The sequence below is a fragment of the Oculina patagonica genome, chromosome 1 (genome assembly GCF_052425735.1).
Source record: "Oculina patagonica isolate OP01 chromosome 1, crgOcupat, whole genome shotgun sequence".
In the NCBI taxonomy this organism is placed as follows: domain Eukaryota; kingdom Metazoa; phylum Cnidaria; class Anthozoa; order Scleractinia; family Oculinidae; genus Oculina; species Oculina patagonica.
Genome location: NC_135758.1, coordinates 15,053,014 through 15,324,923, shown reverse-complemented (window position 1 = coordinate 15,324,923; position 271,910 = coordinate 15,053,014). Strand labels below are relative to the sequence as shown.

General features: G+C 39.3%; 10 protein-coding genes, 1 non-coding gene and 1 pseudogene across 15 annotated transcripts; 3 read left to right on the top strand and 9 right to left on the bottom strand.

Annotated features, from left to right (window-relative positions):
- Positions 1–21,851: 21,851 nt before the first annotated feature.
- Positions 21,852–23,621, bottom strand: LOC144645273 (uncharacterized). The gene has a single exon (XM_078504789.1). The coding sequence runs from the start codon at positions 23,319–23,321 to the stop codon at positions 21,852–21,854; it is 1,470 nt and encodes a 489-aa protein (XP_078360915.1). The 5' UTR covers positions 23,322–23,621.
- A 4,825-nt stretch (positions 23,622–28,446) lies between these two features.
- LOC144645267 (uncharacterized) lies at positions 28,447–30,216 on the top strand. Its single transcript, XM_078504777.1, has one exon. The coding sequence runs from the start codon at positions 28,747–28,749 to the stop codon at positions 30,214–30,216; it is 1,470 nt and encodes a 489-aa protein (XP_078360903.1). The 5' UTR covers positions 28,447–28,746.
- Positions 30,217–51,927: 21,711 nt separating this feature from the next.
- On the bottom strand, positions 51,928–53,070 carry LOC144645264 (uncharacterized). Its single transcript, XM_078504764.1, has one exon. The coding sequence runs from the start codon at positions 53,068–53,070 to the stop codon at positions 51,928–51,930; it is 1,143 nt and encodes a 380-aa protein (XP_078360890.1).
- Positions 53,071–53,269: 199 nt separating this feature from the next.
- On the top strand, positions 53,270–56,215 carry LOC144658665 (uncharacterized). The gene is made up of 2 exons (XM_078519132.1): positions 53,270–53,513; positions 54,679–56,215. Exons 1-2 carry the CDS (start codon positions 53,401–53,403, stop codon positions 55,901–55,903), a joined length of 1,338 nt encoding a protein of 445 aa, XP_078375258.1. The 5' UTR covers positions 53,270–53,400; the 3' UTR covers positions 55,904–56,215.
- A 9-nt stretch (positions 56,216–56,224) lies between these two features.
- LOC144658779 (uncharacterized) lies at positions 56,225–57,619 on the bottom strand (annotated as a pseudogene).
- Positions 57,620–65,604: 7,985 nt separating this feature from the next.
- LOC144658572 (uncharacterized) lies at positions 65,605–219,712 on the bottom strand. Of its 5 annotated transcripts, XM_078519019.1 has the most exons (26): positions 218,302–219,706; positions 218,117–218,206; positions 215,757–215,854; positions 214,155–214,214; positions 208,859–208,947; positions 206,082–206,204; positions 194,781–194,851; positions 191,737–191,843; positions 155,804–155,907; positions 154,056–154,139; positions 149,571–149,623; positions 144,439–144,534; positions 140,962–141,000; positions 136,576–136,656; positions 135,855–135,932; positions 134,399–134,458; positions 133,858–133,920; positions 97,509–97,565; positions 92,316–92,357; positions 91,282–91,339; positions 89,163–89,248; positions 88,920–89,000; positions 75,567–75,686; positions 69,374–69,499; positions 68,253–68,318; positions 66,006–66,935 (listed from the first exon to the last, which is right to left on the bottom strand). In XM_078519019.1, exons 2-26 carry the CDS (start codon positions 218,156–218,158, stop codon positions 66,861–66,863), a joined length of 1,959 nt encoding a protein of 652 aa, XP_078375145.1. In that variant the 5' UTR covers positions 218,159–218,206; positions 218,302–219,706; the 3' UTR covers positions 66,006–66,860. The 5 variants fall into 5 exon arrangements, with proteins under 5 accessions (XP_078375167.1, XP_078375145.1, XP_078375159.1 ...); XM_078519041.1 differs by lacking the exon at positions 68,253–68,318 and adding an exon at positions 68,372–68,415 and having other exon boundaries at positions 65,605–66,935; positions 218,117–219,712; XM_078519025.1 differs by having other exon boundaries at positions 66,010–66,935; positions 75,567–75,644; positions 218,117–219,701.
- Positions 105,925–105,997, bottom strand: Trnag-gcc (transfer RNA glycine (anticodon GCC)). The gene has a single exon. It is a non-coding gene; the product is annotated as a tRNA-Gly (tRNA).
- LOC144658768 (uncharacterized) lies at positions 113,784–114,955 on the bottom strand. Its single transcript, XM_078519238.1, has one exon. The coding sequence runs from the start codon at positions 114,953–114,955 to the stop codon at positions 114,212–114,214; it is 744 nt and encodes a 247-aa protein (XP_078375364.1). The 3' UTR covers positions 113,784–114,211.
- Positions 115,335–116,049, bottom strand: LOC144658807 (uncharacterized). The gene has a single exon (XM_078519295.1). The coding sequence runs from the start codon at positions 116,003–116,005 to the stop codon at positions 115,370–115,372; it is 636 nt and encodes a 211-aa protein (XP_078375421.1). The 5' UTR covers positions 116,006–116,049; the 3' UTR covers positions 115,335–115,369.
- On the top strand, positions 123,309–129,018 carry LOC144636722 (uncharacterized). The gene is made up of 3 exons (XM_078495924.1): positions 123,309–123,344; positions 128,115–128,406; positions 128,815–129,018. The coding sequence occupies exons 1-3, from the start codon at positions 123,309–123,311 to the stop codon at positions 128,961–128,963; spliced, it is 477 nt and encodes a 158-aa protein (XP_078352050.1). The 3' UTR covers positions 128,964–129,018.
- A 5,144-nt stretch (positions 219,713–224,856) lies between the features above and the next one.
- Positions 224,857–232,605, bottom strand: LOC144658751 (methyl-CpG-binding domain protein 2-like). The gene is made up of 2 exons (XM_078519220.1): positions 232,356–232,605; positions 224,857–227,193 (listed from the first exon to the last, which is right to left on the bottom strand). The coding sequence occupies exons 1-2, from the start codon at positions 232,469–232,471 to the stop codon at positions 226,518–226,520; spliced, it is 792 nt and encodes a 263-aa protein (XP_078375346.1). The 5' UTR covers positions 232,472–232,605; the 3' UTR covers positions 224,857–226,517.
- A 12,963-nt stretch (positions 232,606–245,568) lies between these two features.
- Positions 245,569–251,465, bottom strand: LOC144658859 (small ribosomal subunit protein uS19-like). Its single transcript, XM_078519343.1, has 3 exons — positions 251,366–251,465; positions 250,880–251,203; positions 245,569–245,718 (listed from the first exon to the last, which is right to left on the bottom strand). Exons 1-3 carry the CDS (start codon positions 251,366–251,368, stop codon positions 245,605–245,607), a joined length of 441 nt encoding a protein of 146 aa, XP_078375469.1. The 5' UTR covers positions 251,369–251,465; the 3' UTR covers positions 245,569–245,604.
- Between the last annotated feature and the right edge of the window lie 20,445 nt (positions 251,466–271,910).

Here is a 271,910-nt window from a genome sequence, read left to right as displayed (position 1 = left end):
GCTAGTTGACGAATTTTCGGAGGACCTCTCGGAGCTTGTTACCATGAAATCGCTACTCTCTCGACAATAATAAAAAAATCTACGGTCAGATTCACGGCAGTAACAGTTCGGCAGAAAGCTCAGAAACCCAAAATTTTACACTTTTTAGCTTGTAGCTACCAGACATTTACATCGTTATGAATCTCTTCTCAAGGTTTACGTATTCATTGGCTCTTCCTTAGTCGAGAAACAGTGGAACCTCTTCTAACTGCCACCTCTCTACCACTCGTTTTGACCACTCTTTTCTCCAGAAGGACAAGGAGGACGGTCTCTACATCCACTTACAAGTTTTGACACCTAGAGCGGCCACCTCTCCACAACGTCAACGGCCAATAAGGCGCATCTAAACTGGCAGTTTAACCTCTACACGACACAATTAAAGACCACTACTGAGAACGGTGTATACAAAATCGCTGTTTTGAAATTTAAGAGTCACCCCTCCAAAAAAGGCTGTTGTTGAAAATTTCTTGAACAAGGTTGTGTAGCCCCAGCTTCACGGGAGCGACTTCTAGTTCGAAGCCAGCCCCAGCGAAGCCACCCCAGTGTAGCCCCAGCTTCACGGGAGCGACTTCTAGTTCGAAGCCATCATGTTGTTTTAGAGTTGCTTTGTAGTGGATTTTTAGTTGTACGGAATCGGAAACTTCGGAAACGTACAGTCGACTCCTGATAACTCGAACCCTTGCTAACTCGAATCTCCCGCTAACTCGCCGAACCAATTTTCGTTTTACCCTCGATAACTCGAACCATGTCTGCCAATACGTGACAAGTCAAAACAAACAGTGTACTGTAGTCCGAAACATTGAATTTATTTTGAAATAAAAACGTACACGAGTCAGAGCCGACCCCGAAACAACCCCGAAACACAAACTGTGCCACGCCATTGACGTGCTACAGACGTTCAGTTTGTTTGTGGAGGCTGATACCGATTCTTTTAAATCCAACCTTAGAAAACGTTTAAGGATTATCGCCAGGACGAATTAACTGACCATATTTCTAAAAAGTAAATCGCATAAACTCAACAGCAGTAGCTGTTAGGGCTTTCCACAAGTTGCACGAGATTTCCCAAAAAGTTGCCCGTAATTTCTCACAAAAGTGCTGCAAAAATCCAAAAATATTGCTTCTGATTATAAACGTTGCTCCAAAAAATCCAAACGCTGCTTCTAATCAAGGGATTGTCTCTAAATATAGGCTAATTTCCCTTTGAGGGTAAGCTTTCTAAGCAGTTTTCTGCAATTATACAGCAAAAGAAGTATCTAAATAACATATTAAAGGGAAAATTTGTTAAATTACAAGGTTTTCTTTAACAGAGAAAAATCGTGAAGATAACGATGACGTCATGTTTCCTGACGAGTTTGTAATGTTTTAATGCAGAATGAGCAGAAAGTTGAAACGTCTTCAGATGTTCCTTAAAAAAATCTTCGGCAAACTTCGTAAATCTCCGGAAACGTTCGTATGGCCTTTGAATCTTCGGAGATCTTCGGTCTGGAAATTGCTCAAAGTTGCTCGAGAGAAAAAAGTTGCTCGAAGGGGAAAACGTTGCTCGAATACGAAAAGTTGCCAAAAAATTGCCGAGCAACTTGTGGAAAGCCCTAGACGCTGATCTCTTTGAAACCTGGTTTATACAGTGATTTAAAAAAAAAAGTGAAATATATTGTTCCTTTATCTTTTTGCTTCTCTATACCCTAATTAAATTTGTTTTTAAAAAATGTACACTGGTCTATACTGTATGAATAGAAAATCAGTCAACACCGTTTTTTTTTCATATTTCCGGTCATTTGTTTTTAACTCGAACTCCCGATAACTCCACAGGGAACCCAGGCTTACGCTTTGACAACTCGGTCAAAATGGCGGCTTCAAAATTATAAGGATTTGTATGAAACATTAGTATAATTTGCAGAGGTGAATTCAATTCTGATTGGTCGAGAAGCTCGGACTATTTAACAATTATCCTGCGAAATCGCGCGGAATATCGCCTGATACTTAGCCGACGAGGCCGTAGGCCGAGTAGGCTAAAATCAGACGATATTCCGAAAGATTGAGCAGGATAATTGTTTTATTATTCAACAAATTGTCAACGAAACACATTTTGCACATAGAAAAACTGTAATTATGCAGCGCTTTACAAGATTTCGGACGAATCTTCGCAACCTACGAATATCGCAGGATATCTGTTATGTACGGATGACAGATATCGTTAACATTTTGACCATATATGGGGAGCGCGCGCATCTGTTGAATAATAAGTCGCAATATTCACTGCGCTAGGCGGTGAATATAGTACCTCAAGGTTTGGCTACTAAGCCATGCCACGTTTGCCATCTAGGCCAGTAAACATGGTGGCATTTGCTGAATGAAAATTTCTCTCATTTAAAAGAAATCACTCCAAGTCCTAGATATTTAAAACATTGGGAATTTTGCAAATTAACTACCAGGGCTTTTTGACCGAAAATATTATCAAGAGATGGTTTTCAAGGCATTAGAATTGATCGTAAACACGGTGGTTTTGGAGATCGCTAGCGGCCATTTTTATTTATTTATTTATTTATTTATTTTTTATTACAACACACAGAAAAAAAAAATAATATATAGCCTAATCGCTAGCGGCCATGTACTCAGTCCGACTGGCAAAACATTATTTAGTTCTCTTCTCACCAGAGCTAGCAATTTCGAGAGGATTCACACAATTGCTCAGAAGTCACAACGATTAAACAAAGGTACCAGATATCTATCTTTTTCGTAATGTTTGTTTTGTTCCGTTTTATTGCTAAAACTTGAGTGTAAATTACGATTTCAATCGATGATTTAAACTTGTTTACACGTATGCAAGCGAGCACTTGTGTTTGTTGTTTTCGTGTTTTCTATTGTTATTTTGCAGTTCTTGATATTCACCTCTGAAAATTATACTAAAACAATTATTCGCCTCAGGCTCAGTGATTGTTGTTGAATAATCACTGAGCCTGAGGCGAATTATTGTTAATTATAGGAAAAAACAAATTGAAAGAAAATATAATAAACCGCTAGTAAAGTTCACATTTCACATCATATGTTGTCTATGTGATGTAACTTGACCCTATTTAACCGATATTTTTAATTATAGTTTACTCTTACCTGAATTAATGCAAGGGTGCATGAACACTTCCGACGCACGATAAACACGACTGTTCTGAACGAACGTTCAGAGCTATTGCCCTTTGCTTCGTTACATTGTTGATGATGTTGCTGTCGTGGCTTGTTTTGTCACAGGCTTACCATCCTAAGTTTTGGTCAAAATAATTTCCCATGCTCTCCCCAGAAAGCAAAACGTGTTCCACCACGAAATGTCCTCTGGGGTACCCCAAAGGAGTACTGTTCGGAAATCACGACGGCGAAGCCGAAGACAACGTGAACTGGAAATATAATTTGCACCTCGACTTCTTATGTTTTACTGAATTATATGAACATTTCTTCAAACTTATATTCACTAGTTCACTCAACAAATCCACAAAATAGCGTGTACAAATTAAACATATGTCACAAACATAGGATGGCAAGCCTGTGGTTTTGTTTTTAATTGCGACGAATTTAATTCGCAAGGCATTTGCAAAATTTCCTCTCGGCACACATGTGAGTCTAGAATTGCATGTGAGGCAAAATTACCCTGTGGGAGCTCGGGCCAGTGTACATGTGTAAGGCAGAGCAGCCTCGACAGTCTCGTTTGCCTCCCTCCCCTTCGGGAATAAAGTGTCGTCGCCCTGACAACTATCACCCAATCATAGCGTGAGGCTGCACGTGAAAGGCAAGGCTAATTAAAAATCCGTCCACTCTCTCTGGTTCAAGGTGTTGGAGAAAGCCAAAAGTTGGCAAACCACGGTTATTTTTTCCGTATTCTTAAATCGCAGAGAAAGGCAGGCGTATCAAAAATTTGCTGTAGTAAAAGAATGGTCTTCGAACTATGCCCGTGCGGAGTTTTGGAATAAGCGGATGAAATTAAAAGCAATTTTTGGCTTCTTGTTATCGAACAGTGGTGTTTATCGAGCGTCGGAAGTGTCCCTTGCATTAATTAAGGTAAGAGTAAACTAGAATTAAAAATATCGGTTAAATAGGGTTTAAATGCTTTAGAACAGTCAAGAACATCAGATAGGCAACATATGATGTGAAATGTGAACTTTACTAGCGGTTTATTTTCCTATAATGTTTCACACAAATCCTTATAATTTTGAAGCCGCCATTTTGACCGAGTTGTCAAAGCGTGAGCCTGGGGACCCTGTGACCTCTTTTGATGAAAGCGTCTCGCGACTCTCAGTACTCAATACCTCTTGCAAAATCTCTTTTACAATTGATCTCAGTTAATATTAAATTAAATATAATCTCTGGAGTGTGTTTCGCCAAGAATTGGCAAATCTCGGTTGTAGCTGGGTAGTCTGTTTTAATTGTGACTAAGTCTTTCGGTCTGTTGTGATTTGTGTTTGACAAATCCGGGTTAAGAAATGAGTATTTCAATTCAGCGAACTTAGCCTTGAACTGTAAATTTTAAGACGTTTGAGTCGCAAATCTTCAGCTTGTGGCTCGCAGTATGGCGGCGAAACACCCAAAATCCCTTTTGCCTTGCCTGAAGAGGAGCTTAATTTCAAATTTTTTTAGAGACCTAATTGTTTTACCTTTGTTTTAATTACATTTTAATAGTTGATTAATTTTTAAGTTACTTGTGTATCTCTTTATTCTGAAAAGCCCATTTGGGACGAATAAAGTATGTATGTATGTATGCTTGTCGCACAATTAACCGAGACCACCGTACGCGCCTAGTTTCTTCAAATCGGGATTTCTTGTATATTTCTTCATATATTTTCATTTTTTAAAAATCCCTTATCCCGGGGACTTCTATGATGACTCCTCGGCCATTTCTTAAATGGCCCAGAGGCCAAAACCCTGCGGGGGCAATTACGCACTCTCTTCCCAGTACCTTCTCAGCTTATTTCCCACATCTTAAACCTAAGGTGAATCTAGGCCCGCACTTTCTAACCTGTGGTTACCACTAATTCTATAAATAAGAGATACACCTAATTGCAATAAAGGTGACATAGAAAATAACTGGCACGCGATGCATGCAGAAGCGATGGCGTTTCACGAGGGGTCTTACATAATTTTAAGGAAAACTTAAAGTAAATAATAGTAGCTGACACCTTGTGTGTCGAAAAGACTGTTATCTAACTGCATCTTACATTTTTTTTAACATAAGAAGCAATGTTAGTGATTGTATAAATAGTATAGTCCGAGGATCTGATGGAATTCAAATAAATGCAGTTGTTATGAATTCACAGACCAAGGATGCAAATAATACATTTTCTTCGTAGATTTGCTCAATTGAACAACAGTAATATTTATTTAATATTTTTATTATTTATTTAGATTTCCCTATGTTGTCTCAACAAAGATTGCGTTATACTGCAGTGTGATATCACGGATAAACGACATACGATACGCGCGAGCAAGCTTTTAAGGTCAAACGGTCTCTTGCTCACAGCGGCCCTTTGTATTTTAAGAATTAGAAATTTCTGTCTACTCAGTCTAATAATTCCATCATATATAATAAGTCTCTTTCGTTCATACATTGTAGTTTTCCATTCTAACTGCACAGAAGTATTTTGCTTTTGTGTTTTACGCGGCGCTTCTTGTTAAGTTAAACTTGATTTCTGTTCGATCGGGCCAAAAACAAAACAACCGATCGTGCGATGGCATAAAAGCGATGTCACGCCATCGCTTAAAAAGAAAAAAGTCAAATACGAATTAATTAAGCGCATGCCTGAAATTTATTCGTACAAATCAGGGGGAGGGGGGGGGGGGGGTGGAGAAAGTCGACACTTTTCTTTGGAGACATAGCAGTGCCTGGAAATGCTGCGAGTCTAAATCAATCAAGCCGTTGCTAAGAAAGACATTACCCAAAGTTTTGTTTTCTCAGAAAGATTTAAATATCAAAGACTGCATGCGTGTGAAATGCGAATAGTGGCGGTGTTTGCGTTTGATGTTTCACGTCACTGATTTCTCACCTGATGTTTCACGTCACTGAGAATGTTTTGGCGGCGTGGAATACCAAGCGAAAAATTGGTCACGGTTGACATTTAACAACCAAAAAATGGTAAATCATTTCAGAATCATTGGAGTTATTTTTAATTGGTATAATTCGCAAGCCAGACTGGACACCGTTATCACTGTTTGTTGTTGTGATGTCCGGCAAACTATAAAAGAACAAACAAAATGCAAATAGCTATTGTGTTTTGTGCACGGTCAAGACCAAGACATGCGAACTAGACAATGACTTTGTCAAGCTATTCACTGTGCCCTTAGCAACCATTCGATAGCCACTGCGCACATTCGGTTGCCCGGCACCGCTAGTCCGCTATGACCCCTTTTTCAGTCGTGTAACAAAGGGAGTTTCTTCCCCCGCCCCCCCCCTGGTACAAATGGCCTCAAAATGCCTCAAAATACGAATTAATTGGGTTCGACGAAGGAAGAACGCTTCCTAATCTGGAAGCCTTCTCTCAAATTTCGGCGATGTTTGTATGCATTTATAGACACGCATTTGCCCCCCCCCCCCCCCCCCACGATGCATTGTACACGTGGCCTCGATCTCATGCAGAACAATATGGCGTCGATTTTGGAATCGCACAAACGTGTTTTGTTTGAAGAAATGGCCGAAACGTGTACCCGAAGTTAGAATAATAACGAAAATGACATGGAAAGTATAACAGGGTTTTATCCAGGGCAGTAGAGTTTTAGTCCGCCACCAAACGTCGTTAATATAGTGGCCGTTCGTGTTTCGGCCACGCGACGGGAACTGCTATTTTTGTTTCTCGTTATTATAAACACAACAACAGCGGTGAAATGATAACAGGCTCAGAGCTGGAAATCCATCAATACTTTCGACTGTGCTTTGGTGTGTGCTTTTTTCGTTCCTTTGCCTTCGTTTATTAATCGGGCGTGGCCGATTTATAGTTTACCCTTTGGTCGTCCTAGAGCGTAGTCTCCTGGCGCGGCCAAAAAGACGGGGATAGCTTGGGGTTGCTACAAAACCGCTACGGGTGACGCATACCGCAATGGTTTTCATTTTAGTTTTGACATGAAATCGTTGCAGGCACACTTGGTCGACTTTTGGGTTAATGTGTAATCAGGTTGTGTTTTTTTGCTTCGGCGGAAGGACAGAGAAAAAAGCTTACGGGGCAAAGTACAGCATGGGGCCCAGTTCTCGGCCACTTTTGACGTAAACTTGTATTTCTTACCTCAGAAGAACCGCAGGAACTTGAAATTTCTCCCAGAGCTAGCTACATTATTCAGCTTTTTGGTGTAAAGCTATCGACCGGTCAAAAATTAATTTGCCCGAGCAATAATAAAAATAAAAGCTCCATTTGTGGGCCCAGTTCTCGGCCACCTTGGCCCAGTTCTCGGCCACTAAAAAGCTTGTGCGTAATTGTCTGTAAAAAAATGCTCAATTAATTTTCACAGTCATAAAATCACTCTGTAAACCTATTTATACTATATCGATCCCAAATTATTTTTATGATGCTTTGTTTTACTTTAGAAAAGAAGGATTTTAACGCGCCTAGTTGCCTATGTGCAGGTTCTGGCAAAACCGCATTGTGTGACCCGTGCATTTAGATGGTTTATTTTGCAGTGAAAAGGTCTTGAAAGATTTAGGTGTTGTAGAAATAATAGACAAGACAAGAGTCAGCTCAAAACTTAGAGATAAGATTGAACTTTATTTTTAAAACATTTATTTCTTTCATTCTGGCAGCAGCAGATGAAATTATATTAAAAACCAAGCGCTAAGCTGTGATAGCGAGCAGGGTGGCCGAGAACTGGCAAATACGCAAACGTCGCAAGAAAAAATTTCGAAGTAAATTAAGACCAAAAAATACAACGGTTCAACGAAAAGTTAACTAAAGCAGAAAGCTGAATTATTCTACGTTTCACATGCCAAAAATTAGCTCGTATGGTGGGGGCTTTTGGATAAAATACGAATTTAACTACATCCATGAATTTGGAGCCGTAAACAAACAACTTTTTCGGGAATGCAAATTCACCTACCTCCGCGTAAACTCGACGTGTGAGCTTTCTATATCGAATTGAACGATCAAACTCAAGATACTTAAAGCACATGAATCAGTCTATCGTTTGAAGGAAATACCTTTTTCTTTTGATTCAACTGGAGTGTGAAAAAACGCGTTAAACACAAAGTGGCCGAGAACTGGACCCGGCCGAGAACTGGGCCCCATACTGTACTGATATTCACCATTGTGAAATTGCACTTACTTTGACAAGTTAAAGTTATTTTTGTAAATGAAAAAGGTAACGTCATTGATGTCACGCAGTGTTTTTTTTTTTTAGCAAACTAGATGGTTTGCTGGTTTCTGACTATGAATGGGGGTGTGATCTTGCGGTATATTTTTTGAGCCTGACTCCGCCGTAAAACTTTTTTTTTATTTAGCAAGAACTGTGTCGATTTTCATTTCTGAACAATTGGTCGTCAAGTCGTTTGTCACAAAGAGTAGAATGTTTGTACAGCATGTTTTGGAATTATTTTAGATTTGGTTAGTAAGACGCTTCTGAAGACCTGAGCAAAACATTGGGAATGTACAGTATTAATGGGAACTTAAATGGAATTTTTCACAAGTTGGATAAAGGTATCAACTGAAAAAAATGGAATTCAAAATGAGAACTTGGATTTTGTTGTAATTAAATTTTATCGCGGATTGGATGCATAATATCACGGCTTTGAAAGTCTTCAAATAATTAGAAAGGTTCCTTTCTTCCTTTTGATCTTATTGTTATTTTCATGTATTGATTATTCGAAAGTGGTTTTCGTTGATACGAAAAAAAAACGGGTTTTCACTGAATTGCTTGAAGTATTTTTAGACGTGATAATATTGGCTTAATCAAATTACATTGTGCACGAAATATTTGTTATTCTTTTGTCTTGAAACTTTGAGGAAATTGAAATTTTTGTTTGACGGTAGTGTATGAAAGGCATTTTATAGAACTGAATAAAAAATAAGAAACATTGATAAAGGTTATTTCAAAGATTTATTTTGCCTGATTTTGAAGGGTTTCAGGAGTTTTAAAGAGTGCTGGTAAACGGCTGTATGTTGTTTGTGATTACGGATCTTATTTAGTTTCGAACGCTCTAATTTTTGAAAGGTTAAAACAGGTTAAAACCGGGCGGTTTCATGAGTTTTTTGGGTAGAAAGGTACGGTGGTGGTAAAAAAAAAATGTTTAGAAAGGAATGACTGTAGTAGCACGTAAGTCGGAGGTTTGCGTGAGTCACGGGGTATAGTATGCGTGAGCTGGATTTCCGGCGTCATAACGGCATGTTTTGTTTACTGAAAGATACACTCGACGTTTAGTTAGCTTAGTCGGCTTGGGAAACTATTTTAAAAATGAATGTTGTAATAGTTAATTAATAGTAATCTAGAATTAACCCACTCTCGATTGGAGTCTGTTCTGGATTCGCGCTACCTTTTCGCCGCGAAGGAATTTTGTAAAATTTCGCTAGTGGAAAGAGGTACTGTAAGAACAGTATCAATAACTCAAAAGGAGGAACTTCTTTGTAGCTCTGAATTAAGACGTATGATAAAATTTTAGAATAAGAAACTTTCGATATATGGTTTTCATATTGTTTTTGTCAATTTCCTTTTGTGGCAGATTTTTTGAGAATCAGCTTTTCTTTCGTGTGATGACAGACACAGGACAGAACGAGAGGTGGATGAGAAAGATGCCGAAGATGAATAGGCACCGAAAAACGACAAGAACCGTCAAGGACTTATCTTTAGAGGGCGGGGAGTTTTGGCATACTGTATTTCGAGGACTGGACTGGACTAGTAAAACGCGGACTAGTAAAACGCGGACTTGTAAAACGCGGACTAGTATAACACGGACTAGTAAAACGCGGACTTGTAAAACGCGGACTAGTAAAACGCGGACTCAGGTAAAACGCGGACTTGTAAAAGGCGGACTAGTAAAACGCGGACTAGTAAAACGCGGACTTGTAAAACGAGGACTAGTAAAACGCGGACTTGTAAAACGCGGACTTGTAAAACGAGGGCTTGTTAAGCACGGACTTGTAGAACGCGGACTTGTAAAACAAGCGCTTGTAAATCGGATAAAACTAAACGGTTTAGCGAGCGAAACAATCTGTGTTTGAAGCTCTTGTGTGTTTCTTCGACGGCATATTTCTAGCTTTTTTGAGCACTCTATGGTCTGTTTTAGCGTGGAGATGTTTTTGCAGTATAGCACATGTTCGTTGTGCAAACCCCTACTAAAACATCGGGATTGATGCTATGAGTCGTGTGCATATGTTTCTTTCTTTCCACTACTTGACGTCTGTTGAGTGCAGTCGTTTGTATTGCTCGCACGAGGTAGAACGGGGCCCGTCCAGAAATCAACAGTCAATCGTAAATAAAGGTGACGGGCCTACACGACTCCTACGTTCGTGACATTAGAATATTTGCCGTTAAATGTTTAAATTCGGTCTTTCGACCTTATTTGCTTCTGACTTCTTTCTGAGGGTACTGTTTTAATTTGGGGGCAGTATGTGGTAAAGAAAGGTGACGGGCCTACACGACTCCTACGTTCGTGACATTAGAGCATTTGCCGTTATATGTACACACATAGACGGTGGTGGTTTTGGCACAAATCGCGACAACTCGCTCGGCTCGCCCGGGCTCGCCCGAGCTCGCCTCGCTCCTTGTCGAGATTAGTGACCAAAACCACCACCGTCTATGTGTGCAAAAATCGCGAGCGGCACCCAAAATCTCTGCGGCTTGAGCGCTCACAAATCTCAAGCTGCCTTGCTGTGCCAGAATCATTTTTCAATTGAACAAATATTTTTCTTTGGTATATACAACAGATGGCTGCCGCAAGATATTCGTCAGAAGTTTTGCAAGCTATGATGGAGGAAAACCTCCGTGAATTTCAAAGAAATCCACAAAGAAACGAAACTTTTTTACTGGCCCAATCCGATTTTAATGAATGGCTACGCGTGTGGAAAATTGCCATACCAGAGGGTGGCCGTGCCAGCAAAGACCTTTTTGTCTTTCAAAAGAAAAAAAAAGGAAAGTTTGTTAATTTGGTAAAGAATGAAATAAGAGATTTGAAAAGCGTAAAAGTAAGCTTTGGGTTGCAAATAAAGTTCACAAAAGAAAACTTTGAGACTGGTGTAACACAAGAGATGAAGCATTATTTTAAAGAAAGAGAACCGCACGTTTTTAACGAAAATAATAAACAACAGATAATACAAGAGTTCGATAGATTTATTGAAAGAGCAAAGGGCCAAATTGAGGCTTGGTCAGAGCGCGGCTCAGGCTGGGTTATTGAAAGAATAACCGAAGCGTACGTAAATGTTGCACGCTATCAGCCATTGCGCGGAGGAACTTACTTACCTCTCCCAGCCAATCTGGCAAAAAAGAAAGCAATAATCAACATGCAAAACAGGGATAACGAATGTTTGAAGTGGGCTTTGAGAGCTGCACTTTTTCCTCCAAGGTACGGAAAAAACCTTCAAAGGCCAAGCAAATATCCGGTCAACGACGGAATTAACTACAGAGGCATCGATTTCCCCACACCTGTAAAACAGATTGACAAACTCGAGAGGCAAAACAGCAACCTCGCAATAAATGTGTTCGGCTGGGAAGACAATCGTGTGATTGTGCACAGAATAAGCAAAAAAGAAAAAACAATTCCTCGTATAAACCTTATATTAATAGAGTCAGGATTAATTCAGCATTACTGTTTTGTAAAATACACTTATGATGGGCAATGGCACAAAAAATGTTTTTACGATGTAAAGAAAGAAAATGACAGTTCGCTTTACAGTTCGTTTCTCATGCTAAAAAGATTGACAGAAGAAGAGCACAAAGAAGCTGCAGAAGAACAAGATGACTGCTTATGCTGTGGGCAACCTTTGCTCAGGCAAAACTTCAGAGATGCAGTAAAAGACCATTGCCACATAACAGGCAAGTTTCGAGGAGCAGCGCACAACGCATGCAACCTGAAAATGCGAATAAAACCAAAGACGGACCAAATACCAGTTGTATTTCACAACCTGAGGGGCTATGATGCGCACCATTTAATGCAAGCGATGTCAAAGCTGTCGCAAGCGACACATAAAGAGGTGAAATGCGTCGCCAACAACATGGAGAAATACATCACATTTTCAGTAGGAGGTCTGCGTTTCATTGACAGCTTGAACTTTCTACAAGGAAGCCTCGATTTACTTGTAAGCGCAACACCGAAGGAGTCATTGAAAATAACAAAATCTCTTTCTTCACAAAATTTTGAACTTCTTTACAAAAGGGGATCTATCCGTACGAGTACATGGACTCATGGGAAAGATTTAGCGAAACAAGTTTGCCTGAAAAAGAAAAGTTTTACAGCAAGCTAAACGACGAGCACATAACAGACGAAGAGTACGATCACGCAAAGAGGGTATGGGAAGCTTTTGGATGCAAAACGCTGGGCGACTACCACAATTTGTACGTTAAAACTGACGTAACTCTTTTGGCTGATGTTTTTGAGAACTTTCGAAATATATGCCAAGAAAACTATGGCCTCGATCCAGCTCACTATTTTACATCGCCTGGCCTTTCTTGGGACGCACTCTTGAAAAAGACAGGCGTGCAGCTTGAGCTCCTTACAGACTCAGAAATGCATCTCTTTGTCGAAAGGGGAATAAGAGGAGGTATTTCCATGGTTAGCAAGAGATACGCAAAGGCAAACAATCCTTATGTTGAAGGCTACGATCCAAGCAAGCCAAAAAAATACATAATGTACCTTGATGCGAACAACCTTTATGGGTGGGCAATGAGCAAGCCACTGCCAAAAAGTGGTTTTAGATGGAAAAGAGTTATGCCGACTGAAAAAGAAATCATGAGGAAAAAGGAGTCTGCAAAAACTGGCTGGATATTGGAGGTAGACCTTGAATACCCTGCTGAACTGCACGACGCTCACAACAGCTATCCGTTGGCACCAGAAAAAAGAAAATAAGCGAGGAACTTTATTCTGATTACCAAAAAAAATAAGCTGGAACTGAAACCGCCAGACAGCGAAAAGCTTGTTTTGACTCTTGAGGACAAAAGTAACTATGTTGTGCATTACCGAAACTTGCAGTTTTATATTAAGCAGGGCATGAAACTAAAAAAAGTTCACAAAGTAATGGAGTTCGAACAAGAATGCTGGATGGAGCCGTACATCCGGATGAACACAGAATTCCGGAAAAAAGCAAAAAACGACTTTGAAAAGAACTTTTACAAGCTAATGAACAACTCAGTTTTCGGAAAAACAATGGAAAACCTGCGTAACCGCGTTGACATAAAAATTGCGCGAAGCAATGAAACAAACAAAATACGAAAATTGATTGCAAGCCCATTGTACTCAAGGCATGTAATGTTTTCTTACGATCTGGTTGGAATAGACATGCGCAAAAGCAAGCTTATTCTTAATAAGCCTGTCTACACTGGGATGACTATCCTTGACAACAGCAAGATACTAATGTATGATTTCTTTTACAACCATCTGAAAAAGGTATACGGTCCACGTTGCGAGCTCTTGTATACGGACACAGACAGCCTTTTGCTCGAGATCGAAACAGAGGACATCTACGAAGACATGGAATGGAACAAAACTCTGTATGATACAAGCGACTACCCAAAAGAGCATCCACTCCATTCATACGAAAACAAAAAGGTCTTGGGAAAAATGAAAGACGAATGCGCAGGAACCCCCATATCAGAGTGTGTTTGTTTGAGGCCCAAAATGTACTCGATAATGACGGAAGGTGAAAGCAAAAATGAAATTGAAAAAATAAAGAAAGACTTCCCTGAGGCGAAAATAAAAGAGTGCACCTGCGAAGGAAAAAAAAATGCAGGCAATAATGGCAAACGACGAAGAATTGGTCAAAAAAATAAAAAAGAAACATCCGAAAGCAAGCGTGTCAAAATGCTGTAACACGATAAAAGTGGACGAAAAAAAAATCAAAAAAGCAAAGGGTGTAAAAAAGAGCGTTGTAAAGAAGAAAATTGAACATGAAGATTATAACGAAGCGCTTAGCGGTAAGCAGTTATGGCATGGAATGAACATACTTAGGAGCGAGGGTCATGAGATTTACGGAATGCATCTCAACAAGGTCTCGCTGTCGCCTTTTGACTCAAAGCGATGGATAGCGGATGATGGGATACATACAAATGCTTACGGGTATAAGTTTTGCGAAACAAAGCCGACATAAACAGAACGTTTATAGCTTTTCTGGTGGTAACTGTGTATTTGGAGGAATAATAAGCAATTCTTCACGCACAAAGCCGCGCTTTGGACCATCGTGCAAGTAATAAAGCACTGGCTGATAAGGTTTAGTAACAGACCTTTCGATGCTGTAGACTTTTAATGACCAAATCGGATCTGTTGCCCTTTTTACGCCGCCTTCTAGCTCGCCAGGTTGGTAGAGATAGCGCACATTAACGAGAGAGGGTATTTTTTTTTCTTTCTTGCCAACAGGCCTTGTATATTTTGAGGACGGTTTGGACGAAACAGCCTTTTCTTTGATTGCAGTAGCAGGTTTTTTCCCAGTAAGACTGGTAACTTCGTTGTTCAGAGCGGCAACGACTTCAGGAAGCCTTTTTACCCACGCTGTCGACCGCTGGCCAGATGGCAGGTTCATCTCGACACCGTACTGATAACCAAACAGGCGCCCTGCCAGTGTTTGATTAAAACGTTCAACAATAGCTTGATCTCTGTGGATATTAACACGCCCGCGTCTAATATAGGTTTTGTGATTTTCCATTTCTTTAGTAACAGCTCCCATGAATTCGCGACCAGGGTCAACTTGCAGCATCTGTGGCCATTTTAGTGCACTTCGCCTGTAAATTGTCTGAAAACCTTTTGCAACCTCAGTTGAATCTTTGGAGGTCAAAGGCTCGGCCTCTTTGAAACGGCTGGCAACGTCAACAACAGTCAGCGCGTATTTGTAAACTTTTCGCCCTCGCGGCAGTTTGTCGTGTGGCAGAAAAAGAAGGTCCGCCTGGTGGACCGCGTTTGGAGAAGAAACATCGAATTTTGGGCGAGGAACGTATCGTGGTGCCGGAAGGTAGATCTGCCAAAGGGCCTGCTTAACTAGCCACTTTTTTGCGGCATCTTCAGAAACCTTGGCAGCCTCGGCTAATTTTTTTATCGCAGCAATTCCCTTCCAGTAGCCCTGGGGGCTATAGTAGACTTTCGAGATCTTTGCATCCATGCGTATACAAGAAAAAAAAGAAACGTTTAAAGAAACCGAAAGGCAGCGTACCCAAGAGCAAGAGCGCCTGCGCCAACAAACATCAGTTCACCTTGTTTCTGCTGCTCGCTTGGCTGATAAAAATCAGAGAACTTGGGTTCTTTCGGAGGAATCATTTGTTTGTCAGGATGTGCCTGGTTGTAGAGTTTGAAAGCGTAGTCAGTGTTTGTGAAGTTCTGTTTGGCCTGCTCTTTTATTTCCGCGTTGGTTTCTATCCAGTCGAGGAGCTTGGTGCGGTCTCGAGAGTATTTAGCGTAAGCTGCCTGGTAAGCCTCTAGAGCTTTGTCGTGCCTTTCTTTTTCTTTCAAAGCGGCGTCATCTCCACCACCCAAAGCTCGAGCAAGGTAATTGCCGCCAATGAAAGCAGCAGCGTTCAAGATAGCTCCGCCAGCCATAATCGCGATGCTTGCCATTGTGTGTCTTTGTTCTTATATTATGCGAATTTTTTTTTAATTGGTGGGGAGGATTTTCTGGTCCTCGAGATACTGTTTAAGTGCAACGCTGCCAGCCATGACGGCTGTGAACTTTACATAGTTCATAAAACTGCCGCTTGGGTCGGATGTGAAGTTTTCTTTCACAACTTTTTTGGCAGCCCAGCCGATTCCGGCGGCTAGGCCAGTAAGAGTGGCGGCATCCATGAGTGTTTTCACGAGCTTGTTGTCCGACATGGCGTTTTGATATAAAATAAAAATAAATCTTTAAATTAAAAATAATTTTAATTGGTAAAGGCATACATTAGAAAATCGCTTGCTTTTAATTTGAAAATTACTGAATTAAAGCAGCCATTTTTTTTGTCATTTCAAAAAGCATCACTGAACTTCTATCTTGAAGCCTTAAATTTTCATCTTGCAAACTTCTAACTTCTTCAAGCTTCTCTTTTCTTTCTTCTTCATTTTCTATTTTTTCACACGCGGTTGCAATTTCTTTTAAAACCTCATAAGCCCTTTTAAAACGTAAAACATCATTTTCAAGTTCATAGCGCATTTCGCAATATTTTTTCAATGCTTTTTCAATCTCAATTTTGTCGGGCATTGTGTCTGGCATTGTGTCGGTCATTGTTTTGGACATTGTCGGTATAATAAATGAAAAATAAATGTTCAAAAGAAATTTTTTAATCCATCGGACGGATTCCTCTTTGTTTGCGAGGTCTAATGGCATTTTGGATTGTCGAAGGGTGCCCAAGGCATTAATCTCATCAAAGAGCTCTAATAAAGAAAAAAAAAGTTAATTGCTAAAGTCAGAAAGTAACACAGAAATCACTTGCTTAAAAACTTTCGCTGGTTAAACCAACATCATCAACCGCAGAATAAAAGGTTTTTTCCGTTTCATCAAGCACCAAACTGTTTGCTTCTTCAATTATATCTTTTCTTTTTTCATACTTTTTTTTAAGATCTTTTAAAGCCTCATACCAAAAGTTTAAACTTTCTACAGATTTTTCAGAAATTGCATAAAAAATTTTTAATTTTTCTGGTTCTAACCGGTTTAAAAAGGCTTTTCCCTCTTTCAAAGCATCTGTTGCTTGTGCCTTATGGAGCGAAGCTCCGGTGCCCCCAGGGCACCCTTTTTCAAAGCATTTTAGCTTATAAAGCACAAAAAAGTTTCCAAAATCCAATCGGTCAGACAAAGTGTATGAACTTGTTGTGGTCATAGTATTTCGTTTACTTAAAAATAGAAAATGTTTAAATGGAATTTATTTAATAATTTTTTTAATCCATACTACGGATTCCTCTTTTTGAGCCCGTTTGGCGCGTGTCTGAAGAACGCGTTGCAACCCTTCCAATACTTTCTGCTGTACCTGGTGTGTCATCAGTTATAAGAGTTGGCGGAGCTTTAAATGTTGGACTTCTTTTTTCGTTTATAAAGGCTTTTATGTCTTCGCGTTTCACATAAGTTGTAACGATTGCAACGCCGATACCAAGCAAAGATATCCATTGATTTGTGGTGAGACCGCTTGATTGCGGCTGAGGCTCGGTCGGAGCTGGTTCCACGGGCGTGCCCGAAGGGCTCGAAGTTACACTTCGCTTAGCAGATGCAGATTTCTTTTCCTTTTCTTTTGCAATTATTGCAGCAGCCTCGACAGCAGCTTTTTTCTGTGCTTCACGAGCCTGTTTTGTTTTTTCAGCTGCAAGCTTGCCAGCAACCACTCGCTTTGGATTTTTGGCAGGCTTTGTTGCAGGAGTTGTTGAAGTGACAGGAGAAGAGGTAGAAACAGGAGTTTCCAATTCACGTTGTTCGAGCTCGGCCATTATATAATGACAAAAAAATTAATATTTAAATGAAAAATGCTTAGCAAACGTTTTTGGTCAGCATTTAATGAGCATTGTTCAGTAATTACTTAGCATTTTCTTAGCATTGCTCAGAAAAATCCTCAGAAAAATCCTCAGAAAAATCCTCAGTAGTTGGTGTTTCTTTTTTTGATGAACTTGCTGAGTCGTAATCAATATATTTGGCTGTTATCAAAGCGGCAGAAGCAGGAGCAAGAAGCTTGCCGTAATTGAAAGACAAACTGCCGACAAGATTGGAAAGCTCGTTGTTTATAATGTAGTCATTTTTAAGCTCTTTTTGTAAAGCTTCAATATTTTTCATGGGCACAAACAGACTTGCTAATTTTGTTAAAAGAGTTAGCGGGCTGTCAATAAGATTTTCCGTTGTCTTGGTGCCAACGTATTCCTCATATCTCTTGAAGTACTTTTCAACTTCTTTATCTGTCAAGCGCTTCACCTGCTCGTGTGTCAGCTGCACACCGATTGCTTCTTTGGACTTGCCTGTTGAAACAAGGATTGCAAGCTTCTCGCGTAAAGCAGGAATGTTTGGTCCTTGCATAGCCGCTTGAATTAAGCTGGTGTCCATTGCGCTTTCTGTACTTTCTGGTTCAGATCCAAGCAGTTCCATTACGGAAGCTAATGCTAATTCTTGTTCACATGCAGCATCGGGTGAGGTTGTTGCGAACGGGTCAGCCATTTATTACTCTAAAAAATATGTTCAATAAAAAAATTTTGTGCCGTAAGGGTGGCGATGAGAAATGACAAGATGCGAAAACTTATTTTTTTTTAGCTTTAAAATGATTTCTTTGTAATCCTCATTGGCAAGTTCGCCAGCGTAATCCTCAAAGATTGCCTTCGTGGTCTTGGCAGAGGGGGTGTAAAAGAAAACGATTGCCGCAACATTTTCGCGGAATGAGGATGTTATGCTTGTCAATTTTTGAGTTAACACCCATACGCTCAAACCTGCGTGGCGAGCAGAGAAAGCAAGATTCACCAACTCCCCTGTTCTTCCTTTTACATCTTTCGAAGCAGCACAGTCGTCGAGGATGATAAGCGTGTTCGTTCCCTCAAAAAGAAATCTTGAAAGCCTTAACAAAGATTCAACCTCGTGCTGCTCGCAAATGAAAACAAAAAATCGAATATCTTCCTCAGCAAAGCGATAATAAGTCTTGTTGTGCTCGAAAGTCGGGCAGATGAGCACGATGTAGTCAAACTTGCCTCGGAAAGGGCCACAAAGCTGATTGACCACGTATCTTGTTTTTCCTGAGTTCGTTGGTCCCACAATGAGGGCGTTGAAGGGTATATTGGCAGGATCCATCTTCGTTCGTTTATATTATAAAAGCACAGAATCTAACTGCCTGCCAATTATATTCATTTGGGCGTCGCTGATTACGTAAATGTGGCAGTTCAAATTACCTGAGCCGCTTGCTTTCCTCTCTAGCTCAAGCTGGACACCGTCCTTTGTGTTCACAAGGCGCGTGCCGCTTCCGTGCATCGAGTGGTCAGCCATGGAACGCAGATCAATAAGAAGGCCAAACTTGTCTTCTGTGTAAAACTTTTGCAGAGTCATGTGCTGCGTTTTATTTTTTTCTTTCATGTAGAATCTTTTAACTTCTCCCCAAATGTCCATTCCTTCGATGCCGTTGTTGTACAGCATGTTTGGCGAGCCGTTGACAGTGATGCTTACTTTTGTAAGGTCCGGGTTAATGTACTTTTCCGAGCTCCTTGCACCTTTGTTATATTGCTCAATAAATAGGAGCAAGATACCTTTCATGGACCTCCTCTGCGGGTTGACCCTTAGATTCAGACGTGTGTCGGAGCCTTTTGCAAAAGTCGTCACTTTATCACGCTGGATGTGGTCGTAAGCGAACTCTTTGCCGCCCGAATAAGCGCTGAACGCTTCATCTGCAATTTCCTTGCTTCTTATCATCTCGTACTCCAGCTGGATGTTTGTCAACTTGTATTTTAGTTTTGTTGTATCTGAGCCTCTGACCACATGTTCGGCTGCCGCGAGCTTCAGTTCGAACACAAGATCGTTGTATAGTGCCTGAGGATAAAATGCCCCATGGTCAGTTAAAATCTGGTGATCCAGTCGGATTCGGTATTTATTACCATAGAGCTCATTTAGCTTTTTTTCTGCTTCGACTCCTGAAGTTTTCTTATCGCCAGCATTTGAGCGAATTTTGTTGAGGTCCTCGCTCTGAATGCCCTCTGGCACCCTGTCGTCGCGCTCCTCCTGCGAAAGGAAAAAGTCCTCAAATATTTTGTAGATGTCATAGCCCACCGTGTCCTGCACGACGGTGCCTTCGTACTTTACAACAAACTTGTCGACCAGAGCTCGGCTGACGTTGTCAACCAGAAAGTTGTTGGCATGGCCTCCGCTCAAGTCGATGTTGAAGCGCAGCGCCAGCGAGCCAGGCACAATGACCTCGTTTTCGTTCAGCTTGGGCACTGAAACATACAACGTTTCCTCTGGATTGGCTTCTGTGCGGTCAAAAGTGATTCGTTTTACCGCGCGCTCGGCTTTCAGTGCGCCGAGTATTTTCTCTGTGCGTCCCGGTCGAAGGTTTTCTTGAACAGCAGCCATCTCTCGATTGGTTTTATTGTTAAATTGAAAAGTTTAATTTGAAAATATATATAAATTACGTGATGGCGGAAGGTGGTGGTGAGTTTGGATACGAGGACCCTGATTTGGACCAAGATCTTGACCACAACAGTGATAACGATGATGAAGAGGAACAAGAGGTCGACACAACCAGACCATTTCAGCCCGGGAGTGCATCCACACCCTACCATGGGGGTGAAGAAATTCAAATGCAAACGATGCAGCACGAACAGAGCGGGCTGCCAGACACATCCTACGAAGAAACACCTTTGCTTGGCAGTGCGCAATCAATGAGCGAAAAGGCATGGAATGCTCTAAAAGGGGTGTTTCCAGAAAGCTCATCAACAAATCTTGAAGCTTCTTACAGTCTAAAGGGCAGATTACAAGTAAAAATGGCCGGAGCTGGTAAAAAATTATATAACCTTTTCACCACCAAAAGGGGTACAGGTGGTAACCAACAGCTAAATCCAAGTCTTACAAAAGAAATCAGGAAAGAACTTGGACCAATGGCACAAGAACTTATTGAGAGAGACAATGAAGAAATAAAAGCTGAGCGCCAAAGATTAAGAGAAGCTGAAAGTCAACTACAACAGGCAGAAACAATTGCCATGCAGAAAGAAAAAGTCACCCAAGAAGTAAAAGATCTCAGAATAAGAATCGAGCGAACTCAAGCCAAGATTGATCAACTTGGGTCAAATGTTGAAAATGAATCAGAATTGCGCAGACTTAAGCAACTGAAAAAAAATCTTGAAAAGGATTTTGAAAACTCAAAAAAAAAACTTGCTGCTCTTGAAAAACAAGCAAAGCAGAAGGCAAAAGAACAAACACGAGTCGGCCAACTAAGGGCAAGCCTCGCTGCCAAAGAGAGCGAAAGAAACACTTTGCAAGAAAGGCTCAACGACACAAGAGCTTTGGAGGATCTAAAAGAGAAAGAAGCCGAGCTGAAGCGCCAAAACGAGAAAGATCAGGCTGTTATAGAGGATGAGAATGCCTCCCCCACTGACAAACAAGCCGCGGAAGAAAGAGTTGCGGAAAGAACCGAGGAACTTGGACGCTTGCAAACGCAGATTGCCGAAAGAGAAAGAGCGCTTCCACTTCGTGAGAGGATCAAAGAGATCTTCAAAAAACATGGCGTGACATTAACAGCAATACTTCTAGCTGCTGGTGTCACGATTGGTTCTGTTATTGAAACCATTACAAACGCGTTGAAGGCAACCGGCAAAGCGTTGGGAAAAGGCCTAAGTGATATTGGCTCAAAGGTAGCATCAGCTCTGCCTGGTCTCATTGGCTCGATTGCGAAATTTCTTTTCAAAACCGCTGGTCAAGTAATTGGATTTCTTGCAGAGCACACCTGGCTGCTTATCCTTGGTGTGGTTGCTTTTCTTGTTGAAAAATACATCAAAAAGAGACGTTAACGCATAAGGGTGTAGAGCAAAGCTGCTGCTCCAACCGCGCCAACAGCGACAGTTGCTTTGTTTATTTCGTGTGAATCATTGGCTACGGCCTTCGTAGCTTTAGCGCTTTGCGCGTTGCTAGCTGGTGTTTCAGCAGCGCTTGCGGCGGGTGCCTGATTTTTTTTTGCTGTGGCGCTCTTGTGTATAGGATTTGAAGGGTGGCTGTTTGGTGGGTTGATTTTTGATTTTCCTCCGGCCATCAGTTTAAGAGCTGCTTTTTTGTAGCTTTATTAACCTCATCATTCACTCCTAATTTCATCCCAACAACAGCCTGCTTAAGCTGGTTATTGTAACCAACAACGCTTTCTGTGTTTATCACCATACGAGCGGGCATCAGCCAGGCACCTGGGCAGACTGCAAGGTTAAGCCGAACCTTAGCCTGGTCGATGGCGAGTTGGTATCTTTGGACCGACTTTGCCAGATCAGGTTGCCTTATAGCGTCTTCAACCAACACGAGGAACTCACTTTGCGCTTCCTTTGCACGGCCGCCTGTTCCAAGTATGCTACTTCGAACGTTGACCTGCGAACCCAGAATACAGTAGACAAAAGCCTCAATTGACTGGTTTATTCTTGACAAACCCGCCTGAGTAAGCCCTTGCGTTGCATTTTCACAAAACCAGTCAGCCTGTGATGCTGCAGAATCATCTGGCTGAATGTAATAAATAAGGTTACCGTCGCTTGCAGTTCCACCTTCATCCGAAAATTTATCGTAATCGGGGTATTTTGCTCCAGTTTTTTGTATACCATTGCTTGAAATCCAGATATAAATAGCACCAAGTCCGTGGTTTGCACCTGTTGTAAAACGAAAATCGCTTGACGGGTCGACACCGAACTCAGCACATATTCTTTTGTACGAAGCCACGTCGTACTTGTTGTCGAACTGGCTAAAAGTTGGGTCGCCTGGCAAGGCGCTTACGCTCTGAAGTCCCCCCATCTGAAACAATATTCGCCTTATCGTGAAATAAACGTGAAAAAGATAAAAATTACGCACAATCGGTGGCAAGCTAAGAGCTGAGTGCTCTTCATCGAAAATATCTCGACTTATACCGCTGCCTGTTGTCGCGCACCATACCGCAAAGTTAAGTTGCTGGGGCCAATAGGCCATGTTAGGTCCCGCAAGCCACTTTTTTGACTCTTTTCCTGATGTATGCTTCAGTTTTGTTTTTTGAAAAATCTCTCTTAATTTCGTTGTGAAATATTGATCTGGTGTTACGTAGATGTTGATTTTGCTGTTAAATATTTTTTTCAAACTCGGTGCGGCTTCGTGAAATCCAACCGCGGGAATTGACAAAGATGAGCCTTTTGCGCCGCTTGGTGACAGCTGTTGTGGAAAACCGCCTGAAATTTGATTCACCCCCAGTGCTTTTTTCATCTCTGGGCTCCAATATTTGCTGTCAGAGCCAAAAACATTTATCAAATGGCCTTGCCCTGCCTTGAAATAAATGTCTGCCGTTGCTGTGTGGTTGTACGCGAACTCAACCTGTGCAACAAATTTTGTTCGGTCAGCGTTTGGATATTTTGCAAGAAAAGGTTTCCACGCATTGTCTTTTGCCGCTTCAGAAATTGTAGTTGCTTCTGTGGTTTTCATCCACTTCATAAAATCTCTTTCTTTGGAATCAAGAAAAGTTGATTGAGAAATGTCATCAGCTCTCGGAATAGGCGGAGCCATTTTATATTAAAGATTTATTTTTCAAAAGATAATTATAAAGATGGTTGTGCTCACAATCGACGCGAGTTCCAACGGGGAAGCTGTTTACTTTGACCAGCCAATTGAAAAACCAAGGTTTATCAGCCTGCTGTCATGCTCGTTACAAAACAGCTGGCATAATCTGGAAGGAATTGGCTCCATAAGCATTAAACAAAACAATGTGAGCAACAATGTTGCTGATTTTTTTCCAGGCAACTACAATTTTGATGAAATTACAACTTACCTGACTAATAAGTTCAAAGATCAACAAAAGCTAACAGTAAAAAGGGATGATTTGAAAAGAGGCTTTTCAATAACAAAAACAAAAAATATTGAAAGCTTTTCTTTTGATAAAAATCTTTCTAACTTTTTAAGAACACAATTGTTGATGCTGCTAACGCAAGAATTGAAGATTTTACTAAGCCAGACTTTTATTACATTCACTGCGATTTACTTTCCAAAGAAAATAACTTGTATAAGGGAAAGCCAAGTGACATTCTCGCTTGTGTACCAATAACCGGGAAACCTTATGATTTGGTTCATTACCCTCAAAATTTTATCAATAATTCACGTCGAACCAACGCTGTTCAGAGTGTGAACAGTGTCACATTGACCGTCAAAGACAAAACTGGCAGTAAGTTTGACTTTGTTGGAGCTCCGCTGCATTTTGAATTAGAATTAAATTAATATTTTTTTATTGTATACGACCATGTCATCTTCTAATGTTCTCCCGAGTGCCCCTGCTTATGGTGATCGCGAAGAAACACAACTTTATCCAAGCCTCCCAACAAATGCCGAGAATTTTCGGCTGACTGAAATAAGTAAAATTGAAAAAGAAATATCCGCTGAAGCTGAGCATTACAGGCTTGTGTTAAAAAAATATAAAAAAGTCCGGAAAGTTATTCACTATTCCGTGGTCTGTCTTGGCGCCGTGACGGCAGCTCTGTCTTCTGGAGCTGTTGCGACTTCACTTACTGGTGTTGGAATTGTTATCGGCGTGCCTGTTGCAGCAGTAGCAGGTATATCTGGCGCAGCTTCCACTGGCCTGTCAGTTATCAACAAAAAGCTTGAACGTAAAGTTAATAAGCACTCAAGAATCCTCGCTCTGGCTGTTGCAAAACATGACTCGATAAACAGCTCTGTCTCACAAGCTCTGAATGATAATCTTGTTTCTGACAAAGAGTTTCAACTGATCACACGAGAAATGCAGAAATATCGCCAACTTAAAGATACTTTACGCTCAAACTTTGCACAAAAACAAAGAAATTCACTCCAGCCAGACATCGGAAAAATTCGGGAAGAAATCAAGAGAGAAGAACGCAAAAGATTGGAAAAAAAACTTCTCGAAAGCGCCACCGACATTTCGAAATAAAATTTCAGTCCAATAAAACATTTTTTCATTTTATAAAAGAATGATTGTCTGCGCTCATCTTGTCGTTTACTTTGTGTTTGAATATTTCACGCCCGAGTGTCAAAAAAATATTCGATACATAACCCGCGATGTTGTTAATTGCCTGAACGAGGCAAAATAAAAGGTTACAGCGCACTTAAAGTGACTTTCAGCCGAGTCGAAAGGATTAAATCTGAGTGTGCAAAAAATACAATTAAGTTGAAGCGAACAGCGAGAAATTGCGTGACCCACAGCGGCATGCAAATTTTTTTTGTGTTTGCGTGCGTGGGTGTACAAAGTCGGGGTATTACCCGAATGATATTTTTAGACTTTTGTAAGTTGTTTTCATTCCTGTGTGCTTAAAATCTGAGTTCTAAGCACTCAGGAATGTAAAATCTATTGTTTTACACGTGCACAACTATTGTTCTTTTGATTTAATGCACGTGACGGCCAATTGTGAGTCATTGTCACTAAAAATAGCTTAATGATGTCATTTTCTTTACTCTGTATATAAATCAAGCTAACACCTGGATATCATAAAGAATGACGAGCCAAACGCCAACAGAACGTGTTTTACTTCACAATCCTCGAGTTTATCAATTTTTGGAAGAAGTGGCAACACAAACAGTTACTCCACAAGACACACATAGACGGTGGTGGTTTTGGCACAAATCGCGACAACTCGCTCGGCTCGCCCGGGCTTGCCCGAGCTCGCCTCGCTCCTTGTCGAGATTAGTGACCAAAACCACCACCGTCTATGTGTGCAAAAATCGCGAGCGGCACCCAAAATCTCTGCGGCTTGAGCGCTCACAAATCTCAAGCTGCCTTGCTGTGCCAGAATCATTTTTCAATTGAACAAATGCTCTTATTGAGTAAACGAAGATGGGAAGAGGGAGAACTGGAGAAATTAACTTGAATGTAAAGAAAAACTTGAAAAGATCTCATGGAAAAGCGTTTACAACATACAAAAAAACTAAAGAAAATGAAAAACAAATAACAATCTTTTTAACAGACGAGCTGATTGAAAAATTAAAAAAATTAGACAGCAGTGTTGTCGCAAACGTTTTAACAAGCTAAACAAAACTTGCACGCTCCGGTGAGTGCATAAATTAAGAATATTTTAAGCAGGAACAACTCAATCGGCGGGTGATTTATTATGTTTTGCTTCTTCTATGGCCTCAACGACTTGATATGTTATTCTTCTGACATTCTTCTGCCAAGCAGGCTCAAAAAGTTCGGTGAAAATAAAGAAAATTGCATGGAACACAGCGATCATTTTGAAACTCTTCGTATGTGTTTTTTGCGAGCTATGATAAATTAACAACAATATTCAATTTAACAAACGCTCAAATATAAACCATGACATATTGTGCTAAGAACTTTCTAGCACATTAAAGAACAATATAAGATCACGGTGAGTTTATTCTCATCGTGTCATACACTATTTTTAGTTAATAGGTGATTCCCCGAGTGTTAACACACACAACAGATCTAATTTTTAACTTTTAGCCATTAAACGTTGTATAATCATCTCTTTTATTGTTGTTTTTGATTAAATCAGGAGTCGTTTCGATCAATTTCAGATCTCATCAGAACGCCTAGCTATCGCCAGCGATAGCGGACGTTGACGACTCCCGAAGGAGAAGTCAGTTCAGGTGGTGTTTCTTGTTTCGCGGATAGTCAAGTTTTTCCACGTTGTTGAATAAATACTGCCTGACACTTTCAGGTTAGATTTCTTGTTTAGCATTAGCCAAGTTCTCATTGTTGTTGACTAAATACTGCCCAACACACTTCTCAAGTTAGATGTCTTGCTCCATCTGTGTTATCTGTTGGTCGAATTGCTTGACAAGAGAGCGTTCATGCTCAAGCTCTTGTACTTTTCCGCGTATTGCTGCCTCGATGTTGTTGATCTTTTTCAGGCTTTTTTTTCTTGCAATACAGATTCTTTGGTATTCTATCTGTCGTTTCTCTTGTGGAGTAACTGTTTGTGTTGCCACTTCTTCCAAAAATTGATAAACTCGAGGATTGTGAAGTAAAACACGTTCTGTTGGCGTTTGGCTCGTCATTCTTTATGATATCCAGGTGTTAGCTTGATTTATATACAGAGTAAAGAAAATGACATCATTAAGCTATTTTTAGTGACAATGACTCACAATTGGCCGTCACGTGCATTAAATCAAAAGAACAATAGTTGTGCACGTGTAAAACAATAGATTTTACATTCCTGAGTGCTTAGAACTCAGATTTTAAGCACACAGGAATGAAAACAACTTACAAAAGTCTAAAAATATCATTCGGGTAATACCCCGACTTTGTACACCCACGCACGCAAACACAAAAAAAATTTGCATGCCGCTGTGGGTCACGCAATTTCTCGCTGTTCGCTTCAACTTAATTGTATTTTTTGCACACTCAGATTTAATCCTTTCGACTCGGCTGAAAGTCACTTTAAGTGCGCTGTAACCTTTTATTTTGCCTCGTTCAGGCAATTAACAACATCGCGGGTTATGTATCGAATATTTTTTTGACACTCGGGCGTGAAATATTCAAACACAAAGTAAACGACAAGATGAGCGCAGACAATCATTCTTTTATAAAATGAAAAAATGTTTTATTGGACTGAAATTTTATTTCGAAATGTCGGTGGCGCTTTCGAGAAGTTTTTTTTCCAATCTTTTGCGTTCTTCTCTCTTGATTTCTTCCCGAATTTTTCCGATGTCTGGCTGGAGTGAATTTCTTTGTTTTTGTGCAAAGTTTGAGCGTAAAGTATCTTTAAGTTGGCGATATTTCTGCATTTCTCGTGTGATCAGTTGAAACTCTTTGTCAGAAACAAGATTATCATTCAGAGCTTGTGAGACAGAGCTGTTTATCGAGTCATGTTTTGCAACAGCCAGAGCGAGGATTCTTGAGTGCTTATTAACTTTACGTTCAAGCTTTTTGTTGATAACTGACAGGCCAGTGGAAGCTGCGCCAGATATACCTGCTACTGCTGCAACAGGCACGCCGATAACAATTCCAACACCAGTAAGTGAAGTCGCAACAGCTCCAGAAGACAGAGCTGCCGTCACGGCGCCAAGACAGACCACGGAATAGTGAATAACTTTCCGGACTTTTTTATATTTTTTTAACACAAGCCTGTAATGCTCAGCTTCAGCGGATATTTCTTTTTCAATTTTACTTATTTCAGTCAGCCGAAAATTCTCGGCATTTGTTGGGAGGCTTGGATAAAGTTGTGTTTCTTCGCGATCACCATAAGCAGGGGCACTCGGGAGAACATTAGAAGATGACATGGTCGTATACAATAAAAAAATATTAATTTAATTCTAATTCAAAATGCAGCGGAGCTCCAACAAAGTCAAACTTACTGCCAGTTTTGTCTTTGACGGTCAATGTGACACTGTTCACACTCTGAACAGCGTTGGTTCGACGTGAATTATTGATAAAATTTTGAGGGTAATGAACCAAATCATAAGGTTTCCCGGTTATTGGTACACAAGCGAGAATGTCACTTGGCTTTCCCTTATACAAGTTATTTTCTTTGGAAAGTAAATCGCAGTGAATGTAATAAAAGTCTGGCTTAGTAAAATCTTCAATTCTTGCGTTAGCAGCATCAACAATTGTGTTCTTAAAAAGTTAGAAAGATTTTTATCAAAAGAAAAGCTTTCAATATTTTTTGTTTTTGTTATTGAAAAGCCTCTTTTCAAATCATCCCTTTTTACTGTTAGCTTTTGTTGATCTTTGAACTTATTAGTCAGGTAAGTTGTAATTTCATCAAAATTGTAGTTGCCTGGAAAAAAATCAGCAACATTGTTGCTCACATTGTTTTGTTTAATGCTTATGGAGCCAATTCCTTCCAGATTATGCCAGCTGTTTTGTAACGAGCATGACAGCAGGCTGATAAACCTTGGTTTTTCAATTGGCTGGTCAAAGTAAACAGCTTCCCCGTTGGAACTCGCGTCGATTGTGAGCACAACCATCTTTATAATTATCTTTTGAAAAATAAATCTTTAATATAAAATGGCTCCGCCTATTCCGAGAGCTGATGACATTTCTCAATCAACTTTTCTTGATTCCAAAGAAAGAGATTTTATGAAGTGGATGAAAACCACAGAAGCAACTACAATTTCTGAAGCGGCAAAAGACAATGCGTGGAAACCTTTTCTTGCAAAATATCCAAACGCTGACCGAACAAAATTTGTTGCACAGGTTGAGTTCGCGTACAACCACACAGCAACGGCAGACATTTATTTCAAGGCAGGGCAAGGCCATTTGATAAATGTTTTTGGCTCTGACAGCAAATATTGGAGCCCAGAGATGAAAAAAGCACTGGGGGTGAATCAAATTTCAGGCGGTTTTCCACAACAGCTGTCACCAAGCGGCGCAAAAGGCTCATCTTTGTCAATTCCCGCGGTTGGATTTCACGAAGCCGCACCGAGTTTGAAAAAAATATTTAACAGCAAAATCAACATCTACGTAACACCAGATCAATATTTCACAACGAAATTAAGAGAGATTTTTCAAAAAACAAAACTGAAGCATACATCAGGAAAAGAGTCAAAAAAGTGGCTTGCGGGACCTAACATGGCCTATTGGCCCCAGCAACTTAACTTTGCGGTATGGTGCGCGACAACAGGCAGCGGTATAAGTCGAGATATTTTCGATGAAGAGCACTCAGCTCTTAGCTTGCCACCGATTGTGCGTAATTTTTATCTTTTTCACGTTTATTTCACGATAAGGCGAATATTGTTTCAGATGGGGGGACTTCAGAGCGTAAGCGCCTTGCCAGGCGACCCAACTTTTAGCCAGTTCGACAACAAGTACGACGTGGCTTCGTACAAAAGAATATGTGCTGAGTTCGGTGTCGACCCGTCAAGCGATTTTCGTTTTACAACAGGTGCAAACCACGGACTTGGTGCTATTTATATCTGGATTTCAAGCAATGGTATACAAAAAACTGGAGCAAAATACCCCGATTACGATAAATTTTCGGATGAAGGTGGAACTGCAAGCGACGGTAACCTTATTTATTACATTCAGCCAGATGATTCTGCAGCATCACAGGCTGACTGGTTTTGTGAAAATGCAACGCAAGGGCTTACTCAGGCGGGTTTGTCAAGAATAAACCAGTCAATTGAGGCTTTTGTCTACTGTATTCTGGGTTCGCAGGTCAACGTTCGAAGTAGCATACTTGGAACAGGCGGCCGTGCAAAGGAAGCGCAAAGTGAGTTCCTCGTGTTGGTTGAAGACGCTATAAGGCAACCTGATCTGGCAAAGTCGGTCCAAAGATACCAACTCGCCATCGACCAGGCTAAGGTTCGGCTTAACCTTGCAGTCTGCCCAGGTGCCTGGCTGATGCCCGCTCGTATGGTGATAAACACAGAAAGCGTTGTTGGTTACAATAACCAGCTTAAGCAGGCTGTTGTTGGGATGAAATTAGGAGTGAATGATGAGGTTAATAAAGCTACAAAAAAGCAGCTCTTAAACTGATGGCCGGAGGAAAATCAAAAATCAACCCACCAAACAGCCACCCTTCAAATCCTATACACAAGAGCGCCACAGCAAAAAAAAATCAGGCACCCGCCGCAAGCGCTGCTGAAACACCAGCTAGCAACGCGCAAAGCGCTAAAGCTACGAAGGCCGTAGCCAATGATTCACACGAAATAAACAAAGCAACTGTCGCTGTTGGCGCGGTTGGAGCAGCAGCTTTGCTCTACACCCTTATGCGTTAACGTCTCTTTTTGATGTATTTTTCAACAAGAAAAGCAACCACACCAAGGATAAGCAGCCAGGTGTGCTCTGCAAGAAATCCAATTACTTGACCAGCGGTTTTGAAAAGAAATTTCGCAATCGAGCCAATGAGACCAGGCAGAGCTGATGCTACCTTTGAGCCAATATCACTTAGGCCTTTTCCCAACGCTTTGCCGGTTGCCTTCAACGCGTTTGTAATGGTTTCAATAACAGAACCAATCGTGACACCAGCAGCTAGAAGTATTGCTGTTAATGTCACGCCATGTTTTTTGAAGATCTCTTTGATCCTCTCACGAAGTGGAAGCGCTCTTTCTCTTTCGGCAATCTGCGTTTGCAAGCGTCCAAGTTCCTCGGTTCTTTCCGCAACTCTTTCTTCCGCGGCTTGTTTGTCAGTGGGGGAGGCATTCTCATCCTCTATAACAGCCTGATCTTTCTCGTTTTGGCGCTTCAGCTCGGCTTCTTTCTCTTTTAGATCCTCCAAAGCTCTTGTGTCGTTGAGCCTTTCTTGCAAAGTGTTTCTTTCGCTCTCTTTGGCAGCGAGGCTTGCCCTTAGTTGGCCGACTCGTGTTTGTTCTTTTGCCTTCTGCTTTGCTTGTTTTTCAAGAGCAGCAAGTTTTTTTTTTGAGTTTTCAAAATCCTTTTCAAGATTTTTTTTCAGTTGCTTAAGTCTGCGCAATTCTGATTCATTTTCAACATTTGACCCAAGTTGATCCATCTTGGCATTTGTTCGCTCGATTCTTATTCTGAGATCTTCTACTTCTTGGGTGGCTTTTTCTTTCTGCATGACAATTGTTTCTGCCTGTTGTAGTTGACTTTCAGCTTCTCTTAATCTTTGTCTGCTTTCTCTTATTTCTTCATTGTCTCTCTCAATAAGTTCTTGTGCCATTGGTCCAAGTTCTTTCCTGATTTCTTTTGTAAGACTTGGATTTAGCTGTTGGTTACCACCTGTACCCCTTTTGGTGGTGAAAAGGTCATATAATTTTTTACCAGCTCCGGCCATTTTTACTTGTAATCTGCCCTTTAGACTGTAAGAGGCTTCAAGATTTGTTGATGAGCTTTCTGGAAACACCCCTTTTAGAGCATTCCATGCCTTTTCGCTCATTGATTGCGCACTGCCAAGCAAAGGTGTTTCATCATATGATGTGTCTGGCAGCCCGCTCTGTTCGTGCTGCATCGTTTGCATTTCATGTTGTTCACCCCCATGGTAGGGTGTGGATGCCTCCCCGGGCTGAAATGGTCGGGTTGTGTCGACCTCTTGTTCCTCTTTATCATCGTTATCACTGTTGTGGTCAAGATCTTGGTCCAAATCAGGGTTCTCGTATCCAAACTCACCACCACCTTCCGCCATCACGTAATTTATATATATTTTCAAATTAAACTTTTCAATTTAACAATAAAACCAATCGAGAGATGGCTGCTGTTCAAGAAAACCTTCGACCGGGACGCACAGAGAAAATACTCGGCGCACTGAAAGCCGAGCGCGCGGTAAAACGAATCACTTTTGACCGCACAGAAGCCAATCCAGAGGAAACGTTGTATGTTTCAGTGCCCAAGCTGAACGAAAACGAGGTCATTGTGCCTGGCTCGCTGGCGCTGCGCTTCAACATCGACTTGAGCGAAGGCCATGCCAACAACTTTCTGGTTGACAACGTCAGCCGAGCTCTGGTCGACAAGTTTGTTGTAAAGTACGAAGGCACCGTCGTGCAGGACACGGTTGGCTATGACATCTACAAAATATTTGAGGACTTTTTCCTTTCGCAGGAGGAGCGCGACGACAGGGTGCCAGAGGGCATTCAGAGCGAGGACCTCAACAAAATTCGCTCAAAAGCTGGCGATAAGAAAACTTCAGGTGTGGACGCAGAAAAAAAGCTGAATGAGATATATGGAAATAAATACCGCATCCGACTGGATCACCAGATTTTAACTGACCATGGGGCATTTTATCCTCAGGCACTATACAACGATCTTGTGTTCGAACTGAAGCTCGCGGCAGCCGAACATGTGGTCAGAGGCTCAGATACAACAAAACTAAAATACAAGTTGACAAACATCCAGCTGGAGTACGAGATGATAAGAAGCAAGGAAATTGCAGATGAAGCGTTCAGCGCTTATTCGGGCGGCAAAGAGTTCGCTTACGACCACATCCAGCGTGATAAAGTGACGACTTTTGCAAAAGGCTCCGACACACGTCTGAATCTAAGGGTCAACCCGCAGAGGAGGTCCATGAAAGGTATCTTGCTCCTATTTATTGAGCAATATAACAAAGGTGCAAGGAGCTCGGAAAAGTACATTAACCCGGACCTTACAAAAGTAAGCATCACTGTCAACGGCTCGCCAAACATGCTGTACAACAACGGCATCGAAGGAATGGACATTTGGGGAGAAGTTAAAAGATTCTACATGAAAGAAAAAAATAAAACGCAGCACATGACTCTGCAAAAGTTTTACACAGAAGACAAGTTTGGCCTTCTTATTGATCTGCGTTCCATGGCTGACCACTCGATGCACGGAAGCGGCACGCGCCTTGTGAACACAAAGGACGGTGTCCAGCTTGAGCTAGAGAGGAAAGCAAGCGGCTCAGGTAATTTGAACTGCCACATTTACGTAATCAGCGACGCCCAAATGAATATAATTGGCAGGCAGTTAGATTCTGTGCTTTTATAATATAAACGAACGAAGATGGATCCTGCCAATATACCCTTCAACGCCCTCATTGTGGGACCAACGAACTCAGGAAAAACAAGATACGTGGTCAATCAGCTTTGTGGCCCTTTCCGAGGCAAGTTTGACTACATCGTGCTCATCTGCCCGACTTTCGAGCACAACAAGACTTATTATCGCTTTGCTGAGGAAGATATTCGATTTTTTGTTTTCATTTGCGAGCAGCACGAGGTGGAATCTTGGTTAAGGCTTTCAAGATTTCTTTTTGAGGGAACGAACACGCTTATCATCCTCGACGACTGTGCTGCATCGAAAGATGTAAAGGGAAGAACGGGTGAATTGGTGAATCTTGCTTTCTCTGCTCGCCACGCAGGCTTGAGCATATGGGTGTTAACTCAAAAAATGACAAGCATAACAGCCTCATTCCGCGAAAATGTGGCGGCAATCGTTTTCTTTTACACCCCCTCTGCCAAGACCACGAAGGCAATCTTTGAGGATTACGCTGGCGAACTTGCCAATGAGGATTACAAAGAAATCATTTTAAAGCTAAAAAAAAATAAGTTTTCGCATCTTGTCATTTCTCATCGCCACCCTTACGGAACAATTTTTTTTTATTGAACATATTTTTTAGAGTAATAAATGGCTGACCCGTTCGCAACAACTTCACCCGATGCCGCATGTGAACAAGAATTAGCATTAGCTTCCGTAATGGAACTGCTTGGATCTGAACCAGAAAGTACAGAAAGCGCAATGGCATCCATTCAAGGCCCTGACATTCCTGCTTTGCGTGAACAGCTTGCAATCCTTGTTTCAACAGGAAAAGCCAAAGAAGCAATCGGTGTGCAACTGACACACGAGCAGGTGAAGCGCTTGACAGATAAAGAAGTCGAAAAGTACTTAAAGAGATATGAGGCATACGTTGGATCCAAAACAACCGACAGCTTGATTAACAGCTTTATTTTTCTTGCAACCAAAGTCGTTGGTATGGCCGTAAATATCAAGGACGTCAATGATTATCAAAAGGAACTCAAAAACGACTACATTATCAGTAAAGAGCTGTCCACTTTGGCAGGCGGTCTGGCTTTGAAATGCGGCGGCTTTCTTGCCGTTGCAAATGCTGCGCTCATCACAACAAAGCACGTTGATTTAAACGAAGCTACAAAGTCGCACACTTCGCTGTGCGAAACCAAAGGTGCTTCCAAAGATGCGGACACAAACACTACTGAAGATTTTTCTGAGCAATGCTATGAAAATGCTAAGTAATTACTGAACAATGCTTAGCAATTGCTTAGCAAAAAATCTTGCTGAGCAATTTTCTATTTAAATATTATTATTTTTTTATTATAAATGGCCGAGCTCGAACAAACTCCGATCGCTCAAGAAGAACAGAAACAAGTTACTTCAACAACTCCAGCAACAAAGCCTGCCAAAAATCCAAAGCGAGTGGTTGCTGGCAAGCTTGCAGCTGAAAAAACAAAACAGGCTCGTGAAGCACAGAAAAAAGCTGCTGTCGAGGCTGCTGCAATAATTGCAAAAGAAAAGGAAAAGAAATCTGCATCTGCTAAGCGAAGTGTAACTTCGAGCCCTTTGGGCACGCCCGTGGAACCAGCTCCGACCGAGCCTCAGCCGCAATCAAGCGGTCTCACCACAAATCAATGGATATCTTTGCTTGGTATCGGCGTTGCAATCGTTACAACTTATGTGAAACGCGAAGACATAAAAGCCTTTATAAACGAAAAAAGAAGTCCAACATTTAAAGCTCCGCCAACTCTTATAACTGATGACACACCAGTTACAGCAGAAAGTATTGGAAGGGTTGCAACGCGTTCTTCAGACACGCGCCAAACGGGCTCTAGAATTCCGCAACCAACAAGCCAAAATGGCTCAAAAAGAGGAATCCGTAGTAGGGATTAAAAAAATTATTAAATAAATTCCATTTAAACATTTTCTATTTTTAAGTAAACGAAATACTATGACCACAACAAGTTCATACACTTTGTCTGACCGATTGGATTTTGGAAACTTTTTTGTGCTTTATAAGCTAAAATGCTTTGAAAAAGGGTGCCCTGGGGGCACCGGAGCTTCGCTCCATAAGGCACAAGCAACAGCTGCTTTGAAAGAGGGAAAAGCCTTTTTAAACCGGTTAGAACCAGAAAAATTAAAAAATTTTTATGCAATTTCTGAAAAATCTGTAGAAAGTTTAAACTTTTGGTATGAGGCTTTAAAAGATCTTAAAAAAAAGTATGAAAAAAGAAAAGATATAATTGAAGAAGCAAACAGTTTGGTGCTTGATGAAATGGAAAAAACCTTTTATTCTGCGGTTGATGATGTTGGTTTAACCAGCGAAAGTTTTTAAGCAAGTGATTTCTGTGTTACTTTCTGACTTTAGCAATTAACTTTTTTTTTCTTTATTAGAGCTCTTTGATGAGATTAATGCCTTGGGCACCCTTCGACAATCCAAAATGCCATTAGACCTCGCAAACAAAGAGGAATCCGTCCGATGGATTAAAAAATTTCTTTTGAACATTTATTTTTCATTTATTACACCGACAATGTCCAAAACAATGACCGACACAATGCCAGACACAATGCCCGACAAAATTGAGATTGAAAAAGCATTGAAAAAATATTGCGAAATGCGCTATGAACTTGAACATGATATTTTACGTTTTAAAAGGGCTTATGAGGTTTTTAAAGAAATTGCAACCGCGTGTGAAAAAATAGAAAATGAAGAAGAAAGAAAAGAGAAGCTTGAAGAAGTTAGAAGTTTGCAAGATGAAAATTTAAGGCTTCAAGATAGAAGTTCAGTGATGCTTTTTGAAATGACAAAAAAAATGGCTGCTTTAATTCAGGAATCCAAATTAAAAGCAAGCGATTTTCTAATGTATGACTTAACCAATTAAAATTATTTTTAATTTAAAGATTTATTTTTATTTTATATCAAAACGCCATGTCGGACAACAAGGTCGTGAAAACACTCATGGATGCCGCCACTCTTACTGGCCTAGCCGCCGGAATCGGCTGGGCTGCCAAAAAAGTTGTGAAAGAAAACTTCACATCCGACCCAAGCGGCAGTTTTATGAACTATGTAAAGTTCACAGCCGTCATGGCTGGCAGCGTTGCACTTAAACAGTATCTCGAGGACCAGAAAATCCTCCCCACCAATTAAAAAAAAATTCGCATAATATAAGAACAAAGACACACAATGGCAAGCATCGCGATTATGGCTGGCGGAGCTATCTTGAACGCTGCTGCTTTCATTGGCGGCAATTACCTTGCTCGAGCTTTGGGTGGTGGAGATGACGCCGCTTTGAAAGAAAAAGAAAGGCACGACAAAGCTCTAGAGGCTTACCAGGCAGCTTACGCTAAATACTCTCGAGACCGCACCAAGCTCCTCGACTGGATAGAAACCAACGCGGAAATAAAAGAGCAGGCCAAACAGAACTTCACAAACACTGACTACGCTTTCAAACTCTACAACCAGGCACATCCTGACAAACAAATGATTCCTCCGAAAGAACCCAAGTTCTCTGATTTCTATCAGCCAAGTGAGCAGCAGAAACAAGGTGAACTTATGTTCGTTGGCGCTGGCGCGCTTGCACTTGGGTACGCTGCCTTTCGGTTTCTTTAAACGTTTCTTTTTTTTCTTGTATACGCATGGATGCAAAGATCTCGAAAGTCTACTATAGCCCCCAGGGCTACTGGAAGGGAATTGCAGCGATAAAAAAATTAGCCGAGGCGGCCAAGGTTTCCGAAGATGCTGCTAACAAGTGGTTCGTTAAGCAGGCCCTTTGGCAGATCTACCTTCCGGCACCACGATACGTTCCTCGCCCAAAATTCGATGTTTCTTCTCCTAACGCGGTCCACCAGGCGGACCTTCTTTTTCTGCCACACGACAAACTGCCGCGAGGGCGAAAAGTTTACAAATACGCGCTGACTGTTGTTGACGTTGCCAGCCGTTTCAAAGAGGCCGAGCCTTTGACCTCCAAAGATTCAACTGAGGTTGCAAAAGGTTTTCAGACAATTTACAGGCGAAGTGCACTAAAATGGCCACAGATGCTGCAAGTTGACCCTGGTCGCGAATTCATGGGAGCTGTTACTAAAGAAATGGAAAATCACAAAACCTATATTAGACGCGGGCGTGTTAATATCCACAGAGATCAAGCTATTGTTGAACGTTTTAATCAAACACTGGCAGGGCGCCTGTTTGGTTATCAGTACGGTGTCGAGATGAACCTGCCATCTGGCCAGCGGTCGACAGCGTGGGTAAAAAGGCTTCCCGAAGTTGTTACCGCTCTGAACAACGAAGTAACCAGTCTTACTGGCAAGAAACCTGCTGCTGCAATCAAAGAAAAGGCTGTTTCGTCCAAGCCGTCCTCAAAATATACAAGACCTGTTGGCTTGAAAGAAAAAAAACTCCCCTCTCTCGTTAATGTGCGCTATCTCTTTCAACCTGGCGAGCTAGAAGGCGGCGTAAAAAGGGCAACAGATCCGATTTGGTCATTAAAAGTCTACAGCATCGAAAGGTCTGTTACTAAACCTGATCAGCCAGTGCTTTATTACTTGCACGATGGTCCAAAGCGCGGCTTTGTGCGTGAAGAATTGCTTATTATTCCTCCAAATACACAGTTACCACCAGAAAAGCTCTAAACGTTATGTTTATGTAGGCTTTGTTTCGCAAAACTTATACCCGTAAGCATTTGTATGTATCCCATCATCCGCTATCCATCGCTTTGAGTCAAAAGGCGACAGCGAGACTTTGTTGAGATGCATTCCGTAAATCTCATGACCCTCGCTTCTAAGTATGTTCATTCCATGCCATAACTGCTTTGTTCCAAAAAGCGTTTCTAAATAATTTTCGTGCAAGATTTTCTTTTTTACCACACACTTTTTTACTCCTTTAGCTTTCTTTATTTTTTTTTGGTCTTCTGTCAGTATTGAATACATTTTTGGCCTCAAACAGACACACTCTGAAATTGGTGTTCCTGCGCATTCGTCTTTCATTTTTCCCAAGACCTTTTTGTTTTCGTATGAATGAAGTGAGTGCTCTTTTGGGTAGTCGCTTGTGTCGTATAGAGTTTTGTTTTGATAAATATCTTCGTAAATATCCTCTGTTTCAATCTCCAGAAGAAGGCTGTCAGTGTCTGTATACAAAAGCTCGCAGCGCTGCCCGTACTCCATTTTCATTTCGTTGTAAAAAAAGTCATACATCAAAATCTTGCTTACGTCAAGGATAGTCATACCTGTGTAGACAGGTTTATTGAGAAAAAGTCTGCTTTTCCGCATGTCTATTCCGACCAGATCGTTTGAAAACAGAACGTGTCTTGAGTACAATGGACTGGCAACCAGTTTTCTTATTTTGTTCGTTTCGTCGCTTCGCGCTATTTTTATGTCAACACGGTTACGCAGGTTTTCCATTGTTTTTCCGAAAACTGAGTTATTCATTAGCTTGTAAAAGTTTTTTTCAAAGTCGTTTTTCGCTTTTTTCCTGAATTCTGTGTTCATCTTTATGTACGGCTCCATCCAACATTCCTGTTCGAACTCCAAAACCCTGTGCACTTTTTTGAGTTTCATTCCCTGTTTCAAATAAAACTGCAAGTTTCGATAATGCACAACATAATTAGTTTTGTCTTCAAGAGTTAAAACAAGCTTTTCGCTGTCTGGTAGGTCAAGATCGAGGTTTTTTATCAATTTCTTTTGGTAAGGTGAAAACAAGTCCTTATTTATTTTCTTTTTCTCAGGAGCTAATGGGTAGCTATTGTGCTCTTCGTGAAGTTCTGCAGGGTATTCGAGGTCTACCTCCAATATCCAGCCAGTTTTTGCAAACTCCTTTTTCCTCATGATTTCTTTTTCAGTCGGCATAACTCTTTTCCATCTAAAACCACTTTTTGGCAGTGGCTTGCTCATTGCCCACCCATAAAGGTTGTTCGCATCAAGGTACATTATGTATTTTTTTGGCTTGCTTGGATCGTAGCCTTCAACATAAGGATTGTTTGCCTTTGCGTATCTCTTGCTAACCATGGAAATACCTCCTCTTATTCCCCTTTCGACAAAGAGATGCATTTCTGAGTCTGTAAGGAGCTCAAGCTGCACGCCTGTCTTTTTCAAGAGTGCGTCCCAAGAAAGGCCAGGCGATGTAAAATAGTGAGCTGGATCGAGGCCATAGTTTTCTTGGCATATATTTCGAAAGTTCTCAAAAACATCAGCCAAAAGAGTTACGTCAGTTTTAACGTACAAATTGTGGTAGTCGCCCAGCGTTTTGCATCCAAAAGCTTCCCATACCCTCTTTGCGTGATCGTACTCTTCGTCTGTTATGTGCTCGTCGTTTAGCTTGCTGTAAAACTTTTCTTTTTCAGGCAAACTTGTTTCGCTAAATCTTTCCCATGAGTCCATGTACTCGTACGGATAGATCCCGTTTTTGTAAAGAAGTTCAAAATTTTGTGAAGAAAGAGATTTTGTTATTTTCAATGTCTCCTTCGGTGTTGCGCTTACAAGTGAATCGAGGCTTCCTTGTAGAAAGTTCAAGCTGTCAATGAAACGCAGACCTCCTACTGAAAATGTGATGTATTTCTCCATGTTGTTGGCGACGCATTTCACCTCTTTATGTGTCGCTTGCGACAGCTTTGACATCGCTTGCATTAAATGGTGCGCATCATAGCCCCTCAGGTTGTGAAATACAACTGGTATTTGGTCCGTCTTTGGTTTTATTCGCATTTTCAGGTTGCATGCGTTGTGCGCTGCTCCTCGAAACTTGCCTGTTATGTGGCAATGGTCTTTTACTGCATCTCTGAAGTTTTGCCTGAGCAAAGGTTGCCCACAGCATAAGCAGTCATCTTGTTCTTCTGCAGCTTCTTTGTGCTCTTCTTCTGTCAATCTTTTTAGCATGAGAAACGAACTGTAAAGCGAACTGTCATTTTCTTTCTTTACATCGTAAAAACATTTTTTGTGCCATTGCCCATCATAAGTGTATACGCTACCTTCTTCACTTTCCCACACAGGTAAAGAGTCTAAAAAGTAATCTTTTATCAAACTTTTTTCACAAATATGGCAATCAGTTGCATTTTTAAATTTTACCCAATCTTCTGAAGTCATCACAAGAGGTTTTGGCAATGACAAACTATTTCTTATTATTTTCTCTTCCTCTTGAAGACAGTTCAAAAACACTTCAACAGCATTTTCACCTCTGTAGACTACTGGCCGTTTGTTTCTGCCGTCACTCCTTACAACTGTGTAAGCAAAACCACATGCCTCATGCTGTTCTGTCTTCTCGGTGTAGCTTTTTTGCTTGCTCTCTGGCCCAATCTCGCAGCCTGAAATCTTTCTGACCAAAGCCTCAAAGTCAGCATATATCACGTAAGGCGCTCTCATCTGTTTGTGATGATTTTGGAAAGAAAGGGTGTTTTTCCCCTCTTCCGGCATCTCGATCCTTGTCGGCCTGCCGTTCATGCCATTGCAATATTTTTCGTGGTTCTCGAGCAAGTCCGCTCTTGTAAAACCGGTCAAGCACAACATGCAAAAGTGTTTTTTGGTTGCATTTTTTGTCTGATCAAAAAGCAGAGCGCTTACTCTTTTTACAAAACAGTAATGCTGAATTAATCCTGACTCTATTAATATAAGGTTTATACGAGGAATTGTTTTTTCTTTTTTGCTTATTCTGTGCACAATCACACGATTGTCTTCCCAGCCGAACACATTTATTGCGAGGTTGCTGTTTTGCCTCTCGAGTTTGTCAATCTGTTTTACAGGTGTGGGGAAATCGATGCCTCTGTAGTTAATTCCGTCGTTGACCGGATATTTGCTTGGCCTTTGAAGGTTTTTTCCGTACCTTGGAGGAAAAAGTGCAGCTCTCAAAGCCCACTTCAAACATTCGTTATCCCTGTTTTGCACGTTGATTATTGCTTTCTTTTTTGCCAGATTGGCTGGGAGAGGTAAGTAAGTTCCTCCGCGCAATGGCTGATAGCGTGCAACATTTACGTACGCTTCAGTTATTCTTTCAATAACCCAGCCTGAGCCGCGCTCTGACCAAGCCTCAATTTGGCCCTTTGCTCTTTCAATAAATCTATCGAACTCTTGTATTATCTGTTGTTTATTATTTTTGTTAAAAACGTGCGGTTCTCTTTCTTTAAAATAATGCTTCATCTCTTGTGTTACACCAGTCTCAAAATTTTCTTTTGTGAACTTTATTTGCAACCCAAAGCTTACTTTTACGCTTTTCAAATCTCTTATTTCATTCTTTACCAAATTAACAAACTTTCCTTTTTTTTTCTTTTGAAAGACAAAAAGGTCTTTGCTGGCACGGCCACCCTCTGGTATGGCAATTTTCCACACGCGTAGCCATTCATTAAAATCGGATTGGGCCAGTAAAAAAATTTCGTTTCTTTGTGGATTTCTTTGAAATTCACGGAGGTTTTCCTCCATCATAGCTTGCAAAACTTCTGACGAATATCTTGCGGCAGCCATCTGTTGTATATACCAAAGAAAAATATTTGTTCAATTGAAAAATAATTCTGGCACAGCAAGGCAGCTTGAGATTTGTGAGCGCTCAAGCCGCAGAGATTTTGGGTGCCGCTCGCGATTTTTGCACACATAGACGGTGGTGGTTTTGGTCACTAATCTCGACAAGGAGCGAGGCGAGCTCGGGCAAGCCCGGGCGAGCCGAGCGAGTTGTCGCGATTTGTGCCAAAACCACCACCGTCTATGTGTGTACAAGAGAAACGACAGATAGAATACCAAAGAATCTGTATTGCAAGAAAAAAAGCCTGAAAAAAATCAACAACATCGAGGCAGCAATACGCGGAAAAGTACAAGAGCTTGAGCATGAACGCTCTCTTGTCAAGCAATTCGACCAACAGATAACACAGATGGAGCAAGACATCTAACTTGAGAAGTGTGTTGGGCAGTATTTAGTCAACAACAATGAGAACTTGGCTAATGCTAAACAAGAAATCTAACCTGAAAGTGTCAGGCAGTATTTATTCAACAACGTGGAAAAACTTGACTATCCGCGAAACAAGAAACACCACCTGAACTGACTTCTCCTTCGGGAGTCGTCAACGTCCGCTATCGCTGGCGATAGCTAGGCGTTCTGATGAGATCTGAAATTGATCGAAACGACTCCTGATTTAAACAAAAACAACAATAAAAGAGATGATTATACAACGTTTAATGGCTAAAAGTTAAAAATTAGATCTGTTGTGTGTGTTAACACTCGGGGAATCACCTATTAACTAAAAATAGTGTATGACACGATGAGAATAAACTCACCGTGATCTTATATTGTTCTTTAATGTGCTAGAAAGTTCTTAGCACAATATGTCATGGTATATATTTGAGCGTTTGTTAAATTGAATATTGTTGTTAATTTATCATAGCTCGCAAAAAAACACATACGAAGAGTTTCAAAATGATCGCTGTGTTCCATGCAATTTTCTTTATTTTCACCGAACTTTTTGAGCCTGCTTGGCAGAAGAATGTCAAAAGAATAACATATCAAGTCGTTGAGGCCATAAAAAAAGCAAAACATAATAAATCACCCGCCGATTGAGTTGTTCCTGCTTAAAATATTCTTAATTTATGCACTCACCGGAGCGTGCAAGTTTTGTTTAGCTTGTTAAAACGTTTGCGACAACACTGCTGTCTAATTTTTTTAATTTTTCAATCAGCTCGTCTGTTAAAAAGATTGTTATTTGTTTTTCATTTTCTTTAGTTTTTTTGTATGTTGTAAACGCTTTTCCACGAGATCTTTTCAAGTTTTTCTTTACATTCAAGTTAATTTCTCCAGTTCTCCCTCTTCCCATCTTCGTTTACTCAATAAGAGCAATTGTTCAATAGGAATTGTTTCTGGCACAGCAATTAAGCTTGATATTTGTTAGCGCTCAAGCCGCAGAGATTTTGGGTGCCGCTCGCGATTTTTGCACACATAGACGGTGGTGGTTTTGGTCACTAATCTCGACAAGGAGCGAGGCGAGCTCGGGCGAGCCCGGGCGAGCCGAGCGAGTTGTCGCGATTTGTGCCAAAACCACCACCGTCTATGTGTGTTATGTTCAAATTCGGTCTTTCGACCTTATTTGCTTCTGACTTCTTTCTGAGGTTACTGTTTTTTTGAGACATTATGTATTGAAGAGAGCCGTAAGATGATTGTGGCCAAGGAATTCGAAGTGTCTAGAGGCGTTTTACAAGTCCGCGTTTTACTAGTCCGCGTTTTACTAGTCCAGTCCAGTCTACAAGTTAAAGACACATCAAGACCACCCCACTGTGAATTGCCATAGCACAGACAAAATTATAGTCAATATCTTATGTGTTTTTAAGAGAATTACATAAGAACCAAGGCATGTCTTGTCTTGCCTTACATTGACATGCAATAATTTGGAAATACTAAGCTCGTAACAGTTTAAGACAGAATCCATCAGGAATTTGAGTAACATTAATTTTAGTTACGCAAAAATTGAGCACCAGAATAATTTAAATCCTTGTGTTCTTTCATACCTTGTTAAAGGCTTGACATGTGATAACAGCAACATAACACCAACAACAGTTCTTTATCAGTGGGGATTGAAGAAAAAAATGGAAACATCATCACACAGTTGACCCCCATGCAAAAACACTCCAGGATGTCACGGGACTGTTTGGTGTCCGTCTGCCAATTTCTAACTTCAAATTCCAATGTTAAATTCACATTAAATTTTCAATATTTCTTAGTTGTCTAAATTTTACTAATTCTTTTAAAAAAACTATCACCTGCCAAACATCCCCAAAAATCACTCAAAAAATTACAAAATACCGCAATACATAGATACATGGGATGAGTGAAGTTTCCTTGGATTCCTTGAAACACCAACAAGATATTTCCGTTTAAGGTGGCTGATAATGGGTTTCAGTATTTCCCAGTCCTCATACTTTGGTTCAGGACTAAAAGCCTTCATCAATTGCTATTACAGTAATGGTATGAAACAAATGTTCAATCATTCATCAACAAGTTGTGATCATTTTCTTGACAATAGTAGTTCCCCGGTAAACAGTTGTAGTACTGTCCCATCAAAGTGCAATGCCTGGAAAATACCGAAAAGCACACGACCTTCAGGTGAAACCGCACCTTACAGTATTACCAATACACTGCACTTTGCTAAGTCTTAAAACTTTACATTGTCTAGTCGTCTACTTCAATCGTTTATTTGTATTGTGTGAGATACATTTATAAATTGAAACCATCATGTCATTAAGTAATAATGCAATCTCGACAACGTTCTAGATATTATATTATGCACACTAATACAGCTCATGCAAGCCCTGTGACTTACACAAACACAGTCGGACTGAGTGCTACTTAAGTAACTGCTTCGTGGTTTCTGCTGTACTGAACCCTGCCTTTCAAGGCAAAGCGCCCGATTTTAAGCTTCTCAAGCTTCTCAATGTTCTTGTTTCATATATTTTTCGCAGTTTTCTCCAAGGTAAGTGAAGCTGTATCTATTTATTCGAAGTATGGAGCTAGTTATCAGAAAATTAGAAAGCTGTCTAGTGTTTTTTTCTAGGAAACATACGCTGCAATTCGCCCCAGTGACTATTGTATTCTCAACGAATAAACAACAACCTTTTGAGCAACACAACTGGCATGTTTAATACATCGATTCGCGAAAAAACCGGAAGTTGCGCGGAAACGAGGCTAAGTGGCCCTCAAAACAACATGGCGTCCGTGTCGGCGAGCGAAGGTTCAGAAAATTCGGAAAAGAAAAGGAAAAAATACGGACATAGATGCTGTGCTGCAAAAGGAGGATAATCGCCTGATTTATCTTTTCATGCCTTTCCGAAAGACCTGAAAACTAAAAAAGAGTGGGAACTTCGCATGCGAAGAGGAGACGCTTCCTTCAAGAATGTTGATCAGAAATTTTGTTGCTCCGAACATTTCCTTCCTACCGACTTTAAAGTTGGCCTTACAGGCCAAAGAAGAAACCTAAAACAAGGATCCATCCCCTCTATATTTGACTGGGCACCAGTAAAGGTAAGCCTGAGAGAAGAACGTTTAAGAAAACGGACTGAAACTACCCATCGTGCACAGACCGAAGAAGCAAAACATTCAATGCCAAAAAGTGTACAAAAGCGTGATTCGCCGATGCTTTTAGAGGAGTCACTTGTAGATTGCAAACCAGCGAAGTGCTTTGGTCCTCCAAACATTGACGAGTTTGTGGAGAGCTTGAAAACTGAGATTGAGCATTTAAAAGAAGAACTTTCCAAGGCAAAAGAGAAGGAATTTATTTTTAAGTTTGGGCTAGAGAGGTTCAGAAGATATCAATTTCTACACTGGGTTCCCTGACTACAACACACTTATGGCATTTTGGCAGTACATTGAACCTAACGCAGCAAACTTAACATATTACAAAAGTACAAGGGATGCTTCTGGGAGTGTCCCAAATGTCTCATTTCCATTTTTCAATACACCTGGAAAAAAATTCCCAGGTAAAGGAGTTGGTGGGCATCGATCATTACAGCCTGTAGATGAATTCTGGCTTTTTCTAACTAGAGTAAGGCTAGGTCTTTTTGAACAAGACCTGGCATTTAGGTTCAACATTGCTACATCCACAGTATCTGATATTCTAAATACATGGAGCAATTACTTGTTTGTGATGCTTGGCAGTTTACCAATTTGGCCCTCTAAAGAAGTTATAAAGCAAAACCTTCCCAAGGTCTTCGAAGGAAGGTTTGAAAATGTTAGGTGTATAATTGATTGTACTGAGATTAAATGTGAGAAGCCTGAGGATCTTCAGAAGCAAAGTGAATTATATTCAGAATATAAGTCTCACAATACTTTCAAAGAACTGGTTGGAATATCACCAAACGTGTGGATGACATTTGTTAGTGGCCTCTACGGGGGCAGCATTTCAGATAGAGAAATTGTAGAGAAAAGTCATTTTATAGACTTACTGGACCATAACTCTCTACCTTATTATTTGACCTTATTATGGCTGATCGTGGGTTCGAAATACAGGACATGCTTGCTGCAAAACAAGCACAGTTGTTCATACCACCCAAGAGGCAATCAGTTGAAGACCAGTTTTCTAAAGAAGAATGCTTTGAAACAATGAGAATAGCAAACCTCCGCATACATGTTGAGCGTGTCGTTAAACGAGTCAAAGGATGGCATATATTTGACCAAGTCCTACCCCTAAGCATGGCTGGTGTGGTCAATCAAGTTTGGACTGTTTGCTGCCTATTGACAAACTGGCAGAAACCTGCTCTCACTTGTTAGACAAGGCTGTCAGTGATTGGTTACTTAACTTAAATGGGGCTAATTGCTTTTGGAAAAAGAAATGTATTTACAAGTTGTGTGTATAAATTTAGCGATTACACTGAAATAGCCATTTAAGGTGTTCGTGTGAGTTAAAAATACATTTGAAAGTATTAAATTCATAGATATTTGTCTTTATTTTTTTTTTATAGAGGCATATTTTTATTATGCCAAGAACTGTATGAACAATAAAAACATTGTTCTCTAAATATTTAACCAATAAGTATAAACCAAATTGGGTCATTTCTTTTGTAATGATAGATAACCCTGTTTACTGCTCTAGAAAATTGAAGTCATATCTGTCAAGACCATATTTTAATCTTGGGTAGGCTAATTCTGGTAAAATGTATCTGTCATAAAATTTCTCAAGGTGAAGCAACTTTTCATGCCACCATGGTGGATCAAATGGAACCCGTTTGCAGAACATTTCTTCATTGCTGCCCCTTACAACAAAATCACACCATTGTCTGTTAACAACAAATTCTTGTTGCTGCATTTGATAGTAATACTGATGACTCTTTTTAATGTTTCCATCCTTTGTACATATTCCCTTTCGTACTAAAGCAGCCATGAGACTCTCATTTTCCTTAACTTGAATGTTCTTAGCCTCTACTAGTCCTAAGGGATTCTCACTGCTTGGGTCAGTGACAAGGCCATCTGGTGAAGCTCCTAAGAATCCATGAGTCTTGGATACAAAAAACCCACACGAGTTTACCTCAAGCCCTGCATGACCTTCATTGCACATTTTATCTGAATAGTTGTTAATTATGAGATCTTCATTTTCAATTCCCTCTCTCATCGCTTTTGTTTGAACAAATTAACCTCCTTTATGATCTTTGAAGGAGATGTCCCTGCTTTATGTGGACAAGCTACTCTGTGACACTTGGATGCAGTAACTCTTCCAAATCGGTAATCAAACCATTTGTCATTGGTTGATTGACCTTTAGTTTCTCTTTCGATTTTGGATATGTCTTCTTCGTTTACAAAAAGGTTGTGTTTAATTTCTTGGCACCTTTTCTTTATTTCATCTAAGCTCAAGGGTTGATTAATTAAAAGAACTGAAGGGGCTTCATCCTCACCCTCACTTATGCTGACATCAGCTGTTGAATCGAAACTGGGTGTTTTGTCATTTGTTATTACTGGCAGTGGTTGGAGACACGATCTTCGCTCACTTGCAATAGTGGGATTAGGTGTGTTAAAATAACTTGTAGTCTGGGGACTGGGCGTGGTAAAATCCTTCATCTGCAAATGAAGAACAGAACCTTTTGCAACCTTTCCAACCAAAGAATCAACAAGAACAATATCTGAAGAATTTGGAGTCATTTTCCCAAATGGAACGGACGGATTTGCTTCGAAAATAGCATCTCTGAAATTTTCAACTGCCTCAGGATCCAGCTTTTTATTCTTAGCTGGACGTGGGTCATAAAAGGTAGATAACACTCCCCTTCTTTTTCGACCAGGTAAGTCGGTTTGATGTCGTGGCTTGAACATCTGTGATGCCATGATAGGTTCGTGCATCACGGTTCTTTTTCCAGGAATACCCCATTTTCTTGCTTTTGATGTGCAGGGACGATCATCTTCACACTGATTTGTAAGCAATTTGTTCCTAGAAATTTCGTCCAACTTCCATATTACTGCCATAACATGGCAACAGCAGCCACTTTTCCCAGCTGGACATGTCGAATCACACAAGGCTGCTATGATTTTTGGTTTTCCAGTCGGGTTTACCACAAGTCTTACTTTATATTTTATATTTTTTCGATAAGATGCCCAACACAGAGCTCGTACATAAATAACACTATTGTCAACTGGTTTCGAAACTTGCATGTCATGTACAAATGACAATAATCTTAACCCCTTTGTGCTTGACATCTCGGCAACAGCCTCACCAGGTGTGGATTTTTTTGTTGCTTTGCCACATTCTTTCAAGTATTCTAGCGTATCGGTAGGCACAAACACTGGAAGGACCGAAAAATCCTTGTTAAATGCAGAGTCGTCAGTAGGGAAATTTATGAAACCAGAAGAACGATCTGCGTCAAAAAATCCCGTGTTTTCCGCATTTTTTCTGCATTTAGCAGCTTTGGCCTTCGTATATGACTTGTTCTTGTCTGGGTCGTAGACTTTTTGCCTAATTTCAGGCATGGAATTGAGATTTTTGACCCTGTATAAAAAGAAACCGAACGATTATCAACACAAGAAAGACGAAAGCGATTAACGTATTAAATTAAGACAAAAACAAGACGATAACCTTTCGTATAAAGCCTGTTTGTTTCCACTTTGGTTAATCCTACGACATCTTAGCCAAAACTTTAACTGATTTACAGTAAGTTTTCCAATTTCCTCGTTTTCAACGGCTGTCCCGGGTATATCTTCAGGAGTTAAGTAAACTTCCTCAATGTTTTCGTCCGCCATATTTTTATCTTTCCCGCGGCTGGGGCCACTTAGCCTCGCTTCCGCGCGACTTCCGGTTTTTTCGCGAATCGATGTATTCCGCCATGATGTCGAGCACATGCTCTCCCACTCATGCGCACTAACCTTATAGGTACGCAAAGCGTAGATACAATATCCCCCTTTTCCTAACAATGTGATAACAGGGGTTGTGAAATAGAACAACAACAATGAACAAGAAATGTTTAACAACCTGAGTCCAGCCTAGCACAGAGTAATAAGTACCTAGTTTACAACATAATCATTTAGATAACTGGGAATACGCCGTTCTCGGGAAGGCCTCCCAGAGTGTCCAGGGTCCTGTGCTCTAACGTTCAAATAACTAGGGGTGTGGTCTTCACTGGAAGGATTTCTGGGCTGTCCAGTGTTCATAGTTGCCTTGTTTACTTTCTTGACCATGGACACATTTCGGAATAATCGTGCCTGTCCCCTGGCAAGTTCAACACTAACTCCCTTTTTACTGACGACTGTAAAAGGTCGTGGATCATATCTCGTTGTTAGCTTGTTCGCGCGTTTTTGAAGTAGCAGTACTTGGTCCCCCTGGCAGATGTTGGAAGGAGTGGCCTTGTGACGTTTGTCCATGTATTCCTTTGCCTTTGACTTTCGCAGATTGTCATTGGCGCATGCCGTTTGGGGCACTTTTGGGGGCCGAGAGAGATCCAGTTGTGGAATCTTGGTTCTGATGTGACGGTTCATCATGAGAGAGGCAGGTGACACACCGGTAGAAGAATGTGGAGTATTTCTGTAATTCATTAAAAAGACAAACAGTTCAGAGCGCCAGTTCTTCCCTTCCACATTTGAGATTCTAATGATCTTTTCTAGTGTTTCATTAAATCGCTCAACCTGAGCATCGGCAGCGGGCCAAAGAGGGGTGATCTTGCGGTGCTTGATCCCCATCTGTTGACACCATGCTGCAAACTCACTTGATCCAAACGGGACGTTGTCTGAGGTAATGACTTCAGGTATCCCATGTGTTGCGAACATTTGAGTGAGGTGTTTAATTGCTGTAGCTGCTGAACTTGAGTGTGTGATGTGGACTTCAGGATACTTTGAGGTTTCATCAGTTACCGCAACAAAGAGATACTCCCCGGACGGAAATGGACCACAGTAGTCAACATGTATTGTGTGCCACACTTGTCGAGGTGGATCTGTCATTCTAAGAGGTTCAGGGGGAGGCTTTGGTCCTACAATTTGGCATCCAAGGCATTCACGTACATAGCGCTCAGCTTCTAAATCCATACCAGGCCACCAAACTCTTTGCCGGAGGTGCTGTTTTACTTTGGTGATGCCTTGGTGCCCCTCATGTGCTAGCTGAAGAATGCGAGGGCGCATAATTTCAGGAATTACAATGCGATTGTTTCTCAGAACAAGGCCTCGCTTCTGAGAAAGTTCTTCTTTTAAAAGCTGAAAGGGCTTTGGTGCCTTTTCCCAGTTGTCAGTGTCAAGACACTCTTTGATGACTTTGAGAGTGGGGTCAGATTCTGAAGCAAGAAGCAACTCTTGAAGAGAGATTGCAGGCGGAAGAGAATCTACAATAAGGGAGTTTATGTAATCCTCTGCAGGGTCCCGGGTTGTGTCAGCTGGAACAGGTTTACGTGAAAGGATGTCAACAGCATTTTGGATGCCTGGCTGGAAAACAATTCGGGGACTGTAATTTTGGAGCCTTAGTCGCCAGCGTTCAATTCGTGGAGAGGCATTACCACGCCCATTGAGGAGAACTTCCAGAGGTTTGTGATCACCCACTAAATCAAATTGACTGCCATGGATGTAAAAATGAAATCTCTCACATGCCCATACTGCAGACAAGGCCTCTCGCTCTGTTTGGCTGTAACGTTGCTCTACTGGTGACAAACTACGACTTGCGTAGGTAACCGGTCTGATGGATCCATCAGGGTGCTTCTGAGTCAGCGCACCACTGATTCCAATTTTGCAGGCATCATGACGTACTTGGGTGGGTAGGGAGGGGTCAAAATGAGCTAGGACAGTGTCACTTGAAATTAGGTTGCACAACTTCTCAAAGGCTTCAGATTGCTCCGGGCCCCAGGACCACGGAGAGTTCTTATGTGTGAGCTGACGTATCGGTTCTGTCATAGCGGCTAGGTTTGGAACAAAACGGGCCACTGTGTTGACTAATACTAGAAAGCTTCTTGCTTCAGTAGCTGAGTTGGGTGGCTGCATTTGCTTGATTGCTTGGATGCGATTCTTGTTAGGAGACACACCGAGTGCTGAAATGTGGAAACCATAGTAGTCCAGTTCTGTGACACCAAATAAACACTTTTTAGTGGGTTAACTGTGAGGTTTTTCTCTTGGAGGCGAAGCAAGGTGCTCTCAAGACATTTGTCATGTTCTTCTTTTGTGGGGCCATGAACCAGAATGTCATCTGCAATGTTTCTGGTATTAGGGCATCCCTCAAGGACCTGACCAATCACATGTTGACATATTTCAGATCCCACAGATGCTCCATATGGCAAGCGTTTGTAACGTTGGAGGCCAACATGGGTCTTGAATGTTGTCAGGTGACGAGACGATTCTGCAAGTTCAATTTGATGGTAACACTCTTTTAAATCAATCTTGGAAAAGAATCGACTTCGAGCCATTCAAGTCGTGCCGAATTTCTTCAGATGTTGGGTATGGATGGTGTGTGCGAAGGAGAGCTTCATTGGGTTTTGACATATTCACACACAGTCTGATGTCCCCATTTGGCTTATCGACAATGACCACTGGTGACACCCAAGGCGTTGGACCAGTAACCGGCTCAATGATGTCTTGATCTTCCAGTTGTTTAAGCTTAGCTTCTACCCTACTGCGGTAGTGTGTGGGTATTGGACGAGAGTTCTGCACTACAGGCTGTACAGTTGGATCAATGCTGAGCTCGAGTTGATAGTCCTTCAGTTTCCCAATTTCACCGCTAAACACTGCAGGGAACTTGTCAAGAAGGTAATGGTAATCACCAGATATTGGTGAAAAGTCCATGGTAGCAGAGGCTCAACATTCCCAGACGAGCAACATTCCCAGACGAGTTGAAGTTTCACGACTAAGGAGACAGCCAGCATTTCGAGCTTTCAATACCAAAAACCTTGTACAGTAATATCCATCTGCCCTGAAGGAGCTGTCACTAATCCAAAGAATGACCCAGCGAGGGGAATTGGTGTAGGGTTATCTTCTCCATAGGGGCGAAGTCTCACATCTGTTGGCTTTAACGGCAATGTTTTAGTAGCACTGATTGTTTCATAAGTTGCATAGTCAATAGTATTTGCTGTTGCACCTGAATCGATACAGACTTGGACTGGGGCACCTTCGATGATGACACTAATGTCAGTTTTTACTTGTTTAGGACTAACTTGAAACACATCATAACTTTCATCATCAGAGGAATCATGCACATATTGTACCTTGAAATTGTCTGACCTCTTTCCTTGGAGACGACCTGGGGTCGGTGCTCGTTTCAGGCAAACGCGCCCAAAATGGTGTTGAATTCCACACTGAGAACACGTCTTGTTGAAAGCGGGACACTTCGGGGTTCGTGGCTTGTGGTCAGCCACATTTCCACAGTGTGTACATGGTCGCTTACGGTCGCCAAAAGTGAAATTCACTTGTTCTTCGTCCTCAGTTTGCATTGTCAACTGATGGGCGTTCTCTGAGGGATCCTGGGGCGAGGTGTTTTCCATGTTGGTCGCTTGGAAATTTGCTGATTCTGTTGAACGCGCTATTTCGATCAATGAATTTAATGTTGCAGATGACTTTTCACGAAGAAGGCGTCTGCGTAGTGCAGAAGAATAGCAATGTTCAATCAACTGATCTTTGATGGCCTCGTCGAGTGAATATTTGTCAAATTCACAGTTTTCGCCCAAACGGCGTAGACGTGTGATGAACTGATCGACAGGTTCAGTTGGTTCAGTTGCTGCTTGATGTGCTTGGCGAAAAGAGTGCCGTTCGAAATGCAAATTCTTTTGAGGGATGAAATACGCATCCAGGCTATTTAGAGCTTCTGCATAGGAAGTACCAGTGTCCGTTAGTGTAGCAAAGATGTCTTGAACAGCTGGACCCGCGGTGTATAGAAGCAAAGCTCGTTTACGATGGTCGGCTGTAAATCCTTTTGCATCGATGTAATATTGTAGTCGGGTTTTCCACCGAGTCCAGCGTGGGCCGACGTTGGCCGCCTGTTCATAAGGATCAAAGGGTGGTACGGAGGTGATGTCTGCCATCCTCGTCGCCAAATATTGTATTCTCAACGAATAAACAACAACCTTTTGAGCAACACAACTGGCATAGAGTGGTAAAGTGTGACGTCACGGTTCCATGGTAACTAATTCTGTGGTTCTAAACAATGTAAGAACGAATCATAACAAAGAGAGCTCGAACCGCATCGCAGCACATTTGCTGTGGTCTTAGTCGCGCTCAGTGCTACTATTTAGCTCAAAACATTCGTCTATAATTTGAAAACGTTAACTTCTTTGATTTAACAACTTGACGAAGAACTGGATTGTATTTAAACGTTGTTTTTCGGTGACGTTCGTCGCCCGACATCATCAACTATGGTGCAGTGTTTTGTCCCCGACTGCAATCATCAGTCGGAAAGCCATACCTGTCAGTTTTTTCGTTTTCCCAAGGATGAGAAACAATATAAACGCTGGAAGGACCGCATCAGGTACGTTTAACACGGCATCTTGTAGGCGATTTTGTTTAAATTAGATGCATCAACAGGAACAAGAACTTCAAGCAGTTTGTAACCGTGCGGTTAATGTTTGATCACCTCTTTCAGTTCTTTGGCTAAAAAGGCACGGCGCTGAACAGTGAAAAATCTTTAGAAAAGCAGTCATTTGAGAAACACACAAGTCATGTTTGCGTGAGTCACGGAGTGTGCGTGAATAAATTTTATGCGTGAACATGAATTTCCTTCACCGCGTCATCTCTTGCTTTAAACGACATGCCTGGCCGGATAAATTCCTGCTTACGCATGCAAATATTTATTTTGTTCCGAATGTTCAATAAAATAAACCCAAACCAGTTCATGAATGGCATTAAAAAGAAGTCCATTTCACGCCAAAATAAAGAGTAGACTAAGTCCATTCCGTCGTATTTCTCCGTTTAGCGTCGTCCGACGATCTTTTGCAAGTATAAAATAGAGCAAACCTGACTGCGTGATTCAGAAGGTAATTCCCCTGGCGCGATGACGTGTATTCCGTGCCTTGACACATTCTTGCTAAGCTTGCAATTTTCGTTTCGATTCCCACTGAAAATAAACTCAAAGCAAAAATTGGAATATTTTCCAATATTCAACATGTTCCGGGTAAATTGTACGACTTGTACTCGCTCCGAGCCAAACGTCTGAATAACACAAAAATAAATATTTGACACAAACAGAGCGCAGAGTATTCGTAAATATTTTTAAAATAGGTGAATGTTTATTTTAATATAGCTACAGGCGAGCGATCGCGTGGCATAGGTCTGACGTAGTGCTAGTTTTAAATAGCTTGGACATGTCCAAGCGGTCTTTGGTTTCGCCATGTGATTATTCAGTCCTCTCTTCTGGTAGAACACTCGAATGACACAAAAACATACATTTCCGTCTAAATAGAGAGCAGAGTGTTCATGTTAAACGAGTGATCGCTAGTAAACATCAAACCTTGCGTGACCGTTATCAAGGTGCCGGCTGGGCCGCGGGGCTCTGGAACGATTTACCGACAAAAAAATAAAAACGACAAAAAACGAAAAAAAAACGCCGGCCAGATTATGAACCGGCTTTGCACGGTTAATTACGCGTGTGATTGTTACCGAATAGCATTCCATTAATCACCGAACTTGCCTTTCAGGAGAGGTGATCGCGATCCCAATTCCTACTCAAGAGTATGTAGCTGTCATTTCCGTGATGGAGACAAAAATCGTGGACCAGAATTGTTTGCCTGGAACGTAAACAAAATATTTGCACCGACTTCTCCAAGAAAGAAAAGAAAGCGCACAGTGACGAGTACTAGTAACACAGAATCAGAACTCCAACTTGAAGAGTCAACGGACTCGAGAACTGACGAAGAAAAAGTTGCTTCTGCCAGCCAGACAATTCTAGAAGCCGAATTAGACTGTTTAAAGAAGGAACTAAGAGAACTTAAGGAGCAACAAGTCTACCAAAGAACAAGATATTCTGTTGCCGCCATGGATTGTGAAGTCTTAAGAATGGAAACTGGACTCCCAACTAAGGACGTCTTCCAAATTGTTGTCAATTACATTTCTAAATTTAAAGACAATATTAACTATTATTATGGGTGGAGAGTCGATTCTATAAAGTTGGAAGATCAGGTATTTATCACACTTATGAAATTAAGACAAAACTATACCAACCTTCACTTGGCACAATTATTTGGCTGTTGTGTTACAACTGTAACAAACATTGTTTTGACTTTTGTTCATGTTTTGCACAGTTTGTTTTTTGAGGATTTAATGAGCAGTATGCCTTCCAGGGACAAGAATAAGTCTTGTGCTCCGTCTTCATTTTCTTTATTTGGTAACTGTAGGGTTATCATTGATTGCACAGATGTTGAAATTGCCACACCAGGGTTAATGAGCCTTCAGAATGCCACCTATTCCACATACAGGGGCATGAATTCTTTTAAGGCCATAGTGGGCGTAGCTCCTAATGGAGTGATTACTTATGTAAGTAAATTGTTCCCAGGGTCAGTGTCAGTCAAATTCATTGTAGAACATTCTGGAATTTTAAAGCAGTTTGTAACTGGGGATTTAGTTATAGCAGACAAGGGTTTTCTTATTCAAGATATTGTACCAGATGGTGTAGCAGTGAACATTCCACCATTCCTGAATAATGGGAAATTTACCTCAAGTGAAGTAAAAGCTACCAAGTCTATTGCCAAATGCAGAATCCATGTAGAAAGAGCAAATGCCAGGATCAAAGACTTTAAAATTCTTACTTTTATTCCATCCTGGCTAAGGAGTCATGCAGACAAACTGTTTCAGGTTATTACTTCATTGGTGAACTTACAATTTCCACTGATAAAAGAGGGTTGTGAGGGTACAGAATTCGAATAGATATCTACCTGTAAGTGTATGGGGCCTGTTTAAATTTTATTAAGTTGTGGGGGGAATTGCCATGGTTTCATTGAATGAAATGAGTGATTTACTATTTGTTGAAAAAAATTATCTGGGAATTTAGTGTCACATAAATATTTATACAACTTTTCTCTCTCAGTGGAGATACAATTAAAACTGCCACATATGTGCATGTTTACTAACAAGTAAGGAAAGATTTGTTTTGTTCTTTTTTTGTTTCCAGGGAGTCTTACCTCATTTTTCTAGTGTGGGAGTATCTCTTCCTTAAGGCCTTTGATATTATTTTAGCATGTATGAAAACTTTGATTTCAAGTTGTATATGGAGAATAATAAATGTCATTTTAAACCTCAGAGCAAAAGCCTCAGTCTTTAACTCTTACAGATTATTTACTTATTATGCCATTACTTGTATCTCTGTCGTTCTTTAGAAATTTTGAACATATAAGCTATGAAGAATATCTATAACTAAGACATTAAAATAAATAAATTATTGTAGAAAATATTTTTTATTTTACAAATTGAAATGGAACATACGGAGAAAACTTGAACAGGTAATTCAATCAAACTTCTAATAATTTAAGATCCACCGGATAATTTTGATGATCTTATCCAGACAAATTAAAATCATTACAGCTCACCCTCAATTATCTTGGGAAAAATATGAGCAAAGTAAAATCGTTTTAAAATGTTTAGATTCTCTCCCCATGAATTGTCTTTAGTAATCTTAATTACTACAGTATCTTTAGTGGTCCATACTACAAAGTAACACAGATCTCTCTTAGAGAAATACATCTCTCCCTGTGCTTGATGCCAGTAGGCATGGTCTTTTTTGAGGACAATATTTCCATCTTTATCTTTCTTTAGGTAGAAATTTGTTCATAAAATAAGTTAGCTGATCGTCACCAAGTTGTAAAACAAATTGTTCAGATAAAATTATGTCTTCTACTGTTCTTACTGGTAAGGTAACAGGAGGTTTCTCCGGACTCATTAACCAACACAATCCGGTAAACTTCCCATAGTCACAAAGCTCTTTGTATAAAGAAGCTCGATCTTCCGCAATTGGATTTCGTGATAAGGCAGCGTATTTCTTCGGAGGAGGAAACATTTCGTTTACAGCCTCTGTCCTCTGTACAGTTTTTCTTTTCCTCCAGCTACACTAGACGTCTGTTCGACTAGGATTGTGTATTCCGTAGATAAACAACGCTGCTGCGTGACTGCACTTGTATTCGCCCCGAGGGCATTCGCACTCGGTCGAGCGGATCTTCAATTCTTCGTCTAAAAATACCTAAAAGAACGTAAGGATTGCAATGACTGTGTTGCATGGGAATTTAGTATCAACGTGATCAGAAAACTGCATCATTAAGATACTTGAACGAACAAATGCAAAGAATATGGTCAACTCAAACTTATAAAAATATGGCGTCGTAGTTCGGCTTGACATACCGTGACCTTGTAGATTGTTTTCTTCATGCTTGCATGAACTTCTCCTTTCAAAACACCAGGAAGTTACGCAAAGCTCTCTACATGACTGGATCTGCAATGGTTTTCACCTCTATCTATAGATTTCTGCTCTCCCGCGAAAAAAGAAACAAGGGAAGCTATCGAAAGTAACGCCATCTTACACTGTAATCGAACCGAGGAAGGTTTGTTTAGAACCAAGAAATTGGTTACCATGGAACCGTGACGTCAGCACTTTACCACTCTATGTTTAATTCCGCCATGATGTCGAGCACATGCTCTCCCACTCATGCGCACTAACCTTATAGGTACGCAAAGCGTAGATACAATAGTGACGACACCGATATGTGATGTGTCAACTCAGCTGCTTTGCTTGACTGGTGAGACTCTGTAATATACTATAAATTAATATATTCCCTTCGGCCACTTAGCATTGACAAGATGAATGCAAACTATTTCAAGTTGTTGAGCCATTTTAAATTACTGTTAAGCTACTTTACAACCCCCAAAATTTCTTTCAACACATCTTTTGTATTTTTTATTGTAAGGGAACAAAAAGCTGTTACTAATGAACTGGTATAAAAAATGTTTGGAATGGCTACATTTCAGTTTAATAGTCTTAAACTGTTAGTAGTATCGACTAGAAATACATTGTACTCTATTTGGATTCATTAAAAACCTTAGGCAGAACCTTAGAAAGCAGAATTTTCGATCCTGCAGTCAAGTACAAAAACGGCAAATAGAATGATTCCAAATCATTCGATGAGACTTTAACATAGGAGCAACTGATGAGGTCCACTGAAGGACCGAAACTCGAGTCTTGCTTAAGATAAAACATTTGCCAGGAGACATCGTTGCAGCATCCTAGAAACTTCAAACGCAGTAATCAATCTGCCATAGAATTTATTTGTTGGATGCAAGTAACGCAACAAGACAGTTAAAAATAATGGAGGTAAAGTTTAGTCCCATACAAGAACTCAAATCACAACCACTCAAACTAAGGGGAGCTAAACATTAACTCAAAGAAACCATCGCTCTCAATGCCTAGAGACTGTAGTAGCCATAAAAATACTTGGATCTTAGACCCTCGCAACCGTGGAATAACGAAACGTTATTCTGCAAGATAACCGCCACTTCAAACAAGATGACGGTTAGAGACCCACTGATCTGATAAACATTACAGACTACAACATTCTTTTGAAGGCAATTAAGAATCTTTCAACAAACAAAAGCCGATAAATCTAACCAAACGAATATGCCAGAGAGCTAGCTAGCAGACACAATGGCATAAATCTGATCAATGCTGTAACGGCTCCAGAGAGCGAGTGAAATCCTCCATTAACAGACTGAAGGCTAACTTTTAGCGACCGGCGGGAGTCGTGTTTGGCCTGTCACTTTTAATGTTTTCATTCTTTTCTTTTGCTTTAGAAAGATGGGTGATCAGATTTTATCAGCTTTGAAAGCAATGTCATACATTTTCTGCATGGATATTTCATTGTATAGTTTGCGCATCACAAACAGTTTCATATCAAGAGAATATGAAAACATAATATCATACTTCCCACCCCTTGCCTCCAGCTTTCCCTACCTCCCCCCCCGATCACCCCACCCTACCGAACGCACTCCCCTAATTTGCAATTACTACTAGTTTATTTATCTTGTAAGACTCGTGTGAAGTTTGTCATCAATAATTGGTAAGTTTCGATCCGTCTATTGTTAGTCTAATTAAGTCGTTCTGTTCCGTCTATTGTTAGTCAATTGACTAATATTAGACGAACAGCCAATAACTTCACGCCTAAACTGACCAATCAACTTCACCAGACTTATAACATCATCGACTGACAACAACTTTTCACTTGACTCTGAAGATGACTTCCGCTGAGGTTGTCGAAACGTCAGTCAAAAACAACAGTTCTTCTCAGAACTACTCTCACCCGGACGATCACACTATACGACCTACCAAAAACAAAACAAGTACGTCACTTCCAGCACACCCTGTAAACCATGCTAAGTAAATAAGCTTTCTGGTGATTCCATCCTTGACGCAGCTTGAGATGGGGCCGAGCAAAAGCGGGAGAATAACTTTTTATATATATAACAAGCAATAAACATTGCAAATAGAATTCGATATTTGCTATATTTCACATGTGAAAAATCGATACGTCCAATCAGCTTCGCGTATAGCTTTCTTCACATGTGAAAAATATAACCAATCAGCATCTAGAGTAGTGCGACTCAACCAATCACAGCGCGGAATTCATATAGATTACTTCATAGAAAGTGCGACGTACGGATTTTTATTCACGAGTTGCAAATCTTTGGAAAACGAACGAATGAGCGTAGCGAATGAGTGAGCTTTTCAAAGTTTTGCAACAAGTGAATAAAATCCGTACAAAGCACTTTCTATGCTGTAATTTGTTTATTATATATATCGAGAATTAAACCATTGTAAACTTTACGCGATTTTTCTAGTTTGTTACAGTTATTACACTCCTTCTTATAAAAGCGTGAACACTAAAAAATATGTCTGGAATGTTTATGTTTAGCCAATCACATGCGAGAACTTCAGACCACAGAAACCACAAACAACAAATGGGTTTCCATCGGTCACGGAGCAACTTTAGTTCTTATTTTGTTTCAGGATACACGCTCTGTCTTTTTCAGGAATTTAAAGAACTGCTATTCTGTCGTATTGAGGGCCATCCAGAACAAGGTTTCAGGGATTTTTGAAGGAAAAAAAAAGGACGGTTCCTTCAGCGACGTTATACGACATGGTTCAGTGCATGCAGTATGTTGTAGACACGTCTAGACATAAGATGTAAACACGATAAACCAAAAATAAAATACAAAATTGTGGAGTTTTCGTTACTGATTGTAAATCTTTTCGGTAGAACAAGGGATTCGATTTATTTCGGCAAACGATTTCAACCCTAAGGCAATCAGAGGTTCCGTGATCGTAAGACTGCAAACTGTAAAGGCTCCAGACGAAAATTATTCAAAATGTTGCCGTGATAACAGATTGGTGCAAAGTCAAAATCAATCGCTTGATTTTCGCTTTTCCTTCCCGCTATCGTTTCGCTGATATCGAAGAAACGAACCTTCCTTCTATCAGTGTTTAGGTCTGCTACAATAGTTGGGGTGAGATAAAAACCGGAAAATGCAAGCTTACCTCAGTTCAAATTGTAACATGCCATCAGGCGAACGGTAACTGCAGAAACGAATTCGTTACAATTTTTGAAAATTGGCGGCAACTGGGGCAAATCGTGGCATCGGGCGCATTGGTTTTTCAATTTTTTCTATAAAAAAATCACTCATACATATTCTTCAGTACGGCAGTGAATGTTCTCAAAAAGAAAGGAATTACAATTAGTGTTTCCTTGTAAATTGGAGCGAAACGAGAACCGAATATTGTTCCGTGACCGATGGAAACCCATCATTCGTTGTTTGTGGTTTCTGCGGTCTGAAGTTCTCGCATGTGATTGGTTAAAACACAAAGAACATTCCAGACATATTTTAAGTGTTCACGCTTTAATAAGAAGGAGTGTAAAATTTCGCAGCAGCGCAAGGAAAACAAGAGCTCTTAGAGCTTACAACTGCGCTGGTCTCGTGAGCACTTTAGGGGAGCCATGTGGGGGGAACAAAAAATGCACCCCCCCCCCCCTATCCTTATCCCCTTTACCTGCGTCGAAATATGTTGCGACTGACAAACAAGATTGTAAGAAAACACCTTGTGTGACATTTCATGGTTGACTAGTTCCATCCGAAATTAAACATTTTTCTTATATGCTAATGGTGGCCAAATTTAATTCCCACGATCCTGATCCGTGAAACAAAAAAAAATCTTTTAAATCAGCATCCAGTGTTGTATTGAATTACCGTTTAAAGATTGAATAACCAGCTCCGAAAATGGAATATTGGAGCAAATAATTAAATCAAATTTGAGAAGAACACTAGACCTGTGTTTTGCTGAATGGGAATTCCCCGGGGAATTAATTTACCAATGACGTAATCCTTGCAAGTCGGCATGTTTGTCTCAGTGGTTTTCCATCAGATTTCAGAAATCCTTTAGATAACACAGCTCCAAAAATAAATAACGCTAAAACGTCGAATATTTCACACTTAACATGCTAAGTTTAGACCAGAGGATTTGTTTAGTTTCCGTTTGTAGCAGATTTAAACCTTTCAGAGCATTGCGTGATTCTTGCCGATCAGTGTCTTGTGAAAGTAAAAATTTGTTAACGCCAGCACATTCCAGGACACAAACGTTATGTAAATAAATGTAAATTCTTGCCCGCTAAAGCGTATTAATTTTATTTAAAGCGTGAAATTTTGGTATTTTCTTCGATTCAAACGCTTCAAAATACTTCACAAAGATTTGAAAGGTAGCTGACAATAGCTTTGAAAAATTACGTGACTCGAGGTCTAGCCGATCGAAAGTGAAACTTGTCATGTCAGCACATTCTTTTACACCAACAAAATGGTATTTATTCACAGATTCTGGCCCGCTGAAATATATTTTTCTTTCAACGCATGAAAATTTAGAATTTCCTTTGAATAAAACGCTTCAAAATCGAATATTTCACACTAAACATTCAGACTTTGTAAAGACAAAAAATAAGAAAATGTTTCCATTTGTTACTGATTTGTAGCTTCTAAACATCGCGTGACATGAGCTTGACCGAGTGGAGGTTTGGTACAGGTCACCGACAAAACGAAAAATAATAATAAACCCCGTGCAGAGCAAGAACTGCGCAGCGCAGTTAATAAAGCTGTAAAATAAATCACGCTTTCCAAGCGAATTCGCTGTTTATCAAATTAAAAAAAAAAAATTACTGGCGACAAACTCTTCTAGACAAAAACTTTATTATAAACACACTGCGTTATATTTTGAAAGAAGAACCTTTCGTATCGCATCGAAGAAACGTCGCCACAAGCGAATGAACTACAGGCGAATCAACTGGCGAGTTTTGAACACATTGTGATAACACAAGAAGTCGGCGATTTAAACAATAATTACGACGTAAATACACATTCAAAAATGTAATTTACTTTACCAGGGCGTTCCCAAGAGTGCTTGAACATTCTTAGAGTGTCCGCGGATGCGTTGTCTGAAGAAAGTCTTGCTTTCGCTTCCACTTATCGCCACTTGTTTGTCTTCACTTCGCCTTTGCGGATTGATTCAGTATAATTAATGTATTCTTCCGGTTTTGCTGAGCATGCCACTTTATAATGCTTGAATTGCCTTTCCATAAAGTTCTTTATAAAAAGTAAGTTTTGCAACGAAACAGAAACGTGTATTCATGTTTTCAAACTATAAACTGCCGTCGAGAGCAAACTTGCTGCTCGCTGTTTCCTTAACCTCGTTGGAAACCATTTGAGTTTTCGCGAATTCTCGCGCTGTGATTGGTTGAGTCATTCTGCTCTAGATTCTGATTGGTTATATATTTCACATGTGAAGGAAGCTATACGTGAAGCTGATTGGACGTATCGCGTTTTGTTCCTTTACAAAACTTTGCCTTTTAAGAACTTAATGGAAAGGCAAGCAAACAGAAACACGCTAAGCAAAACCTAAAGATTACAACAGTAATAGAAATCATTCTTCAAAGGCGAAGTGAAGACAAACAAAGTGTCGATAAGTGAAAGCGAAGACAAGACTTTCTTCGAACTTATAGGATCGTCTTGGTAAAGTAAATTGCATTTTTTACTCTGGATTTACATCGTAATTACAGTCAACTCTCGCCTTGCGGACACCCCGCTATTACGGACTCTCGCTATAACGTACACTAAACGACGCCCCGAGTGTGTCCGCTATAACTAGAGTTGACTGTATTGTTTAATTAACCGACTCCGTGTGTTGTCACAATTTCTTCAAAATTTGCCAGTTGATTCTCCAGTAGTTCATTCGCTTGTGGCGACCTTTCCTCGATGCGATACGAAAAGTTTTGCTTCTAACGTAAATGTAACGCAGTGTGTTTATTTAAATAAAATTTTTGTCTAGGAGTGTTTGTCGCCAGTAATTTTTCTTTCTTATGTTATTGAAATAGCGAATTCGCTTGTAAAGCTACCTTATTATAGGAATATAACGAAGCATTTTAAAGGCTGGTTCTCAGCGCATTCATATACATATGAATGTATATGAAATGATTCATAAGGTATGTGTATTTGCAGCTTTGTTTTCCCGCGCCGTTATTAAACTGTTGTATGTCGAAAGGTTATAAAGTGGAAAACTCGGCGTAAAGTTCACAATGGTTGCATTCTCACTATATATATAATAGACAAATTACAGCATAGAAAGTGCTTTGTACGGATTTTTATTTACGAGTTGCAAAGTTTTGCAACTCGTGAATAAAAAGCCGTACTATACGGTGCACTTCCTTTGAAGTAATCTATATGTCTTTTACGACTGTTCTGGTTTACTTAGCTGTTGCAATAATCGCCTGACCATTAGTATAAAATTATAATAATAATCTTTCGTCACAGGTAAAACCCCTTATAGCTTCCGTGTATCTTTGTCTAATACTTTCGGATTGTTAAGTAGATGTAGCACAATATATAGGGTGGCAAAGTGAGGAAACGACTGCGCCCTCGGGTGTCTGGCACGACAGAAGACTGTTCTCCCTAGTGCTGTCGGTTTGGTCAGAACTCCCAGCCTCGCGCCCTGAAATCTTTCGGCCGCTTGTGATCTTGATACTATTCTCACTAGGGAAAACACACACAAAAGCCAAAATTTACCACGATGCGCGACCTAAAATTCCCAGCGTGACCCAGGGGAGTACATGGCATTTTCACAGACCTCACCCTTCTATTTAAGAGCAGCCTGCTTGATTCAGCCAGTTTTAGTAAAGTTTAGGTCTCGGTACCCTTGCTAGGAGACTTCGCCCCACTCTCCTCCCCACAGCGATGGAACATATTCTCTCATGGTCTGCCGACTCGCAAAGCCTCGGGCCGATTCTCCCATATCTTAGTGCATCTCGGTCCATTTGGCTTTGTGTGTGGGTGGACCTGGTTTGAATATATTACTATTACCTCAGTTTCCCTTATTTTGTTAGTGGTGTCTATTGCTGATGTTTCGGGTTTGGAGCATGAAAGAGATTTCTGAGTAATGGGAGAAGTTAGATTAAATGACGTGTTTCGCATGTTTTTTTGCGCAAGTTTTTGTGCTTTGGGCGGTAAACACTGGCAGTTGTATAGCTCTAGCCGAGGTGTCATGGGTAGGAGCGGACTCCTCCCATAACTTAGTCTACCGTGATGTGGTAATGGAGTATGCAGTGAGGACAAATTGCAGTGTTTTTTGTGGCAATAGATCCTTTGATTAGATACATCTAGCTGGACATGGTGTCTGAATAAATGCCGCCGACGTTTTATCCAAGACCATCGTAACAGCTTTCGTCAAAATGTGCTGGAGGCTGAATTGTGGCGCATCGTCGCCGTGAATTCGCAAAAACCGACTCCAGTTGTGCCGCAAAGTTTAGTTTGTGTGTAGATAATGCATCGATACTCTCGATGCACTTGTTTTGTTCCGGCAATTGATTTTACTGGGGCCACCGACCACGCATTGGTTACCTCTCGCGCTTCTCTTATCCGCCATTACGCTCGAGTCGTTTGAACAATTTCCTACTTCACAACCTTGTAATACGATCGTTTCGGCCGCACGCGAAATGCCCCCAATTTTCACACGTCAAATGCAAACTTTAGGCGGCAAAAACTCGAATTTTTCTCTCTTTAGTCATTTCGAAAAGTACACAACGGAACAAGCTACAAGCTATTATTTATTTTCGCCACATCCAAACGCATAAACAACATTAATATAAACACTTTTTCCATCCTGATTTATGGAATGTTATGTTTGTTCAAATAATATGTATAAAAATAAACGTATAAAAAAGGTATTGCACTAAAACTAAAACATTGGCAAAAGGTGTAACTGGTGAACATAAATACTAAAAGTACAAAAGTATTAAAACTATTTACACTTGGATAAGCCGTTACTATGACATATAAATATTAAAATGCAAAACTATGTAGCTTACTTTTACAAGAGGGGTGGAAAATTTATATTCCAAACGTTATCAACAGCAGGAACCAATAAAGGGACAATATACATGTCTTAAGAATCGTAATAGCCCGGGTCCGTTCCGGGGGCGCGGCCCGCGCCCGGCCCCCCCGGCCCCCCGCCTGCCCTCCCACCCCCCCCCGGCCCCGTCCCCCCTCCCCCTGAGACGAGTGGAGTCCAATTCGGTCTGTTATCATGAGTTATTAACAAGCGGGAGTCTGATTTGTTTAATCACAAGTATGATTACAGACAGAATTTGACTACACAAAGTCCTTTTTCCAATGAATCACAAGTATAACAACATTCGAGAATAAAACTTTCGAAAAAGCGGAGCTAGATCCTAACTGGCTGAGTGCATGGTTTCTTCACTTGGTTGGCTTGTTCTTCAATGGGTGGTGCAGTGGCGAGAGCACTCGCCCTCAACCAATGTGGCCCAGGTCCGAATCCCAGACCCGGGGTAATATGTGGGTTGAGTTTGCTGTTTGCTATTGTCATTGCCCTAAGGCATTTTCTACGGGTTGTCCGGTTTTCTCCCTACACAATAACATTCTTAATTCCAATTAGAATGTTTGAAATTCAAAGAATGTATTGGAATTAAGAATGTTATTGTGTAGGGAGAAAACCGGACAACCCGTAGAAAATGCCTTGGGGCAATGACAATAGCAAACAGCAAACTCAACCCACATATTACCCCGGGTCTGGGATTCGGACCTGGGCCACATTGGTTGAGAGCGAGTACTCTCACCACTGCACCACCCATTGAAGAACAAGCCAACCAAGTGAAGAAACCATGCACTCAGCCAGTTAGGATCTAGTAATTTTTCCGGTCTTGAACGGCAGACAATATGCTCCATTTTAACGACCAGGAGTCAATAATTTTGTCCTCTTCTTACTATAAAGATTCACAGTCCTCTGCGACCAGAGTGCAAATGAAGCTTGACCCTGAAATCGCTAAAGGAGAACACCTTTTACTAAATAGCACTGTTTCTCGGTTAAAAGTACGTTTAAAAGGTTATAGAGGTACCGTAATAATTCAAATTATAACACGCCTTGGCATTTGTTTTAGGTGCAGAAAGGTTGGCTGAAAACAAGACGCTTCTTCAGGTTGACATGCTCTTTCCACCTCAAAACTCTGAAGGGACCAGAAGCGTACTCTAATAAATTGAAGTAAACTCTTGAAATAAACAAAGCAAATAATTTGCAAACAAAAACTAAACAGAATTTGGTATTGTCATATTGCACAGTGAAATTTCTTGTGATAGTGGCGTTTGCTATGCCTATTACAAAACAAAAAATTATCCATTAGAAGGAATACATTTCAATGGGCACGTGTTGGAAGGAGGATCAAACCACAGCCTGTTAGGTCAATGGCATCATTATGCTTTCCTTTCTCCATGGATTTATGTTGTTCAGTGGTTATTATGGTCAGCAGAATTGTTCACTGCTTCTTAATCTGACGATCATTTGAAGAACTTCTTGTATCTGAGGGTCCATTTCATTCTGGGAAATAGCATTTGACAAATTATCAGTCATATTACTACACGATGACGAGACAAATGATCTGTAAAACATAAACATTGTACAATTCATACAATGTAATGTTTTCATGTTGGCTCAAACAACAAAACACTATTTCCGGTCTCTAAAAGGTAATAAGGGTGGCGTTGACGATATAATTGACACCAAATCATGATTACAAGAATACAACATCATGATGGGAGGTGTTGCTGAGTCACTATATTTATACTTTATTATACCCCAGATAATAAGAGCTTGTTGGCCTCTAGCTTCAAATTTAGTAAAAAAAACCCCATAAATAATCAATAAATACATACATACATAATCGATTAATTTACAATACAATTATGTAGCCAGTAAGGCAGTAATTAGGTAGGAAGGTAGGTATAGGTAAGTACGTAGGTAGTTAGGTAAAGTGATGGTGAACATTTTAAATCATGTACCTTATTCTTACTAATTTTTGCGTGTATTTAATTTTGCATTTTCGCGTTTTGGAAAAATCACGAAAATTTATACTCGCGAAAAAAGAGTGCGAGGAAATTAAACACGCGAAATTTAATATCATATTACTGAAGAAACAATACACAATTTCTACCAGTTGCGAGTCACTGGCATTCTGGTACTTGTTCTGTATAAAAATTGTCACTTTTTGTCCTTAAATTTGTATCTTTCTGGTCTTGATTTCGAATACATACCTTTTAAGGTGCGCAAATTTCGTGACACTAAAATTTCGCGATTTTGCGTTTTTGAGTAAGACAATATACTTTTTCTTGGCAATATTATTTAACAAATTATCTACATTTTTGTTAGAATTAGTAACAGTTCCTTGAACAAATGTCACTTTTCTCAATTGAGCCTTACTTCTATTGATTCGTTTTACAGTAAATAGATTTGAAACATGCAACTTTACAAGCGCATATAATTTATTTACGGAACTTTCAGATCAGGGTTTGGGAGATAAAAGCTTCGAAAAAATCGCGAAATTAAATACACTTGCTATTTTTTTTTCGGTGGAATCACGAAAAGCAGCTCCCGAATCTTCGCGAAAGTAATAAAGTACGCGCAGAAATTAATAAGAATAAGGTATGTGAACTGCAGAAGTGAATGAAGAGGAATATGTGATCGTCGCAGATATGAAATGGAATTTAAACAATTGCATTTTTTAGCCATTTTGAACCCATGGCCTCCGCGTTAATACTGTGATCATCTACCAACTGTGATGAGCCACACATCGGGAGAAAGGTCAATTGTAAGTTAATAAACCTGTGACAGTGAATTAATGTGATGTTCAAACTTAACCTGGTATGCATTTAGAAGGTGTAGCCTGTACATGTTAATAGTGTTTCTGTGCGCACTTTCCGTCACCTATAACAATTAAAAGGAACACAAACTACTGTTAAAAATTATAAAATTCTCACCTGCAGGATGCTCAAGGTATAGGAGAAATCAGTATAATTTTAGACTAGAACAAAGAGATTACTGGATTATATCTCAGTAACATTTACAAACAATCACCTCACCATTGGTGACTTGGTGTTAATTTAACTGTCACTACCTTACATGCCTGCAGAAAATTTGTTGATGTTGAAGTGGGTTATGAATTTTGTATCACATGAAGAATTTTATTGACAGACTCCAGTGTTTATCTACTTCGTTGTGTTTTTTTTTTGCACTTGCATGTCTTTTTGGTAAAAAGAACAAGCTTTCAGTAAGGAAAATGTAGATAAAGAACCAGGGTTACTTTGTTTGTGCAATTAAGGGAAATACTCAGAAATATTTTGTGATTTTCTTATGCAAATTTCTTGAGTTGATAATATACCAAGAAGATCTTATCTAACTTTGATTAGGAACATAACCTGCATGCAGACATTTCACATTTCCTTTACTATAGGAGACAAGCGCACACAGGTTATAGGAAAAATAGTTAGCAGATGTTTACTCATTGGACACTAATTTATAACGTGTGAGCCTGAGACCATGACTGAGTGTCTGCTGATCATAAGAGGTATCATTAGAACAGGTTCAACTGTATTCAATGTTCTTTTTCTTCATTTTGTTTCTTTTGATTTGGTTGCATTCTTGACAGAATTATATAATTCTAAAAAAGCATGAAAATTTTTTTTATTATTATTCTGAGCGACTTTTACTTTTTTCTTGACAGAATAATATAATTCTAAAAAGGCATGAAAAAACTTATTATTCTTAGCGATTTTTACTTTTTGTTACTTTTAATGCACATTTTTAATAGTTTAGATTTATACAGCTCATTTTTCATTTTATCGATTTTATTAAATTGTAATTTCAGTATGTTTTTCTTAATTTTTAGCATTAGTGTAAAGCGCCTATAGAAATATTTATTTATTTATGAAGCTACATGTATTAGAAAAGTTATGCGCTTCAATGTCGCATTCTATCCTTACCTCCAACTGATATTTAAGCTGCTTCAATTCTGCAACTAACCGTTGTTCAGTTTTGTTATGTGGTGAGTCTGATGACAAGTTCTCCAGCAGCATGCACTGGGGACAGAACTCGTTTTTGCCAATCGACTATTAAAAAAATTCAGAGAAAATAATTACTTGCACTGAACACCAACAGAGTGTTACACTGAACACCAACAGAGTGTACCCGCGCTTCAATAACCAATTTAATGACCAGCTCCCAGTTGGCTTGTAAGCTCAATTGGTTAGAGCGCAACACCGGTATCGCAGAGATCAGGGTTCGAATACCAGCAAACTTAAATTTTTTCAGACTTTCTTCTCGCAACTGCATAAGTTGCGTAAATAACTGCAATGATCTTCTTTACATTAGAGTAAATTCGTGAAACCCGTTTATTAAATGCCAATGAGCCGCAAAATATTTTAATGTTTGTGTACAATAAAACAATACACGAGTGGTCAGAAAACCTCAAAGCAACCAGTTTAATTGTTTTACATTAAATAAACTGGAAGTGTTTCCTCCCTCTTTGAACACTTTCAACATGTTCAACTCCCTTTGCTATGAACCTAAATTGAAATAAAGCGGACATTTAAATTCAAACAAAAAAAATCAAAAGATTATCGGTCCGGTTCAAAACACACAAAATTTAATCTTTCCTCGTTGTTGTTTTTCAGAAGACGGCAAACAAATCTGTCAAGAACACGTGCACAGCTACTTTCCTGCTCATTGGACCTTTTTTTTGGCGAAACAAAAGTTGTTTGCCATTGTGGTTTGCTAAAGCTCCCCAAAATGAATTGTGCGCGCAGAATTGTGTCAAAGTCAAGTTTAAGTTTTGTTTTCCTTAAGGTGGCCCCATATGGTTTCTTGACCGCGCGAAGAATGGGTACGAAAATGGGCGAGCTTGAAATGCTGGCAAATCAAAACAACAAACAAAATTTTCGGCGAGAAAACGCGAGACTTGCTTCCTGCCAATGAAACAACACCCATGCCTTCCTGTGTTGAGCAGATAAAAGAGTTTACAACACCCCAAAGAGGTGTTCACAACGTCCGCGATGCTTCTGGCCTCTTTTGTAAAGTTCGTACGATCGAAAGCAAAAGAGAAAATAGAGGATAGTCTTTGTGATTGTGAGATACTTCGAGAAGAATTTCAAAGATTCTGCTACATAAAGGATTAAGGTATGTCGCTAACTAACCTTTGTGTTAACAGATATTCGTACAAAAACCGACAACAACGGGGAACGCTTGTCTGTACACATCAACTCGTATGGTTCGAAAGTTCACGCATGCTCAAATAGTGATCTAGGACAATTGTTATTCGGGCGAAAATAGAAATTTTCCCCTGGGATTTACTAGAGTTTCCTTCGGTGAAATTCCTTAAAATTTGGCAGAGATGTGATACCTTTTTAACTGCCCTTTTTCCCGTTTGTTTTTTTTTAAATTGTAAGCCAGTTTCTTTGCTTATTCAAAAAACACAAAATAACCAAAAACGAAAAAACGACCTTGACAACCCCTACTTTTTTGGTTTTTAAAAGTTACTTCTCATCAGATTCAATTCGTTGGGAGAATTTCAAAACTTTTCACCAAAGAAAATTAAAGAAATTTAAGATCAAAGCCATGAAAACACCAAAAAATAGGACTTTTTGGGTAGATGTAGCTCAAAAGCAAATTTAAAAAAGAGTAATGCACAACCTATTTCAGTCCTTGTTTTTAATATTTTGGCAGCTTTTATTTAACCAGTTTAAAAAAAAAAAGCGAAAATGATCTCTTGATGGGAATCACTTGTGCGCGCGCCGTAATATCTCAAAACCCTATGGAGCCACCTTAACGCGATTTTGAAAATAAAATGTTTATCGAAAATCGCAAAACAAATCAAGGTGTAACACTGAAGTATTACTGTAAGTCCTGTTGTCTGTTTCGGCTTTTACATGTTGATAAAAGCTTGACGATTTGTCCGTAATTTTCTGTTTTCCTGTAAAGCTCATTAGAATATTACACAGCAGATTAGCATATGAAACACGGGTTACACGAATTCACTCTATTGATTTCTATATTCCGCGGATAAATACAAAAATGTTAATGCTTCTACACAAAGTTGAATAGAACTGAGCGTGAAACAGTAAAAAAAGACAAGATACTAAAATAACTAAAAAGCCTTTTACACGCACATCATTAAAAGGAATGGATACCAAGATCTAAACAATACATTAAATATCTTCCACTGCCAATTTGTGGTGATGTTCAATCTTGTTCCCAGAGTCAACGTTTTCCGACCGCTGGTCAAGGGGAATGTGGACTCTGGGAACGAGATTGGGTGATGTTACGTGTGTACGTGTGCATGCGCACACAAGAGAGGTGTCCACATTGAACAAAGCGAATGACTGAGGCATTAATCACGTGCCAATAAAAATTGTGGTATTTCATGGAAAGTAATAGTTAACAAATTCCTGAATTAATCACTATAATAAATTGCTTTGGATGATACAATACTGCCTGATACTAAATGATGGCTAAAATCAGACGGTACTCTGTCAAGATTGAGCAGGATAACTGCTTTATTATTTAACAAATTGTCAACAAAGCCTATTTTAATGCTAAGAATACCGTGGTTAGGTAGTGCTTTACAAGAATCTGAACTATTCTTGGCAACCAATGCCGTATATCACAGAATATCTTTTGTGTACGGAAGACGGACAATGACTTTCTAACATATTTGGGCATTTTGACAATATGGTGAATAATAACACTAAAAAGATTCCTGTGCCAAGGTCATTTTGACCAAAAAGTTCGTTCAGTAGATATCTTAATGAGAATTATACTAGGGCCGCCAAGCGGCCTGAAGTAATAATTCGGATTATATAAACAGACGAAGTGAGAAATATATGAGAAAACAAATGGTAGGAATTTCCCAGTTAGTGCTTCAAACCACTTTTTAACGCTAAAAATATAAGGTGTACCCCCTTAAAAGCAAAAACAAGGGCCTGTAGGTCCCGCGGACCCATGATCCTTCACTGGCTTTTTGACGCCATGGAATAGACAGGCAAAGCAAAACCCTATAAATACACCAGGGAAGGGTGAAGGGTGGGAACCTCATATATTTCTCACTTCATCTGTTTATATAATCCGAATTATTACTTCAGGCCGCTTGGCGGCCCTAGTATAATTCTCATTATATTTCACAGACTCCGTTCGAAATATATGAGAAAACAAATGGTAGTTTTTAACGCCACTTGTATGAGCAATTAAAAAATCATAACACAGCCAGTTTTCATGTAAACTTAAATGAGAGGAAAAACCTCGATGTCAGTGTAGAACGGCTGTTACATCTACCTTGAGGAAAAAAACCTCCATGGCAAGGTTTAAATTAAACATGGGATAACAGTAAAATGTGCTGAATGCAGTTTTTAAAAGCACAAGACCAATAGGTCATCTAATGCAAAAAGTAAGTGTGAGAAATATACTGGCGGTTGCTATTGTAGAAGCAACACACACTAGCATAGCTTTAAAATATGACTGTCCATTCCTGCTGCACACATAAAATTTTTCTAGCCAGCCCACAATGCGTTATAACGGTTTGTGGGGCAGTCTAATTGAAATTAACAACTAAACTGTTGACAGAATGTATGTTCCTAAAAAGATAAAATAACTAAATATCGTTCCAAGACATTATTTGGGAGAAAGATTTTTGCCTTGGTCAAAGACGGGCAAAACATGCTTCTGTAGGTTTGTCTGAATCTGAACCTTAAGGACTGGTGGAGAACCACTTCAGAGTGTTTTGACGACTTCCTGTAGTTGTCGAAGTCAAAGGAAGAATATCTTCCAGGTTTATAAGGACTTGAATAGACTTTCCCTTGAAGAAAGTTGAAAGAGGCTTAATCAATTCTGTAGGGCCAAACACAGGCCGAATGGGCGGGTCTTGAACGCGAACATATTAAATTGTGAAAAAACTCGTAACGAGAACTGAAATGAACGAGTCCTTAAAAAAATGTACTTGACATAAAAACTCCTGGTAAAAGCGACGCTTTAAAGCAACTGATGTTTTCCGTCTGGAAAGGTTCGGTACAATATTGAACTTCATTTGATCGGGTCTATCACTAGACACATGGGTCCTAGGTTTTTGGTACCAGGAAAACGAGCTTTCGTGAAAAAAATTGTGTCGTGAAAAGGGAAATCTTTCATAAAGATCCTTTTCGTGGTAACCTATGAAGTGCTGGAATAATACAAGAGCCTCCTGACCCGATATGTGGGTAAAGGTGGAGACGTATAGGGATGGTATATTAAAAACCGAAGGCTCATTTCTGAGAACCCGCAATGATGTGGAGAATACACGGTACGATTTTGGGGCGATTTTAAGTCACAAGGCGCTAGGAGTAATTGTACTGTGCGAGTCTAATTGACTTCACCTTTTGACCGTCGTCAACGCCAATTCTGGCAACTAAGTTTGGAACGGTGCAAATACACATATCAAGTGGATTAATAATTAGTCAAGCTGTCTCCTTGATGTTTGCTTCAAAAAAGGAACTATATAACTTTGTTTAATAAAGTATTGACTGTATAATGCGCCATATCTTTTCATCTCCCTTTTTTGGTGACAGCTTGAGGGTAGCTCTGCAAGGGTTACGACCTGGTTCAGGCTGCAAGAAACACTCTGTTTGCAGCTTTTGTGAAAAGAACACAAAAAGAGCCATAGTTGTAATTTTGAACAAATTTACTGTGGTAAAATTAAGTTTTTATTTTTTATTTTTATCTGTCTGATGTCTCAAAATAGACAGAAAAGCATTTGCTCTGCCAGCAGGTAAAGCTTGCAGCATGGTTACTTTTATTATCACATAAGTTGGAGCTCAATCATTTTCGATATAATCGTGAAGGCCATACATGGGGCCTGTGGCATTCTAGAAGTCAAGGCAAACAATGAACATTGAACCTTGTCCCTTTCTTGGACAGGATATCTCATTCAAAGGGAACCTTGATTTGACAATTGCTGATCAAGTTTTGGGAGCAGATAGTGCATCCACTTGAGGAGTTCCCAATCTTCCATAATAAGAAGATATAGCTTATATATATATATATATATATATATATATATATTTCCAAAAGTTAGTATCCACAAATTTGGGTAAAGAGGATAATGGTTTCCAGGAGGTTGACTTGGAAGTGAGTCGAACAGGCCATTATCATCACTGTAATACTACTCAAAGTTTGCAGCTTCGTCAGTTATGTCTTATCAGACTCTGTTTGTTTCTAAATGGTCTCTACGAGTGCCATCACTATAAGACTGCATTAAGTTCCCAGCTTCTTTAGATGTCTATCAGACTAGGTTTGTTCCTTAATAAGCTCGACGGGTGCCTAAAATAGGCTTTACAGATGCCTAAATAGGCTCTATTGGTGCCTCAATGGGCTCTAGCCTGAATAGGCAATATTGGTGCCTGAATAGGCAATATTGGTGCCTGAATAGGCAATATTGGTGCCTGAATAGGCTCTATGGGTGCCTAAATAGGCTCCACAGGTGCCCGAACGGGCGCAGCAGAAGTCCAAATGACTTATCGGTCGCCAAAGGCTCGCTGAACTTCTATCCTGACGAGTCATTAGCCATAATCGACAGATCATCAGACTGAACTTGTTCGCAGCGAATCTATTCGCTCGTAAAGACTCTCGGGCGAGAGAAGAATCTCCTGAAGAGTATCATCGTCTTCTACGTGAAAGGTCTTTGCGTCGTTTAGGAGGACCATTCATCACGTATTTCAGGCAGACGCCGAAACAGTTTCGGCGGGAAGATGACGACCAACAACGAGTCCTTCTACGCGACTTTGTGTTACCAAATGGACATCTTCAGCGATGCAATATATCTGAAGAGCGACAAAATATCGCTAAAAAGAAACCTACTGTGCCAAAAACACAGAGGAATAGCCTGAAAAGGTAAAAAATTAGCAAAAATACGAGATAAAGGGCAAATACTTACCGTAGGGTTTGAAGCACAAGGAAAAAAAAGCCAGTGAAGGATCATGGGTACGCGGGACCTAGGCACCAGGGCCTTATGGGTAGACCCAGGCCCTTGTTTTTGCTTTTAAGGGGGTACCCCTTATATTTTTAGCGTTAAAAAGTGGTTTGAAGCACTAACTGGGAAATTCCTACCATTTGTTTTCTCATATATTTCGAACGGAGTCTGTGAAATATAATTACCCTTTGAAGTGATTCGTTTGTTATCTTCAGCTCTTCTAATTCTTCTGTTAATTTGAATATTTCGTCTTCATTTGATTCCTTGAAAAAGAAAACACTCAGATGATAAGCTGCATCCTGACTCTGCAACGCCAGTTATAGAAATAAAGAAAAGACAATGATCGGTGTTCAAGCTGTCATAGACTCGCCTGATTATGATCCTCCCCTTACTGGATTGGCTCATGGTGATACCAGTTCCAAAACTGACGTCAAAATACAACAACGCTTTTCAGTTTCCGGAACATGTTTCGATGTTTCAAACATCATCATCAGCCATAAAAATTAATGAATATAGTATACGTTTTACAGAATGATCGTTATTAAATATTTAACAGCCTATACAATGAGCCTTTATAAATTCAAAACTACGTAAAATGCAGACTTATTTAAACTAGCCAATAAATATTTATAAAAATATAATAGTAAAAATCTTCTAAGCTTAAATAGATATACTTTGTCTGTGGCGATCGGTAGACTTAATTTCAGTACAATGATTCATCCAATCTAAGATTTTTTAAAACACTAAATTTAAGTTTTCAATACTCTGATGAAGGTTGACAGAGGCCACCGAAAATTTAGTGTTTAAAAAATCTTAGATCGGATGAATCATTATAATATAATACTGAAAATACTGTAACCAGTAGTGCGATCGGTAGAAGACATTTAAAGAAGGTTTTTTAAGCCGATCTGTTTTTCTTTTCTAAATTGTCGGTGACATCTGTTCACCTTCATCAGAGTTAGTGAAAGTTTGTTGGTGCTCGCGCTACCAATCCGTGCGTTAGTGCGACATGTTAATTTTGAATTAGTGGCACATAAGCGCGAGGAAAAGCTTTGCGTTCGTTGATAGCGTCCCTGTCCAAAGTGGAGTGCCACGACTCCAAGAAAAGCCTCTTGCTGTAATTGATTACACCACGCTCGAGGATCTGGGCGTCCTTCAGATGGATGTTATGTTCCGTTGACTCAGCATGCTGTTTAATTGCTGATTCGCTATTGCTCGCGCGACCTGGATCATGTTCGGCTCTGCGCGAGGACCACAAGCGCTTGCTTTCCCCGATGTACGTAAAAGAGCAGTCGAGGCACTTCACTTTGTAAACAATTCCTGCTATTCGGTTAACCGCTGGTCTATTCTTCGGCTTTCTGAACACGTGGCCTAATGTTCTTACAGGCTTGAATGCCGACCAAACACGGAATTTCTTGAGTACATGGCCTACTCGATCCGATGCACCCCTTACGTATGGCATAACACTCCTACACAGGGCCAACCTGCTGAGAATCAATGAACAAGATCGACTCCTACATGATCTGAGAACAAATGGGTACCCTGACGTCCTGTTTAAGAAATGCATCAGGGACAGAACAAAGGAGAGGCCAACGCAAGAAAAACCATTAGGACTTGCAGTCCTGCCATACGTAAGGGGTGCATCGGATCGAGTGGGCCGTGTAGTCAAGAAATTCCGTGTTCGGACGGCATTCAAGCCTGTAAGAACATTAGGCCACGTGTTCAGAAAGCCAAAGGATAGACCAGCGGTTAACCGAATAGCAGGAATTGTTTACAAAGTGAAGTACTGCTCTTTTACGTACATCGGGGAAAGCAAGCGCTCATGGTCCTCGCGCGGAGCCGAACATGATCCAGGTCGCACGAGCAATAGCGAATCAGCAATTAAACAGCATGCTGAGTGAAAGGAACATAACATCCATCCTAAGGACACCCAGATCCTCGAGCGTGGTGTAATCAATTACAGCAAGAGGCTTTTTTTGGAGACGTGGCACTCCACTTTGGACAGGGACGCTATCAACGAACGGAAACCTTTATTTTCGCGCTTATGTGCCGTTAATTCAAAATTAACTTGTCGCACTAACATTCACTTACTCTGATGAAGGGGAACAGATGTCACCGAAAATTTAGAAAAGAAAAACAGATCGGCTTAAAAACCCTTCTTTAAATGTCTTCTACTGATCGCACTACTGGTTCCAGTATTTTCAGTAATATCAAGAACATGCATAGCACAGCGGTGCTACAAAAGGTCAGACGATTAGAAAAAGCTATCCTATCCCAAGTTCGTTACAAGTCGCATCTTAGATTCTGTCACTTGAGCAAAGAACAGGGTAAGTTACCACGCTTCCTGCGATTCAGACCACCTTTGAAAAGTGTTAAAGCGAAGGCGCTTGCACAAAGAACAGGATGGGCTTATTTGCGGCTTATAATCAGTCAAAGCCACGAGAGGTTGAGAAAGTCTGTTGAAGAAATGGACGAACTTAAGTCTGAGATAAAGACAGTGATCGGTGATCATTGCTTTGAAAATCTTATGAAAGAGGTTTCACGTGAGGCTGAACAACTCAAATCAAAACTGCTCGATAGACAACAAAAAAACTGAACTTTTGTGCCGATGATTCTCACGATCATAAGGAAATAAAGAAGAAATGGGTAGTGAACGCGTCCTCCGCTGACCTAAAAGATAGCGAAGTCCAGTTGCTCAGAAAAGGGCTTAATTTCGCGATGACGCCTAGCTCAATACAGTACCTCGAAAAGATATTGCAGCATCGGTCGAGCAGAGCATTTCGGGGCTGCCAGCCGCAGCTCAAGACGAAATCAGGGTTGAAGTGAGCCATATACTGAAGAACGCCAAGCCTCCGACAACGAGCAACATAACAAGAGAAGAACGAGAGGCGCTAAGAGGTCTTCACCAGAACGAGAACATAATGATTCTTCCCGCAGACAAGGGTAACTCTGTCGTGGTGATGAACAAGTCTGATTACTAACAAGAAATCAAGTCCATGCTTCAAGACCGTAAAACGTACGAGCAGATCACAGACAAAAGACGGAACCCGACTGCAAAAACTGCAAGAGATCTACAGAGGAAGCTGCAAGACCTTAAGCAGTCCGGCAACCTTTCTGAGAATGAGTACAAACGGCTCCAAGTTCCCAATCCAAATCCTGCATCTTTTTATGGGCTTCCAAAAGTTCACAAGGTGGAGCTTACACCACATGATGACCATTACACAGTTTCAGCGGATGTGGATCGCATTCCCTAAAAACCAATAAACAGCTGCATTGGTTCGCCAACATACAAAGTATCCAAGTACTTGTTTAGAGTACTCAAGACCTTGCAGAAAGGAAACCACTATACTGTGCGCAACTCGGCTGAGTTTTCAGAATTCGTCCTTAACCAGAGAGTTGCTGACGATGAGGAACTTGTATCCTTTGACGTTGCATCTCTTTTCACCTCCATCCCGGTTAAGTACAAGCAGTCCGACCAGTCCGAGCAAACCTCGAGCAGTCCGATGAGTGGAAAGAAACAAACAACCTCACCGTGGAGCAAGTTACCGTAAAGTTCCGTGTATAAGCCGCACCCCCGATTTGGAAGCTCAAATTTTGGGAAAAAAATATACAGACCATAAAGTTTGAAGTTCAAGTGAAGTTGTATTGGTAAACAAACAAGGGCAAGCAAGCACGGTTTCGAAACACTGACACGGTGGTTGTTGCAATGTTTAATATAAATTAAGTCTTACGAAAGCTAAATTTCACTTGTCATACCTTCTTTTTAGTTTGAGTTCACAATATCTTAAACTTGGATGCTCTCTTGATATCATTTTTTCGAGATTATCACTTCTAAACACTCCTGAAACACTTGTAATTCGTTCGAATCGTTCGCGAATGACGAATGCTTAGTAGCCAAGCTCTGAATTGTAGAGAGGAGTCTGGGCATTAAAAACAAACATGGCGGCATTTTCTTCGGAAGAAACCACGTTTTAATTTCAAGATTCTTGGAAACTGCTACCCGCAACAGGATAAAAACTTCATGCAGAATAAGAGTTTGTTAATCCAGCAGATGTATTTGCTGTGAAGGTCAATAAAAAACCGAAGCGGTCGGCCATTTGCCTTGTGAGTATTCGCGTTTATCTTGGTGCCTTCTCGCACGCGGCGGAAAGACATGATTCGAAGTGACTGGCAGGCTTCAATGCAAACAGCTTTGCAGAGGAACTAAAAGGTAGTGAACAACAACAAAGTTTTCAGGTTGTTATATGTTTGTTCAATGACGTCTTGAGAAGTTTTTATGAATATTAATTAGGCCTTTGAGAACTCCAACCAGAGATGTTTCCGTAGATAAGCCGCACCCCCGATTTTTGACTTGAATTTAGAGGAAAAAGGTGCGGCTTATACACGGAACTTTACGGTATTGACCTGTTGGAGATCGTGCTGAACAACAGTTATTTCACTTATGAGGAAATGCATTACCATCAAGTATTTGGTTGCGCTATGGGGTCACCGGTCAGCGCAGTGATTGTGGACCTTGTTATGAACAACATCGAAGAACGGGCCTTGTCCACCTCAGTCCCCAGTTACACCTAGCTGATGGCGGAGGTATGTCGATGACTCGAACGTACGTTTAAAGAAAACAAACGTGCAAGTTTTCCACCAACATCTTAACTCTATTGACAGCAACATCCAGTTTACAGTAGAGCGCGCAAGGCAAACGGACAGGGGTCGGCGTATTTCCTTCTTGGACACGCAAATCACAGTGTTGAGCGATAGCTTTATAGAAATCGACGTCTTCAGGAAAGAAACCCACACGAGCAAATATCTCGATTTCGCCTCTCATAACCCAATGCAGCACAAAGAGGCCATGGTCAAAACACTTCTGCACAGGGCCAACTTGCTACCGTCACACCCTGAACTCAGAACCAATGAACAAGATCGAGTCCTACATGATCTGAGAGCAAATGGGTACCCTGACGTCCTGTTTAAAAAATGCATCAGGGACAGAACACAAGAGAAGCCAACGCAAGAAAGACCATTAGGACTTGCAGTCCTGCCGTACGTAAGGGGTGCATCGGATCGAGTGGGCCGTGTACTAAAGAAATTCCGCGTTCGGTCGGCATTCAAGCCTGTAAGAACATTAGGCCACGTGTTCAGAAAGCCGAAGGATAGACCAGCGGTTAACCGAATAGCAGGAATTGTTTACAACGTGAAGTGCCATGACTGCTCTTTTACGTACATCGGGGAAAGCAAGTGCTAGTGGTCCTCGCGAGGAGCCGAACATGATCCAGGCCGCGCGAGCAATAGCGAATCAGCAATTAAAGAGCATGCTGAGTCAAAGAAACATAAAATCCATCCGAAGGACGCCCAGATCCTTGAGCGTGGTGTAATCAATTAGAGCAAGAGGCTTTTCTTGGAGTCGTGGCACTCTACTTTGGACAAGGAGGCTATCAACGAACGCAAAGCTTTTCCTCGCGCTTATGTGCCGTTAATTCAAAATTAAAATGTCGCACTAACGCACGGATTGGTAGCGCGAGCACCAACCGGCAAACTTTCACTTAATCTTGATGATGGTGAACAGATGTCACCGAAAATTTAGAAACGAAAAACAGATCGGCTTAAAAAACCTTCTTTAAGTCCAATATCGAGCACCGAAAAATCTCTTTATAAACTTCTCCTACAGACTAAAGATCAGCCAGCCTCGCATGACAGCAGCAAGAAACAGCTGGAACCGAAGCTCTACTACAAACTTCATAGCATCGATTCCACACCAGCGTCTTTTTATGACCATCCTAAAATCCATAAGGAGAACGTCCCACTCAGGCCAATTATGTGTGCCATTGGATCTCCCACTTATGAACTGTCCAAATACCTCGCCAACATCTTGTCACCTCTTCAGAATAATAAATACAAAGTTCAAAACAGTGCATCTTTCGTCGAAAAGATCCGCACCTTGTCAGTAGACCCCAACGAGATCCTAGTATCTTTTGACGTCGTGTCACTGTTTACTTGCATTCCGACCCACCTAGCAACCGAAGTGGTTAAAGAAAGACTGGATTCTGACCAATCACTACCGAAAGAACCAATTTGTCCATCCAAAATATCAGACTTGTCAGCCATGTACGCCATCTTTGTTTGTTTCGCTTCGAGCGAGCCAGTAGCTTCCTTGTATTTCTTATCCAACTTAGTTGCCTGTTCCTTGACGTTTTGCAAAGTCTGCACAACAGTATCATACTTGTTTGATAGAAACTGCTGGGATTTTTCCAAAGAATTGCATCTATCTGTTAGCAAGTCGATACTTGCTTTCAGCGACTGCATTTCCACCTTGATTTCTTGCCTAATACTTGGTAAAAATTCATCTTTCCAAATTCGTCGTAGTTCATCTGCCTGCATGATCGTTTCCTTTTTAGGTACTTGATAGCGTGATTTAGTCTCTAGTGGCTTAATTTAGTGTCTTAGTCTCTGTTCCATTTCAACTTCATCAGCGCGCCATGGTAAACCTTTCCTTTTACAAGCACTATAAACTTTATCTCCAATAACCAATCCTACTCTTGTGCATAATTTCGTTGTTTCTGCATATTAGCTTATATTAAGTATGATTTATTCATCTTTTAACATATTTATTCTGCATACGTTAGTTACTCATATTCTATTATTTCTAGTAATTTATGTGTCTTGTCTGTTTTTTTGAACGTGTCAGTGACCAACACGATAGCATATGCTTCTTTGGTCACTGAGCACATTTTATTTTGGTTTTCTATGTACAGTATTGTATATTTTCCTTATTTTAATTATTGCATTTTCTGCAAATAGTGTTAATATTGTTAAATTTTTGTAAATAGTGTGAAATAATAAAAAATCTGAAAATCTGAAAAAATCATGGCACTTCTACAGTTCGTCCTCGACAACAATTTCTTTGTATTCCAATGCAACCATTTCCAACAAATTTTCGGTTGTCCGATGGGATCCCCAGTGAGCGCAATCTTGGCCAATCTCGTCATGGAACATGTCGAAGGAAAGGCTCTCTCTTCGACCCCTAACCTTCCCAAATGGTGGTTTAGATACGAAGATGACAGCCATGTATGTGTAAAAAGGGAACGCGTGGATGAATTCCACTCACATCTAAATTCCATCAACCCTCACATCAAATTTACAATCGAGGTAGAATCAGAAGGTTCCATTGCCTTTCTTGACACCAAAACAACCAGATGAGAAGATGGCTCGATCACCGTGTCTGTCTACAGGAAAGCTACCAACACCGATCGTTACTTGGATTTCAGATCACACCACCATCCCCAGCATAAACACTCGGTTGCTCGCACTCTCATGGATCGCGCGAGGAACATTCCTTCCACCGAGGAGGAAGTATCACGGGAAACTAAGCGAGTAGCGAAAGCCCTCGCCACTAATAACTACCCTGCAAATTTTATTCACAATCTGCGCCAATTGCAATTGCGCCAATTGCTCTCCAAATGGATTTGGAGAGCGTCGAAATTGTTGACAGGTCAAAGGTGTGGAAACAACGACTAGTTCTTGAAGCTTGGCATTCTGTGCGAGATAGGAACGCTATAAACGGAAACATAGCGCTACCAAATGTTTACAATAGCATTAAGAATTCATAGACTCATTAAGAATGCTCTAGAGACTTTTGTTGCACTCGGAAAGTTCGATGTTGTCGTCAATTGACTCCAGAACAATAACTCACGTACAAGCATGAACTACTTGTAGACATTGTGAAAACTGCTCTCTTGTTGCTTTTGCCGAGATTTTGTCCCGCCCTTGCGTTTTTGTTATTTTCGAGGTTATTGTTCCTTTGATGAAGTCGTTTTATTTAATTAAAGGGCATGTTTAAGGTGGCTGGTAACGGTTTCCAGCACTTTCCAGCTCTTATAGTTTGACGGGTCATTACTACAAATCTTTAACAGTTGATGCTACAATAATGGTATGAAATTAATGCTCAATGATTGGTGAATATGTTGTGGTTATTTTCATGACGTCACTGGTTACTCTAGCAACAATATAACCTGTTAACAACACCCTTAATTTTAGCTTTAAGTGCTTATAACTCAAAAACGAACTCGGTAACCCCCATTTTTTATTATTGAACATTGATCAGCATGTTCAGATACAACTTTTTGAAAAAAATTCTACGAAGCAGTTTCAGAGCCACCTTAAAATTTTGAAAATTTAAGGTGGCTCTGAAACCGCTTTGTAGAATTTTTTTTATCTTTGCAAAAATTTTTACTTTGGGAATTTTGAACATGCCCGGTTTCGATCGTTTCCGAAGGCGATCCAATATGGCGGATCAAAGGACTTCTTGACACTTTTCCTTCGCGCATACCATAAACGTTTATCAAAAGTCGTCATCACTGCCTTAAAGAGCTATCTTTCAACTCTTGTTCTGTTGCAAACATTTTCCAAATTGTACGTTTCGGCAATGAACTTGCATAACGCTTTAGTTGGTTTTGGAACTCATAAATTAACGAGATACCGATATCTCTTATGTTATGTCGATCGAGAAGTTGCCACTTAATCCAAGTGTAGAGTACTGGTATTTATAGCTCGTTTTATATAGCAAATATAAATGAAGAAATGTAAGCAAATTTTACCTTCAAACATTGATTTATTACTCTATATAAGCAGGAAATACCGTTTGAATCACTTCCAAGAAGATTTGTGATCACTGATACCGATTCACTGATCAAATAAATAAAAGAACTCCTCGAAATTAATTCTAATCAAAATTCTTTGGAATTACCACGTTCCGGATACAATCCGGGGCACGAATCACGATCAATCAATCTATATGTAAAAAAATAGGGCCCCAATGGGTCCATGTGTTTTGCTGCTAGAGCAAAGTCTTAGGGAACATGTTGATGAAAGACAAGTGAGTCGAGATTGAAATCCAACGTCTTTTATTGTCTGTCACTTGTGTGCAGGTTAATAATTGCACTATATTGTAGTCACTTTGTGTTAATTCAATCCTGATAATTTTACTGATCAATGTTATGTTGAAATCAAAGACAGCAAACATAATTTAATTACTAGTAAGTTAACGTAATGTCTGACATGATTGTCTCTTTGATAAAAAACAGTAACTCTTAACATTATAAAAAAATCTCAATGAACTCAATGTGATTCTTTTAGTGGCGTTATCTCACTGGTTACCGTTAGTTGTATTTGGAATCATTGTCACAATGGTAGCGTTTTAACAACAACGAAAAAGACAGAATCTATTGACCTTATAAGAACTCAATGTGATATATTTATTAGTGACAAGACAGTGGTTCTTTAACCACTTTCACCCAAATTAAACACTGGAACAACTAACTCTAAACAAACTTGTTGTGTCACCCTGAGTTAAATATGCAAAATTCAGAAATTATAAATAATCGCACGCGCACCGGCGTACAACAACAGAAAGACGGCGTTGAACGTAACGCAAAGTTCATTTTGAAAGCGAAAGTTTACAAATAATTATTATCATTCGTCAGTCATCCCTTCACGCATGAACACTCGTCGAATTTCAGTGTCTTCACAACAAGATCGGAAGATCGATAAGGACCAATTTTTGATTCTGCGAAAGTTCGTTTTCTTAAAGTTTTAGAAATTTGTGAAGTTGGAGGATTCACTGAGGACTGCGTAGCCGAAGATGCAGTGGCTCGCTGGACATCAAATTCTATTTTTCACGGCGTTTAATTAATCTTCACAAAATAAACATGTGGCGCCAGCGCGTCTGGCAGTCAAAAATTCATTTTTAAAAAAACTTTCCCTTTCCAGCTATTTTAGCGGGGCTTATACTATAGTACCTACCTGTCAGTCGTAGAAAAGCTGAAATTTAAGGATGAACTGTTTATTAAATGAAGACCGTATTATTTTTTAATAACTAGTAAACAAACTGGTCGCCACGCATTTAAACACGAACTGACGAATGTTGCATCTGATGCAGTGAATCTGGTGAATGAGAACTTCCTTTAATATTTCTTTGTTTTCGACGGTGTGAACCACTGAATAAGTTTCTTTCCCATTGTGATGTTACTAGTATTAATTCGTTTCTAGCTGTCTTTTATATAGCTCGAATACAGCTACAATTAGCGGTGCAGCCTACCAGCATGGTATATTCCTTTCCAGCTGTCTTTGCGTGACAAGTTACACGTTCATACATTTTATTTTAAAATATGAAGTTCAGAGTTAATACAGTACTAGTATGCTGTAGACAGTGTAGACAAGGTGAGGGTAAGTTTATTTTCAAAGCGAAAGTTTACAAACTGTGCACTAACCGGTCCTTTGGAGAAAATATTTATGACCTTCGGCGAGGTTCCAAGTCTTCGCTCTTTTCGTAAATGATGAAAACTGCAGAATAATTTTCTCATAAAACTGGAGTGGTCGCGCCACAGTTTGTTTTCTTTCCCAATGCGATATACTTTTAAATCGGTTTTCTGTTTTCCAACGTGTCCAACGTGGTTTGCGTTCGAATACTTTGGCCCGTAACTTCGAATGCGATCAGCGCTACGGTTCATTGGTTTCGATTTTGTTTGTTCATGGATTTGATTGACATCGGTAGTTCAGATTTCTCCTCTGTTACGGCACTTACACCTTACACCTTACGGTCCTTACGGCACAAACTTCAGCTCTCAATGTGTTTTGCTTGCAGCCCTTGCGGCTGCAGCAAAACACAAAAACTGAACAAATTTTTTTTTTTTTTTTTTAATTTTTACTTTTCAGCACAATACACTTGACAATACACGAAAAAAAAATACAAAAGATAAATGAAAAAAAAAAATACAGAGGTAACAATGCGATACACGTAACTATTGTAACTAAATTGTTAACTAAATTATTGTTAGTAAAGGCTTCCATAAGTTCAAAAAATTTTCTTTTTGTCCTTTCGCATGTGCGATTGATCTTTGAATAAACATTTTTTCTTTTACTAACTCAAGAAAGAGAAGGAGATTAGGTAATTTGTGATCATATTTTTGTAGAAAGACATGTCTTTTGCTAAGTAGAATATAATAATTAAAGATATAGGAGCCAGAACTTTCGGGATTATAGCTGTACATTATTCCTAATTGTAATTGTCTTTATTTTGACTATTCCACCGGAATAAGACTGAATTCCAAAAGTCGCGTATACGGGAGCAGTTAACTAGCATGTGCGACAGTGTTTCTAATTCGTTACAAAATTCGCAAAGGGGAGAATCCGATATATTCATTTTATATAGGAGGTTTCTGCATGGTAAAATATTATGAATTATCTTAAACTGAAATATACTTAGTTTCGTTTCCCGTGTTATTCTAAATGGTAGTTTATAAATTGCGCTGATCTTCGTCTCTTTTACACTTAACCTTTGTAGCCTAGAACTAGCTAAAGGTTCTTTAAATTTCTTTTGAATAAGAATATTCCGAGCTCTTTTACTGGTGAGTATTTGACCAGGAGAAAAAGTCGATTTTCCTTCTTGTCGATTCCCACCATTAGTAGATTGTAATTCACGCTTCCACCCTAATGGTATTGCTGCTATTAAACCCCAGAGGTTGGTAAATGGCGTAGCAAGGCCACATTTTCTAAGAAAATTACCATATGAGAGGAATTTGCCGTCTTCTTCTAATAAATCTTTGATTCTGAGAATTCCAGCAGCGTGCCAGTTTTCCCAGTATACAGATTTGCCTGCTATGGTTATGTATTTATTATTCCAAATAATGGCTTCCTTAATGTCATGTTTATCTAGAGGGGCGGATTTAACATCATGAACTTCTGCCCATGTTTTTAAGATGTCAATGTAGAAAGGTGGCATATTTTTTAGTTCTAAAAGACTTAGATCATAGCTACAGTCAGGACGGAATTATCATCCAATCCTCATTTGCACCATATTGCATTATTTTTACCCAGGCACATAGTAATGATTTTGTGATTATTTCATATTCTGGCAAATCTAAACCTCCTTTTTCTTTTGCTCCGATAAGCGTGTCTCTTTTTATTTTCGGTTTCTTGCCGTTCCAAACGAAGTCTGCTATCAATTTGTTAACGGCGTCAATAACATAAGGTGGGGTGTGCAGACAAGCGCTAGAAGAAATGAGTTTGGATAAACCTAACGTTTTAGCTATTGTTATTTTTCCATACAGGGATAAATCCCTTTGTGACCATAAATTAATAACTTTTTAACTTTGATTAGCTTGTTTGCAAAATTTGCTTGGTCGCACAAATTAAACTTGTATGAGAAAGCGGTTCCTAAAGCTACTATTGGCCTTTGTGGCCACAAAAACTCAAATGGCGTATCCTTATTTTGCGCGTTCTTCCCCAACCATAAAGCTTCTGTTTTAGAAGAATTGAGTTTAAGTCCACTGCATTCCTCAAACAAGTTAAACTGAACATATACAGCATCTGTCGAAATGCAAAACAGCAAACAGCTTCCAGTATGTCAAGAAGACAAACTCAGTTGAATACAGCTTTATAAATGTAGAGATAATTTTGGTAAACAAAGACGATTAGGTTCATCGTTATTCTTGCTTCGTATTATAACCTTTCGTTCGCCACTTTCTGTGATAAAAAGTATCTATAACTGGACTGGTAAAGTGATCTGCCAATGAATGTTCATTTGAATAGCTAGGTGAGGTACTTAGCTTCTCTAAGATTTCTATGATTTGTTCAGACAAGCAACGTCCAAGTCTTGATATTTACATTGTTCATTTAAATATTATTAAGTACAATTAAATTGGCTGTAAAGAAACCTTAATCTCGTTCCCAGATCTCGCGGCTTGCCTACCTGCGAGATGTGAAACGAGATTAAAGAAACCTAAATGAAGTATTAGTGTCTCTGAAACTTGTATTGTTCCTTCAATAAATTAGCATATTGTAACCACCTGAAGTGTGGTATAAAGTTGCTCGAAAATTTGTAAATGGAAAATTAATATTTTGCCGATTAGAGAGCTGCTACCCTCTTTCGCTTCAGGCTCACTCGCTGCGGCAGCAATAATGATCATTCTGTAAAACTTATGATTATATTCATTATGGCTGATGATGATGTTTGAAACATCGAAACATGTTCGGGAAACTGAAAAGTGTTCTTGTGTCTTTTAAAATAATTACAACACTTGTGCTATCAAGACCCTTTGGTATAATATTCAGGTTGAAAGAAAATATGCCTGAATAGGATTTTAACCCACGTCCCCTCTGCATACTACTTGGTTGTGCTAACCACTACACCAACAGGACAACAATGCTGGAACACCGTGGGCCTCGCGGCAAATTTTTTTTCAAGGTGAACACGGTGGGAGCCTATAACTCTGTTTAAAACCCGACTAAGAATCAAGTTATGATACACGACCATGAAACCATGCAAAACAATTAAATCATTTTGTAAAAGGCGCAGACATGACAACAGAGACGAGCCGCACAGTTGGTAAGTGAAAACATTTCAAATAAGCGTACTCGTGTCATCACCTTTTTACCTGCTTCCCGAAGAGGATCACATATGGCAAAAATAAAACCAATAAACTTGTGGCCACGTTTTTTGGTTTGATTTTTGTCATGTGCATTGACATATTGCCAAAAATTGTAACTACCTTGAGCTGTTGATAAACTGTTAAAGGAATAGTGGGTATGTCAACCTGAGCATCTAACAAATCTCCATTGACTTGGGAATGCTGGTGAATGAAACCAACAAATAACAGCTAGTTAGTAAAAGACAGGGTGCATTTAAGACAACTAGTTTGAAAGATGTTTGTAATTTGCCAAATTTGATTTATATGGTGTTTAAAGACCTCATTTTGCTTAGTGCTTCAAATATTAAGTATACATGTACATACCTGAAGCTGCTCTTTGAGTGTTTCATTCTCAAGTTTAAGCATTGTGACTTGACCATGCAGTGACATTAACTGGTCAGATTGGTTGCCTATCATAGAAAACATCATCTTTATACTGATGTTCGTGAAATGAAATTAAAAATATCATCAGTACGTCAAGCGCACGCATTGAAATTACAATTTCACGAGCAACCGAAATAGGATGTATTAGTGTTCCACCCTGTCTCAACCACTAATATTCCCTATAAGAGATTTAAGGGTTAGAAATATTATCTCAGTTTGGTCTCTTCATTCCAGGTCCTTCGCACAACTATCATCTTGTTCTGCTCCCTTATCCTCACAAATTTTGGAGAAAAATGAAAGAGGAGACAGGGCTCGAGACTAACGGCAGCCAACTAGCCAAAGGCTACTAGAAATGCTGTTTTGGCTAGTAGATTTTGGGCTTTTACTAGCCAATATGGCTAGTGCAAATTTCAAGCATTTTTGTGAAAAGAAACCACAAATTATAAACGACTGTGAGAGAACAGAGCTAACAAGTACAAGCTTAGGGTTCTGAAAAGCGAACAAACAGTACATGTAACTTGTTTTGGACTTTCCAGTAATGAAAGTGACAAGTGAAAAAAAAAACTGTTTCTGCTTATTAGGTCTATTAGCCAGCATGGGAAATCGAGCATAATGTACATGTAGGTTGTAACGTTAATTAGTGATTGAAAAGTTTGCATGAATAACAAGAAAAGAGAGGTAGAGTACATGAACGATTCAAAAAAGCTTTCCTGTATACATGTAAGATGCGGACTTCCAATGGATATCCGATATTATTCTGCGGTGGGTAGGAGCAAAAAAGTGAGGAAAACCGATTTGGTCTGATTTTTTATTGGCTTTTGTCTCAGGTGGCTTGAGAAAATAAAATTGAAAACCATGCTTGAAAGTTCTGGCTAGTAGAAAATTGGTTTTGGCTAGTGAAATCAAAGCTGTCACTAGCCACTACGGTAGTTAGCAAAAAAGTTAGTCTCGAGCCCTGGGAGAACTGCAAGGAAGTGAGACAGTATAGTCTCGGTTTGACTTTGAAATGGATTGAATTGGCAGGAAAATGGGAAGGATACATGCATGTGAAAGTATGATTTCAATGCGCGTACATCGCACACTGATGAAATTTCCAGTTATAACAGGAGTAAATATGCTCTACCAATAAGCAATAGGAGACTTGGGGTGGATAGGCAATTAAACTAGGTTCAGGTGACAACCATCCTGTTTTTTGCTATGATTTGAATGGATATTAGATTCTTTGATTAAATCTGGATCACTCAATATTTATGTTTAACTGATTTGGAGAGTTTGTTTATAATTGTCACGAAAATATTGATTTCCCTAAAAATACATCAGACCAAGCTTAATTTTAGATCAATAGTTAGTGCTAAGAAAAGACTGCTGCAACTTTAGCTGATTGAAAATGTTAGTTATGTTCTGGTAAAAGCCTGTTTGAAACACCCCAAGCAATACGAAAATATTTTTACTTTATTTATTAACATGCATTATTATAACCTGAAGCTTACGCTGCTTAAATACGTACAGTTAAGTAATCTCAGGTACTGGAAACTAACATATCTCACATAGTATTTTACAATTTGGTGACCTGTGACCACACACACACCACATTGTAAAGCTATACAGAAATATATTTTTCTCAAGTGCTTTGAATAAAATTGGATTCAATCCCAAATTGTCTTGATTTCAATAGGAAACACATTGCAATGACAGTGCACTTGATGTAAAGCTCAATACTCTCATAGTTGAATCACAGCTTTCTTGTTTTAAATATTTGTTGTGACTGTTATGAACAGAAGAAAGATCAAAAGCCCTAAACTGATCTCTTTCCGCGTCTTTTTATTGCTTGCTGGGGACTTTTTGGGTTGATGACTGTCAAAGATATCAAAAATTAAAACGTCCACAGCTAACTTATAGACAGATTTAGACTCTGCAGCCCAAATTAAGGGGATGACCTTAACTACAAAATGGTTGTTATGGATGGCTTCTAAATGTCATATCTTGGGCTCCCTCAGTATTCTGGGTTTAGTTTTTGGTCATGTTTGGTCTATTGACATGGGACAAAAAAGGGATTTACCTGGTAAATCAATGTCTTCATCATTTTCACTGGAGTTAAAATCATCTGTGTTAATATCCTGAAAAATTAGAGAAAAGTGAGAATCTGAACAAGTAAGACTTTTTGTAAGACTATAGTCTTACAAAACGAAATGATGTAAATACAGTGAAATGGGAACATGTTGTGCTCATCAGTATGCATTGATGAAAAGTGTATGTGTGAAATATTTATGAACAGGCTCCGCAATAATTCTACATCAAACCCTTCAATGAACACAGGCTTAGTGATGATTCTTGTACTGTACAGTAAAAACCCGCGTATAAGAACCTAGGTTTTTTCAAGTTAGCCTAAACAGGTTCTTATATAAATAGTATTTAGTGTAAAATTAGGCTTACTAGCTAGGTTCTAAATTAGGTTCTTAACCTTTGTTCAAGAAATAAAGTAGAATTTTTAAATGATCTGCTCTTTAATGTCTAATAACAGTATTCTTAGAGGCTTCGGTAAGCAAAATACTATACTATTTTAATCTGATTCTGTTAAAATCAAAACTATACTGTAACCTTCACTATAATTCCCAATAAATCTTGTAACTATGCTGTAACTATGATGTGTACAGACTGTGTTATAAATATATTTTTGAGAAGATTTTTTAATTCTATATTTTTGAGAAGATTATTTTTTCTTTTTTGAAAATAAGAACCTGTTTTAGAATCCAGCCTAAAATGGTTCTTATGTGAAGGGTGCTTAAAAATGAAATTTTAGGTTCTTATATGCGGGTTTTTACTGTATTTAGAGTAATTTATTAATGTCATTGTTATTTTTAATCAGTGTAATTGGTAATGCAATGTAATATGAAAATAAATTTATAATAAAGTTGTTAAGTGTTACAATGGTCATTGAAAACAAATCCTTGATTCCAGATTCCTCCTCTGTTTCCTACGCATTTTGCAATCACCCCCCAGGAAACAAAGGTATTGTACATGTTCACCACTTTCGTATCAACATCTTTAATTTTGTAATAATTACCAATTATCAACAACATCAGCATTTAATACCTGGTATGAAGCTACTTGCGCTTTTAGAGTCTCTATTTCGTCCTAAAATGTATAAGTAAAAAGCAATTGTAACTCAGTTATTATCAAAGAACAAACAACACAGATTATTTGACTTGAAACTCGCAAAAGCCGGTATGTTACAAAAGTAACAACTCTCCACGCTTGAAAGCAGCGAAATGAATCATGCATTATCTGCATTAATGAAAAAGCAACTCGAATAGGAATATGGTCAGTAAATGAAGCACATGTTTTGTGTGTTAAGTTTAATCTTATCTGTTTGTTATAAACTGGTGTGAGAACACGTCTGTTTGAAGCAAAGTTATGGTGACAAAAGAGAAACTTCATTTAGCCATTTGTCGAGGAGATAGCAGGAGTGTGGGACCAAGACAGTAGCTATGGGGAAAGGCATTTCAATTTTATGTCGTTGGTAGATATCAGTATTTCGATAAAAGGCAAATGACAAAGTTTACTATTTTTAACCAAGCCACAGAATATTAGTCGCAAAGTGCCCAGGCGCCGCGACTGACAAATACAGCATTTCCTCCACGAAGATAAAAAACAATGCTTGAACTGAACTACCAAGAAACTATTAGTTAAAATTCTTTAAAAGACGTTTGAATTCTTCCATGATATGTTCGAACAACATGCCCAGGATAAACTTTCTACTCATACTTCATGCAAAATAGTCGGTATCTGGAAGAGATCTTTGATTTTCCAAGGATTGAAATTCAAAATTCACAATCGATTTTATGACTTTTCCTACGATCCTCAGCGACAGTATGCAATAAAACAAACCATAACAACAAAATTATAAACAAGTACTGAAGTGTTTCAACAAGAGCGAATGTTCGTAACGAAGAATCTTATCTCACCTATTTAAATATCCAAGATGCTTTAGAATTCTGGTGATCCATGCACAGCAGAATAGCCGCTGCTTTCAATATTTCTTTACTCGGTGTCCAGTGTGTCGTTATTTAGCGCTATTGCACTTCGATCAGTGACAATACCGTATTTTCTCGTTTAAACGCCCCCGGCGTTTATTTCAAACTTGGAGTTTGTTCAAGCCCTATGTTTTTGTCAGCAATATATTTAGACATTATTTTTAAAGCATGTTAAACCTTTATATTGTTTAAGGGGTTTATTTTCAAATACAGCTTGGAGACCTGGCGTTTATTCGGGGGCCGGCGTTTAATCAAGAAAATATGGTACATGTACATTCAATTATACGAGCGGCAAAATGATGACCACAATATTCAAGTCGAAGATTCACCGAGACGTCTTCTTCATCTGAAACAATTAGTACTTTCAAGCGTTAATGTGATGCTGACTTGACTTTTCAAATCCAAACACTTCACAAACTTTTCCTTGCTCAGTGTCCACTTTATCCAATATTTTTTTGAAAGTATCGAAACTTTTCAAAATATCGGTGTATCGAATATTTGGTATCGAATATCGGTCCATCCTTAGTCCTCAGAGTCTTCTGGTCAACTTGGAAAAACGTTGAAAGTCTTCAGAAAAATTTGGTTCCCAACCTGGTTCCTAACTCGGAAGATAGGTACCCTTTGGTATTAGTTTTTTTGATGGGAAATCTGATTCGCGCAACACTGGTTCTCAAAATTACTTTCGACTCGGAATTTTTCGGTTTTAGTGAAAAAATAGTTGTTGAAATACAGTCGAACCTCTCCTTTTGGACAGCTCTCTATTACAGACAATCTCCGATGTACCAACAAAATTCTTACATATTTTCTTAAGAAATAAACTCTATAATACGGACACTCTCTAATACAGACATCAGACACTAAATCTCGGCTCCAAAGAGCAAATTCATATAAACTGAACCTCTTTATTACTGCACGGTCAGCGTTTTAGGGTGACCACAAATTTAAAATCACTCAAAATCGCGCAGCGATAAATTAGTGTTGCGCCGTCTAGTTTGAAATGAATGAGTTTTATTATAAAAACATCAATGAAATACCAAGAAATCTTTCGCGCGAAAAAATCATATCTTCACACGTGAGAATAATTAACAAATCGACCACATTTTTCTATGGTCTACACTCTTATAGACCATAGAAATGACACGTTCAAACTCAGTGGACGGCCACTGGTCGGGGCTGGGGTGTCACAACATTTCCTCCTTACCGTGAGACTTGCCGGCGGTCCGGTCCGACATGTAACGACAATATACGAAAGAAGATCAAGAATTCAAATACAATACCTCCTCTCTTTAGTGTGTGCCTATCGGGGAGATATTTTCTTTCTGGTCTTGTTGGCTTGTTCACTAAACATCGACAGTCCCCTCCGTTCGCTCACCGTTCTTCTCGACCAAAAATTCAAACCTGTCAATTTTCTTTCGACAACTCACCTAACTAGAAGTCCAATCCTAATTCCGAAAACAAATGCGTACTTGATTCAAAGTTTCAAATCACAAAAAATTTCTTCATTCATGAGACCAAACTACACATCTTCCGCGCGTGTGCGTGGCGTGATCGCTCACTTTCTGGTCTATACTCTCATCGACTATACCTTTGGACCAATCAGCGCGCGAGAATTCTCTCGGTTATGGTATAACTTGTTTTATTTTTTTCTAAAGCACCTGAGCGGTCCGGAATCCTCAATCTTTGAATCTGATTGGCTAATTGCATATGCTCCAGCGGTCCAGATTTTCCCATCCAGACCCCGCGTAAGGACCGCTCACGGCGCGAAATCATTTTGCACCTTTAATTAGTCCAACTATTAACACATGAAAGTTTTGCTCTCCAAACTCGAAATAGCTGTTTACCAACCGTTGTAAATTTGAAAGACCTTGAAGTTCTTCAAAAGGCGAGTATTCAATTTCTCACTCAACAAAATCGAGTTGTAGCAGTTTACCGTTCGTAGTTTGCCGTTGTTTTGTGCATTTCACAATGATTTTCACGCCATTGCGGTCAACCTCATCAGATTTTAGACTCCATCTATGACTTAAACTGCCTTGGTTATTCATCACAAAAACTGTACCCTTGGTCTTGAGCACGGCCCTCTGCCGTACTCTCTAGACCTCGGGTACAGTTTTTCCCAATATGGACCTCCCAGCCAGCAAATAACATATACCCTTCCGCGCCGTATAGGTATATTTAGCATTTGACATTAAAAGTCTAAAAACCTAAATACTTCTTGAATGAAACTCGTATTTATTAATAACACAAATAATGGCATCAGTTGTAATTACAGCTAAAGAGAAGGAAAACAAATTAATAATTTAAGCTTTTACAGGGGCGCCAAGAAAAGTGGGCAAAATTTGCATATGTCAAAAGTAATTTGAAACCTTCCGAATAACGCCATCAACTCCGGCATAAAAAATAACGCGGCACACAAAAATCGAAGTTAGATTATTCTATGCACATGTTACTGCGTTTTTCAAAAGAAATCATGGCAAAAACCAACGTGACACAACACCCCGCACTGACTCTTCGTATTGTAAAAAAGTAAAGTCTGTGTCCGAGCCATGAGGCTCATACAGCCGGAGCTTATCCCGGTTTCCGTAGCATTAAGCGACTAGGAGTATTGCTACTCCCCCCTGGATGGGATGCTAGTCCATCGCAGGGTTCCCCCCCAGCAGTAAATTCGCCGGTACCCATTTATACACCTGGGTGGAGAGAGGCACTGTGAGAGTAAAGTGTCTTGCCCAAGAACACAACGCAGCGCCCCGGCCAGGCCTCGAACCCGGGCCGTTCGACTCGGAGTTGAGCGCGCTAACCATTAGGCCACCGCGCCTCCAGACTCTTCGTATTGCGTTACTGCTAAAACCTATTACCCTTGGATTTGCCCTACATTTTTTTTTACCTGTATTGGCTATTTTGAATTCCAGCTATTTCAAATTTTTTTTTGTTTCCCCTGACGGTTAGAAATAATGGAGTTCTATTAGGTTTTGATTTTAAAGTGCGTACAATTATATATTTCTTGTAAGGGCATTGAGATTTTTTATTGTAATGCGCAAGAAATAAATTATTATTACCATTATTAAACACTCGATAGCACTGCCCGCTTTTAACCGCTTTGCAGGCATTTCAAAAACCTGTTGCAAACTCTTTGCAATAAACCCTTCTCAAACCCTTTTGAAACGCTTTCAAACGCTTCGGAACCCTTTGCAAACCCTTTAGAAACTCTCTGCAAACCTAGTTTGCGGGGGTTTGAAACCCGGGTTTGCAGAAATTAAAGTGTTTCATGAGCCTTGTTTTTCTACAGAGGGTCACTTTTTATCACTAGAACCGAAAAATTCGATCAAGTCGAAATTCATTTTGAGAACCAGTGTAAGAACTCAGTCTGCTCAGTCTGCACAGTCTGCAGTCTGCTCGAGGTCTCCGTTTTAGAGTGACTGGGCAATTCAACTGAAAAATAACTGTTCGAACAAAGATTTAAATTCAAACTTTACCTGTTGGGTGTTTACCTTATTAAAGGAAACTTAAATTTTGAATTAAAAGACAAAAAGGGGGTTCATTACAGTGTATATGCATTTCGGGAATTGAACCCATGACCTCGCAAACACTGTTAGGGCTCTCTAGTCATGTGTACTACGATCACGATAGCAAGGGCATTTACAAGGTTCTTATGTTAAAGATGTCCTGAAATAAAATAGAGATGGTAATTTTAAGCTCACAAAAGAAAATAGAGGTAAATATGAACTTCATACTCACCTATGTGGCCAGTACTAAGGATGGAAGATGTTTCTTCTGAAACATTTTCCATCCAATGGCATTTTACTACCTCAGCAGTAACTTTCCATACTTTGTTTTATTCCATGTTTGCATTTGTAAACTTGCATTGCAAAATCCATTTTCATGTCATGTCATGACAATGTTACATTTAAGTTTTGTGATGTAACTGACCATAATCTATCATCCATTGTGAAATCAACTGACTGACCAACATTTTTGCACAACAGTGTTATTAACACAAACCTAGGAACTGAATTTTCCCTGATTAGACTCAATCATGGGTTCTATTAATCAGGTTCCGAACATCCAGGCTTAGCAATGTTAACTTACTATATATTCTAACAAAGGAACCTACTCACTTTAAATAGCTATTAAATAAATAAATGACAAAAAGGTGTGTATACATGGTTTGCGAAAGGTCGTGATATTTACACTACATATGCATGCACAATTGAATGCACACAATTTATGAACATTTTCTTTGCAACAAGTGGCTTACCTCTGCATCATTTCTGAACTCTATTTCCTTTGTTAAATTGTCTTTAAGTCTTTCAATCTAATAAGTTGAGAGAAATACATGAACATGTATGTGAACATAAAAGTTAAACTCAATGTTTCCAATGTGACTACGGTAGTTGTAATACATCTCAGTCTTTTTAAATGTTAAATCTTATTCCTATTCGCTTTTTATATTTCTTAAACAGGGACTCAAAGGACAGTGTAGAATGCAATGGAGTCCATCAATTGAAAGAATGATGTTTTGTTGTTCATTTTTATTTGCCTGTTCTTTCCCGGATGTCCCTTCTGCTTTGTTGCAACCGTAACACGATACATTGTTGATTTGTAACAAGATACTTTTGTTTTCCTTGCAAATGTTGAAATATGATACTTTTGTTTTTTTCACGGCGACATTGATGGCAGTTGTTTTGCTTTCCGAATAATAACGCCATTTATTTTACTTAATTTAATTAAGTCGCGGTTTAAATTGCTCGAAAGATGTCTCTTAAAAAGTAAAAAACAAAACAAATCAAAAAACATCTCTTTCGAGAGGTATTTAAAAAGTGTTTCAAATAGGATATTTATTTTCTGGTTATGTCAAAGTTTTTGCATGCTTAATTACGAAAGCGCTGTGAAAGTCTTAAAATCTAATTTAATCAATTTGCAGTTTTCACTTGGCGCCACAGAGTCTGCCGGAATCCTACTGCAAATATGCGATACATGCAATGTTCCTGAGAATATAACGTAAACTAATCTGCGCATGCATTTGACGCAAAGTTTTTTGTTCTGCTCTAGAAAGAATAGTACCACAAGTAGAGCAAAGAGTTTTCTAAAACAATAGGCCAATTCCAATATATTAATATTCTAACTTGGCTCCAATTAAGGCTCTGGGGAATAAAACAAAAGAAATGATTTATTCATTCCTAAACCTCAATGTGATATCTTTTGTTTTATTCCCCCAAGCCTTGAAGCCAAGTTAGAATTTTAATATATCGGAAATGGCCTATTATATACCCACGAAATCTTCTTATAAAAGTAACGTAGATGTGCCCAACGTTTAACCTAGGGCATACGGTCAGGTGCTCCCTGCCCGCACCCCCTCCACAAGGAATAATTAATAAATTGATATTAATTAATTAATTGACTATTAAAGTTTACACCTTAGCGCTTTAGGGCCGTAATGGTTAAGCGGACGACAGCCCACACAACCATCACAATAGTGCATTCTGCACTAAAAAGTAAACTACTACTTTTAACATGGGCACCTAATTACAAGCAAAGAAGAGGATGGCCGATAGAGACGTGCCGTGAAAGGAAAGACGGGAAAGATGATGATTGTCCCTTATTTCACAACAAAGTGATCTTAAAGCCCTAGATGTTAACTTGTGAATGGAAAAGTAAAGTGTGATTAAAGAATACCTCTGGTTGGTAATTTGTTTTTTTGTTTTGTTTGTTTACTCCTAAAAACGTTGTTGGCTTTGCAAGGTTAAAAATAATACTCTTATGCAGAAAAAAGTGCAAAGTGTTGTTAGGCAGGGTTGTTATATAGAAGAACAAACGCTGCTGAATAATTGATATTATTTTCCTCTTGTTACAAACCAGATTCAAAAAGTGGGTTTTTCTTAGTTTGGCTTCATTGAAGGTTGTTCTTAGTTTGGTTTCATTCAAGGGGTGGGACTTATAAAGAACTTAAAGAAGCGGGTATTTGTGGTGTCAGTAAGATAGAAAGTCGCTAACTGGTCGATAAGTAGGTTATATTGAAGCAGTTAGAGCACCCCTGTATGCTCCGCTCATCAAGGCTTTGAAGTTTACAGGTGAATAAAAAGATCTCATTGATGTTTTGTAGATTGAATGGTTGGGACTGCAGAGCAACCCATCAATAATTCATGTTTTAATAAAGATGCTAAAACCTCGTTTCTATTGCAATAGTTATTTGTGTTTTGCCATTATGAAATGATTAAAATATAATGCTGAAAATGTGGTATTTGAAATAAAAAGGATCTTCTGTGAGATTTATTCGGATATCTTGTAGTTTATATATAGATCATTTTCACTATTATGCAACAAAAATAAAAATTGAAAAACCATTCAGTAAATGAAGTCAAGAAAATGGGATATTAAAGGTGATTAATAAAGAAGTCACTGCAAGTATTTCATGTAGGTCTCTTCAGAGATTCCTTGAAATGTGACAGAGCCCAGAATTGAGAGGCCAGATAATAGCAGAAACATCTGGATCTTACATTTGCCATCTAGGCCACTGATTATCTGAACTGGACAAACAAACATTTACATGAACATGTTTCCTGCTTCTTTAACTTTATACCTCTTATTAATCGAGTTCGAGGTCCGTACTGTAAAATACGGCCGGACCAAGTTTTTTCCCGTCGATTTATGGCCCGCGCGCTCGGGCGCGTCTGGAGAAAAGAAAACATTTCAAGTCAAGCATGCGGGAAGCGGCCTCGTTTGACTGACGTACGTCAAAGGCGAAAGGACAAGTGAATTTCATTGGCTTTCGTAAACAATTCGGCAGTTTAATAGCTCGATTAATAAACATATAAACATAATTTGAATCCAACCTTCACTACTTTATTTCTGCAATTAGTTTTACAGTAATTTCAGTGAAAACTAGATATAGTGCAAGTTTCCTTTGGAATAACTTCTAAAGTTCTTTGCTTGGCAACGAAAGTGCCGCGATTGACAACATGTTTTAGCTTATCAAACTTTCGAAAACTTATGGCAGTGTTTCTAGAAAATACTAAACGAGAAAACATGTATAAAGTTTGAAGGAACTACTTAAAAAAAAGCCTCGGATATCACCGTCCATGTAATGCTAAGTTGTGTCTTCCCTAGAGGTGCTAGCTTATAGATGCAGCTGATTCATAAAAATGACTTGGCACGGGTTGCTCCCGGGGTTGCTGAATATTAAAAACACAATTGGAAATAGATCCAATGTTTGCCAAAGCAAAGAGCGACGGCATTCTGGCTGAAAACTCTTACCTTGTAGGATGTTAAAAGGGAACTTTAGCTCTTTAAGGTGGCGATGAATGCTTAGTTGAAAACTTGAAATGCTGTCTGGTTCGTACTCGGCTCCATTGCGTTTGCGTACATCTTTGAAAAACTTTCCGAGGAGTTTATCAAGGACGTCAGCAGGTACGGTTTCTACATGAAATGTTCCATCAGGCTGCTCTTGACAATAATTTTCGAACTGTTTCCATTCACTTTTCGTCTTCTTGACCGTGTTTGCAGATTTCTCGGCACTGATGAAACTTTCAAGTTCTTGACTTGAATCCTGCTCGGGTTGCTCTAAGTCCGCCACATCAGGGAAGTTTTCTCCTTCCAACAGATCACAAAAATTGAGTTTAAAGTTCGGTAGACCTTCTTTGTTTCGTCTTTGCTCCTCGCTTTTTCTCTCTGCCTGCGAACGTTGTAGGAAGTTTTGAAAATCTTCTTCGCGAGACATTTCAACTTGCAAAGGCGTACTTCCTCAGGAGAACTCTCGGCAGTCAATTTTTGCGGGCCGTACTGCAGAATATGGCCCGTAAAATTGACCAATCACAGCGTGCGTACTATCTCAGAGATATAATAATGCCACATACTGTATTTATTCGATGAAGCGCCCAGGGCGCTTATTAACTTTTTGGACCTTGAGAGTGGGCGCTTATTTGAGGCTGGGCGCTTATTCAATATTCGCGATTTTCAACAAAAAGTAAGTTTATTTTTGTAACAAAACAATGAATTATAACAAAACGTGAAGATGTACCAAAGCAGAATTTTAACTGTTCACTGAAAGTTTCTGTAAGATATAAGAAAACTCGGTCATGGGGGAAGTTTTCTTAGTAGTACTTAATCAATTTCAATAATCAATACTCCTCTTGCGCACTTTAGTTTCTTGTGGAGTGGGGTGGGCGCTTATTCGAGGTTGGGTGTTGTTTATTAACTTTTCCTACCTTCAAGGTGGGCGCTTATTCGAGGTGGGCACTTATTCGAGGTTGGGCGTTTAATCAAATAAATACGGTATTCAGTTGAAGACATCATCAATACTGGATGTTAAAGTTTGAGGTATCCAGCTTGTTCATTCATAACAGAGAGGAAGCCCTCAAAACATTCTAATGAAGATATATATATATATATATATATATATATATATATATTGTAAACCTTTGTTGATTAATATCCCTTCCCAAAAACCTGCCAGGTAGCTCCAGGTGATATGAGAAATCTGATCAAGATTCACCATTACTGTAGAATAAAAACCCAGAATAGGTGCATAATGACAAAAATCAATGCCTAACAGCCGCAGCAAACTGGATATTTTTACTTTTCGTGCAAACATATGTAACATGATACTTTTGTTTTCCTCTTTGACCGCTGTGATCAACAAAGTCTAATTTGTGGTTTTTCCAAAGCCACGGATTCTACAAGGAAACTAAAAGAACCCTACCACTTCTAAAAGCACACAGCGTTAGGCTTTGATACGAAATTTCCAAACAAGTCCCTGTTATTGTAATTTTCATTAGTTTGGATTTCAGTAGGAGATTGAAACAGAAACCGAGATACTTTCCCCTTCTGTGCAAACGTATGTAACATGATACTTCTGTTTTTGTCTAAAACATATGTAACATGAAAGATTTGTTTTCTTTTTGGTTCTTAAAATGTTGTGAAAATACTTTCATTGCAAATACAGTTATTGATGTTATTAAACGTATACAACTTAAGAAAGATCCAAAGCGAAAATAAATCGTCAACTCCAATTGCAGAAATTGTGCTAACAAAATTCAGTCATTACCTTAGATAAAAAAGGTTTGAGCGCACAATACAACGTAAAACAATAACCTGGTCAGTGGTGAGCTTCAAAGAAACACATAACCTCGATAAGCTGTACACCTGAGTCCGCATATGGTCATGTGATACTGGTCAGCAGATACCTTGCTTTGACAGCTGTCAATTGACCATAACATGGATGTCCAATATCAAAGATTCAAGCCGAAATGACATTCTTCTCCCCCTGTTCAGGTTGCTTTGTGACTCCCCTCCCTCTCTAGGTGCGTATATGCTCACTTGAAAACCAAATGTTTTCGGCTTCATGGGTTACTAACTTTCCTTATCCATGGTGCTCTTCTGGAGTTCCTAAGGCCAACACAAGCATTGAGTGCGATTTATTCGAAGAGAGAATTGTGAACTTTCAAAGGAACAGCCATTTGCTTTAAGCTACGGTGACCACTTTAGTTCAACACCCAAAGTCTATCGCAGTAAATTACAACTTGAGGACTCCTGACAGAGATCCACACCTTTTTCCAGTCCAGGTCCAGCCAACAGAGCCAACCGAAAAGCAATAGATATCAGCCTGGGCCTGCAAAACGAAGAACAGTCAATAGTTCAACCAAATTCGCCAGTTCAGCGATTCCCCTGTGTTTTGCTTGAAGGGCATGAGCAGTTCATTAGAAGATTTTTGCCAATTGACTCCAGACGATTTCAGAGCGGTCCACCCATTGCTTGAGAAGCTGAGCAGTTCAATGAAAAAGAACTAAACAGACCAAACCAACAGCAAGAAACAAGCTTCACTGACCAAAGCAACCCAATAATTAGTTAACAAACGAGCATTCACCAGCAAATGACAAGACGCGTAGATTACAGAAAACAAAAACAGTGAGTGAGAAATTTTCAAGGACAGAGAGGAAAAGGAAGATGAATACAAGCAAGAAGTCTGTTCCAAAGTACGTGAAGACCACTCCCGCAACCCACAAGAAAGTTACATATAAAAAATGAGATAAGATAAGAAAGGAAGGGACAGCAACAACAAATGTCGATAGTAGTTCCGGAAACTATAAAGATTCAACCATGTTGTGGTTTGGATGGTTCAAAGTTTTTGAGAATCGCTTGAAATGATGATGCATTACCTTAATTGGACAGCAAAAGCGCGCTAACAAATTGGTGCTCCAGTTAGCCAGACGGGCAAAAGAGTTCTATAAAGATTTGACCACAGAGGAGAAAGCGATGCTCAAGGAAGCGAATAATGATGGAACATTACTCAAGCAAGGATCATGGTTATGGTCACAAACAGCAAGATTTGCAGAGTCCATTTCACGGGTTCCTCAACCTACCACCTCTTGTACCACAACCAACAAATTAATTGCTAAATTATTAACCCAGAAGGCTGTCAAGAAAGAGAACAGAGTTTTCATTTAATTTGATGCCCTGATCAGTGGATCAAATGTAAAGCTAGAAGGAGAACAGCAGACACAATCCCTCTTAGCTTGGTGAACTGATAAAAAAGGCCGAAAACACAGCCACAAGCCGACAAGATACAGGCATAGCAGCCTACTCTGCAGAGAACGCATACTACTCAAAGAGATGAGACAGAGACAACTACAAGACAGCCTTCTTAGCATGAAGCAAGATCTCAATCAACCAGTCACTGGGAATCCAATAGATGTAAATATATTCAGGGCACCAACAAGCAGGCCATGGGGCGTTAACAAAACCCGGATCCGATTGGATCAGACCGGACCGGATCGGACCGGACCGGATTATCAAAACTCGGATCTGATCCAACCGGATTGACAAAATCCGGATCGGATCCAAAAAAATCGGATCACCGTAAATAAATTCCCGCCAAAATCGTCACATAATACCTCAAAAGAAGGAAGTAAGTGGATGTTTTCTGTGTGTTGACCCTGCTGAAATTTTCGTTCCTAGAGTGTAAGGTAAAGATTGAAGTGGGGAAATGAACAAGAAAAGTGCGACGATTGCTGTGATTTCTCTCACTGTTGTTGTGTTTCGCATTCAAGACTTATCTTCATAAATAAATACGACACCTAATTGTCCCACCTTCTTACAGCCCTCGAAGCCTTCGATTAAACTTAATATTTACCTTTGAATTTTCGATCCTGCAGACAAGTACAAAAACAGCAAATCGATTGATTTCAAATCATTCGATTAGACTTTAACATAGGAGCAACTGATGAGGTCCACTGAAGGACCGAAACTTGAGTCTTGCTTAAGATGAAACATTTGCCAGCTGGAGACATCATTGCAGCATCCTAGAGACTTCAAATGCAGTGATCAAACTGCCATAGAATTTATTTGTTGGATGCAAGTAACAAAACAAAACAGATAAAAAATAATGGAGGTAAAGTTTTATAGCTCCCAGAGCACAAATCACAGCCACTCAAACTAAGGGGAGCTTAAAAACAAAGATACCATCGCTCGCAATGCTTAGAGACTGCAGTAGCCTTAAAAGACCCGAATCTTAAATCCTCGCAACCGTACGTGGTAACGGAATGTTATCACACGAACTAACCGCCACTTCAGAAATCCACTGAACCGATACACAATATATACTACAATATTCCTTTAAAGGCTATTAAGAATCTCTCAACAAACAAGAGCCAATAAACCTAACGAATATGCCATAGAGTTAGCAAACAATGGCATAAAGGTCATGACCGAAATGGCTCAAGAGAGCGATAATTAAATCCTCCGTTAACAGACTGAAGGCTGATTCAGCAACCAGCGGTAGTCGTGTTGGCATGTCTCATTTTATATTAGCACACAGCGATCATCCACTTACTTCCTTTTTCGCCATCCTCAATTTGAGGTATCATGTGACGATTTTGGCGGGAATTTACGGTGATCCGACTTTTTTTGGACCCGATCCGGGTTTTGTCAATCGGGTCGGATCTGATCCGAGTTTTGATAATCCGATCTGATCCTATCCGGTCCGATCCGATCAGGGTTTTGTTAATGCCCCAAGCCAGGGCCAGCAGCAATCACTGCACTGAATGATACCTTTAGTGAAAACACCAACAACACAAGAAGAATGAGAAAAAAATACAGCAATTAAAAGAGATGCTTAAAAAACTAAGCTGCCAGACAGATGCTAGAATCTGCCAGTTAGCTAGACGTTATCAAGCTCCACACACTGAACCACGTGATGGACACCCTGTGTGTTTTAGTTGGGGTCGGGTTGGTCACCTACAAACTAGCTGCCCAGAAAGAAGAAACTCCACAGCACCACCAGCCACTTTATTCTACACATCCAGCTTTTAACTAGCCGAGAGACAGCAATCAAAATTATTCCCAGCCATCTTACAGAGAACAACGTTTAGCAATGCTTGACGAAGGCTTGAATGACGAGTTTGTCACCCAATTAATGATAATGTTAATATAATGCATTTATATAGCGCATTTTCCATACGTTCAAATGCGCTTTACACACCAGACCACAACACCAGGAGCTTTGTGCCCTACTCTTTGCGAATAGTGTGTGGGTTCTTTAACGTCCCCTGATATAAGACTGAAGATACAGGAGACGGGACCTACGGTTTATCGTCCTTTTCCGAGAAGACAAGAATGTCTAACCCATGTAATTACAAAGGCAGCACATTCTCCTCAGTTATTTTAAGACCCTGAGTGTTGGTCCGGTCTGGGGTTCGAACCCACAACCTCCCGCACGGCAGTCCGGCGCTCTACCAATTGAGCTAACCAGGCGGCGGTTAGCTCAATTGGTAGAGCGCTAGCTCTCTACCAATTGAGCTAACCAATTGCAGAAGATATCTGGCCAGGAGCAGAAAACTCCTGTGTCACCCCTCAACTGAAGCTTTGTTAGGACACATATCCCATGGTTGTAGCGAAAACTAAGACCCCCGAAAACGAAGACCTAAGACCCGAAAACTAAGACCCGTTCATTTTCTTTATTTTCTAAACCCCTGCTCCATCCCCTTCCTTGATTATGATAAGTTGTAGGATTATGATGTCTTTCCGCCGCCCGGAAAGCAAAACGAATAACTTTTTTGGTCCTTTCTTTTTAATTGAGTTATTTGAAACGAAAAAACTTAAAACATTTCCTTCAAATCCTGGTTTTATATAGGACATGTGTGTAGGAGCAGTTTGTAATGATGCGAAAAGCAATGATGTTAAGCACATGCTGCAATAAAGTTCCAGGAATCAACCCATAAAACAGAAAATCCACCACTACAGTACAACGTTTTTACTCAACAGATTGAACTGATTTCTTTCATTATAACACGGTAAGAGCGAATGTAAGTAAATATAAATTATTTTTTTAGTTGAAAGGAAATAAAATATTGACTTTTTAAAGTGTGCTACTGCCTTGAAACTATCTTCTACTGGAAAAATCTGTTTCCCCTTGATGCAGGTAAGAGTCCAGGCCTCTCAATTACCTTTGGTTTGCGATCGTAAGGTTATAATTACGGCAATTTTCAACTTCTCATGCTCATACTGTTATCCTTTTACGGCCCAGGTCAAACACTGTACTTCAATTACACTCGATTACACTTGGCCCTAAAGTCAATTTAAGAAAGGCGTAAAAGCGCCTTATATTTGCACCAGAGAATGGGTATTCTTGCGACAATCAAAAAACAGTGTCTACAAATAAAATACGGTAGTAACGAAAACGAAGACCCCGAAAACGAAGACCTAAGACCTAAGACCCATACGAAAACTAAGACCCGTACGAAAACTAAGACCCGTACGAAAACTAAGACCCATACGAAAACTAAGACCCGTACGAAAACGAAGACCCATACGAAAACTAAGACCCGTACGAAAACTAAGACCCATACGAAAACGATGACCCGTACGAAAACGAAGACCTGTACGAAAACGAAGACCCGTATATACGAAAACGAAGACCCGGCCAAAACCAACGTTACCCAGAGTTGCGTGACATTAATAATAATGACAGAATAATATTGAAGCAGACTGAGCGTACTGAGAACGTACTACTGAAATCGAAAATCAATGAGCGCTTTCCATTTACATGGAATTTTCGGTGAGAATTTTTCGACAAATGGAACGTTACAGTTATTTCAACACGTAAACGGAATGAAAAGATGCTGTTCCTTTTGAAAATTCCATTCTGATAGCACTGCGGGAGCCTAGGTCACACATGACTTGCCAAGGTTTTTAATCTTTTGGTCGGGGAAATGAGACAAGTACAAATATCGCGTGACATTTGTACTCGTTTTGCGTGATGTTTGTACTCTACGAATCAGTGTTGGATAAGAATAATGTTGAAGCAGACGAGTACTGAGAACATATCGATCAAGTTTCATTGAAATCCTACAAATATTTGTCTTTAATTTTGAAGTGAGTACGCCTCGCTACGCGCTACATGAGTAAAATTAAAACATCTTGGCCAGTACGCCTGTTGCCCCGGTAAACGAATGAAAGGTCATTATTGATATGACTACACATAAGAAGCACTAACAAAACCTTTATTTACTGTAAATTTAGAAACATATATCATTCATTAGCATTGAAACTGAAACAAACAACTCTAAGTAAAACTAGATAACCTCGCAAACTGACGAGATCTATACACAATGTAGCCCTGTTTGGCAAATATACGACACTACACTGTCGCAAACTGCGAAGAAAATGAAATGTACTCGTTCAATGTCAAATCATATACATAACAGTTCGAAACATTTCGAAACGAAAAACGATGGCACACGTTCATGTAAACAACAATATCGACAATGTAAAGGACACTACAGATGACGCTTTTCTAGTTTCAAATAAAAGGAAACACCATCTGATAAATCGGTTACGCGTGAAAACGATTTAAAAGGTACTAGTCTTGAATACCTCTCATTTATACTTGGCAAAGACCCAAAAACAAAGCACCAGATTTGAGATTTGAGGATATCGAACATAAACGTTGGAACAACCACCGTAATTAACTGGATAAGGGATACCTTATTGTTATTTATTTTCGCGGGTACTTAATTTCGCGAAAAGGAAACAGGAAGATTTCGCGAGACTTAATTTTCGCGATTTGGCCTAAAATACGTAATTAGCATAAAAAATAAATAGAAACCGTTTAAAATTTATTTTCGCGGGTCTTTAATTTCGCGATTTTCAAAAAAATCGCGAAAATCGCGAAAATTAATTCCCGCGAAATTAAGTATTAAGCAATAAGGTATTTATTCCAAAAATTAATGGGATGTAGGATACTCAGTCCCCCCTAATGTCATGACCTCTAAAGGCATCATTGGAGAGCATCCCAGCACAACTCCCCCCCCCCTCTCCGCACCCTTCTATGCGGATGTAAAGCGAGAAATAATAATCGGGTAGCGAAGATTTCGATGCGGTGCATTACTGCTGGGAGACTTTGGCTGTCTCTTCTGTGACGCAAAAGCAACCGTTTTCGATCAGGTTTTAGTTTTCGATCAAGTCTAGATTTTTGATCAGTAGTACGTTCTCAGTACAGTATGTTGCCCTATTTCCCGGACACCCCTATTTCCGGACACTTCGACTTAATCGAGACTTAACAATTTTGTATATCGTTGTAACAGTAAAATTAAGTTAAACAAAACGTTCAGAAGACTTAGCGATTAGTCTGCTTTCGTTTGCTCTTTTCTTGGCCGAACTGCGCTCCGTTTAGACGGGAAAATTCAAGTTTTCGTGGAGGTAGGTAAAAAATTTTTCTTCTTAAATGCGATTTTTACAGCGCGTCAAACTACATCGTTTCAATAAAGCGCTCTGCTCTCGCAAAGTGCGCGATAGATTATATTTATAAATATATTAAAGTAAAGGTAAAAGGACTAGGTTTATCAGCATATAATAAATTTTCGGTTTTCGCTCTTAATTTCCGAGCACCATCACCAAAGAGTTAAGTTGAATTTTTGATGAGGTGTGCCTAATTCCGGACACATATCTACAGCAAACTTGTTTACCTATTTGAAAACAATTTTATGGAATAGGTTTTGAAAACAAGCATTTTTGTAACTGTCTGTGCTGTATTTAAGCTTCAATACCTGTTTTGGTATTGATTAATCTTCCTTGGCGAACTTCGTTTCAAGTGGCCGAAACATTCACTGAACATTGTTTATGTCAATGGCCTGACGATTACCTCGCTAAAATTGAAAGAAAAATGCCTTAAATTTTGCCTGAAAGACAATTTTCAAAAGAATAATTCTTTATTTAGCCGTAATTTCTTATATTTTGCCATGATCGGGAATAATATTTCCGAGAGAAAGGGAGTATTTTCCTCGCAACTCGTCCGGAATTAGGGCACCGAATTTGACCAACTCTTTCCGTGATTACAAAGAAGCCAAAGAGATTTAGAAGTTAAAACTCCACGACCTACTTACCAGCAGTGGAAGCTACATTGTGGGTAAGTTTCAGCTCGTAAGTGCTGTTTTGAGGTTAGATATTTTGGTTAGTGCAAAAAGTGTCCGGTAATAGGGCAACATACTGTACGCTCAGTCTGCTTCAATATTATTCTGTCATTATTATTAATGTCACGCAACTCTGGGTAACGCTGGTTTTGGCCGGGTTTGGCCGGGTTTTGGTCCCGGTTTTCGTATATACGGGTCTTCGTTTTCGTACGGGTCTTTGTTTTCGTATATACGGGTCTTCGTTTTCGTATGGGTCTTAGTTTTCGTATGGGTCTTCGTTTTCGTATGGGTCTTAGGTCTTAGTTTTCGTACGGGTCTTAGTTTTCGTATGGGTCTTAGGTCTTAGGTCTTCGTTTTCGGGGTCTTCGTTTTCGTTACTACCAATAAAATACCGTAACATAACAAGCAATAACAATGTCAGTAATACTAACTGAATTTGTTTTCGCATTTGACGCTGTTGGAGTGTGAAATGGCATGGTATTCTTGCGGCAATCAATTAAAAAACAGTGATTCCAAATAAAATAACATAACAAACGTTAACTAACTGCACTTTTTTGGCTTTTGACGCTGTTGGAGTGTTGATAATTTTTCTTTCTTACATGTAGTTAAGATGAAACTGGAACAACTTTCGAAAATAGTGAAAAAAAAAATGGGATACCTCTTTAAATCTTTATATAGGGCTAAATCAAACACTTGAGTCCCAAGTAATTAAGCAAAATTTGAATCACCTGAAATATATGCCTGAAATATATATAGTGGCATACACAACTCGCAAAAAATTCAACCGACTTGCGTGTGGTAGATATGCGTTAAATCTACGTTTATCTTGTGGTGCCAGAATGTCACACAACGAACAAGGGACTGAGGTGAAAACCTAAAACATCGAGCTCAAACGACTTAACGCTCGTTAAAATGAATTGCGGTTGTGTTGCCAACGAGTTGTTTAGCCAACGACCCGTTCGCCAACGTCCTAAGTTGTTTTGCCAACGGCTTAAGTCGTTTCGCCAACGTACTTCTGGTCAATTCGCCATCCGGCCTGATCCTAATATCCCAAGAAATTTTCAGTCACTGTCAGTTTCGCTTGACTGACCTTCAATCAATTTGCAATTAGACTAGACGACTTTCATAAAATTTGAAAGTTATGACGCATTTTTTAGTAAAAGTCGGTAACAGGATTTTTCTTAAGTAATTTGACCTGCTGAAAACGAAAATGCTTGTTACCAAAAATTCTTTTGCGATCTTTAGTCTGAAAATGACGTCACAAAAAGCCACCTAAAATGACGTCATTGCACCGTTTACCTTAACCGTAACTTCCAGAATATTAAAGCAATTACAATAAAACTAAGAGGATATATAGTTTGTCCGAAAATCTATCTTTTTTTATACGTCATGTGGGATTATTACGTCACATCACGTGACAATTACATCATAATGTCAAAACAGGCGCCATCTTGGATCCGCCATCTTGAATTTACAATTTTTTCCAAAACGTCAGAAAATCGCCCAAAATTACTGAAAAATACTCAAAATAAATAAAACGGTGCAAAACAAAAAACCCAAAAAGATTTTGTGTTCTATTAATTTCATTAATAGAACACAAAAATCACAAATTTTGGAAAACATTCCTGTCAAAATGCCATTGCCATTGTAATGTCAAGTTCCCCAAACAACAACCTATCCTACCAAATTATTCCCAGATAAATTTTAGTTAAACTCGCAAAGTTGGCAGCGTTCGGTTAAATCTTGAAAAAGCTATAAGCGCTCAAAGTTAGCGCGGTTACTTCCCCCTCCCACCTTCCCCTGCCGGTCTGGATAGGGTTAACTTTGTGGATAAAAATAGGTTCTAAGCCGTATGCACTATATTTGCATCTTTTTATACCAAATAAATTGCCTCCAGCCTAGTTCCTGCTTTTTTTTAGAATAGGCCACAGAAAGCATTCCAGGCAACCTGTGGCATCATGTAATGACGCCACAGATAGCTTGCCATTTAACTACACAGCGACAGGATAATTGAAATGCTGAATGAAAAATATAATAAATACTGTCGACTTTATAGGCTGTTCAACTGTGGCTAAAAGTTAAAGAAACAACTGAGATCTATACCTTTACTGTTATGGAATCTTCGTTGGGTCTATAAAAAGGAACGGTTTCATTTAAAAATTACGAACACATTCCTTGGACGTTTCGCTATTAGGAAATAGTCATTTACATCTTTGCTTCATACTTATTCATATTGGCGTTGTTTTTGCTTCAAATATATCTTATATATAGAAGAAATAAAAGTACTGAACAACCAGCTTTATAGGCAATGATCACGGTGGGGCCAAACCACCCCCAGGATGGTGCATGAGAGTGGCGCGGCGCGTGCTGGGTTAAATTCAAGATGGCGGCTTGGTAAACAACAAATCCAAGATGGCGGCCAAGCTTAATTTTAATGGCCAACTTAGTCCAGCTCTTGTACGAGTAAAAAGCAAATGTTTGGAGGATGTTTCGACTGGCGATGGAATCAGACGAGTAAATGGGTTTTTTAGTGAGCTTGAGAACGCCGCCCAAACTTTGGAAGCTAAGTTCAGTGTGCCAACTCGATTCGAAAAAGTGCAGATGCTACTACCCTCAAGAAACATGGTTGCCAAAGCACTGAGGAAGATGCACCAAAAAATTATTCGTCGGCTACACGTGAAACCAAAACTAGCGAATCCATGGTTCGGAGAATTTTCAATGGATTTACCAGCAGAGGTTTTTTCCTGTTTAAGTGAGGGTATTATTTGTCACACCAACTTTGGCCACCAATTCAGTGAAACAAAAAGTCAGCTCATCTACAAGATAAGAGATATTCGAAAAGCGAAATATTTGTTTGCAAGGATGGATATCGACGGTGTTGAGGTGGACAGAAGCAGTGTTTTGAAAAAGGAGTTTCGGGATTCATTGGAAAGGTGTGAAGTTATTGTTTCTGAAGAAATGCCAATGGAATTTAAGTTTAACAAGAACACTGAAGTTCTAATGGTTACTTTCCATTATGGCTACTGGAACAAGCATGGCATCCCACAGCACTAAACATATGTTAGGAACATTTCTGTTAAGGCAAGTTGATGTTTTATTCAATGCAGGAAAAAAAACATTAACAGGAAAACTTGACAACAGATATAAAAACTATCAAATACAGTTTTCTGAAAAATGTTTTTTATAAACATGTTTGCTGCATCTCAAAACTTGTGAACAATAAATTATTTTCATTTGTTTGAGTTCAGAGGTTGGCTTTCTTTCATGAAGCCTTTTTTGTGATCTCTTGTTTTGAACCCTTAAATTAAATACAGTTTTCTGAAGGTTGTTATAAATATGGTACAGCATTTGTTTGAGCTTCCACAGCAATATAACTATCAAAATACAGTTTTCTGAAACATGTTTTTATAAAATATGTTTTGCTGAAGCTCAAAACTTGTCAACAATAAAATATTTACATTTGTTTGAGTTCAGAGTTACTCTTAAATAACAATGGAACTTTTATAGAACTCTCAACGAAATTGCACAAAATTTATTGAACCTTGTGTTTACTTTAAAAACTTCCAATACTTAAATAAAAGACTGGACATAAAGTGTAGTAAATACTGAGTTTCTTTGAAGCATGTCCTTATAAATATGTTTTGCTGCAGCTCAAAACTTGGCATGTACTAAAACCCGAAACAACGAAACGAAACCACCGAAACGAAACGACCGAAACCGCCGAAACGACCGAAACGAAACCGCCGAATCAACCGAAACGGCCGAAACGAAACAAAATCACCGAAACAAGTAAAACTTCAAGATTTCCGCTACTTACCGTACTATATATTCGGGTTAGCCTACTATGCACTGCGGTTAGCCTACTAAACACTCTGGTTAGCCTACTATGCACTCCTGTTAGCCTACTACACACTCCGGTTAGCCTACTATTCACTTCGGTTAGCCTACTATGCACTCCGGTTAGCCTGTTTACGGTTAGCTCTCAATAACTGTAATGGGTTTTGCTTGTTTCGGTGATTTCGTTTCGTTTCGCTCGTTTCGGCCGTTTCGGTTGTTTCGGCGGTTTCGTTTCGGTCGTTTTGTTTCGGTGGTTTCGTTTCGTTGTTTCGGGTTTTAGTACATGCCTCAAAACTTGACAACAATAAATTATTTACATTTGTTTGTGTTCAGAGGTTAGCTTTTTTTCATGAAGCAATTTTTTGTCATCTCTTGTTTTGAACCCTTAAACTAAAAACAGTTTTCTGAAACATGTTTTTATAAATATGTTTTGCTGCAGCTCAAAACTTGTCAACAATAAATTATTTACATTTGTTTGAGTTCAGAGGTTAGCTTTCTTTCCTAAAGCAATTTTTTGTCATCTCTTGTTTTGAACCCTTAAACTAAAAACAGTTTTCTGAAACATGTTTTTATAAATATTTTTTGAGCTCAGAGGAGACCTTTCCTTGCAAAACACTTTGTTTGATTAATTTCATCATGTCATTTGTGCAAATTGTGCAGCCCTCATCAGTGACATTTAGTTTTAACTGACCACAATTGCAGAACTTGTTGGTGCTGTCATTTAATCTTTTTGGAAGGTAAGAATCACTGGCATTCTTCTTCTCACTGTGATAGGTGCGATGCTGTAAGGATCCCTCTCTCTCAACCATACCATGCTCACAAATTCATGTCGAAACACAGTCCACCATCTCGAGGATTTCTTGACATTACAGGTGTTCTGCACATACCTGGCTAGCTTCACATGCTTAGCTTCCCTTCCTTGCATCGAATTTAATCCCTGGAGGCCATAACCTAGCTTCTCCATTAACTGTTTAGTGTGATAAGGAATTGCAACTCCAATTGTCCAGAGAGTTGGATTGATGCCATCAAGGAGCAAGGAAAAGACATTGAAAAACTGCTGGCATAGGATCTGCAAATTGTTTAGCTGCTCGATGCTGATCTCAACTCTAGAGTAAATGGAAACTGCATCTCTTAGCCTCACACCAGCATATACCAGGCTGTGAAGTTTAATGACAGATCCCTTTGAAAGTGTGTTGACCTTCAGCAGTTCCTGGACCAAGGCCGCAAAGTTCCAGCAGAAATGTTTGGATTCCAGGCCTGTGAATCGGTATGAAAAAGGTATGCCCTTCTTCCTCTTCTCAGTGAACCATCGCAAGAAGCTTTTGTACAGTCTTCCACACTTAAGAGTGTCCTTCACACAATTCAGGAATGAAACTAAGGGGGTGTTTACAGGAAGATCTGAAACGGTTGTTGCTGACTTGAGATGACTTTTGGTGTAGTGCATTGCAATAGTTAATGCAAACATAAACCAATGCTGCCATGCATTATTGGTGTTATGTAAAGGCTCTGCTTTAAACAAATCAACATACTTGCCTAAAGGAGGCACAAATTCTTGTCGTGATTTGTTTTGGGCAATGAATTTTGTAACCTCACCTCTTTGTTTACCTGTGGGGTCTTTCAGATGCTTCTTGTGTTTGTCCACTTTCCCGGCAACCTTTAGTCGCTGTTCATAATCCCATGTTTGCCATGTTTGTTTAGGGCCTCCAATTGTTCCACCAATTGTATTTGTTGCTTTGATTTACATTCGCAAAAGATGAAAAATAGGTGGCACAATTATTCAACTCACCCGAGTGAGACGCCATCCATTTCATGTCCGCTGGTATTAGTTCAAACTTGAAGACAACCTGGTTTCCTTGTGGTGTTGTCAATGGCTTTCCTTCTATCTCCTTATTTCTGCTGCCAGATGAGTGGAGTAGTGCTTCATTAGTACATGGTCCTCCTCACAGTTTGCCCCTAAAAGGAGGTGGTTGTCATTGCAGCTTTGAACTCTTTGTAGCAAGTTGATGAAGCTGACCAGGTATGCTGTCGCGGTGTCATCTTTGCCAAATGGAGCACCGTCAGCACCCACTGCCACATAAAAGACTGATTTCTCCTCATTAAACCAGTGAAGGCAAGGCTTCTTTTCATGAAGCAAAAGATATAAATCAGCAAGTTTTAGCAGGAAAGGTTTGAGGGGTCTGTACACCCCAGAAACTGCCTCAGTAGAAAATCTTTCAGCTAAAATTTCCAGACCCAGAACCTCACCAATGTCCACATTTTTAATGTGACTCATTAATGTTTTGTAAGGGATGATTTTGGGGATTTCGCAACCTTGCATAATTTCTGATTTAAGATTTCTTAGTGATCCATCGTCAGATTGTTTAACAATGTCACTACTGTTCCTAATACTTGTGTACTTCTGTTTACTTATTAATCCTCCCTCATACAACACTCGCATGCTTCTGATGTTATTTGCATCACTTTTCACATACTTATCAACTTTGCTTTTAAAAATCTTAGGTAGAACTTCATTCATGCACACTTTTGAAGTTGAAATATATTCTGCTATGGCTGGTTTTGGAGTTGTCCCTATTAAGGTTGTCCACAACCCGTCCTGAACTGCTTTTTCCTGTAAGGATGAAGTATTACTACTACTTGCACAGTGAATTGGTTTAAGTGCAGCTAGAGTCTTTTTCTTCCGTCGAAGAAGCTGCCATCTGGAAAGATTTTCAGCCTTCTCACTACAATTTTTCTGTACTTTAGTGCTCACATTTGGTGGCCTGGGCATTTTAGTTGGCAGTGACGAGAATGAGTGTCCAGCATCCGAGGCTTCAAGGTCAGCAATCTGTTTATGATTCAAAGTGAAAACATTTGGAAATTAATTCCCCTGTAAAAGCTTAATTTCAAACTCAACAAAAAATACATTTTTATCTATTAACTATAACAACTCATTTAAAATACTGTAGCTTTTGTTATTCCAACACGTTTTAAGAAATTGCTCCACTTATCCAAGAAGTCCATGGACCTGGAGTTTTGTTTACACCCTGGAGTTAATGTCTTGAAATGACCTATAGCCAACAATGGCTTCAGTCTTGTGAGACAAAAAAAAAAACAGACTACATACTGCACTGGCTAGCTAATAGTCTAATACAGTTAATCCAAAGCTTCATCTTTTAATAAGCAAGCTAACACCTTCCTGTACAGCTAGTCTGTAGCCTTGCAGTTTGATATCATTTCACACCATGATATACAGATAAGTGAAATTGAACAAACCTTTCGTTTTCGCCTCCGTACAATTTCTTCTGCATTATGTATTTTTTCCCCTAATGCTTCAATTTCGGTTCTTTTAACTTCTAGCTGCCTGTTGAGCTCAACTATCTGTGTATCTGCCTCAAGTGATGCTTGAATAAGGTGATTCGCTCTTTCCTTCTTCAGCTTTTGGTACTTCCCAATAGAGAATCTATTTTTCTTGTCGCACGCCACTGATGGTGGGCTGAAAGTGCGATGATTTATTTTAACAGAGGGAAGACAAAAGCGACGAATAAATGCATATTTAATACAAATGGACTTTGAGCTGCCATCGTATCATTTCGAATTTTCATTGAGTTTACTCTGTCCCAAAAAAACGTTAAAGAAAATGCTTACCTTGAACCCGCTCCGTTTGTTTCACTGAATTGGTGGCCAAAGTTGGTGTGACAAATAATGCCCTCACTTAAACAGGAAAAAACCTCTGCTGGTAAATCCATTGAAAATTCTCCGAACCATGGATTCGCTAGTTTTGGTTTCACGTGTAGCCGACGAATAATTCCTTCTTCAGCTTTTGGTATTTCCCAATAGAGAATCTATTTTTCTTGTCGCACGCCACTGATGGTGGGCTGAAAGTGTGATGATTTATTTTAACAGAGGGAAGACAAAAGCGACGAATAAATGCATATTTAATACAAATGGACTTTGAGCTGCCATCGTATCATTTCGAATTTTCATTAAGTTTATTCCGTCCCGAAAAAAACCTTAAAGAAAATGCTTACCTTGAACCCGCTCCGTAGTCGCTTGAACCTGTATTTTCACTTCCTATCATATCATTTTTGCCCAATTCCTCGCGCTAAAATGGCGGTCATGACATATCAACAGAAAGCTTGTGAATTCACCTTTGTTGAAATTACCGCCAAATTGGAATAACTAGCACCAGGCTCCCACAAATGGCTAAAAACGTGGCTGCGTCGGGGCATAAATCCAATATGGCGGTACCCAGAAGCCTTTGCCGACTTTTTCGTTGCCATTTTGAATTTCAGAACCCACGCGCAATCCGCGCAGTGACCGGGTGGTCCGGCCCCACCGTGGATAAGGCTTTTAAGTTATCGAAAGTTGGAGCGTTATATTTGTACATCATGTCCCAGAATTTCATCTTTGACGATTCATCTTGCTCCTGTCAAGACACAGTTTCCAACCTTTTGCACCACAAATTCTCTCACCTGTTTTTGCTTTCTTTGAAAAAGCTCTTTGGTATTTAACAGCGACAGATCGTTCGTGGTAATGCTATAAAGTAAGGTTTGATTTTCTGGTGGCGAAAATACTTTTAATTACTTAAAGATGGCGAGCAATAAAGATTGGCTCAATCCAAACATTGTGTGTGTAATATCAGCAATCTGTGACTGGGGATTATATAATAGTGCCGCTCTACTCAATGCTGATTACTTCTTGGATATGTCCACGATCCCTCCTGCTCTTTTCCCTATCCCATTTAGCCATTCAAGACTGTGATCAGCACTGACCTGGCTGAATTTGCTTGCATTCCATTTGAAAAGGAAGTTTCCCTTCATATGGCAACATCGAGCAGAAACTTGCAAGTACAGATCCCATATCCCCTCTGTATGAGCCCGTGTGAGAATTAAGAGAATAGAGTCCATTTCCATGTAGTTCCAACAAAACGTGAAATTGACCTTTTCTTCGGATCTTAGTGTTATAAATTCGTCGCCAAGGGCATATTTTTCTTTTCCAAAATTTGTAATTTTTGTGTTCTATTAATGAAATTAAGTTAACATTAATGCAATTATTTTCACCTTTTTAGTTTTTTTGCAATGTTTTATTTATTTTTAGTACTTTTTTTAGTAATTTTGGGCGATTTTCTGACGTTTTGGGAAAATTATGAAATCCAAGATCGCGGATCCAAGATGGCGCCTGTTTTGACATCATGATTTAATTGTCATGTGATGTGACGTAACCATATCCTCTAAATTTCATTGTGATAGCTTTAATATTCAGGAAGTTACGGATAGGGTTAACGGTGTAATGACGTCATCTTAGGTGTCTTTATTTGTAACGTCATTTTGAGACTGAAGATCGCAAAAAAAATTTTTGGTAACAACCATTTTCGTTTTCAGCAGGTCAAATTACTTAAGAAAACTACTGTTACCAACTTTTACTAAAAAATGCCCCTTCATTTATCTGAGAATGACTTTACGCAAATACCGACTAGTCTAAATAGCAAAAATTAATACAGAGGTGTCAAAATGTACAAACCGGAAACCGTGCCAATCTATCACCTCTACACATCTGCTGAGCGGCACTCTTATTTTGAATCACTTTGTGCCCTTTCTAAACACCTTTGAAGCCTCAAAATAAATTGGACGACCAAAAAAAATTTTACCGAATGGCTAATTTTGTACAAATTTCACAAAGTAGGAGTTTGTGTAGGCCTGTAATCTGTATTTTGCTAGATAACTATTTTTGGAATACCGTGATCATAGATCACAAAGATAAACAAAGGGCAAAAATTAATAAAATAAGGGGGTATTAGTTTTCGGTTCTTCGTTTTCGGGTCTTAGTTTTCGGGTCTTAGGTCTTCGTTTTCGGGGGTCTTAGTTTTCGCTACAACCCATATCCCATATTCCAGCTTGGATTTGGTAAGTCTCCTAGTCATGATGCCCACCCTCTATCTAGTCCTCAACCAAGCGAATTCATCCCAGAGCCACAGTACTGTCAACAAAGTTCCTCAGCCACCCATTTCAGTGATGCCATAGATCCACTGGATCCTATTCTTTACATTATCAAGCAATTTCAGTCCCAGCACAAGTACAGTGCACTTTCAGAAGCCCACTCAGCTCAGTTCACTCCTACCAAACTGAAAGTAAGGCAAATTCTCACAAGCAGTTAGTCTGGTAAAGAGAATCAGTCAGTCCAAACCACCATCAAGCCAGTCATAGTGCAGCCCGTTCCAGGCATGCAGTCAGATTGTATGTTCATGTCTACCAAGTCCTCCTCTGACATTACTGAGTGGACCTACCCATTGACGTTATTCAACAGCAAACCCATGAGCCATTGCTCTAGACACCCAACCAATGTCTCCAAAAGGTTGTAATCCAAATACCAGAAGCAGTGCTTAAGTACCAGTGCCCAGATTTTGCATGACAAGGAAGTTAGTGTTCCACCATAACTCATTCCTGGAACAGCTTATAGACAACCTCCCGTGGAGAAAACCCCCACCGTGGATCTTCCCCAAGAACCTGAGAACAAAAGTACTTAAACCCTGACTTCAGCGGAGCCTCTCCAACTAAGTTCTGGCTCCAAGATAAGTGATGAACCTGTTGCATTTCACCAAGGGTGATTTCACTCCGCATATAGCCCCATTCCAGAAACAATCTATGGATTAGCTACCTGCCAAGAACAAGGCAAGGTTTTCCATCGCAAACCCAGGGATCTTACAGTCTTGGATGAATTTCCTTCATCTGTCATCTCTTGCCAGGCCCGATAAATTCCAGATTATGCATTCAAATATTTTATTCTAGTAAGGTTGGAATAAGCTTTGACGTTTCCTGTCCAGGAATAGTACAACTTCACATTGAGCGGTTATAAAATATTTATTGTACTATCGTTTAAAGAGCTCATGACGAGTTGATGCTACAAGTCAGGGCACAATTTTCCTGCTCGGCAAATATTAAATTTCCCTTTAGCTGTTTTCACAATGTGCTTCGATGGAACAGCAAGAGAAAATTATTTCACACTTAAAATACAAAAAAACTTGTTAAATTAGTTACGTTCACTCCCAGGCGAAACAATAAAAAGAAAAACACTGCAAGATATTTTGGGTATGCAGTCATTATGACAAGTGTGTCACACAGCTCGCGGTTTATCCCATCAACAGCTATTTTTAGCAAGTTCATTCAAAGATTTTAGTTTTGTTTGAGGTGAAATTGGTGAGTTGTGAATTAACTCTGGATTTGAAACCTATTTTTTGGTAATGCTCGCCTGCTTACAATGCACACGCCGTCACCAAAAGACCAAATTGTGATTGGAGCTTTCGTTTTCGATGGGCTAGTTTTGCTGATTTGCAGAATTGAAGAACAATGTAATACCGGTAATAATTAACGTAAGAATGATTTTCAGAATAATTTTATTATCATGTTAATACTGTGGGTATATTAACAAAAAAGAGTCGTAAAAATGGTAAGCTAAGGAATCTTCTTCAGTGGAGTCTGTTGTAGCTACCTAAATATTGCTTGAGACTCCATGGTGCCAAATGAAAACCAGGATTTACTTTCGCGCAAGTAGCATTTATGTTTATACCTTATGTACATTGTACATCTCGTTGAGACAATTAACCGGTATGGGTAATAACTTTAAATAGTTGAATAGTTTTGCTGTTAAAATCAACTACGATCAAAAGCGGAAACACAATAAAGAGCATGCCATTTCGTGACAATTTACCGGTAATAACTTAATTATAGTTCTTGTCTGTTGGATGAAAACGTTTATGTTTACGACAAGAAAGAAATGCGCCAGGTGTTCTACCCTTTAAAAACTTTCCCAAAAAGATGGTTTTTGATTTGATTCATATATTACTTCATCTATTACAATTTGATTAATGACTATTGAGCGTGTTAATTCCATGGAAACATGGCATTTTCAAGAAAAACAAAAGTACCAGTACCATGTTACAAAAGTTAGGTAAACAAAAGTGTCATGTTACAGTTAAAAGAAAATAAAGGTATTATTTTACAGTGATTTACAAGGGAAAAAGTATCCTGTAACCCCAAAAAGTGTCGCGTCACGATCGTAAAATAGCTAGCAACAAAATAAGTGCCTACAGAAAAAGAGCGTGCCAATTCGTGACATTTTGATAAGTAAATTAGTTCTTTTTCAACAAAACAGTTCTGACCAAACATCCGCATGCCCCTTGCTCATTGTAACGGGCTATGTAGTCAGTGAGCTACCATACACAAATAGTTCTTACGACATAGAGCCACCCCATCAATAAAAAAAATAATAACTCCTGCACGCTTAGCTATATAGTGTGCCCATGTTTTCCTTTAAATTCCTGATTCATTAACATAAATGGCATGTAAAGCATGCAGAAGCGATGACGTTCAAGCCGGCCAACTGGTACAAGGCAATTAAATGCTGAAATTGTTTAATTTTTCTTGATAAAAGCATGATTTAACAGCATTGTCTGTCACGAAAACCAAACAATGCACTTGCTTCAAAGATTTGCTGCTAATAATAATTTGCTCCCAATGTGTGGCTTCAATAGCTCAGTTAGTAGAGCATCGCAAACACGGAGGTCACGGGTTCGAATCCCGTTGAAGCCCTTTTTTTTTTCAGGCTTCTTTATTTCCAATTGCTTAAATTGGAAATTCACTGCGATGATCATTTATCACTTTCATATACATCCGCAGTTCATATATGAATCATTTCATATACATTACATCAAACAAAAGTTTTTAACTTATTTTAGATTTCCTGTTGTTGTTCAACTGATTGCTTTAGATATTGTAGCCAACCGATAAACGATATATGGGGTTCTTGCACCTGTGCAGGTACTCAGCAAGGTCATGATCAAAGGCTGTCATCTCTGCACATTTTTGTAATGACTGACTGATGACTGTAGAGATTTCTGTTTTCTAAATTTCACCGTACTTATCAAATATGTAAATTTTCCCAATTGTTTATACTTTGTATCAGTTTTTTAAGCGATGGCGTGACATCGCTTTAATGGCACGAACGGTTCGGTTTGTCTGTTTGGCCCGATTGAACAGAAATCAAGTTTAACTTAACAAGAAATCGCTGCGTAAAACACAAAAGAAAAATACTTCTGTGCATTTTGAATGGAAAACTACAATGTATGAACAAAAGAGACATTATATATGATGGAATCTATTAGATTGAGTAGACAGAAATTTCTAATTCTTAAAATACAAAGGGCCGCTGTGAGCAAGAGACCGTTTGACCTTAAAAGCTTGCTTGCGCGTATCGTATGTCGTTTATCCGTGATATCACACTGCAGTACCCTAGTAAAAATAGGCCCGGAATTCCGGTGGAATTCCAGCGGAATTCCAGGTCCGGGGAGGATTCCAGGTGGAATCCGGTGGAATTCCGGGTAAGTGGAGCCCGGAATTCCGGAGTCCGGTGGAATGCCAGGTCCGGAGTGCGGAGTCCAGTGGAATTCCGGGTAAGGGGAACCCGGAATTCCAGAGTCCGGTGGAATGCCAGGTCCGGAGTGCGGGGTCCAGTGGAATTCCAGGTAAGGGGAACCCGGAATTCCGGAATCCAGTGGAATGCCAGGTGCGGAGATCTGGAGTCCAGTGGAAAACCGGGCAAGTGGAATCTGGAATTCTGAGTCCGCTGGATTTATATGGAGATTTTGTATTTCTTTGCTGCACCCAATGCCATGATTTTCCCCAAAATTCATTATGAGTGAGAGTTCAATCAAAATGATAGGCCAAATAATAGAGCTTCTGACAATCTAAACAATTTTTTTCGTCTGTACAATTATTGCATACCGTAAGTCTCAAAAAATACTTGAAGACATGGTCTAAATGGATCGTTTCCACTTATTAAGCTTAATGTCTTCGCTAAAATACAGTCAGCAGTACAAACAGGTACAAAGAATAAAACACATTTATTTATATTTGTCTCAGTGGCCACTTGAGTTCAACGTTTATAAAATGTAAATAAAATGAGATAGGTACATATTCTTGTGGCTTAGCAGCTTATCAGTCGATTGAAGCAGGTTTATTGAACGAGTGTGTGGTAGCTCCACGGCTCAACGCTGATTAACAGTGGATAACCTTTTAAAAGAAACTTTAGATTAATGAAGCTCACTCTATTCCAATCCAACAAGAATGCACGTGCGGTCATGCAAACACTGTGAGTAAACAATAGACTTGACTCTTTACCGAATCAAACCGCCGAGCCACAAACTAATGTCCTGTGTTCAGTAGTTTATAAGTTCTTCTGCGATGGAGAAATAGTAAATCCAAGAAATCCTTTCGTTAGATCTTCATAATCTTAAATAATATTCAGTGGCAGCTCGCCGTTCGTTCTGTGCGCCAAATCTAAATCAAATCAAATCTGCTAAATCAAGAGTTGGGTTGAGACTACAGCACACACTTACCACTCATTGCCCTTGTAAACAGGTTATGTCACTCATTCTTAAGTTTCTTGCTTCATTTATAAATATCAGCAGCGTTTAGTAATATTCCATTTACGTCCATATTTTGCGGGCGATGTCCGCCACACAAAGTCTGCCGCTGTCTGTAGTTTCTTGCATTTGCTCCTTGAAAGTCTGATCTTAGTAAATCCGCTCCGAAAATTAAATCGGTTTGTTAGTGTCAGTATAATCCTGGATAGTAGAAATCCTTGATATATAGAAAATGTTTGTTTTCAAAGACATATTTCCAAACAAGCCTTGAACATTCTGCATGCTTTCACTCGGTTGGATTTTCGTGACAACACAAACTGAAACGTGATCTCTGACATATGAGACGTTTTAATCTAATTGGTCAACTTTGAAAAACGTGTTTAGTTTTCCGCCTGTAATGAGACCTGAACGTTTTATACTTGACCGTTTCTTCAAGCGGGAATCGTCTCTCCTGTTTCTTCATGCAATGTGCAGTTTATATAGGTAAACTCCTTCCTTTCTGCTGCCGGAAAAAAAGATTCTCTGCAGCGTTGTAAACAATGTAATTACCTGACGTCTTTACATCGGAGTGGAATGCGTAGCGACGCCGTGTCTGTCCTGAAATGTTTCGATGTTTGAAACAGTTGTTCGCGTGAATGAAGTGGTCTTGTCAGCAATTGTGTTCAGCTATAAATTATTTCATTTCCTCAAGAAATGAAACAAGGCAACGATAGATCTTTGCATCGGTTTGTGGAATGCGAAGCGACGCCGTCTCTTTGTGCTAAAATGTTTCGATTTTTGAAACACTGTTGTATGCGTGAAATGAAGTGATCTCATCAGCAACTATACTGTGCATGTTCAGCAATAATTTTATTACCACAAGAAATGAAACAACCTACGATCGATCAACTGAGAGGTAAGCACTTTTAAACAGTTTGTGTGCATGAATAACAATTAAATTAACACGGCGATTACAATCGCGAACGAAAACAGTTGGTCATGCGATCAAAGACATTGAATATCGCATCGTTTTATTATTTGATCTTTTTAATTCGCATGTTAACCACAACCAAGAATAAGTGTATCTTTCTTTCAACTTTCTATCTCAAGTTAGATTCACTTAATATGTACATGTTACTGTAGAGTTATAAGAATAGTTGTTAGTAAATAAAAAGGTTGAAAGTTACATGTTGTGCATGTTTGTTTTTGATTTAAAATTCTTCTTTCGTTGCATTCATTTCACCGTGTGCAAAATATTCTTTGCATTTATAAGTACATTGAGAGAATAGAGTAAACATTGTAAGGCTGCTTTTCTATTAAAAAAAATCCATGTTTTCACTGCTCCAGTTCAAACAAGAAAATCAGTAGTGCTACTAGCTAATTCCGGCGGTATTCCGGCAAAACTCCAGTCGGAAAAGCTTCGACCCAAAATTCCGCTGGAATTCCGTCCGGACTATACTACAGAATTCCGGCGGAATACCGGGTTGAATTTTCACTGGAATTCCAGCTGGAAAAGTCTGGAATTCCGGCGGAATGCCGGCAATAATTCCGGGGAAATTCGGACCGGAATTATCATGAAAATTCCAGCTGGAATTGTCCGGAATTCCGGCGGAATGCCGGCAATAATTCCGGTGGAATTCCGGCCAGAATTATCACGGAATTCCAGCTGGAATATTCCGGAATTCCGGCAATAATTCCGGTGGATTCCACCTGGAATCCACCCGGATTCCGCCTGGAATTCCAGGCAAGTCCGGGCTGGAATTCCGGCGGGATTCCACCGGAATTCCGGGTCTTTTTTTACTACGGTATCACGCATCTTTGTTGAGACAACATAGGGATATCTAAATAAATAATAAAAATATAAAATAAAGTATTACTGTTGTTCAATTGAGCAAATCTACGAAGAAAATGTATTATTTGCATCCTTGATCTGTGAATTCATAACAACTGCATTTATTTGAATTCCATCAGATCCTTGGACTATACTATTAATTTATAAGGTGTCAGCTACTATTATTTACTTTAAGTTTTTCTCAAAATTATGTAAGACCCCTTGTGAAACGCCATCGCTTCTGCATGCATCACATGCCAGTTATTTAACTATCCAGGTGAATTTTGCTTAGTGTTCCACTCAGTAATTTTTTTGTTCAGTTAAACTTGATTTCTGCTTGCAGGGCTGATCTCTCTCTGTTCTTGTTCACTTTATTGTCAGCCATATTTATTCAGTAACTAATAACACAGCTGGATGGGGTCTGGATGAGATACAAGTTGCTTAGAAAAGCAAATTCCCTTGGCGTAAAAACTCTAGGAAATTTTCCTTTTGAGCTATTTCTTGCTCTATATTTTTTCGAGGCTCCCTGTTGTTTTGGCTGTTCTTTGTTTTACGTAACCCCTGGCGAGTTTCACAAGTTTTTTCTATACACCGAGGATAAGCCAAAGAATGACTCTCCCTTGTCAAAAGTAATGTGGTGAATCTCACAAGGGAATAAGCCAATGTGCCAAGTTCCCAGTGCTCTTTGGTCAAGGTTGTAAACCGGACATCTCCCAACTTGCATGCCAGCATTAAGCGATAGTCATCGCTTAAAAAAAGAACCGAAAGGATTGTGTATTCAACATTATCTCTTTGAGCTTTCATGTTGTAACAGTATCATCATCATCATCATCATCATCATCATCATCACTTTGTTTACCCTCGGATTTGTAGAGTGGAGAGTGTTTGTGCATGGTCAACACAAATTAATGCATAAATTTCTTTCTAACTTTTAGCATGTAGTGTATGCTGTATGCTGTATTTAAAGCTGTTCATTCGACATAGATAAACAGGGATAGCATTAAAAAAGCAAAATTTGGGGAGCTCTTCCATTTGAAGACCATTACGCCTCTTGACTGTTCAAAATGGAAGCCAACAAAATGCTATATGGGGCCTTTTATAGGCTCCCTCTGTGTTTAAACATGTCGGATTTTCTAGACCATTTTCTTGCAGGTTTGTTATATGGGCATGTTCATTAAGTTTCATGTCATGTTAAGAACGACTTTCAGCAGATTTCAATCAACAAATTGATTTAGCGGCAGAAATTGGAAAAATCGATTTCCCTCATTTTTTGTCCACAAATAGCCTTTAGCTAGCCTTGAAATTTGATGTAGTTTTTTCCGTCTCAAGGCGCTTTACATCCGTGAAAAACAAGAAAAGGGAATTTCGCCCACAAGATCGCCAAAAATGGCCGAATACAAAGCTAAAATTTGGCAACCTAAGTTTTAATTTAGTTCGCGTGCAAAGAAGAACTTGAATTTTTGGATACGTTTTCTTGAAAGGCGAGGTATTCAGCTTCTAAAAATAGGTAATAACTTGACTTGACCTTCATTCGAGAATTAATTACAAATTTTGTAAAAATATCTTTATTTACTTATGGGAAAATCCCTAATTTATTGATAAAGTTCAGAATTTTTTTTCGCCATGTGCCATAACTCCAAATTTCTTCAAACTTCGGCTGTGGAACCCTTTTATGCTGTTATAAATTATGTATAAAATTCAGCATGGGTTTTCTTTCGAGAGATTTTCGAGGCGCCGCTGAATTAACCAAATTTTAACGAAATTATCAGCAAATGTAAACGATGGTTGCTGGTTGTTCATTTCAGCGGGCTTGTTGAAACATCCAATATATCTTTTGAAATTCCTTTACAAACATATCTCCGTTCTTAAGATATAAATTGGTTCTTGAAATTAAAAAATCATGGCAAAAAATTCATTCTTGGATAAAATACTGTCATTAATAGAAGAAATATTTATTTTACCCGTACGTCGGTAATTAATTTGGTGGTCGGCATTTCGTGATTTCTGTAGATTCCTTGTCGCCGTAATGTTAACAATATGTGTAAAACTGCTTCGTGAACGAACGCTGTTAAAAAGGATGGCAAGATTATTTAATGTATTTGGCAGATAAGATGCTAATAAAATGCTTACCTTTAAAACACGATATGTAAAACACATCACTCAGGATACTTTGGCGTACTTTTTACATTTGGTCGTGATAATGATCTTGATTGACGTTTTCAAATTAGAAAACCTTGATACTAGCGCGGGAAACGCTTAGAACGCGAGTTTGAAGGAAACGTGTTTTTTATCATTATTTCTGTATGGAAGCGAAGTGTTCTTTTAGCGCTATTGTCGGAGATTCCTGCACCTACGAGCGAAGAGATAAGGCGAAGAAGACAGAAGTTATTCCGTTGTTATACTGTACTCGAGAAATAGCGGGACATAAGTCTACATGGGGACTCAGATGTCGAAACAGAGGTTGATTTGATTCTTGCCAGAGCAGCAGTTTTTTCCTTTCCTGAAAACATTGGTCAGTTCACTATTTGTCCCTACCACCGATCTTCCTTGGGAACTGGATGGCGCCGTGGATCTCAGCGATGCCAGGTTCCTGAGAAATTATCGGGCCATAGCGAAGATAGAAGATGGCCTAAAGCAGAGAGAGGCCTTGGAAAACGGGGAGCAAAGTTGATACATCAGAGAACAGGTGTATTTGTTGCCGTCGGATCAGGTTTGTACAGATTACAATGAACATACATAGCTATTAAACAAGTAGTAATTTCCTTTACAAACTAAAGATCATTTTCGTAAGGGACGGACCATTATTTTTTTGGAGGGAGGGGGGATGAAAAATATTGAAAAAAATTGTTTGCAGGGCCTGGAAAGACAAAATAAATTGTTTGCAAGAACGATATGTATAACAAAAAATAGTAAGAATTTCGAAAAAAATGTTTGCAGAGGTGCATAAGCTAAAAAAAAAAGTTTGCAGAGGAAAAAAATTCATACTCTGAGGCATATGCCAGCCTGGTCGCGTGACTTTGTTGTCAAAAGTAGTTCTTCTCATCACACGGGAAAAACAAACACTGATGACAATGTCCCATTCAATGTTAATATTGATTTGAATTTTTATTTGTTTTAGGTGTTTGTCATAACTGTCGTATTTTACTTTCAAAACTGGATTGTGAAGCAGAATCTACAACAGAAAGCAGAGAGGCACTTGCTGAAGAGCTTAGTGACGAAACAGAAGTGCTCGTCCTCATGGAGAATCTTACCATAGTGAGTCTCTAATAGTGAGCCCTTTTCACCTTTTTTTGTACTGAGCGTGGTAAACAGTGTAAAACAATTCTAGACAAGATACTACTAGTGTAAAATCCGAAAGCCCCAACCCCCCCCCTCGTCCAGGAAAGCCCCTCCCTCCAAGAAATAAGTTCCCTAAAAACCTGACGCAAGAACCTTTCAGATAATAACCGCTCCCGATTTAAAGCCAAGAAAGTACAATTTTTCGGATTATAGGCTGCTGCTGTGGAGGTTGTTTTGTTAGTTATAACAAAAAATGCCCCTCCCCCCTACCCCACTAAACGACTAAACGAACTGTTTGGGGTTTTAATGTGTTAAATTTAAAAAGCTTTGCCTTCTGGTATTGTATACCCCAAAAAGAGAACGTACGGAATCACGTCCCAATAGAAACGCAAATGCATTGCAAACATCCATTCAAAAATAACCTCGCCTCCCCGCCCCCCCCCCCCCCATCATATGTAAGCCCTCCCCGGAAGTAAGCCCATTTGAAAAAGAAATACAACTGCTTACAGAATTTCAATAAAAACTCTATCTATTGGTTGTTTACTCACAGGAAAACTAGATTTTGAAATAAAAAAGGCGTGGCACCATACTGGGGATTCCACTCTACCCTGAGAATATTTTGCCGGTTTTTTTTGCGATCTCTGTTGCCTAAAAGAAGTACCTAAACCACGACCGACAGGAAGCGTGTCTTTTCCTATGGGCTGGGCATTGCGGTCGTCGCAAGTTAAAAGAACTAGATTCAATACTAGTCAGAGAGATAACTTGACAAAGAAGTTCGATCTTGGAGTGTTACGCCGCATATTGTAATAATCGCCGCAAAATGTAATAATAGCGCAAAATGTAATAAAATTGACGCAAAATGTAATAGAGTCGTTAACGCAAAATGTAATAACTTTCAAACGCAAAATGTAATAAATTTTCTAACGCATAATGTAATAACGCAAAATGTAATAACACTAAAATAACATGTTTGTTTCCTGAATTAGGCGAATTGTACTCAATAATTAACCTCGTGTATTCCATATAGCAACTGCCCATCTCAGACCTATTTCTTTCTGGCAGTTACTTTAGATATGAATTTTTTTATCCCCGTCAACCCCGCTGTCCTTTTAGATCGGATTTGGGAGGAGATGGAGCCTTGACTCTGAACTGTCAAAAGGTTGGGTCTGTTTTGTACATTAAAATGTAACAAATCAAACGTGTTTCATTGGAGCTGGTAAAACTGGCCTCTTAGCATTCGAGACAAGTGAAAACAGAAAGTGAGCGAATTAAAAAATACACCCCCCCCCCAAATCCGTCATAATAGCAAAACAGATACAAGCAAATAGTCGTCTATGTTGTCAATCGTACGTCAGTTTTTGTCACCGACAATCCTATGCAATTTACACTTTCTCATCGAAGAAGGTAAACAAGAACGTTAAAGTGAATGGTTAATAAGATCCCTGAAAACAAGAATACTTTGTCCTCTGCCTTTTCCAGTAAACTTTGGAAATATAAAACACACACTGATTTCATAATATTATCAACTTGAAACTTATTACAATCACCGAAAACTTCCTTTTTCTGACGTTATCTCTCTAGTAAATCCATTCTAAAAACAAAACAGTCAGTGTCCACAGAATATTTCAGACCCTGCCAGTAGGCAGTCTAAATCCCACTTTGCATTGATTGTCAGAATTTATTTTATTTTTATTTTAAACTAAGAACAGTATGCAAGTATGCAAGTTGAGTTAGACTGGAGCTTTTCTTAAAGCAAAGGAAGGGTACGCCTATAATGCCGAATTCGCATAAAACCAACAAAAGTTAATGTCACTGAGCTTGGCTACACGATTTCAAAATATATATAAATTTTAGAGTTATTACATTTTGCGTTATTACATTACGCGTTAGAAAATTTGTTACATTTTGCGTTAAAAAGTTATTACATTTTGCGTTAACAACTTTATTACATTTTGCGTTATTACATTTTGCGGCAATCGTTATTACATTTTGCGTTAGTATTACATTTTGCGGCGATTATTATATTTTGCGGCGTAACATGGAGAGACATCGGGGCGAAAAGCAGATCCAGACTCTGTTGCAAGAGCCATGATGACAGCCAGGGACAGTGAAGGGAATCGTTTCTTTACAAGCGCCGAGTTTCTGACTTCCAAGCAGATAGCAAGCTTTTTTAGTCGCCTGGCTGCTAAGCGACGCCGGCAAGATATAGCAGATGTTAGTGATGAGGAAGTGGACAACGCAGAGAGGGAGAGTGCCCTTCAAGAGTTGACCAATACAGTCATGCAGGAAGTGTCGCTGGAGCATCCAATAGTTTATGACTGCTATAACCTATGTGAACTCGTCCGTTCCTCGAAGCTGTCTTCTTTTGCTATTCAAAAGCAAAAAGAAATCTGCAATCTCTTTGAAATCGACACCAGTCATATTAAGGTGAAACGAAAGAAGCAATACGTGGATCTCTTGGTTTCTTTTTCGAAGAATTGTTCCTGCCAGAAGTAACTGTGACCAACATTGTTCAAGGCCAGGAAGAATATATACTCGCTTTCTTTATATAAGAACCTTTAATTTTTTTAAGAACGTCGATGCTGGAGACAGAACGAATTTTATTTCAAATCAGGTACGAAATAATTTTTTTTCAGGAGCCATCGATAATGGCCCCTGATCGTTTCAAATTCGATTATGGCTCTGATCTTTTTAAATTCTGACCTGAAACCACCAACAATTTGCATTACTAACTAGCGACGTAAATATGTAAATTTCAGTAAGGGATGAATTTACTGCAGTACCAATTTCATAGGTGACGGAGCAGGGGACTGTATTCCCCCTCCCCAACAAAAAAGTGGGGCAAGCCCCCCCCCCCCCCTACCTCCAACCCCCTCCCATCTTTCAACAAAACCTCTCTTCCCAAAACGCTACTAGGAAAGGTCCACAACCTGTAAGATCGTATTTGAAATGGTGGCATCGGCGACTTCAAAGCAGACATGTTCTGCTCTCCGACGTCTTAAGAATTACCCCCAAAAAGCGCTATGAAGCAGGATCGTCTAAACCACCTAGTTCTTACCTATCGTTTATAGACACACAGTTGTTCAAATAATTTGGGAAGATTGAGTAGGGGTATGCGCCCACCTCAGTGGGGGGGGGGGTAGGAATGGGCTTGGCTTGTTTCAAATGGCGCTCTGTTGCATCTGACTTTGGTTTTAAAATTTTTAAAAAGGGCATATCTTTCAGCCGAAAATTAGATGTTCTAATGTAGAAAAGAGGGTGTATCTTGGGATTAGCGTTACTTAACCATGCAGCTTTATCGACTTCATGTCCACAGTGTATCCACTGCTTTATTCCATACCTAACCATGTTTATACCCTTATTTTAATTATTTCTGCCGGTTAACTCTTTCCATTGACCATCAAAAACTCGCGGTCTACTGAACAAAAAACCACGCAAAGATGTAGTTAAGTTTAATTTCGCTTCGTTCCTAAATATGTGTCGAACAGTTCAGTTTGTAATTTGATCATTTCTTACAGTGTTCTTTAATTTTCGCTATGTCACACAAAACTAAAAATTTTATACCATTTATTACTTGGAGTGTTTACGGAAGACCTTAGTTTTTCCTTTACATTTGATTTGGAAAATCTTTCTTTCGGTATTGTGTTACTTTAAATGCATTAATTGCAGTGGTCCCACAATACAAATTAGTTTCTATTTTCGTCTTGCGACATGAAATCGACAACTCGTCAAGATATGTCTCACACTCGAGAAATTCATTCAGCTTGTTCCAGTTAAATATTGTTACTTTGCGCTAAAATCGAGTTTATTCTACCTGTATTTAGGAAACAAGATATTGGCTTATGAGTACTAAGAACTCATAACACAACTGTTGGCTTATATCGCCTTTTTTGACTAGACCGCTTGGCGCCAAAACACGGCAACAGTCCGCTGTTTACATTTGCTGATGTTATTTCGTTAAAATTCGGTTATTTCAGAGGCGCCTCAAAAATCTCTCGAAAGAGAACCCACGCTGATTTTCCTACATAAGTTACAATAGCATAAAAGGCTTCCACAGCCAAAGTTTGAAGAAATTTGGAGTTATGGCACATGGCGAAAAAACATTCTGAATTTTATCCCTAAATAAAGGATTTTCACATCAGTAGATATCGGTATTTTTACAAAATTAGTAAATAATTCTCGAATGACGCTCAAGTCAAGTTATTACCTAATTTTAGAAGCTGAATACTTTGCCGTTCAAGAAAACGTATTCAAAAATTCAGGTTCTTCTTTGCACGCGAACAAAGTTAAAACTAAGGTTGCCAAATTTTAGCTTTGTATTCGGCCATTTTTGGCGATCTTGTGGGCGAAATTCCTTTTTCTAAATTTTCACGGATTTAAAGCGCTTCCAGACGAAAACAACTACATCAAATTTCAAGGCTAGCTAAAAGCTATTTGTTGGCAAAATATGAGGGAAATCGATTTTCCAATTTCTTCCGGCCGAAATTTGAAATTTGCTGGAAGTCTTTCTTAATTATTATGCATTGCAAATTGTGGGGTTACTGTTACTGAAATTTGTTCCTTGGTCCATTGTCATGATTACTGTTCAGTATTGTGAGAAATTCTTTAAAAGAGAAAGAATGTTGACTGTGAGGTTGTGACAATTATTTTGTCTGTGGTCGCCCGGAAAAATAAAAGAAACAAGGACTTGCCAGCTGTGGTGACAGAAAAGGAAGTAGCTTGTGAGGTTGTAGTGAAAACAAAGAAATGCTTTGCCATGCAACAGAGAAAGAAAACTGCCTATGGGGCTGTGATGAATTGCCTGTGTTGGCACAAAAAAACTTAATCATATTACTGTAAAAGGGTACATTGAACAGTACTGCACCAATAAAACATATGATACCTCTTTTTCTAGATTCTCTATTCTTTTCTCCCTCTCTTCTAATAGTTCTTCTTCTACATGTCCCTGAACAAATCAATGAGAAGGAAAAATTTTATGGTGGCTCAATACAGCTTTCATTTCTTTGGAGTTCCTATCCTTTATTTTGCTCTCAGGTCTAAACCCTTGCAGCTGAAAAGCTTAAAACTGATAGGTTACAAGATACAAGCCTCTGCCTTAGCATCTTTTGCATGTGGCTTGAGACGATGTTGTGTTACCATGGCAACCCACCATATCATAAATCAGGCAAAATTTTTTTCATTGTTTGTGTACAACAGACTAAAATATTCTGACATTTTAACTTTGAAGTAATAAAGACGGACGGAGTTTTATTGCTTTTATTTTTGTATGCTTTCACATAATGTTGTTAAGTTTCACATTAGCATCGTACCCAAAGAAAATGCAGAAACTGTGTTGAGCCACCTTAATCATTGAAAAGCACAAAATTGCATCATATACAGCTCTTCTATGCAAATTATTCACATGACTTAAACAAAATACATACATTGACAGGATTAGTCATCACTGGAGCTTTAGACTCTTTCTGAGCTTCAATGCCACGGAGCTGCCAGAAAAAAGGTTTCTTCATTAGAGGAATATTCAACATAAATAAGCAGGTCTTAAACAGAGTAAATGAATTAACAGCTTTAGGACTAGATGGCAACATATTAGTTCTACAGTTCAGCAGTTATGAGTAGAAAGCTGAGAAATAGGTTACCCACTTTCAAGAGCCTCCCAGAGTCCCAACCTTGGTCTACATCTCAGTTTCGTCACAAATTATTGTTGGGTCAACAAGGTCAGAAAGTATTCTAGGACTATGGGACCTTACCACTTTGCACTCGATGTGAAGGTGAACCAGTGAGGAAAAGTTAAGGCATCAGGGTTTTCGTTTGAGACCGGAGGCCGGACGTATCGTCCGGTCATTTCCCATTCCACCTCCGGTACTTTGATACCAATATTTGAGAGTTTTTTATTTTTTTTACTATTTTACTTAAGCATCTCATGCCCTTATATAATTACTGACTAGAGGATAACAGAACCAATTCGCAATGATAAACAACTAAAAATTCTGTCGTTGCCATTCTCCCTCCCCCTCCCCCTACCAACTGTCCATTTTCATTCAATATTTCACTTTTTAAAGATAACTTGAGTGAACTCCAGCCCTTCCTGGGAAACTGATTCCTGGATTTCAGAAACGCTGGAAACAGCGTTTCTGAGTGTTCTATTTTAAAAATTTCTGAGGGGCTACCCCCAGACCCCCCTAGGTGCATTTCAAGTCCGGTGCTTTCACAACTTGTCCGCTACTTTACAAAACTTTAAAACCCTGAGGCAGGGATTGAAATTGACACCCCTGGTGGTCATGTCAAGCAACATCAGGCCGCCTTCATACAGATTGGCAACCCCAGATAGGAAAGAGATTTGTCAAAATCTATCATCTTCACCGACCAAGGAGGCAACTCCAAGCACAAGCCCAGCATAGGGAGCAAATCGTCTACCAATGTGGCTGAACCGCAGCCTGATATTGAGCAGCCTGTTATCCCAAAATAAATCAACCTGTCAAAAAGAGCCAACAGATTGCACAGCACACGTGCCTTACTGAAATAAAGACATTTTCAGTCGGATAGAAGCTTTATAAGGACTGAGAAAACTTTGAGACTGTTATTTTTCTGTTGTTTAATTTTCTCACACTGAAACTGCATCTGTCATGAACTATCAACCTACTCAGTCAGGGGCCTTTTGACCAGATACTTTGATAACAATGTGGTGTTATATGTTATAGTTATCAAAGTATCTGGTCGAAAGGCCCTGACTGAGTAGGTCGATAGTTCATGACAGATGCAGTTTCAGTGTGAGAAAATTAAACAACAGCAAAAACAATGATTTTATGATATTATTATAAAAATAAATAAATAATAATATGGAAATTGGTAATTTGCAGCTTGTAAAAAATAATATGTTACCCTTTCTAGAGTTTTCTGGTGTTGGACTCTGAGTTTATTTAATTCTTGGTTAAGCATTTCATTTTCCTCTTCCAATTCCTAAAAAGAGAATGCTCATTTATGTTAAAAAGGTAAATTTCAAACTCAACCAGCTGCTTTAAGAAACTATTGCATATACAGTATGATGACTCAATCTAGTTATCACAATTACATTAATGAAAATATCTATTTCATACTATTTCAATTCTGTTGTTAACCACTTATTATCAAGCCTCATATATTTATATTTTTTAACACAACCTGATAGCCAGGCTCTATTTGACTTGGCAGAAGAAGTAAATACGAATGGAGTTGGCATCAAAAATGCTACATTTTCTACCTGTGCAAGTTGCCAAGTCAACTAGCCTCTTTGACATTTCTCTATATAATTTGACTTTCTTGAATGGGAATATTACACCACTCCACTCAAGGAAGAGCATTCAAATTCATTAGAACAAGGGGTGGAGAATGGTCCTCCAAAAAATACGTGTCTCGCAAAATTTTAGCCAAATTTCAGGGGTCTCGTTGCCTCGAATTAAATTCGAAAAGAAAATTTTTTTCTTTGACGCCTTCTCGCAGTCACAATTTCTTTTGCAAGGCTAAAAAGGTCTCGGGCTCGCAGAAAAGATATCAGTCTCGCCGTCTCGCATTTACTATTCGACACCCCTAGAACAGTTAAGGTCAACACAAAAGAAAAGCTCACTTTGATATCTTCCAACAGATCCTGGCTAGTTGCTCTTGCAGGAGATGACAGAGTAGTTGAAGCTTTAGATGAGAATGATTCCTAGGTCAACAACAGCAACTTTTCATTTAATTACCCAAATCATTGTACTACTAATAATGTAAAGCAAAATGAAGAAGAAATAACTTTTTTAACCTGCAATCAGGCGTTATTTTTCTCGCAGCAAAGGGGTCAACGGAAAAATGAATGCCTGATACAATTAATATTACTTGTAGGGTCATCTGTAAAAAGTCCAGAAACTGGACTTTTTTCTGATTGGCCAGGAAACAAAAGGCAACATGACAACTCTATTCTGATTGGCTAATTGAGTTCAAGTGTAACTTCTGGGCCAAAAATATCACACATAGATGATTTTTATCATGGCGGGTGTTGAGCGAAATAAAGTAGAGAGCGAGTTTTTCTAGCTTTAAGAAAATCTCTCAAGAGTTTTGTTAACAAAACACTTAAAGACGAATAAAGGGAGTGTATTCGATGAATAGGTGTGAAAAGAAGATGTTTTGGCGGTGCTTCTGACAGGATTCAGCAAAAGCATGATCCAATGTTGTCGAAGATCACACCACCAAAGATGCCAGATGATGGTGCCAGTGATGAAAACTACGACCTTGAAATGTCTGACGTGAGCCTTACACAAAAACAGCCTTTGCTGAAAACAAATTTTAAAAACCCTCTGATCAGCTCGTTCAAAAAGGGTAAATTCTTTAAATACATGTTTGTGAGATGTATGATCTGCCATTACGTTTGCCAAAATAAACCTTTGAACAACAAATTTGACCACCTTTGCAGCAAGCTCAACGGAGCAGCTTCCGGTAAATTATGATTGGCTCATGCTTACCTGATGGCATCACCAACATTCCTGTTGACAGATACTTTAATAAGGGGGTGGCAGACGACTTGACAAGTAATTGTATCAGGCTTTCCTTTTTTTCTCCTTCCCTCCACCACTAAAAAAAAAAAAAGCCTGATCGCAGGTTATAACCTTTTTGCCAAGAATAGCTTTTAAGCTGTCACAATGAGGGTTGTTTACATGTAGTATGCAACACAAACAGGAACACAAGCAAACAACTGACAAATACATAATGTAGTTTATAATTAACACCACTATATTTATTCTGTAAGTAATAGGAGAAAAGCAAATTTAAAAACCATGACGGCCTTAATTATTAATTTGTAAAGACATGTTTTTGCATAACCTATGCTATTGTAGGGGCTAGGGTCATGTGACCAGAATTTTTGGTGCTGAGATATCAGTTTTAGACATCTGCCACATGTTTTTGTGACGCTCATTTTGTTAAAAGCATTTGAAAGTGTCTTGCATTTGTTTGTTTTACCGGTAATACAATTTAGTGACAGCCATACAGAGTATGGTGTCTCCCTGGCTGTGATTATTTTAAATAACATTTAAAACTAATTTAAAAGATCTCATGTTGAATACAACTAAAATGGACTCCAAACGCATGCTTTTTTGTTATTAAGCATAGATAATTTGTGGTTATGAAAATATACTATACATTCTGTTGACATGAACCCTATGTACTGGAATTTACACCTGTTACAAGAGACCAAGCTACCACAATGGTGTCTATATGTTGCCCATGATGAGGAAGCTTGCCTGCCTTTAAGACTTTAGAGATATGCCAGCAGAGCCCTTTGTGCCTTTGTTTAACCATGCTGGACAGGACTTGCCTGATGGTCAAACAAAAATAGACACCCTGGTCCTCCAGGTTGGAAGCTGGGGGTAGGGCTGACCCGTAAAAATAAACTGTTATGGAAACCTTCACCAAAAACCAAAGCTGTGGCGGGAGTCAGGATCTTGACAGACGAGTTACTGTCCCAAAAGGTAAAGATTAGAATTTTTTGCTGGAATGTTCACACCATGCAACAGACTGGCAAGCTGACCCAAGTTGTAAAGAAGATGGACAGATACAACATGGATATCATCAGGATAAGTGAAGCAAGATGGACAGGATCAGGGATGATGAAGGAGAGATCTGGACGAGAGGACAACCAACATAAAGAAGGTGAAGCAATCGTGATGTCAGACAAAGCAGCAAAGGCATTGATGGAATGGAAGCCACTGGAGGAGACACTCATCATTGCTAGATTAAACTCCAGGTACACCTAGCTCACTATCATCACCTGCTACACGCACCCATAGAAGATGCAGAGGAGGTGCAGAAAGATGTTTTCTATGACCAGCTACAGCAACCTATTCAAGAGGTACCATCAGATCGGAGATGTCAACACTTGTGCTGACAATGAATGAATGAATGACAATGAAGCATGAGAAGATCATGGGGAAGAATGGGTGTGGTAACATCAACAACAACAGACATAGACTCTGTGACCTGTGTGTAGAGAACAATTTGGCCTTTGGTGGAAACCCATTCCTATTCAGAGTAATCCACAAGATGCCACAAACATCCCCAGATGGAAAGGCATACACAGATTGATCGCATCATTAACAACAAGACTTTTAGTACAGTAGTGGAAGAATTTGCTCTTTGACATAAAGGTGCAAAGACGAGCAGATGTTGGAAGTGATAGCAACACTGGCCATCACCCACCCTGCCTCAAACACTCTGCCACCCTGCTTAAAGTGAAAGAATCTGTAACATCCAAGATCCTTCTGAAGATCTTTCACAAAATTGGGATTTCTGAGAATATGCTTGCGTGCCTAATCTAATGGCCTTCTTCACAGATGTTCTTTGGGCTCGTCACGTGTTTCACCCCTACGAACATTTGCTCAACCGAGCTGCCACTCTGATCAGCGGGGGTTTGCCCTTGTTTTGAAAAAAACAAAAAACAATCAGCATCCATTTATTGTATGGCTTCACCAGATACTCTCTTACTTTACTTTGAGATAGCTGTACGGGTGATCTGTTTTAGAGAGGTCTGTTTTTGTGCTGTATTATGTGAGAAAGGCTGAAAGATGTGTCTTGCGTTATTTTGATCTATCGTTTTGTTACTTAGAGCGAGATGTTCAGCTTTTTGAGAAAAGAGTTCAAAGCCCCACGTTCCAGAAATTGAAGGGTGAGCTATGATTGGCTAACCGTCGGTGAATGGAAGTGGCAGCTCGGTTAAGCAGACATTAATGGCGGAAAAACGCCTGTCGAGCCCAAAGAATGCTGGCAAAGGAGACTAGATCTAAAACCCTGTCACCACAATGTCACGTCACCATGTAATTAAACTGTAGATACATTTTAGGCGAATAAAATGGGGTAAACTTCTGACTGGTCTTGACTTTTTAATTTGACCTTTGTTACAACTTTATAATTAAAAGTTCCAATTTCCAAAGCTCAGCCACAGGTTACCAATGTTTAGTTCCACAAAGTTCAAGTCACAGCTTCCGAATTGGGGCAGCCAGTTCTGCAGTGAGGGCTAGTCTTCCAGATCACCTGATCCAGGTTTTGGGCCGCTGTAAAGTGATGCTTACAAGCAGTATATTTTTGAACCATCACAGGTGTTATAACTCGTGCAGCCAAATCAATCGTCAATTAGCTGGGTGACAACCTCATGTGGGTTTTAGTGTGTACCCCAAATTCTGAGTTTGTTGTTAAGTATTCATATATTTGGTCTATTATTGTTACATATATAATCACGCCAAGTAGTTTGTCAGGAATGCGGCATATTTGCGAAGAGCCTGACAAACAAAAACGCTTTGATGAAGGTGAGACTTCATTTTCTTTTGTTTTGGAAGGTTGAATAAAACTTCTGGGACTAGAGTAATTTGCTGCCTGATTGCATGATTCTGAAATGTCACAATTAAAGGAAAAAACAAGTGTAGCATGGCACAGGGACCACAACCCAAAAAATTCTTCTCGAGTACTTAAATAAATAATGTTAGCTTAGCAAACACTGTAACAATCCTGTTGTTGTCAATTCCGAAACAGACTGCACACTCTTAAAAGTTGTTCCACAACCATTGATCAAAATTGCAAATGTAAACATTACTTTTGCTTGTGTTTTTGAGAGTTTCTTGGGCAAAAATAACCTTGTTTTTTTCTTCTTTAGTGTTTGCGAGTGACAAATGACCTAGGAGAGCTGGTACTGATTCCAGAGTAGGAATGAATGGAATGTAAAATGTTTAATTCAACTTGTTATTGTCTCTAAGATTCTTTACGATTGCTGATGCCAAAGAAGAAGTTTTTTCATTGCTTTATTTTTCACTTGTTTGAGGGCCACTAAGATGATATAATATGCAGATAATATGAGCAAGAAAAAAGTAACAAGTGTCAAAAGACCTCTTCCTACTACAAATTGTGCATTATTGTAATCTTTATTCTCAGCATACAAATGTCATAATTTAGTTACCACCATTCCAAGCATGCACTGTGAGCCTTGATTTACCTGTGGTGATAGACTGCCACTATTCACTGAGCTTGGAACCTAAGAGCAGTAAAGAAAGTTATGAGAAACCAACAAATATGCAAATTAAACGTTTTGTAACAATTCTTACATGTTTATATTCCCAATTAAAGGAAAGCTGACATATGCATAGCCTGCGTAGCTGGCAGTATTGCTGGGTTTTTTAAAGTGTGCACAAGCAAGTGGCGAAGCCGTGACAACGAGCAGCGCAGTCGCAAGAGGCTTGGGAAGGAGGAGTTTTAATACCACCTGCCTGGATGAGCATCTTTTTTGGGAAGTCCATACGCTGGCATACGCATCATTCTGATTAGAGCAGAATGCTAAGCACGTCAATAAAATGTTTTGGTAAGGAAGCGCTCCAAGGAACCGGCAGTTCTTTGCCGCGAACAAAGCAAATCAAGCACATCAAACATGGCACATCAAAGAACCCTAGTCAGCCATGCCCTTGTTTTTGTTTACATGCGGGAATTTCGGTTTTTTTATTTTTTCGCAGAGCATGTGTAAAAGAAATAGATCACTGCAAATCTGCTAAATTTAATTAATCAGACTTCCAGTAACACAACTTACAGCAATGCAATAAGATTTCACGTTGCCATACAATTTTCATAATTTCGATGACTAGGGTCCTTTAAGCGTTATTGTGGGCCAGATCAAGTTTGAGAAACTGTTTGAAGCAAGAGCAAGAAGTGGCCGCAAACCATTTTCTTTGTGGGTTGTGATGGCCATTTTGCTAACTCCATTGCAGTTAGCATAATGGCCATTACAACACATTAAGGAAAACTCCTGGTGGGACTCAGAGGAAAGCACATGTATAAGCATTACATCATTATGTTTTGGTCGTATTGTACTGTTAAGTTAATCAATGACATACATTGGTTTGGTTAGATACTCTGGTATTTAGAAAGCAGTTTTAATTCAACAAGATAAAGTGTTTATTTTTTCCTAAATGGGACCAGATTGGAAGCAATTGATTTCAGCTGGACTTGTTGCGCGACATAACTTTGCAAAGAAAATTTCTGACCGATACAGGCGCGTAGGAAGGGGGGTTCGAGGGGTTCGAACGAACCCCCTTTGGAGGTCAATAATGGAGGACTGAAAACACAAACTGTTGATTTTCAGCTTTTAGCAAATAGTGGGGGAATGGAAAACAAACTTTGAGTGTTGCAGCTTTTAAATTACCCTGCAAGAAAACGAAAAAGTATTGGGAAAGTATTAAATTGTTAGGAGAATGGGCTCTCCTCACTGGCTCTCATGGCCTCCACCCGAGGATGATGCAATTGTCAAGTTTGCTTTACGAATAGTCCTGTAGTGAATTAGTAAGTAAGTGGCCTCAATATATCCTAGTGACCTAGTATTATATGTAGTCAAAATACCAATCCCATCGTTAAAAAATATTTCCTTAACAGGCGTTCGGGATTTGTTTTAAAATGGAGTATCAATAGACGAAAGGCGGGGAATACAATTTCGGGGGACCCAGGTGATACGTGTATTTAGTGCATATTGACGCTTTGACGCTGCGTTTAGTACATTGACGGTGGAACCGGGGGATGGGGCGCTTAAGCTTTTACCCTGAGATGCCTTTGTACTACAAGTCAAGCTTTTGTAAAACGTTTAGTGTACTAAGCCGGTATGTATGTATAGTTTTGTATGAATGTATCAAGTTAACAAAACGCCGGAAATATTGTTGTTATGGCTAAAAATAAGTGTTATTTTACACTCCATCGAGTTTGAAATATTGACGTGCACAATACTGAAAATAGCATTTCCGGGCCTCTAGATTTAAAATATTCTGGGGGACATTCCCCCAGACCCCCCTGGAGGCTCGCCCTTCGGCGCTCGTATTTAATAACCCCCTAAAAAATATTCCTGTCAATGCGAACACCCTTCGTAAAACCTCAGCTACGCGCCTGCGATATATTAGAGCACTCTTGTTGAAGCCTAGTTAGTTTTAAAAGATAAACTTTTTTCTCCGTTAGATTTTTGCCAAATGAAGAGTCTGATTTGTAGTTCTGTGTCGGCTGCCATTATGAAACATAGTTTATGGAGGATGTTACTGTCAAAATAGATCGCCTGAGTTATTTAAAGCCACAGAACCTGTCAACAGTTTGTCAAAATGCAAATAAGGGGGCAGAGGTCTGAAAAGCAGCCCATTTGGGCAGGCAGTATTTCAACTCCTCCTCCCCAAGCCTCTTGATGCTGGGCTGCTCATTGTGGTAGCTTCACTGCTTGCTTGTGCACGCTTTTAAAAAACCCAACAATACCGCCAGCTTTGTAGGCTAACACCGCATGTTAATATTGCTTTCTTGATGTACTGTTGTATGTAAAGATACTGAGCTAAGCTAGTTTTTAATTAGCCATGTTCTAAACAAGCAGGGGACTGGGTATGAATTTTAAAAATTGATTAAATTGAAAAATGAACCCTGAGATCTGAAAGAAAGCATCCAAACATTAGTTTATTTACAAAATTTGATTGTTATTGGTTGAAACACATAGGTATGGTTCACTTTTAGAAATCGTTAAAATAAGAGAGCTTAGTAATTGGATTGGAGGGACAGCTGTCTATCCAATCCATACTAAGCCTTCTTATTTTATCGATTTTTAAAAGAGTATCATGCCTTTGCGTTAAAACCAAAAATTCTCAAATTTGGTTAAGTTTCTAATTTTTGGATGCTCTTTCAGATGACAGGCCCAATTTTTCAATTCAATCGATATTGAATATTTGTACCCAATCCCCTGCTTGTTTCAAATATGGCTAATTCAGGCAGGCATGACATCTCCTGAGACTGAGGGCTAAAGGCAGGATGAGGAAAAGAGCCCCTGGGTACAGATTCTCACCAGTCTAGTTCAGAGAAGCCATTTGCAATATACTGGTCCCTGATTGGATGTGGAAAACATACTTTTTATTTTTCTGATCAGTGAGAGCAGAACCGTGAAACTAAACCAGCAATTGCATTGTTATTAGCAACTTCGGAAATGAAAACAGCAGTGGAAACGTTTCCAAGATTTCCGTCGATCAAAGTTTTAACCTTGAAAACAAGTCTTTTGTGTTTGGAAACTGAATGAAGCTCAACAATTTACAGATCTGTAAAGGAGCTACAATGTACGTCACAGAGAACGCATGAAAAAACTGGCATGTTTTTTTCAAGTGAGTTGTTTGTAATCTGTCTTAATCTTCATCAGTTGAAACCATCCGAGGCTATTTTTTCCTTTTTAATACTCATTTGATGTTTTTTAATGTCAGGAACACTAGTACTAGTACTACTATTTTGATGTTTCCTTTGGAACAATTTAAAAGAAATCAGTTAAATGGCTTAAAATAATTATGGTGACACTGCTTAATTTTATACACTGCTAATTTTATACACTGATTAATTTTATACACTGATTAATTTTCTACAAAGCCGGCAGTTGCAGACTTAATGAAGGACCCCCCTTAAAGCATACTGTATTCAGTCTTACCCCAGTGTCACTTGACTTCATTGTTGGATGGTGCAGTGGAACAGATGTGTCAGCCTCTGATTCTTCAACACTGCTAAACTGTGAAATCACTTCACCCTAACAAAGAAATGCCATATCAACTTTATCCAACACTTTAAAGGTCATGCAAAAAAATATATATATCCTCATATACCAGAAGCAGAAGAGAAAATGTTTGAGTATATACAATGTAAGTGCTTTCTCTCAGGACTGGAAAAATGTGTTGTTTGGTTGCTTGAATTGATAGCTTACATTTAGAATTGACCTACAATCATATCTGGGAAAAGCTCCTTTGTTGAAGCCATTACATAATTGTCATATGTGAATCGTCTTTTGCAGCTAAGAGATTTGGCAAAACTGTTTCATTACTAGCAGTTAAACGGAGGTTTCGGGGCAGGGCCGGAGAGACAGATGTATGTCGGATAGATTTGAGCTCACTTATGTAAGTTTTTTAATATGCGACAACTGACTCAAGCTTGAATATTTTGAGAAGTGGAGAAGGCCGTTTAGAAGTGTTGTAACTTTTGAGACTGTTTCAGGGGGCGCCAATTGATTAAGCAGTTTTTAGTGCAGAATGCACTATTGTGATGGTTTGGTGGGTTGGCGTTTGCTAAACCCCTAAACCACTAAACCACTAAACCACTAAACCGCTAACGCGGTGTAAACTTTTAATCACAAATAAATTAATTAATATCAATTAATTAATTATTTCTGTAAAGGGGGAAGGGGATGGAGAGAACCTAACCGTGTGCCCTTGGTATAACGGGGAGTGTATTTACGATACTTACAATTGAAGAACTCAAGGTATATATTTGTTTCAGAAAGCACTATGCTCTCCTTGTGGTACAATTCTTTCTGAAACAAAATACTTTGTGCTAAACGCATGCGCAGATCAGTCTACATCACGAACATTGCGTGTTTCTTCTGCAGAAGGAATCGTGTAGACTCCATGGCGCCAAGTTAAAACCACAAATTAATTGAATTAAACACTAATTAAGGCGTCATAGTGGTTCATGTGAAATAATTCCTGATATGGCAAAGCTGTTTTCTTAGAAAAGGTGATAATATCTGTTTTATAATCAATGTCGCCTTGTTTGCAGAAAATAAATCACGTTACCATATCATCGTGTTACATCCGTTTCGACAAAAACAAAAGTGTAATGTTACATGTTTTTGATAAAAACAAAAGTATCTCGTTTACCGTTTCAATATCAAACTGACATTCAAGCTATCGAAAATTAAAATAACAGGGACGTGTTTAGAAATTTTGTATTTAAGCCTAACGTGGTGTGCTTTTTAATGCGGTTGAATTCCTGTAGAATCCGTGGCGTTAATTTAATTAAACTTAAAAAGGCATCACAGCGATCTGCGAGAAAAACAACAGTATCATATTACATCCGTCACTTCCTTTCCTTTGATTTGTTCTCCATCGGTTGAACTAACCTCTGTTTTATTTTGTCAAACCTCTGCCTCTTAAGTTGTTTGAACATGCTTTCGTGACGGTTCCGACATTTCTTGAAAGAAATCTTCACACTACCTGCTTCTCGGCTTCATGCTTGAGTGAACGTGTGACGTGTTCACCAGACAGTGGCGAGAGCATGATCTGGCGCACGAAATGCTTTAGCGACAATTTCGGGGGAAAAGTCGCAGGGGAAAAGAATTTCGACATTTTATGCTTTGTAATTTATAGTTTGATATTGCTCTGCTCGTGCACTGTTCTGAAAATTTGTAATTTTTTAGGTTGTTTTCTAAATGCTGAAGGAGACAATGCGGTATGATTCTTGTAGAATCCGTGGCTTTAATTTAATTAGACTTAAACGCATCATAGCAGTCTAAGAGAAAAACAAAGGTATCATGTTACAAACCTTTGCACGAAAAGCACAAATATCACATTTGCTGCTTCAATACTGAACTGAAAGGTGAACTCATTTGACTTATTCTCAAGCGAAATTACCCTGCAAAATTATTATCATGTGGTCGATTGATTGGCCATAATGCAATATTCTGCACTGTCCTTTGAGTCTCTGAGTTTTTTAATCAGATTGCATTTGAAAAGGTGGGCTATCTGAAATCTTTGTTTGCTTGAGCATGAAGTGTTATCGATTATATTTAATAAGCTTTTCTATTTGCTTCTTCCCAACACGACTCTCCATCTTGAGTTGTGGTGAGTCAGCGAGGATCTTCTTTTACAACTTGTGCTATAGCATCAGCTGTTGTACAAAGGTTTCAGCACTGAGGCAAGTATCATACTTTATCAGGTAGCAGATTAATCTAAGTTCACACAAGTTGCGTGCGTCAGTCCTTAAGTGTTTGCAATTACTGTACACGATCAACCATAACTATAGTTTTGAAACTTTGAAAATTCTGTGGAAGCATGTACCAAAAGGTCAACCAATAGTAGTTCCTTGCAAAAGATTGAAAGGGTAGACTATCTGGTATCCTTGTTTTGCTTGAATGTGCACTAACAATATTTATTTCAAAGTGCTGTTGATTTGATTCAGACTACCGGTAATTTACACCACGCCTTCTGTGACCCTTACACACGAAAATGTTACACAATCTTCTGATATGTATTGCCAGTGTATTGCCTCACCAATGGTATGGAAATTAATCCTAGGCCATCACTTTTACTTATGGTATCACAATGTATGTATGTAATGTACTTCAAATACGTTTTGTAATAATTATTTTAAGCAAAAGAAAAAAATGAGATACAAAAAAGTTGCAATTCCATTGCTCTGCATGCGAATACCCTTCAATCGGAAGTTATCACTGTCTCACTACTGTATCAACTTTACTTCCTGGACTTCACTTGTACTGTAGGTGTAGTGTGTATTACCTCCAAATGATAACAAAATTTTGGACTTATTGGACAAAGCTTGCATTTTTTATTATTTTTTTTTTTCAAAAAAACAACAACCAACCCTATACCGATTGTACAGTCAGTGTAGACTGTCAGTCGCATTTCAACAAGATTAAATCGGGGAGTAAATCAAGAAATTGTATCAATCTTAATTCCTGGACTTCTCTTGTATTGTGTATTACCGGTACCTCCAAAATTAAATATTAATAAGATTCCGACGCTGCATTTAAACAAGAGAAGATCAAGATACATTATTTTAAGATATTATTTTTCCTGGCTGTCTAGTACTGCTGCATACCATGTTGCATTCCACTGTACAGTCGAAGCTCTCTTAACGGATACTCCCTTAAGCGGACAGCTCTACTTACGGCCACCTTGTTTGAAACCCCGTTTTAACTCCCATTACAAACTCTGTATTTTAACATTCTCGTAAGCGGACATTCCCGTAAGCGGCCGCGGACACTTTCACAGATTATGACTTAGGCTTTTTCTTTGTTTTTAAGCTCCCATAAGTGGACACTTAAAAGAAAATCCTATAAAAAACCTCTGTATCTTGTTTTTATCAATCAACTTCACATCGCCGTTCGTCACAATGATTTTACAGTAAATACAGTACCATTTTTCAATGTTTGTTTTGTCGTCATCCACGTTCGTCCGGTTATTGTTAGCTTAGCCTGCAGAACAGGCGGTTTATTTTGCGGGTCGAAGCGCGACCTCGCAATAACCCTGCAAAAAATAAACTGCCTGTTCTGCAGGCTATTGTTAGCTAGGCAAGCTCCCGTAAGCGGCCATCTATCTCCTATACCTCTAGTGACCGCTTACTAGAACCATTCTCGTAAGCAGCCAGCTCCAGTTGCGGACACTTTTTACGCGTCCCGAGGGTGTCCGCTTATGAGAGCTTCAACTGTATAAAGTCACGATAAAAGACATTCAGTTAGAATTGTACAAGTTAAAATGTCAATTTTGTGATTAAAGCAGCTCAATTTTTGCCTTTTATTTATTAACATTGGTTAGAAACTAACCCGTCTTACCTTGGAATGCACATTACAACTCAATAAAGGATACCAACTGAAAGCAACTTATTGCAAAATTTTATTTACTTGACAAATCCCTTTTCTCCTTTTAAAGCCAATGAGTCAGTCTCTAAACTGTCAAATGAAATCACACTCAATTTTGGTGTTAACCCTCGGACGTACAAGCAAATTCATACCCCCACCGGGTACCGTCGTACAAGGTGGGGGCCGAGGGTGGATGGAACCACTCCGCTGAGTTTTCGTTCTATAAAAGGCACAGCAAAGTTATTTTGCACTGAGAAGAAAGCCCTTAGCTTACTCTACAAGATGACATACTTTTAATTGGCTGTGACCTCATTAGAACCGCCATCTTAGATCCGCCATTTTGGATTTCACCATTTTCTTAGAAAGTCGGAAAATAACAAAATTTGATGTAAAATCATGCCAGAATGCTTTTGGAATGTAATAATAAACAAATGGTGCTTTTCTGTTTCAAAAAGCTGGAAAAAATAAAGAAAAATGTTAAAATTGACAATTTTTGGGCAGACCTACCTGTAGTTGCGATGTTGCCATGGCAACGTCAAATACCATGGACATATTAAAATTTGTGCAAGGGATGAATGAACAACTACTGAAAGTTTCAGCTTTGTGAGTAAAGAGTTTTTTCAAAATTTCGAAAAACCTTATGGGGGGGGGGGTGGATGCCACCCCCCCTTGTACATCCGAGGGTTAAATTGCTTGGATATCTTTTGGGCTCACATTTTCACTCACAACAATAAACCTTTTTAGCTTTGTATGTAAATTGTCTATTACAAATCACATGATGCTCCCTAGAAAATTTCCTTTTATCTATCTGAATACCGTGAATTTGTTTAAATTTGAAGAAGAAATTTTCAAGGGTACCATCACTGGTCTGAAATGGGACAACAAACAAACAAAGCACAAAAAATCTATTATCAGTCATCCATCTGGGCTTCAAACACACTGACTTGCTATACTGGAACGTCATTGCCTTAGCATGCATGGCAGGCTGTTTAAAAAGGTATCAGCACAATAATTAATATTGTGCTGATACCCCTTTAAACAGTCTACATATTTGACTACAGACTTGCTATAAATATGTTCTAAAAATTAAGACAAATATCATTTCACGAGAAGAAAATAATGTGTATACTGATTTTCAATTCTACTCCAAAGTACAAACAATAGCTAGTCAAAAAGAATCAATTTATAATCACATTTGGTGCACTGCTATCCTCTTCATCATGCTCTGTATCCTCTGAGGTTTCACCTGACAAAGACAATAATTTATAACAATACTAAATTTACAAGGTAGTCCAATAATTTATAACCATAGTAAATTTGCAAAGCTGTCCAGCTAGTGCAGCACAAGTTCTGTTGTTGCCTAGATTGGCAGCCATTGTTTTGGTAGGCATTTCCCTCTTCCATCTGTTTTTAGTCTATGTACCTGCTTGCATTTTGCCCTAGCTTTCTGGTCAGACTTCTGTATTCTGTCACCTATAAAACACCCAGTAAAACACACTTCTGCAAGATGTAATTGTTGGGTCTGGACAATGTGTGAGGCAATGAGCCAATTGTGAGCCACTCCAGTTGGGATTTTACAAGTCATGCAAGCCATATCAGTTAGCCTAAATAACACATTGGTAAGCCTAAACAGCACTCACTAGGTTAGCCTATTGCTTGCTTACATGTAGGTAGCTTGTGGTAACACTGCTTTGTACTTGGATTTTGGACTTCTGGCTTGCACACATTGTGGAGTAACTGCAGAATACCCCGCCACATCGAGCCCTTTACTGAAAAGCGGTGGCTACGCGGTACGCGGTACGCAGTGAGAAATAAAAAAGACTGGAAGTTTTCTTTTTCCCTGGCTACGCGGTACGCGGTACGCAGTGAGAAATAAATACAAGACTGGAAGTTATCTTTTTCGCTGGCTACGCGGTACGCGGTACGCAGTGAGTAATAAATGCAAGACTGGAAGTTATCTTTTTCGCTGCTACGCGGTACGCGGTACGCAGTGTTTAATGAATGCAAGAGTTTAAGTTGTCTTTGTTGCTAGCTTAGCGTTCTTGTTTCGACTCATGGATTAAAAAACGAGGTATATTCACGTGAAGTGCGCTTGTTTCGGCTCATGGATTAAAGAACGAGGTATATCATGGTCAATTCATGTCTTTCTCTTGCGTCCGCGTACCGCGTAGCCAGCACATAACATGCAACGCCATTTTGAATTTATTTTATTTTTATACTTTAACTTTTATTAATAGTTTCTCGTGCCGCGTGCCGGCTACGTGGATTAGTTCAAGTGGCAGGGTATTCTGCAGTTAAGCCCACATTGTGAGTTATGCAAGCCATTTTGACCTAAATAACACACTGGTTAGTCTAAATAGGACTCTTGTTAGCTAGCCTACAATTAGTTATGGTAGCTTGTGGTGAGCATGTATACATGTATTTGGATTTGGAATTACTGGCTTGCATGACCCAAATATTGTCCACAGTCTATTTTTCATGCCTAATAAAAAACCTGGAGATGAAAACTGCTGAGAGAAGAGAACTATTCTATAAAAAAATTAATATGTTCTCCACTTGAAAAATGTTAGACATAACTTACTTGTAACTTAATACTATCTTGCAAGGGTGACCCGAAAACACCAACCCCCTGGTCTGTGGACCCCCACTACAGAGTGGGTGTGTGGACTGCTTACATACCGGTCCATGAAGCACCCCTACAGACCCCCTCCACTGAAGAGTTTTGACTTACTGGTTTAACACCCTTAGTTTAAGGGTGGGGCACAAGGTATACCGACTGTATTAATATCAGTTACCCATTTCATCCACTTTAGTAATATATGACAAACCATTTGTTTTGTTAGCCAGATTAAAGATTAATTTGAGTTCTGGCTGGGGCAAAAGATATCTTTATCGGTTACACATTGCTATTTCCTTCTTTTTGGCAATAAATGAATGCCCGAATTACTTTGAAAATACCAGATAACTAAGAGGCTCCGACTGAGAATATGAAGAATCGTTGGACAGGCTGGGGAAATCGAAAATCTTGAAACTTTGCCTGAATAACACCTTTGGGGAACTATGTTCGAAAATATTATTCTCATCTTCTAGGAATTTATGGTTTTTGAGAAATTAAGAAAAAACGAAAATAACGGTTTTAGCTCATTAAATATGCAAAAAATATGCGTAAAAATGGCAAAGTTCTCGATATTCCTATAAGAGCAATTTTCAATGCTTTAAATCGAAATAAACTTAAAATAATAGCTTGACCTTTCTTCTACCAGGCAACATAAACTTTTAATTTTTTCCGGCTATTTTGAGGTTTCCTTCGCCTTTTAAAATATTGCTTTATCAAGCACTTCGGGAAAGGGCAAAAATTGAGAAACTTTGGAGGCCAAAAAAGCACCTTGATATGTCCGATATCGAGTCAAACTAAACACCGTGCAAAAGCGCAATGTCTCTTCTGTTATAATATTAAATAAAAAATCTGGGTACTCAAGATTCACACAAATGAGAAACGAAAGTTTACGACCTCCTCGTGTTTAATTTGCATAAAGCTAATTTTTGAAATCGTTCTCTGCTAAGTGATCTGGTCCGCTAAATTTAAATTTGGGAGCTATGATTTGCACAAAGAAAGCAAGTTTAAACTTTATTTGATTTTGTTGACGTCTTATGCCTATCAACAGGTTATATAGACGCAAAGAAAGAAGAAAAAACAGTAAAATTATCGACTAGCTATTGCGTGACCTGCGTCACGGTATGAATTTTCTTGTCAATAATTGAATTAAAAAGATCGGAGGAAAGATTTGTTTGTTAGAACATTCATTATAAATTAGAAAAATCACTAAATTAATGATTTTATATTTTATTACTCGCATATACACAAAAAAAATTATTTTTAATTTAGTTTATTTTACAAAAAAAAATTACTTCTTCCCGCAGCTGACTCCTTGTGGGGCCACCATGAGTACCATGGAACACTGGCAATAAAACCCCTCGATCTAAAAGAAGCCTGGTAAATTCTTCTGGGCTCAACAACTAGGCTTTCGCGGGTTCAATGATTTGGTCTATGGTGACTTTATATAGTTGTTTTAAAACAAGAGACTTTTCTATTTTATTTCCATTATAATGACAACTGACGGAAACTAGGATATTTCTATTTTATGTACGTTTATTTTAATAATCTCAAAAAAAACTAGTTGGTTGAGTGAGTTACCCAAGATAAAAAAGTAAAATCCCACATATGTGTTATTATCTCCTTAACTTAATTTGAATGCAACTGAGTCTAAAAATAAATAATTGTTGACTAAAAATTTATAACGTGACGCAGGTCACGTGAGTCGTTGTTTTCTTCTTTCTTCGCGTCTATATCCTGTTGATAGGCTAGAGTCAAAAAAAAAAAGAAATTCTTTTTGCTCTACTCCATTAATAGCGGACAATCACTTAGCGGAGGACGAATTCAAAAATTAGCTTTATGAAATTAGACACGAGGAGGTCGTAAATTTCGTCTCTTTTTGATCTGAGTACCAGATTTTTTATTTGATATTATAAGAGAGACATCGAGCTTTTGCACAGTGTTTAGTTTGACTCGATATCGGACATATCAAGGTGCTTTTTCGGCCTCCAAAGTTCTCAATTTTTGCCCTTTCAAATACTTGAGAAATTAAAAGGCGAAGGAAACCTCAAAATAGCGGAAAAAATTAAAGGTGTATGTTGCCTGAAAGAAGAAAGGTCAAGCTATATTTTAAGTTTATTTCGATTTAAAGCATTGAAAATTGCTCTTATAGGAATATCGAGAACTTTGCCATTTTTACGCATATTTTTTGCATATATGAGCTGTTATTTTCGTTTTTTCTTAATTTCTCGAAAACCATAAATCCTAGAAGATGAGAATAATATTTTCGAACATAGTTCCCCAAAGTGTTATTCAGGCAAAGTTTCAAGATTTTCGATTTCCCACCTGTCCAACGATTCTTCATATTCTCAGTCGGAGCCTCCTAAGTTTTATTCTCCAACAAATGTGAGCTTTACCGATATATGGTCAGAAAAGTATTGTTATCTGTCATCCATACATATAGGTTGCCAATATTTGTCGGAAGTCTCACAAAGCATTGATAGCCACAGTTTTTCTATGTACAAAAATTATTGTGTTTTGTTGATACTGTAGTTTGTTGAATAATTAAACAATATCCTGTTCAATCTTGTGGCACATCGTTTGATTTTACTCCACCTATGGCTTGGTTGGCCAAGTATCAGGCGATATTCAGTGTCAGGATAACTGTTAAGTATTTTGTGCTTTCTTCCTCCCTGAATATTTTTGGCCATTATCCCACGAACTCAACCCATCTTTACAAAACACAACATTATTAATTGAACACACCCTCGCTCGCTCCCTCTGTAAGAATTGCTAAAGAATTAGTTAGAGTCGGTTTAATTTATTAATTTGCTGACAGGACTGGTCTATCCTAACAACCGGTAATACAAAACTTGAACTTTTTTTAACTTAAACTTTTATGTTGTTTTGGGGGTAGTTCATGAAAGGGTCCATAGGGGTGTCCATGGACCGGTATATGTAAGCAGTGCATGGACCCAGTCTTTGCAGTCTGCACTGCAGTGGAGTCCACAGACTGGGAGTCAGTGTTTTCAGGTCACCCATCATGCAAACTTATTGGGATGAGATATAACTAAACACATGTTACCTGCATCCCACATGGCTATAGATGGAGCACTATGCATAAGGTCAATGATGTTTTGGTAATGGCACAAACGTGCATAGTCCTCAGCTGTCAATCAAAATGGTAAAAAGAGGACAGTGCAACTATGTTAAGCAAATATTTTGGTCATACAGTCGAAGCTCTTGTAAGCAGACACCCTTGGGACGTGAAAAAAGTGTCTGTAACTGGAGCTGGCCACTTGTGAGAATGGTTCTCGTAAGCGGCCACTAGCGGTGTAGGGAATAAATGGCCGCTTATAATAAATGGCCGCTTAGCTTGCCCAGCTAACAATAACTGGATGGACATGGATGACGACAAAACAAGCACTGAAAGATGGTACTGTAATTACTGTAAAATAATTTAGACGAACAGGGATGTCAAGTTGATTGATAAAAACAAGATGAAAAGGTTAATAGGATTTTCTTTGGGGTGTCTGCTGACCTCAACTAAGACTACAACCTCGTCCCCAGGCCAGTGCCTTCTCGGTGACGAGACCCTGGGGACGAGGTTGCTAAGACTAGACACAACTGCAGTAAGTGATCCACACTGCCAACAAGTGGAAACCGTGTACCACCAAAAACCCGAGACCCAACCTCTTCTCAAACATGGTTTTTTGGGTGTTTCAACCCCCCCCCCCCCAAATGTTTTTTTCCATAAGACATGTTTTCATAAGGAGGGACAGAGTTTTTTTTATTGATGAAGTGTTACTGGCTTCAAAGATACCCTTTAAATGCAATCAATAAGCTTAAGAAGAAAGCAATTAATTTTGAACACATCCATTTTTTACAGACAACCATAGACAGAAGTAATTATGTAGTTGTGAATGACTACATGCAAAGAAATTATTAAGAAATAATGCAGTGGTGTTTGGCTTAATCTTTATCAATGTTACATGCAAATATTTTTAGAGGTTCCTCTAGATCTCTTTCCTTTCAATGTTGAACCCATCCATGGTTAAGGATTGTCTGTAAAATAATTACTATATGTTGGAAAGCCCAACATTGAAAAGGGGAGGGGGAGAAAGGGTCAATTAATTCGGAAATTGTTCCAACACTTTTGATGGTTGTAGCTTAAACAGAGGACAGTGCATTATGTGAAACCAACAAATGAATCCAGAAGAACAAGTGGATTAAATTGTGGAGGGTGGCCCAGATCTGAATCTTTGTCTGTTAAGTGGTGTGGAAGATGTGCACGAATCCCACAGCCAATAGTCATCCTCCACACGCAAAATTCAGATTCTGCAGCCAGTGGCTCATATCACTAAGCAGGCCGCCTGAGCTACCTTCTTGCTCCCTATCTGGTGTTATACTGTAGTTATTGTGAGGATGTCATGGGATGAAGCCACAAAGAAATTTTGATGGTCATGATATAGCAGATAGTCAGGTTATACTAGTATATAACAGATGCTTTGACACCAGATACTACTGAGATTAAGCAGGAAATTGAGCTTGAGGCCAACAGCTTTTCTCTTTGTGTTGGGAATCAAGAATGATAAAAATTAATATAACATGGTAACTCATAATTCTCAGAAAACTAAAAAAATTTGTTTGCTTCTTTGTAACTGTCTGTAGGCGGAAAATCTCACTGTTGAAGGAGTTTTGTGGTGTGTTCCTACGTGGTGTCTTTTTGATAACTTTGATAAGGCAAGACACAACATAATGATTGCCTTAAATCTAACATGCAACTGTAAGACTCAAGCTCAATAGCACTGACCAGAGTGAATTGTTACATACCTGAATGGTCATTGCTGTCTCTTAGCTGTGGATTAGCACCTCTCTTTAGAAGCATCTCTACAGTTGTGCAAAGTCCAAGTAGTGATGCATACATCAGGGCAGTCCTATTAAAAGTAACTAAGTCAGCTGAGAGAGGAGTTGTACTGTATCTTTAGGTTTATGGGAGAGTACCTTTTGGTACTTATTTTGCAGGTGCTAAATTTTGCAATTTTGAAGAGACAGTATTGACTGGTGTTTCATTTTCGCTACTTGGACAAAAATATGTTACATTAACATTGAAAATATGTCGAAAAACGTTAAAAAATATGTTTCGCGGGTCTTCACTTCGGTTGAAATTCAATGCACTCTAGTCAATCTGTGTGGGAAACACAATTTGATTACCTGTAATTCAAGTGAACTGGTCGTCTAGTGATTAGTACACTGTCACCTGTGGTGCGATCCACATCATGTTTTTTTGTTTTTGTTTTCCTTTTTTACATTTTCTTTTTTCTTATTAGTGCAGAATGCACTATTGTGATGGTTTGGTGGGTTGCGTTTACTAAACCCCTAAACCACTAAACCGCTAACGCAGTGTAAACTTTTAATCACCAATTAATTAATTAATATCAATTAATTAATTATTTCTGTAAAGGGGGGAGGGGATGGAGAGCACCTGACCGTGTGCCCTTGGTAAAACGGGGAGTATATTTACGATACTTACAATTAGAAAACTTAAGGTATATATTTGTTTCAGAAAGCACTATGCTCTCCTTGTGGTACAATTCTTTCTGGAACAAAATACTTTGTGCTAAATGCATGCGCAGATCAGTCCAAGTCACGAACATTGCGTGTTTCTTCTGCAGAAGGATTCGCGTAGACTCAGTGGCGCCAAGTTAAAACCACAAATTAATTGAATTAAACACTAAGGCGTCATAGCAGTTCATGAGAAATAATTCTTGATATGGCAACGCTGTTTTCTTAGAAAAGGTGATCTAGCATCTCATAATTAATTGATAATATCTGTGTTATAATCAATGTCGCCTTGTTTGCAGAAAATAATTCACGTTACCATATCATCATGTTACATCCGTTTTCAACAAAAACAAAAGTATAATGTTACATGTTTTTGACAAAAACAAAAGAATCTCGTTTGCTGTTTCAATATCAAACTGAAATTCAAGCTATCGAAAATTAAAATAACAGGGACGTGTCTAGAAATTTTGTATAAAGCCTAATTACGTGGTGTGCTTTTCAATGTGGTAGAATTCCTGTAGAATCTGTGGCGTTAATTTAAATAGACTTAAAAGGCATCACAGCGATCTCCGAGAAAAACAACAGTATCGTGTTACATCCGTCACTTCATTTCCTTTGATTTGTTCTCCGTCAGTTGAACTAACCTCCGTTTTATTTTGTAAAACCTCTGCAAAATTAGTATTTGAAGAAGCGAACAACTTTGAGAGAGTTTAAAAATGTGGCGTGGCACGGGGACCACTCCAAAACAAAGGCAAAATACATTTCAATGTTGAACATCAATTTTTGACTCAAACAATCGTCTCTCTCGCATTTGCAAATGTAAACATTGCTGTCGCTTGTGTGAATGAAAGTTTCTCGGGCTAAAACAACCTCGATTTCTTTTCGAGGATTCTTTTGTGAATTGAAAAAAAAATTCCCCGTTTGTTTCACGGATAACTTCAGTTCCTTCGCTTTAATTTATCGAAAGCAAAACTTACAACTCAAATCTCTGAGTTGTTGATTTCATATGTCGGCACGACAAAAAGTCGCGGAATGTTTTTGATCAAACTTCATGATTTGACACGAAAAATTAAACACCTACTTTTATAGAAAAGCATCCGTAGTTAATAATGCCGGGTAACAGTACTTGAAGAAAGTATCTATTAAAATGTGATAGGTTACGTTTTAGTTGTTTGTGTAACTGAAGCGCTCGCGTCGATCTTTCACCAAAAATATAAAATCCGGTTGACTCAACTCTGGTTGCATACAAATTTCCACTTTGGATTAAAACGTAAGGTAAACGCTATTCCAAATCTTCACTCTGTTTTGCTGTCATTTTGATTAAGAATCAAAGATCTCTTCGAGATATCGACTTTTTTTGCATGAAGTTAATATAAGTAGAAGGTTTATCCTGGGCATTGTTGTTAGAACATATCATGGAAGAATTCAAACGTCTTTCAGTTCAAGCATTTTTTTTATTTTTGCGGAGGAAATGCTGTATTTGTCAGTCGCGACGGCTGGATGCTTTGCGACTCATATACTTTGGCTTGGTTAAAAATGGTAAACTTTGACGTTTGCCTTTAATCGAAATAGTTGTTTCCTTTTGAGTTAGAAAGATTTCTACTCGGCTTAATGCAGGGTTCCCGATAAAGGTTACGCATAACCTGCGATCAGGCTTTCTTTTTTTTTTCGCGGCGGAGGGAAGGCGAAAAAAGGAAAGCCTGATACAATTACTTGTCAAGTCGTCTGCCGCCCCCTAATTAAAGTGTCTGTCAACGCCGGAATGTTGGCGATGCCATCAGATAAGAGATAAGCGTGAGCTTGCAGCAAAGGTTAACGTTAATTCTCTTTTAGAGTAGTGTCTCGGTTGGAGAAGGTACTGTCTGCTTTGTGAAAATAAAGTTAAAAACAGGCCTGCACGAAATCCCCTGAACCTTTTGTGGTCGTGTTGCATCATTCAAACGCCTTCAAATTATATTTTTACTGATCAGCGGGTTTTAAAAAGTTGTTTTCAGCAAAGGCTGATTTTGTGCAAGGCTCCAACGCTCTGGACAAAATTGTCAGATCAGACATTTCAAGGTCGTAGTTTACGTCACTGGCACGATGTGGCCCGGGAATGTTGTGATAATCTTCGACACCATTGGTGAGAGATTACGCTCTTGTCAAATCCCGTCGAAAGCACCGCCAAAACATCTTTTCTTTCACAAACTATTCGTTGAATACACTCCCTTTGTTCATCTTTAAGTGTTTTGTTAATACAACTTTTGAGGGATTTTCTTAAAGCTAGAAAACTCGCTCTCTACTTCATTCCGCTCAACACAAATGAAATCCTCTATGCGCGATATTTTTGGACCGGAAGTTATAATCAAACTCAATAAACCAATCAGGATAGAGTTTAATGTTGCCTTTTGTTTCCTGACCAATCAGAAAAAAGTCCAGATTCTGGACTTTTTACAGACGATGAGACAAGTAAATGTATCAGGCGTTCATTTTTCCGTTGAGTGAGAAAAATAACGCCTGATCGCAGGTTAGGTTACGCACGACAGAGTTACCTTTTGTCTCGTCACGCAATCTTAACCCCACATTGAGAAGTAAATTTTCGTTTGGATATTACCAAAAGCCGCTTCTCCTCGCGTTATTCTTTACCTTACGGCTACACATGTCTTTTTTAACGACTACATTTCCAGTAAAACAGTTGCTGTTTTTTTTTCTAATGGCGATGCATTAACTTCTGAACAGAAGAAACGTTAAGCGTTCACTGCTTCCACCAGAAGTTATTTCACAACAGGCTACAAAAACACTTGTAAATATCACTTAACACAGCTGCTAACGACCAAAATATGGTTGAATTGTTCTTTTTTTGATAAAAGCATGAAACTTTGCCAGATTACTAACATCCCTGTGGCGAACATTTTTAGATATGGAGCCAGCCCAAATTAGCTACCTGAGCTCCGTACTGCGCATGTCCTAAATCACGACTACATGAAAACGAGGTTAAGACAAATAATCGTACAATTTGCCGTATTTTTTAACTGTAGCCAGTGTTTTGTGTTGGTTAAAAGCCTAACGGGTTCTATGTCACTTAGCGTATTGTGTTTAGTCATGTGACATGTCACCTGACCAGTCACATGACGTCATTTAAGTCGCCATCTTGGATCGGCCATCTTGGAATTCACCATGAGCTTAGAAAGACAGAAAATAAAAGAAATTAATGGAAAATCAAACCAGAATGCCTATGGAATGTAAAAATAAACAAATAATACGATTTAGTTTCAAAAAAACTGGAAAAGAATACAGAAAAATGTTAATAATGACGATTTTTGGCCAGACCTGCTTGTAATTATGATGTTGCAATGACAACTTGAAATACTATGAACATATGTTTGACATTTCAAAATTTCCACAAGGGATGAAAGTTTCATCTGTACTGAAACTGAAAGTTTCAGTACTATAGACTTATTCCCCTTTTAAAAATGTTGAAACACCTCACGGGGGATGGCATCCACCCGCTTCCCCATACAGGTCCAAGGAATAAAATTTTAAATAATCGCCTTTTTTTTTTTTAAAAAATATGGCAATATTTTATTCATGGTGTTTGAATATTTTAAATTTTGTAATATCATCAAAAAATTCTTTTATTGATATGGCTTCACTGGCTTAGAGAGACTGGCAGCCCTGTGTATGAACTGGTTATTTTATTGAGTGGACACTGGGAACTAGATTCTAGGCCACTTGCGGTTTTAAATATGGCGGCCTCCATGAGAACTTACAGACATTCTTGGTAAGTGATTTTTTTTACCTAAATAACTTATATGTTCCTTCTTTCAATACGGTTCTTTATTTTCAGATACCGTATTTTCTCGGTTATAAGGCGCACTCGGTTATAAGACGCACCCCAAACTTGGCAACTTTGTCATGCTAAGTTTCCAAACTGAAAAGTTTCCGAAAGTGCTCGGTTATAAGACGCACCATGAGTTGGGGAGTTAAAAAGATGCAGTCATCAATTTAAGGACAGTTCTCCTTACAGAATTTGAATGTTTGAATGTTGCTCATACTCCTTGGCACAATTTTCAAGTAAAGAGGTAACATTTCTTGCTTATATAAGACGTAAATTCGCTCGAGGTAAACATTTTTCCATCGTTCATGCTTCGATCTTGGCTGCTTAGTAACCTGGCAGATGTGTAGTTACCAGTGACCACTGAGTTTGTAGCTTGGTTACCAAGTTCTCAAGCATGCTTCGTACTTTATTTATCGAGTGGTTTTCAATGATTCTCAGGCTTTTTTGGTGTTTTCCTTGTCTTCTAAAGTCATTTATCAACTTTCCACGATGAGAAAGGTTTGTTTAATATGAGTATACTTGATTTTCTTTGTCTGTTTCAACATAATGCTGACATAAGCAGTTGTTACCAAAACTTGTCAACTCGGCCGGATAATAAACTTCGTGTTGAACCTTGCTGTTTCTTGTTCTAAAGATGTAAAATCTAATAAAAGGCAATGACCAACACTAACAATTTTCTTTTTTCTTGTTTTAACTGCAAGTTCCGGTAAAATGGCGGCCATAACATTTTGTTGGGCGAAAATACTCGGCTATAAGACGCACCCCGATTTTGGCAAAAACTTCCCAAGAAAAAACATAAAACGCAAGCAAATGAGGAAAGTAGGTAGAAAGAAAAAAAAAAAAAAAACAATACAGAAGCTAGAAGTACTAAGCAGTGAAGTGAGTAAGCCTCGTTCGATTGATAAAAAATGTAAATAATCATTGTAATCTCGTGCAATTTTAGTTGATGTTAAACAACCAAATATCATGGATTGGAGGTATTGCATCATCTGTCAAAAGCCTTCGATAGAACATTTACACTAGTGCCCTGCAAGTTCAAAAAGAAAAGACATGCAGTGGTGTCGGGTACAGGTCGTTCGCAAACAATATAAAGGAATTTAACACTCTTGGCTTGTTGCCAATGGACATTAACATTGACTTGTTTGATGAAGGCACAGGAATAGAGGAAACACTAGCTAATCACAAGGCGTTGTGGCACAAATACTGCAGAGATCGTTTCAGTAACACTAAGTTAAGTCGTGCAAAGAAGAGAAAGTTAGCTGAAGCATCGATAGATGAAGCTGGTAGTCCTATTAAGTCAAGGAGATCTAGTATTAAAGAGGCTAGCACTAAAGATTGCTGCTTTTTCTGTGAAAAACCTGACAGCAAATCGAATCTTCATCAAGCGGAAACCTGTAAGGTGGATGAAAAGGTTAGAGATTGCGCTGTTCTCTTGATTGATGGAAGGCTGATAGCTAAGTTGTCGGATCGCGATATGGTGGCATTGGATGCTAAGTATCACACAGCATGCCTTGTTTCTTTGTACAATCGGGCAAGAGATAAAAGGTCGGCCACCTTGAAAAAGTCGCACACCACAATCTCAGATTTAGATGAGCTTGCTTTTGCCCAGGTGGTTTCTTATATCGATGAGATTCTAGAAGAAGGAGATGAAGACATTCCTGTGTTTAAGATGAGCGAACTGGGAAAATTATTTTTCTGCAAGCTGCAGGAGCTAGAGGTTGAGTGTGGAAGAATTAATACTTCTAGATTAAGGGAGAGAATCTTAATCGCTTTTCCAGAATTAACAGCTGTAAACCAAGGTAGAGATGTTGTTCTCGTTTTAAAGGAAGATATTGGTGGCATGATTAAACAAGCAAAAGAGAAAGACTCCGAAGCGTGTCACCTGGCCAAGGCTGCAAACATTGTCAGAAGAGACATGTTAAGGGTGAAGAACACATTCAATGGAGCGTTCCAACCAAACTGCCAGAAGAATGCAATTCCTGTGTCTCTGAAGATTCTGATTGACACGATTCTTAAAGGCTCATCAATTGTCAACAAGGAAACTGCTGCCGAAAGTGCAGACATAGTTCCCAATCAGGCATCTCTTACAATCGCACAGCTGCTCAACAGCATCTCACGCATCCGTGTTCGAAAAGAGCCGTCTACCAACCATCACATACGAGAAAAAGAGTGTCCCCTCCCCATCTACGCAGCTCTAAAACTCCATGGAGCAACAAGCGACAGATCTCTCATTGATGCCTTTTTTAAACTTGGGATGTGTATCTCTTTTGACAGGGTACTATCTATTTCTACAGACATTGCTAACAGTGTCACAGCAAGGTATGAGAGGGAAGCAGTCGTTTGTCCATCCAAACTACGCAACGGATTGTTTACTACAGCGGCAGTGGACAATATTGACCATAATCCTAGCTCGACCACCTCCAAAGACTCATTCCATGGCACTGCTATTTCTCTTGCCCAACATCCAACGTCTGAAGAGAGAGGTAATGAAAGAAACATTGACACATTTGATCCCTCCCAGTGCAGCAGTTCTAAGAAAGTGGCTCAACTTCCTTCATGCTACCGTGATGTACCTCCTGTGACAGTATCTTCGACTGAACTTTGTGCTCCAAAGATAACAGGGAGGATTAAATCTCATCCAATTACATCAGATCGTGGAAAAGAAGAGGAGAAAGACTGGTTGGAGAACATTAATGAACTGCTTTCAAGGGAAGAGCGCAACCAACATGATACAGTGTCTTGGGCGGCGTGCCGTGCTTTGCAATCTTCTCCGACACTCCATCAGCCTGACATCATTACTCTTCTTCCTATGTTTTTGGAAAACGCCCATTCGCTGGCGATGATCAAACACTCTATTGACGTCATCAGGGCTGCCGTGCACCATGTGAATCCAGCTCAGATTCCGGTAATTGCCTTCGACCAGCCCTTGTTTGCACTGGCTAAGCAGATCCAGTGGAGCTTTACCGGTACTTACGGAGAAGATCACTTTGTTTTAATGCTCGGTAGGCTTCACATTGAAATGACAGCCTATAAAGCACTTGGAAAATGGATGGATGGTAGCGGATGGACGGAGGTTCTATCCACGGCAGGTGTAGCAACTCAAGGTGTGGCCAATTCGTTTCTCACTGCAAGCCACCTAACAAGAACAAGGCGTGCGCATCAAGTGACGGCTGCCAGTCTTCACCTTCTGCAGCATAAGGCCTACCAGGTATATGTTTCCATTGTAACTGATGGTCAAGAAGTGAATTTGTTTGATGAGTGGAAAGAAGAGATGTCAAAAAAGTACCCACTGTTTCTATACTGGGATCGAGTTCTTCATTTTGAAATTTGCTGTTTGCAACTTGCTCGAGCTTTCAGAGAAGCTGACTTTGCCCTCTATGTTTATGCGCTGATCAAGATTATCCCTTGGATGTTTGCCCTGGACCAGATCAATTACGCAAGGTGGCTTTCAGTTCACATTCGGGACATGTGTGAGCTTCCTGTCCAACATCGAGATGTGTTCCAAAAGTTTTGCCATGGATCATTTGTGGTACACAAGTCGGAGAGGCTGTTCTCCTCCATCGCACTTGATCAAGCCCATGAGCAGCTAAATTCAGAAGTAAAGGGAGAGGCAGGAGCAGTTGGGTTTAGAGAAAACCCTGCAGCACTCAGAAGGTGGATGGTAGGTGGGCCGGAAGTAGCGCGTATGACAAAAGAATTTGAAGATTCAACGCGAGCACCAAAGTATCAACATCATCAACAAACACCAGCTACACAAGCCGCATTTGCAACAGATGTCCTGAACGTTGCCTCATTGCTCGAAGAGCTAGGAAATCCTTTCTGTGAAAAGAGCAAAGATCTAATAGCAGTGCACACAAGAGATGTCGCAGACGAAACCATCATAAACACAGTACAAAATGTTATCTCGATCGGAGAGGCTCAATTTAACACATTCGTTCAGGAACGGTTTATCGACCGAAGCAAGCCGGTGACAGGCACCATCAAAAAGAACAAGTTGCCGATGTTTGCCACTTCAAGCAAGAAAGCACCCTCAAAAGATAAGGAAAAGATTGGAATTCTCAAAGAGGACTGCGCCCTCTTCTCTAGGCTTTACATTGCATGCCAGAGTCGTGATGGAGATTTGGAAGAGTTTTTCAAGTTCGAGAACCAGCCGTGGCCACCCTCCCTATCTCACCTAGGTCAGCTAAGAGAAGGGCAGAAGGCAGATCTTGTCAAGTCCCTTAAGGCTGTTGCATCCCCAGAGACAGGACAGCCAACTCCAGATGCAATCATACTGGATGGAGCAGTTATCGTCCAGATGCTGCCACCAGGAACAGTACGTACCTTTAAAGAGTACTGCCAAACGGTGTTTGGTCCCTACATTGCAAGACAGCTCCAGCCTGTGAAACGAGTAGATTTGGTGTGGGACGTGTATAAAGAGGGATCGCTGAAGAAAGCAACGCGCGAAAGAAGAGGCACTGGTCAGCGCCGTCAAGTCACAATGTCCACGCTAATCCCCACAGACTGGAAAGGCTTTCTTCGAAATGATGAGAACAAGAATGAGCTGTTTCTTCTATTAGCAAGCTACGTTGTGTCAATGGAGATACCCCGTGACAAGGAGTTGTATTCCACCTCTGGAGAGAGTGTCTTGTCATCCACCAACAGAATAGACCTGGCTAGCCTTGCACCATGCACCCATGAAGAGGCAGACACACGTCTGATGGTACACGTTTTGGATGCCAGTCTCTGTGGACATCAGAGAATAATGATTAGGACCAACGACACAGACGTAGTTGTTTTAGCTGCATCCATTGTAAACACCATCCCAGCAGAGGAACTGTGGGTCGCATATGGCACAGGGAAACACTTGCAGAACATTGCTGCCTATGCCATTGCTTCATCGTTAGGGCGTGAAAGAGCTGCAGTTTTGCCCATGTTCCACGCCCTAACTGGATGCGACACCGTTTCCTTCTTCGCGGGCAGAGGAAAGAAGACAGCATGGGACATCTGGGATGTATTCCCAGAGCTAACATCTACTCTGCTTGCCTTATCCTCCTTACCTGAAGTGGTCGACGATGCTTCCTTGGCGGTGATTGAACGTTTTGTTGTTCTTCTATACGACCGCACAAGTAATCTGGCAAAGGTAAATGAAGAGAGACAGGAACTCTTTTCTAAGAAGTCTAGGACCCTGGAAAAGATTCCACCAACCCAAGCGGCACTCCTACAACACACAAAGTGTGCAGTGTATCAAGGTGGATATATTTGGGTCCAAACAATTTTAACGCAACCAGTTCTTCCAAGCCCTTCTGAATGGGGCTGGCAACGTAATGACAAGGCTTGGATTCCAGTTTGGACGACACAGCCCCAGATAAAGGATACTTGCTACGAACTCATCCGTTGCACCTGCAAGACTGCATGCACAGGTCGTTGTAAGTGTGCAAAGGCAAGCTTGGCTTGCACAGGCTTGTGTAACTGCGGTGGTAACTGTAACTGACTTATCTATAATGTAACTACCGCAAAATAACATGAGATATTAAAGGAATGGATGGATTAGAGAAACATCATACACAATTTACTAGCAGAATCTCTGTCAGCTTATCTATGACGAATGTACCTTTAGCACTATTCTAAGAAAACATTCAGTGAATTAGAGTGGGATGTACAATGTAAACAACAAATGTCGAAAAACATGTGATTAAACAGCATAAAAAGTTTGATATTGTTGTCTCTAATCACAAACACGGTCAATTTAGGCCTATACTAAAATCAAGTGATAAACTATACTGTAAAATTTGGTCACTTGTCTTAGCCTTGTTTTCATGCACATGTGCTTTGGGACATGTACAGAACAAAGATCCAGTAGCTGAAAAAATCCTGGTTCCCTGCATTGAAATGCTTCTTTTGAAGATGTAACTGTCTCATACAGTGTCATACTTTTCTCCAAAACAACCTACAGTATTTCTTAACAACTTGACCTTTCAGACGAGTCACGTGACAGGTCACTTGATTGACAGGTCACCTGACTGAATAAAAATATTGCCCATGCCAACATAAGCATTATTAAACGTCAAAAGGTTTCTTTTAAACATAAACTACATTGCAAAGAAGGATTATTTGTCTGAGCCCCTTTTCATGTAGTCGTGATTTGGGACATGCGCATTATGAAGCTCTAGTAGCTAATTTGGGCTGGCTCCATATCTGAAAATGTTCGCCAGGAAGATGGTAGTAATCTGGCAAAGTTTCATGCTTTTATCAAAAAGTGAACAATTTTGGTCGTTAGCAGCTGGACTATTAATGATGTTGCAACATTTGACCCCCGGTGTGAGTCAGACAAAATTCGGACAAACAAACTGCTCTCTGTAAGAGCAATGTATGGTTGGCGGGCACTTCGGAGGCATATTTAGCGATTGTTTCACAAAACCATGGCCAGATTGGCTCGGAATTCGAGAGAAAGCTTTACCTGTGCAACGTAGAAAGCTCAAACCATGGTTTGAAACAAAAGGTTTGTCAAACAGAGCGATTATTCAATAAATGTGTAAAATCTTTTACTCTCAGTTATTGAATGGATTATAAAGGCCCGATTTGCTGCCGAGATTTGCTGAAAGAAAACATTTATTTTTATGAGAAATGCAAAACGTTTAGTTTACACTGTTCTTAGTACAGAGCTAACCTCAGATTTATGCCACCACAAAATTACACAAAGAAACGCTCGTCTGATCGGTCTCCTTGCCTGACCCGAATATTTAAAGAGGTCAATTTCGTTACACAATTGTCGCGGCAAATACTATTTAATATACCGGTAGACTGATCAAGCTCGGCAGCTGTAGCTGCAGTCTGTAATAGTAATGGGGATAAATAACAGCTTTATTAAAATCAAACCCGCCGTCAATTCCATTAGAAAAGCGTTTGAATAGCATAATATTTTCGCCCTCTATCTATCATGTGTCGAAACAGATCGGATGGCCGGCGATCAGTGCCGTCAAATTGGGGAAGAATTCTGAATTTCTTGCAACCGACGATCTTTCCGGGGCCTAAATGAAGCAAACATACAAGTGCTATCCTTCGCAATTATATAATTCAATAGTAATTCGCTATCCGCCGCTTACATTTCTCGGCAGCCTGAATAATTTTGCAGTGGGAATCAAGGTGTCATTGCCGGATCTTCGACTAATAAATTCAATTTTGGGCCATTTTTTGGATATCTTCAATCTGTTTTTCACTTACTAAAGCAAAAATGTTTGGAATCTATCATTTTTCGAGCCTTTCGAGAATCTCGGCCTCAAATTGTGCCTTTCTCGCCCTTTTTTTCTTGTCAAGAATGCGTTCCCTCCATACAAAGCCTTTGCCGAAACTAAAATTGTTGTCCGACTCACGCGGGGGGTATCATGCGGCGAAATCTATTTTTAGTAATAGTGCGCTTCGCTAGATGATGTTGCAATTCTAAATTGTGCAACTCAGCAGAAATAATCAATTGTCACGCAATGAGTTCCCTTTGGTTAACTATTAGCAACGTTTTAGTGTGTGAAAGACTTAATTGTACGAGTACAAATTTGCGTTGTTAAACGTTTTAGGTTAAATTAATATTAGAGCCTAAAGACTTGTACCAGTACAGTTCTTAATCGTTTTAAACTTCGCTGCCTTCGAGCGCTGAACCCCTTACATTCTTAATTGGTTATGTGACGTAAGATTTGGGCTACTCACGTTTTTGATTGTTTTATAACGTTTGTAAATTTGACAAGTCACGTTTTTTCTTCAAGAACGGAAGTGCTGAAGCACAACTATAGAGTGACACTTTACAAGTCATGCGCTTTGATCACCCACAGCGGAAAGTATTCCCTTGAGAAATTAAAACAGTCCCTTGAGAGTTAACAAGAATGTGATTCCTTCCGGTTCCAGATTACCCACATAACTGCTATTCTCCTACTTTTTGCTTGTAAACAAGCAAAAAAAGTCGAAAAAAGGCCTTACATAATTCACTTTTGTGGTGCGCAGTTACAGGATAAACACGCGCCTTTTGTTTACAACGCAGACAATGCGTAATTCCGCCACCACTTCTTACCGAAAAAATCAAATCTCGGCTTACAGAGGTCGTCAGAAGTCGTTCAACATCTCATTTTAATGGTCTCCAAACGCCCTGATTCTATAAATACAAATCAGTGTTCCCAATACTGGGCGAAATGTTCAAATTCTCAAAATCTTCAAACTACTTTGACAAGATCGTTCACACATTTACGAACAAAACAGTAAACAAAAGGATACTAATTCAACTGTCCAGCTCTTAGTCGCTTAATTAAGCTATTGTCCTTCTCCTTTGCAAACGGTCAAATGTCTTTCCCGCAAATATCGTATCTTTTTTCAAGTCTGACAAAACGAATGGTACCGAACACTTTTCGGCGTGATGTTCGTAAACACCGAAGGTATTCCCTGAAGGAATAAACCGAGCCCTCAGGGTAAAAATGCCAGCGGCTTTGCCCATTTCTGAATGACACTCTCAAATCGTTGTGAAGTTGTAATGACGTATGAAGCACAAGACGTCATGGCAGATAAGGTTATTCAGAACCATGCCTCAACCTTAGATGACTTACCGTATTTTCTCGGTTATAAGGCGCACGGTTTTTTCGAGCAAAATCTGTTTTTTCTTGGGAAGTTTTTGCCAAAATCGGGGTGCGTCTTATAGCCGAGTATTTTCGCCCAACAAAATGTTATGGCCGCCATTTTACCGGAACTTGCAGTTAAAACAAGAAAAAAGAAAATTGTTAGTGTTGGTCATTGCCTTTTATTAGATTTTACATCTTTAGAACAAGAAACAGCAAGGTTCAACACGAAGTTTATTATCCGGCCGAGTTGACAAGTTTTGGTAACAACTGCTTATGTCAGCATTATGTTGAAACAGACAAAGAAAATCAAGTATACTCATATTAAACAAACCTTTCTCATCGTGGAAAGTTGATAAATGACTTTAGAAGACAAGGAAAACACCAAAAAAGCCTGAGAATCATTGAAAACCACTCTAGTCAGGTGGCTTAACGCAAAATAAAGGCTTGATCGTGACAAGAGTGATAAAAGCGTGAAATTTGGCATACAACTTGCTTACACCCTACTAAATAATATTAGAAGGGGTGCCCAAGTGAATCTGCTCACGATTCCGTTTTAAGGGGATATTTAGTCAAAACCGGCAAAATGACTGGCGCCCAGGCTTCTCTCGTCCATCGAAGATGGCGGCGCTCTTGCCATTCTGCTGTCTTTGTAAGTTTTTGAAGAAAATGTTTTAACTTCTTCGGAAATTTGTTAAAATTATATGCAGAGCATAAAAATAAACACTTGTTTTATCCATTAAAATGGTTTTAATCCTGTTTTGAGTTAAATCATTTGACATGTATAGAAATACTCCTGTTCGAGTTCGACTACTATAATTACTTGCAAAAAAATTTCGGATGTTTACTTTTGGACACTTTTTGTCTTATTTCGAACAATTTCCGACAAAATTTGCGGACACTAAAGCATGGCTTATCTAATTTAATTTACACATACAAAACAGGAACTACACTTAAACAACATCTGTGAAAAATGTTATTTAACTGCACTCTCAAGTCTTTACGTTCTCGAGAAGTCTCTCCACTAGAGTTCGCTCCATAACAAAGAAAAAAAATTAAAAAAATTGAGCTTAAGGTTGCTTAAATGACTGCGGCAAGATCTTGGAAAAGATCTTCTGCTTCTAGTTTAATTTCTTGGTAAACTCCTCCAAAATTCCTGCCAATTTAAAAACTTTTCGTATGATATATTGTGTCTGTTTCTGACGTTTCTGAGGTCACAGGCGGAACAAACCAAAAAGCCAGCGGGTGTGAATGGGCTTCATTACTGATAACTTACTGCTGACATCAATCACAATGGAGTATACATGCATAACCACTATGCATCAATACCTTGATCGACTTGCTTTGCGACTGTAGACCCTGGTGTTTGCATAATGGGCAGGCCGGGGGGTGTTGTTTGTGGGGTGGTAAGGAGGAGCAGGTTTTGTTTTTGTTTTAAAGATCAGATCTTTACCATTGAAGCCTTAATTCCGGGAATTTATTTTAAACTCTGGACAATGTAAAAACAATGCGTGGATGGCATTTCTCGTTTACGTCTTTTTCTCTAGATAAAACGGTGAGGCCCTAGATATTTATACAGTTTTAAGCATTTCGTAATATATCAGTTTAGCACACGACCCCACAAGCATTGTGCTTAAAACCCTTATTGTGTTTAAATAAAGGATATGACGATGATGATGACTCTGAACAATCCCCGGTGCGTCTTCTTTGCTGATTCTTCGGAAACAATGATCTTGAATTTACCATGACGGTGATTTTTCGTTGACGCAAGCACTTTCTCTGAGTCATGTTCTTTTGAATTTTGTCAAGTTTGACACACTTTTTGGAAGATCCCATTTTCTGGACATAAATCATGCCGTTTAAAATGTACAAAAATAACAAAGTAACATATGCAGGTCCATAGAGACAAACACGGTAGAAGTTAATGAGGACTGAAAACAAAAGCCTACTAGATAATAGTTTAGTGAGCTCACTAGAAAAATAGTTCTCGGCACAGAGTGATAAGAAAAATCAGAAAGTCTTCCATTCTCGCTAGGAGCACAGTGACAGACCCGTTAGAGAATGCAATAGTTTAACACTACAGCGCACGCGGAAATAGGGTATGAGGTAAAGCGTGCAAGGGATGATGTAACATTGATCTTTCATCCGCTGTGAAAAATACTGTTTATCTAATAGCCAATTGGGGGTGAATCTCTCTAACCACACGTTTCAAACTGCGGTACCACAGCTGGTCTTTATAAGATTGTTTTCTTATGGTCCAAGTTTTAATACTATTAATATTATTGAAAAAACATGGCATTCAGCATGGGGCGCCACTTTTCACTAATAAACGTCAATGAAACCGTTCTACCCTTGGAGAGTCTAAGTCCCGAGCTATACCAGTTTTCAACGCATTCACTGGATGTAACTCAGTTCTGTGGCATAATTGGAAAAAAGACAGCATGGATCTCAGAGCATGGGAATTATGTAGTCAAGTAACACCTGCCCTGGACCACATCTGGACACGTCTCTTCGAGCAGCTGAGTGTCTCCTTAGAGATTTTCCAAAAGCTAGAGAGATATATGGTCAAATATATGACAAATCAAGTCCTCTGGATTCTGTGAACGACACACGACTGATGCCATTTTCAAAGCTAAAAAGAGACTTGCAAACTATTCCTCCGACACAGGTATAATAAAGCGTTAACGCTAGGTTATCGGTAAAAAAGAAAGTATGGAGTTTTATTCTAATTTGATCAGCTTACAAATTGATTAGAAAGAATTAAACACCTAAAAGCAGAAAGAACTTCGAGCTTACTCTCTAAACATGCACTCCTGCAGCATGCTCAGAGGACAGTGTATCAGGCAGGAATTTGGACGAAATCGAGATGCATTTCAGGACGTTCCTTCTCCTGCAGAGAAAGGAGAGGACAACCAATGGCAGCCACTTTAGATAATTATCCCAAAAGTTTCTAATGTTTGCAGAGAGCTTATCAAATGTATCTCTGCAAAGGACGCTGCAAATGTGCCGAACAGAAAAGTTGCAGTGCACGCCATTGTGTAAATGTTCAACTGCCCAGCTGAGAGCCATTCTAAGAGCAAGGGGCATTTGTGAGGGTCTTAGCATTGAACATGAGCATTCCCGATATACTATCAGATTTAATGTACGAAAAGATGCGGTCAATTTACACGCATTTGTTTCGTTTCTTTGTTAAAGTTTTGTTTGGTCCTTGCTATCAGCCGAGCGAAGACTAGGTACTAGAAACTGTAAATTGGTTTTGTTGACACTATTTTACATGCAATCTTTTCCAAAATAAAAAAGTTTATAGAGAATTAAGGGAAAACAAGACAAAATTGCAAAAATTTGTTTCAACTAGGGCAAAATATCTGTTTTGAAAATAGAACCACAGGATACCCAACCTTGATATCAGTCAAAACCGAAATATCCCCTTAAAACGGAATCGTGAGCAGATTGACTTGGGCACCCCTTCTAATATTATTTGGTAGGGTGTAAGCAAATTGTGTGCCAAATTTCATGCTTTTATCACTCTTGTCACGATCAGGTCGTTAAGCCACCTGACTACTCGATAAATAAAGTACGAAGCATGCTTGAGAACTTGGTAACCAAGCTACAAACTCAGTGGTCACTGGTAACTACACATCTGCCAGGTTACTAAGCAGCCAAGATCGAAGCATGAACGATGGAAAAATGTTTACCTCGAGCGAATTTACGTCTTATATAAGCAAGAAATGTTACCTCTTTACTTGAAAATTGTGCCAAGGAGTATGAGCAACATTCAAACATTCAAATTCTGTAAGGAGAACTGTCCTTAAATTGATGACTGCATCTTTTTAACTCCCCAACTCATGGTGCGTCTTATAACCGAGCACTTTCGGAAAATTTTCAGTTTGGAAACTTAGCATGACAAAGTTGCCAAGTTTGGGGTGCGTCTTATAACCGAGTGCGCCTTATAACCGAGAAAATACGGTATTTAGCATCAGTTACATCAGAAAGAGAGAAATCTGCCTCAACTATACTGGATACCAAAGCTTCACAAGACACCATATAAGGCACGATTTATTGCAGGTTCATATTCGTGCACCACAACTAAGCTATCCAAATTAATCACAGACTGCCTTAAACTAGTCGAAAAGCATTGTACTTCTTATTGTAAAACAATTATGGAACGGACAGGTGTCAACAGTATGTGGGTTATCAACAATTCCTTGGATGTTCTTCGTGGATTGCAAGAAAAACAAAAAACAAGATAAGCACATGGGATTTTTTAACTCTCTCTACAAGTCTTCCCCACGACAAGCTTAAACTTCAACTGCATGATCTACTGGAAAGAGTTTTTACAACCAGAGGAAAGGGCTTCATTGCAACCAATAACTATTACACTTTCTGGACGAATGATAAGAATTCTACGAAATACACCTACTTTTCTTGTAGAGAGCTTTGCCTCGCTATTGACTTTCTTATCGACAACATCTACGTCCGTTTTGGAAACTCAGTTTTCCGACAAGTTACATCCAAGATGGACTTCAAACAGAGACTCCGATGTCTTTCTTCGCGACTTCTTCAGCAAGGCTTCAAATCAGCATTGCTCCTTAAATCGTTTAATAAATTCTTAAAATGCCACGGCGCATTAATTGAAAAATATGGCGCTTTGCTAAGAGAGTTAAGATCGGCAGTTCATCGTTAAAAACCATAGAAGTATCCTTTGCTAGATGGTAGTTTTTATATCTTTTTAATAATCCTTGTTTCTCTGTACACTCACTGTTTCATCTCACTATTATGAAGGTGCGCGCGCTAGTCTTGTGCTTGTGATATCATGCGAGCGCTTTGCTTAATTTATTTGACGTGTGCGCTTAGTTCGTAATTTAACGGTTTACATTTATTTACATTATTTTCCTTATTATTTTGTCTTGTCTGTAACTGTGCTCACATCGTGGGTGGCTCCTCCTAACATGTTCAACAATTGGTATAGGATTTAATGGAGCCGAAACCAATTGTGGAATTGCACGCATTTTAGGCATCCTACTGATGAACGGTTATGGCAATTAGATATTTTCAGGAGCGTCATTACGTTCATGGTCTGTCCCCTTAGAATTGAGTGAGCGTGTGACGTGTTCACCAGACCGTGGCGAGAGCATGATCTGGTGCACGAAATGCTTTAGCGACAATTTCGGGGGAAAAGCTGCAATTTTTAACAACAATTTTGGCAATTTCGACATTTTATGCTTTGTAATTCATAGTTTGTGCTCTGCTCGTGCACTGTTCTGAAAATTTGTAATTTTTTAGGTCTTTTTCTAAATGTGACCCTCCACGGGATTTGGGTCACTTTGGTGTTGACACGTGCACGACACGTTCGCACGGTTATAACACGACACGCTTAGCGTGTCAAGAACCTCGATATGCGCATAACTAATAAGCAAAACAAAAGTTAACGTGTTCCGTGTTGGTTGCCTTTGTTCTTACCTGCTTGACACGGAAAAGCTTTTTTTCTTGACACGGTGAGATAGGCTTTGTTTCGATTCTTGTACGGTACGAGTAAGCTTCCGTGTTGCTTGACACGGTACAAAAAGGGTTTGTTGCTTGACACAGTAGGAGTAAGCTTCCATGTTGTTTGACACGTTTCGAGAAGGTTTTGTTTCTTGACACGGTATGAAAGGAATTTGTTCTTGGCACTTTACTTTTGACGAAATTAAATTCGAAATGCCGGTTGAAGTGATTATTTAAATTCCAGTCGGATCAGATTTACCCTGAGTGCGATATGCAATGAACCCGCATCACTACAATTCCACTTCAATCGCAGTAAGGAGAAATAAGGTTGATCTGTTTTAAACGCCATATTCGCCCATGACTTGAGGATATTTTTTTTCCTGAGACTGATTTTGTAGTTCTTTCGAACAACACTACTGAAATGTGAGTTTGGGCGAGTGTTCATTTCAGAAACTCGATCGATCCTTGCAAGTCCTTAACTTTTTAATAATCGGTCCCAAGTTTCTTTCAAACTTAATTACAGCAACGAACAGATCACATATTTGACGGCCATTTTCCACTCCTATCATAAGAATGTATGATCATTTTACAGTTTTTTGACGAGAAAAGTTCTCTGTCAATTATTAACATGGCAAATTGAATAGCTGCGAACCGTAGATAACAATTATGGCAGAGTAATCTTAGAGTATGTGTCGCTCAAACTACTAGGTTTTACATCGTTTTTTGCGCTCGTTTTCTCCCGCGTGTAAATCGAATTTTTGGCATCGCTGTTTCTTTCAGCAGCGACAGCGATGCAGATCAAACTAATAATGTTCAAAGTCTCAGAAGATATAGTTCGGCAGTATAAGAACGACATAGCCGAAGTTTTGGCAATTATTTTAACATCGGCCGAACTGATCGAGATCAACCGTCAGATATTAGATTTTACCAGATGTCCATTGTCAATAAATCCTCTGACGAGAAAGCGTACTATGGTAGTCCCTGACTTTATATACTTCTCTCTTCGCACGTTAAACGTGTTATTTCTCATCCTTCACACGGTAAGTGTGCGTTGACACGGTAATTCGCATGGTAAGCGTGTGTATTTCGCACGGTAAGCGTGTCTGTTTCGCACGGTAAGCGTGTGTGTTTCGCACGGTAAGCGTGCTTTATTCGCACGATAGCTTTTGTTTTTCGAGTACTGACAAGGACGATTGTCTAGTCCTTTGTTTTTACCGTGTTCTAAAAAACAAAAGAAATTTTAATGAGGGATTAACTGGACACGGTTGTTCCGTGTTAAATCATGTCTCTTTTGTCTTACCGTGCGAGCGTGTCGTGCGTGTGTCAACACCAAAGTGACCCAAATCCCGTGGAGGGTCACAAATGCTGAAGGGGACAACGCGGTATGATTCTTGTAGAATCCGTGGCGTAAATTTAATTAGACTTAAATGCATCATAGCAGTCTAAGAGAAAAACAAAGGTATCATGTTACAAGCCTTTGCACAAAAAGCACAAATATCACGTTTGCTGCTTCAATACTGAACTGAAAGGTGAACTCATTTGACTTATTCTCAAGCGAAATTACCCTGGAAAATTATTATCACGCTGTCGATTGATTGGCCATATTGGTCAACCATTCGTGAGTAATGGACATGGGAAAACGAGACTGCAATGGCGTATACGTTCTGACAATGTGATAAAAGGGAAAAAATTCCCTGTGCTGCATGGCATTTGTAAGAGAACAAAAGTTAAAAACAAAGTTCTTACTAAATGACTATTAAGTGCCTTTCGAAAAAAGTTCAATTTTCCACGTACATTTTATGTTGTGGGCTCAGCCCTTCTACTTCTTCCACTAAAGAAGAGCAGTAACCCCCAGAAAAAACTTACGGACTTACTAACAGACCCAATGGATAGACGGTTACTGACGTAACCACAACAAGATATCTTTGTCAGAAAAAAGGTGAATAAAAAATTAAATCAAAGATTACTTCGAGATACCGTCTATTTTGCATGTCTAGTACATTGTATTAGTGGAAATTATCCAGTGCATTGTTCTTCGAACATATCTTTCTTTGTTGTTCAGTACAAGCATTTTTTTTATCTTTGTGGAGGAAACGCTATATTTGACATAATTATTTGTCAGTCACGACGGCTGAGTGCTTTGCGACTCGTATACTGTGGCTTGGTAAAAAATAGAGCAATTGGCAGTGAGTAATTTAATTTGGATTCAAGAACAATTACCTTCAAAATTCTCCTCATAACGTATACGTAGTTTCTACAGCTTATAGAAAACAAAATTAGAACAGGACTTGGGAGGGTAAAACATTCACATGGCATCAGCTGTCAAAAAGTACACAACTCTATTCAAATTTCTGTTGACCAGTACATTGAGTTGCCTTGTTACTCGATCTTTTGTCTTGTCACGCAATCTTTACCCCACATAATATAATTGCCAAAAGCCACTTTTCCTCACGTTATTCTTTACCTTACAGCTACACATGCCATTTCTAATGGCTACATTTCCCGTTAAATGAATGCTACTATTTTTCTAATGGCGATGCTTTAACTTCCGACGAAAGCAACATTTTTCAGCTTATACTGCTTCCTCCGGAAATTCAGGCTACAAAAACACTTCACTTCACTTCACACCTGCAATGAAATAATGTTGCAATTCTGAATTCTGCATCTCAGCAGAAAATAATGTCAATCTCTGCAAGTTGTGCCCAAACAGTATGAAAACAAAAAGTGAACTTTTTATTATCTCGCATTAATAGATAAGTGAACTTTGTTCCCAATTCCCAAAGTGAACTTTGTACCCAGTTGCCCATTCAATTTTCCATGGACGGAGAGCAACTAGATTGTTTCTCATCGTTTAAATACCTACAATCAACCCAAGACAGAAGTCCTTGGGAAGGTTGGAAATGAACGCTTTGATTTCAACAACTTATTTGTCAGTCAATAAATCTGATTTATAGGTATGTACACAACGTGTATAGGCCCCCCCTCTCCCCCATATCAATGTTGAAGTATTACTGAACATTATGATGGACAATATGCTGTGGTTTAAGTCTCTAGGTATACTTCAACATTGAATGAGGGGGGAGGGGAGCGCAAACTGGGTGACCTTCCCAACAGTATTGTCTGGGGTTGTCTGAATATGGCATCCAACATGAAATATTCCATAACAAAAAAACTATGTACGCTATGAAGCTGAGGCTTGATGTAAAGTCAACATAATTTATTATCAATTAAGGGGCCTGACACATGTAACAATTGAAAACTGCTGCTTATTTCCTTTTCTGGTACCTTAACTTGTAACCAAAAAGTTTACTTTACTCCTTTACATGCCTCGAAAATCAACAATGCATTTTAATCAGCCTTATTAATTCATTTTTAAATAATTTCTATACATTGCCAGCCATCCTGCATAGATTTGGTGGCCATGTTGGATTAAAGGATCTGAACCTTAAAGCTTGTTTATCTTTTACTCTTTGTTTTCAGCAGTCAATAACAATAACTTCCAAATATTTTATTTTTCAAGCTGTACAGTCTGCTAAAAGTCAATTTATAGAGAACAGTATTCACTGTTTGTGAAATGAGAGTAAATTTGAAATAAAATTCTTTTTCTGAAAGTCTAACTGCTGATCATGTGTTTCATACAAGTTACTACAGGATGTTCATTCCAGCTCACACCTCTTGACAGCCTAGCCTCATGCAGAGTGATGTGCTGTATTGCAGGATATTGTTTTGGTGAATCTGTAAATTAATTAAAAATTCTATGTGCCTTGTTAAAATAAATCTGTAGGACAACACGTATAACAAACCATCTAAGTGTAAGCAATTTGTTATAAATCAGCATGGCATGCAACCAGGTTCCTTTTCGGCTGAGATGACTGCATGCATTTATTGGGAGGGGGGGGGGGGGAAGGAGGCATGAGACATGTACAGAAATCAACCTTAAGGTTACTATTGTTATATTAATGATTTTAGCGAGTTGGGCGAAAGTCGTTAAATTTAGTACTTGCTTAAATTTGTCTTGGTCAAATTTCAAGTACCTCCCCGGTACCCTCTTCCCACCCTAATGGAACACACACTTAAACATGGTCGAGTTGAAAAAATCATGAATAAAATGGATACTGGTAACTTTGTTAGTTTTGTTCTTTCAGGCAATGCAATTTATGTTCATTCAATGTTTTCTTTTACTGAACATTTATTTTCATCTTAGCCATATGTTCATCACCGGCCAGTAAAAGCTGGTTTACACGATATTACTATTTTTTGAAGTTTTTGGAAAATGGCTATATTAAATAGTCGCTAAATCTTTCTCAGAAAAAATGGCTAAAATTAATAGCCGCTGATAATAGTAACCTTAAGGTAATTAGTACTCTCACCCTTTGAATTAATGTTAAATTTCTTTGAATGTCTACCCCATAGCACTCAGTGGATGCTGACAAAGCAAAAAGTTACATGAGTGCAATGATACACCCCTGGAGAACTAGAATTACCACATGTTGAACTAATATGTCCCTTTTTATGACAGACGATGTGTATGAAGAAAAAATAATTGTAAGGGACTGATGTATAATACTGTGTTTACAAATGCAGTTTTGCCTTAAATAGCAGAGCAAATTTATCATTCACAGAAAGCTTAATACCTAATGAGCTAAGAATGCCAGAGGAAATTTTGATTTTAAGATGTATAGATGTACTTGGGAACTTCGTTAACGAGAGTGAGACAACGAATATAAAATATTACTAGAACAAAAACTTGAGGAACATGCAAATTATTGATGGACCGAAAGACAAAGCAAGCCAACTAATTGTTTCGAAACGCATCAGTTTCATCTTGCTGAGTGATACCAATCTGTAGTGGAAAATACAGCCTTATTTATTACTAACCAACTATTTGATGGATCTCAATGAAAGATAATTTCCTATCTGCGGACTTTCAAAATAAGCTATTGATCGGCGTGTAAGCTCCTTGCTCCCTCGGCCATCGTTTCCGTTGCAATATTGTGTGTAAATGTAGATTCGAGCACTGGTCTCGCTAGAAAAATTCCTTCCATAAAGAAAAAATATTCGTGTTCTCCTGATGTACATCCACAAACTCCCATTACATCTCGCGAAACCATCCCTTCGTCCACGTTCATCCGCCATTTTGAACTTAATTTAAACTTAATATAAAATTGCCAGGTTACCAATTTAATTGACTACCATCTCCAGCAGACCGCTAAAAGTCGTTCATTGCATTCACGACTTAAAAAGGCATAATAAAGCAGCATTTAGCCTCGTTCAGTACTGCCATCCGGTAGAGGGGGGTTTATAATCGGATGCATTTTTTTGTTTCTAGGTAGATGGGCCTATAACCGGGGGGGGGGGGGGGGGTGCTTATAATTGGAATTTTACGGTATAGTATATTCTTCCTTTTGGTCAAGTTGAAAGTTGAAGCAATAAAAACTTCCGATTAGGTGAAAGACGGTTTAAACGGTGTTGTTATTGCGTGACATGTTCTGATGTTTATAAACATTTATCTGTATGGAGTGTGTAACTTATTTGGTTAAGACGTCAAAAACCAATTCTCTTCATGTCTCATTTCTCCGAACTAACATTTAAAGAACTGTATACAACCAGTAAGGAGAATTAGCATAAACATCTTCGGAGTAGAAGGGTGGAATTATTCGTTTTTGGGATTTGGTATGTTTAGTTCAGTTTTATTACGCTCTTTAAAGAACACTAGGGACAATGTCGTAGTTGTTTCTAAGTGACATTTTTATTGACCGTATGCGAACGGTGTGAACAGTTTCCGTGACTTCTTGCAGGCAAGCAATAGTAAACTTAATTACACTGTAAACATTTCGTCTCACAGTACTCCACAGTTCTCCATGAGAAAATCGCGCCGAAGAACGCTATTTTAAGATATTTAATGCAGCTCTTCTTAAATATAAGTTAAGCAGTAAAACTTCAAGCAAGTGAGATGATGCTTTTATCTTGAGGTAACGTTTTTCAGTGATTTTGAACAGTACTCCAAAGTGAAATAATGAGAATGATAACATTTCATTACCTTGTTTTGATGGAGTATGGTGTGTTTTCCTCTTAATAAAGCAACATGTACTTCAAGTTTCATTCCAACGAAACATTTCTTTATAAACATTAACCACGTCCGGGTACATTCCTGTTAAATCAACTCCGAGCGCTGTAATTTCGGAAACATTATGGAGTACTGTTGTATTTTCGCGGAGTACTGTTGTCTGAGATACACAACTTGTTAACAAGGTGTTGACAGCTGACAATAGAGATACCACTTATCATTCAATGTTGTCCAAAACTAAGCGAGCAAAGCAGTGTCCACACGGTACCAAGTTTAACTGCTCAGCTGGTGGAATTGGTCGCCAAAACTGTATGAATTTCCATCTCACATTTAACATCTCTTAATTCCAACGTTGTGAAATCAACAATAACTTTCACCTGTCAATCAATTCGTCTAATTCCAATTTTATTTAATGAAAAATTAATTATGTTGACTTTGGAGAAAGTGCCTGGTAATAAACAACATCGTCTGAAAATTTCATCCATTAACATTGCATGTAACACTTTCAATACAGTCTGTAAAGACCCCAAGATGTACTACCATGCCCAGTCATTTCACAGACAACCCAAGACAGAAGTCCTTGGGAAGGTTGAAAATGAACGCTTTGATTTCAACAACTTTTAAATAAATCTGATTTATAGGTACGTACACAACGTGTATAGGCCCCCCCTCTCCCCCATATCAATGTTGAAGTATTACTGAACATTATGCTGGACAATATTCTGTGGTTTAAGTCTCTAGGTATACTTCAACATTGAATGAGGGGGGAGGGGAGCGCAAACTAGGTGACCTTCCCAACAGTATTGTCTGGGGTTGTAGGTGTGGTATTGGAGGAGAAATGGGATTGTAAGATGCACGTCAATTATCTTTTCAAAAAAACTTGGTCATTGCCTCACAGTGTTTAACCTAATCTCACATTTACTTGATAAGAAGACTCTTATGGCATACTTTCATGTTCTTCAACATCTAGATTATGTAGATAATGTTTGGGGCGATCAACCTGGTCTAACAACACAGATGAAACAGCTGCAATCATTTCAGAATCGCTTTGCAAAAAAGATTGAAAAAGACTGAATGTCATCAGCTGATGTCATAAAATCTTTACAGTGGGTGCCTTTAGATAAGAGACGTCATGGACCTAGATGCAACCTCATGCCATTAAGGAAGACATTGCTGAACATTTTGATGTTTTTAGAACAAATGCAAGTCAAATTCATGGCTATAACACTAGAAACGGCCACCTTCCCAAATTAAAGAAACCAAGAACAGAACGGGGCAATTACACAACCTTTTTCAAAGCACTAAATGGCTGGGCCTCACTGCCCAATGAACTAAAGAGGCCAATGTTGCATTTGATTTTTAAGCGAAATTTGAGGGAACTTCCTTAAAATTCCTTTTTTATCTTACGTTTTAATTATAAATATCTTATTTTTTAATCATTTTTAACAATTTTTATTATTTTTAAGCATGGGTTTGCTTTTAATTTTCTTTTCAATCAATTTTAATTGGTCAATTTTTATGTTTTGAGGACCCTCCTGAAAATCACTTATGGTGATTGGAGGCCTCCTCATTAAAATATTTTATATTATTATTATTATTATTAATATAATAAATTATTATTATTATTAAAAATAAAACTTAAGGTAAAAGCTGTTAAAATTGATGCTAAACGTTTTCGATCTGTTCGATCATGATCATGATCGTTTTCGATATGTTTCGATCTGTTCGATCATGATCGAACAGATCGAAAACGTTTAGCATCAATTTTAACAGCTTTTACCTTAAGTTTTATTTTTAACCTTTTATCGGCGAAATGTATATATTATTATTATTATCTCACTATCAATAGATAACAGTTTGAATTGGGATTGAAAGTGTTGACGCATTACTATTGAGTGACGTTTTCATCACCCACAGTGAAAAGTATTCGCTTGAGAAATTAAAATATCCCCTTGAGAAAACATAGGCACGCTTAGCGTGCAGGAGTTATTTTTTCAATTTATGGGGTGGCTTGGGGTGAAACTGGGTGATTGTCCTGTCGGGATGGTTTATGCCATGGGTTGAGCTATTACTGTATGGCCGCCCACGGAGACACTTTTTTGCACAAATTTGCTTGCAAACAAAATAGTTTTCACATGCATTTTGATACATCAGAACTGTTTTATTTAATTCGTAAATTTTCATCATTTAATTGAAAAACAAAAACTAATTCAATTATCAAAAATATGCCACAAAATGACACATTCTTATTCTGTTTAAAGCGGTTATTTCGTTGCTAGCTTTCTAGCAGCCGTAACGTGTTACTTTTGTTTGTTACGGAATACTTTTGGCTTTTTGCCAAACACTGTTGTTTTTCTCACTTTTGTAACATGATACCTTTGTTATTTAAAACGAACGTAACACGATACCCTTGTTTTTCTGGAAAAAGCCACGTCTCCATATAGACATTAAACGAAAAGTACTATAATAAACAAAGTAATAAACGAATCAAATCAAAAACCACATTCTTCGGGAAAGGTCTTTAAAGCGCAGTACACCTGGAGTATTTGTTTTCTGTCAGAACTGTTCAACAAAGATTTTTGTTCATTGACAACGTAAATTCTATTCAACAAACAAGAACTAATTGAGTTATCAAATTGTCACGGAATGGCACGCTCTTATTCTGTTTTTGCTATCGATCGTGGTTGCTTTTAACAGCAAAGTTAATACTTATACCGGTTCATTAAATGTTTGAACGAGATGTTTTAGAGTTGATTTCAGTTTACTTTGGCCGCCCGCTTTGTGAAGTTTGTTGGGAAATTGGAAACTTTGTTATGAAGTCTGAACTTTTCAAGTTTGGTAGTTGAGGAGAAACAAGACATGTTGCTCGAAAGTCATGGCGATTTCTGAACTCGATGATTTTAATGTGGCTAAATATTTACGTAGCTAAATATAATTTAGGCAAAGTTAAACTCGAGCGGAGATGGCCATTGGTCTCCGCCTTTGCTGCACGTGGCCCTCGGGGGTTTTCCAGGGGCCTCGGGTTGTTGTGTTTGCTATCAGCATTGCCTTCGCATTATTGCCTTGCTTGCTTTGCTAAGTGCTGATCGTATCGGATCATTCGCTAAATATTTTTGCTTGGTTCCTTCGCTGTACTCCTATTGTTTGACATGCCGACTACAAGAGGCACTAATAACAGGGTGGCGGCTGGCCTTCCATTGCAAACCTCCAATGCCTCTGATTTACCGGCTTCCAGTGTTAATTCTTTGCTGGCGAACGTTCCTAGGACTTCTTCGGCGATCGTTCCGGGCAGTTCTGCCATTCCAGCCAGCGCTCCGGATGTGCCATCTCCTGCTTTTTTAGCTTCAGTGGTGACGGCTGTACGAGAGGCTTTGGCAGCCGAACAGGCCGTTACATCGAGCTCGTTGCAAGCGCCTGTGCAACCTTCCAGCGTGGCCGGTGCGATTGGGGGCGTTCCCCCCACGTTCTCGGATCAAAGTCTCCAAAGTCAAGCTTCGATGCTGGCTGCTTCTGGCCTTGGCTTCTCGTCCCCCCTGTGTCGATCGGACCGTTTGCTTAGTCGCAAGGTAGGCCAAACGTTGTTGTACCTTCTTTCGTGTCTACCTTTTCTTCACCGCTTGTCTCTTCGATCGCTCCTTCCTGCAGCAGTCTTTCGTGTTGCCGCCAGGATATTCTCCAGTGCCGCCAAAGCTGGTGACTCAGATTGCTTTGAACAAGTTTGTGGAATTTAGCGATTTGCTGTCCACAAATATCGAACAGTCGCAGTCAGCTGATAACGATCCTCAGCTCCTCTTTGACGGAAGAGTGGTGATTACATCTACGCAAAAGAAGCCTAAGAAGCGCATCGAGGACATCGGCACCTGGATGGAGGCTTTGTCAGTGTACTGCTGCGTTCTGACGGCTTATTTCCCAAACCGCGCAAAGGACTTGCTGCTATACCAGATGATGATCCTGCGGACGTATCGCCATTTTTCTGGCCGAGTTTGGTTGGCATACGATCGGGTGTTTCGCGAACATGCTGCCGCGACGAATTTGACCGACTGGTCAGCTGTGAACGTGCAACTTTTTAACTTTTATGCTGCTGGAGCTGTTGTACGCGGTGACGCTGTTAATGTCCTGAGCGAGCCTCATGGAGCGCCATCATCCAACGTCATTTGCAGGTCGTGGAACAGTGGCCGATGTGTTGCTCTGTCTACTCGATGCCGTTTCGCCCACAAGTGCTCAAACTGCCATGGCCAGCATCGTGTCGGAGATTGTTCCATATCCTCCAACAAGCAGACTGCTGAGTCCAAATGCCCTCCTGCCTCTCCCCCACATTCCCGGAGCAAGTCTAGGCGATCATGAACTGTTGTCTGATTTAATTGTTGTATTTCTTGCTTTGAGGGCGGAGGAGTGTTGTGTAGCAATTTTGTTTCACTCTGCCTTGTGTAATTAAACCGGCTATTTGACGTTTTCCTTTGCTTGTGGCTTGTATACATGCATGCGGGGGGGGGGGGGGACAATTTCCTGTAGCTAGCTATTTATCCTATCCTTGCTGTATTCTTTATTTTAGTGCCTCTCCCTCCCCTCTCAGCAGTTACTCCACTGCAGGCAGAGCAGTTCGCCCGGGAGTTGCACCATCATCCTAACCAACAGCTGGTTCAGTTTGTACTAGAGGGAATTTGTCATTGGTTTTGATTAGGTTTTTCCCCTTCCCATCCTCTCAAACCAGCCAAGAGGAATAAACCATTGGCGGATCAGCATGATTCTGTTATTGACAAGTACTTGGCCAATGAGGTTTCGCGGGGTAGGGTGGCAGGCCCGTTCAATTCCCCCCCTTTACCCAATCTCCAAGTGAGCAGTTTTGGCGTTATTCCCAAATGAGGGCAACCGGGGAAGTGGCGTCTCATTGTGGATCTTTCATCGCCCGAAGGGTCTAGCGTCAATGATGGGATCAACCCAGATGAATTTACACTCCACTACATTACGATGGATCAGATAATTCGCCTTGTGTCCCAGTTGGGACGGGGGGCTCTAATGGCTAAATTTGACGTCGAGTCTGCTTATCGCAATGTCCCGGTACACCCCTCAGATCGTTACTTGTTGGGGATGAAATGGCACAACCAATATTACATTGATTTGGCTCTACCCTTTGGCTTGCGCTCTGCCCCGTTTATTTTCAATTCAATTGCTGACTTGGTGGAGTGGATCCTAGTGCACCCTTATGGCATCCTGGCTTTGCTACACTATTTGGACGATTTCATTACTGCCGGCCCCCCAGATTCTTCGCAGTGCGCACATAACCTGGCTGTTGCCTTAGCAGTTTGCAAACCGCTAGGCTTACCTCTCCATCCAGAGAAATGTGTGGACCCTGCAACGGTGTTGGTAGTTCTGGGAATTGAATTGGATTCCATAAGCCAAATTGCCCGTTTAGCTGCGGAAAAACTCTCTGCGTTGAAGGATTTGATCCGCTCCTGGCTTCCACGCAAATACTACAACAGATGCGAACTGGAATCCCTCATCGGACATCTACATCATGCGGCCAAAGTGGTGTGGCCCGGCAGGACTTTTCTTCGTCGCATGATCGATCTCCTCTGCTGCTTCCGCAAGAGGGATCACCCGATTCGCCTCAATAAGGAGTTTCACCTGGACTTGCGCTGGTGGCACCAGTTCTTGTCGCAGTGGCATGGGGTTAGCTTCTGGCTTTTTCCAGGCTTGTCTTTGGAAGCGGAGGTGGAAGTTTCTTCAGATGCGGCAGGATCACTGGGCTACGGCGCTTTCTTAAAGGACAGCTGGTTCGCAGGGTCTTGGGCCCCGTCTCAACAGCAGCAGTCTATCGCATATAAGGAATTGTTCCCAGTAGTAATCGCTGCTCATGTTTGGGGCCACCAGTGGTGCTGTAAGCATGTGCTTTTCCGTTCAGACAACGAGGCTGTTGTCCACATGCTGAACTCTCGGACGTCTAAAATCTCTGGCCTCATGCAGTTGCTTCGCAGTTTGCTGCTTGCGGCGGCTCGCCATTGTTTCTCGTTTGCTGCCCAACATGTGCCTGGTGTTACCAATCAGATTGATGATGCTCTTTCTCGATTTCCTTGGCAGGAATTCAGGCAACTGGCCCCACGTGCACATCCGCATCCTACGCCAATCCCTCCCGACCTGCTGACGGACTTGACCTCTCCACTTTGGAGCAACAGTGCTTCTCCTTCCTGACGCAGGGCCTGGCTCCATCAACTCGGCGCTCCTATGCATCGGCCCAAACAAAGTTCATCTCCTTTTGCCGTCAGCTGGGAAAGCTGCACCCCTCGGGGTCGCCATGCCCTACAGATGAATGGACGCTGTGTCTTTTCGTCACGTTTTTGGCTAGGACTTTGCAGCATTCCTCCATTAAGGTCTATCTTTCTGGTATAAGAGCTCTTCACATTGACCAAGGTTTTCCAGATCCGCTCATTGACTGTCTTCGCCTGCAGAGGGTTGTTCGTGGCATCAAGTGTTACCAAGGTACTCCTTCCTCCACACGGCTGCCTATTACGGACGACTTAATGCTGGTAATCTGGCGGTCTCTGGATCTTAGCCTACCTGATCATCAGATGTTCTGGGCTGCGTGTTCTCTGGGATTTTTGGTTTTCTCCGCGCATCGGAGTTTACAGTGCCTAACTTGTCAGCATTTTCTGCATCCCTTCACTTGAGCGTTCAGGACATCGCAGTGGATTCTTCGTCGCTGCCCTCGTCTATGCGTGTGCAGATTTAAGGTTCCAAGACTGACCCGTTTAGGAAGGGCTGCTTTATCCACATTGGACTTGGTGGGCGTCCCCATGATGTCTTACCTGGCCGCCAGGGGGGATACTCCTGGCCTGCTGTTCCTTTTTGCGAATGGACAGCCACTTACTCATACAAACTTTACAGGGTAGCTTAGGCAGATTATGGCTTCGGCCCATGCCAGATACCGGGTAACTTCTCTTCGCACAGCTTCCGCATCGGGGCGGCCACCGTCGCTGCGCGTAATGGGGTGCCAGACCATCTTATACAAACCATGGGCCGTTGGTCTAGTAACGCTTATCAGCTCTACATCAGGACTCCGGCTGAAACGTTAGCGGCACTATCTCATAAATTAGCTTCACTGCCCTTGATAACTTAAGGCTTGCCACGTCAGCATCATTCAACCCGACCCAGCTTGCAGATTTGCCAGGTATGCGTTTATTACCTTTCCTAGCTTACCCTATGGCGGGAGTTTTTTCCTGGTGCTTGGGGATTCGCTTGAGGTGTTCAGAGGTACCCGGTCACCCTGTCAGCGGGTCCCTCCGTTCTCCAAGCACCTGGAAACGGGATATTTGGGTGGTTTCCGCTGCCAGGGTCGCCATGGATACCTCCTTTTTATGCTGCTTGCAGCTGGCCCCCCACTAACCTTTAAGGCACCAGCTCCCAAGCTCATCATTAGCAACGAGTTTTAATGTGGCTAAATATTTACGTAGCTAAATATAATTTAGGCAAAGTTAAACTCGAGCGGAGATGGCCAGCGGTCTCCGTCTTTGCTGCATGTGGCCTCCGGGGTGGCCCTCAGGGGGTTTTCAGGGGCCTTGCGTTGTTGTGTTTGCTATCAGCATTGCCTTTGCATTATTGCCTTGCTTGCTTTGCTAAGTGCTGATCGTATCGGATCATTCGCTAAATATTTTTGCTCCCTCCCAACCCCCCTTTTGGGGTAGCAGACAGTTTCGGTGGTTTGTTTCTGTGTCAGGTAGGTATAACCATAGGTAAGTATCTCTACTGAGTTTACTCAGTGTGACGGTGTCGGTTAGTGGCTGCTGTTTGGGTGGTACCCGCTGCCAGGGTTGCCATGGATACCTCCTTTTTATGCTGCTTGTAGCTGGCCCCCCACTAACCTTTTAGGCACCAGCTCTCCAGCTCATCATTAGCGATGAGTTTAAGAACTGGTCAAGGAAGGTTGAAGTAGCTTGAAGTGCAAGACAACGTTTCGCATCAGCGATTACGCAAGTGATTTGCCGATAAATAAATTTTATGCATGTAGAAAATTGGTCAGACAAATTTTAACTTTTTTGTATGAAAACACATATTTAACGATTTCTGTGAGGCATAGTCTTCACTCTCTTCAATTTCAAGTCTTCTGCATTTGTAAACCGGATGAAACTGGATGGTTTACCCATATGTAAAAATTAATTGATTTTAATCGAAGCCGACGCTACTCAACAGGGAAGACTAATTTGTTCAAGACAACATGTTTACGGCTCGCCGAACATAAAAGTTTTTTATTTTTATGACATTTGTTTCCAACAGTTTAGCATACCAAAGCCCTTTTTGATAACATAATTACAGAAGGTTTTAATAAATTCAGGTCGAAGTTGGGAACTTTGTATCGAAGGTCACAATTTGATTTACAAACTCGCAACCTATTTGGCAACTTCGTAACAAACTTTCCAATTTCCCAACGAACTTCGCAAAGCGGGCGGCAAAAGTAATGACAACATTATTCTTCAAATCTACTTTATGCAATTGTTCTATGTAATTTTTACTACGGTCAGGAAAGCTAGCCTCTCCAAACGTACGCTCGAATAAGACGAATAACAAGTTAGTGTTGGGCCTTTTGCTCAAGGCGTGTGCGTTGTAAGCAGGCGAGCATTACGAAAAATGTTTTTAATCCAGGGGTAATTCACAACTCACCAATTCGGCCTCCTACAAATCTAAAATCTTCGAACGAAATCCCTCACTACAACTGTGTCAGATTGCTTCCCCCTTAAAAACTACAATTTGATTGGTTCTGATAGTACCTGAAATCTGATTGGTGTGACAAACAAACATACTTCACTGACCCACTGACTGACTGATTACATGGCCCATCACACCGACTAAGAGCTATTTTTGAAAAAAAAAAACTCAATAAATACAGTCCCTTAAGACTCAAAACAGGCCTTGAAATGCAAAATACATCCTTGTTTTTCACCAGAATCACGTTTAACAGCGTTTTTTAGCTCGTGTTTGGGCTTTTTATTTTTATTTTTTCGCTTTTCCTTTTTCTCTTCTTCCTTTCTTTTTGCTGCAGTGTTTGGCCTTCTAGCTACCAGGCTTCTTTCTAGTAGAAGAATTTCCACGAAAGGTCAAACGAGGCAAGAACTACTTACCATGGACAAGCAAAGGGTGGAAAGGGGAAATTTTCCTCTGAGTTTTTCACTGAAATTTTGAAGCGTTTTGGTGCATATTTCAAGCTCCATCAATCTCATCATGCTGGTTTAGATATCGTTGGCAAGATCTTGTTCTGCTTCACAATTGAATAGCTCGCTGTAAGAGCTGTTGCCATGACAACAGTTTTGCCGCTGGTGCTGTCTCAATAAAAACTAAAATTACCAGTTTTTGTCTTAAACCAAGAACCATCTAGCGCAGCCAAACCAATGGTGGGAATTAAGGCAATATGGGAACTATGTCTGTTTTAAAGCAGGACCCTTTGTCTCACTTTAGAGGTCAGATATGAGGATATTTGTCTTTTTGACAGAGAGAGACTGGAGCCGAAAGAGTTGCTATGGCAATAATACTAAGGGTGACATTTTGTTCCTGTTGTGATGCACATTTGTGGCGCCAAGTTTCAAGAACACTGCTTCAATATTTCCAGAGATATTTTTTATTCAGTATTTTACCATTTTTTAGAGTCAAATCTTATGACATCATCACTGATCTAATTTGCATAATACAAAAACGTCAATATCTCTGAAACGAAAAAGGATATTTCGAAAAGAAAAACGCCATTCTTCTGTATTTCGAAAGGCCTTTCAAATAAGCAGAAAATATTTTTCATGTCACACTTTAAAGATTATTATGGGATATCCCTGAGTAGCTGAATCACGGGAACAGCTACGGGCTAAATCTAAGAGAATTTTTATAAGTCTAAAAATTCCTTCTTATTTCCAAACGTTCAACACAGCAACACAAGGCAAATGTGCCAAAACTTCAAGAAAATAACGTTTTTTGGAACAGAAGTTGCTTCTAGACCTTGCCTGGCTCAGTGCGTATTCTAAAGCTAAGTTTACCGCCAGTCTTGGCAGGGCTTAGCAATCTTCAGACAGCAACACATCTCGTTTCTTTGAGATATGCTAGTGGCTTAGGGGTTTTCAGACTTAATAATGTCCTTTCACTACCTGACGGGTGCAGAGATGTGTCAAATAAGCGGACTTCTAATGCTAAAGGTGAGTTTTCAACTGGTCTCATGCCAAAATAATTCAAACGTAAGCTTATGTCACATAGTAGTTTAAGAAATTCATTTCCAGATCCCGGTTTTTGAGCGAGCGAATAAATTCCCCCCCCCCCCCAAAAAAAAAAAAAGAAGGACAATGTTTTTCTATTAAATTAAAGACCACACGCAAAAATTCAGGCATGTTTGAGCAAAAATTCAGGCACGTTTGAAGGAAAAAACGATTTTTCATCCAAACAATCACTTGGCATAGTCTTACATCAAGCTATTCACTTTGAGCATAGATGTCGCCTTTCTGGGTGAAAGGTGATGACGTCACAAGCAAATGCCAAGATCCTTAACGGCCAGTTTAGGCTGGTTCAGGAGTCAATGGGTTAATAAATTAAACAACCCAGCATTGTAAACAAACAAAAGCTTGATAAAAATCCCAACTGCTGGGTGGCAGACCAGTTGGCTATATACAGTGTACAAAGAGTGTAAAAATTGAATTCGGAGCCCCCTAGACAAGGGAGGAGGTTAACCCAATAAATTATATTACAAGTGTAGCACCCAGTTGCCCATTGGATCCATGGGTTGCCCTACCCCGTGATAAGCTCTTGTAGTTATAGCTATTGCCACTTACATATTAAATCTACCGGTATTTGCACATTTGCCTGTTTGGTGTGTTAATTAAAGTGCTACATACTATGATCAAATCTTCACTCCTGGCAATTTTAAGCGTATCAAAGAGAATTTAATGAAAGATTCAAATCAATATGGCATGTTCCATTTTCAAATATCTATTTTAAGTTGGATTTCATTGGTGGTTTATTATCAGATTTGACAATACATTATAATCAAAAGCATGTGATTTAACTGTATTGAAACAGCCAAGTCAAGTTGACCTCAGCTCAGAAGATGGGCTAGCATTCAACGTTAATCAACTGGTGTTTAATAACAAATGCAATTTTCATTGGTTTGAAGACATTAATTTTTGGGTTCTTAGCACTACATCTTGTGACAGTTCCTATGTTATATTTTGCATACCGGTATGTATTATACTTCATATACCGGGTATTTCATTTGTGCATTTTGTAAGGTAGTACTTACTTTTTGGAATTATCTGCTATATTAACCTTGGCTCCTCTCTCCAGCAATAATTTGACAACGTCTTCATAGGCTCCCTGTATTGCCATCAACAGAGGGGTTCTACCATCCTGGCCAGAATTGAATTCAACAAAAACATCAAGATTGTTTATCAACTAACAGTTGCATGTTAATAAACATGCACAATCAGTGCTGACTGACATTTGCAGACTGCAGATTTTCACTACGATTAGTCTACGTCGCTTAGCCTACTATATGCACTCCAGTTAGCCTGAATAGCACTTCGGTTAGCCTTTTTATGGTTAGCTCTCAATAATGGTAATCATTATGGTAACATGATAATGTTATGTTCTCTTAGCCTGCAGAAAATGTCAGACACCGCACAATTAGCTCATGACTGCAATGCCATTTGGGGTAAGCCTTTAGGTACACTGTATATAGTTTGGCACACATAAAAATATTATTACCCTAATAGGTAACACAATGTAAATGTGTGTACACTGTACACATAAATTTTTATTCTTTTTTTTATTCTTTTGGTTTATTTTCTGTTTTTCTAAGAAACTTATTTTTAGTTATTTTCAGGAATAGTGCTCCTACCATATTTTGTACTGCAGCCACATGTCATTTTCACTCACTTGATATGCTATCACAAATTTACAACCTTTCATTTTCAAATGTCAAGGACTAGTTCACACTAGTGACATAATGACATAATGGCAAGGTCACAAAAACACAACAAAAAAAACACCACGCCTTGATGTTGATGTCACCAATATGAACAACTTTAACACTGACAACATAATGACAAAGCAGGAACATACTGACATAGGCATAACAATTTAAGGCAAATTAAGTTGCTAACATTATCAAAAACATAGCTTGGTGCAGTTGCTGTTTTTCTTACTTGATACATGAAAAAGTAATTATAAGTAATTTCCCCTCTCCCTCTTTGCAATGTTGTGTAGCATGCCGAAAAATAATGCCTTCAATTGCTGTCATTTTTTGCCACAAACTGAAACGCACTGCACGAGTAGTTTGGGCACATTGTACTATCCAACACTGAGACAGGGGGATGGGGATGGGTGGGCGAACCCCTTTTGTCAATAATTGTAGTGTGGGTGTTGAGCCAGAAAAGCATTAATGCATTTATCCAACTGGCCCAAAACATTTGGCGTCGGTATAAATCTCACACTAATGATATCGATTCAGTTTAACAAAAAATTGTATCACGTGACCACTTTGTGATGTCACAGGGAGGACATTGGGCTGCAAGGATTTGCATTTCTTATATAAATTTAAATAACAGTAAAAGTGAGTCCACTATGCGAACATGTGTGGACTTTCATTTGATTAAATGACATTATGAATTAATCAATGAGTTACTGTAGCAGGCAACAACTTCAAGTTTCGAATCGAGTAATTAGAGATACAAGGCGAAAAAACAAAGAAATTATCAATCAATTTATTTTTTACAAGACTGTTGGAAGAACAAAGTGTACTATTACTTGTCTTATGTACTACGCTTCAAGAAACACACGTTACCATTGCCGCTTGGGATGTCACGCAATGTGAAGGAGCATGGTGTGACCCTTTGTCACGTCGTTCACGACAAATGCCTTTTTTTCATGCAAATAAAAACCTAGAATCCTACAAGAACAGCAGTTATTAGACCAAAAGCCTTTCCTTACCGCTAGCAAGATAGGATACTATTTTCATTAAAAAAAGAAATGTTGAGTGGAGCACATGAACTGTCTCGCATCGCTTGTTTACACAACCCTTACTTTTTGTGTAAAGTTTGTAAACAACTCATCAAAAAAAAATTATTTTCTTTCAATGAGTTCTTTTTTTTAACCTTTTTGGAATAAGAGCGTTTCAATAAGCTTTCACATATAATTTCTTAATAGCTTGCGTAGAAAGGCGGAGAAATATATTTTTCTGTTCACGAAATATTCACTTGAAGTCGGTGTTTTGAGAGGTGGCGAAGGACGTTATTTGAACCGACAATTAAATTATTTTGTCGCACGGTTTGGATATATGCATATTCTACGGTCCGATGTTATTTTTATTCTTATCATGACAATGTTTTAGTTCAGTTCTGAATACGACATCGGTCTTTTGTTAAATATACTACTTGAGAGAAATGGAGCAGGTGAATTATATCCCGGAGTCCAAGACAAGTAAAACAACACGATCAGCGAACTTGTTTTGATACAACTCGTTGTGCATTCATTGTATGTGGCAAAGCTGAAAGAAATAAATAACCAGACATTTGATTCGTTTTAATATGCGAATCAAAAATGCTCAAGCCGCACAGAAAAACCAAACACTGCGGAAAGTGAGACAAAGTGTGAAAAAGAGAAACGTGACCTACGACCGCAGTTGTTCAGCTCATTAGATATGCAGATTTCAGCCGTCGCGATTGTTATTTCACTTTTCATCTACGCCACCGCTACCTTTGCAGTTGTTCCTTGATGTATATTTTCCAGCCACCACATGCTCTTCGAAAGATGTGTCAAAAAAGGCTTCTAGATTCAAGAATAAAGTGCGACTTACTCGATACTGATCGAATTTCTGGGTTTACTGCCTTGGCTGCCCATCTCAGACATCTCACCGAAACTTCGGATTCTCCGATCACTGTCGAAAACTTCCGAAAGCACTAACCCGAGTTATCACGGAAAGTGACCCCCCAATCGGAAAAAACTGCATCACAACAATGTGTAGACTTTAAAGTCCACACAAAAACTGGCCCGTGTACAATTAAGTCAACACCCCTTTTTGAAGGTAACTGTTGTATTTAATAATTAAAGGGATTATGTTAAGTTGTTCTTCAAACTGCTAGGACATTTTTTTTTTAGAAAGAAGCGAAATTTGTACAGTTTGAGAGAGAAATTGTGGCAATTTGCCACAGAGACCCAGTTGCAGGTTAACGTTATTATGTTGTTGGAGGTCTATAACAAGGATTTTTCCACAAATTCATAGCTATACATGTATAAGAGAGACTACGCAGGAAATTGTGCACATCAAATTAAGTACACAAATCTTACCTTGTCTTTGCCATTTAGGGAGGCATTGCTGTTAAGAAGAAGTTCAACACACACTTTATGACCTTTCGCAGCTAATTAAAGAAACAAACAAATACCAGTATTTGGCATAGCAATAAAGGCAAAAACTGAATATATTTATTACTTAACTACAAAACAGAGAGTATTTTTAAATATTCAGACTGGTCAGTTACCTTATTTTGAATAAATGGAGATAGCTAATGAAAGCTTATCAAGAGCAATTATTGTGGCAATAGCTAGCCAATCAGAAAGTTGCTGAGGGCTGCAGATGAGTATGGCTGTTTTGTATTTGCGAAACCCTTCACTGCTTACCATATTTACTCAAATAAGCGCCGCCCCCGAATAAGCGCTGCATTTGTGACAAAAAAGTTCATAAGCGCCGCCCCCGAATAAGCGCTGAAGTCCCGATGCAGTGCTTATACGAAGAACTCTGTTTAAATAAAAACAGCACTATCTAAACAACTCTGAAACAAACTTGGCCATTTCTTTCCATCAAAAGCAATGTTTTGCAGTTCAAGGGGATTGTTTTACCGCTTGCCCATTAGTTTTCTATGCATCATTCTTGCAATACCTAGTTCTGTAAATGTTGTGAAGGCCGCGAACTTTGCCAGGGCAGCTAGCTAGTGCCACTTCTCTCTTCAGCAAGAGCAAATACTGACAATCAAAAGACGCTATTTTTAGTTACTGTAAAAAAATTGTGGCATCCAAATTTTAAATAAGAGCCACCCTCAAATAAGTGCTGCCCTCGAATAAGCATCACATTTGAGGTGTGAAAAATTAAATCGATAAATACGGTAATTGTCTCAAAAACCAAGTTTTTGAAACTGTTAGTCCTGTTTTTTTCTTTTGCTACTGGGATGCAAAACTTCCCTAAACATTTGAAGAATTAGAGATAACATGGCTTTTCTTATAATTCCACATATGGAATAACCATCTACATGTAATCAAAGATCTCTTCAAGATATCGACTTTTTTGCATGAAGTTAGTATGAGTAGAAGGTTTATCCTGGGCATTGTTGTTGGAACATATCATGGAAGAATTCAAATGTCTTTCAGTTCAAGCATTTTTTTATTTTCGCGGAGGAAATGCTGTATTTGTCAGTCGCGACGGTTGGGCGCTTTGCGACTCATATACTTTGGCTTGGTTAAAAATGGTAAACTTTGACGCTTGCCTTTAATCGAAATACTGGTAGTTGTTTTCTTTCGAGTTAGAAAGATTTCTACTCGGCTTAATGCAGGGTTCCCGATAAAGGTTACGCACGACAGAGTTACCTTTTGTCTTGCCACGCAATCTTAACCCCACATTGAGAAGTACATTTTCGTTTCAATTGGATATTACCAAAAGCCGCTTCTCCTCGCGTTATTCTTTACCTTAAGGCTACACATGCCATTTCTAACGACTACATTTCCAGTAAAACAGTTGCTGTTTTTTTTTTCTAATGGCGATGCATTAACTTCTGAACAGAAGCAAAAACTTTACTGTTTACTGCTTCCACCGGAAGTAATTTCACAACAGGCTACAAAGACACTTGTAAATATCACTTCACACCTGCATTGAATGTTGCAATTCTAAATTGTGCAACTCAGCAGAAATAATCAATTGTCACGAAATGAGTTCCCTTTGGTTAACTATTAGCAACGTTTTAGTGTGTGAAAGACTTGTACCAGTACAAATTTGCGTTGTTAATCGTTTTAGGTTAAATTAATATTAGCGCCTAAAGACTTGTACCAGTACAAATTGCGTTCTTAATCGTTTTAAACTTCGCTGCCTTCGAGCGCTGAACCCCTCACATTCTTAATTGGTGATGTCACGTAAGATGTGGGCTACTCACGTTTTTAATTGTTATATAACGTTTGTAAATTTGACAAGTCATGTTTTTTCTACAAGAACGGAAGTGCTGAAGCACAACTATAGAGTGACACTTTACAAGTCACGTGCTTTGATCACCCACAGCAGAAAGTATTCCCTTGAGAAATTAAAACAGTCCCTTGAGAGTTAACAAGAATGTGGTTCCAGATTACCCCACTTAACCGCTATTCTCCTCTTTTTGCTTGTAAACAAGCAAAAAAGTCAAAAAAAATAGAATACCAAAGAACGTCTCAAAATAAGGGACCGGGTGTTATTACCCCATAACTTTTATTTTATTGTTGTGAACAAACAGAGCATTACACATGTGGACATTATTTATCTTTATATTCTGGTGACATCAAATACGGCTGTGATTTAAAACTCTTGAAGGACGTTTACATGGAACAAAGTTGTCCAGAAATCTTATTGCCTTCGACGAAGGAGAGCACAAGCCTAATTTTGTTTTTGCGTCCTGTGTCTTTTAAGTTGGTATGCCTGTGTACTGTTATGCAGAATGAATCGAGCCGTAATGCGCGCGCAGATGTATGGACACCAGATTGGCCGCCCCAATTGATTTTTGCAGGGGCAAATCTCGGCCGGGAAACTGGTAGCCACAGATGGCCTCAATTTCATGCTAAACAAGATGGCGTCCCAAACGGAGCTTAGAAACATTGTTTTGCTTGAAAAAAGGGTTAAAAGCGTGTTGCCAAAATTATAATTTTGCCAAAAATGTCATGGAAAACATAAGAAGGTTGTCATCCAAGGTAGCAGAGTTGTTTTCAGCCACAGAACATCATAAAAAGAGTGGAAATTTAGTAAGTCGATGCGTAGTTTCATACGGAGTTCGTTCGTAGGTAAACCAGCGTATTTTCCTGCAATTATATGTTGCACAAAACTAAAAATTGTTAAAATTAAGTGCATCGAGAGTGGGTATAATACGGATCGAAATTGTTTCATCACTTCAATTTGTGATATATCGCTATTCCTAGAAACACTAGACGTTTTGACGGGGAAATTTTTGTGTGAATGTAATATGCGTGTAGTGGATTACTGTGTGAAAGTGAAATAAATAATTATTTTTGTGTACATAATATTTCATTTATTCTTTGTTCTTTTGGCTCGTCACATAATCTTTCTCACACTTTTCCTCCTCGCGTTTAGTGAGGTATAAGCATAGTAACTAACTTTGACATAGGTTGAACGCACTCCCCTAATCTCTGATTACTACTAGTCTGTTTGGTTTCTGAAAATGGGAGATGCAGTGGCCTAATGGTTATAGTCGGGGAGCTGAGGCTGAAAAAGACATTTTGGTTAATCCACACCACAGTAAAGGTTTCAATGAATGCGACACAATGAAGGCAAGGAATTGAGGTTAACAAAGAGAGCTGACTTGAACTGCATATTCTCTTTTAAAATAGTCTAAAAGCACAGATTTTAGTCTCTTTTCATACCAAGTTTTATTACAGCCTTCATTAAAGGTCAAATGAACAGAAATTTCAAAATGCCATTTTAATCAACCAAATGCTAAAACTATCCATTATCGAGTAAAATTAAGAAAACTTTTTGCTTTCCGAGCCTTAAAGCGTGAATAACAGCAAAAATACGAAGATTTCCAAAGGCTTCACTTTTTGAATGACTGCGCACTAAAATGGAAGGAATGGAACGAGTTTTTGACGTCATAATTGGTGTTTTTGAAGACGACTGCAGACCAATTCCACAGACCAAACCAACGGCAACTTCAACGACAACGTCTGGTAGAAAATGAATTCATATTTTACTTGAGAATCTCGCAACTTTCCTGACGTATTCTGCTTATTTATTGCTTTAAGAACTAGCTCCTGCTGAATATTCAAAGAGAGCATTTTACCCCAAAGAGAAAAACCGAATATTAGCCGTCGTGGCTGACGTTGTCCAAAATACACAGAATTTCGTCATTTCATCTTGTTGTTTTGCAGAGAACGGCTTTGAAGTGTACCAAGATTCAAAACGCATGTGCATAGTTAAAGCATGTGCAGATAATTCTGCTCATTAACGTAAAATGCTAATCAGAAGAACAAATTATAGAGATTCCTGATTTGTTTTCATACCAGCATGCATTCGTCTATAATTGTCTCACATGATTATGCAAAACGACAGCAAACAAAACTTTAAGCTATTTTTTTCACAGCTAAAAACTCATTTTTTAAAAATTAGCATATAATTTGTGTTCGTAGTGTTTCTAAGATAGATTTTTTTATTTTATTTAAGTTTTTAAGCGATTTCAATTACATCGGTTTTTTATAGGTATATATATATATATATGAATAATTTTTATAAGTACATTATTGTTGTAATACTATGATAACTATTTATGTAAAGCGCATTAGATCATATATGCATGGATTTTGCGCTATAGAAATAATAAAGTTATGTTATGTTATTTTTAAAAAAATGCACGTCTCAATCAACTGAACAACAATCAACAATCAACAATCAATCAACTGAAAGACGGCCGAACAGAACGAAATAACTGCTTGAAAAGTCACTAAACACATTTATTTAAATTCTAACGTGCGATCTGCAGAATCGGTCTGCGGTCGTCTTCAAAATCACCAATTACGACGTCACAAGTTTTTATAATTTTCCGACAATTTCCCGACAATTTTTCCGAGCGCTCTACGATTATGAAGGCCTAGAAAAAGCATTTTTCAACTTGCAATATCTCTGTGATGCAATGTCCAATTACTTTGAAACTTCGGGATATGTGTTTTTGGCTCTTAATAAACACATGGGCAAAATAAATCAAATTTTCTGTTCATTTGACCTTTAAGATTACTAAACTTGAGTCACATGACCATCTATATATGTAAAATTGACAAATCAAGAACATCTTGTTCAACTTTTTTACTAAAACAAGACATTTTCTTCATATCTTCATGTTTTTGGGAGCCCTCTTTCAACCACAATACATTCCTATGTCTAGATTTCCATCAACTGAAAACAAGGCTTCCCAAAGAATAAGCCAAATCGATATTTTGTTACCGGTACGCATTTAAATGTCAGAAAGAAAGCCAAAAAAAGTAACCAAGCAATTAGCATTCAGTATACAATGACCAAGAATTCTGAAATTTTTGAAGGCCCTTAGTCTGTAGATCCATATCGAGGCTCTCAACATCCAAAATATGGCGGTCTCCATGGCTGCAAGTATAGATTTTCTTTTCACAACTTAACTTCTCTCTTTCTTTATTGCTTTGAGGATCTTCCTAGTGTGTTTTTTTGTCCAGTGGAAAGCTTTTCGTGTTTCTTGCTTTTCAATGTTTTACAAAATAATACAAATTTCTGGTAAATCTTTTACGTGGGGATTTGTCCGAAGGAATACTTGTTGCTTGACTACATAGTTAGGCTTTCTTTTGTTGTGTGTTCACATTTTCAAAATGTAAATATTTTTTTTGATTTTATTTCTAGTGCTTTAGCTGCATCTTCAGTTGATCATGGGCAATTAATAATTATATCAATCGGCTTATTTTAAGTATTACTCACTTTTAGTTTACTTGGCTAGCAACAATCACACAGGAATACCAATCCTCCCATCAGAAAAGAAAAGAAGGCTGACATCATTTTCCAAATAAGTGATTTGTCAGGGCAATCAAAGTCTCTTCGAGATATCGACGTTTTTGCATGAAGTATGAGTCGAAGGTTTATCCTGTGCATTGTTCTTCGAACTTATTATTACAGTTTCTTTGTAGTTTAGGGACCGTTCATTTTTTATGGGGTAGGCGGGGGGGGGGGCTGGTGGGATTTGATAGATAGTCACTGTTATATATAATGGCCCCCCCCTTCTTCATCAAAATTTTTTGCCTGGGCCCCCCCTCGAAATCAATTTTTTTTCGATGACCCCCCCCCCCAAAAAAAAAAAAACAATAATCGAGTGAAATTAAAATATATCGAGCCTTGTGAATAAAGAATTCATCAGTATACAAAAAACACATCCCAAATAGCTGGCATTGCCTCAACTGTTTATTGTGGATGTCGTCTGTTAGTATGGGTTGTCTGCACTTGTAACCAATAAGGTGTTGGGTTGAGTTAATGGCATTTGGTACATAACAAAGTAGGGGAGTTCGGGGGCATGCTCCCCCGGGAAAAATTGAATTTTGAGAACCTCAGGAATGTTATTTTGGGCATTCTGGCAATTTTTTTTACTCTTACAGAAGCCTCTTTACAACACTTAAAAGTACAATTATATTTAGTGACCCCCCTACAGACCATATTTTTTTGGCTGCCCCCCCCCCCTTTAAAGCCAAATTTTTTCGGATAGCCACCCCTCAAACCCCACCAGCCCCCCCTATCTCATAAAAAATGAACCGTCCCTTAGTTTAACAATTTCCTATCTTTGCGGAGGAAATGCAGCCATATAATTTTGTCAAAAATGGCTCGTCCGCGCCGGGTATTTATACACAAATTCCTTAACATTACACAAATAAACAGTGCAAATTTCACCGAGATCTGACAATTCTATACTTTATAATTGCAAGGACCTTTCGAGGCAGTCGATTACGGCAGCGAAATTAGCAAATGAAACAGCAAAATATGCGTTCCACGCTTTGTTTTTGCGATGCCATATTTGAATTGTTATAGGTAGACCGCTGTTCAATGTGTTCAAGGCCGTATCGTTACGATTGCTCCACGAAAAAGCACGAAAAAAAAAACGGATATTTCCGACTACTGTCAGAGAAAACATTGCGCATACAATTGCGACGTAAGCCAAATACCATAAGAGTTGCTTTGCTTCATATGTAAGCAAATCAAATCTCAAGAAAAAGATGGAGAGTCACCATATGACGAAGCATTTCAAGAGTTACTTGTGAGCATCAGCAATGGTATAGTTAGAGGCTGAGCGTATGACATATGGTTTCTCTTCTGTCAATGTACAAGGGCTTGTTAGCAAATAAAGTAATCAATGCAAGCAGCTACACTAAGCAGCATCTGAGAAAAAGATTGCAGAGTTGTTTACCACAAGTATCATGTTTCATCAGACATCCAACAAAAGCAAACCAGAGCTGGTCTATTCTAGTCAGATATCCGTGCAAGATGTTATTAACGCTGCTGTCACAAGACGACCACACCAGAAGCAGCAGGTGCCATGGATAAAACAGCAGATTTTCCACATGACCAAAATCATCAAGAATGAGCAGACCTCTCAACCACAAAGAACGAGAATCTGGAGATCGAGGTCAAAAAATTGGGAGCTTTCGTATCGGGAGATTGATCAACTGACGAACAAAAAAACTAGACCAGGTCCTAGTCAAGACACAGTGTTTGTTTCCCATGTGAAGTACTTTACAAACTAACGTTATTTTCCGGCTTGCGTCTTCTATACATGACCATGGATTGTGTGTCTCGGCGAACAACTATGAAACACCTAACTGACTAAGGATTTACACAAAAATGCTGCAAGACAATCGCCTTAGTAAGGCAAAATGACATTATACATGGAATATATAGGTTACAGCTTGTGACTCTGTTTATCGTGATATTTTTGTGTTTCATCGTGAGACCATGAGATTGGACTACAAATGGTGAGTTTCACGGCAAAATCGTGAGACTTGAGAGGTCTGAATGAGATAAAGCTAGCGTGCAAAAGAATCTCCATACGGCTGGCCACTGAGTATCAATGATATCAATCTTGAGTCTGCTAAGAGTATAGTACCACAAAGTTTGTACCTTCTTTTGCACTTCATTGCCTGTGACAGTGATGTCTATGAAGAGCCTGATCCGTCCATTCCTTGCAGAAACATGGCAGATGAGAGAAGTGTTTTAAGCATTGCCCAAGATGTTATTCATAGTGCATCAAATGCTTGAGTGAAAGTGCTCAAACATGTCTGCCTTGCAATGACTGTGCATCATTTAATGACCTTGAAACTTTTGATCATGTTGCTTAACTGAAAATAACATTGCCATCTGGAATGATGATCAAGTTGTTTTCACAAGATAATGATTCCTTAGCTAACATTGCCACAGGTGTGGTTATAACATTCGTGTAAATAATTTGTTGAAAAAAGTGCTTAACTGTTCTTGATAAACAGAGAGATGTTTTGGGAAAACCCCTTCATCAGTCTCAAATGAGCCGCCTTGATAAAATGTATGTTATAGTTGCGTGCACAAGTGCGTGGATGCGCTTAAATATATATGTTGCGCACTTAAGCCTCAGCAAAAGGAAAAAAATATTAAATGTAAAGTCAAAGTTAAAGCCACTAGGGGATAGTGTTTTCAGCTGGAAGATCAGCCGTTTCTCTTCGCGATGATTCACTTTCCTTACCACAGACACTCTCATGTCTTGGATGTTACTGTGGTTGGGAAGGTTAAGTGTTCGGCTATGGGGAAGCCACCCCCTTGGTACACCCTCCACTGAATGCAGCCACCCTCCACTGAATGCAGGTGTTCACCAAAACGGTAAGAAAGCCTGCAACCAGTTTCGCCAATGTACACCTTGTGTACACACGATAACATAGACTATGCTGGCCTCAGTGCAGTTGAACCGTCCCTTGAGGTGAACACCCCCGTCAGCTGAGGTGACCGTTGCTGTCCTTCTCCTGAAGTCACAAGTGTGGCATAGAGGTCTGTGTCAAGCAAATGTTCCTGGTGGTTCGCTTGAGCATGAACAGTGCCAGACAAGAAGAAAGTGCTGTGGACCAGGATGTCCTCGGAGACTCGTATCCCGTCGATAGACACACAAAGGTTTGGAGTTGAATATTTCCTTTGTGGTGGGGTCATCATTCAGGATACGGAAGTTCTTGAGAAAATGTTTTTGACTTCCTGGTTCTTTGGGTGGTAAGTCAGGACTAGGGGCACTTTCTCTTAGAAGTGGTCGGTCTTGTTGCTTTGTTCTGAATTTCTCAATGCTCTTTTGCGGTTGATCTCCTGGGTTCATCTTTGGCTGGTGGTTATTACACTATGAGGATATCCTCTCTTTTGAAATTATAATGTCATTTCTTTGGACTTGACCACAAAGTCAAGTCCAAGTCAGTCTTTTGAAAGTCATTCTTTCAAAAGGTTCAGATGGTTTGAACATGGAATCAAGTCAAGTCTATCGATAGTGACCCTCACCGATACACACGCAGGGTCAAAGAGGCTATCCAAATAAGAATTCATTCTAATAACATCAATAGAGACAGCGGAATTGAAATTCCTGAAGCATGGATACCTACGATCAGAAAGCATAACAGCAGTTCGACTACAAAGCGGACCTTTGAGAGAACATCATCTGTTAGTCGGAATAATAATATTAATGAGGATCAAAATGCACCAATCACAGCAAACCAACATGCAGAAATAGCAAATGAATGCATAAACAATCGACCTCATCACCTGATGAAGACTAGGAGTATTGCAGTCAAAACGTCGCGATCAACATCTCAAAGTGATTATATCATGAGACAAACGAATTAATGTTCATTCCTAAAGTCAACCAACAGTATGACACTTTTTGACAGAGTTGTTGTGCAATCTGGGTCAAGAGAAACCAGTTGCCACTGACATCAACAAGAAATTAGTGATTGCAGGGGGTCTAAATGACAGCAAAGAAGTATGGTCCATTGAAAGAGGCCACTGGAAAACAAGAATGCTGTACAAGATGGAGTGAGAATTATCATTCAGACACCTGCCACCAATGTTTCAGTTCTTTGCACTAGCCTAGAGCTTTCAAGAAATGGGTTGTGAGGAGCTGTGGTTTCAAGTCAAAGATAAACTTTGATACATCCCAGTCCGTGACATATCCCGAGCACTGAGTTCCAAGCTGTCTAAAGCTCTCCCTGGCTTTCGTGCTGTAACTGGTTGCGATTCCAACAGTTCACTTGTAGGAATCGGGAAGAAAAAGGGGTGGGATGCACTCTCACTTTCCCAGGTGCATCCAGAGGGCCTTTCCTTGTTAGGAGAACAGAGTGACCTAGCCCAAGATGTCACAACAAGGTGCACTGCCTTTATCTGCAGTTTGTATCCATTGCCAAAGAAAACCCCGACATCAGTAGATGAGCTATGATATCTGATGTTCTGTCAGAGGAAACAGAAAAGTGAGCTTCCACCACCAACCCCTGACAGCCTGACTCTTCATTTGAAAGGAGCAAATTATCAAGCTTTTGTTTGGAGAAATTCACTTGTTGCTATGCTGAATCTTGAGTTGCCTTCTCCAGAGAACCACAGATGGCCATTAGAAGATGAGGCCTTAAAACCTGTTTTAATGAATGAAGATCCAGCACCAAGAAGCATTCTGGAGTTGATCACATGCAACTGCAAGAAGTCTGAATCAAGAAGCCGTTGTTCTTGTAACATGAATGGGTTGTCTTGCACAGAGGCCTGTTTCTGCATGGCAGACGTTGCGTTTTGCAGAGTTGCCTTCTCCAGAGCACCACCGATGGGCATTAGAAGATGAGGCCTTAAAACCCATTTTTAATTAATGAATGAAGATCCAGCACCAAGAAGCATTCTGGAGTTGACCACATGCAATTGCAAGAAGTCTGAATGAAGAAGCCGTTGTTCTTGTAACATGAATGGGTTGTCTTGCACAGAGGCCTGTTTTTGCATGGCAGACATTGAGTTTTGCAGAAATCCCCACAGAGTAATACTAATGTCTGGTGAATTAAGTGACTGGGAAGACTCAGATTCAGAATGAAATGTCAATGTGTCATTGATCACTTTTGAGTAAATTTCAATTCGAAAAATCTCGATATTCACCATTTTAACTGATAACGTTTGTTAGTAGTCTTCGGAATGCTAATTGCCCAGTTACTTTATTTTTGGCTTTCTTTCTGACATTTAAACGCATAACAAATATCAATTTGGCTTATTAGACTTCGGGTAGCCTCCTTTTATCATGTTGATTTTTTTTTTTTTTTTTTTTGGCTTATTCTTTGGGACGCCTTGTTTTCAGTTGATGGAAATCTAGCCGTAGGAATGTGTTGTGGTTGTAAGAAGGCTCTCCAACACATGAAGATAATATGAAGAAAATGTCTTGTTTTAATAACAAAGTTAAACAAGATGTTCTTAAATTATTTTTTGCAATCAAATGTTTCACCATAATTGGATTTGAAACCTTTACTGTGGTGTGGGTTGAACAAAACATCTTTCTTCCTGCCTTAGCTCCTCGACTATTAGGGTGCTGGACTCCGGATCGAGACTCTGGGTTCGAGCCCTGGCTGAGGCCACTGTGTTGTGTTCTCGGGCGGGAGAAATAATGCTCAGTTGAGGGGGGGGGGTATCCTGCAATGGACTAGTAGCATCCCATACATGGGGGAGTAGAAATATTTGTGGCTGCTTAGTGCTACAGAAACTGAGACAAGCTCCAGCAGTATAGGCCACATGGCTCAAGGCTTACCCTAGATTTCCGAAGATTGACAGCCAGACCTTTCTTAGCAACAAAATGGTAGTTAGCCCCCCATAAGGTAAAAAGCAGTGGAACATGCCTGCATGGTGAAGTGCTGTCATTTTTCTGCCATCCTGAGATCCAACATGAACTTTGTGTTGTAAGATTCTCTTTATACATTCTGTGTTCCCTGATTGTGCTGCCACATGAAGAGGACTACAACCTGAAATTTAAAAGGTTGGCGTTAGGATGGGTTTGATACATGTATGTCATGTAATACCAACCTATAGTTATCCAAAGTGTTTACATTAGCTGGCAACAGAGGAATAAATGGAAGGTGTCAGGGATAAGACATCACCTAAGATCCTCAGAATTGGAGGGTCAGTGAACTATAATTTATATCCTGGGATATAAATTATAGTTCACCCTGCTTGTGATTGGCTGTGTAGAATTTGTCTTTGTGCCTGCCTTTGGTTATCATGCAGTTCAGATCTCTTGTTCAGGAGAGTAGACCTGTCAGCAGATAGTATGCAGAGCTTCTCTGTCAAACTTCAAAATTGCTTGCGTGCCAATGGACCTCTTGATCGAAGAATCAGTTTTATTGTCTTATAACGGCACAGTCTGACGATCACTTCTTGTGTGAAACCTGAGTAACTGTCAACTAACAATTTCTATCTTTTAAATTAGTATTTCGCTCTGCATGTTTTTGTATAGAGCACTCCTACGACTGTGAGAAGCCATTTACATGTACCCAAGGTTGGAAATAAGGGAAAACAGATTGATGGGCGATTTTTTGTGAAGATGCATGATAAAGATTTGACCACTTTAAGGTGGCCCGCGGGTATTTTCGGGAGTGAAGGTGCTATTTTTTAAATCGATTTTTGGGCATGGAAACTTTAACCGATTTCTCTGAAAAAACAAATGTTTAAATTTTATAAAGCTTTAAAATTTGGAACAAACAAAAACAATGAACACGAAATATTAGCACTTTTAAATTAATCTATTTTTTAATAAAAACGCGAATATTTTCTAAACAAGAAGATAGATTTTTTTCTTATTGCTGTAAATAAGTTCAAATTATCCAAGAATTCATGTGAGCAAGTTTCAACAAAATCGGCTGGGTAGAAATTGCTGTACAGTTGACTGTTAGATTTTAGCTTACTAGTGGTAACCACAGGTTAGAAAGTGCGGGCCTGCACTTAGACAAGGTCTGGTGGCTGCCGATTTATAACGCTGAACAGGGGACTGAGATCAATGGCGACATATTCTGAGTGTCCGGGCGCGGTGCGGTGAATTTAGAAGTGATTTTTCTAGTCGGTTGCTTGTTCAGTGTTATAACGATTCGACTGGTCCGCTTTCCGTGGTTTTCTGTGATCATCACAGCAAATGTTCTCAGCAACACTGGTCGCGAGGTTTCGTGCAGCTGTTTTTTCTCTTGGAGACAATTTTTCTCTCCGGTGTTACGACCTTCGTGATTAACACATTCGCTTCCGTCGTGCTTAGTGGAAGAAAAAATTTTCAACTTCTGGTTCGGTCGGTTTATAAACGTGGCGCGCACGCGTAAAACGCAATCCACTGGTCACTGTCAAGATTAGGGTTGCGGGCCTCTCTTGGGCCCGCAAAAAATATTATGCTTGTGTATTTTTACCAGTTATTACAACAACCCTTGTGTGATGTTTAGATTGCATTGATTTTTTGAAAGCTTAATACCAGCTACAACAATGCTGAAAATTCTGGAAAGATCAGAAACTCCTAGTAAAAGTTATAAGCAAATAAAACAGAAGATGTTTACGATGCGTGAAATTTATTTTTTAAAATATTCATTGTTTTTCGAACCAAAAAACCTACCGATTTTTTTTCTTTTATTTTTAAGTATGAGAAAATCTAGCATGTACACAAACGGCCTTATCTAGTTTTGTGTGTGTAGTCTCGATTTAAAAAATAGCATCTCCGCTCCTGGAAATACCCGCGGGCCACCTTAATATAATTATAGTTTAAAATTTATTACATTTTATTTAATTTTTGGCCTTGGTCAGCAATTACCGATCACCGCCATTATTTCCAACCCTGTGTACTGGTAAATATCTTTGTTCATATCAGTCCATACCTTATTACATAAAAATTTCGCGACACTTTAATTTTGCGAATTTCGCAATTCTAAAAAAATCGCGAAATTAAAGTGACGCAAACAATAAGTGTCGCGAACATAACATGGCGCAAAAATTAAGTGACTCACTTTATATCAACAAAAAAAATTAAGTTTAGTACCCTGAAGGAAGGATTTTCAGTGTAAATGGATGTTGTCGTCAATTGACTCAAGATCAATAACTCATGCACGTACAAACATGACCTACAGGTGTACTTGTAGACATTGTGAGAACTGCTCTGTTGTTGCTATTGCCAAGAATAAGACCCGCTCTTGCGTTTTTGTTAATTTTGACGTTGTTGTTCCCTCGATGAAGTCGTTTTATTTAATTCAAGGGTATGTTAAATAATATTGCTAAAGAAATGTCAATTGTGTCTTACTCAAAAACGCGAATGTAAAGTGATTAAAAATACAAAGTTTTCGCAAAATCGCGAAATTTAAGTGTCGCGAAATATGCCCACTTTAAAATCGCGAAATTAATGTGTCGCGAAAATTTTATGTAATAAGGTACATATATTAAATTATTACTTTTTGTCTATGTATTATTATTTAAAATTATCATTTTTGGTCTGAGGGTTTGCATGATTTAAAAATTATTGGGTTAATAGAGCTGAGGGACAGGGAGGGCCAATACAAACCTGTTGAACTGCCCATTTTTACCCTGATGAAGTTTGCTGAAAGCAAACTTAAGTATAGTAAAATGTAGCTGGAAAAACAGTTCATATACTTACCTGACTTGTTAACAAATGACAGGTCAGGCTGTTCTTCCAACAACACTTCTAAACACTCAATATTTCCCAGCTGACAGACTGTGTGAAGACTATGAGAATAATCAGAGAAAGCAATGTATGTTAATTTGCCCCCCTTTATTAAGGTAGCTCTATATAGTAAACGTACTTTGTCATTGTAATTACATTAAATTTTGCATGAGCTTACTTCTGGGGCGTGTTTAAAACACGAAATGGCGAAATGGCGAAATGATACTAAAGATAAAATCCAAAGTTATACAATATCACCATTCTACTGGAATCTTCATATGTTGCTAAATTTATTCTTGTAGATAAGTCCCAAAAAATGAAAGAAACTGCAATCACAAATTCTCCGTCACAGCATACTAACTATGGTCACGGAGACCCGTCACGAACCTATGAGTAATTTGGATTCCAGTCTCTGTTAACAGGGCGCTGTTTGATACGCCTAGGACATTCATGATCGAAATGTCTGCGTTTCTTTTGAACATTGGAAGAAAATGATTTCTTTTTCTCTTGTTTTTACCACCGAGCAGCGGCTATGAAGTTAGGCTAAATTGAGCTCCAACATTCACATGAAATAGATTATCGAAACCGAACCTACTTCGCAATGACGTTTATACACAAATATACAAGTGGTAGACGTACTTTGCACAGAAACGGAGTGACGTTTATACCTGGCACGAAATTGGATAGAAAATTTTGGTGGAGTTTTTTCTGTATCTCGACTAGCTCGACTGCCTTTACATTAAAGTTTTTCTGTACGTTATTAGTCCTCTTTTAGTAACATTCCGGTTGATCTGTAAGTACTTAACTATACTCGATTCACTCCCAATCACAATAAAGTCTATTAGACCATCAAAACTCTTCTCATTATCTTGATTGAACCTACCACATGATAATAGGTTTTCTCAACTCTACGCAACTACTAACATCACATCTTTACTCTTATCATCTCGAGTAAACTTTCTACTCTTATCGTCTCAAGTCAAATATACCACATAACAACTTTTCTCAACTCGACTCAACTCTACTACACCATTACAACCTTTTTCAACTCGACGCAATACGTGAATACCCAACTGTTGTACCCTACTCAGCTAGACACCACTTGAATCTGCTTTACTATCATGCACTTTACTCCCGCATCTACGTACATGTACGCTACTTGACTGAACTCATCTCTACTAGATTACACTCTGTTCTACTCTACTCTACTAATAATATTCTAGTCGTCTCTACTTTACGATTCTCGATTGAACTGGTCTCTACTCTCAACACTTCTTTATTCGTCTCCGCCACGCTACTGTACGTTTATATAAGCTTATCTGACTGTTCTCGTCTCTATTCCACTCGACTCAACTGTACTGTACTCTTCTTTGCTCTACTCTACTATACTTGATTCGAGTCTACTATACTATTACGCTACTCTACTCCACTCTACTCTAGTATAATATACTTTATTCGAGTCTACACTTCTGGACGCTTCTCTACTCGACTCAACTCTACTCTGCTATATTTGAGTCGAGTTTACTCTACTGTAGGCTACTCGACTCAACTAAACTCGACTCGACTCTACTGGACTCGACTGACTTGAATCACCTCTACTCGACTCGACTCGACTCGACTCTGTACTCTACTTGACTTGACTCAACTCTACTCCACTTGACTCAACTCTACCCTTCTCCACTCTACTCTTCTCGACTGTACTCTACTCGACTCGACTACAGTCCTACGTTTTCATTCTAAACTTTACGATTTACAGCCCTATGTTTTAATTCTCAACTCTAAACTTCTAGGGCCCTACGTTTTCATTCCAAACTTTACGCTTTTCCGGCTCTACCTTTTCATTCTAAACTTAACGCTTTTACGGCCCTGCGTTTTCATTCTTAACTGTACATTTCTACGGCTCTACGTTTTTATTCTAAACCTAACGCTTGTACGGCCCTACGTTTTCATTCTAAACTGTACATTTCTACGGCTCTACGTTTTTATTCTAAACTTAAAGCTTTTACGGCCCTGCGTTTTCATTCTTAACTGTACATTTCTACGGCTCTACATTTTTTATTCTAAATTTTACGCTTTTACGGCTCTACCTTTTCATTCTAAACTGTACATTTCTACGGCCCTTCGTTTTCATTCTTAACTGTACACTTCTACGGCTCTACGTTTTTATTCTATTCTAAACTGTACATTTCTAAGGCCCTACGTTTTCATTCTTAACTTTACGCTTTTACGGCTCTACGTTTTCATTCTTTCCACTGACGCGTAAATTTTTACGCCCGTTTATGTGCGTAAAAAAAAATTAAAGAAAATGTATAAATGACTTGCGTAAACCTTCACGCAAGTCGTTCATACATTGTCTCTAAATATTTTCACGCACGTAAACGCATGTAAAAAATTACGGGTCAGTTGAAATCCAGCATTAACTGTACACTTCTAAGGCCCTACGTTTTCATTCTTAACAGTACACTTCTAAGGCTCTACGTTTTTATTCTAAACTTTACACTTCTAAAGCCCTAAGTTTTCATTCTAAACTTTACACTTTTACGGCTCTACTTTTTCATTCTTAACTTTACACTTCTACGGCCCTACGTTTTCATTCTTAACTGTACACTTCCACGGCCCTACGTTTTCATTCTAAACTTAACACTTCTAAAGCCCTAAGTTTTCATTCTAAACTTTACACTTCTAAGGCTCTACGTTTTCATTTTAAACTTTACGCTTTTACGGCTCTACTTTTTCATTCTAAACTTTACACTTCTACGGCTCTACTTTTTCATTTTTAACTTTACACTTCTACGGCCCTACGTTTTCATTCTAAACTTTACGCTTTTACGGCCCTACGTTTTCATTCTAAACTTTAAGCTTTTATGGCTCTACGTTTTTATTCTAAACTTTACGCTTTTACAGCTGTTTTTCATTCTAAACTTTACACTTCTGAAGCCGTACGTTTTCATTCTAAACTTTACGCTTTTACGGCTCTACTTTTTCATTTTAAACTTTAAGCCTTTACGGCTCTACGTTTTCATTCTAAACTTGACACTTCTACGGGTCTACGTTTTCATTCTAAACTTAACACTTCTACGGGTCTACGTTTTCATTCTAGACTTGACACTTCTACGGCTCTACGTTTTCATTCTTAACTTGACACTTCTACGGGTCTACGTTTTCATTCTAAACTTAACACTTCTACGGGTCTACGTTTTCATTTTAAACTTTACACTTCTGCGGCCCTACGTTTTCATTCTAAACTTTACACTTCTTACGGCTCTACTTTTTCATTTTAAACTTTAACCTTTTACAGCTCTACGTTTTCATTCTAAACTTGACACTTCTACGGGTCTACGTTTTCATTCTAAACTTGACACGTCTATGGGTCTACGTTTTCATTCTAAACTTGACACTTCTACGGCTCTACGTTTTCATTCTTAACTCTACACTTCTACGGCCCTACGTTTTAATTCTTAACTTTACACTGTACACTTCTACGGCCCTACGCCGGTTTTCCTTCTAAACTTAACGCTTTTACGGCCCTACGAGTCGTATCGAGTCGAGTGGATTCGAGATGGAGTAGAGTAGAGTGGTGTAGAGTACAGTAGTATAGAGTAGTGTCGAGTAGAGTAGAGTCGAGAAGAGTAGCGTATAGTAGAGTGGAGTAGAGTAGAGTAGAGTAGAGGTGGAGTAGAGTAGAGTGGTGTAGAGTACAGTAGTATAACGTAGAGTGGAGTAGAGTCGAGTCCAGCCCAGTCCAGTGGAGGTGGAGTCGAGTCCAGTCGAGTTGTGTCGAGTCGAGGTGGAGTAGAGTAGAGTGGTGTAGAGTACAGTGATCCTACAGTTGTATAGAGTAGAGTAGAGTAGAGGTGAAGTAGAGTAGAGTGGTGTAGAGTACAGCAGTATAAAGTAGAGAAGAGTAGAGTAGAATAGAGTAGAGCAGTGAAGTAAAGAATGTAGCGGAGAAGATTGTAGCGGAGTTGAGTGGTGGCAATAGATTCTTATAATTTTCTCTGTAGACTAGTATTCCTATATCTGTTTTATATAGGCTTTGATTGGCCGGTCGAGTTAGTCGAGGCAGAAAAAACTCCACCAAAATATCGTATCCAATTTTGGGACACATTTGGTGACGTTCGATGTCTATATCAGTTTTTAAATACAAGGCAAGCTTTGAAGTGCAGGGCAGATACTGATAGGCAACTTGGCAAGTACTAAATGAAAAAAAAGATATCCTGGTTTGCTGAGACATTTCAGTAATACGTTCAATTTGGCGTTGTGATAAGTGACAAGTATTTATTATATTCCTGGACCAGAACATTGAAATGTTCCCTTGAAATAATTCAGTCTAGACATTTAAACGGCAGAACTGCCTTGAATTGTCCTCAAAATTTCATAGTTGCCCTCGAAGCTTTGCCTTTCCGCCTCGCCTCTTCAAATAGTAGAAGACCAACTGGTATTAGTTCTGTTTCCGTTGTGATACCTTTTATCGGTCAACTATTTTCATTTATAGACCTCTCTTTTGGTCATGATTTATGTATTCTGCTTAAATAATTATAGGTTCCTTTTTGATACTTATACTTATTTTGGTGTGGCTTTAATTTTTGCAATACCATGCAGAAGGAACCAAGCAACATCACTCGCCAGTCCCTGACTTGGATCCCCCAAGAAAAAAGAAGAAAAGGACAACCAAAAAACAGCTGACAACGCGAAAAGGATGCAGAGCTTAAGATAATGGGTTACACCTGGCAGGAGGTTGTGCGAAAAACCTTAGGTCGAGCTTGCTGGCGAGGTGTTGTCAATGGCCTATGCTCCATCAGGAGCGATGGGCCTAAGTAAGTAAGTAAGTAAGTAAGTAAGTAAGTAAGTAAGTAAGTAAGTAAGTAAGTAAGTAAGTAAGTAAGTAGGTAGGTAGGTAGGTAGGTAGGTAGGTAGGTAGGTAGGTAGATAGGTAGGTAGGTAGGTAGGTAGGTACCTGGTAGGTAGGTAGGTAGGCAGGTAGGTAGGTAGGTAGGTAGGTAGGTAGGTAGGTAAGTAAGTAAGTTTATTCTTGTTAAAGACCCAAGAAAATGTGGTTTTTTTTTTATTATATGAATTAATTTTTTGGCCAAGTCGCATAAATTAAGTCCCGCAAAATATGTCTGCTTAATCTTTTTTCATTTTCTAGGTAGACAGGGAGACAAACAAACAAATTGCAATTAAAGCAGTTTACAGGCCAGTCCTACTGTTAAATAACTTAAGAAAACATGTCAACCTATATATTGGATTTGGAATTGGATTTCCTTACGCTGTTGTTCCACTTGGGTCCACCTTAGTCGCTGATGTTCCTTTTTTTGCCAGTGTAAACCTAACATTAGTTCAGTAAAAAGCATAATTTAGTACAAGTGTTGTAAATAATTTCTTAACTCATGTACATAGTAAATGCTTTCTTGTCAGTCGTGATTTTACAGGTGAATGCATTAAGGTTACCATATACCTTTCAGGGGTGTCCCTATCACAATTATCCTGCGAAATTGCACGGAATATCGCCTGATACTTAGCCGACGAGGCCGTAGGCCGAGTGGGCTAAAATCAGACGATATTCCGCAAGATTGAGCAGGGTAATTGTTTTATTATTCAACAAATTGTCAATGGCCGCGGCTGCACTTGGCGAGTTAACCTTGGAGTTATTTTCAATTAATCAATTAAGAGTAACCGGGTTAAAAAATGTCTAGTGCGGCCGCGTATTTGAAGAGTTAACCGACTCTTAACCAGGTTAGCGGTTCCCATGGAAATTAATCAAAGAACAATAGATTTTTTAACTGGGTTAGGTTAATTCTAAACTACCTTTCTGGGTCGTTTTAACCAGGTTAGCGGTTTCTTATCAGATTCAACTATTGTTTTATTCGTCAAATGTGTCAATCATCTCCATGTAAGAGAAGATATTATTTTCCATCACACGCAAACATGGCGATTGGACACAATTCGTGGCTTAATTCTATAATTCCTTTGCTATTAAGAAACTCTAGAACCACCAGAGAAATGCGGATTATTTGGCTCAGACAGGGCTCTCATGGTTTCTGATGTTCTCTTCCGTCTCTTCGCCGATTCCTTGGAAAAACGTGCACTTGAAGGTCTTGAAGGCGATTTTGATATGGCGATGAGCCTTAGAACTACTGCTGAAGATCAACATATTCGAAACAACTGGGCTTGAAATTTGCGTAGAACGCATTCGAAAAAAAATAGAACGGCGTAAACCAAGAATGCATTGAAATAAATCTTAAAAGCAGGAGAAAAAATGAGCAAGTAATAAAATTATCATGAAAGCCGGTCGCTTTTGCTTGTTTTCAAATAGCTTAATCATGACATCACTTCAGTCTGGTCTGATCGTAACGCGGCCGCTAAAAATATTCAACCAAGTTAGTTAGGGTAACCATACTTTAACCGAGTTAAGTTTTATGGGTTTTTTTTACTCGGTTTCTAAAAAATTAACCCAGTTAACTCTCAAGTGCAGCCGCGGCCAATGAAACACATTTTGCAGATAGAAAAACTTTAATTACGCAGCGCTTTACAAGTTTTCGGACGAATCTTCACAACCTGCGTATATCGCAGGATATCTGTTATGTACGGATGACCAATATGGTTAACATTTTGACCATATATGGGTAGCGCGCATTTGTTGAATAATAAAGGAGACTATTATATACGTGATAGAGTGTTGGACTTGGGTCTGGATAGGAACTTTCATTCCCCATTGCAACATGAGGTACATGTAATGGAAGCAAAGGCCTGAAATGAGATGCAAAAGCTCTTATTTTATACTCACGCTTGTAAGGGACTGGAACGAATAGAATTTTGAATTATAAGTTGAACTCTATGATAATAATTTCACTTAAACAAATGAACTTACTTGAGTTTCTCCACATCTCCATTCTGTGCACACTCAATAAGTTGCTCATCGTACTTAGTCCACTCAGCTGTGCTGTGATGATTCACTTGAAGTTGTGTCTGAGTGTGTAATAAATACTCTTTGTTTATTGTTTAGAGTTCTCATTATAGAGTGTGACCTGGGTACCAGTACCAGGATACTCAAGAGTCAGTACCCGCCTACTTTCAAATTCAACTTAGTGAAGTTTGCTAATTGTGTTGCTCTCTGGCCACCTACTCTCCCTTTGCTGCCTTCCTACCTCAAAACTTATAGGTCAAATGAACAGAAATATTAAAATGCCATTTTAACCAACGAAACACAAAAAATATCCATTATCGAGTGAAATTGAAAAGAAAATTTGCTTTCCGAGCCTTAACCCTTTAACCGCACTTAACCCAAAAACCGGGATTCCGTTTTCCCACTGGAACGTACTAAACCGCTTTTCCGGGAATTTGACCGCTTAACATTTGAGATCAGAGACCTAGGAACTAGGCTCCTAGAGGGGAGTCTAATATATTGTAAATTGAAAGCACATGGTCAGACTTCAAAATGGCGTCCTTGAATCGTGAAGTGAAGGAAAGCGAATCAACATTTTCCGCCATATTTTGATTGACTAAGAAGATGCTCTTTCTAAGAGTTAGAATTTTGAGGCCATTTTAAAAACTTGGAAGGAATTCTTTTCACAATTTGTCAATGGTGAATGGCTCGAGTTATTGAAGACCTCTTCGAACCTTGGATGCCAAGATCAAAGCTGTATGGACTCAAACTGTCCTACAGTTTTCTACAGTCATGTTTTCCGTGCGGTTAAACAATGCGGTAAGAGTTGTACAAACTTTCCATTAATTTTCCGCTCTTTTTTGAATGAAATAAATGTTCTAATTTATCACGATGTTTTTGTCTTGGATTTTCTTGCTTGTGTTGTAACTTTTGGAATACAAAAGCCTATATGAAGTGCACAAACCCTGTTTAAAAAATCAAATCATGCTATTTTAGATGGAAAGATGGAAAGTTTGACATAGCTAGAAATTCACCGTTCGGGGGGTTTTGTGTACTGGAAATAGAATGGTGAAAGGGTTAAAACAAAAAATTACAGCAAAAAATATGAGGATTTCCGAAGGCTTCATGAAAACGTTTTTGAATGACTGTGCACTGAAATGGAAGGAAAGGAATGAGTTTGTGGCGTCATGCTAGGTGTTTTTGAAGACGACTGCAATAGTTCAAACTGGCACTGCATGTTTGCACTGTACCTGGCAGGTGAAGTTGTGCATCAAATTCCATACAATACAGGGCAAACCTCAAGTGTTATGTCCAGGGTAAACTTAAGGGTGAGGGGGTGAACAGTCTTGGATTTGACTGGCACATTAATAGTATATTTAACAATAATTATTATTCCATGAGCAGGCATTGAAAATAAGATAGTAAAAAGCCAACAAGATGCCTAACGCCAGAGTTGGCAATAACAATCTCATATCCAACAAGTGACAGTGGTTTCTGTCGAAACATGCTCTGTAAACTTGTCCTTTTCTTTTCTTTTTCTTTTTTTATTATGCACCTATCAATGTTAAGCCCCTGGGGGGGAGGCCGGGCATACACGGGGGTTTTGACAGCAATTGTTTGCCCGTAGTGGGGACTTTTGACCGTTTTAATGGACTTTCTTACAACATTTTTATTTTGAAGTTTAGTGACTCTTTTGAACATCCACAAATGCCCTGGGGTTGGGCATTTGAACAGAAAGTCTCAGCAAAGTTCAAATGCCCGGCCTTCCCCCACAGTGGCTTAACATTGATAGAGGCCCTGCCAGTGTAAATTCCGACAAGCGACGTGGCCCAAAAAGAAGCAACAGCACATAAAATAAAACCGCGACAAACAACAACCCTTATGGAAAAACTTAAATTCCGACAAGGACAGGCAATTTTGCTTCAATTTAATAACCGACAGCGACATGAAGAGCGATGAAACAGTGACACGGAACAATTTTAAATTTAGACAAGCGACACAAGAACCCCACCTGGCAGGGCCTCTTGATAGGTGCATTAAAAACACCCAAAGTACTACACTATTTGAGCTCCACTTACCATCTTTGCGGTCCATGCTATATGAGCTCATATCAGAAGCTTATCACCTCTTCAAGATGATAAGCTTCTGCTCATATACCATGGCCTGTAAACCAATTAAAAACTCAGGAATGGCTAGTTTTTAACAAATGCATATTTATAATATATTTAAGCTTAATTAAGCTTTAATAGCTTAGACCAAAACATCCGATTAAGCACACTTTCACAAGGACGTCTTCATGTATTCGTAATCGTATGATGGTAATAACTTAGTTGATTTGTACTAACCTGAGAACTTCGCTTTGCCAACTTCCCCTTTATCTTCTTCATTTCCTAACTTCCATTTAACGTCAGGCGAACTCAACCATTTCTCGGCTTCTAAAATTTGATTGTACGTGCCTGTTGAAACGCTTGTTTCTACAAATTTTCCTACCCAAGACAATGTTGACGGAAGCGAAAAACCAAACATTTACTTCACCATCGTATATCGTAAGTCCTATATAACTGTTGTTAATCCTTCAGACAAAGCCAATTTGAATTCCTGGGATAAGATACCGAAGATGCAATCAGGATACTTCGGCGACACGACCATCAACTTGCCGACTTGCGAGTCCGAAGGCTCCTAGGTCAGCGGTAGGCTTCATGCAGTGAGTTGTCCTGGCGATGAGTTGTGCACAGGAGATTTTTGTGACGTGTCTAGTGCGAAGCGCAGACACTAAGCTATAACGCTAAAATTTTTCAGTAAGTACTTCATATACGGCAAATTATGACGTCATACTAACCAAATTCCACTGAGATTTCTAATACGTGACAGCGTACACGAAGTATTTTACAGAAATGCTTCTCTGCATAATAGTAATCGATAATCACTCGTTTTGCCTTCGTTACCCCTTCGTTATTCCTTCGTGAACAACTAATGAAAACGTAGAACAAACGGGACAAGTCTAATTTGAGATAATTAAGACATTAATTACATCAACAAACGTCAACACAATGTATTGCGCTAAAAATAATAAATTCTCGGACGTTTAAAGACGTTTGTCTCTTCATTAACGTTAAAACTGCCGTTAACAGACAGCACGCGCAAGACCCTGCATTCAAATGGGATGAACGTTGACTTTGCTTTCTTGTGACAGTGCAAGCGCGCGCTTGCGGCGAAGATGCATTTTAAATTAATTTAAATGTACACGCGCGTGCTGTCTGTTAACCGCATTTTTTACACTTACGACGACGCGCGTGACGGTATTTTTAACGCTCACGAAGAGACAGAAGTGTCGAAACGTCCGAGAATTTATTGTCTTTTAGCGCATCAACAATACTTTTGTTCAGATGTACGCGAGAGTAATTTATTTAAATCTCTTAATGTACAAATTGCTTCTCTGATCATGCACATGCCCGATATCTCACATTGTGACAATGCGAGCGCACGAAAAAAGCACGAAAAAAGCGCAAGCATCGTCCATCTCTAGCTTCTATGAGGCGACTCTAGCTATTATGCAACGTCTACTGCAGATGGCTTTCCAACATCACCTTGCACTTGTTGATAACTTCTACCCATATTTCTTTACTACACTGTTGAAGCTAGAATCCTCCACAACTATAGTCTATGCCGACAAAAACCTAATAAATGCACTACCGTGACCGAGCAATACAGTAATGCACAAAGCTCAATATAGCTCAGCACTAGACACATGTACGCAGTGCGGACCTATTTTTTGCAGTAAGCCAGGCATAACTAATCGATGATCAATGACATCAATTGGTAATCAATGAGTAATCGATGGGTAATCAGTTGATTAGTCATTGATTATTGGCGATGATCAATGAGTAATCGATGAGTAATCGAAGCCCCAAAATTTTGTGGCCTATCGCTTACTCATCGATGACATCTATTACTCATATTTGATGTAATTGATTACCTATTGATGTCATTGATTACTCATCGATGACCCATCGATTACTCATAGACTATTACACTGCGCACAAAAAACACAACTCTTGCTTTCTTGTACCATTTTTTTCGTTTGTAATTTTTAAACCTGTGTTAGACGTATTTTTCTTTATAACTGGCGTTCCTGCAGGGACGACGGAGCAGTTTTCCAGGTGGGGGGGGGGCTGACTAGTGACTTTAAGTGGGGGGGGCTTAAGAGACTCTTCGCTTAATAAGTCTTTATTTTTTCGGAAAAAGTGGGGGGGCTAAAGCCCCCCAGCCCTCCCCTGCTCCGCCGTCCCTGTCCTGTTGACGAAATTACGCCTTCACAAAAGGTCAAATAACCTTCCGGCATGTCGAGACGTGAAGTGCTAATCACAAATACAGATGATCACTTTACCCGACTCTTTATTTAATAACATAACAACTGGACAGGAACCAACCGGTCTGAAAATGAAACTAACATGTACAGGTACACTAACAAGTTTTGACTACGTGGTTACAGATTTTGTTCGGTGGATGTTTGTCAGCAAAGTAAAACTGCTTCTGCTTAGGGAAACAGCCGTCATACACACTGTAAGCAGTTACATTGCGAACCGGAACAGCTGCAAGCACTTTTACTGTTTGTGCTGCGCTTTTTTAACATGTCACCATGGGTCATGATACGGTTTTAGCCACTAGATGATATCGATGAGTAATGAAAGAAATCAATGACTAATCAATGCAATCAATGACTAATCGATGCAATCGATGACTAATCGATAACCAAAAATTTTGTGGCCTATCGATTAGTCATCGATTAGTCATCGATTACTCATTGATCATTGGCAATAATTAATGACTAATCAATTGATTACCTATTGATTACTCATTGATTTCATTGATGTCATTGATGTCATCGATTAGTTATGCCTGGAGTAAGACACTACCTCTGGAACCTCTATTTTCATTCGCCCGCTGTAATCACTTGAGCTGTAAACACTTTAGACTTGCCGATAAGTATAAAAGATCGCTTTGAAGTCGCACGCGAGTGACCACGCGGAATTTATTTGTCCGTGTGTAATCATAGTAAGTAGAAACCATCGCGTAATGCACGAAACACACTGAATGGCACACTAAGGAATAGCCTCCCACGCAGTCGTTCTTAGGGGCGATCGTGTTTCACTCCTCCTCGCTAAGGAGGAGTGAAACATGATCGCCCCTAAGAACGACTGCGTGGGAGGCTAACTAAAGAAGTGTGGATTCTTTTTTTTGGGGGGGGGAGGGGAGAGGGGGCTAAAGTATGGGGGGGCTGAAAAGATTTAGGTATTTCTTTAGGGGGGGTCGCGACGGCTGGGTGCTTTGTGACTCATATACTTTGGCTTGGTTAAAAATGGTAAACTTTGACGTTTGCCTTTAATCGAAATAATTGTTTCCTTTCGAGTTAGAAAGATTTCTACTTGGCTTAATGCAGGGTTCTCGATAAAGGTTACGCACGACAGAGTTACCTTTTGTCTCGTCACGCAATCTTAACCCCACATTGAGAAGAAAATTTTCGTTTGGACATTACCAAAAGCCACTTCTCCTCTCGTTATTCTTTACCTTACGGCTACACATGCCATTTCTAATGACTACATTTCCAGTAAAACAGTTGCTGTTTATTTTTCTAATGGTGATGCATTATTTTCTGAACAGAAGCAAAACCGTTTAGCGTTTACTGCTCCACCGGAAGTAATTTCACAACAGGCTACAAAAACACTTGCAAATATCACTTAACACATTTAATGATGTTGCAATTCTAAATTGTGCAACTCAGCAGAAATAATCAATTGTCACGAAATGAGTTCCCTTTGGTTAACTATTCCGTTCTTAATCATTTTAGGTTAAATATTAGTGCCCCTTCAGTGTGTGAGACGCTTGTACCAGTACAAACGCTTTAGACTGTGAAAGACTTAAACGTTGCCTTCATGAGCTGAACCACTCACATTCTCGATTAGTTGTGTCATATCTCATTTGAGATACTCACGCATTAAAATAATTGTTATATAACATTTATACATGTGACAAGTCACGTTTTTAATACGAGATCGCAAGTGTTGACGTAATACTAATAAGAGACCCTTTCATCACCTACAGCGGAATATGTGACAAGTCACGTCTTTAACACGAGATTGCAAGTGTTGACGCAATACTAATAAGAGACCCTTTCATCACACACAAACTTTTTCACCAACTGGAAAGACGGGTAAGTCTTTTCTCCGTTTTTTTTTTATGATGGATAGACGATGTTTCGTGTTTTGAAAGCCTGTGATTACCAGAAAAATTCGAGCTTGTAAAGTACAGTTCTTTTTGGATTGGTTAACTTTGTCTGGGTAACCCCGGTAACAGTAGCTGCGGTGTAAAGCGAAAAAAAAGGCCATTTCTGAGTTACCCTTAGCCTCTGCTTCAAAATAAGTCTACCATGAAAATGAGTTTGTGTGCTTTTGTGCACATCTGTGCTTATCCTGATTTGACTAAGTGATTTGCACGAAAATGAACCTGGGGGTGAAATTCATTTTCATATGAATGATTTCGCACAGACTCGTTTTGAAACAGAGGCAAAGGTTAACGGAAAATGGCCTATTCTTCTCTCTTATAAACGCCTCATATCTCTAGGATCCCTTAATAGTAAGACCACATAGCAAAAAATAAAGTAATCAAAAAAAGAAAAGAAAACATCTCATGACGCCAATTCTCGCTACACTATACGCATCTTACTTCAACAACCAGTTTCATTCTTTGACCTCGTGCAGTCAGGAGGTAAAGTCTTTTTACTTTTTCCTGTCTATAATCCTTAAAAATTATGCGTAATTCTCATCCCACGAAATGGAGAAACTTTCTTTTTTGATTTACAATTGAAAATTATTATTTTAAAATTATTTTCAATATATTCAAGAGTTATGTATAAACAATTAAAAAAAGAACCGAACGTTTTCAACGTGTTGTCATCATCAGGGTTAAAAAGCTGTCCATGATTCGTTCAAAGTTGGGCTGCTTTGTTGGATTTAATTAGTCCCTCAATGATCTTTCTCTTAAAGTGCGATCTTGCCGAACAAAGGACTCTCCACTGGAATGAGTGGCTTGGGTTTTCCAAGAGGTGACGTCCTGGTTCCGAGGTGTGGCAGATGTTCACATGTTCAGTTATTTGCACATCAAGATTTCGCATTGTTTCACCTACATAGTTTTCTCCGCATGAGTATTCTCCTATATCATCATCGTCATCATCATAATAATAAAAATAATATTTAAACAGGGGGTCCACGTCACCGCAGTACATGTACGTTTCAATGGAGCCAGGCTTTTAGCCAGGTGGGAGTCCAGGAGTCCTATGGACGGCCACTTTTCAGAGAAAATTAATATGAATAACTGTATATACAAAGGTTATTTTTAGCAAATTTGGAAATCTTAAGATACCTTTGTACTCAGAACTTTGACGTTCCCTCATATTTTAAAGACTATTTCCTGTTACGTAGCCAGGGCGACAAGCAACATGTTTTTAATTAGAGATGCACTAGATCGTCTTTTACTGACATTATACTTCCAAACATTCATTTAGATGTCGCTAAAAAGTCTTTTTATTATCATGCATCCATTTTTAATTGTCTTCGGCAAACATTAAGACTATGCAGCCAAAGGAATGTTTCCAAGCTATCTCTGCTTTTTATTCTAAGGTTATTTTTAGGTAAGGTAAAGTCTGTGTCCGAGCCATGAGGCTCATACAGCCGGAGCTTATCCCGGTTTCCGTAGCATTAAGCGACTAGGAGTATTGCTACTCCCCCCTGGATGGGATACTAGTCCATCGCAGGGTTACCCCCCAGCAGTAAATTCGCTGGTACCCATTTATACACCTGGGTGGAGAGAGGCACTGTGAGAGTAAAGTGTCTTGCCCAAGAACACAACGCAGCGCCCCAGCCAGGCCTCGAACCCGGGCCGTTCGACTTGGAGTCGAGCGTGCTAACCATTAGGCCACCGCGCCTCCCTAAGGTTATTTTTAGAACATTTTTAATTCGGAATTTACTTATTTTTATGCTCAAGTCGTTTTTATTTCGCTCAATGCTTTCACTAGCTTTAACTATCGGGGCAGTTGAATTTCATTCGCTTGGTTAGTATTTGATCGTGCGATTCCATGCGAGTGGATCGGACGCGAACAAAGCCGGACATGAACATTTTCTTTTGAGACAGAGGATGTCTTGGAAGTGGAGCTTTTCTTTACCTTGGGAAAGGTACTGGCCATGTAACTCGTGCTGGAACACCACCAGACATCACATAAGCTCTTTATTTAAACGAATTTCCTAAGATCTTTGAACCTGAAATTTAGTGAACAAACCTCAATACCGGTAGTTCCCGCGGCGATCGCGAACTCCTTTCTTTCGTCTCAACGAATTGCATTGATCCACTTTTTCCCTTAGAGGCAAACAGGGAACACTTCTATCACTTCTCGTTGCATTCAGAAACACGGTAACTGTAGGAGCAGCGAAAAGAAACACACTAGATTGATGAATACGCGAGACTTCTGTACGAAAGCATTGTCACAACACCGAAGCCTGACTAGCCTCGCTTTCATGCAGCTCGTTCCAGGCACCGACCGAGTGATCCGCCATATTTGCATTCGGTGTATTAACTGCAGAAAAACACCTTGCATGTTCCTCAGGCCCTCCCATGGGGTAAAAGTCAGGCCTACATCGGGTGAAAGTAGACAAATCTATGCATGCGTTTAACACAAAGTATCTTGTTCCAGAAAGAATAGAACCACAAGGAGAGCATATCGCTTTCTGAAACAAATACATACCTTTGTGCTGTTCATATGAAAAGTAACTTAAATATACTTCCAGTTTTACCAAGGGTACGTGGTCAGGTGCTTCCCCGCCCCCTACACTGGAATAATTAAATAATGGATATATATTAATTGACTATTTTCCCACACAACCATCTCAATAGTGCATTCTGCACTAAAAAGGAAAAATTCAAAATCAAATAGGCAAAGGGACCAAACCTTCCCTTCATGTGATTTCACATGTTCCATTTGTTCAAAGAAAATTATGCTTTATTACAAACATGAATTGAATGTAAATAAACAAAGTCTTACATGGTCTTTTATTTATATTACACAAAAATATACTTTATACATTTGATCACAGCATTTCCAATTCTCAGTCAGTACCAAAAATGTTTATGAACTCTTTCGGCTAAGAATTAGTTACTTTTCAAAAGGGGGAAGAATGTCAATTTTGTTTCGCAAAAACAAACACAAAATATCACTTATACTCCTTGGAATTTTTTCATCTTTCCTACTTAATTTCATCATATTTTTCCCTCCATACACTGTTAGAGTTCTATCATGTTAATTTGCCTAGTGTCATCAAACACTTGTACAAAAATCATAAGGCCCGTTCCAAACACCGCTCCACTTATGTGCCGAACCTAATTCAGTTAGGTTCGACCTTGGAGCGACTTTGGAGCGACAGCTGATTCAAACGGCGTATTTGTGTCGAACTTAATTCGCGGAAACAAGCCGTTAACAATAATAATATTGACTGAACGTCTGCGTTGAGGATGATGTTTTTGCAGTCGAAATCAGCAAACTATTACGCAAGTTTTGCTATAATAATAATATTTTCGGAAAAGCAAATTCATTCCGCGAGATTTATATTATTTAAACTGTTTTTTTCGAGAATTAGTTTGTAAATGCTAATCTACAAATCTGATCTCACAAATTGGGGAAACAGCAAAAAGGAATTACCACCAAAACAGTTTTCCCACGAAGTTCCGCTTCTTTTGAGCTGAAACATATTAAAAAAGATAAACAAAATGCGAGCCTGGTGAGCGAAGTAATTTTCCTGGAATTTTGTGCCGTCGTGCTTCATTCATGACTGGTCAGACCTAGTCACGCCACTCCACTTTAGACCAATCATGAGTGCTGTTATATCGAAAATACATTACAGTAATTCATGCATTAGGTTCGGCACATGAGAAAAACGCCGTATGAATCAGCCGCCGCTCCAATGCCGCATAGTGCGGCAGACCCTGCCGAACTTAACGTTGTTTGCCGAACCTAATTAAAACTGCCGGACCAAACTGATTCAAACGCCGCTCTTCTGCCGTACTTTATTCACCAGTTAGGTTCGGCACATGAGTGGAGCGGCGTTTGGAACGGGCCTAACATACATGTATGATTTGTTACTCACCTTGTTCTGTTCTTTTCACTCCTTAGTGTTATGATTTGTTACTAACATTGTTCTGTTTTCTTAACTCCTTAGTGTTGTGATTTGCTACTAACATTGTTCTTTTTGATGTTATGTATATGAAATGATTCATATATGAACTGCGGATGTATATGAAAGTGATAAATGATCATTGCAGTGAATAGCCTGCGTAGCAGGCGCCGTATAGTTTCTAGCGCGCATATGGGAGAAACGCGAAAGGCGCGAGAGGGCCACGCAAGGAAAAATTGATTTTTTTTTTCCTCACGTGGCCTTCCCGCAATCGCGCACTCTTTTAAACATGCTAAAAACTACACAGACGCCTGCTATGCAGGCTATGCAGTGAATTTCCAATTAATTTTTTAGCAATAGGAATAAAGAAGCCTGAAAAATATTCAGGGCTTCTTTTTGTTATCATAAACAGAACAATCATAAGGAAGACAGTAAGGTTTCATATCGAATATCTTGTTCACCAGCGGGAATTTCAATGCTAAACTTGTAGGACTATGCTAAGTTGTTTATGATACCATGTTTGTCTAATTTATTTAAGTGGAGGATCTCTCTTTAAATGCTCATATTCGACTAAGGCCTCAGATAATTGCCTCCTTAATGTAGAAACCTTTTCCTCTTGTTTCTTAACATCTGTATCTGTGATAACAAAGGGGGTACACAAAGGTTGCTCAGCATTTAGCCATACCTCTGGGTGTTTATCCAGGGCTATTGCAGATCTGTCTTGCCCCTTAACACTTGCACTGTTATGTAGACTTGTCACAAGAGAGTGAATTAAACTCTTCTGATTTATTCCAGGCCCAACACTCTTTATCTGAGCTGGTAAGCGAAAACTCTTCAGCACATTCTCATCCTGAGAACAAACCGAAATTCCTTGTAGTCGTTTTTCCCAAAACAATTGCTTTGGCTTGTCCTTTTCAGTTCTTGCATTTGGTGCATCATGTTTACGTTTCTTTTCTTTAGGAGTCGCCAGCACCATGGACGGATAATATGTAACTTGTTCCCTTGAAAATGATTTGGAAAACTGACGCACAGGGGCAGGAATTATTCCTCCATTTAAGTCTCGCCCAAAGCTCTGGTCTTTCTCTCCCTGTTTGCGCTTGCTTCGTCGACAGAAAGTACCACTTCTGAAATCAAAGTTGCCCAGATCCAAGTCTGGCAGGTGTTTCTCCAGTTGAGGCTTGGAACGGATTTTCTTTCCATCTGGACTGTTCATGAAAAGAGTAAAAGAGAGTATGTGAACAAAAATATATTTCTCATGCTCATTAAGGTGTTGGCACAAGAAAGGCCATGCTTCAAGGACATGTCTCTGGGACAAAATCACCATATGTGTTTACACAACAATATGTAGAAGGGGCATGCTGTAGAAACATGTTTCATTGTGTGTGCTCACACTCTTCAGGGTTGCTACAGCATGTCCACACTAATCCTTCCTGTGTGTGTACAAGTGTCTTTATCCATGTGGCTACTACATGTTTCTTATGTGTCAAAAAAAACACATTTTCTATATGTTTTATTATGCCATTAAATTTTTAAACGGAAACTGAAACATTTTTTAAATAACTGCGCACCGAAATGGAAGGAATGGAATGAGAGCTCTAAGTATTGCAACATCATAATTGGTAGTAAATAATAAAGATGGTAGATTTTTGATGGTAGATTTTTGATTTTTGACTTTTGATGGTAGATTGTTTTTGAAGACAACTGCAGGCCGCACTGGTTGACGGTTGTCAAAGTTTGAGACCATCTGTCAGAGCATTTATAGTATTTGTACTCTGAAAATGTCAGAGGCTTGGGCAGGATCAGTGTCGGATCTGGCCGATTTATCAGGATTGTCAGCATCTAAAAATTTTATAAAATAGTAGTAATATTGCCATTACATTAAAATTTAGTTCAAAAAGGTAAAGCTTTGAGTTTATGGCTTTACGATGTTTTGTGCACTGGATGGAGTTTAAATAATCATCAGCTGTTGTAATATCCCACAGCTGAAATACAGTTTACATGGATTTGCCCGTAATCATGACTTACGCAGCTTGAAAGGACGGCACAGGAAAGAATATGAAGTACTTGGGCTATAATAAAGCTAAGCTTTTATTCATTGTTTCGCTCCCACTTGGGAGTCAACAGTGTAAATAAAAAAGCTATTTGTAAAAAAAAAATAATGTGGCTCAAAGAACGATATTTCTAAATACAATTTCAAAAGCTCAGGGCATCATGAGGTGTAAAATTTTCTATGAAGAATTCTTGTCATTTTCAGCTGAGGAAAAAATCTACGTAAATACAAAGCATTTATAGACCTTCCCATGGACACAGTGGTGTGTCTTTTATTACTTGGTATTGGTTCATATTTTGGCCACAAGGACGTCAGTGCTGTCAAGCTGGCACGTATCATTATTTTAGTGTTCAAAATTTACAGTTTTAAAGCCAACCTAACTGCAAACTCAGAGGCTTAATTTTGTATGCATCAAAACACAGATATGCCTGAAGGCCAATTAATTGGTGAAGATATTGAACCAACAAATTGAAATTCTAATTAAGCTTGACAATCCATATCAAAAGTGCTAATAATCCAAACAAATAGTTTAACTAGTTCAAGGCCATTTCAGCAGGTGCAAACATTTTCTTCCATTGCAATTGAGCTATCTCGCGATCTTACAGCACAACAACAGTAAAGTCATAATTGAAGACCGGCGGGAAACAACGGCCCCTGGACTTTCTGGCTAAATCGAACATTATCGAAACAGCTCCAAATTGCGCATGCAGGTTTGTTTATGTGTGCTTTACACTGTCCTGTCTTGCATTTCACTGGTCTTTATTTCGTTTTTGAAAAATTACACATGCAAAAAGACAAGGTTTTTGCTCGCGCAGCTTCTTTTGTCTTTTCTTTTACAAACGATAAATAAAGGAAATCTTTTGTTTCTCAAAACGATGAAGTCAGCTAAATTTTTAGGGTTACAGTCCTAGCCCTAACGCAAAAGGTAACCCCAAGGCCTTAGGGTCGGGGTTAGAGTTTCAGATTAGGGTTACAGACTTAGCCCTAACGCAAAAGCCTAGCCCTAACGCAAAAAAAAAGCTTAACACCAACCCCAAGGAATTAGGGTTAAGCCGTTTCAAGTTAAGTTTAGGATCAGAGTCAGCTTCAACCTTTAGATCGCGCTTTTAATGCAGTAAGCTTTCACACCAGTTTGCTTGCAGCACCCAAGGGGACCAGTGTTCTCCCTAGTTTTCAACACAGCAGGTAAGAAACTTTTTTAAACTGGTAAAGAAATTCCGGTAAATCCCAGCTGTTTTCTAGTTTACCTACATGAAACAGAATGTTGTCCAAATGCTGGTCGAATTTTATTTCATGACAACTTTATTATGGCCTTGCAGACCTCTTTCGCCTGCTATACAGCCTAAGAAAAATTGCATAAAATCTTCTGTTGTTTTAAGGAGATAAATTTGCTGTCGCTTACATGACGTACTACTTAAAAAATCGGCGGTCCTGTTTCCTCTTTGCTACGAATTGGTGCAGCTCTTTTTTTCTTTGCTTTGAATACTCAGCATTCACGACAGCGTTGTTACAAAGTTGTATTCTGAGTGCTTCTTTTAACCTGTCATCTGGATTTTGTTTTAAACACTTACGAACTTATGAGAAGAATTTGACATCGAAAGCTGCCTTTGTCTTCACCACGCGTCAGCTACGGGCAACTAAGCAATCAACTATTTTCTGCATTTTGCATGTTTTTGAAAAGTGAGCTATTATATGTAAGTAATATTTCTCACTTCTGGAATTATTTTTACCTCTTTGCCTTTGTGATTGTTTTTATTTTCAATGGACAAAGTGAAAGGACAGCAAGGATTGCTGCCGCTTCATTGTGGAATCGATCGTGGAAACGAACAACAGATGTGCACTTGCCGCGAAGGGAGAAAGACCAGAAAAACTTGCTCTTTCTTCGATACCAGCCCTCAGAGATTCGGAAAGCGAAGGGAAATAAAGAATATTGAATACTAGCACAAATTCGTAAATGAATATTGCATTTGTCGCTGTTTATTTTCAATATGTTATTTTATATTTTCAATCATGACTACGAAAGTGAAACAAGTGGTGTTACTTTGTTATTTACCTGTTGAATTTACAAGATATCTTAGCGATTCTAGGCGGTAAAGAGTCGTGGTACAAGCGGTAAATTTTACCGGTTACCGCCTGATAAGGAGAACACTGAAGGGGACACTGCTAAACTCACGCTGACATAGTTCCCGACAAGAGATCTGTCTTTTTAGACTTTATTTTATACCACTTGGCTCCACCGGCCTTTGTCGAACAACTTTTCTCTTGAGCGCTAAACAGCACTATTGTACAAAACAAAGGCCGAACATCTCTCATTTCTTCAAGAAATGCTGTGAGACTTACAGGTTTTCAGACTTAATGATGTCCTTCAACCGCCAAGTGGACGCACTTGCACTCAAACGAACCAGTGGATTATTTCCTCAAGAAATGCGCCATTTCTGTTCTCTGTACTTGAATCCCTAACATGTGACTTAAGACGTCACAAAAAAATAGCGAGTCCCAGTCCCTCGCTGCTACGGCCTGCGAGCAAACTTAATAATGGCTGCTCAGCAAAGTTGGTTTTCGAAACGCTGTTTTTACATCCCGCACGACTGTAACAAAGTTCCTCGAGGCAAGATTTGCACACGCGATGTGCGGAAAAATGTCTAGTGCTGGATTACTGTGGACAATGTAAGCTACAAAATCTTTCTTTTTTTGCATATGTTATTTTTCGAAAACGAACCAAAGACCAGCCAAATGAAATGCAGGGCAGTGTTTAGCAAACGTAAACAAACCTGCATGCGCAATTTGGAGCTGTTTCAATAATGTTCGATTTAGCCAGAAAGTCCAGGGGCCGTTGTTTCCCGCCGGTCTTCAATTGAAGGCATGGTGGCAAGAATGACACTTGGTTTTTTGGCAATTTTTGACAGTGCTAAAAAATAGCTGAATTTTAACATGCGAACTTCCTTTTACATGAGAAACATTGTTACAAAGTTTTTTCGCTGCTTTGCGCTATGTTTTGGAGAAATAAAGTATGCAAAAAACTCATAATTTAGAAGTGGCTTTCTTTTCAGTGTTTTGTCTTCATTAAAAGAAAGCCACTTCTAAATTCTGAGTATTTTACATACAGTTCGAACTCTATTAAGCGGCCACCCTCCATTAAGCGGCCACTTTCCAAAGTCCCGATTTATTTGTCACTAAACTGCTGTATTTGATACCTCTATTCAATGGCCACCTCTATTAAGCGGTCGTGGCCACCTTTTTTCTGTCACAAGTGTATTATTTATATGGTTTTTTACCTCTATTAAGCGACCAGCAAATTATATTTCCAAGCGAAATGGTGAAATACAGTCGAACCCCTATTAAGCGGCCACCCATTAAGCGGCCACCCCCTATTAAGCGGCCAGTTACTAAAGTCCCGAAAATATTGTCAGTATAATACTGTAAATAAAACCCCTTTTAAGCGGCCACCCCTATTTAGCGGCCGCGGCCACCTTTCTGCCGTCCCGATGAGCGTTCTTCTATTGTTTTTACCTCTATTTAGCGGCCAATGAGATGTAATATACGATATTTAAATAAATTTCCAACAAGCTCAGATCGTGACGGCCGATAAAATCATTCAAACACGGGTTTATACATCTGTTTATTGTCGTCTTCATGTGATTCCGTTATTCCTTTTCACCTTATTTTGTATTGAAATAATGTAACCTTCTTAAAAGACCTTATGCTAATTTCTGACAAACCCCTATTAAGCGGCCAACCTCTATTAAGCGGCCAGCTGCCATTTCCCCGAGGGTGGCCGCTTAATAGGGGTTCTACTGTATCTTGAGCACAATTTTTTTCCATACTACTGTTGATGCAAAAAGGCTAAGAAACTTGTCAATGATGTTTTGCGTCTTTTTCTGTTCATTATCACCTGAAGAAAAACACTGTACTTTTCAACTATGTGCCTTCTGTTTTAAAGCTAGAACTATGCATGGGCTGGAAATGCACTTGATGTTTTGTTACAATGAATCTTGGATATATCTTCATATATGTTCACTTTTTAAAAGCACTTTGCGACATAGAGTCAATAAAATTATGTTTACTGCAATTCCTATACAATTTATGTGTACCTCTATTAAGCGGCCACTTTTCAAAGTTCTGACTGTACTTTATTTCTTAATAAATAAACATCTAATAGTATTAAATTTGGACTTGCGTGGTTTGCGAGCTACATAACATAATGACAGTTCTTCCTATGAGTTATTCCACGTTAGCTACTTGAAATTATTAACTTTCTCTTTCAAGTTGAAAAATAGGCATAAAGAAACACTCAAGTCACAATGTGGCCGGTCATACCTGTAGTAGTATACGTCGCTTCTCCCAGCTGATAACCCAGACTTTCTCATCACTATTTCACGCTGCCAACCATTTGGAAGGCTGGGGCATTCCATTCGTATAGGCTTTTCGTCCATTTAAAATATGTTTCGAAGGCTTTGCGTCAACTACGGCTTTCGTCGTAAAAATAACCTGAAATAACCACGGTTTAGCACTGGTTACACTGCCAAAGCAAAATGGCGGATTCCAATAGTTAGTCTTTTCCCGTCATGCAGCGCGCTCCTGCCACACTCCATTCTCGTCCCCAGATCCGCTTGTCCCTCTTATTACCCAGCTGAGCCTGGTGAACGAGGGTCTTGGCACGAGAAACAAGTGGCTCTGGGAACACATGGTTTGATCTGGTTTGATTGGCTAACCCCCCCCCCCCCCCTTCCCCTTAGGAAGGCCTGATACTCAGGTTAGGCTAAATGCAGAGGAGGTTGGACACCGGCCTGCGAAAAATTATGGGTAGACCGAATTTCAGACATCCCTCTGTGGTCGCCTGCTCCCCAGAAGAGACGTCTGAATTTTTGATCATTTTTGTTATCTCTGTAAAATAAGCTTAAATATTTCGCGGAAGCGACTTGATCGATCGACGTATTATAAATAAAATCTGCCCGGAGGCCATCTTGATATTAAGTTGTAATAACTCGTTGTAACTCGGTAACTCTTGTAAACAATCGTGATGTGATTTGTGTTTCTTGATCGTAGGCAAAACATTTTCTGAAGTTAATAGAGGAAGTCTCAAAAATATATTGAGACAAACACTTCGTTTTTTTTTTTTTTTTTTTCCTTTTTTTTTTTTTTTTCGACAAAAAAAAAAAAAAAAAAAAAAAAAAAAAAAAAAAAAAAAAAAAAAAAAAAAAAAAAATTTTTTTTTTAGTTTTTATTATACCGTCAATTATATCTGTTAATTATATTTAGATTGCTTCTAAGTTTTATACCCCTTACAATTTTAATTAGATCGTTTCTAACTTTATACTTTTTACAATTTTTATAATACTATTTTAATCACAACAGCCTCTGGCTGCCTGTAGTTTTTAACCTATTTCAAATAAAGTATGTCATGTATGTATGTAGTTTATTACTTTACCTATAGATGAAGAATAGTAATGGAAATCGGTAGGTTTTAAGTTGGCGGCATTCGTCGCTTCGACATGCAGTGTTTTGCCAAATTTATATGTATTCTTGTTTTTTTTTTTTCAACAAAGCCGCTCGACGCTTATGTCCTGCAGCCTCGATGATCCAGTGATTTCTGAACTCAGTGCCCACGGTCAAGTAGGATATTTTTGTATTGAATTTCATTTCTTGATGCCTCTGTAACCGTCTAAATTGATTAATTTAAGTACTCACGAGTGTGTTGTACAGTAAAAACCCGCGTAAAAAACCCCTATGTTTTTTCAAGTTAGCCTAAACATATAATAAATGGTATTTAGTGTAAAATTAGGCTAACTAGGTTCTTAATTAGGTTATTAACTTTTGTTCAAGGAATAAAGTAGAACTTTTAAATGATCTGGTCTTTAATGACCAATATCAGTGTTCTGGGAGGCTTCGGTATGCAAAATACGATACTATTTTAATCTGATTCTGTTAAAATTAAACCTATACTGTAACCTTAATTCACTATAATTCACAATTAATCTTGTATACAAATCAACATAACATGATAATTCTATATTTTTGAGAAGATTTTTTTTTCTTTTTTGAAAATAAGAACCTGTTTTAGAATTTTAGCCTAAAATGGTTCTTATGTGAAGGGTGCCTAAAAATGAAATTTTAGCCTGACAGGTTCTTAAATTAATACTCTTTATAAATTCTGACGCTGACTTATTTGAGCGTAAACAACGCTCATAATGTACTCAAGACGTTTCGACCGAGAATCTTCGGTCTTCTTCGGTTGTTATCATGGCATAAAAAAAACGGCTTTTTAATTTTAACGGTTTCACATTTGTACGCGCGCGCGAGTGACTAATACAAATGTCACAAATACACGCGGACGCTGCGCGAGACTATGAACATTATGTAAGTGACTTATATACATCAGGGATGTCTATGTGTTCATTTCCCGCATTCTGGTCCCTCTGCGAATGCCACGCTTCTAGGAAAAGCCTCTTGTGGTAATCGCCTGACTTGTCCACCACCGCTGCATGATTGAAATCCATATCATGGCCAAACGTGTTCGCGTGTTGCGCGATCTTAGAGTTTTTGTCGCAAACACGGACTGCCCGGGACGGACTGCTCTTTGATGTTCTTTAATTCGAGTAGCTAACGCTCTGTCCGTTTGTCCATAATAGGTAAAATTGCAGTCAAGGCAGTTAACTCTGTAAACTACACATCTAGACTGGAATGCTGTGAGTTTGTCCTTCGGTCTGGGGAAGCGTGTGCGTAACGTGTTAAGTGGTTTAAAGCCAACTTTGACCCCGTTGTTGAGTAGAACTTTTGAGATTCTTTCAGTTACGCCTTTCACGTAGGGTAGAACAACAAACGATGTTGCGGCATCATTTGGAGTGTCGCTGCTGTCTGAGACACGACGATTAGCTTTGCGATGAGAATCATAGCCTGCGACGAAACTAAATCCTGGTTTTTACTTTTGATCGCTAGATAAAGCAAATCAGTTCAGATTAAATCCGTTCCGTAAAAGAAAATAGCCTGCAGTCGATTAAAATCTCATTCATTTGTTTTAAGTTTTTAACAGTTTACTATTAAAACAATTTTATACCCTGAAATCCTTTATTGAAGCGATTTTCTTTCACAATTTCATGGCCTCGACAGAAACTTTTTAGCCTGCGAATACAGCCGCCTCTCTTCGCTCCCGGCCGGTTTGGCGGCAAACCGGCCGGGAGCGAAGAGAGGCGGCTGTATTCGAAGGCTAGAAACTTTTCCGCATAAATTAAAACCAGTGTAGTGACGTCACCGGACGGCATTAGGGCCAGATGTGTTCAGACGTCTCTTCTAGCTTCTTCTGGAGAGCAGGCGACCACAAAGGGATGGGATGTCTGAAATTCAGGCTAACAAAATCGTTGCTTTCAACCACCAAGAGTCACAAGCTGATCTCTTTGAAGAATATTTATACACTGCAGTAACGTTTCAAATTCATCTATCTTTACTATTCCGAGTTTGCCGCCTCTTGGGCTACACAGATGGACAACAGAGGCCCTGTTAGGGTAAATTCCGACAGGCGACACGGCTCTGAAACGGCGACATGAAGGAGCTGAAATGACGACGAACGACAGGATGCTTCCGTGAAATAACGACAGCGACAAAGAAAAAACAAAATCATCGACAGCGACATTAATAAATTCACTCCATGTTCTCTTTGTACCGGCTCAGAATAAAGGAAAACCCGTCTTTTAGCTACTTCAGTTTTCTGGGGGGAGCATCTCCCCAGACCCCCCTGCGAAGGTGTCTCCTTCGGCGTCCCAAAAAACCTGCAATGCTGTCCCAAATCAGAGTCAAAGTCTCGCTCTTTCCCAACAAATGTAAATGAGAGATCCACGAATAGGGAATATTATAGTGACAAAATTATGAGAACGCATATTTCGTGTTATGCACTCCGGACTCGAACATTTCCTACACTATCAGTGGCTATGGACGATTTCGAAATTCCGGCAGCGACATGCGGACCTTTTGAAATTGCGACGTGAAAAGATTTGAAATTCAGACGGGGGACGTGAAGACCCCCCCTAACAGGGCCTCACAACAGGACAAGGCTGTGACAAGAGATCAGAAGTCGAACTTAGAAGTGACCCTTCTCGGCCACAAACGCCACTTCTGAATTGGAAAATTGGGCAAGACGCTCAAAAGACTAATTAAATTAATTGCGGTTTGCAGTTGGCGCCACGGAGTCCCCAGTAATATTTAGAAATCTAAAGAAGTTTCCTTTCCATTTCTTCGGCTCTTTGTAATTATACCCACAGTAAACATCATAATGACATTATTCGCTTTTTTCACGATCCCATAATACATCTTGTTTACCCCCCAAAATTTTTGCATAAGCATTGTTTTCAATTTCTCTTGGGACGATTGTACGTCATTGTAAATCCCAGGAGAAATTGAAAACAATGCTTATGCAAAAATTTTGGGGGGTAAACAAGATGTATTATGGGAACGGTGAAAACGGTGAACGGTGAATTCTTCAAATCTGAGAGCTACCTTTCACGGGAGAAATGGTATAAGTGTAATTGATTACGCACTGTGCGATCAAGATTTATTCTTAAATGTTTCAAATTTTATAGTAAAACAGCCCACTTCATTATCAGATCATAGCCCTATAGTGACTTGGCTAAATATTAATTCGACCAATTCTGATACATGTATTCCAAAAGGATCGCATAATAACATCAACTCTTTAACGCGCATATCAAAACAGTTTGTTTGGGATAGCGATTCTACACAGAAATTCAAAGATGCTTTACGCTCTCCAGTTATCCAAACTCTCATACAAGATTACATAGACGAAAGAGCACATATTAACGATGTTAACACTTCCCTTGATAAAGTGGAAAATATTTTTAACACAACTGCAAGACAATGTTTAAAGATTAAAACCACAAAACAGCGTAAGCGTATCCAGTCATCGTCAAACAAAAAATGGTTTGATCGGGAATGTAGATTAAAAAGACATGAATTGAGGAAATTTGCAAACCAAAAACACAGAGACCCCCTGAACTCAATTTTACGTGAAAATTACCACGTCGTTTTAATGCAATACAAAAGTTTACTTAAATCTAAAAAGAACGACTATTGTAATAGCAAGCTTCATAACTTGGAGGAAGCTGTTAACAATTCAGATGCGGCTAACTTTTGGAAATGTTTAAAATCAATGGATGACACTATTAAAAAAGAAGATACTCCTTTAGTGTCAGAAGAAAATTGGCTGCGATATTTTGAATCTCTTCACTCCAATGATCGACTTAATCCCATTCAAGAGAAAATCTGTAACGAACTTCAAGAAGAAGAAGTCCGGAAAAAACAATTTCGGCCATTAGATCACTTGATTACCGAAATTGAAATACGAAAAGCTGCCAAAAAGTTAAAGAACAACAAATCTTCTTATTCAGATAAAATTAAAAATGAAATGATTAAAGCAAGTATCAACGACCTTATGCCCGTATATTACAAACTTTTCAATGGAGTTCTAAATTCAGGTTCCATGCCTCAAACATGGTGTGGTGGTCTCATAACGCCAATTTATAAATCGGGTGGAAGAAGTGATCCGTCAAATTACCGTGGTATCTGCGTTTCGAGTTGTCTGGGTAAATTGTTTTGTTCTATTTTAAATCAAAGGCTTCTCGAGTATTTCAACACCAATCATTTATTACACAAGTCACAGATCGGCTTCATGCCTAACAATCGAACAGCAGACCATGTTTTCACACTCCGAACTTTGATAGACAAGTACGTCCATAATCACAATGGCAAAATTTATGCCTGCTTTGTCGATTTTAGAAAAGCTTTCGACTCAGTCTGGCATAATGGGCTTTTAAGTAAGTTATTGCAAATTAATTTAGGGGGATCCTTCTACAATTTAATTAAAAGCCTTTATTCTAAGTCTTCTTGTTCGATAAAAATTGATCAGTATCAGACACGACCCTTTCAATATATAAGAGGTGTACGACAAGGTTGCGTTTTAAGTCCACTACTTTTCAACCTTTATATTAACGATTTACCGTTCTCATTTGAAAATATTCTGTCTGATCCTTTTGTCCTACCAAATGGTACAAAATTAAACGCTCTACTATATGCCGACGATTTAATTATTTTATCACGTTCCAAAACAGGTTTGCAAAACTGTCTTAACACATTAGACACATACTGCAACACGTGGATGTTGAGCGTAAATCCCAAAAAAACCAAGATAATGGTTTTTCAAAAACGTGCGAAAAAATGTACTGAACATGTATTTTACATAGGAAATCAAACAATTGATGTTGTACAAGATTACACTTATTTAGGAACCAAAATATCTTCTACAGGAAATTTTAAAATCTCACTTGATCACCTAAAAGAGAAAGGACTTCATGCACTTTTTAGTTTGAGACGACACACAAATTTTAGTAGATTGAAACCTTCTCTTGCCTGTAAAATCTTTGATGCAATGATATCTCCAATTCTGCTCTATAATAGTGAAATTTGGGGTGGTTATGTAAAATCTGATTTTAAGGCCTGGGATGGTTCACAAATTGAAAGAACACATCTACAGTTTTGTAAACGCTATCTTGAAGTCAGTAATAAGGCTTCTAATGTTGCATGTAGAGCTGAGCTTGGTCGATTTCCTCTCCTTATCACCATTAATCAAAGAATCCTCAACTATTTGATATATCTCCAAGAAAAGCAACCGGATTCTTTTGTTAGACAGTCTTTTTTAATTTCATTAGAACTTCACACCGCTGGTAAAAATAGTTTTTACTCTAATCTTATGAAGATATCCGAATATTTTAATTTTGGTAATTTTAATCCTGATTTAGTAGACACCGCAAAAGTGACAATGTTTCTGCAGTTAATGAAACAGAAATATATTTCGTATTGGCAGCATACTCTACAGCATTCTCAAAAACTAGAATTTTATAGATCTTTTAAGAACGAATATGCTACCTCCAATTATCTAGAGTTAACTAGGAGAGTTTCTGGTAGGAGAACATTAGCTAAATTACGAATTAGCAATCATAAGTTAATGATCGAACTAGGCAGATATAACAATACGCCCAGACATAATAGGCTCTGCCCGGTCTGTGATTGTAATAAAACCGAAGATGAAATTCATTTTCTCTTTTATTGTTCCAAATATGCAACAATAAGAGATAACTTTTACAAGACAATACAGCCTATCATCTTAAATGTCAGCCAACTACCAGTGCCTGACTTGATTTTAGAATTAATGAATTCTCCCGATCGTTTTGTGACCATGCAATTGATTAAATTTATATCATCTTGTTTTGATTTACGTAACAAAATACTATCAATGTAATTAATTTTATATGAATCATTTTTGTTTTTTACTATATATTATTATTTTATTATTTTTATTATTATTATTACTAAATAAGTTTACGCTTTTGCAATATTGTAACAAATTTACAGTCATGCAAATAAAGCTTGTTGTTGTTGTTGTTGCTTTGTGCGAATGCTTTATGTAATTTCTTGTTTAAATACTACTTATTAACCGAGAGTGAGGTCATTACAGGGGAATCTCAGACCGAGGCCTTGATGTATTGACCGAGCGATAGCGAGGTCAATACATCACGGCCGAGGTCTGAGATTGCCCTGTAATGACCGAACGGACGAGGTTAATAAGTTATTTATTATATGGCCTTTAAGTACTATTCAAAAAAATCTCGATGATTTGGTAAGTGCAGAATGCAATATGGAACAATTGAAAGTATGATGTTTTATATATGTTCGTGTTTATTTGTTTTACTTTACTTTCGGAAAAACTGTTCACAGGCTACTTGTATTCTTTCCTAGGTGTTCCTTACGTTAATCTTTGCAAACGTAACACGACACTTTTGTTCGTTTGTAACAAAATACTTTTGTTTTCCTTGAAAATGCCGTAACATGAAACTCTTGTTTTTTGTTTGTTTTACGGCGACATCGATGACATTTGTTTAATTTAATTAAGTTACGGTTTAAACTGCACGAAAGACGATTCTCAAAACTAAAGAACAAATCTAATCAAAAAACATCTTTTTCGAAAGGGTTTTTAAAACGCAGTACAGCTAGGATATTTGTTTCCTGGTTATCAGGTGTTCACGCCGAAAATCCCGGTGCAAGTTTTTGCATACCTAATTACGATTTACGAAAGCGCTGTGAACACGTCACACGCTCACTCAAGCATGAAGCCGAGAAGCACGTAGTGTGAAGATTTCTTTCAAGAAATGTCGGAACCGTCACGAAAGCATGTTCAAACACTAAAGCGGCAGAGGTTTTACAAAATAAAACGGAGGTTAGTTCAACCGATGGAGAACAAATAAAAGGAAAGGAAGTGACGGATGTAACATGATATTGTTGTTTTTTTCTCGCAGATCGCTGTGATGCCTTTTAAGTCTAATTAAATTAACGCCACGGATTCTACAGGAATTCAACCGCATTGAAAAGCACACCACGTTAGGCTTTAATACAAAATTTCTAAACACGTCACTGTTATTTTAATTTTCGATAGCTTGAATTTCAGTTTGTTATTGAAACAGCAAACAAGATACTTTTGTTTTTGTCAAAAACATGTAACATACTTTTGTTTTTGTCGAAAACGGATGTAACATGATGTCTATGGTAACGTGATTTATTTTCTGCAAAGAAGGCGACATTGATTATAACACAGATGTTATCAGGTTATCAATTAATTATGAGATGCTAGATCACCTTTTCTAAGAAAACAGCATTGCCATATCAAGAATTATTTCACATGATCTGCTATGACGCCTTACTGTCTAATTCAATTAATTTGTGGTTTTAACTTGGGGCCACGGAGTCTACACGAATCCTTCTGCAGAAGAAAAACGCAATGTTCGTGATGAAGACTGATCTGCGCATGCGTTTAGCACAAAGTATTTTTTTCCAGAAAGAATTGTACCACAAGGAGAGCATAGTGCTTTCTGAAACAAATATATACCTTGAGTTCTTCAATTGTAAGTATCGTAATGGACTCCCCGATTTACCAAGGGCACACGGTCAGGTGCTCTCCATCCCCTCCCCCCTTTACAGAAATAATTAATTAATTGATATTAATTAATTAATTGGTGATTAAAAGTTTACACCGCGTTAGCGGTTTAGTGGCTTAGTGGTTTAGTGGTTTAGTGGTTTAGTGGTTTAGGGGTTTAGCAAACGCCAACCCACCAAACCATCACAATAGTGCATTCTGCACTAAAAAGAGTATAATCAAGGGAAAAACACTGGAGGTAAAACTCGCTCTCTGTGGCTCTCTTCGTCGCTCATACTAAAGAAGTATCGGTATGCTTATATTTTTCTTTCAGTTATTGAAAAGATAGTCATATTTTGTTGGCATTTTTTGTTGTTTTTGCCCCCCTCGCTAGTAGCTTTTACTCACAACTCAAATCAAAGATCTCTTCGAGATATCGACTTTTTTTGCATGAAGTTAGTATGAGTAGAAGGTTTATCCTATCCTGGGCATTGTTGTTCGAACATATCATGGAAGAATTCAAACGTCTTTCAGTTCAAGCATTTTTTTTATTTTCGCGGAGTAAATGCTGTATTTGTCAGTCGCGACGGCTGGGTGCTTTGCGACTCATATACTTTGGCTTGGTTAAAAAAGGTAAACTTTGACGTTTGCCTTCAACATGTTTAATCGAAATAGTTGTTTCCTTTCGAGTTAGAAAGATTTCTACTCGGCTTAATGCAGAAAAATAACGCCTGATCGCAGGTTAGGTTACGCACGACAGAGTTACCTTTTGTCTCGTCACGCAATCTTAACCCGACATTGAAAAGTAAATTTTCGTTTGGATATTACCAAAAGCCGCTTCTCCTCGTTATTCTTTACCTTACGGCTACACATCCCATTTCTAACGACTACATTTCCAGCAAAACGGTTGCTGTTTATTTTTCTAATGGCGATGCATTAACTTCTGAACGGAAGAAACGTTTAACGTTTACTGCTTCCAACGGAAGTAATTTCACAACAGGCTACAAAAACGCTTATAAATATCACTTAACACATTTAATGATGTTGCAATTAGCGAAGCGCACTAATGACGTAACAGAATTTGACCCCCGGTGTGAGTCAAAATTCGGACAAACAAACCGCTCTGTAAGAGCAATGTATGGTTGGCGGGCACTTTGGAGGCATATTTAGCGATTGTTTCACAAAACCATGGCCAGATTGGCTCGGACTTCGGAAAGCCTTACCTGTGCAACGTAGAAAGCTCAAATCGTGGTTTGAAACAAAAGGTTTGTCAAACAGAGCGATTATTCAATAAATGTGTAAAATGTTTTACTCTCAGTTATTGAATGGATTATAAAGGCCCGATTTGCTGCCGGGATTTGCTGAAAGAAAACATTTATTTTTATGAGAAATGCAAAACGTTTACACTGTTCTTAGTGGCACATTTTGCAACACAACAGAGCTAACCTCAGATTTATGCCACCACAAAATTACACAAAGAAACGCTCGTCCGATCGGTCCCCTTGCCTGACCCGAATATTTAAAGAGGTCAATTTCGTTACACAATTGTCGCGGCAGATATAACCTGCGATCAGGCTTTCTTTTTTTCGCGGCGGAGGGCGCCTGATCGCAGGTTACGGCAGATACTATTTAATATACACTGTTCGAGCTCGGCAGCTGTAGCTTCAGTCTGTAATAGTAATGGGGATAAATAATAGCTTTATTTAAATCAAACCCGCCGTCAATTCCATTAGAAAGGCGTTTGAATTGCATAATATTTTCGCCCTCTATCTATCATGTGTCGAAACAGATCGGATGGCCGGCGATCAGTGCCGTCAAATTCGGGAAGAATTCTGAACTTCTTGCAACCGACGATCTTTTCGGTGCCTAAATGAAGCAAACATACAAGTGCTATCCTTCGCAATTATATAATTCGATAGTAATTCGCTATCCGCCGTGGAAATCAAGGTGTCATTACCGGATCTTCGACTAATAAATTCAATTTTTTGGATACCTTCAATCTGTTTTTCACTTACTAAAGCAAAAATGTTTGAAATCTATCATTTTTCGAGCCTTTCGAGAATCTCGGCCTCAAATTGTGCCTTTCTCGCCCTTTTTTTCTTGTCAAGAATGCGTCCCCCCGGGGGGGGGGGGTATCATGTGGCGAAATCTATTTTTAGTAATAGTGCGCTTTGCTAGATGATGTTGCAATTCTAAATTGTGCAACTCAGCAGAAATAATCAATTGTCACGGAATGAGTTCCCTTTGGTTAACTATTAGCAACGTTTTAGTGTGTTCTTGCGGGTAATGTTTGACCTCCTGACCTCTTTCAGTGCTTTGGCTAAATTAAAGGCACGGCGCCGCACAGTAAAATCTTTAGAAAAGCAGTCACTTGAGAAACACACAAGTCGTGTTTGCGTTAGTCACGGAGTGAACGTGACATGAATTTCCTTTACCACGTCATCTTTTGCTTTTTAAAACCACATGCCTAGCCGGAAAAATGCCTGCTTACGCAAGAAAGAAGAAAGCCAAATCACGCCAAAATAAACAGTAGACTATAAAGGCTATCCCATTGTGTTTCTCCGTTTAGCGTCTTCCGACAAGCTTTTGGTAATTCCCCTAGCGCGATGACGTGTATCCCGTGCTTTGACACATTCTTGCTGAGCTTGCAACTTACGTTTCGATTCTCAAAATACCGTAAACTTAAAACAAAAATTGGGATATCCAGAAAATAAGTCGTTGTTTTGCAATATTTAACACGTTCCGGGTAAATTGTACGACTTGTACTCGCTCCGAGCCAAACGCTTGAGTAACACAACAATAAATATTTCACACAAACAGAGCGCAGAGTATTCAAACAGAAAATAGGTGAATGATTATTTATAGCTAGCTACAAGCGAGAGATCGCGTGACATGGGTCTGACGTAGTGGTAGTTTTAAATAGCTTGGACATGTCCAAGCGGTCTTTCAGTCCCGGGGGGGGGGGGGACTCCCATATGAAACGGACGGGGATGCTCGTCGGAAATTTTGAAAAGAACCCCTAAAAGAGACCAATCTGGGTGTGGCTCATGCCTTTCTTGACCCCTAAAAGATACCAAAAAACTAAGAATGGAGTTTATATTTGTATATTTCTTCGTGTGTAACCCTAAACGAGACCATTATGGCTAAAAATATTGGCGTTTTGGGCGTTTTTTCCCGGAACACCCTAAGCGAGACCAAAAGTCCAAAATTTACCCCCCTAAGCGAGACGACGAGTATCCCCGTCACTTTCATATGCGAGTCCCCCCCCCCCGGGCTTTCAGTGTTTTCGCAATGTGATTTTAGGTTAAATTAATATTAGCGCCTAAAGACTTGTACTAGTAAAAATTGCGTTCTTAATCGTTTAAAACTTCGCTGCCTTCGAGCGCTAAACCCCTTACATTCTTAATTGGTTATGTGACGTAAGATTTGGGCTACTCACGTTTTTGATTCTTATATAATGTTTGTAAATTTGACAAGTCACGTTTTTTCTACAAGAACGGAAGTGCTGAAGCACAACGATAGAGTGACACGCGACAAGGTTTCACGCGCTTAGATTACCCACAGCGGAAAGTATTCCCTTGAGAAATTAAAACAGTCCCTTGAGAGTTAACAAGAATGCAATCCCTTCCGGTTCAGATTTTAGCCCAGTAAACGCTATTCTCCTTCTTTTTGCTTGTAAACAAGCAAAAAAAGTCGAAAAAACCGTCGAGCCGAGTAAAATTTTCATAATGCCCGGTCATTACAAGAAAATAATGCCCGCTCAGCAGCCAATCAGAGCGCGCGTACTATTGTAGCCATATAATAATTAGTTTTAATATGTACTGTTTGCCAATAATTATCGAAATCCATTTTCGCCTAGCCTGTGTACAGCCGTCCGCGTCCCCTTTTCCCGATATTTTTTGTAATTTTTTACGTGCATGAAAAAAATTAGAGACAATGTATGAACGGCTTGCGTACACGTTTACGTAAGTCATTCATTCATTGTCTCTATTTTTTTCACACCATAAAAAGTAAAGCGTCACTGGAAATCCAGCATAAGTCATCACAAAAGACAGAGGTTTCAAGATTGGCTGACAATTTGCTACATTTTCTTACAAATTTTTCTTGTTTTGTTGAAGATTTTGCTGAAACGGCCTAACCTGCAATCAGGCATTCTCTTTTGCAGCGGAAGTGGAAACCACAAATGTAATAACGCCCTCAAGTGTAATAATATTTTGACCACAAATGTAAACAGACTTGTGGTAAGTAGGGAACAGGACTGCAAACATCGCTCAGGTATCGGAAAGTAGCCAACCAAGATTGACGGACGAAATCTCAACCATGAACGAACATTTTGACCATCATTCTTTTCTTTTCTCTTTTACATCAATGACTATATAATTTTTTCAGGTGAATTTAAATCTACATTAACAAATTTAACAGACGGTGACTTCCTTTTACGTTTCTTCTTTGGGAAGCACTTTAATGTCTGGTCAGTTTTGAGTTTTGTCCTTTCAAGAAAACAGAATTGTCTGCAGCTTTGAGGGTACAATGTAAAATAAAGACAACAAAAACTACAAATGAGTAGCTACTTTGAATTTATTGCAAGTTTGTTCGCTACTTCAGAGGAATGAAGCGAGATGAGTGGGTAGCACCAATACCAGGTCGACCATGCTTCACAGGCTTGTATGTGATGGAGAACTCCCCAAGATAATGGCCAACCATCTCTGGCTGTAAACACAAACAGAAAAGACAGATAAAATATGACAAACTGACTTCAAGGTATATACTAGTGATAACCACAGGTTAGAAAGTGCGGGTCTTGATGCACTCAAGAGAAGGCACTGGTATGAGAGTGCGTAATTTTAGATGGCAAAATGCATTCAGGTTGAAGTTTTTAAGAAGTCTGAAGTCTGATTATTTGTGTTTCTGGTGAATGAGGAAAAAGTCTCATAATAATAAATTATTGTTTGTGAGAACACAACAAGATTTATTGAAAAATACCAAGTTGTTGAAATGAACATAAGAAAGAGAACCTAAAAATGATAAATCACTGGACAAAAGACAATAATTCCGAGCAATGCGCAAGGAATACATGATTTTATCATTTCCAATTACCGCAAACCAATCAGATTTGTTTTTTGATAGACAGTTTTGCGAACTGCAGTCGAGCACGCGGTGTGAATTAAGATGTGATTTTCCTCAGTTGGTAAACTCTTTATGTTGTCAGTGTTGTAAGGAATTTCCTGAGACTAACCGTTGTTGGAATCATTTCTTTTGCTGTGGTTTATCTGTGATACAATAACAGCAAATTTCTGAAATCTTTTCAATGTAATGTTTGCAATCTTCCATGCGACAGAAGCCTTTATCATATGTGACAAACTATTGAGATTGACACATTTTTTGCGTTCTTATCATACTTGAAGAACAATTTTTAACTTTCAGTGTTGGGACAAAATGTTGTGATTGACACATTTTTAGCATTCTGGTCATTCTTGGTGGAAGAACAAAATTGTCAACTTCTGCCTTTTATTAACGTGGCGTCTAGCATTAAATGCAATCCGCTGGTCGCTGTCAAGATTAGGGTTGCCGGCCTCTCTTGGGCCCGTAATTACTTTACATCTACCGGGTGTACTGTACTTCAAGTCAAATTTTGGGCAGGCAGGATTTGCATGTTAGCTTTGAGCAAAAGATCTATTTCAGCCTTTAGTATGATTACATCAACAACCTTGAGCAAAACCCTTGAGCATATTAAAACTACGAATTTCATCATGAAATTGAATGCTGGCAACAACTAAGAACAAAATTAATGATGGTGCTGATGCAGAAACATTGCTATTAGTTGAAGCCATGTTGCAAGAAGCTGAAATTTAGAATATTTTGGATCACAGGAATATTTTTATATTTGTGTTAGATTTGTTGCTTTCAATGTGACATTGAGTTTTCATTTCTTTCACCTTTTCTGAGTACTTAAAAATGAACCCTATCATGATACCCTTTGCAACCATCCAGCTCCTTAACCTATTGACGCCTGAAGGTTTTACGCATGCACCCACCCCTAAATACTTGGCTCTTTTAAGGCTTTGAATGCAAACGTCTGAGTGGAATAAATAAACCATATATGCGCAGTAAAGTCAGACAAACAATTAGTTTCTGAAGTAAACTTTTATTAAAACTAGACATGTCGAAAGACCAATTTATGACTTAAAGAGATTATCAGCCTTGATAAATTGATCCCAAACACAACTTAAGACAGCGATAAAATTTTATTCACCTCTGCGCGTCATTTTGGAGCTCGCTGATAAGGCTAATAATCTCTTTTAGTCATAAATTGGTCTTTCAACATGTCTAGTTTGAATAAAAGTTTACTTCAGAAACTAATGGTTTGTCTGAATTTACTGCGCATATGGTTTATTTTTTCCACTCATACGTTTTTGTTTAGTCCCGTAAAAGAGCCAGGTATTTAGGGGTGGGTGCGTGCGTAAAACTTTCAGATGTCAATGGGTTAACCTTCTCGAATTTTGCCCATCCATGCCCCTTTTTGTGTTTTCTGTGTTTAATTCTGACCAGTTGGTCAATGCCGAAATTGCCTAAAATTGCGTGACATACCGTATTTACTCGTGTGAAAGTCGACCTTTTTTCACTTGAAAATCGGTCCAAAAAATCGCCCTCGACTTATACACGGGTTTTCAACACAAGCACCAGTTAAAAAAATTCTGCACAATTAGCATAACAATTGTTTTATATGTTAAACAAACATCAAATAAACAACAGTACAGGTTTCGATGATCTTTCACTTTGCTATCTTTGTCGTTAAATTGGCAGTTCAAGTCGGAATTCATTACGATTTATCCGCTTAATATAACCTGAATGTTGTAGAGACCCACTGGCACAAGGTTTGAATAAAGAGCTGACATTTTCCACTAATAGAGCTGGTAAATCCACTCGAGTAAACATCTTGCCTCTTTCTCGCTTCGAACTTCGCTTCTTAGTAACCTGGCATGATGCAAACATGAGTAGTTATCAGTTACCAGTACCTCACCGATTTTGTAGCTTGGTTACCAAGTTCCCCAAGCAAGCTTGACTTTGTTTATCGAGTGGGTTTCAAAGTTTTCTGATGTTCCTTGGTGTTTTTCTCGTCTTCTAAAGCCGTTACTATCTCTCCACAATTAGAAAGGTTCGTTTGAAATTAGTGTGTTTAATTTTATAAGGCTGTTTAAAAAAATAATGGACAAAATGCCTGCATAAACATGTGTTGCTAAAACGCCTGCGTAAGTACGATAATAAACTTCACATTGAAACTTGCTGTGTTTTTTCATTAAGTACTCTACCTGAAGGGAAATTCTAAGAAACACAAGGTTATTTTCCAAAAAAATTCTTACCCAGAAATGGAAAAATCTTAGTTTATGGCCTCAAAAATAGGGGGTCGACTTATACACGGGATCGACTAATACACGGGTAAATACGGTAGCCCCTTAAACATTGAGTGACTAGAAGTCCAGCCAATGGCATTGAAAGTACTGTGAATAGGATTAGTGGAAAACCTGGGGTCCTGAGGTGTAGAAAGCCAAAAAAACTTTCGTCAGCCCTTTTTGCTCTCTTTATGCCATAATCCTGGTGTCCTTAGAACCACCAAGTACGTCATTTCTGGTGAAAACTGGAAAAATACCCGGCTATAAAACGCAGCCCAATAAATGGCATAAACTTTCCACAGAAAAACATATTTTTCTCGAAAAAACCATGCTCCTTATAACCAAATAACTACAGTAATACCTATACCTGTTGATGAAATGTTTGAACGAGATGTTTTAAAGGTATAAACACAAACACCACTTCTGGATTGGTGAATTGAGCAAGACTCTCAAAAGACTTATTAATTGTGTTATGATTTAGGCTACAAATATTAAACCTTAAAGTTCACTCTGTCATTTAGTTTTCTTTTGAAAAACGCAGTTACGTGTGTATGAAAGAATCTAAATCGGATACTTGCGTGCGGCGTTGTGTTACATTTATTTACGCTGGAGTTTATTTGAAAGGTTTCAAATTACTTTTGACATATGCAAATTTTGCCAACTTTCATAACTGCGCCGCTTTAAAAAAGAAAAATTTGTATAACTTCTCTAAAGCTGTAATAATAATTAACGCCGATATATGTGTTATAAATGAAGACAAGTTTCATTGAAGAAGAATTTAGGTTTTAAGAATTTTATGCCAAATTCACAAAAAATAAAACACGCTCATTTCAAGCTAGACACGATGGCGCGACATAAGTCTGTCTTGCCATTTATTTACGGAAGGCTTCACGGCTTCGATGTTTTTCACGTGGAATGTTTCGTTTGCCGTCTACAGAATTTTTACTTGTAACTCAAATTTAAGAACCGGTTTTATTTACGGAAACCTTTGTCTGAATTTCAGTAGCGACCAGAAAGAGACGTCTGAAATTCAGGCTTCTGAAACTTGCTTGCGCGATTTTGTCGGTGCTATTCTACGGCTCAGCTTACAAGATTCATGGCATTTACATCGAATGCTTCAGATGCTGAATTACAGAACATTTTGTGAAAGAAATTAAATTTGTAGTTTTATTTGCGAAAACTCGGGATGAACTTGTAAACCAATAACTGAAATATCTTCGTGGCTAAAAACATGCACTTACGGCGGGTTGACAAGGGAGAGCACAAGTTTGAACTACAGGTTCTTTTCACGTCCTTTTCTAAATTTAATTCGTCGATCACGGCTTTCAAGGACGAGTTTGTGTCAGTACTTTTAGGTAAGTAAACCGAATTACGATCGGCGCAAATATATCGTACTGTCGAATGTTACATGTCGGGGAAGGTTTATATTTCATGCGCTGACGGTGGACTCGAAACACTTGTACATGAGGTGCGAGCGGCTTTTATTCTTTCCTCGAGAAATAAATTGTTTCCTCGAAAGCCTTTCGAGTTATGAATATTCGAGACCGCCTTGTTTCTCGATCCTCGAGACTCGATCCTCGAGACTCGAAACTCAAACATTTCGAGTTTCGAGACTTGAGGATTGAGTCTCGAGTCTCGAGGATCGAGTTGAGACTGTCAACTTACATTTGAGCGGTACTGTATTTAGAAATCTAAAGAAGTTTCCTTTCCATTTCTTCAACTCTTTGTAATGCACTTATCATTGGCTTTCCTGGGGTTGACCAAGAGGGCAAAAAATAGACAAAATTGTCTGTTTTCTATTGTAAATAGAGGTATATTTTCTTTGTCTTAGCCCCTGGGGTGGGGGAAATTGGTGTGGAAAATATGCCCCATACCCCATGGATTTAGTAGGTTTTCCTTTGGGCCCGAAAACAAATTCCCGGGGTCAACCGCTGGGAAAGCCAATGATAAGTGCATAATATATATACCCAAAGTATAACATCGTAATGTCTAGATAATTCTTAAATCTGCTTTGTGCAAATATTTAATGTAATTTTTACTACGGTTGGTAAAGCTAGCCTCTTCAAAATGAAAGCTTAAATAAGACGAATAACAATTTTGTGTTTTGCCTTCTGCTGACAGCGTGTGCGTTGTAAGCAGGCGAGCGTTATGAAAAACACGTTTTTAACCAGGGTTAATTTACAACTCACCAATTTCGCCTCCTACAAATCTAAAATCTTCAAACGAAATCGCTCACTACAACTGTGTCGGACTGCTTCCCCTTTATAAACTACAATTTGATTTGTTCTGACAGTACCTGAAACCTGATTGGTGTGACAAACAAACATACTTCACTGACTGACTGACTGACTACATGGTCCATCACGCCGGCTAAGAGCTATTTTTGAAAAAAAAAAAAACTCAACCAGAGAACGTGTGATCTATTGGTTAAGTAACGCGTACACGGTGGAGCTGTGTACAGTGTAGTTCTCAGCGCCTACCTTTATTTCCACTTGGTTGAAAGTTTTTCCGTTGTAGACGCCAACCATGCTCCCGATCATCTCTGGAAGAATGATCATGTTCCTCAGATGTGTCTTAACGACATCGGGTTTCTCCATTGGGGCAGCCTCCTTCTTCGCTTTTCTCAGCCTTCTCATAAGGTTCACTGGTTTTCTTTTAAGTCCCCGAGAAAATCTTCGCCTGGCACGGCAGTGAATCAATTCCATAAGCTGATCGTGAGATAAATCGAGAAGCTGGTCGAGGTCGACACCACGATATGTGAATTTTCGAAAGGTCCTCTTCTTCTTCGGTTGTTCTTGTTCAGACTACGAGAATCAAGTACGTCATGTTTGTTAACGACAAGTTCTGTGGCAAAAATTTAACTTGTCTATATAAGTTACGTACAAAAGTGACAAACTTAACTGTAAATAATTTTAAATGGGCAAAAAAGAAAGGGGATGCAAGAGGATAAAACTAGCTTCACCAACCATGTTTGCCTTCTCTACGAGGAAAGGAGAAAAAGAACGAACAGTGTTTCAGTCCCATGACTTGGCGGTCAAGATCCAGACTCGTTCCCAGTCGCCCCCGAGACGGTTTTGACTAGAACGCATTGCATCAAGGGAAGGCCGGATTGATTGCAAGGCTGGTACAACGGCAGGAGGGAAAGATTTATTGGTCAATATTTCAAATAGCAGAGCTAGAATTCTTCAGGGCCAGTACTATAATCTAAGAATCAAAGATCTCTTCGAGATATCGACTTTTTTTGCATGAAGTTAGTATGAGTAGAAGGTTTATCCTACCTGGGCATTGTTGTTCGAACATATCATGGAAGAATTCAAACCGTCTGTCGACAGTTCAAGCATTTTTTAATCGGGCGGGGCCTGGGCCCGTTCCTCCCCCCCCTCTCTCTTCCCTTGCACGAGAAAACGGAGGGCGCTGGGACTGGTTTTTGTGGCTGTTTATTCACGGAAGTCACGTCGACTCTCTCCATTCTTTTGCTCTCTATACATGGCGGTCCTAGATCTGACTATCTGTGTCCCCCCTCCTCCCCACCGGCAAGGCGGCTGGGACGAGGCTCTTTTTTTTTTTTCGTCCCCGGCCCCCCCTTCCCTTTTCTCCCTCCTTCTCCCTTTTGTCCGGCTTTCTTCCGCTCGCTTCTCCTTTTTTTCCCTCCTTTTCTTTTTTCTCGCTCTTTCTCCCCCTCTTTCGCTCCCCTATCCCCCCCCCCCTTACCCATCCTCTACCATACACTCCCCCTCTTCACCATTCCCCCCCTCCCCTACTACTACCATCATCTACACCCCTTCCCCCTGCCAACGACCCATCTGATTTTAATTCTGGCGTACTCTCTCTATCATCTACTTTTCTTCCTTCTCTCCTCCCCAATTCCTTTTCTCCCCTTCTTCTTCCTCCCTTTTTTTCTCCTTCTGGGTGCGGAGAGAAAATATCAGGTGTCAATTATAACGGGAAACTGTCCGATCTTCCCTCTTCATCTCTGCGGCACCCTTTACTCCCTCCTTATTCAACTCGCTAGTGCCCTTTCTATCTTTGGGCGTCAAATTACGCTCTTCCGGCTTACTTTGTACAATTTTTACAATAGAGTCTGTGTAGGCCTGTCATCTGTTTTTTGCTTGTAATTTTTGTTTGCTTCTTATATGCATAGGCGTACGAGGCGGGGGGCGAGGGGGGCTGCACCCCCCCGCCGATTTTTCGGGCAAATGCTTATTCGGGCATACTACAAAAAAAACGACAAATCTCAAAATAGTTCAAAACGAAAGTATTGGACGCTTTGTGGTTCAAGTCATTTTCTTCTTTCTTTCTTTCTTCTCGCTCTACCCTTTCGATTTTCCTCTGTGTGCCCCTCAGTTTGTTCATTACATCAGCTTTTCCATAGTTTGAGCGTTTGCGCGCGGTGGACCCAGTGTGACCTTGAAACAGCTGTTTTGTGGCTTGCACCTTCGGGCTGCCCGAATTTGTACTATCGTTTCCTTTTAGCAAACGGGCAAGCTTTTTTCAAAACTATTTCTGCGCGTTTTGTTTTGCATATTATATATGCCTCTTTATTTGGCTTTCAACCCATGCCAATTTTTTTTTCGGGCAACAAGTCTCCGCCCCCCAGGTCCGAAGGTGCCCGTACGCCTATGCTTATGTGTAGTCATATCTGTGCCTTTCATTCATTTGCCGGGGCCGACGGCGTTTGAGAGGCGGCGAGGAAGTTATTTGCGATAATTTTTGTCGCACGGTTTGGATATATGCATGTAAAAAAATGTAATTTAGTCATACGCGGGACGAGGTTCTCGTGTCCGGCCAGGGCTCATGTATAAGACGTAGGACTGTAAGATCGATTGGAATTTAGTAGTGTTGATTTTTGCGGAGGGAGGGAAACCGGAGAACCCGGAGAAAACCGGAGCGGGACGAGGGTTCACCGGTCGGATTTTTTCTTTCTTTTTTGGCTGGTGATCCTCTACAACTTTTATTTCTTCGCCTGCTACGCCCGTCTCACGCGCCCGACCCCCGCCTTTTTTCCTGAGTCTGACCCAAAACGATTGTCTTTTCACGCATCTGGTGCTGCCGGTCTCGGTCTTTCGTCCGCTCTTGTCTGCGTCTCGTCGGCGTCTTGGTCTTTCTTTTGGTCCTTCCTCCCCTTCGGTGGCTACTAGTCACGAGACTGCGCCGATCACTCGCGATAAATTCTCTCGATGTATTTTCTTATTTTACAGGGGGCTGCAGACGCTTGACATGTCAACTTTTAACTACACTACGTCAGACCTTCTCTCCTTTGCTATAAATATTATTTTTTTATGCTCTTTGTGACTTTTTTTTACTCTTTGCTCGAGCGAGTATAAGTCGTACATAACGTGTTAATGCAAAAACGATTATTTTCTGAATCCCATTTTTTTTGAGTTACGGTGTCGCGTTATCGATGTAAGTTGAGCTCAGCAAAATGTGTCAAAGCACGGGATACACCTCTCCGCAACGGAGAACGTGGGCCTTTTAGTCTACTCTTTATTTTGGCGTGATTTGGCTTTCTTTTATGAACTGGTTTGGGTTATTTTATTGAAACGGAAAAAAAAATATTTGCATGCGTAAGCAGGCATTTCCGGCTAGGCATGTGGTTTAAAAAGAAAAAGATGACGTGGTAAGGAATCATGTACGTTCACTGACTAACGCAAACACGACTTGTGTGTTTCTCAGTGACTGCTTTTCTAATATTTTACTGTGCGGTGCCGTGCCTTTAAGCCTTTGCACTGAAAGAGGTCAGGAGGTCAAGCCTTACCCCGCACGATTATAAACTGCTTGCAGTTAGGCTTTTGTACATTATGCTTTTGTTTCCCCACTAAAATGCTCCACCTTAATGCTCCATTTTTCTCACTAAAATGCTCAGTCTCCCCCAAAAAAGTCACTAAAATGCTCGGATAATGCTCGTTATACAAACGTTTTTTTTAAAATTAATTTCAACGTTTTTAACATGGCGTTAAATGTTAACACTTACAAAAACGTACAAGTGTTGCAAGTAACAACAACAACGTATACAAGTTCATAAATACAGCCAAAAAAATCATATCCTCAAAATAATCTTCGAGGCTAAGTACAGAAAGTAGTTGACTATCTCTAGAAAGCTATTTGTAGTTGAATTTTAAGTTTTCGTCTTCATTTTCTCTAAAAAAATTACTTCTTTTTTATTTTCTCGGGAAAAAATCAATTTTCCGGGAAAATGCCACTAAAATGCTCGAATAATGCTCGATGCTTTTGCCTCACTAAAATGCTCGAAAAAATGCTAGCATAATGTACAAAAGCCTACTTGCAGTTCTTGTTATTTTTATTTTCGCGGAGGAAATGCTGTATTTGTCAGTTTGCGACTCATATACTTTGGCTTGGTTAAAAATGGTAAACTTTGACGCTTGCCTTTAATCGAAATAGTTGTTTCCTTTCGAGTTAGAACACAGGAAGCCCAGGCTCACGCTTTGGCAACTCGGTCAAAATCGCGGCGTAAAAATTATAAGGATTTGTATGGAACTTTATAGCAAAATTTTATATCGAACCCTATTTAACCGATATTTTTAATTTTAGTTTACTCTTACATAAATATATGCAAGGGTGAACACTTCCGACGCTCGATAAATACAACTGTTCAACATAAACAAGCCAAAAATTGCTTTTAATTTCATCCGCTCATTCCAAAACTTCGCATGGGTAGAGTCGACGCATTTTTAATTAGCAACAACAACAACAAAAGTTTATTTGAACTGTAAAATTACAAAGAAATGTTTAAACAATAAATAAATTAAAAATACATACAGTTGCTGGTCACCCAAAATAACTAAAAAGCTAAACTAGTTGGGTGACCACCATTTATTAATTTAAAATAAATACAAATAAATAAAATAAATAGCCTTGCCTTTCACGTGCAGCCTCACGCTATGATTGGGCGATAGTTGTCAGGGAGACGACACAAATTTAATTCCCTTACGGTACATCTGTGAGTGTAGATTTATAGGTGAGTCAAAATTACCCTGTGGGAGCTCGGGCCAGTGTACATGTGTAAGGCAGAGCACCCTCGAAGGTCTCGTTTGCCTTCCTCCCCTACGGGAAAAATGTGTCGTCTCCCTGACAACTATCGCCCAATAGGCTTTGGTAGATTGTGCTAGCATAATTTTTGGCATAATTGGAGCTAAAAAGCATAATTTGTGAAACGAGCACTGCCACGGCACAATTAGCAATTTTTAGCACTTTTTGGAGCATAAATTCATAAAATTTAGTAAATATGGTGTACTTTCTACAGAAATAAATTAAATTTAGGTAGTTTGTTCTTGCAATGCGTGTTTTAGCTATACAATTGTGATTGTTAAGTCGTTGGAGGCATTTTACAAACGGTTCAGAGATGCGAGCAGCTAATTTGGACAGCTGACGGCCGAGACAAACTGCCATAAAACACAAAAAAAAATTACAACAACAGTTTATTTGAAAAACATCATAACTTGGTGTCGTTATTGCGTACCTCTATGTACAGAATCTACGTCATTTTTTGAGCATAATTTCGGAAATCATAAGCATAATTTGGGAATTCTGGCATAATTTTTGCATAATTTGGCAAAATTTTGAGCACTGCTAGTAGCATAATATGCCACTTTTAGGAGCACAATCTACCAAAGCCTATCGCCCAATCATAGCGTGAGGCTGCTCGTGAAAGGCAAGGCTAATTAAAAATGCGTCGACTCTATCGGAGGCAAGGTGTTGGAGAAAGCCAAAAGTGTGCAAACCTTGGTTATTTTTTCCGTATTCTTAAATCACGGAGAGAGGCAGCCGGATCAAAAGTTTACTGTTGCGAAAGTATGGTCTTCGAACTATACCCATGCGAAGTTTTGGAATGAGCGGATGAAATTAAAAGAAATTTTTAGCTTGTTTATGTTGAACAGTGGTATTTATCGAGCGTCGGAAGTGTTCACCCTTGCATATATTTAGATAAGAGTAAACTAAAACTAGAAATAGCTGACACCTGGTTGCCCCCGAAGTTTCGACGATGTTTATCGGTTTTTTTCTGCTGTTCATCCTTTTCTACAATTCAGACATTTTATTAGAAATTAATTTTCTATTTTGGATGATTATTAATTATGATATGGTAAATCATTTAATTACAAGAACGCAACAGCATCTTGACATCATTTTGTCATGTTTTGCTGTGGTGGTGGATCTCAGCTAGACTCAAGCTAACACGGTCGACCTATCGCGACTTGCGTGGCTCGTTTTCGCGACTTCGTCGCTTTGAATGGGCTGCTTTGCGGGCTCGAATCTAACACGCCTGCCGCGAATTTTAAATAATCACAATGCATCTCGAGATCTCTTATGAATTTCTTTTCTTGATGCCGCATAAGTTCTCTCCATTCAAGTAGTTTGTGCCTGGTAAATCACGGTCAGTTGGACAAAGGCTTTCTTATCGAAATCACGCTTCATGACGATCAACTTTTTAAAAGGAAAGGATACCGAAAGAATTTCTCACCTTTGACAATGAAAGCGCTTGACTTTCTAAAAGTCGCTCGCTTCTGGTTTCCGGTTTCGCCTGCCGCGAGTCTTGAACAATTATCTCGAGATCTTTTTTTTAAGTTTCCTGTAAATCTCGTCCGGAGATAGACTGATCAAGGCTTTTCTCCGTTCAAGTAGTTTGCGCTTGGTAAATGGCGGTTTTGGACTAAGGTTTGCTTATCGTAAATCGCAGACAAATTTGAAGATATGGCTTGATATGTTCGTACGTGTTCCTAGACATATTTCTTCTTCGGCCACTCAGATGTAAAAAATGTGGATTTTCTTACTTCTCTGCGAGTTACTTAGTTAATTATCGCGAAGTCTTTTCAACAATTGCATTGCTTTCGGCTTTTAGACATTGTCAAATGAATAGGCCTCGAATAAAACCTCAAATTATCTTTTTCAAAATTCTGCCCAACTGCAATCAACGTTTACAAGCGTCGTTTGTTTGCTTGTTGTCATCCGTGCACGTGCTCATGCTTGGGCTGTCATCATTACCCAATCATCGTTTACTTGCGTCATCATTGACCAATCACCGTATGTCGGCATTTTACAACTCCCGATACCTACTTGCGGGCTTTCAGCTTGTCGGCATTTTACAACTCCCGAGACTATTTGCGGGCAAAAATTGATCAAATCGAGATTTTTCCCAGTATATACTATATATATACTCTATATTCGCGCGGATTGCAACTAGAAATAGCTGACACTAGGTTGCCCCCGAAGTTTCGACGATGTTTATCGGTTTTTCTTTGCTGTTCATCCTTTTTTACAATTCAGACATTTTATTAGAAATTAATTTTCTATTTTGGATGATTGTTAATTATGATACGGTAAATCATTTACCGTAATAACAAGAACGCAACAGCATCTTGACATCATTTTGTCATGTTTTGCTGTGGTGGTGGATCTCAGCTAGACTCAAGCTAGACTTTAGAAAAAGTCCGTGGTCTTTATTAATTTAACACGGTCGACCTATCGCGACTTGCGTGGCTCGTTTTCGCGACTTCGTCGCTTTGAATGGGCTGCTTTGCGGGCTCGAATCTAACACGCCTGCCGCGAATTTTAAATAATCACAATGCATCTCGAGATCTCTTTTGAATTTCTTTTCTTGATGCTCCATAAGTTTTCTCCATTCAAGTAGTTTGTGCCTGGTAAATCACGGTCAGTTGGACAAAGGCTTTCTTATCGTAAATCACGCTTCATGACAACGATCAACTTTTTAAAAGGAAAGGATACCGAAAGAATTTCTCACCTTTGACAATGAAAACGCTTGACTTTCTAAATGTCGCTCGCTTCTGGTTTCCGGTTTCGCCTGCCGCGAGTCTTGAACAATTATCTCGAGATCTTTTTTTTAAGTTTCCTGTAAATCTCGTCCGGAGATAGACTGATCAAGGCTTTTCTCCGTTCAAGTAGTTTGCGCTTGGTAAATGGCGGTTTTGGACTAAGGTTTGCTTATCGTAAATCGCAGACAAATTTGAAGATATGGCTTGATATGTTCGTACGTGTTCCTAGACATATTTCTTCTTCGGCCACTCAGATGTAAAAAATGTGGATTTTCTTACTTCTCTGCGAGTTACTTAGTTAATTATCGCGAAGTCTTTTCAACAATTGCATTGCTTTCGGCTTTTAGACATTGTGAAATGAATAGGCCTCGAATAAAACCTCAAACTAGGAGTTGCTGATAGCAAGTAAAGTGCTGCGAAGTAACCTATAAGAATAAGAATAATAATAGTAGGAACGAACGGAGGGTCATAGGAATATTTCGGATGTTCACATTTTCAGATGTGAAAGATATGATTTTTCTCAGTGAGTTAAATGCTAGTAATTCGCTTAGTTGCGTTCGACGAAGGAGAACGCATACTAATCGCGTCGTTTGCCCGACGTCAGTCCCGCGGGATCTATGGTTCAGTCCCGCGGATATCAATCGCCTGATGCCACAACCGTTTGAGATTTTTTGGACTGCTACAAGTGACCTCGACCTCATGCAGGTGGCCTCAATCTCATGTGAGAAGACATTAGAAAGCAATTAATTGCGTCACATCAACGTCACAATGACATTAAGCCGCGAAGACAGCGCGCGCAAAAACAATTCAATTAAGCCTGTAAACAATTTTTGCGTTCGACGGTAGGCGAACGCATCCTTATCTTTTGGTGGCGTGGTGGTCTCGTGGCTGTCCTGTGAGAGCCGTTCTATGTGTCGTTCTGTGTATCTTTGTATGTGGCAGATTGGCTAATTAATGACGTCACAGTTTCGTCTCAAGATACCCTGTTTGCTGGAAAATAAACGTTTCGGCTGTGTTCCCTTCAACAGCAGCAAAAAAAATTTGCTATGCTGCCTCGTGCACTGTTGGATTGAGATTGTTTCGCTGATAGTTTCCTAAAGTGATGTTGGACGCACGCTTTATGTTGCGCGCGCGGTCGTTTCAAATTTGTATGACGATATAAAAGTTTACGTTTGCTAGCCTTATGTACCTATCTTGGGTCGAACGCACTCCCCTAATCTCTGATTATTACTAGTTTATATAATAATTAGTGGCATCGAGGAAAGGAAGCAATGTAACACAACATAGCACGTGCAATTTGATTGCAAAGCCATCAGAAACACCAATTTATGACGTCAAAAAGCTCGAAGCTCGTTCCATTACAGCGCGCTTTCATTATGGAAACGTTTTCGTGGAGTCTTCGCAAATAATCTTCGTAGTGTTTTTGCTGTGCTCAGAAAAAAAATTTTTTCCTTAAATTAACTTAGTAATGAATAATTATGAAAGCGAATAAAAAGAATGCCTCATAAATTCGTTATTCATCAGAGCTGGCGCATAAGGGATTAAAAGGACGATTAAAAGACCGTTTCTCCGGCACTTTACTTGACCATCTTGCTCAAGAGAGGTTTCTTGGGAAGCATTTATAAAGTACTGAACAGAAGCGCAAGCGGCCACGCTTTAAAATTTAACTTTTTTCTCTTTAGCGAAAAGGGCATCACAAACGACAAACGCAGCTTCCACATTTTACATGCCGCTGATCATACGTACTGCTGTACTCAAAATCATCGCCAGCGAAAAAGTCAAATCGAGTGTGTCGCCTATATAAAGCGCCCAGGCCCCGCGCGGACAGTCAAAAATAGTTTTGCTGCTACGCTAAGGCTTCGCAGCAATTATCTTTTTCAAAATTCTGCCCAACTGCAATCAACGTTTACAAACGTCGTTTGTTTACTTGTTGTCATCCGTGCACGTGCTCTGCTTGGGCTGTCATCATTACCCAATCATCGTTTACTTCGTCATCATTGACCAATCACAATCACCTATTCGGCATTTTACAACTCCCGATACCTACTTCGGGCTTTCAGCTCGTCGGCATTTTACAACTCCCGAACTATTGCGGGCAAAAATATCAAATCGGATTTTTCCCAGTATTTTATACTATATATATATACTCTATATTCGCGCGGATTACAATGTCCTCCTCGGGTTCTGGCCACCCGCGGGGGCAATTAAAAATATCGGTTAAATAAGGTTAAATGCCTTAGAACAGTAAAAAACATCACATAACAAATTATGTAAATTGTGAACTTTACTAGCTGTTTATTATATTTTCTTTCGATATTTTGCTATAATTTCATACAAATCCTTATAATTTTGATGTCGCCATTTTACCGAGTTGCCAAACTGAGCCTGGGCGCCCTGTGGTAGAATTTTAACAAATCGCGCGGACCTGTCATTATAATTTCTTTTGGTGCTATCTTGTATTTGTACTTATTCTTAAATTTAATAGATACTCAAGTGTGGAAATTCCTTTTACTGAGAGATGATTTCTTGTGTACAAGCCCTTAAAATTAACTGCGCTCTCCCACAATACTTATGATTTTTCCCACTAACATTTTTACTCTAACTTCACGTAAATTAATTTTCTTTTAACTTACAAAATGACCCTTTTTTCCTCGCGAATAACTTTATTCTATTCGGCGGAGAAAACTTGGACACAAAATTGAGTTTGGCTGCGTCTTTTACAACAACTGTGATCCTTATTTACTCGATAACGCCGCCCTCGAATAACGCAGCATTTGGAACAAAAAGTTATACGCCGCCCCCGATAACCCCAGTGCCGATGCGGCGTTTATTTGAGATTCTGTGTTACTTATAACACACTCAAAACATCTAAAATTAAAAATTTTTTCCATTAAAAGAGTTTTTAGTTCATGTTTTACTGGTCGCCCTTATTTTCTATCCATTCGTACATATCAGTTCGAGGCCGCGACCTCCCAGCTATCCCACTTCTTTCTTCACAAAAATCATTTTACTTAATCTTTGTGCGTCATAATCGCCCCCTCATACCCGCAGTGCGCAAATGCCCGGCGCTATTCGATCTCTGTAATTTTATTTTTTCCACGCACTGGCACTAAATGTTTATTTAAAGTATTTTTTTCCTCCTAAATATTTTCTCCTCCCTCTTTTTACCGATTTTACATATTTTATGGAATGCGCGTGCGTGACCCGGGGAGGGGGACCATGCCTATACGGGGAGGTTCCGCCCGAAGGGGTACCTTTTTCAGGCTTCAGGTATATAAAAGGGGTACAATTTCTGTCAAAAACGGTATATAAAGGGTAAGGGGTTAGAACTTGGGGCGGAGCCTCCCCGTAAAAACTTTTTTGAGTACCCCCCCCCCGGGGGGCGTGTGAGAAAACCCTGTTTCTTTGATTAACAATTTAAAAAAATTACGATATACGTTCTTATTGTAGAAAGTTTTGAGCTTATTTTTAAATTTGAATTTCTCGCTAGAGTAATCACAAATTTGCATAAATTTTCTTTTTTACGTCACCAGGGATATATATTTTATCACTCTCAAACTTCCTTTGTGACAAATCGCGCGATACGTACTTCTACTTCCACTAGAAAGGTAAACTGTGAATACTGTAGTGTGTCATAAGAAGCGAATTAAGCGCTTTAAAAGGAGAGGCAATCGAGTTTGTTTTTTTTTTTTAGTTGTTTCTCCTTTTCTTCCCTTTCACTAAGCTTCGTCATATATTATATTTTTTTTCTTTTTGCTTTCCACCATAAACGAGATTTTAATCGTCTTTCCCCGACCTTTAGGGTTCCCGATATACGCACGAAAGACCTTTTTCCTAATAACCGCTTCTCCTCCTACCTCGCTACTATTTTTCGCGTCTTCTCTTTCCTCTTTCCTTTTTCTTCCTCGCTGTGGTCTATTGTCACCGTCCGTCGCCCGCCCCTTCCCGCCGGCCTTCGCCCTCGCGTTTCGGTCGTGCGGTACGGAGACATACTTGCGGGCCCTACTTCTCCAGCGACTCTCCCTCTCCCCGCGCGCGTCTTGGCTGCGCGGCTAGCGACTGATCCTGACGGTGGCCCCGTTCGCCGTCGGCAACCAGCCCACAGTGGCCTAGAGCAACTTGCGGCGCTTCATCTCGGAGAACACTGAGAAACTGTCTAATATGGACTGCGACATCCACCACTCCCGATACACGCGTCTGGAACACGGTGTCAGAGCAGTCCATGGACCCTTTGGTCCGCGCCACCACGCAATGTCTCTACGAAACTCAGTAGTAAGACGCGTGCAGTGACCATTCCATTTAAGTGTTCGCAACAAACAAATAGCTGTACTATATCTATATCACGTGCTAAACATGCAATGGGATCATATAGCTATTACGCAATGTTGATGAGTGACAAAAGACATTACGATCTGAGAACTGAACGATAAGTGGAATTAATAATGGCGTCCTCAAAAAAAAAATAATTTTTATATAACGTTTATATGTGAGTCACGTTTTTCACGAGATCGCAAGTGTTGACGCAATACTAATGAGAGACCCTTTCATCACCCACAGCGGAAAAAATCCCTTGAGAAATTAAAACAGTCCCTTGAGAGTTAACAAGAATGTGATTCCTTCCGGTTCAAATTTAGCCACATACTGCTTTCTCCTTCATTTTGCTTGTAAACAAGCAAAAAACGTCGAAAAATAACACTCTAAATTTAATTTGGATATAAAATAATAATAAACTCTCGAACTACTCTTTTTGAATGACTGTGTCGACCGATACATATCCGTATAAGCGTAATAAAGTGCCGGTCTGAGGAGCCAATATAAGTCTGACCAGACTTATTGAGCTGGCTGCGTTTAAAGAAATCGAATGTAATAAGACGAGACTTTAGGCGTGAACATTATAATGATGATAAAGAGATCTTTGAGAACTGATATCAATTTTAGCGCCGGTCTTTATCTGAAACCTAAAAAGGCGTTTAACATGGGAGTTGTACTATAATATCAAACTGTTTTTTTTTTTAAAAAAAGAGATATCTAAAGCTTACCGTGGATAATAAAATGAATATTTTGATTCATCTCATCTCTTATTCTCCCTTATTGGCACATGGAACAGTGGATACCATTTTCGATGTCAACAGCAATTGAATGTGTTTTCCGAGATTCTATTTCACGAACGACTTGCTACTCACTAACCTTTTGGACCATCGTTCCAATGAACAAAACACTCCCCACTACCCCTGCTAACATCCTTCCACCCCTTCCGTAAGGAAACCTATAGTAGTTCTCAGGTTTTGACAATTTTCGGCACAAATTTAAGAGAACCCGCGTCATAGTAGCTCACACGTCATATGGCTGTCATTTTTTACTCATATGCTAAGTAGTTACAATGCTTTGTGAGCTTCTTGTGTTATTTAGTACAGGAGTACAAGTGAAGAAGGAAGAAAAAACAAACTCTTTAATTAAATTATTTTAAGGTTTAAACATGAAACGTTATTTAGTGTAAAATGATTATAATTTACTTTCACCGGTTTCACTTTTAATAATAATAATAATAAAAATAATAATAATAATAAAAATAATAATAATAATAATAATAATAATAATAATAATAAAAATAATAATAATATAACAATAATAATAATAATAATAAGCGTGGGGTAGGACAAGCATAAGCTTTAGCCTACTTCGGGAAACTGGACGCTCCCGCCCACCAGAGTCTGGGGTGGCACCTTTGGCAAGTGCCAGCAACCCCGCAGCCACCCTGCTCTGGGTTACGAGCACTACAAATATGAAAAGTCGTACTAGAAATAATTCATGCCGCATCGGTCGTCGCGCGGATCAACAAGGACCGCGTCCCCCAGCGGGGAACCAGGCTGGGATCGAAAAGTCAGCTACTGGAACAAACTCCGCTCACGAAGTACTAGAGGACATCCACAATGAGGACAACCCTCACAGAGGCCCTCTAGCTACACCCACAGTAAATCCCTCGAAAGGAACTAGACAGAAATGGACTAGAGAGGAGTATAAACAAGTGATGGAAGCATTTTACAAAGCTACGAATAACCCCTCCGAAACTACTACCACCAAGGCTGCATATAACATCTGGCGGCTACAAAACCCCACAGCAAGACCAAGCCTTGATGCAAATAAACTTGCTAATGTTCGTAGGGACATTATCAAGAGTAAAAGACTCACGGAAATGGAACTTGAAACCATACGAGCGAACGTAAGGCAAGCCACCTCCACTCCAGAGGAAATGAACAGTTCAAGACCTGGGATTGAAGACACTGACAAACAAGAAATGGTCGAAGCAAATGTGGATGAAAACACTTCCACATTACCTGAAAGTGCTGGAAGAACACAAAAACCTACAGAAACAAAGTCAGATGAGAGTTTGATAGCAATGAAAAATGATACAATGAGAAAGTGGGAAACAGTCAAATACCAGGAAATGACTGAGAGACCACTACTGCCAAAGATAAAGAAAGATCGCCGTGCCCGTGATGCAATTGACATAGCCAACAAAGCCATTAAAGAAATCAAAGAAGGCATCGATGGACCACTCACTATAACTGTATCAATAATAACAGAGCAAATGGGCCTAAAACCAAGACAACACAGCCGCATAGGAAAAAAAAAACAAAAGAGCCTACTTGGAAAGCAAAAATTAAGAAAGAGATCCAAAAGAAGCGAAGTGACCTTTCGATTCTGACAGAAATACAGAACGGTTCAAACATCAGGGAGAGAAAAAGAAAAGAGATCGAGAAACGCTAGAGAAACCTGGAGATGTACCAACTATCAAAGAAACATCGAAACAACAAATACAAGCTAAAGCGCAAAGGATAAAGAGATTTGAAAAAAGAAACAAACATTTCAGGCAAAATAAGATCTTCAAAGAGGACACCAAAAAGTTCTACCGTGAACTGGGAAAGAAAAAGATTGATGTGGATGAACCACCGCAGCCTGAAGAAGTTGTTGATTTTTGATGTAACATCTGGGAGAAAGAAAAATCACACAACAAAGATGCTGCATGGATAAAAGGGCAAGAAGACCTGCACAAAGACCTTACGGTCCAAGCATGGACAGCAATAAATGTTGAAGAGACCACCTGTGCTATCAACAAAAGCAGTAACTGAAAATCACCTGGAAAGGATAAAGTCTCCAATTTCTGGCTTAAACATCTTGTCAGCCTACATGAAGACCTAGCAAAAGCTTACACAAAGGTTGTTGAACACCCCGAAGAAACACCAAAATGGCTTACTGAAGGTGTTACATATCTGCTACCAAAAACGGAAGAAACAAAAAACCCAAAGAACTAAAGACCAATTACTTGTCTTCCCACGATGTATAAGATTCTGACATCCATCATAGCAGAACGAACATACACTTTCTTGAGTGAACACCAGCTCCTACCATCAGAGCAGAAGGGCTGCAAGAGAGGGAGCTACGGATGCAAAGACCAACTCCTGATAAACAAGATGATTCTGGAGGACTGTAAGACCAAGAAAAAGAACCTATCCACAGCCTGGATAGACTATAAGAAAGCTTTTGATAGTGTCCCTCACACGTGGATAATAAAGTGCATGGAAATCTATAAGATCTGCCCTGTGACTGTCAACTTTATCACAGAAAGCATGAAATGTTGGAAGACAACTTTACACCTCAACCACGCTGAAGGGTCAATAACATCAAGGCCTATCAATATCAAAAGTGGAATCTTTCAAGGAGACTCTCTCTCCACTCCTATTCTGTCTTGCCCTCGCTCCACTGAGTTCATTACTAAAGGCATCCACTTATGGTTATGAAGTCCAAGGTAAAACAATCAGTCATCTTTTCTACATGGACGACCTAAAAACCTATGCAAAAAGTGACAGCCAGCAAACCGGCCTACTCAATATTGTAAAGACATTCAGCGATGACATCAAGATGGAATTCGGGCTGAAAAAATGTGCTAAAGCTGCATTCAAAGGAGGAAAGCTGACAGAAACTTTCGACCTGCGACTTGACACTGACACCTATATCAAGGAACTCCCAGGGGGTTACTTGCAGTATACATGACGGGGGGTCCGACGGAGCTCCATAGCGAACCAAAAAATAGATGAGCCTGAAATTTTACACCCAAAAATACCAGGCATTAAAATTTTCATCCCAAAAAGTACAAGACCTAGCACCTCGATACTGATTTATTGAATCAAATGGACTTTAAGACCTAAAAAAAAATGAGATCTTTTGACCCAAAAAAATACAGAGGGTGTAAATTTTCACCCAAAAAATACGTCGGACCTCCCCGTCATGTATTTTGCAAGTACCCCCTGGGAAGGAACTAGACCAAGAGAACACATACAAATACCTTAGCGTGGATGAAAGTGATGGTATACAGCATGCCAAGATGAAAGAAAAAGTGAGGAAGGAATACTACCGCAGAGTAAGGATGGTCCTAAAGACGGAGCTCAATGCTGCCAATAGATTTGAGGCAATCAACACCTTAGCCATCCCAGTGGTGACTTACAGTTTTAACATAATTGACTGGAAGATGAGTGAAATCAAAAGGTTAGACACAAAAACAAGAAAACTACTCACCCTATCAAAGATGCATCACACGAAAGCAGATGTAGACAGGCTCTACCTCCCAAGAAATGCTGGTGGTAGGGGTCTTATCCAATTAGAAGCCTCTTACAAAACAACCACGATAGGGCTCGATACATACCTAAAGAACACAGATGATGCCCTAATCAAACTAGTGCAAGAACATGATGGCAGAAAGAAATTGTATTCTATACAAAAGCAAGCAGAGCAATTCAAACAAGAACTAGACCTACAAATCCCAGACAAACAAGCAGATGAAACAACCACCAAATATGCAAAGATAACCAAACAAATGGCACGAAATAAGGCCCAAGAAAAATTAACAAAGCAGTGGGAGGACAAAGCTCTCCATGGGAGATACCCAAAGAGAATAAACGAAGCAGATGTCTATCACCACGAAACCAACCAGTGGCTGAAAAGCAGTGGACTGTAGGCAGAAACAGAAGGATTCATAATCGCAGCCCAAGACCAAAGCCTAGCTACCAGATCATACCACGCCAGAATGATTAAAGACGGTACTAGCCCCCTATGCAGGATGTGTAACAAATACGACGAAACAATCGACCATATCGTGTCTGAGTGCCCTGAACTTGCGAAAACAGAATATATCCACCGACACGATAAAGCAGCCGCGTATATACACTGGAAAGTCTGTCACAACTATAATATAGATACATCAGAAAAGTGGTATGACCATGAACCGGAAACAGTTACAGAAAATGAGAATGTCACAATATTATGGGACATGCCCATACACACAGACAGGAAAGCAGGAAAATAACAGCCAACAGACCAGATATAGTGATTAAGGTATTACGGAAGGAAAATTGGCGTTTTCGTTCTAAGTCAAATTGTGTGCCGACCATCAATGGCAACCCCAATAAAGTATATATTTTCTGAAAGCTTATTAAATAAAGATTCTAATGAGGGATTTTGTTTGCATCATATAGACCATAATAAGCAACGTCAGCATTTTGTTTACAATTATGATGCTGCGCAACTTTGGGTTTATTTGAGAACACATTTACATGAGAGCCTAAACTTTTATGTGGAATTTGATCTACATATATTGGTCTAAAAAACGGTGTCTCAGATTTTTATTTTCTTGCTCCATTAATTTTTTTATGAATTTTTAATCTTAAAGAAGCCCTAAAAACGCCATTTTAAAGTTTAAAAATTCATAAAAAAATTAATAAGATCACAAAACGAAAACCTGTAAATTTATTGACATAGCAGTACCATCAGACAGAAACACATCCGTGAAAGTCACTGAAAAACTATCTAAATATAAGGACTTGGAAATCGAAACAAGCCGAATGTGGGGCATGAGAACGGAAACGATACCAGTTATCATTGGAGCACTTGGAGCTATCAAAAAGGGACTAGAGAGTTATATTGGAAGAATCCCCGGCCAAATAAGCATCAGTGAACTACAGAAGATAACCTTGCTGGGTACAGCGTGTAGAAGACCTAAATGTAATAACTGACCCTAAATGTAATAAACTTCTAAATGTAATAGCATTTGACCTTAAATGTAATAAACTTCTAATTTAGGGCCTGTTTATATGGAGGAGAATTGTCCCTGGTAGGAGGGCTACCCTCTCCCCCGAGCTATCTTTTGCCGAGCCGGTTTATATGAAAAAGTTGTCCCTGTTGACCGAGCCAAAACGTGGCCCTCTCGGTTCAAAAGACTGGCGAGAGTTGTTTTGAAACATCTATTATGTCTGCCTTTTTTAAATAAGGAACGCTGAAACATCGACCACGACCTTTTTCTGGACAAATTTACCGCCGATTTCGATTTCAATGTATCTGCAATTTTGTTTTGGTCGACTGCAGCGTTTGCGCATGCTCTGTATGTGACAACTTGTCCCTGGTAGGCGAGGCGAAAATAACCAAACTGTTTATATGGAAAAAAGTTGGCTCGCTCCCCAGGGTCACCCTACCTTCAAAGCGAGTGACCCTCCACCCAGGGTCACCCTGCCCCCCGAGCCAACCTTGCAATTTCTCATATAAACAGTTCGCAGCTATTTATAAAGAAACGTATGAAAAGCTCTCTCGCCCGGGGTGGCTTGGTATGGAGGGCAACCCTCCTACCAGGGACAACTCTCCTCCATATAAACAGGCCCTAAGTGTGTCAACATTTAGGCTTAAATATATAACGTTATACTAGCGTCATCAATAAAGTAATCAGCACGTCTTTACCCTTAATTGGCCGTACAGGGGGGAGTGGATGCCAACCCCCTCACCCCCTTGAAGTTTTCCGTAATTTTGAAAAGATTTACTCTATAATGCTGTACCTTCAGTAGCTGTTCATTCAACCCTTGCAGACATTTTGATATAGTTGTGATGGCAACGTCTTAATAACAAGCATGTCTTCCCAGAAATCTTTATTTTTTTACATTTTAATTTATCTCTTCTACGTAGGGTAATAGCGAACGTTTGAGGCTGAAATTTTGTTGAATAACATATCTTTGTGTAAATTGTTTATTGGCGTAAAGAAAATATACGGTCATTCTGGAGTGAACTTCTACTTTAAATAATTAGCTACGGTAATAAACTAAAACAGCCGCTTGACTATAGATAAGTAACACAAAGAGTTCGGAAGTAAAAAGGAAGAATCGATTATTTAAACTCACGCCTTTTTGTAATTTTGGATATAATAATTTACATGAACCAACTAATAAGATCAACAGGTTATTTTTGGCTAATAAGATGCTGTTGGCTTTTTAAGTGTCTTTTAAATGATTAACATACTGAATACGGTTTAACATAGAAATGACTTAAAACACGGGAACTTCTCCGTAACACAAAGTGGTTTGTTGAGCCATCTGTCAGGCCATCGGACAAGTTGCTGTAGTCATCATGAATCAAACGTAACCAGGGACGGCGGAGCAATTTTCCAAGTGGGGGGGCTGACTTGAGACTTAAAGTGGGGGGGCTTAAAAGACCATTATCTTAATAAGTCTTTATTTTTTCGGAAATTCTGGGGAGGCTAAAGCCCCCCAGCCCCTCCGGCTCCGCCGTCCCTGGTAACTAATGAAAAACATCAATCAAGTAACTTTAAATTGGGGGTCTCAATGGGGTGGTGGCTTTTACGGTTAACGGTTAATTTATTTCCATTACGGTTAACAGAAGTAAAACATTAATTTCCGTTGTATTTAAAAGTTAAAAATTAATTTCCGTTATTGAAAATCATACTTTAGGCCTCAGAGGGTTCGAATGGGTTTTAGTGTTTTTGTGTATTTAGCGTTTTTTTACACTAAACATTAGAACATTAAACATCAAACATTCAACGTTAAACATTAAACATTAAAATTAAATATTAAAAATTAAACATAAAACATTTAAATGTTATTTAACCATTATTTTTAGAGTTTGCTGTCAAATTGGCCAATTGTTTTAATGTTTGCTGTTTCCGGAGAATACCCATAGTAAAAACCCATAGTCTCTAAGATTTTAGCATTGTATATTCTTATCTGCTCTTCGAAAATCGATAAAAAATCATTCGTGAACATTGAGCCCGTGCTATGTGTTCTCCTCGGAAATCTTCGTTATTCTTGGGACATCTTCTTAATCAAACGCAATAAAACGGTGCAAAAAAACCTAAAGAGGTGAAATTAATTGCATTAAAAATAATTTTCATTAATAGGAACACAAAAACTACAAATTTGCGCAACATATCTGTCAAAATGACGTTGCCATGGTAACGTCAAGTTCCTCGACACAGCAACGTATCCAACCAAATTATTCCAAGATAAGTTTAAGATAAACTCGCAGTTTGGCAGCGTTTGGTTGAATCTTGAAAAAAGTTAAGCGTTCAAAGTCAGCACGTGCACTCCCCCCCGGTCTGGATAGGGGTAATGAGGTGATGGTTACGTCATTGATGACGTTACTATAACATTACAAGTCTGAATGTTGTCACACTTAGGAGTTTATTACATTTAAGGTCAAATGTTATTACATTTAGAAGTTTATTACATTTAGGTTCAGTTATAACATTTAGGTCTTCTACACAGCGCATATTTTGAGGAGGGTGTTGTCAAGCTAAAAACTGACTACCCTTTAGTGCCCCAGGACCATGGTTTGGTCTCGGCGCTAAGGACTTTAAGCAAACATTACGTAAGGAACATAATAATAATAATAATAATAATAATAATAATAATAATAATAATAATAATAATAATAATAATAACAATAATAATAATAATAATAATAATAATAATAATAATAATAATAATAATAAAATTGATAAAACCAAAAATAATACAATTGTCAATGTTCATTTCAACGGTTAATACCATGAGCCGCAAGTGTTTGGCCTCTGTGTATCAGGTAGGCCTTTCTAGCCTTTCTGCGGGATGCATTATTTGTCGGTTGGAGTTCCAGAGGAATGAGTGTCATGTCTTGGATAGAGTGATCAGGTAGATTAAAATGCGTAGGTACTGCTGCTGTTCGTGGCTTGTCTATGTTCAGTGAATCTTTCACGAATGCTCGCTACGTTTAGTTTCCCCTATGTATTGTTTCTTACATTTGTTACATTCTATCATATAAGTCAAGTTCGAAGATTTACAAGTTATGCGATGCTTGATTTCCCGCACTTCACCCGTGTTGTTGAAAGTGTATGTTCTTCTGCCATCGTCAATGTGGGGGCAGGTGAGACATCTGTGTTTCGGTAAGGCTGGGTTATAAGTGAGGATAAATGGTACTCGGCTAGGTTCTTTGATTTCATGAATGTGGTCTTTTAAAGTGTCTTCTCTGGGAATTAGTTTAGCTCTTGATATTTGGCTTTTTTACGAACCAGTTTTTATATCCTCGTTTTGTAAGGTAAGTTTGTAGCTATTTTGATCGGCACTCGAAGAATTCGTCTTTGGAGCAAATACGGCGTAGGCGGAGAGCGAGGCTGTAGGGTATTGATTATTTGGTGTGGTATGGGTGACTTGAGGAGTATAGTACTGGTGTTTATCAGCAGGCTTGCAATGAAGATCAGTTTCTATTTTACCATTCTCTAGTTGGATATTTACGTTTAAGAAAGGAACAGAGGTGGTTGAACGTTCGCTTGTGAATTTTATAGTGGGATTGATGCTGTTAAGGTAGGCAATGAAATAATCGAGCTTTTCGTTTCCATGCGTCCAAAACATCCAAATGT

Coding starts and splice junctions, on each gene's coding strand:
- LOC144645267 (XM_078504777.1), top strand. CDS start 28,747: ATGGCTCCGCCTATTCCGAGAGCTGATGACATTTCTCAATCAACTTTT.
- LOC144658768 (XM_078519238.1), bottom strand. CDS start 114,955: ATGTTTGCATTAACTATTGCAATGCACTACACCAAAAGTCATCTCAAG.
- LOC144658665 (XM_078519132.1), top strand. CDS start 53,401: ATGGTGCAGTGTTTTGTCCCCGACTGCAATCATCAGTCGGAAAGCCAT. Junction 53,514..54,678: donor CGCTGGAAGGACCGCATCAG/GTACGTTTAACA, acceptor CTTGCCTTTCAG/GAGAGGTGATCGCGATCCCA.
- LOC144658807 (XM_078519295.1), bottom strand. CDS start 116,005: ATGAATGAAGTTCTACCTAAGATTTTTAAAAGCAAAGTTGATAAGTAT.
- LOC144658572 (XM_078519019.1), bottom strand. CDS start 218,158: ATGAAGAAGATAAAGGGGAAGTTGGCAAAGCGAAGTTCTCAG. Junction 136,657..140,961: donor GTGGCAGTCTATCACCACAG/GTAAATCAAGGC, acceptor TTGTTGACCTAG/GAATCATTCTCATCTAAAGC. Junction 97,566..133,857: donor TAGAGAATCTAGAAAAAGAG/GTATCATATGTT, acceptor TCAACTTATTAG/ATTGAAAGACTTAAAGACAA.
- LOC144658751 (XM_078519220.1), bottom strand. CDS start 232,471: ATGGACGAAAAGCCTATACGAATGGAATGCCCCAGCCTTCCAAATGGT. Junction 227,194..232,355: donor AGCGACGTATACTACTACAG/GTATGACCGGCC, acceptor TTTCATGAACAG/TCCAGATGGAAAGAAAATCC.
- LOC144645264 (XM_078504764.1), bottom strand. CDS start 53,070: ATGGCAGACATCACCTCCGTACCACCCTTTGATCCTTATGAACAGGCG.
- LOC144636722 (XM_078495924.1), top strand. CDS start 123,309: ATGTCTTCGCTAAAATACAGTCAGCAGTACAAACAG. Junction 123,345..128,114: donor ACAGTCAGCAGTACAAACAG/GTACAAAGAATA, acceptor CTCGAGAAATAG/CGGGACATAAGTCTACATGG. Junction 128,407..128,814: donor ATTTGTTGCCGTCGGATCAG/GTTTGTACAGAT, acceptor TATTTGTTTTAG/GTGTTTGTCATAACTGTCGT.
- LOC144645273 (XM_078504789.1), bottom strand. CDS start 23,321: ATGGCTCCGCCTATTCCGAGAGCTGATGACATTTCTCAATCAACTTTT.
- LOC144658859 (XM_078519343.1), bottom strand. Junction 245,719..250,879: donor TCAACCAAGTGGAAATAAAG/GTAGGCGCTGAG, acceptor TTGTGTTTACAG/CCAGAGATGGTTGGCCATTA.